Consider the following 210,252-nt stretch of genomic DNA (forward strand, 5'->3'; position numbering starts at 1 on the left):
ACTGATGTTGAATTCATTCTTATTTTCTTAAGAGTTGGTATCAGTTATCACACTAATAAATGATGATAAGACGCGCATTAGATCATAGTTTGCCTCTTTCCGATCTTTCCTTTGAGAGAGGAGGCTTGTGGGATGGATAGGCTGATGATGATACTGATATAAATAATAAACAAATAAATAAATAAATACACGACAACACACACATCGCCATCTAGCCCCAAAGTAAGCGTAGCTTGTGTTATGGTTACTAAGATGACTGATGAATATTTTTATAAATAATATACATAAATACTTAGCGATATATAAACTTAGATCACGCGAATCCCTTCGTACCAAATTTAAAGAAATAGGTAAACTTACAGTAGGCTCGCAATATATTTATAATAATATTAACTTTATTAAACAAAACATAAGTAATTATAAACAAAAAGTCGATATAAACAGTCGACTAACTAGAAACGGACATAAATTAGTGATATCTGCATATCGTCTGAGAAAAGTACAGGCAGGAGGGTAATATTAGATCTACCTTTACCTAAGTTTAAACAATATATTAAAACACATTTAATAAATCGTGGTTACTACACGATTGATGAATTCTTTAACGACAAGGCTGCTTGGAAGCAGGCCACTCCGCTCTCACCTCTCACAAAACGGAAAAATTCTAAAGATTGTTAAACTTTAAAATGATGTTGGAATAGAGCAATCTGCTGAGTTTCTTGCCGGCTCTTCTCAGTGGAATCTGCCTTCCGAACCGGTGGTAGAGTCACTACAAACAGACTTGACGTTTCATAAGTGCTTATTAATTAGGCCTACTTGAAATAAATGTATTTTGAATTTTTGAACTTTGAATTTGAATTCGAAACACTGAAAAAACATTCATGTTCAACACACTAACACTTTCCTCATGTGTCTGTAATTAACACACGCCCTTTAGCGCAGAACACAGCATTAAAGAATGCAGATTTGCGGCAGTTTTATACTTTTAGATACCGCTTACATTAATTGCAAGACTTATAAAAAGCCTACCCTTAAGTATTTATAACTCGTACTGGAGATTTTCTTCATTTTATATCATCTGCATACCCTGTGCATACCCTCTATGCACGCTACTGCGCCCGTGCTTGTTTCGGCCGCCAAGCATCATTATTGCAACGATGTCTTGTGGTTTTATGGGCGTGGATGTAATTACAGGCACGGCTACGCTTCAGGTTGTTGGTCAAAGAGCGGCACGTTGCCGGTCGTGTTGCTTGCAAGTCCTGCGAAGTGGTGCTCTGTTAATAGGAGATGGTTTTCCATTAGGAAAACCATAAGGGGGCCTTCGGCTAGTTCCATCAATTATTAGTACAGAAAAACCGTAGGATCTAAAAATAAATATAATCTAGAACGTCTTCGAAACCACCGCATCGAGGCACAGTTCCTAAGATGCTGGCAGCATTGCCCCTTTGGATGGCCGAACTAATTAAATAATAAATCCTATAGCTTTTGTGTGATATGTATAATGGTAATAGTAGATACAATAACTCGTTGTGGTTTACGGTTAATAGTGTAACTTAATGGTCATTGTATCTAGTTACGAACAATGAACAGTTTGCGGTTGCGGAAATTGAAAATTATTTGAAACGTTACTGCGGGGCTACAATTGTTATATTCTGGTAAATAATTGTACAGGAATAACGTTTTAATATATTAGAACATGAATAAAAGATGGTACCTACTAGAAAGCCCATTTCGGTTACCTTACACTTTAATAAGGAAACCAGTTACCGAAACATAGTTTACACGAAAATCCTATATCTTGAAATAAACAAAACTATATAATGGAACCTTTTCTACGAAGGGTTGCGTTCTATTAATGTTTTATCCCGTTCTATGAGAATTAATATATTTCTGTAATTAGGATGAGGGTCATGTTTATTCTATGTTATAAAATAAAAAAAAAACATAAAACTCGTGTCTACTTATTTACGCACATTAAAAGTTTTAGTGCTAATACAAATCATTTTTTTAACATATCCAATTAAATTTTGACTTAGTTAAGAAATATGAAGCTACTACGAATAATAACGCAGATTTGTAACCCGGGAACGCGGTAAGTTTGATTATATTGATTGCGATCTTGAACAAGAATGAAGAAAGACTTCGATGCCTCAAGAAACCCAATTCATATTTCAAAAATACCAGATGTGTTTATGCTTGACGTTTCCTTTCCGAAATGAAGAATGTAGCGCTTTAGTCCTCGTTGCTAAAAGAACGTTGATAGCGCCACTGATGCAGTCAAGTCTATGGCACTTTTGGTATCCTCTCTGGACACGAGACTTTACTCACAGCGGACAATTATTATGCTGTGCTACGTCTGGTCCCGCTACTACTTATTGTTGACTTATTATGAAACTAAAGCTTAATTTTCTATAGTCCGCGAAAAGCAGGAACATCGGTATGGTGTAATTTATAATTATAATATAACACCAAACAGATCTTCGGCAATGTAGGGTACATTGCCAAAGATCTGTTTCGCTCCGAAACCGGAGCATCCTCAGGAGATGTTGACTTACTTAACAATTATTCATTGTTCATAGTTATTAACATTTCTCATTACTTCAATTTGATTGTCATAATAATTATAGAAGTCGAGAGCGGCATGAAGGCATAAAAGAGCGTCATGCCTTGGGAGCGTCAATAGATGTTTCATATCTAAAATGAGTTTTGCGTATCGGTTGATACCTCGATTTTCAGTTTGCACGACTATTAATGGGGAAGGGGAAATAATATTAGCTATAGTAAATACTGTGTAATGCCTAGCACCAATACTATCTTACGAGGCTAGAAAGTTTGTGTTTCAACAAAACTTATACTATTATGCTATGCTTTATGTATCCTGTATTGCTTAATGAAATAATGTATTTACTTTTATTATTTCCGAGCTGTCTTCCGGTTTCAAACGCTTTAGCTACATGTGTCATAGTATAAGGTCATCATATTTTCGTCTATAAACTTTCTTGATAAACTACCAAGATATATCATTTTTTCAGAAATATTTATATACTAAGTACGTATTACAAACATAATACAAGTTCGGTTTTATAATATTTGTAAAGGTATTTTCAGAAATAGAACGACAATGTTTGCAATACTGTATTAAAAACTTGACAATTCATCTTAAATTGTAAATTGTAGTAAAAAGGTACAATATTGTTACAAAGAAGACTCGGTAGAAAAACTTTTGATAAGCAACATTCATGCATGTAAGACTTTGTAAATGAAATCCAAGAAGACGTAATATAGCTGGTTGCAGCAAAGTTTTTAATAAGGATGCTTCCTGAAAAACTTCTTTCATTTATTCTTTACTATTAAATACGGTCGGCTTTGCGTGCATATGAATATTCAGTTTTTACTATGGAACTTAAGTATACATTTTTTTTCGCAGTGGGCATTGACCCTGCTTTCTGAGTCCAAGGCTGTGGTTTCGATTCCCACAAGTGCAAAATTTTTGTGTGATAATCATGAGAGATTATCAGTGACTGGGTTTGTCTGGGAATACAGATAGTATTTATAAATATTTATGTATAGTATTCATAAAAATATTCATCAGTTATTAGTACCCATAACACAAGCTACGCTTAGTTTGGAGCTAGATGGCGATGTGTGTATTTATTTTACATGTTTCACTATCTTCCCTATTGGGTCGATTTAGATAGGTATATGTGTAGGTAAATAATTTATACTTTTTTATTTCATTTTGATAGATGCCAGCGTTTATCTCGAAAACCTGATGTTTCATATAATACTTATTATTTTGTACGTACGTACGTACGTATTTGTTTGTACAAAAAGGCATAAAACATGTATTAATCAATAGATTTATACAGGTATTGATATAGAGTGAATACGAATACCTAAAGAACAATGCAATGCTTCGACACCCTCACACCTATTTCCATTTTCCACACTTGTGAAACCTCTATATAACTTGTCGTAGGTATTAAGACGATGGTATAGCTGGGAGAAATGTGATGAATAGGCTTTTGAAAAAACAATTCCCGAAACTCAACCGATTCAATTATTTTTAGCTGTTCATGCCAAAAATAATTGAATCGGTTGAGTTTCGTTTTTATGAAAGATAACGTCTAGGTTCTCCTTTTTTTAAATTTATCTTTGAATCCTTTGAACGGGTTGGTAAACAAGGTGAATTATAGGTCATTTTAGAAGATAAACAAATTCCTTAAAAGCTGGCAACGCATCGGTGGCTCCTCTGGTGCTGCAGATTATTATAGGCGGCGGTGATAACTTAACATCAGGTGACCCACTTGCTTGTTTGCCCGCTAGTAATATAAAAAAAAGGATCAGATCTAAAGTGATAAGCTTTTTAAGAAATGATAGATAGAGACATGTCTACACTAGACTTTGATTTTGAAAAAAAGGCAAGGCATTTTTTAGAGGCATGGATCCGGGGAGGAAATAGGGGAATACGTTTCCTCTTCACTTTCTAAAAGAGACTCACCGTAAAGCCGAAATATCGCCGAATTATATTTTGCTAAGGCCAGTTACTTCATCCACCATGAATAAAACAATAGCTTTGGACCTTTAGCCCTTGAGCCGTGATGAGCTTTATTTGGTGACGATTATTATTACGTGATCAAGTAATAGATATTAATCTTATATAAACATCTTTTAATAACTGGACATAGTAAAACAAAGGCCAAAGTGCAACGAAAGAATAACGCAGTGTTCTGATATTTACATTTTCCTGTGTCTATTTGTTTTGTACAGTTCGGTTAAGTAAGTTATTCGGGGGGGATTACCCATGATCGGAAAGATTGTTGGTCAAATTTGACTGAAAACCTTTAAGTTACTTCAAATCTAGAATTAAAAATAAATAATTGTACGGGATAAAGGTCCATTTATCTACATATAAGAAAACGTCCTATGAATAAAAATAGGTTACCGTAAGGAAAATCTGGTGTGTATCGATTTATCGTTCTACAATAGAGCTCGGTGGTTAACACTAAAACCCATTATAGGAAATCTGTATAAAGAATACAAAGGATCCGTGATGGCTTTGCGGTTTGCCTGAGAGGGAACGATCGAGCGTGACGCTCTTTTCTTTCAACGATTGCGTCACTTTAGCTTTAAGATTGGCTTTACAGTGGCGAGTTCGTTGAGTGGACCGATCATTGTCATATTTACTTCATTTTTTGCTGAGATATTTTATATATGTTTTTACCGTTTTCAAGTTAAATTGATTTAAACATTATTTTATGATTTAGATAAACCTTAAAAATAAGGCTTTAGATAGTAAAACTTGGTGTTTAAATAAAGCTTCTACTAATTCAAGGTAAGACCTACCCTGAATTTGTTGTAAGTAAAATTAATAAAAAAAAAGAAAATCTTTCACATCAAAAGAATTTAAGTCCTCGTAATAAGTTCAAAGTTCAAAAATCTACGTCTCACGTTCTCAAGTTTTCTATATGTATTCGTACCTCTCGCTTGTGCAACAAAGTATACTTCTTTTTAAGTTTATGATACATTTTTGTACATATTCCAATTCGTCATTCCGAGAGAGAAATTATTAAACAGATACTGTATGTATCTGTTCATCTATTGAGAGAAATTTCTGGCATCAAAGGTTCTTATAATCCAAGTTTTTAGGAAATCGAATTGGTTCACCCAATACCTACCCTGTTTGAAATTACTTACAACAAACTCCAATTTAGAGTTTAATTACTTATTTGGGTAGTATTGTTAATTACTAACTCCTGATAAGTTAATTTTAAGTTCTTTGATGATTCTGAGATGATATTTTAATATATTTTCACTTATAAATGAGAATACTGTTAGTAAGCGATGTTATTGACAGTGACAGATGGCGCTTAATTCTGTGGACAAATTTTGTCAAGTTTATAATTTTGCGAATTTAGCTTCCATAGTTTCTTAAATCCCGAAGATTGACGTATCACTTAGAATACGTTTTTTATCCTGGTACAGCACCACGGTAACATCCCCAGAGGATTGAACGACTGCACAGCTAAGCTTGGCCAAGTTTTGCATTTGGATATCTTGCATCTTTGAGACACAGGATATTTCGATTTTGGTAAAACCAAAGGGACCAGCTGGATAAAAAAAAAATCGCGCGCAACTGTTAGTGTGTTAAAATGCAAATGATTTACTTTCTTTCATAAATTAATTAAAGAAAGTAATTTTCAATTAGAAGTTTTATTAACTTAAGCAATTAGAATAAGGTTACTTTTAGTTTGTTGGAAAATTGTTGATGAGAAACAGCGTTGTTTCTTGTTCAAGATATTTATGTAACGGCCCAATTACTCGTACGCATTTTAGATCTCGAAATAATTCAGTAAGTACGGTGTAAACTTTCGCTAAAGTTGCAAAGCATGAACGTATAAGTTCCACATGTCTTTAAAAACTAAGGAGGTGCTTTAAAAATTAAAACTCTATATTTAGAAAAATATCGTACAGATACCTATAATAGATGTAAACATTTATAGAATTTTATGAATTTTTTATCCTTAGCGTTTATAACTAAACATATTGTAAAAATTATAAAAGCTTATTATAAAGCTCTTTTATTATACGTAATAAACATTTATGATTTTTCTCGAAAATATTTTTATAAAAAGAATAATTAAAATAAATTTTATCTTTTCCTCAATTCAGGTTGAAATTTAAAGTAAAAATTTTTCAATTTTCATTTTCTTTATTTGCAGATTGAGTTACATAGTTGGTGGGTACAATATTATAAACGTGCTTACAATCGCCATTGATTGGCATGCAAATTTGATTTCTTAAAAACTTAGTCTCTGCAATGCTTATTCAATTAAAATTATTATCAAGTATTTAATTCAAATAATAATAATAATATACACCAAGTCTATTAATAGAACTTATATAAAAGTTAAAGTTCTATTAAATGTCGCATAAATATTCTTTAATATCATAATATCGCAAGTAAGAACTCTTTAATTTTACGCTTAAATGATATAACATTCACATTTCTTATTTTACTAACTTTCCCAATAAAAAGTTCTTACGTAACCAATAGGGCGCCACAATATAGTAACATTAATGTTCTGGTCCTACTTCTATGATTTAAGACAAGTAAATGATAAAATAACTCGTAGAAATATTTTGGTGACCTCCCTGACACAGCGGTTAGCGTTGTGGTTGTGGTTTCCAGTTGGAAGTTCCGGGTTCGATAACCGGATGGGGCATTTCGGGAATTTAAAATGTTTGAATTTTTTCTGGATATAGCTGGTGGAAGACATCAGCCTTGGCTAGTTACCATCCTGTCGACAAAGACCAGCCGCTATTTTGCTTTCCGGCACGATGCTAGTAGAAACCGATTAGGGGGTTGGGTATTATGGGTTTAATATAACTGAGAGACGGGTTTAATAGACTGCATCATCATTTACCCAGAGGCGTGCATAGAGGGTATGCACAGGGTATGCAGATGATATAAACTGAAGAAAATCTCCAGTAAGAGTTATAAAAAGCCTACCCTTAAGTATTTATACCACGTACTGGCGATTATCTTCATTTTATATCATCTGCATAGCCTGTGCATACCCTCTATGCACGCCACTGCATTTACCGCCAGGTGAGATTGCAGTCAAGGGCTAAATATAGTAATAGTAGTTTAGTGGTATAAAAGAAAACACATATAAGGCAAGAATTATGTATCTTATAATAGTCGGAAGTCGATCAGGGACTGACAATGAAGCCATTTTAACTTGTATGTAATAACTTCTTACGTAATATTATTTTGTATGGACTTAGAGGACTCACAAGGTTTCTCGAGTCGAAATTAATTTCATTTTATTCGTTTCCTAATTTTGGATTTCATATGCAAAAGTGTAATGGAGCGGGGAAGAAGAAAAATTAAAATATTCCCAAAACAGATTAAATCCATTACGTTGCAAACGTGACAAAGTTTTAAATTCGTAAATTAGGTATGCCTAGAAATATAAAATTTCAACAGCAATTTTATTGTTTTTGTGTTCACAGAAAGAACAGGTCAGCAATTTAGCAGTACAAGATAAGATACAGAGAGACAAAAAAATGTAAAACATAATGTGATGTTTGTAATTTTTTTATATTTTACGCAATCGGAGGAATAAATATTTTATAACGTATGTAAACATAAGCCGTGCCAAATCCACTGAGTGTTTCGCAGGTTTAACTAAGTGCCTAAACTTACTAAAATGGATTATGTCCTTCGCCCTACTTTGTACGCTTGAAACAATGAAACCTTATAAATCACTTAAGTAAGTACATTTAATCATTTACTAAACGTCTGAATTCTATTACTTTTAAGTTGTATCGGTTACTGGTAATTTAAGCAACCTACAAAAATAGAGACAAAATAATCTAATTATTTTTAATGTAACTGTGAATGTGAGTCAAAAGCACGTTTGACGACTTCCCTGGAGCACCGACCTGACGCCGATGGGCGCAGTGAGCAGCGACCCTGCTTCTTCTGCTGCTTTGAGTCCAAGGCTGTGAATTTGATTCACACAACTGGAAAAATGTTAGACATAAGCGTTCCAAACTGCAGGATTCTGGGCCGCTTGTTTCCAGCGGCTCCCCGCGACTCGATTGATGTCGTCTGTTCACCTGGTTGGGGTCGACCAACGCTGCGTTTGCCGGTACGGTTGCTATTCCAACACCTTGATCACTTTTAGTGATAAGGCCTTTGCACCCTAGTAATAAGTACTATTTCTATTTTCGTTGTCTTTTTCCTATTGTGTTGTGTTGCAATAAAGTTTTTCTATTCTATTCTACCTTGGGACTCCAACGTCCATAGGTTCTCCGAGCTATGTGCCCCGCCCATTGCCACTTAAGCTTCGCGACTCGTTGAAATATGTAGATAGCTCTAGTTCTTTTATGGATCTTCTCATTTCTGATTTAATTCCCATTTCCTCTGGTCTGATTTGGTGGGAGATTCGGATATGGCTAGTTACCACCCTACCGGCAAAGACTTGTTGACGTGTAGCTAAGCGATTTTGCGTTCCGGTATGCTGTCGCGTAGACATCTATTAGGATTATAAGTTAATATAAATGTCATACCACCTAATGGGTTAGCCCATTTACCATCTTAGACTATATTAGTATTATCACTTAACACCACTGCGGTCAATATTCGATTAAAAAACAATATTTCGATTTTTCTGACTTCGGACTTGCGCCTCAAGGCCAGATGAGAGAAAAATTATAAATAACAAATTCCCAGATTCTCCAGTGGGGATTAACCTGGGACCGAAGACCGCAGACAATAGCATTCAAAACTGCACCAAGGAAGTCGTTAAAATAAAAGTAACTCAAAATATTCTGATCGGATAAATATTTGATCAATCACTGAAAGCGGCTTAGAAGCCACAATAATAATCACTATGATTGATAGATTGCTGACAACTAGCTGTCGGGCTTATGCCTCCTCGATGCCATAAGCCGGTATAATTTATGGCTCCATATTTTATTTCGCAACGACAATAAATAAAACAAATTGCTCATAAAAAGAGCTGTAACTTACAATAATACTTGTATTACGGCACGTCTCTAAGTTTTAGTAGGTTGTTTACTAACCTCATTTCAGGAGGTTGAGTGCCTTCTGAAATCTATACATTAAATGATAGTTTTAAAATGATGTAAGGGTATAAGACCAGCACATATATAAAAAGCCCCGTAAATAATGGGTCACGCTTAAGTGGAAGAAACATCACCCAATTATCAAATACAAATTTAAACAATTTAAAAAAAAAATCTTTGTTTTTTGGGTCGTGGTGAGTTACCCAGTTGTCATTAATTGTAAAAAAAAACAAAGTTATTCCAGTTGGTCATATTTTTCTACCCTAAATTTGTTTGGATTATGCTTTTTAAATATCTCTGACAAGTTTACCGATGTATTATGAAAAGCATTTTAATAAATAAGGGTTTCCCTTTTTCGGGAAAATAAGTTTGAGTAGAAGTATTTTGATCAAGATGACCTAAATTAAAAAACAAACTTAGTACGCAAGTACACTAAAAAAATGAAGTACACTGAATCGAACCAGTATTTAAGCAACTGGTACACTTATCAAGGTTTGCAACTGGATATTGCCTCCATGCGGTCCTTGTATTTACAAAGATTCCGGAAATCTCACAGGTACACCTTTTGCCGAGCGGGTGTATTGAAAGTTGTACCTAGTAATTCAATTTGATTGAATTTAATTTCAAAACTAATTTACTCACTTTTTTGGGGGATAAGCATTTGAAAATTTAAACCATGTGAAGGTCTAGAAATTTTCCCTCAAATCTACTTGAGCTTGACGTAATCATTTATATGATTAAACATTTCTTACTTATTGGTGTTGGCATCAAACCTCTTTAATGTGTGACGTATAAAAGTAAAGTAAACTTGGAACACTGAAGGTACACATTTTTATATTGTTATCGTGTTTACCATTTACATGTGGATATGAGTGTTGTTACCAAAGAGTACCTAGAGAATTTAAAAAATTGTGCAAATTCCAAATTTTTCTTTAAATGGTTTTTTGGTGTATGTTTAGAATGATTGAAGTAACTAAGTAGACAACTTATTTAAATGATTAAAAAAAATCATTTTTATTAATTGTGTATTCTGAAGTAGTTTTACGAAAAATTTTTTTTTTACATTAAAGAGGAATCTCAGTGTATCAAAAAGAAAACAATTATAGTGAACCTAAATAAATTATTAATTTAGAAATTAAAATTAATATTCGCTATATTCTATAACTGCATCTCCCCTACGAGATCTTATAGCCTGGAATTACAAATAATTAAATAATGATAATTATTATTATTGTAACGACAACTGCACACACACCATCACAACAGACCATTGCAAACATTGAACATTACATTTTATTGCACTTACTTTTGCTTCTAATAAACATTCTTGAAAAAGAAATATTCTCTAAGCCTGTAGCTTACCTAAATAAAAGCCCTTTTTACCAGAGATCGGAATAACACGAATTTCAGAGTAGAACTACTTGAATACAAAATGCAAATGTTAAAAGCGACACGGAAAGACTAAATAGCACTGTATCTCGGGGTTTAACGAGATTAGTGTCGAGTCATCAGACTTAAATTATGTATAGCAAAGCGCATCTACTTCATAGTTGTCAAGTCAAGAGAAATAACGAGAGAATTACGAAACTATGTGATACATTCTTATCACTTAGGTGCTGCGCTTTTTTTTTTTTTTTACTAAAACACTGTCACGTGACCTCGCGATTTCTGTGTCCAATCTCTATTGAAATAATGAGATCAACATTATGTATCAACCTATTCGTATTCCTGGCAGAGATCGCTAGCCGCCTTTTAACCGACTTACAAAAAAGGAGGTTCTCAATTCGGTTGTATTTTATTATTATATGTTTGTTATCTCAGAACTCTGTCAGTTATAAACCGATTTGAAAAATTATTTCTTTGTTTGAGACGGTATACTTCCCACATCGTTAAATGTTGACCTTCCTAAGTATTCCTGTTATTCAATGTTTCGTAAGAAAACAAGAGAATAGTTCCATTCTTTGTTTAGACAGGATGTTGAATTTTCTGGCAGTACTGCATACCTGAATACCATAGAGCCAGATGGGTTTGAGAATGCAATATACCAGTATTTTATTGTTCAAATTTTCCCCCCAAAAGCCAGGGCAAGTTTATAAAGCGTTTATTATGCTCGCCTATTTTTAAAGGTATCCTAGTAGGACGTTGGTTCGTGTAAAGTGCTCGATATTTGATTTCTTGTAACGATTTTCTAATTTTGATAATTGTAGGTTTTTTTTTATTATTTTTTTATTAACGATATGCCAGCGCTTGACGCCAATCATGCCCGCTAGAAAGCAATGAAGAGGTCTAGGTTGGAGCACGCTTGCCTAGAAGAAGCCTATTCACTCTAGCCTTGAAGGTACCCAAATTATACGTGACAGGAAACACAGTTGCCGGGAGGGCGTTTCAAATCTTAGCGGTGCGTATCAGAAACGTGAATAAAAACGTTTCGTGCGTGTTGATGGAATTCCTATCAACCACATAAGGATGACACCGCTCACGGTGTCCCACGTGTTCTGTTGTAGAACGGGGAAAGAGGAACAAGAATCTGAAGTTCCTGAGCACACTCACTGAAGTATATCCGGTAGAAAACCGATAAACAGGTCACATTGCGTCGGTGCTGGAGACTGTGTAGCTTCGCCTGTGTAATCGATTTGTCACCTATAATTCTCCTAGCGTGATGATCCACCGAATCTAAAGCTTCAAGCTTGTACTTGAGCAGAGCCACCCCACAGGTGACGACAGTACTCCATGCTTGTTCATGGTAAATAAAGTAGCAAGGTACTCTTAACCAAAGTACCGTGTGGTGACGACAGATCCGAACACAGCTGTGTCTACCCCTCCTCTTCCCACGGTTGTCGTACGAGACGACTAAGGGAATATAACGGAGAACGGGCAGCAGCGTCTTTTGTGCTACTACTAACATCTACTGCGATCACTAACCCGTCGGCCCAGCGTGTTGATTTTGGGCAAACTCTTCCGTTGGGAGTGGCTTATAGACCGGCAGTGGACTGTGTGAGGCTAGTTATAAAAGGTATTCTTAATCCTATAAATAGGAAAGACAAATGAGCCTTTGCTTGCGCTGGGCCCTAATTCTAATGTTGGCGATTTTTTTAGGTAAGCACTTTGTTAAAATATGAAACGAACGATTATGAAGAGTCACAAGGACTTTGAACTCTCCTTGCAAAACTATTTCAATAAAGAACTTTCGTGTTACGCAAATAAATGTTTTGAAATGTTGGTGGGTTACAATCAAATTCTAAAGTACCTACCCACACCCTTATGCATTTTAATGACTCTTCATACAATAAAGAAAACATATCAGCTTAATTTAACATTAAGAAAGAGAATAAACGTTGTTATTTCAAGAAACCACTCATTGTGAATATGAATCCAGAGTAACGGTTAAATAAATACCTAATAAATGGCACAGTAATAGTTAGCACATCTTTGCACAACCTGATCAATGTAATAAAAATAAGAGCTATATTATCATAAATGGTGATCTTTTCTAGAACCCTAGTTAAAATAACTAGATTGTGTTGAGATTAGATTCTTTGTATCTTCGAGAAAAGCTTCATCTTTGCGGTTAATAAAGGTTATTTGTTTGGCACTTGCCATGTCAACATCCATGATTGCCAAAGATGTCTGGAATTTTTGTTGTGCCTGACCTTACAAATTCGGTTAAGATATTAAAGCATTATAGTTATATCATAAAGGTTTTTGTCGAATTCTAAATATATAAATGTTAAATAGGAGATATAACACAACAATGAGAGAAGGCCTTTAGAAATAAGGCATTAAAAGAGATGAAAAAAGTTCCCGTTCTAAGCGTTAGGTGTGTTCGTGACACTGCGGTCGTGCAAAATGGCATTCTACTGCTGACGTGGCAAGATTAATGCCTCCAGTCGCCAGATCCGAGGATGGAATTAGTTATGGCAGCTTTAGAATGAGGCATTAGAACAAGTTTACCTAGATCCCCGGTTTACTGTCTAGTTAATTATTCTGCTTAAAGTGTTTATTAGAACACGACTGAGTGCTTTTTTTGGTTTAGTTTGATCTTGGCGGTCTTGCTTGATACTAATCACGTAGAATAGTCGTTCAAGTTTTATTAAGTAAAACAACGCTGACCAGTAAAGTTACTTAATGCATAGTTACAAATAGAGTTAGAAACAGTAAAAGTAATTTTAATGCATTAAAACACAAAGAAGCAGTGTAAATAAAATAAAGACAGTGTTAGGATAGGTTAGGTGCAAAGGCGGCCTTATCAATAAATTTAAGAGGAAATAAACATATATGTAAAACCTATAAATATTAAAATAATACATAACTACATAGATACATAATTATTTTTCAACAGGCGTTTGAAAATATATTCATGCTCGCCACTGAATCTGATTCGCTGATCACCGAGATTTGATTTACAGAGGTCGTTCGCTGGAAATGATGATACATTATTTCATATTGACATTGCATCCTATAGTGATAACTCACAATGGTATATGGAAACTTTGAAAACCGAGTGGCGCAGTGGGCAGCGACCCTTCCTTTTGAGTCCAAGGCCGTGGGTTCGTTTCCCACAACTGGAAAATGTTTGTGTGATGAACATGAATGTTTTTCAGTGTTCTGTATATTATATGTATTTATGTATATTATTCATCAAAATATTGAACAGTCATCTTAGTACCCCTATCACAAGCTACGCTTACTTTGGGGCTAGATGGCGATGGGTGCATTGCCGTAGTATATTTAATAAGTATTGACTCAGAATAACGAATTTCCCACGGCAGAGTGTTTCAAAGTGTTACTGCTTTTACAGTAAAATATATAATTTCAATACCACCTACACAGGTATATATTACCTACAGTTGCGTGAAAGCAAACAAATTTGATTGGGTTTCGCTCCCGAAGTTTGTTGAGAACTTTTTATGAGTTTTGTTTAGGTCCACTTTAGAAAACGTGGCATATTAAAGCTATTTTTACTCCAGTAAACTCGTCCCTTCAATACATGGCCGATGTCTTTTAAAATGAACCATATCAATGTTTCCACCTTATAGAACCTTAAGAAAAATCTAATGATCTATATATGTAAAATTTGCATGGTTGTTTGTATTCAGAAACTAGAGAACCGATTATTATTCCTGCAATCTTCGTTTTGCTATTCCTAAGTATAAAAGTTTATTTCATTATTATATAATAGAAGTTCAGTTAAAATACTATCTTAGATATTATATAATTACCCTTAATGTAGCGGACCTAGAAGCGATATGTAAATACCATTTCAGATAACAAACCTTGTGGTGCATAACTTTAACACTACTGAATCAGAACATTTATGGGCATGAAGTCTTCATATCATCCTACGAATTGCGGATGTATTTGTGGATCTTCCTCATAAAGCTTACCATTTTACAATAAGGTTTTGTATAAGTGGACGGCAAAATTTCATGACAACCTATATACAGAAAAAAATTTGATAAATTTTTAAGAAGATTGTCTGCACTCCAACAAACCGGTAGTTACTTATTTACGCACCTGTTAACGACTAACAAAGTTGTGGTAAGTAAAGGTTTGAGGTCACTCAAATAGGTGTCTTTTTCCAGAGAATCCTGGCTAAACACTCTGTGCACGGTATTGCCATGCCAGGACATTATAAGGCTGAGGACCATATAAGATGATTCTTCATTACCTACGGGATGATTTTTCTTAGGACACACGATGCAGTTCCGATCCAGAAACGCCAAATCCAACTCGGATTAGGGAAACTTCGTGACCTCTTATCGTCAAAAATCCCTCAGATCCCTCAGATCAGAGTCACTCAGCGGGCGATGGAGAGAGCTATGCTCGGAGTATCTCGACGTGATCAAATCAAAAATGTGGAGATTCGTACAAGAACCAGAGTTACCGACATAGCTCAACGACTCACGAAGCTTAAGTGGCAATGGGTGGGGTACATCGTTCGGAGAAAGGATGGACGTTGGGGTCCCAAGATGCCACCTTACACCATACGCACTGGTAAGCACTGCGTTGGTCGACCCCCAACGTGGTGGACAGACGACATTAAACGCGTCGCAGGAAGCCGCTGGAACTCCCTACAAAAGTCCTATGGCCAGCAGTGGAAGTCTATCGGTTGATATGATGATGTTGATTTCATTAAACATACGTTTACTCATTATGTAAAAAGACTTCTTCTCATAACGTATTCAAAAAATAAAATCCATTTCAGTCACTGGGATGAAAAAGCTCACAATGTGCCCTTTTATATGGAAATATGTAACAAACGTAAATTCATACTGTTCAAATACTGAAGGCAGAACAATCATCCGCCTAGTTAGCTGACTTGCAGAACGGAGGGGTAAGCAAATGTAGGATATTATGCAGAACGATGAACTAGTTTATAGATTAATCAAAACAACGATTTTTAATAGTAATAATTAACGGATAAACCAGATGATAAGTTGAAAACCATAATCTATAAAAAGAGTAACTTTTCGCATGGCATGCATGGAACACATGCTACAAAGTGCCACCTTTGTGTCCTTAAAGTTGAGGCATAGTTATAAAGTCGCATGTGCTTGTGATTACAACGGAAATCACTGCCTTCAGATCGGTACAAAACAATGGTGCTTGGTGGCAAAAAAAAGCGTGGCGGTAACATTTCCCCGAACGAGATTTGTCACAAAAAGCTCTACTGCTATTAAAACTTTGGAAATAGTGAGATCAAAAGCTTTTTATGTTGGTAACACAGTAGAATATACAGCAAGTACATAATGCTAGCCTTACAACCCCACATGTTTATTCATCAGAGCCGAAGGCCAGAGAGGCCTTTTTATTACCAGTTTATGCATTCTACTTTTGACTTCGATTGGTTGGCAATCAAATAGATATAAGTCAGCAAATATTAGTTAAATTAGATATTTAATAAAAATAATCTATAGTTTTATATGTTTAATGAACTTTTATTACTCTATATGAAACATAAAGCTTTTCCGAAACCGAGCGTCTAATTGCGTAACATAGACATGTTTTTTACCATCTGATTCTGATAACTATTCAATTTTGTGCACGTGGAAAAAATACCTCGTTAGTCCCCTAACTCAAGCATAAAAAGGAACTGTAAAATAATGGGAAGCAAGAATTTTATTTGATTAACTATGAAATACATCTCTAGCAACTCTTCATTCTAGAAGGAAATCTTTTCATTGTAGGAGGAGACCCGTGCCTTGTAGTGGGCCGGTAATGGGTTTACATGATGATGATGACGTCTCTAATATAGAATAGATAGAGTATGCTGTATATTTAACCACCCACCCGTGATTTCATCTGCGTGGTTTTATTCCATAGTAAAAAGCCTATGTCATTGAGCGGTTAATTAGGTCCCAAATTATGACGTAGGGCCTGGTCTACATTGCTGCTTCCAACAAGGAAAGTCCAACATAAACACTTTCGCATTTATAATTATTATTAGTAGGAAGGTCACATTAACTTGGACTAACATAAATATTAAAAGTGAGGTAAAATTATATAATTTCTTATTTACGGAATTTTAAAGCATCCTGAAAAACATTCGCCTTTGTAATTAAAGAATAATATTTGGAATGCGATTGTGGACTTAAAAAATGGCGACGGTTGGCTGAATGGTGTGGCCGTCATTCCGAGGAAAGTACCAACTTTGCATAATGAAAACAGTATTATGCACTTATTTTAATTTAAAAATCGTAAACCAAGTTTGCGGTTCATTCTTACTTGTTTTATTTTGGCATTTAGTTCGTTCGTGAGATAGTTAATAAAGCGTAGGGCTGGAAACAGATTTTGTTAATAAGATCGTTTCTTAATATATGTGTTTACAATTCACGGTCTAGTGTTTTGCCTAGTGTTGAACAAACAAGGTTTAGAAAGATTATTTTTCTGATCCTTATAAAACTCTTAAGCTCAGCTCTTAAGATAAAGTAGTTATTGAGATAAACAAAATACTTAAAAAACAGCTGCTTCGCTACAGCTTATCAAGGTAGATTGAATTAAAAAAATATATTTGGGTTCTGCTTAAATGGCTCTTTTATGCGATAGAAGTTATCTCATGTAATTTATGAATCCTATTTGCTTATTTAAGAGCCTTATTGTAATTTGAAGTTACCTAATTTATTTCTTTTGTTTAGTAATAGTGCTCTGAAAGACGGATGGACAAACACGAACAGACAGGTGGATAATAGACGGATGCTAATTCACACCAGTTCACACTAAGACCTCGCTACTCCGGGCTTATAATAATCGTTATAAGGTGCCAGCCTATATTTGAGTGGAGGAACTAAGCTTTAAATCCATCTCTCTTCTTAGTAAACCTATCACAGAGGAGAAAGAGATTAAAAACGCCCGTGCCCAGATGTGTGATGCTAATAGACAGAACATGTTGATGAAGACTTTGAGGCGGAATTTTAGCGATATACTTAGTCGAGGACGTGGAGATGGCATTTAAATGACAGCCCAGCGCGGTCCCTAAATAAAATCAGAAGGGGTGCAAAGGGTCGCTCTATATTAAGTTGGCCCGTAACTTGAGACCCAAAACGAGAGTTTTAATCACTGACATTTAAGGAATTTCTAATATTATAATTTTAAAGTTAAAGTTAAAGTCACGAAGCCCTCCCATTATCTTTCTGAATCGTAAATCAACTGGAATGAAATAAAAGTATGATAATTTTAATATCAAAGTTTTCAAAGAAAAATACCACCTGGAAATATATTGGTGCTCAAGTTAATTATATTTACTATCGCAATTAACAAAGAGCTTATATTTCTTCTGCTTCTGCCCGTTTTCTCTTAACCTAGGCTACATTTAAATCGAATGCTTTATATTTAGGCGACGTCTATAAAAGGTGATATATATTTGTGAACGGTTGATGTATGTGTAGAAATATCTTTAGAATAGGCGTTATTTATTCATGCATTACCTTGTTAGTAGTTAGTGAAAACCGGCATTCGTCCGCACATGGCTGTTTATTTAGGGATAAAAATAAGTACATTTCTATAACTAACTAGTAATCATGGCCCTAATATAAACGCCGTGCGTGTACAGTATAATAATGCATTCAGGATGCTAATGGATACTGCAGTGCGTCAGATAGATTCGCCGATGCACATGTTGATGCTTCTACGCTACCATGCGCGGTGTACAACCCTGGTGGTGGGTTCGGTGACAATGGCATCCTGAAGGCATTTGCAGACAGGTTTGATTGTCAGTATCTGAACCATTGTCTTATGCTGCACGTACTGGCCAGTGAAATATGTCAAAGGATTTAGATCTAGTGTGGTAGGGATTACTAACATTAAATTACTTGTGTGTGTCTTTCTAACAATAAATAATTTATTTTTTATTTATTTTTTAATATATGGTTTTTATTCGCCTCCACAGACACTATTATTTAAAGAGGCTCTTTTGCTACGTAAAAAAAAAAAAATGCTTTGGATGGTGGATCGTCCTGCTAAAGAATCATCAGTGATCTAGCCGATACAAAAACTGAGAACAAGATATATTTTGCTGAAGAAATATTAGAGCTAGTTCTGCTCTCACCTTTTTATATTCGAACCGCAAAGCATCGTAAGGATCGGAACCCTGGCGTAGCAAATACCCCATGGACATGATATACGAAGCACTTTACTTCCTTGTTTTTAATACGTATCGAGAAGTTTTGAAATGCCTTCCAGCCTACGTTTTCCCCACCTCCCATGAGAACATTCAAATAGAAAAACAAATCGAACGAATGCTGCGAACACAGCTTGGCATTTATGTTCCAGTTATTATTTATTAGTACCAGTATATAATATACTAGCTCTTGCCCGTGACTTCGTCCGCGTTTGTTTTTGTTTTTAAAAAATCCCGAATTTGAGAGATGAATGGCAGTAGCAGCTGCGAAAAATATTCGAATGCGCTGGGTAAGCACCGTTAACTGAAATCCGTAAAGGAGAAGGACCCACTTTGGAAAATTAAGTATACGTCGGTTTCAGCTTTTTAACTCGTTGTTAGTGATATAACAACGAGTAGTAACCGTTAAAATACATTAAAATATTTATTCTGTAAATAACATTCAATTTACGGGTAGTTCTACAAAGTTGTGTATTGTTGCACACACATTTAAAAAAAAAATAAGTATACCTCGAAATATAGCTGTTTTGCTTAGGCGTATTCCTTAAATTCTTTGAAATCGTGATTACTTCTAAATTAAATGTCCGATTAGAATGAATTAAAAAGTATTTTACTGTTATATAAATATCCTGGATATAAATGTAACCCACTTTATGTATTAGTATAAGATTTAAGTATTACTATAGTGGTTTAGATTAAGATTCTGTAATAATAGTTTTAAGTTGCGTTTGCATTCACTAACGAAGCATCAAAGGTCGAAATCACACAAAAACTTAGATGAGTCTTAGTAATCGCATGATTGTAAAACTAATTGGTTACCTATTTATATGCAGGAATATATTACAAGCAAAAAGGTTAATAATCAAATTGCCGTTTTCACTTTTTAAAATGGCGCAAAGCCGCCACTTGATTGTTTGATTGATTGTTTTTATTATAGCAAGTATCTTTTCAAATGATGTAAGGATTCTAACAACACATCAAACATTAAAATACGTTCAGATAATTTGACGGTATTTTGGAATGAAGAATATGTACAAACTACATAAAATCTTAAAATCATTTAGGTCCTTGCATAGAAATAAGGAGTGAAACAGAACTTTAACACAACCGCCCTTAGTCATGCATAGGTAGGTCAGTATTACTATAACCCTTTAATTGTAGTGTAGAAAGTGTAGGTGTTACCAATTTTCTACCATTTATAATACGATATTCGTACGAATCTTTTACATAGAAAGGTCATTACATTTTAATAAGTTTTTTTTTACGTTTGAAAAACTTCTTTTACCTTGAGCCTGAATGATACAGCTCGTCCAATTTTACCAGTGTATTACAGAGGTCTATAGGTAAATATAAGGCGTCCTTTAAGAATATTAGTGACACGAACGGCCGTGCGAAACGACATTCTACTGTCGTCTCCAAGATTAATACCTCGCGCCAGATTCGGAGATAAAAGCGACGAGGGCGACGTTTGGATGAAGAATTAAGGGTCATTAACGTAGGTTGAGAAGCTACACTGGTTGATCAACCTACATTAATTATAGAGACTGTATCTTATTTTTCTTCCTAAACTAAATGCAAGTAAGTTTTATTTATTTCTTTAGAGATCAAGTCATTATCTTGTTTCCATCTTAAATGCTTTAAACAATTAAAATTATTTACTTTTTAAATTTACACCACTAGTCTTAAAGTGTCATGGTTCATCGAATAAGATTATAACTGTTATATTATCCATAACATTTGGAGGATATTGTGGCCTAGATCATCATCATCATCATATCAACCCATTACCGGTCCACTACAGGGCACGTGTCTCCTCCCACAATGAGAAGGGGTTAAGGGCGTAGTTTAATACGCTGGCCCAGTGAGGATTGTTGGACTTCAGACACCTTTGAGAACATTAGGCATGCAGGTTGAAGCAAGTGATATTTTAATTGCTTAAAACACACATAACTTAGAAAAGTAGGAGGTGCTTGCTAGGGTTCGAACTCGGCCCCCCGAAAGTTAAGTCGAAGTCCTACCCACGGTGCTATCATCGCTTCAATGATATAATACGGATGGCTTATCATGGCCTAGATGCCACAGCACAAATCAATCGATTGTGAAGGGTTAATAATGTAGAATCGAAACGGTTACTGGTAAATTTGGTCCTTTGAACTTTCCACCATGCCAAAGAGAGCACTTTAAGCCATCTATCTCGGTCATTATCAGTTGATTATTAGCTCTATTAACAAGAAGATCCGTTTTGGAAATGGAAGCTTTTGCCCAGCTGTGGGATGTATGTTTAGCCAATTTTGTACTATGCGACTACGAGACTAAGCTAATTTTTATTGAAAAAAGTAGAAGTCGGTAACTTTCACATCGCAAAATATCTAGTTTGCCTGCATTAGTTATAAACTTGTTCGGAGTTTAAAACTAAACGGGAACTCCGTATAATGAACATTTGATTAAGAATCCCGTCGCAAAACTCGTCATACAGAACCAATATTTGACATACCTTTATAGCACATGAGTTTTCTGTTAAGCATTCAAAAGTATTTTTTCTTTTCCTATATCTCAATTTTGGTTTAATCAACGGACGTTCAATGCTCTTTCAAATATTTCCAAAAACCAAGGTCTTGTGTCGCTTGATATTTTTGTTTTCTGTCCACTTACAGTTGAAGTTCTACCAAGGCAACACATTCCAGTATTGGATCGCCGCTTAAGCACTTTGGAATCCTAACACTCCTCGTACCTCATTAATTTATGCTGTTAATCTAGTTGCTCTGCTTCCAAGGATATCGTAATTTTTTATTAAGTTTACGAAGGGAAACCAAATTCGAGTGTAGCTATCACGACGGCGTCTGACCTATTGTAATGTTTTTGCTTGTTATATTTGATGCTTTCTTAAATTGTAAAGGTAGTCGAAAAATTTAGACGTTCCAATATTCAAGCAATTTAAATTTGAAATGTTCAAAATTCACCGTAATGCTTGTAAATCGTCGCTTCGATAAGTACCTCCGGACGTCCGGTATTCAAAACTAGAAACAAATCCGGGAAAATCCAGACAGATGACAGTGCTGAGCACAATAAATAAATATTAGTTTGTATTGCGAGGGAAATTTGAAAATCAGCTTATATTTCGAATGGCATTTTGAAACCATAGTAAATTTACAAAATGAGTATTACATAAGTTTGATCTATGAAAGAATGGTATTATTTCCTGATTTTCAAATCTTAGAGACCAAAAAAGTTTATTGTTAAAAAATAAAAACCCCGTATTGGAACTTAATAGATCAAGCTTAGTCTTACGAGAATATACACCGGTATATTATGACACAGGTCTCATAGGAGAGACAGTTTTGGAGCATAGACCCACCACGCTAGTTTAATGCGGGTTGGTCTTAAAATTAGGAAGTTATATTATAAAATATAGGGCTTTTCTTAGAAAAGAATCGTTATACCAATTAGATTTTCTTTGCAAGGTATGCCAGGAACTGAAATGTGCCGCCTTGCGTAACCTGATGCGTAGATGTGAAGCCTTTAATGATACCGGCAACCACGCCCTTCAGACCTGAATAATCATACTATGCGCGTGTCGGTCTTTTATCTTCAATAGGGTTGTCATAAGTAAACACTTAGAATGTTTTGAATTCCTTTGTATGGAATATGTTTTTTTTGATTTACTATTTTTACAGCATGATTCGATATGAAATATACTTATACATCCTTCAATATTATTTCGTAATTCTGTTACACGTTGTATAATCAGCACGATGAGCAGAGCAGAGATAACAACAGCACAGAAGATGCTGCCCGTTCTCCGTTAAATTCCCTTAGTCGCCTCGAACGACACCCGCCGGAAGAGGAGGGTTGGTGGAAACTGTATTCTGATCTACCGTCACCAAACGGCACAGATACTACGTGGAATGTTTTTAATAGCATTATGAATAGTGTATACCTATTCTATCTCTTGATTCAATATTCGAAACATGCATTTCGAAATTTGAATGTTATAAAAAATCCATCCTTAACGGACTGGATTTTATATAACATTCAAATTTCGAAATGCATGAGAGATGAAATTTCATATTGAACTTTTGTTGTAAAATATTAATTAGGTGCAGTTATTTCGAAGTCATAGCCCAAATCAATAATTTTATGTTTTTGAAATAATATCATTATAAAAACGCGTTGTTCAGATAAAATCATTAATTAATTTTAGTATACTTAGTTAAGCGCTTTATTATCTTTGAGAAGAATTTCCGCTTCAATAAAAAGCGACATTGACAAACGACAGACGGAATTGAGCGGTAGATAGACGTGTCCGATCACAGTTTTCCAATCTATCTAATAAATCTACTTCGAAAAGCAAGAATTAATCTTGCTGAAGGCTTTTGCTGCCGGGAATTTGTATACTGTTCAAAATTAAATGAATGAAAAAGTTAGTAATTAAACCTTCATTATTCGCAGAATGAAACTTTTTTATACTAGTGACGACGTTTAAGAACTATTTTTAAACTGTATATATAGCTAGTTGAAAGCTTTATAGCATGTATGTTTTAACGCACTAGGATTAAATAATATAGCAGTATGACAATGACAATGTTTGCAAAATCTTTTATTATTTTTATTTGCATAATATAGCCCGTTTTTGAAGAAGACTATAATAGAACATCACATGTAGCCCACTGTTAACGAGGATAAAATAATAGGCCAAAATATGAATGAAGAAATTTATCCACCCCTGACAGCCCACTAACCCGCATTGGAGCAGTGTGGTGGGTGGGTCAATGCTCGTTCGAGTCCATGTAGGACTGAGGTGCATCGATAATGCAGTCGTATTTATTTTAATATAACCAATGTTCATGAAAATTTGTTTTTAATCAAATATAATTTAAATTGTTTCTTGATAACTATCTATTAACTATTTAATAAAATAGCTGGCTATTTACTGTAACATTAGGTAAGGATGTACGGTTCATACTTAATGTGTCTTAAAGCTATAAGGATTGCTCGTAGGCGTAATGATGCGTCAAGGTCTACACCACTTTATCAACATGTCGACATTCTGGGATGTATTACGTGTAAGCCGCCGACCCGCATAGTCTTGTTAGGTAAAGCTTCTATATTATCTGGCTTTACTCGGAGAGGACGTTTTGTTTATCTATATGTATTTGCCGTAAATAAGGATCCAAGAGACCAACTACTGTTTCTGTTTTGTTTTTTTTTTGTGTTGGTTATTTATACAACCTGCTGTAATATTTTTTTTCCAAAGTGCAGTGGGGAGGCTGAAGGCCGGGTGTGGTGGCGCTTTTTGGCAGAAACCTTTATTCAGCTGTATATGTCTGTAGGCTGAAATGATGAAAAAAGTAACCTTTAGACTCCCCAAGATCGATTTTGCCTTGGATAGGTAGCGAGACTTTTTAAATTGCGCTGGTACGAGTTTATTGTGATAACGAGTATACGATGATCATCATCATCATTTCACGATGCAAACATGAAGATGCCGGTGCTTGTGGTTGAGCGGTTCAAAGTAATCAAAGAAATATTCAATTACGCATTTATAATATTACTAGTACACCCATGTACACCCAACAATAGAATATCATCATAGTAAATAAAAGTTGTATTTGACAGTTTGACAGTTCAAAAATAGGAGTGCTCCGATCGTCACCAAACTTTACAGGATTACTCGCCAGGTCAATCCGGAGATTCCTTGAAAGTTTCATTGAAATCGGTCCAGCCGTTTCGGAGCCTATACGGAACATACTCACACACTTTCTTTTTTATATATATAGATAGATGTAGATATTATACACGAGTATCTATCTACCTGTTTGTACAATTTATTAACAAACATTTGTAATATTAGACACAAATTCGAAAGTGAGTGTTTCTTTATTTTTCCTTTACGCCTTGACTGAGCATTCAATCGTCTTGATTGTTGGCATAGACTTAGATGAAAGGTGGGAGAGTAACGTAAGCTACTTTTGGTCCTGGGAAAACATCTCATTTTCAAGGGTGGTTAACAGGAACATTTGCATTTTTACACGAAAGATCGTCCTTTATCCACGTGCTTTAAAAACAACCAATACAGTTGAACAAGGACGGAGAGTAACAAAGGCTTCTTTTAGCCCTAGAAATGAATATATAAAGAGGCACTTTTGAGGTGGGAGGGGCTTAGATAGATAAGGTAGGGGTAAGAAAGGTATAAAAGGGACACATTGGGCTAATTTTTCACATTGTAAAGTAAACATCTACTGAGGATGCTTCGGTTTCGGACCGAAACGTGTCTAGAGGATACATTGCCGAAGATCAGTTTGGTGTGGAGTGTAAGGATTGATGAATTTATAAATAACACCATACAGATTCTCCTGCTTTTTTAAGCAAATTAAAATATATATTATGAAAATTAAACTTAATTTCCTCAAAGCAAATTAAGTTTAATTTTCATAATATATTATGGATTTCCGCAAAGTAACGCCTGCTTCTATCCAATACCTAGAAATGATTATTTCTTTGTATTGCACGTAGCTAACCTGTGCAGACTAATTCGACGCGAGTACCTAATACCGCGGGATGCAGCTAGTTTATCCAATTATCACAAATATAACGAAAAAGTATGTATTATTGCACGGTAGACTGCTAGGTCTAATCTTAATGATTTCCACTAACCCACCCTGGGCCAGCGTGGTGAACCACGGCCCCTTCTCATTGTGGGAGGAAACCCGTGCTCTGTAGTGGGCTGGTAATGGGCTTATGTGATGATGATGTTGATGAAATATTACAAAGATGTATTTACATATCACTTCAATAATCTGAATTGTAGAAGCTACGGCGTTTCGTTGCACTTACTGTTTGTTATTGTGTATTGTTGTGATTTTCTTACCATAATTACTTTTATTATTTACATTCCAAATCAAGCTATTAAAACACCACTGAAACTGCATGACTGTAAAAAAACAGTAACAAATTGGTTAAAATTATTAACGTACGATGAGACAGAATCTCTCTTCCTGATTATAAAGTAAAAGCACACACATAAACACACACACACACACTCAAATACTTACACACACACACACACACTTACATATTTGCATGCTTGCATGATTGCATGATTGATTTTGAAAAATTCTAAACAAAAAAAAAAGTATAAAATTATAAAATGTAATAAATTGGTTAAGTCATGTTATTAGTATATGTGTAAACTTTATATCGGAAAGAGCGAGACCTCCAAATACAAGTTTTTTCCAAACTTAAATGGAGGTCTTAGCCTATTGTTTTGTAATGAAATTTAGATAACAAATAAATAATTTTTCATTTTTTTATTTTTCATTTTCAAAACATCATCATCATCAATTCAACCAGTTGATGTCCACTGCGGGACCTAGGTCTTTTGTAAGGAGTTCCACAATCCACATTCCAGGGCCGGTTGCTTCCAGCGACTCGCCTGATGTCATCTGCCCACCACGTCGGGGGCAGACGACATCAGCCGACCTACACTGCGTTTACCGGTGCGGGGTCGTCATTCCAGCACCTTAAGACCCCAACGTCCGTCATTTCTCTGGGCTATGTGCCCCGCCCATTTCCACTTCAGCTTCGCGATTCGCTGAGCCATGTCTGTAATTGTAGTTCTTCTACGAATCCCCTCATTTCAGAATCGATCACGTAGAGATACTCCTAGCATAGCTCTCTACACCATGCATAAAACATCATGCAAAATAAACTATTCACATTCCAGTACGCTGTTCTATAAATGATGTTCAATACAATAATCTGATAATTATTCTAATAAACTATCATACACAAAGCCTCTGCTTAATCCCTTTATTTAATGCGATATGTTTACGAAAGTTCAAACGAATAGGTTAATTATAAATTATTTTGGTTATTTAACAATGGTCGTAAATCGTATAGGTACATTCGCAATAATTGAGTAGTAACTACGTACAAGGGCATTCGTGTCTAATGAAAGGTAATCAAATCGATGGTTACGTGGGTGAATTTGACGGCCGATTGGCGCAGTTTGCAGCAACCCTGCTTTCTAAGGCCAGGGCCGTGGGTTCGATTCCCACAACTGGAAAAGGTTTGGGTGATGAGCATGAATGTTTGTCAGTGTCTGGTTGTTTATATGTATATTATAAGTATTTATGTATATTATTCATAAAAATATTCATCAGTCGTCTTAATACCCATAACAAAAGCTACGCCTCCTTTGGGGCTAGATGGCGGTGTGTGTAGTCGTAGTATATTAAAAAAAAACAAATGATATTTTAAAATAATTCGTTTAATAATAATAATGATAACTTTTAATTCAGATAAAAATCCATAGCTACAACAATAACAATTATCTTAATTACTATATTATAAACTGAAATTGGCTAAACCTATAAAAATTAATAATTAGGAATCTTCTGACTAAGGTAAGTATCCTCTTGAGCACTTGGTGTTTCAGTGTGTACCAACCAAGTGCTTCATAAAGGGATTTTCCCATTTATTGGTTAATGTTTTCAAAATATTATTATTTCAATGGTTTTTGTTGAGTAATAACGAGCATCTGAGGAAAGGCATAGATTGCTTTATTTTAGGTAACGTGACTTAGCACCGCAACTGTCAGAGACTTAATAACGCATTTTTCACTTGTAGACCATAGTGAATCTCTAATCCCGAATCCATCTAGTCACAAATCTGACGAATCCAGAGTCTGTCCAATACCGAAAAAATGCATAAAGCGTAATGCAAATTGTAGAGGCGAATAACGCGACTTTTAATTTTTATTTTGTCATATTTGAATAAGCGTTTTATTATAGTAATAAATGAATAAATAAATAAATATACTACGACAATACACACATCGCCATCTAGCCCCAAGGTAAGCGTAGCTTGTGTTATGGATGGGTACTGAGTGATGTATATTTTTATGAATATAATACATACATATACTTATAATATAGATAGACACCCAGACACTGAAAAACGTGGTTGATATACCGCGGACGCGTACGAAGCGCTTCGCATCTTCGTTTCTGATCCGCACTGCTAGGATCTGGAATGCTCTTCCAGCTTCCATTTTCCCCAATTCTTACAACATAAAGAGTGAATAAGCATCTTCTAGGCAAGCGCGCTCCACCTTAGGCTGCATCATCGCTTGCCGTCAGGTTTGATTGCAGTCAAGCGCTCGTCTATAAGCATAAAAAAAAGAAAAAAGAAACACACGTTCATCACACGAACATGTTCCAGTTGTGGGAATCGAACCCACGGCCATGGACACAGAAAGCAGGGTCGCAGCCCACTGCGCCAGTCGGATAAAGCAGATGGCCCGCCTGATTGTAAGTGGAATACCATCGCCTATAAAAAGATCAAAACTTCGCAGGGTATGCAAGGAACACGTCCTGCAACGTGCCGCCCTCATGTGCCTGTAATTACACCGGCACTTACGCCCTTCAGACCGGTTCACGGAATTGCAACAATGCTGCTTAGCGGCAGAAATGATCATGGTCGTAGTACTTCCCTAGGTGAGCTCTGTCTCAAATAGCTTTACTACTAAACTACTACCTAGCCTGTTCGTAGCTATAGATTTGACAAGATGCAATGAATATTTAAAGAAAGTTAATAATAAAAAAAAAAAAAAATTATGTTATAATTTCCCATACTCCGCGAAAAGCAGGAGAATCTGTTTGGGGTAATTTGTAATTTCTTCAATCCTTATACTCCACACCAAACAGATCTCTGGCAATGTACCCTCTGCGCACGTTTCGCTCCGAAACCAGAGCATCCTCAGGAGATGTTGTTGTAAAGTCTATCCAATATTTGTAACGACACCATATAAAATCATATAAAGACAGTTTATTATGTCAGTTGTATCTCACAATATACTTAGGTTGTTCGTCACCTCGACAAGTTGCGAGATTTTTTATTGTGAATAATATTAGCTTAAGTCTTATTTTCTCTATGGTATGGTACTTTTACGGACTCATCATTATTTTTCGGCAATTTTGTATTGGTACATAATTCATGAATACTGAAAAACTATCTTTACTATATACTTACTGCGACATATACAAAGAGCTTCGCTTTCTCGTTTCTAATACGAACCGCAAAGATCTGGAACGCCCTTCCGGCTTCCGTCTTTCTCGCTACCTTTAATATGGGTTCCTTCAAATCAAGATTGATTGCGCTTGAGCAAGCGCACTTTATTGTAGGCTACCTTAGATAGAGTGGACTTGGTTTAGAGTAGAGAAAAAAAATCAAACTTCCTTGTTAGGTATACACTATAAATACCTTTAAAAAAAAACAGATACAGAACAGAAAGCGCATGGGGTAGTAGTTCGACTTCAATTTCGGAGGACCGAGTTCGGATCGGAGTACGCACCACTTACTTTTGTAAGTTACGTGCTTTTTAAGTAATTCAAATATCATTTGCTTCAACGGTGAAGGAAAAGATCGTGAGAAAATCTGCGTGCCTGAGAGTTCTACATAATGTTCTCAAAGGTGAGTGGAGTCCACCAATCTGTACTGGCTACGAGTGGTGCACTACGGCCTCAATGTAAACGTTGCTAACATATGTTGTTAGGATATATAAAATAGGTATATGTTCTAAAATGGTGCTTAGAATGTTATTCGCGCTAGACAATCAGTTTGTTTCTTCGCGCCAAATGGTTACGATTTTAACTTTAAGTAACACATAAATTCGAATAAGCATGTTTTAACTCCCTTATATTATTGCTCTTTCTCCCAGGATTACCAATTCTAAGCATGAGTTACGCAATGTCGCGCATGTTATTTCCGCTTTGTCTTTACAGGCAATTTTCCTTATCCGACACTCGTCTCTTTTTGGCAAGACAAATTGTTATTCAAATTCTAAATAATACTTTATTTTGAATGACTAAACATGTCGTTTAAGTCTGATTTACTGGTGGTGCCTTACATATTGACAAGGCTATTTTTGTACCAAGACGTTCATTTTCTTCTTCTATCATCATCTACAGCAAAAATGACGCGGTTCTGGGCATAGTCTCGCGGGATCTCTCATAAGAGACAGAGAGAGAATGTAGAGTAGAGTTCATGTCAGTGATAATAATCGGATTCGACTGCTAAGTGTGCTTTCGAGGCACGAGAGCAACGTTAGTTTCGTAACGCCGCTAGTACTGAAAACAAGTTCTTGGCTTGGCTCGGGAATCAAACTCCTGGCCAAGAACGATTAGGCGCAGCACCTATTGGTAAGCGGAAAACCATTGCCCATAAACAGAGCAACACTTTACAGAGTATGCAAAGAGCGTTCTGCAACTTGCCGCCCAGTATCCATGTATTTGAGGCGTAGGTACTAGAGGAAAATAGTTAACAACGTATATTAAAAAAGCTGAATTACAGAACAATGTGTTTGCATCAAAAGGGTAGTACGATTTTATAGCCAAAATAAGACTTTGTTTATAATAGTGCAATAATAACATTTTCTTTGACGTATTATAAGCCATTGCTTATTATACGTCAAACCAACATCGTCATTGGTACATTAAGAAAAGAGGATACAAACACTGACGATAGGGACAAATTACTCTTATGCAATATATTCTGTGGTAAATAAAGGTCTATGACTAAAGCGTAAAGTTTAATGTAGAAAGGTTAAGCCTCATGCGCCTGTTATAAAAACCACGCCCTTGAGACCAGAACACAGCATTGCAACAATGCTGCTTATATTACTTTCTTGGACATCAAAAAAGTTTTACTACTACTCAATTATGACTACTTACCACCAGGTGAGATTGCAGTCGAGGGTTAACTTGGGGTTGCCTGGCAGAGATCGTTATAAGCGATAAGGCCGCCTTTTGTATTTCACATCTTTCTTCGTATTTCTATTCTTCTTTTATTTTTCTAACTTCATAGTAGTGTACAAATTAAAAGTTAAAATATAATAAAATTAAAATAACTTGTAATGGAATGAAAAAAAAAGCTTTGCACCAATGCGACGGTGAAATTAAGGAACTTGTCAGTGTTAGGTCCAGAATTTCAACTTGAGCTTCGTAACTTTATGCGCTACTTACTGCATCTTCTGCCTTGTTGAATCGAATAAATAAGAAATATCTAAAGAATAATAATTATTTTTGTAAAAGTTATATTTAAAAATAAAAAGAACAATTTGGTGTGGAGTTACTGAAACAAAATCTCGTCTTGTAATTCTAAGAGGCTTTACGGAAGAACTTGTTAAAATACTTTCATCATAAATTATCATTTGTCTCATCCAGAAATCCATTAAACTTTTCAGCACCGCACCGTGCAGAAGCTGAACTAATTGTGGATCCAAATGTATGCGAATCGAATCTGCAAAACGTTTCTCCCGCACATTTTTTAAAATTAACAACTAAATGGGCAACACTGCGTACCTACGAGAGTTTTTGAATGAGAATTTTGGCAAAATTCTATAAAGCAAATAATAACGAGATATTGGTAGGTTTTCCAACTTCCATATTTTATTTTACAATGTTTATTTCTGAATGATTGAAATTGCCTTAATTTAGGGATAGCCAAAGTTTTATTTCTAAAAAAATTTAATTATCTGGCCTATATTAAAAAAGGATGATGAGCAAAAATTAACACTCAACTATAAAAAATAGAAACGTCGAAAAATGTAAAGTCAATCTATCAAATAACATACGATAGGTGAATTTTTATAAATATTAAAGAGATTTGCATTATATTTATTATATATATTTACTTATTCGTATTCCATTTTATAATATAGCAGCAAAACGATTAACCTTTCCATTTGCATATAACTTAACTTAAACCTAATAGGTTCATGTATTAACCAAGTGTTAACCTAAGAATTAAGCAAAACAAGTGAATATCAGCCTTGTGCCCGTTCCAGGGCGACCACAAATGCAATTTATGAACGCACCGGGTGCCTTACAAAACTGGGGCCAGATTTATGAGCGGACAGCTTTAACGTTCCGAGTTTCCGTAACTATTAAAATCTGGCTCTGTGCGAGCATATCGTTTCGCTAAAATCACACCTATTGTATGAAGGGAAATTAGATTCCTTTTTTTCGCAGCTGCGAAATAGCGAACTCTATAGTACCCATACTTCTTTTTTGTATGCCTCTCCTTTACTGAAGATCTGCAGTCAGTTTTTTTAACTTGATGATACCTCCCGTATGTTTCGTAGCCAAGATTTATTTTGCCTTTTAACACCTTCCTTTTGTTTTAGACTAACCTTACGGGTTTCAGCAGCGTAGCCTGGAGGGTCGACGAGACTTGGAATTAGGTTCCAACAAGAAATATTACTCTGTTCCTACCGTGTCGCCAAATATGAACATGGTCATACGCTGCCAGATAGTTCGGACCGACTCGGCCCTCTTCAGGGTTCTGGCAAGGAGACACCGACTGATACTTAGCCGTCCAGCTTATGCGGAGTATTCTGCGATATGTCAACATTTGGACGAGTTTGATTCTTCTCTTAAGGACTTGTACAATAGTCCATGCCTCGCAAAGATATAATATTACTGGTCAAATAAAGTAATGCAAGAGCCTAATAAGTTTTCTAATTTGCTAAAATATCTTCTCTAAGGTGGTCTTTATAAAATTTGATGCAGATATAGCTTGCATTCTGGACAAGGACATAGGTTTTTTTTGTCGTTCTTGATACCTGGAGGGTTTGATATATAGGTATTACAGATTATACCATCTTGGCTGTTATTGGTATAGACCTGATACCTGAGTATTCAAATTGCATAAGTATAACAGGGTTTTCAGAAAACCACAAATTGAGTTTCCAAGAACCGTAGACATGAAAATGTAATAACAGACCTTCAATTTGGCTCGTAACGGGCTTTAGAAAAATATGTTGGTGAGCTGACGTAATGTTGATATCACATAAAGTAATATTGTTCTGACGTACGTTTAACGTTTTACGAATTAAATTAAAGGTGATATTTGCTACAGGCTCAGAAACAGCCTCATTTTTAACACAAAAGGGTAAATAAAAATAAATATGAAAGGGATCCAACCGAATATTTCTTTGACGTGAAAGTTTTTAAGAGTCGTTGTGATTTACTCGATTAAACGAAAATGCGTCACGATAAATAAACCAACACAAATCTATCGAATTAAATCGGCTAGGGAATGAGATTACAAACATTTTGTAGCACTTACCATGGAACTTACCGCACTTTGCCAGCGTGGTAGACTACGGCCTAAACCCTTCTCATTCTGAGACGAGACCCGTGCCCTGTAGTGCGCCCGCAATGGGTTGATGATGATGACCAAGGAAACTGAATAATATATAAAATATGTAATCCTAATATATATATTATGTACATCATAATATTAAATAGTCGAGGCTAATTCTGCCGTGAGTGAATTTTTATTTACTTAAAGTTAACCCTTCACTGCAATCTTGTCTATTGGGCAGTTTAAGATGCTTATGATGTAGCTTGCTAACCTGTTTAGGATGCAATGTTAATCGGTTTCTGCGCAGCATCGTACCGTAACGCCAAATTGCTTTGCCCAGAGAAAATTAGGAAATTGTAAATTTTACATCAATTTAAAGCCCACGGTCATCATCAATGCGCCGGGGACGTCTTATTATAAAATATTCAAAAATGAGGTTTAAACAATATACGCTTGTTAAATGTCTAACATTATTTAAAGCGAAAAATTTTTATTTCTCAACGTTTCGAAATCGAATTTGTTAGTGGAGCTTATCATATTACAATACAATACAACTTATACCTATTGCTTGGTGGCCATGAAATCTCAGTTTTATCGATAGTGGTGCTTGGAACGTAATACGTTTTCAAGTGTTCTCTTCAATATGACCTCATTTAAAAGCTAACCCTAACGATACTATACACGATATTATTGTCCTTCATCATTGTGTTACCGTTTTAGACCATGGCCAAAAAAAAAACATCAATGTTAAACGTTAATTGTAAATCATTGTTGCGTGGCTACAGAACTCGTGTGCTGACAGCAGATTGGAATACAATTCACACCACCCCTCCTTTTACGGCGGGTGTCGTACTAGGCGACTATGGAAATATAGCAGAGTACGTGCAGCAGCGTGCTCAGTGCCACTACCTACCATCAACTGCGATTACCAACCCGTCTATCCAGCTTGGCGACTATGAACAAAACCTGCGACATGTTGCGACAGGTCTTTCAGTAGTTTACTGTTATATGCCATAGATAAGAAGCTACAGAAAACTTTAATCAAAAACAAGAGAGATGTTATTTTGCGGTTCACTTGTTTTTGTTCCAAAAATTACCCAAAATATCTGGAAGGTCTGTCATGATTATTATTATTTTAATTTTCTAGGGTTCGGTTACCAAACTGTTGCAACATTTGTGGCGATTTTATTACACCAATTTGAATGGTAATAGAAAATTTTTATCTATTGGCGATTTTGGGAAGTAAAACCAACTCGTATGTCGCTACGGAAAACGGCATAATCTGTCATCGCTCGCGACCCGCATACTTTGTCTGTGTGTAAAAATATTCTGTTATTGAAATAAATCGAATATTTATTATAGTTAAAGTAATTCGATAATTGAAATTGAAAATCACTTATTATTTTATATTATGTATTCATACTATTTAAATGTAGGTTTATTACAATTTTACACCACCGGTTCGTTCTCGCTCATGTTGTCCTAATTAATTCTAAGGCTGCCTGGCAGAGTTCGTTATTTGTTTTCTACTTTCCTCTTTCTATTTATATTCTTTGACTTCGTAGTGGTGTACAAATAAGGAGTTTATATAAATATTAATAATCATAAGTTCTTCCTAATATCAAGTTTGAATATTCTTATCGACCGAGCATCCCCTGACGGCCATTTGTTTTATTTTTATTACAAAAAGGAACAAAAACAAAAGAATTTAATTTTAAAACCAGTGACTGGATGGGGTATTTGTTGTTACCAACATAAGATTTTTTGTTTTTTTTTTTTTAAATCCATTATTTTCGATGCATTGTAAAATTCAATCATTTTTCTTTGAAGTATTTAAATTGAAAATTTTGTGATAAATTGCATAGATTATTATTCGTTAAACATAGCCATCGCAAATGACCTATTTAATTTGGTATTAATCAAAGGGTAAATAAGTTAAATTTGCTTACTCTACGATTTCTAACAATAATTTCAGTAGTTAGTTCTTTTTCTAACTTCTCTATTTTCAAGGCTTAAAATATGTCACAACAAAATGGCAATCACATACAGATAGATAAAGATTTGAAAACCATAACCTACGCAAGCTGTGGCAATTTAATGTACCTACATATGCTATGCAAAACACTACGAAATTTTTTACCAATTTTAAATTCATGCCTAAAGCGGAAGAAGGTAGTACGCTCGCTAATACTTTTTCTCTAATGATTTCCGCTGTATACCTGCCTTTATAAATATTGAAGCATTATGAACTGTATTTCAATTCAGTGAGAGTTCGTTTTAAATATTTTCTGTATAATATTTTTTCAGCAGGGATTGGGATTTGTTTGGAACAAAGATTTTAAAGCCACAGCTGCTCTACCATGCCATATCATGCACCATCGCATAGTAGACTAGCGGTCGCCCGCAACTTTATACAGTTTTTTTACTACGGATCTTTTTCGGTTTTCGGACCGCCAAAAAATGCTTAGTGACTATTTTTCTTTAAATGTCAAAACAGGTTCAATGCCAGTAGGTCTCATGCTTCCGGTGATATATGGTGGGATACCGATCAGTTTTTTTGGTTTTCATTGAAACAGTGACCTGATGGGAAGTGGAAAACGTTTGTATAGAGAAAGAGCAACACTTCGTTTCACATGAAACGAAAACGTTTTACAACAAAAAAAAAAATGCCGCCCTGTTCCGTCCATTAACCTGGGTCGTAGGTTAAGCATCACGTTTCTCTAAATACGACGGCAACAAAGCTGTTTCGACCGAGACACAGTATTGCTGCTTGACGGCAGAAATAAGCATGGCAGAAGTACTTTCCCGGACAAGCTCTGTCACAAAAAACACTAGTAGGTACTCTAATAATCCAATTGCTGGAGATTTCTTAAGTATAGTTCAACGTGTACATACCACGATAATATTTTGAATTTGTCGATATTTCGACCCAGTTGCATGGATCGTGGTCACGACGGGACTCAAAGACCTCCTGCTGCTGGTCAAGAGCTTCCTTTTATATAGTAGAGCATAAACCCACCACGCTGTTCTAATAATATCCCTCATATCCCATCCTATGGTAATTAGGACCCCATAAGATTACATGAAGCGGAAGCGGCGGATTGTTTTTATTCGAAGTGGTGATAGATAGTGGGTACGACTTCGACTTCAAATTCCAGCACGCACGTCTTACTTTTCTAAGTTATGTGCGTTTTGAGCAATTAAAATATCTTGCTTAGACGGTGAAGGAATACATCATGAGGTAACCTGAGAGCCTGAGACGCCATAACGTTCTCAAAGGCGTGTGGAGTCCACCAATTTGCAATGGGCCAGCGTGGTGGACAACGGCCTTAATCCTTTTCATTGTTGGAGGAATCCGTGCCCTGCAGTGGGCCGGTAATAGGTTAATATGATGATGACGATGATGATGACTTCAAGTGAGAAAAAAAATTACAATTTAAAGACAAAATTAAATATTAAAGACCACGGAGTGTTCCTTTGAGGCTAACGTGTTTTTTCGGAATCCTAAGACATTTGAATGCTTTAGCTTCAAAAAAATTGACTATCGAATACAATATGGTACAATATGGTAGGGTCAACACCCATTTGACTCTATCATGGGGGTGGATTTTAATATAAGCCTTTCTTAGCCGATAAGAATACCAAAAAACTTTATTTCTGAATTTTTATGTTCCATGAGGCAATCTTTAAAGCCTGGATAAGTAGGCAGCTAAATAGTTATAAAAAGTACTTATGTATGTTACTCTCTGTGTAATTTTCCGCATGTCAGGAAAAAGTTCTTCGCTTCGTCAATTTTACATATTGCGTCGTTCAAACATTCAAACCGACATTTTGTTTTTAATGTATTCCAAAATTGAAATTTGCCATCTGAGTTATAATTATATTTATTTGTAGACAGTGTTTTTTTGTAATAGAAACAAAACATTGCGGTGTTTTTGATATGTATATAGAATCGAAGGTTTCGAGATACGGGGTTTGACAGCGCCAATTTCCTAGCTCTGGGCTGGTGCTGACAATTGCTTAATAGAAAAACTTATGTAAAATAAACCTCTTTTCAGTTCCACCTGTATATAGGACCTTGTGTGTTTTAGTACAAAGTTTTAACATCTAGATAAACTTGATAGATTGTGGGAAACATTTAACAAGACTGTAAGTTTGAAATGGTAACCGGGTACAGAACAAAAAACCATAAATAAATGAGCTTTTATTTTAAACTTTTTATATAAAGTTTGTTAGGAAATCTGATTTAGACATGAACTACCTTTAGCTAAGTCTTGTCTCTTTGTTGTAGCTTTGCGCTTAGTTGCAGGTGAAAGGAGATTATTAGTTAAGCTTAAAAGCATTTAGTCTTCGTGTAGCTTTGCCAAAGGCATGTCTTGAATATATTATCAACAGAAAGCACAACACTTTGTTCAGAATATAAAAACGATTTAAGTTGTGACAAAAAATGTAAAAGTAGCAGGAAATGATACTTAAATTTTCAGGTATTATTTGAGCTTTTTAATAAACCACTACTGTCTACTCCAGTGCGACTTCGCGTTGGTAGGTTCATCACTATCGAAATGTATGCCTTTTTTGATATATTAAAAAATATAGCTAACATTACTTTACTTTAAATAACTTTAATTCTTGAAGAAATACATCGTGAGGAAACCTGCATGCCTGAGAATTCTCCATAACGTTCTCAAGCGTGTGTAAAGTCTACCAGTCCGCACTTGGCTGGCGTGGTAGACTAGGCCTTAACCCTTCTAAGCAGCAGGAGACCCGTGCCCTGTATTGGGCCGGTAATGGATGATGATTATGACTTTACTGTAGTTTCTAATAGTATATGTTGTTGTTTTTTCTTCTGGCATAGCAATGGGGAATGCTTGCAGGCATGCAAATGCAGTCCTATATTGTTATGATTGTAAGTTATCTTTTGTAGGTAGAGAAAACGCGAGAGCGGGATAGTGTTATGTACTAAGTAATAAATATTTTTAATTAATTAATCAATTAACTACTTGCATGCACGATGAAGGTATGATAGGCATGAATTTTCTCTAACTTTCTAGCTTAGACGATAATATTTTGTACTGACATTACATATATGTACATGCATTATAAACTGTTTTTATATTCTTAGACTAAATAATGTTATTAAGTTTAACGAATAGACAACAGAGCAACTCTTGTGAGTTCGGTCGGAGTAAACCAAAAATATGAAAATGACTAAAAATAGCTGTATTTAACATAAAATAAAAAAATATACATCACTCACTGGTTCACTGCTGGCCATAAGTCTGTCGTAGGGAGTTCGAAACGCACATAACTTAGAAAATACATGGCCCTGACCTGCTTGTTTTTAGTGGCTCCAGATATGGATAGGTACATTTAAAAATATAAGTACATAATAGTACAAATACACATTTTTATAGATAGGTACTAATTCACATCGTTCAAAGACAGATGGAAGTATTTCAGACGATACTTAAATATTGGAAGGGTATAATTTATTCAGACCGACGTTATATTTTATATTTATTTATAGTGGCATAGGCTTCTCGAAAAAATGGAAGGTCTTTATGGGATCTTAAGCGTAATTCTATTATTTCCTTTACTTTCCCAAATGTATTAACGCTCCCGTATCTCATGGGGCATTTTCAGCCTTTTTATTAAATGACATACGACCGGTCTTATATTACTTAGTATATTTATTATATATGAAAATTTAAAATATCACCTCTTGCAAGAGAGTACGTAAAGGAAATAAATTTCGAGAAAAATCCCCGGCATTCATGATTCAACACGGAGAGCGACACAGCAGCAAATAGCAATGTTTTATACGAATTCTGATCACTTACTTCCTTTTAATCTTTTCCTTTTCACTTTTACGCCTCTATTTCCATCCGATGCCAATTGGCTTTTTACCTTTTTTCGTACACACCAGTCCAATCCAGTCCATAATTTTAAGGCTAGCTTAAAATAGTGTGTGAATTTTCTGCACGAACGTTGTGCCGGTTTGCAAGGCTGCGTCAAAAGTGTGCTGTTTTTTGCATTGGGAATTTATGATCTACCGTTGACGTTCTTCAGCATACAATGTAGGTATATACGCTGTTCGTAATTTGCCTAAAATATTAGACCTGAGTCCGCAAAGGGTTGTAAGTATATAAAAATAAAGATAGGCACTTCAATCTTGTATATATTTTTTTTATTTATATTCTTTATTTGTACACCACATCATTCCTAAAAACAAAAAAAAAAACAAAAACCACTTAAGGAATGTAGTAGGATACAAAAGGCGGCCTTATCGCTAAGTCGCGATCTCTTAACTATATTATATTACTTAATATTTTTTTGATCCGATCTAACTATCAATTCATCGTCATTATCTCATCAACCCGTTATCGGCCCACTACAGTGCACGTTGCACGTCGGTGCAACCGTGCAGTGGTCCATCATGTTGCCCTAGTGCGGATTAGAGGACTTCTAGCCTTTGAGAACAGAACGGAGAACTCTCAGGCATACAGGTTTTCTCACAATGTTTCCCTCCACCGTTCACGCAAGTAATATTTTAATTATTTGAAACGGACATAACTTCGAAAATTAAGAAGCTGGGAGTCAGACACAGCCCCCCCGAAAGTGAAGCCGACGTCCTAACCACAGCCACAGGGCTATCACCGCTTCCTAACTATTAATTAGAAGCGAAATGTTACATCCAAAGTTTCATCCCCTATTTATTACTGGGTATCTTTAAGGATGTTTTTAAGATCTATTAATCTAAACATAATAGATTTTCATTTTTAACTTAAAAGAAAAATTAAATTAATTTCATTTATGGAACTCTTACAAAGTCTTCCAACCACCATTTCATCCATAAGTTGTGGATTTTAGTAAAACTCATACTTAATGAATCAATATTCTAAAAAATTTTAATTATAATTTTACATTGAACTTTTAGAAATAACATTTTCAATAGGGGTTTTTTGGCATAATTAGTTAGGGTATTTAAAGTTGCACTGCTTGCATTTTTGCTTTACTATGTCTCTTTACGGTGGTATCGAAAAAGTTTTAGATTTAATTTAGTATTATTTTAATACGTACGTTATTTTTGTTTATAAATATTTTTATTTTTATTAATAGTACTTGATTTTAAGTAACTGGGGATTTACCTGTGTCATAAGTTTTTCTGGTAAATGAATTTATTTTTTTAAGGGTTTATTTTCCTGATAAAAACGAGAATCTGTCACGTAAATAAAGTTGATTGAAATCTAACTTTAGTGTTTTGTATGCACAATTAATTAACAGACACCCATCATGTTAGGTCGCGACCGCACACCATCCAATCAATTCGATATAGCCACACAACTGTGTAACTTTTCTGACCGTTTCCGGTGGTGACCGGTCACATCCATATAATATAACTTGTATATAACGTGTATTTTTGTTGTATGGTGAGTAGGCTACCACAATCTGGAAATTAGTATACTAAAAATTAGTACGCAGAAGACAGGATAACGCCCTAGTGTCTAGTCAGCTGTCAGTATATTTTGACAATGCGTTGTTGGGTATTGGTCAGACGTTTCAATTTCGACATCACGTCGTTGATATTTTCACAACAAGTAATTTTTAAATATGTTATTCCTAATAAAACATCGAGGCCAGAAAACTATTTGTTAAAATACTACAAGCCGAATTTTGAACGCAACTGTGAGTTTTGTGCTAATTTTACAGTGGTTGTTCGCAAAGTAGTCACTTATAAGGGTACTAATATTTAAAAATGTATATTATAAGCACTGTTATGTACTCTAAAACAACTTAATGTTAACAAGCTCACAATTCTTTTATGGTCGTTGCTTTTATCTTACAATCTTCAAGAACCATTTCTCACATTATTTATGTAATGGGTAGATTTAAAGTTTATTTTTGAAAGTGAAGAAAAATTATGTGATTTAGATAAGATTGTGAAAGGGTTGTTAAATATTTAATAATTTTTAATAGTATTTTTTTTTAACGTTATATCATGTATTAAAAACTTTCTAATGCAACTTTACGAGCTTCTAAGAAATTATGTGACGTAAATCGTAGGGCGCATGCGTAATAAAGTCTACCACACTTTTGAACCAGTTTGTACGGAGATTCGCCGGAAAGCGCTCCTGGCTAACTCTAGAGATGTAATCCCGGTTTTGGTATGCCGATGTAACCGCGAAATTCAAATATCAAAATAAAGTGAACGGAGAACTGAAGTTTATATTAATAAACATTTTTAGTGATTTGTAGTGACATTTAAAGTTAGCATGGTAGGATTTTATATGAAGTGGAAATTAGTGTTTAAAACCTGTAATAGTTCATAATTTTCAACGTACTGATAATAAGGTAATTTTGAAAACTTAATGTGCTTGAAGAAGATGTTTATGTAATTGAAGAACAATCAGATAACTTTTGTAGTGACTGGGTGAGTGCAAATAAAAAAAAATATACTTAGTTACTTCAAAATCTACTTGTATTCACTGTGTTACTTATGTTTTAGTTTCAGGCAATATTTTAGTTGAAAATAACTGCTGTTCAAAAATTAGAATTATCCTGCACGCTTATCTAAAATGAAATAAATAATTAGTAGTACTATTATTAATACTATTTTATAGTACTATTGATACTAATGAATAGATCAGCAGGAATTTATTATTAATGTATGAAAATTATACGGAATATAAAACTTAATAAATAATAAATTTTGCATTAACCAATCGTTCCGGAGAGAATCTTTGGTATATATATGTTGGGGTTTAACAACAGTTTACATTGTTAAACAGCAGTTAATTATAATAGGCTTTCTTAGGTACATATGAGTTACTATAGAATTTTTGTTTTAAATTATCTCCATACGCTTTGGCTACAAACCATCTCGTTACCTAGACGTACAAACTAGCGGCTAAGTATAATCATTATTTGAAATTCAAGAGATCGCTGCTCAGCGATAAAGCAGTCTTTTGTATTTTACTTCTTGTATATACTTCTTTTTTTCTTGTATAGATAATAATATATCCTTAACTTGTTGTGGTGTACAAATGAGTGATACAAGAGTAGCAATAATATACCTTTTAAGAGTCAGTTGCCAAGTTTTAGGCAAATTTGTACATTTAAGGTTTGTAAGGTTGCTTATTGAGCGTTAATATTTACCTACATTTAATCATTCATTTTTATAGCCAAGTTCACGTATTAAGTCATTCAATTATGACATAAAACTTTTTGTACAAATTTTTTAATGTCATCATGAAAATAGGCTGACTCAACTTCTTTGTCTTCTGTGAACCCCACGAAAACTTCTTCTTCTTTACGTGAGAGGCACCTAAAGAAAAGTTTTTGATGACGAATACAATAACAAGTTTGACAAATAAAACCATTGATTTTAAACTTTTGAATAAATACTTATTAATTAATTTCAAATTTTCTACACGTCTGCAGATCTGCAGGTCTGAATTTATACAATTATTTAGTAACGTGAGAATTTACAGTCATTTTAAATAAAAATACATGAGGCTGGGCGGAGGCAATCCGGTTTCGGGCTAAGACTTTAGTTGTCCTGAGCATATATTAGAGCTTGCGTAAAAAACTTAACTGAGTCAGACAAAGGTCACAGAACCGGAACGAAGATCTAGTAGTAAGTAGTAAAGCTTTTTGTAATCAAGCTCGAGAACAGAATTCAAAATTCATTCATAATTCATTTATTTCAAGTAGGCCTAGTTAATACATTTGAAACGTCGAGTCAATCTGTTTGTAGTGAATCTACCTACCATTGGTTTGGAAGGCAGATTCCACCGAGAAGAGCCGGCAATCTGTGCCAGATCAAGAGTGACCCCATGCTTATTTCTGAAAATGTTTAATAAAATTTACATACAACTGATTGATTTATTAAATCATTCGGTTTTTTGAGCAGTACTTAATGCTAGGCAATCGAAATAGAAAAAAAAAACTATCACCAGTCGTGTACATCTATATACCTAAACAGTTTTGGGGAGAAAACTGTCGCCGATTGTAAAATGGAAATGTTCCGATTAGCAGTAAATACGAGTTCTGCATATGAAATTGCAATTCCAATTGTGAACTAGTATTTACATTTTTGTATTGTGTACATTAAATATGCCATGTCACATAGAGGCTCACTCTGTAAGTTCAAGCAATAATTTTACTACCAATAATATTTTAGACATAATCAGATCAGACAATTTTAAGTTATTTATCTTACCAGTAAGGCAATCTTTGCAAATATAGCAAGAAATCTCTATCGGATGGGATTTATTACAAGTTAGTTAATACTATAGTCGTAAAAATGTAATAGGCCCGTTTTGACATTTGTGCAAGACCATAGAATGTAACTTGGAACGAAACTGAAAGAAACAATAAAATAAAAATCAATTACATACAGTGTTTTAAAAAATACGTAAATTTTTTTGGGACGTTAAATAATATGAAAGAATATATCGCGAGTATTCTTTTTGCGCTTACTTCATAGTAGCATGCATTTTATAATTGTTGCGAATCGTTCCGAAAACAGTTACGTTCTCAGTCTTTTTTTTTTTTATACTAGAGCTGTAACCATTTTTTTACTGAATATCGAAATTAAATATTGTGTAGTTATCTTTACTGCAAAGAATGAGCTTGGATCTCAAAATGGGTTCTAAATAATGAGTCTGAGTTGATGTATCTGACCAAGCGGCACATGACTGAAGCGTCCCCGCGCGCACTGCGCAGTTTTTCGTTCCTCATCTTGTAAAGTTGACTGTGCGCTCGTTAAAGTTTGATATATATTGTTTACTATTACGTTAACTATGGCTCTTCTATTTTGGACATTAATTTAAACATAGTGATTTGACTCGATTTTTGTGTTTGTTGTTATATAGTAGGTACTAACTCTGTTTCAACATGTTGAAAGTGGATGTATAATCAACAGCCAGTCACGCGTATTGGTTGTGAAGTTAAAGGAATACTTTGAACGAACGAACACTTTACAATACATAATAATATCAATCAAGTACTGATACAAACTTGAATTGATTTATCGTGAGTATCGAGCACAGAGTCTTATGGTTCCATAACTAGTTACGTCGCGATGACAAATGTCAAAACGGGCCTATTACATTTTTACGACTATAGTGGTGGTAGTTACAATTACAAGTAATAAATAAAACATATCAAGCTGCTAATTAGTCTAGGCATAATTAATTCCTAAGAAGCACGAAAAATAAATTAATGATTCGTGTTTGTATGATCATGTAGATTAAAATGTAGGCCTTAGAAAAGTAAAAACCAAACTTTTGATACATTTAAGTAGTTAATCATTCAATAAATTGGGCGAAATGCTTTTTTGATTTTATTTGTTTTATTTTAACAAGTACAGAATATGTAGAAAATGCGCAGGCGGTAGTTATAAATAGATGGCGTAAGTTTACTTAAGAAATCCTTATTGATGGACTAAGCCATTTAGTAAAGAATTTATTTATTTAGAATATAATTTGTAAAAGAAAATACGATTTCATCACTTTTGGTGACAAATAAAATACATTCAAAAATCGGATACCGTTGTCACAAAGTAACAAGCTGGACCTCTAGCAATTCTCCCACGGATTGCCTAAGGATATTTAAACAATGTTATGTAGATATTAAATTATATGTGAATTGGATAAAGGATATTATTTAATTATCCGTTCCAGAATGTATGCTTGGTGGTGGCGTCATTTTACCAACAGATATAATTGAATGTAAATCCAGTAGAACGACTGTGTAGAAGCGCTACGAAAACTTTACAAACACTAAATATCTCCACACAAAACCGCGGTTGTAGACACTTACCAATATTGTGGTGTCAAGTGATAGCGTCGCTGGACTGGTACTATTTGTTGAAATCACTATTTAATTTGCTAGTGTCTTCTTCTAAAAACATTTCGATTTCTAGTTGCATGCATCGAATTGTTTTGAGTTAAAGTAAAAGGATTTATCGGGAATAAGGTACATTTTAGGATCATTATAAATTAAAATTATTTAAATGTTTGATTGCCAATCATTGTGGATTTTTTGGAAACAAGAAAATTCTATAGTGGTTGCGCCTATGAAGTAATAAATTCCATTATGGTGTCGGTTGTCGTGTCCTGTATTCGTATTTTTCAATATTACTTTTAGAATACAATACTACAGTTTATTAAAATGTTGATTGACACTCGGCAAGTATCATATCAAAGCAAGAGTCTAACTCAGTGAGTATCATGTGACGGTGTAGCAATCAATTCTACATCTTTGACGGTTTCTTTTCCCGTATCGGTGATAAAAAAGTATCTACGTTATCGCATCACTTTGAATAGTACTTGTATTTTCACGATTGGTATATTTCATATGGAAGGAAGCATGAGGATAACAGTGTATGGGTATGCGTAGGAAGTGATCCATTCCGTATTATTGTCAGTTGCTGTACCTATTCCGTATCGCTCATAAAAATGTTTCTACGTTTCCATAGCCTTTGCAGCGTTTTGAACAGGGTTTTTATTATTCAATCGAGTAAGGGTCGTACTCTAATTGAAAAGTTAGAGTTGATTTTAAAAATGCTAGATACTGGTGCTATATATTCAAATAAGTTTCAAATAAACTTTTAGATAGCGTTTTGGGCCTACGTATTAACTGAACATTGAGTCCAGCTTGTAGCGAATGTAAGGCAGCTAATTATTCGTTCATAGCTTGAAACGAAAGTTCAAAGTTGGTCTTAAGGTTTTTATGCTTCATATCACATTAGCGAAAAGTCGAAAAAAAATGCCATATTGTTGAAATACTGACTACGTTGTACCAAGGGATTGTTTTCCTGTTAGACAGAAAAGGAATTTTATAGCAGAACACGCTCGAGTTTGCTGCTTGTCGACTTAGGTCAACATTGCTTGATCAATCCAATCTTTTTGTGTACCTATCTATGCAACCGGGTCACGTTGTCCTCAAACACATTTCTAAAATAGATTGGATACAGTGCATTTGATTCCAACAGATTCCCAGAGGTATCGTGATTGCTATACTTTTCTGCTCGAGAAACCTAGGACAGTTTATAAACGTTCTAACCGTTTCTAAACTACACAATTGAAATTCAACTCAAAGTTTATTTAACCTAATAAGTTGGTTTAGTCTCCTATATCGGAATAACTATTATTTTAATCAATACTTCTTTCTCAAATGTTATTTATAACTAAAACTCTCGTGATGCTGCTCTAATGTGAATTCGTGAGTCGCTGAAAAATATTAAATATTTTTCAGCATTTTAGCGATATTAATGTAATAGGCTAAGGCCCGAGGCTAAGTGCACCTTTCTGGTCATTGCGATGCTCTTAAATTTAAAGCATAATGCATAAAAACTTAAGGCCCACCCCACTAACCATCGATATTGTGATTAAAAAACCACTTTAAATTAAATACTTATCCTGCGATTAAATGGGGATCACAAGCCAACCCTGTGAAACCGAAAGGCGGAGTTATTCAACCAACAGAAACATTTCAGAAACGCTTCAGCTCCAAAAACAAGTTAAAATGTTATTAGGGAGTAGGTGATCTAAGATAATAATTGTATGTTTGAATGTTTTGTTTTTATTATTGTTGAATTGTTGGTTATTGTTATTATTATTGTTTTTTTTAATTATCTATTTTATATAGCTTATTTTTATGTTTAAATTTAATTTAATTTTTTGTAATTATTACTTATTGTTAAATTCTTTTAATAGCCTCGGGGAGAGGAATTGGGCAACTGTTATGACTTAACGGGGTGCGTTGCTAAATAAATAAATAACTAAATAAATTTCCAAGGATGGCTGATGTCAGGACTAGTAGTCGGTCTCTATAAGTATGCTAAAACTCAAACAACTGCACTGTCTTGAAATTTGAAGATGACAAGCTCGGATCACACTTTATGTGAGAAAATAACGAAGGGATGACCTGATTATTAGCTAATTTGCTAGCCACTAGATCAAAGGAATTTTGTTTACATTTCACGTTTTCAGTGCTAAATAAGTAAATACATATCATTCTTTTGTAATACGATAGAAACTTCGTTTGAAAACAATGATTTATTTTCGTCGCTAATCCTGTTGATAAATAATATTAGGTTACGATGTGCCCGATACCTAAATTTACGGAATGGTCGAAGCGAGGACTTACAATTTACTGGGAGAAATTGGCATTTACTCTATCAGAACGTCTGTTTGTCCATCCGTATGATTGCCCGTCTGTCAGCACCTATAACTTTGAAATGAAGGAACTCGGAATATACATTCACAAATCATATTATGAATATTTGTTAAAAGTAATAAAGAAATATTGAAAAGGGCTAGCAAACTATGAAATAGGGGGACATACGCTTATGAAATTTCTAAACAGGGCCACAGATTAACCCATTACCGGCCCACTAGAGGGACGGGATTCCTCTCAGAGAAGAGCTTAGGCCGTTGTCAAGCTGGCCAAGTGTGAATTGGTCTGCCTCATACGCTTTTGAAAACGTAACGGAGAACTCAGGTATGCAGGTTTCCTCTCTTTTTATTACTTCACTTACCGTTAAAGCAAGTGATATTTTAATTGCTGAAATTTAAAAAAAAACGCATATTTCTCCGAAAAGTTAGAGGTGCTGGGGTATTGTGACGCCGAAAACCTAACGACTGAGTAATCACCACTCTCACTTCAGCTCTCACAGAGCATTGATTATTAAGTCAGAAGTTATAAAGCAAACACTCTATGACCTCACTTGGCACTGACAATAAAAACCGAAACCTAATATTGTGCGGAGCTGGCCCTTCAAAGCCTGACGACGCGACGTAAGTGAATCTCAGCGGGGTCGTACTCTACTTTGTATTGTTAAATTTCCCCGAGGGCTATTATTTATTTAATAAGCACATGCAACATACGTATTCTACATTTACAAAAGCAACATACGCAATAGAGCACAGTAAAATCTCTATAATCGTAACCTCAATAATCACAACTGTTGGCCACGAGTACTTTCAACTTGCGTCTAATCTTGGGATTAATTTTAAAAAAATAGCGTAGAACGTAGCGATCTAAGTAGCACAGCTCCCCAGTCTCATATCAAACTTATTCTCTTATTCTCTATCAAACTTTCAACCGGCTAAGTTTAATGTAGTCGCAAAATTACACGAAGGCTTTCAAATGATTACCGTTGCACGTGTGCTGCGGTTTTAATATCCGGATATTGCCAGTGTCGAGTTCTAAAGCGGGAAGGTTCTGATTCCTAGATGACGACAAAATTAGTTCTCTACGTCTCGACTTCTTGGCAGTTCCTTTGTTATATATTATGCATAAAATCTATTTTTATATTATGAACTGTTTGTTACAAGCTGCTTGCACTTAATTAGTAAAACGACTAAAGATAAGTCCAAATTGAACTTGAGTTGTATTATATGTAACTTTGGTTAAGAAATAGCTATGTGTATATGGTTTACATTTGATTTGTAACATATTTACATATAAAACAAAGTTCGTGACCACACGTGGTCTTTACAATGTTGCAACTATTAATAACAAAATATTATGTATCAATAAAATAACTTTTGTTTCACAAAGTAAAAAATGTGTCTTTGAATACGAATATATTATATTATATTGTTCTATTGGATTTGCGTTCGTTATTAAATAACATGGTGGTCGTGCACCACCATGTTATTAACCTAACTAAAAATAAATAAAAATAAAAACTAACCTAACCTAGATTTAAAACTAGATGGAACCCCGTGGAAGAACTAGTATCCTATGTATAGGAAAGCTACCTGTGAATACTGAAGGATATTTGTTGCAGTTAATCATTAATAATAAGGCTAAGAATGAAAAAAGTGTTACTGATAGAAGACGGCTAAAGTAACCAAAATACATAATATTACTTCTTCGGCAGTTAGACGTATTTTACTTGAAATTAATAAAAGTACTCCAATAAAATTTCCATGTAGCCGTTATTAAAGCATTAATCACGGATGGAAGTCAAAAGGCTACGTATATATTGCTTTTTCGCGTGTTTAGAAAATGACAATTAAGGTAAAATTATATTTAATGTATCGTATGGAACTTCAAACATAACCAAATTGATTTGCATGAATGTAAATGGTTCTTCTGATTTGGAGATTGATAATTGGATTTTATTTTATGGCTGAAAACCAAGCATTTTCAGCTAACGACGAAATAAATTTTCTATAAACCAAGATCGTAAAAAGTTAATAATGATGTATGAATAAACATGAGCAAATAACGAATTACCAATATGTTTACGACTTTTTTTTGGATGCAGAGTTCGGCACGATCCTTAATTTATCCTACAAAGTTAAACTCGAATCCCTTGAAGAGAAGTATTTGATTTAATTTATCTCTGTTGAAGGTTCGTTTCAAGGGTGCGATGATAAAACCATTGCTTGTCCGTGGCTACATCCCTTTTCGGCTTTGTATGTGTTTAACGGTTTTTCTATTACGGTCTTATCGGGTAGCATAACGTGACGTAATATGGTTTTCTTTTTACGAAGGCAAATATACCTTCATTTGAGTATGCCTTCTTTATCCTTGCATTACTATACTCCTTCTACTAACAAAAATAATATAGCAATGGACACACATAATAGTAAATAAATAATAATAATAAATATACTACGACAATACACAAATCGCCATCTAGCCCCAAAGTAAGCATAGCTTGTGTTATGGGTACTAAAATGACTGATGAATAATTATAATATGAATAATATACATAAATAATTATTATATATAGATAAACATCCAGACTGAAAACATTCATGTTCATCACACAAATATTGTCCAGTTGTGGGAATCGAACCCACGGCCTTGGCTCAGAAAGCAGGGTCGCTGCCCACTGCGCCAATCGGCCGTCAAATACAAACATAGTATACGATGAACACACATCTAAATAAATATCATGAATTCCAAAGTGTGTCTGTTTGTTTATATGCTTGTTACCTATGTTTGGCTCGGAGATATAGGAAAATGTAGCAAAATGTAAATATTGCGTGAAGAAACCTTGCGTTTTGGATAAGATATTTATAAGGATTTTTAATCTAGGATATTTTTTAATCCGAGAAAACTAATTATAGTTAAAACAGCTAGTTCATAATATATTTAAGTTCTAGCTCTAGATCGTGACTAGGAATTCATTCAAATTCATTCAAAGCAGTTTCGGAGGGAAAAAAATCAGTATAATACAAAAAAAAAACCGGCCAAGTGCTAGTCAGACTCGTGCAAGCAAACTTCCGTACCACCGATACGGAACTTTGCTTTGCCACCTATAAAAACCGAAAAAAAACATGTCTGGAAGGATTTTAATGTGAATATAAAACTAAACCTACAATAAGATCTTGATAAATTGTGTGCAAATTGTCACCTGAATCGTTTACAGCTAAATGTAAGAAAATGTAACGTTATTTCATTTTCACGTAAAAATAAGAATTTAATCACAAGGAATTATTATCTTAATAATATATAGTAGAAAGAGTACATTTTATAAGAGATTTAGGGGTTACACTTGACTCTAAATTAACATTTAAGACCCATATTGAGGATACTGTTTCAAGGGCTTACCGTCTATTAGGTTTTGTCATGAGAGTTGGAAGAGAATTTGAAAACTATAATAGGTATTCTTATACTTCTTTTCAATTCTTTGGTTAGACCATTATTGGAATATTGCTCTTTTGTTTGGAATCCGAGATACAATATTTATATTAATATGTTAGATAACTGGCAAAACAAATTGTCTAAGCACTTGAGGTATCGTTTTTCGGGATCCAGGCAGAATCCATTTACTTCAGACTGTCTGAAACCCCTCCAGGCTCGTCGACAGGTTCGTAATATTGTTTTTTTGTTTAAAATTTTAAGGAATGAAATTGACACTCCAAAACTACTTAGTAGAATTGGTTTTGTTTGTCCATAAAATATTATATCTAGGCGAAAATCCCCTCCATTTTATTTGCCCTTAGTCGGATCAAAATACGCTCTTAATAGTTATATTTATAGAGCTACTCAAAGCTATAATAATAAATTCTCGGATTTAGATTTATCTTATTTATCTTTATTTTATTTTATTTATCTTTATTTATCTTACTCTTGCTCAGTTAAAAAAACATCTTTATTCTAAATTCTAACTTCTAATTGTTCTACGTAAAAGTACTACTTATGTTTTCACATATCCACTTTGATGGATATTGTTAATGAGGGTCTTCCCTTATTTATATTATCTGTTAATAATATGTGTTTTTTTCTCTCGAGCCCATATTCTTAAGTTTCATAATTAAGTTATAAGTTTGCTGTCAATTTTAATGTATTCGTTAGATTTATTAGCGGCTACTTAATTTTCTTTGTTATTTTCTTTGTACTAATTTTAAGTATACTGAATACTGTTTGGGCCTTAATAAATAAAATAAAATAAAATAAACATTCTGTGAATATTTCAAGCGCCTATACATTGCAATCATCAATATCGAGCAAAAACTAACATAATATCAGGTTTCTTGTATGGGAGCCTCATTAAATATGTATTTTATTCTGTTTTTTAGTATTTGTTGTTATAGCGAAACAGAAATTAATCAACTATAAAAATTTCATCTGTCTAACTATCACGGTTCATTAGACAGATTTACAGACAGACAGACAGACAGATGGACTTTATTCCTGCGGAGACTTTAATATATATTTTTTTATAATCTAGCGTGTCTTATTTCAGTACGTAAAACCAGTCATTTCAAAAACCGTTAAGTGAAGGAGTAGGTAAGAGACATCTGAACCTCCAAACTTTCACTTTTATATTATTAGTTAGATGGGATTTAAAAAAAAATCGATAGATTTTTCATAAACTCAAATGATACAGGATACGTTATCAATGATTTGAAAAAGAGTGACAAACTGTTGTATTATAATTTCCTACAATAGGATGAATACATTTTAATATAGTGTAAATTATTTTACTATTCAAGCCCTTTTTTTTGATACCCATATGTTGTGAAAAAATGTGTAATCCGCCATTTTGTTCCGATTTTCATCAAACATAGCTAAGAACACTCTCGACGAAATCACCTTTCAAATAAAAAACCAAATCAAATCGGTTTATCTGTTCGGGAAATACAATGCCACAGACATACACACCTGTCACACGCACCTCTACACACACTCACACACACAGACACGTCAAACCTATAACATCTCGTCGTTTTTGTGTAAAATGTAAAAATAAAAAAATACTTCTAATTGTGACCTGTTTTAGATAGATCCAGATTCTAGTATTATTTGTAAAGGGTCTTCAGAATTCATATATAAACTATAAAGCACAAACTATCTGAGATTTTGCTCTCCGACTTAACCGCTCGCTTTCATTTATATAGAGTATCATTGAACTGCGTAAGCACATAAGCCTCTACTGTTAGCAATAATAAGAAAGACGACGTACAAGTATTTCAGAGAAAAATATCAAAATAATTTATAATACTCAATATAGAATTTGACATACTCATCCTCTGTACGAAGTAGTAGTTAATGATATTTAACTCAAAGTTTTGTATGCATCAATACATTTAATTTTTTATTCAACTGGCCATTTTTCTTTAAATCCTTCTCCATTATCAAAGGTCCGTGGCTAAGCGGAATAGTTCTCTAACCGTCTTGATTCCGAGCTACTTCCTTATATTTCGTAGCTAGGATTTTTTTCGCGTTCTCCCAAGATTGCGCGAACAAGAGGGGTTCTCTTTGATCTCTCTTTTAGATCATGGTAGTTTGTAGCTATGGCCGTATGCCGCTATGACGTAATATATGGCCTAGGTACTAAACGCGATCACCATGATGGTTCTTTTCTGCTTCTTAAAAAGGACTTCAGTATTAGGTAGCTTCAAGTCTCTGTAGCAGGTCTTTAAAATTTTATGCCGTGCACCCATATTATGCAGTAGTATGATATAGTAAGGCTAATTGGCCAAATTTAGTATTTCAAAAGCCAGATACGGTGCGATTCAGACAACTATCTTTGTACGTACTTTATTTATTTATTCAGTAGGTACCAAAGAAGTGGCATCATAAACCAGAAAAGTTATTTATAACGAAGCATTTATCACTAAAATTAGAGATCTACATCAGTTGGATTTATCGATAAAACGTAGAGATTCTATAAAATTATATTAAAGTAGTCATTATTTACAATAAACTAGCTGTAGAGACATTTTTACACTTCCACTCCACTTCACTCCACTCCACTTCCACCACCCCTTGGGACTTGTGCGTTAAGTGAAATTAAAAAAAAAAATCAAAATTCAAAATTCATTTATTTCAAGTAGGCCTAATACAAGCACTTTTGAAACGTCAAGTCTGTCCGTGTGTAGTGACTCTACCACCGGTTCGGAAGGCAGAATCTACCGAGAAGAAGCCGGCAAGAACAATACTATATGTACGATACGCATTCCGTCCACTATAATAATAGATGCAAAATAGTTAAAGGCAATTTTTTTAATATGTATCAAATAATTAATAGAATTCGTAAAAGTGACTTTACAAAAAAAAAACATATTTTACGAAGCAGTTCAAAATTCAAATAGTGGTAACTTACCGCGATTCACGAGGTCATAATCGCTACTGCAGGAAGGAAAGATATCGAAATCGTTGAAAGCAGTATTAATCGCCTATTTTATTCCTATTCTATCCAGGGGTTTATAACTATTACGTGTGGCCAACCGTTATACCATAAAATTAAGTTTTAGAACTTAGTTATATAGACTTCTGCGCAGAATTTTTGCTACCCAACTGGAGATAGAAAATTATTAAATACTTTTGTATTAAATGAGTTAAGATCAATACGCGTTATGAAAATTAAGCTTAATTTGCTATAAATCGCGAACAGCAAAATAATCTGTATGGTGTAATTTATAATTTCTTCAATCCGTATACTCCACACCAAACAGATCTTCGGCAATGTACCCTCTATGTTGAGGGAACATTGCCGATGATTATAATTTACACCATACAGATTCTCCTATTGTTCGCGGAACATAGCAAATTAAGCTTAATTTTCATAATATATTATGGATTTCCGCAAAGTAACGCCTGCTTGTATCCAATATCAATACGCGTGTTATGATCCGGATTCGTTAACAACTAACGAAGTATTGAGCTGAATAAGCGGCATTTATTTTGGCAGCACGCAGAGACACATCAGTTTGAATTAATTGTAAGTCGTAGTTTCTTTTTATTGTAATAAAACAGCGAATGAACCGGACAACACTTCGCAGGGCATGCAAGCAACACGCCCTGCCAAGTGTCGCTCTGTTTCCATTAACCTGAAGCGTAGGGTCACCGGCAATCATGCCCTTCAAACTCGAACATAGTATTGCAACAATCCTGCTTTGCGGCAGAAATAATCCGTACTTTCCAGGCGAGCTCTGTTTTAAAGATCTCTGCTACTAACAACTATGTAACGACATACTTACGAAATGAAAATGAAAATACACTTTATTGAACACCTAACAGAAATAAAATTATATACAAAAACAACACAATAAAACACAGGTACAATGGGCGGCCTTATAGCTAAAAAGCGATCTCTGCCAGGCAAACCGACAAAGGAAAGGGAAAAAAACAAAAACACAGACTTAAGGGTTAGGTTGTACACAAGAGCAGAGCAGTTACCAAATTAAAAATAAATATATATATCAATTATTATATGATACAAAGTACAAGCCTACAACACAAAGAAAAGTGACTCAGACGCAAAAAAATAAAATAACTAATTAGATACTTACCTATCCACTTCACATATGGATCGGTCATATTAAAAACCAGTTCCTTTTTTGAAAGTCGGTCAACAGTATTCATATTCTTATCGCGTATCTCAGACATTGGCGGAGGAAAGTTTACAGATTTATTTTATTTTTCGCCATGTTCGAATAAAACGAACACGATGCCCACTCCGGATAGAGAAACATTTTCTTTGTCAAAAGTAGATAATATTCGATAATGTTGTTTATTTGGCGAAGGCGTAGAAAACAATGGAAAACATGTTAATTAGCCTTTATATCTTACTGTGTATGTGTAACCCTAAAAATAGTAAATGACCACCGAAATTATAACCACATTTTAATTAAACTTTAAATGGATATTTGTGGTCTAACCCGCCTTTGACGAGTACAATACTTACTTTGTCAAATTGATAATTTGGTGATACTTTTCTAATTTTGTTTATCATTATCTGATTTTGCATATTCGGATATATTTTTGTGTAGCTTAGGTTATCATGGTGTATTTATTGGTGATCGTTATATTTAATCTGTTTTTCTCCGAACTCTGAATACGCTCACTAGGTTTTTTATTAAAAAAAGTTCATTGTATAAAGTCCCAGATGTAGTATGTAGGTCACATAGCCTACTTTGGAACGGCAAATATAGTTTAAATGCACTCAAAGAAAAATGAAACCGTTAATAAAATGTGATATATGTGATATGAAAATGAAGGACTTTTTACACTTCAAAAATAACCAAATTATATAAAAAATAAATTTAACAAAAAAAGTTAAATGAAATATTATAAGTTATTAGGTATAATTTTGTAATAACTTGAATGAGACGAACACTATTTTCACATTACTCCATTCGATAATGGGTACAATAATTTAACAGTTTGTTGTCTAGCAAAGGGCGGATAATTAAAATAAAATATATAAATTAATATACTACGACACAAATCACAAATCGCCACCTAGCCCCAAACTTCGATCAAACTACGCTTGTAGTTAGATCGAAGTAAGCTTGTGTTATGGATACTAAGATGACTGATGAATATATTTGTGAATAACATAATATAAATAAAGATAAACACCCAACCACTGAAAAACATTCACGTTCTTCGCAGAAACATTTTCCAGTAGTGGGAATCGAACCCGTGGCCTTGGACTCAAAAAGCAGGGTCGCTGCCCACTGCGCCAAACTGCCGTCAAACTTTACATATACCATTGTTAGTTATCACTGTAGGATGCAATGTCAATATGAAATAATGTATCATCATTTCCAGCGAACGACCTGTGTAAATCAAATTTCGGTGATCAGCAAATCAGATTCAGTGGCGAGCATGAATATATTTTCAAATAGCAACAAATTGGCCCATATAAATCTTCCGATTTCATTGTAGTATTTATTTTTCCTTGTTAAGTTCTGGTGTCGTATTCCAACGTTTTTATATTATTATTCTCCTAATAATCCCTACTTATATTTGAAAGTGCGTATATTGGTCTGTGCGTAGAAGCTGTGATAGCACAGTGGGTAAGAACTCGACTTCCCCAGCACGCCTCTAACCTTTCTAAGTTATGTGCATTTTAACTAATTAAAAATATGACTTACTTCGACTGTGAAGGAAAAACATTCATGCCCGAGAGTTCTACATAATATTCTAAAAGGAATGTGGAGTCCACCAATCCGCACTGGGCCAGCGTGGAGGACTACGGCCTTAACCCCTTGCTATTGTGGGAGGCAACCCGTGTCTTGTAGTGGCCCGGTAATGGGTCGATATGATGATGATAATGATATTGGTCTGTTGGTTTGCTCCTCAGATTTACTGAATGATGTCATTTTTTTACGATGATGATTAAACCGTTTTTGATTAACTTTTGTTGTCTGTAGGTAACTTAGGTCTTGGAATATAATCAAATACTAAATATTTGATCGAGATAACATGTTATAATAGTATTTTTTTTATTTCCTACGCATTGAGATACGTACTTATAATTCCTAACATGAAATAAACTAAACATTTAAATTTCGGTTGTATAAAGTTGTTTGTTTCAATTGTTTGCCACACCTGTTATGCTGAGATAACACAGCTTGGACGTATATTTTTCATTGTAGATAAAAATCCTCATTAATCCAACTTTTAGACCTTTGCTCTGTCACGTTTTATTGGACAAAATCTGGACACGGTCGCTTGAAAAAGGTTTAGGTGGAATTAATGCGACAAAAAGAAACAAAACGAAATAAAAAACTGACTCATATCCTTTTTGCAGTTCCATTTTAAAGCGAGAAAACTGCTACCTTTTTTGTGTTTTTTTCTACAAACGTCTCAGGATTCAATCTATCCATATAAATGAAATCCTCCTAAAGTCAATTACCTCTAAGCTGCCTTTCAAAGCTTATTTTATACCCTTTGTCCTGCTCCCTAACTGTTCATCTGTTCAATGAGGTACTTTCTGGAAGCATGTGCACTGTATTACAAAAAATTCTAGAAGGAATAAATCCTAAAACCATACGTAAAATAAATCCCATTTACAAATTAGAAGACAATTTTTTTGCAGCAATAAAATAAAAATATGTCAAGACTCGTAAACTTTGGGGAAATGTTCTAAATTCTTCGAGGGCCTGTCTTACTTATTATTGGGCTTTATCAATAGGTACTTGTAGTATAGATATTTATTTGTAAGCTATATATATAAACATTGCAGTAATTCATCTCCACAATACAGTAAACATCTAATATGTAATGAAATGCTAAAGAAATTTCTGCAAAAACAAAATAATAGCGGAAATATATCAAATTGAATCACTGCATAAATAACTAAGGTCTGAGAGATAAAAATAGTAGATCAAGTAGAATAGGTTTTATTAATTCAAGGCTTTGCTAATAAAAACTATGTATCTTCTTTTCGGATAAAACTCAACGAATTAGATGAATCCTTTTTGTGATTAGCAAAGTTATATTATAAGCCATGAAATTAATTTGTTCATTGGGTCAGTATTTAACGGTAATAGTGTCTAGTACCTTTTGTTCAGTCACCAATGTGGGAACCTAACCCTTATAATATTGTATGCTTTCATGGAAATGCTTACGCATGTTAGAAGGTACTTTCTATGACTGAACGCGGTTACTCCCACGTTTTGTTACGTGGAAAATAATATTATACGAATTTTGGAAAATAATAATTTGTGAAATTGACCTGATAGTTTCTGGAATTCCCCTAAGTTATCCTTCGTTGAAAGTAAGGGGTCGTCCCTTACTGGTCTCTGGTGATCAATAAAGACCACTTTGGGATCATCGATATAAATGGTTATTACTAACTAGACATCAGAACGTTCTGAGATCAGAACCTTATTTCTCTAGTACATTTAAATATAACGTCAATTTCGCAGTTCTTGTAAGAAGAGTCGCCAATATATATTATAGCCATATTGCCAATATATCTTATGTTAACAAATATTTATTATTATTTTTTTTATTTTTTTTTTCTTTTAAATGTCAATACACTCATCGCCAACTAGCCCCAAAGTAAGCGTAGCTTGTGTTATGTGTACTAAGATGACTGATGAATATTTTTATAAATCATATACATAAATACTTATAATATACAGATAAACACCCTGTGCATACCATACCTGTCATTACAAACTTGGATCATGATGTTTAAAATTTTATTTTTTAATTTTATTTTAATTCTTTTTTATTTTTTACCATTATAATCTTATTAATTAGTAGTATTTTTAGATATTTATTTTGTAATGCAGTTATATTTAAAATGTAATGTTGAAATTATTTGTAAATGTCGTGAATACCTGTAATAAGCTGAACATTCACTTAGCTCACAACGTTCATAACTTGGACATGAAAAAATGTATTAACTGTTGGTTTTTCTAAATTAATACATAAATAAATAAATAGCCGCGAAATGGATCACGCGCGTAGTTACAATGTCTGTGTCATAAGAGAATCAGGGCCAAGAAGCGAACACAATTTAAAATTCATTGAACAATATGCGGCTTTTCCTTTCAGTCGTCATAACATGTTATAATCTCGATGCAGTTTTCGAGTAAAAGAGGTCACTTGTCGACCTCTTTACGTCAAATAGTGCATCGCACTAATGGCACGCCGTAATAGTGTCAAGTCTCACTTTGACCGTAACGAACTGTGAACTGTATCCAGTTTTCTTTCTGTATTCACACTATAAAGCAGTAGCTTAACATGCTTAGTTTTCTAGTCATAAAAACAACTAATGGTCACCAGCGACTTCGTATATACAAGTTCCCATACAAACTCTTCCGGTATCTATTATACAGCAACCCGCCGTATCACATCGCCCTCCTGCGTGTCTCAAAAACAGGCTATCAAATCTAAATAAGAGAATAGAATAGAATAGAAAAACTGAATTGCAACACAACACGATAGGAAAAATACAAGGAAAATAGTAATAGTACTTAGTGCCAAGAGTTTATAATCTTACTGATATCTCTTGAGTTAAGGATGTTGTGAGAAATAAATAAAATAAATTTGTCTGTTGTATATAACCCTTTGTAGATATTTATATAAATAAATCCTTTAACACGTATTTCACTTTTTGTACCCGTAGTTATAAATGTTATATTAAAATATATAAGTATTTGGACCGGATGAGATCTAGGCCAATTTAGAAAAGATTAAATTAACCGAGAATCCACTACTTTTGAAACCCATGCAACATAACACACTCGGTTAACCTTTTGACTTAAGCGCTTTCAATAAATTCAAGAGTTTCTAAATAATATCGGTGAAATTCTGCAGCATCCAATATTTTATTTATCAATAGTGCTGAGTGATTGCACTCACTACTGCACTGGGTAGGAAGGATCTAATATAAATATTAAGTGCACCTCCTACCGTTGTAGAATATTTATTTATTTATTTATTTAGTTAGTAATATGCAGTGAAAATTTAAAAGTTTTTATACTTTTCATACCTACTGTGTTGCCTACATACTTTGAGATCGAAATGATCAAGCTGAATTTGTTAAGGACTTTTTTCACAGTAGAGCTGATTTTCTACCTTCCTTTTCATTTTTTGTTCATGAGTATTTAAATTACAACTTCTTCCAAAATTCGTCTCTTAAAATGCCTGTATTATTACCAAAATTTTCACATTAAGACACGCGAGAAAGGTCTCGCACTACTAGGGGGTCTAGCGAAGCTGTATCATTCCCAGAAAACACTATTTGAAATCTTTAATTTCGATTCCACATAGCTTCGCTACTTTGGTTGTTGGGTTTACTATTGACCTCTCTATGTGATATATGTAGATATGTCAAGGTTATTTCTCTTCATCGCCCACTGGAGGCTGATTATTTTATTTTATATCAGTAGAATAGCGATCACATTTCAAAGCGATAGTATGTCAACACTGTCTACATACATTGTTAAAATACTTTGGTTTTCAGGCGCTAAGATATTTTTATCCGACTGCCCTAGAAGAGGGGATAATGTTTTGTCTAGAATTAAAAAAAAATCATAAAAGAAGTGCATAGGACCAACTAATACTTATGGAATTCCTTATACAGAAATCTTTTTACGCTCCTATAACGAGTATTATTTCGCGGTCTGATTCTCTTAACAAGACTGAAATCCATCGCACATGCACATATGAAAATATTTCCGGTTTCCGAGGACTGATTATAATGATCTATATATATAAAGGAGAAAGTGTGAGGGTATGTTCCGTATAGGCTCCGAAACGGCTGGACCGAATTCAATGAAACTTTCAGGGAATCTCCGGATTGGCCTGGCGAGTAATCCTGTAAAGTTTGGTGACGATCGGAGCACTCCTATTTTTGAACTGTCAAATACAGCTTTTATTAAAAATTTAATGATGTAAGTTTATTGCTTAAATAAAATAAAGCAAAATCTAGCCCGGCGAAGCGGGCTGGACGCTAGTACCGTATCGATCAGGAATTTGACAACACACACGCCCACAATGGATCAGATATAATTTAAATAATTTCTTGAAAACTAATTAATAAAATAAAAATTATAAGCACCTTTGTAAAAATTAATGTAAATTATCTGCCATATATAAAGTTATCAAGAGATTAATTATTTAGCCACTTTTCAAAATTTCTGTAACAAACATTATACTTAATACGTCTGCCATGTTAGCAATGTAGCGCCGTTTAGCGCATCCGTTGCTGTCCGAAAATAAATCAGTCTTGCCTTGAACGAAATACATTTTACACTTTTTAGCGCCACACTTGGTTTTGAAAATACGTTTAAATTGTAGAAGTAGGTATTACAGATAAATATCACTTGTGTTTTAATTGTAGAAGTAGGTATTTCAGATAAATATCACTTGTGTTTTAATCTGAGTGTTGTTAAAACTCATGAAAAGTGAGTCAAGTGCAAACCAGCACTTGTTTGCTTCAAACGTTGTGCCAATCACAAGACGTATAATAACGTTTGAACAAGAGCCTTTTGATTTGGCGCATGCATGGTACTAATTTGAGCACCATGCATGCGACAATAAGGACAATAAGGACTTATAAGGATATAATGTATAAGGAATAAGAATGCAAGATTGACGGCGCGGTGTTGTCTTTGCTTTATTTGGTCAAAAAATCTATCGTTCACTGCCTCGTCCGGTAGTGACAAACTCTATAAATGTAATATTTTTTACCATTACACCATACTGTCACACATCACTGTTATTTTAGGACACTTTTGATGTCCAAAAATGAAACTAAATAAAATAAAAACTAGGGCTTGGAAACGGTTTCAATTTACCGGGAAATTTGGGTTGGTATCCGGTTCATTTTAGTTTTCTGTGTTTTACCGGTTAACTGATTGAACAAAACGAAATGCTATAGGTTACCATTATAATTGAGAGAACGATTCCATAACGTTTATTAAACCGAAATTAACTGGTTAATCCCTTTGATGCCTAGCCTAGTTCTTGATGCGTGCGAGTCCTACTTCGTTGCAAAGAACAAAAATGGTATAAATAGTTAATTTTTAAACAGATTTGTGGCGATTCTTACAAATCAAGATGTTTAAATAGAAAATGCTTAAATTTAGGAATAAAAATTACTTAGGTACCCATAATATGACGACACTTTTAGCTAATTTCAAGGAAAAAGCAAACATTTGAAGAAACATCTTGTGGATGGAATAACTAATAACCATTCAAACGTCCTGCCGCATCAGATTTCCCGAACATATAATATAAATAACATCCCGAAATAATAAGAGAAACTAAAATTAAAGTTCGTAAAACCGGTTAATTTCAATCGATTGGGTGATATTTATATATTATATATACAAGAACCGATATATCATCTATACTTATAATGTAACCGTAACTGGAAGATTTCTGTACATTTAATATATTTTGTAAATTTTGACAGGGGGATGCTTTATAATCGATGCTGAGTCCAAAACAGAAATTTTATTTAATTTTTGTCCGTCTATCTGTCCGTCTGTCCGTCTGTCTGTCTGTCTGTCTGTCTGTCTATCTGACTGTCCGGGCATCCCGTGAAAACTACTGAACGGATTTAGATACAATTTAGTATAGTGGTAGCTGACATTCCGGGTCAACATATAGGCGACTTTTTATCCCGATAAACAATAAGTTTCCTTCGGGAAATGCGATGGAAGTTTTTATCAATTTTGCTTCATAGCTCCGTTAAAATTTTAATGATTTTAATAATTCTTTTTATTTGAAAGTGTATACTATCAAGCATGTATTCTGTTATTTTAAGGAAGATATGATAAATATTCTCGGAGATAAAGGGCATAACTCTTCACTGATAACAGCAAGTCGTAAGGAATAGAGGGACAACGAATGCATGCGTACCGCCCTACTAATATTATAAATGCGAAAGTTTGTGAGAATGGATGGATGGATGGATGCATGTTTGTTTCACTTTAACGCCACAACGGATGATCCGCTAAATTTTGGCAGAGACATACAACATAGTCATAGGCTTCTTTTTATCTCGGAAAAGCAAACAGCTTCAACAGGATAGTAACACAATTTTCCGCAATTGTTTTCAAAATCCGCGCAATTCGCGTTTAAGATAATCGTGGTTTTTTGGATAGGCTTAGTTGAGGACCTGAAAAGTGACAAAGGCTACTCTTCTGTCTGTGTGTCTTAGCGAAAACCTACCGAACGGATTTTTGCACGATTTTCACTAATGAACAGAGTGACTCATGCGTAAGGTTTTAGTTTATTTTAGTATGGTTGTCTGTAAATTGGCTGAAATATAACGATGTTTGTTAAAGATGTCATACTGACTTGGAGCTTTACTGGCGTACGCCGTGAAAATGATTGATAACACATAAAAATAATGTGCTACATGTTAAAAGTCATAATTATTACCTACAAAAAAGTCTGGGAGGCTATATGTCTAACTGTTAGACATATAGCCTCCCAGTTATTTAGTCACAATAACCGCTTTTTGTTATAATTTGTCAATCAAAACACGGGTACAATCTAAAGATGGTGGCATTCCTATCTTGAATATAATCCTTATCCAAATAAAAAGTTTTATCAAATTCCTCTTTAAATTATTCAAATTAGACCTATGTTTAGAAGTAACATACGGGTAAAGAAGCAAGAAGAATGCAGAAGGCCGCCCGGCCGCGTATTAAATAGTTTGGAAACAAAACTGTAGGTGGCGCTGCAGTTAGGTTCTTAGTTTTTTAAGATGTTAAAACAGATAATAACCAATTTGATGCAGAGGAAGTTGAGCGGAACTGATCTCTGATTAATCGGTTAAAACGAAACCGAAACCTGTTTGAAAATTTTTCCAGTCTTCGAGCCCTGTTTATAACTTTAAGTCATAATGAAAACTTATAAATATTGATCCGGTAACTTTTCAGGAAATTGACAACACATACATAAAAAGCTCCGATGTCATACGTATATAATACTGCATCCGTAATCTGATTCGAAAATAAGAAGAAAAAGGAAAAAAGACCTGCTTATGTTTTTAATGTTGTATATAAATACAATATAGGGAAAAAAAATTGCGAAACATCTATTATATGGGTAAAACCTGCACCCGGCTCAATCACTTACACTTTATTAATGGTAGGCACTTTCTTTGATGTATTAAAAGGGAAAAGATAAAGGATTCTTCTTGTTTACACTAGGCAAATAGCTACTCTAATATTAAAAATCCGGTGTGTAAAAAAAACTTCGTAGAATCACCACGGAGCTCTGGGGAAGTAATAAAATATGTACCCATTTAGTTACGGAATTGCTTGCGGAAGGCAGCCGACAGAGTTAATAGAAAACGGTAAATTTAATTTCCATGGCACGAGTGGTTTACTGACTGTCAGTGGTGCTTGCAAGTTGCAGCAGCGCAAATCAGCGGATTTCACTGGTTAAGTATCGTTAGAAAAGGCTATTATATAAAATTGCTAAGGTGCTTATCGGTTTCCAACAGAGATCCGAACATACAGAACCCTCATTCAGCCATTATTGCATGCAGAGCAATGTGTGCAAAAAAAGTGAAAACGCCCTGCCCACTTCTTAATTCACAACTGCGAAATGATGCACTCTGAAACTTTTTCCATTGTCGCCATTTTATGGTTTAGAATATTATATGTAAAATAATTAGGTACTGACTACTGCTAAATCGAATATAGTGACTAACCGAGAAGAAGAAACTTGTTTGTGAAACACTACTAAAGTGGAGTGCTTTTGATACTTCAATATTAGTCGTCTACACGGTTTCTGTGTGTTCTTAATTCTGTGTATCAGTATTCTACAAAAAAGTTGACAAAAAAGAACCGACTGTGTAAAACAACTAAATCGATGACGATTTAGAGCAGCGTGGTGTGATAGTTAAATATCCATCTCTTCTATGGATATGGATATAAGGTTTGTAGACATTAGCAGTAGTGGGGTATTCAATAAGGCGATAAATATGAATTCATATGATTATATTATCTATTATTTTATTTCTATATTCTAGATCTGAGATCATGTATTCGTGGTAAGTTAATTAGTAGGATGTTTTCATATCACTATTTGAAGCCTGCAGTCCGTATCCTCATTTGTTTCGAATCCTAAGGTCGCCTGATATAGATCACTACTAAGCGATAAGGCTTTACTAGCTAGTTTAAAAAAAAAAGAGTATAACCAAATCGATAAATGATGATTGGTACCTAGTGAAGACAATTTTCATGACTTATATACAGCGTGTAATAGAAAATCAAAACAATACTTTACAGGCTTTAAAGGTACATTATGAACTGTCTTTGAGACTTAGCTCTGAAACAGAAAACCTAAGTTAACCTACCCTAGTTTTTGAGTACACGACTGCCATAATTTTTAATGAAAAAAATCAGATACAGCCCTAACATGACATGCAATATTAAAATCATGTGACACCTGTCACTTTATTAGGTACGCGTCTCGTAGCATAGGTACTATGCGCGGTTTGTTTTTTATTTTCAATAGGGTTGTCAAACGTAAACAGTTAAAATGTTTTGAATTCGTTAGTATTGAAAAAAAGATCTGCTTCTTTTTATTTAATATTTTTATAGGGTTTTCCTTATGAAATATACTTATGTATCCTTTAACATTATTTCGTTATTTGGTTACACGTTGTATATATTATATGTTTACACATAATATATGAAATGCCCATATAAGTAGACGCTTTAGGCCTACAAATTGCTGATGTGTGTAACCAAAATTCAGTGTTATTATTTAAAGTGGAAAAGCATCATAAATCATACCGACACAACGGGCAGTCATCCGCGTATCAAATTCCGCGGTGCGCGCGGAAACCAGAGTTGGGAACTAAATTTTCGTTTGAAACTTAAATGTTTGCAAAATTTTAAATCATAAAATAGTTTATAAATGGGATTTCTGATATTTTTGGTTTGAATACACGATAGTTGTTTGAATAAAAGGTAGATATATTTCCACGTTCCATATAAGAGCAATCATATCGACGAATATTCACTACACCTCTCAATTATCAAATAATAATATTGAGCTCTTAACAACTATAGTATGAGTTTTAAATCTTTAAGCGACGTAATTAATACTCATTCTTTACCTAAAATATAGTTTACTAATAGGTCTCAATTAAACACACTTTTTCATCCCATTTGTTAAAGCTGTTTGAAGCTCAACGTTTGTAATGTTAAAAAAAGGTAGTATTACATATATAGTAACAATGCAAGTCCCATAGAGATTAACATAGTGGGTTATGAAACAAAGTTTAAAAAAATAAACTCTTGTGAATAAAAATGTCACGAAAGTGAAAGAGAAAGTGCTATAACCGCTGTTTATATTTTACATTTACTAAACATTTTCGTTTGAATATTCGTTTCATTAAAGTAATTATATCAAAACTAATACAGCCTCGCATCAGTTAATCTAGTTCAAAGCTATTATATCCTACATACTGTGGATGTTTACCAGAATTTTCGTATCAATAATATAAGAGATCAAGTGGCTTTATTTGTTCCCAAGTAGACCCTCCTTTATGGGTCTCCACAATCCTTCTATTATTGAGTAAATTGAGCGTATGTCTCTTCCGCATCAATACGCCAATGTTCTCTTATTCTTATTTTTAAAGAACATCTAATAGAATTTAAAAAAAAATGACGGCCATCTCTGCTGTTGCAGAGCATTGCAGACGTGGATTAGCAGTTCATAGCATTTATACCTTTAGCCACTCTTCACTTATACATAAAAACTAGTAACCCGATACTTATCCCATGTTTACACAGTGAGAGAGATAGACCCGAGATTTTTTTTAAGATGTCTTGTGTCGGTATCTAAATATTGCATACATTTTACTCTTTTGCTAAGAAATTTAAATTTCTCCTGAAAGCGATAATCGGCCTCTTAATAATAAGTAAAATTAAGCCGATGTTTTTATGGAACTCAATATTTTTTTATAATGGAAAAATATGGGTACTTTGCAGATTATAAATTGCAATGTGTACCTAGCATTGCAATTTATAATCTGCAAAGTAGCGGCTTACCCATTCCTTATTATACCTACCTTTACTGAAAACATTACCTCTCGGTCGGTTTCAATATTTTCCACCTTTGCCTGCACTAAAAGCCGTGTCTAGCTTTTGTTCAATCCGACAGCTACACGGCTATAGCTAATGGACATTTTTGCTTCAGCAAATCCTACAGGTTTAATAAATAGCATGAAACTTTTATCAAGTTATACGAGTTGGCACTTATGTTAGTAAAAGAGGTAAAATATTTTGCAAAACCTTGCTCAAACATAATTTATATGAGCCTGCGTTAATTTGAACACAATATCTCTCACTAACTCTAACATGTAACAATTAAAGGCCGGTCCTTTTTCGCAGTTCTACATTTGTTTTTGCTCAATCTCTATCTTGGTAAGTAAAGTAGTAATTCTAGTCTTAAGAAATTTGGGTTTTTTTTTACTTTAACGTATATAATTCTACGTATAGAATTATATACGTTAACGTATATATATATAGAACGTGAAAAACTCTGCTCGTTACTTTGCAGTTCCAGCGAAACATATAATCTGGCATAGTTATTATATTAAATGTATTTAGACCAAATCATTATTTAAAGCTAAAATCATGGAATCATTATATAAAGCTATTTTCCGTTTTTCTATATGTGTTATCGTCTACGTAGAGTTAAAATAAAAAAAAAAATACTGTTGGCACAACGCTATCCCAGATAACGGTAAGATATCCCATAGATCCTAGATAACGGTAAGATATCCCACAGAAGAGAAAAATAAAATATATTGTAGACTAATGTGTAATAGACAAAGAATAGGACTACTACAAGTACCTTGGAGAATGCCGAAGTTATGAAAGGGTCAAAAAATTTATTGTATATAGGTACTCTTACTTATATTATAAATGCGAAAGTGTGTTTGTGTGCTTGTTTGTTTGTTTGTCTTTCTTTCACGCCCTAACCAACCAACTTGATTTCTGGCATAGAGTTAGTTGAAGGGACGGAGAATAACATAAGCTACTTTTTATCCCGGAAAACAAATGGTTTTCAAAAAACCGTAATAAAATAGGACGAAGAACGCGGCCTTGTCTGTTAGATCCCTAAAATAAAACAACAATACATGTAAAACATATTTTGGAGAATGGTATTTTTACCACGTTTCATGTTAAGGTAATTATAATAATCGATTGATAAGCAGTCATGGGTTAAACTCCGAGAACATGCCATGGCCGGCTATTAATACCTACTACATTGTTGTTTATCCCGCAAATGCGTATTTGACCTAGATTCTACCCTCGATGTTCCCTTCACAATATCCTCAACAACCCTTGAGGTCGTTTAGGTATACCTACTTAAGACCTATTACTGCTAAAAGCTATTCTTGCAGCTAAGCGACCGTAAAGCACCATACTGATTCCTCTGGATATTGAAAACTTTATAAATTTTTATTTGATGAAAATATCGAAGACAGATTTCTACCTGGAACTTCACGATCTCCCTGGAAGTTCACTAAGGCCTGATGGGAATATCCACTGGAGTTTGCTTTCATAGCTTCTGTAATTATAATAAGCTCATCACAATTCTTTCATTTTTACAAATTTATGTAGCAACGACGAAAATCCAAATTTTTCTTTCCTACCAACTTATAACTATTAACTAATAACTATATATACAATCTATATATTTGTATTTGTTATTCGTATATATATTTTATATAACGTGTATTATTTAAGTATATGTTATATATTTGACGGCCGATTGGCGCAGTTTGCAGCGACCCTGCTTTCTGAGTCCAAGGCCGTGGGTTCGATTCCCACTACTGGAAAATGTTTGTGTGATGAGCATTAATGTTTTCAGTTTTTGGGTGTTTATATGTATATTCTAAAGCTGGGGCTGGATGGCGATTTGTGTGTCGTAGTATGTTTTATTTTTATTATTTATTATTATTGCGCCGGTACCCTTATGGTCTTTAATTACATTTTTAATTTTATCATGTGTTTGTAGTGTTTATTTTAATTTATTTTGATTTAATTAAGGTTGATCTTTTTAATATCCTTGAACCAAATTTGCACACTATTAATTTGGTAGAATGTTATGCTCTCTAAACTAACTATATTGTTTACCAACATCTTGATATTGTACAAACGTTCTTGCAAATAAATGATTATTATTATTATTTATTTCCTCTATAATTTATTCTTTATTTTTTTAAATTATTAACAATGCTTAAAAATAAATTAAAAAACACAATTAAAAATTTATAAAAAAAAAAAAAAAAAAATCCACCCTCCGCTTGCGGGGCTTTTGAATGCCCAAGCAACCGGTGGTTAGGGCTCCAGAGACGCGCCATTTCAAGGACTACTGCCTTCTGTATCCGACCCTTGATCCAACAACCAAGCGAAAGGTTCTTAAGATGTTGGTCGAAGCTTTTCGCTTTTTTTGTTATTATTATTATTAGCAATGGGAAGATTGCTTGGGAGATCCATAAATGATGGGGCCCAAGATGAAGGGGTGGCAACAACCTTCTTTTGAGACGTACCACTATAACTGCGAAGTAAACGTGGAAGGAGCGTTAAACTTCGAAGAACATCTAGCCATCCAGTGTACCTACTTGTTTGGCTTGTACGAAGGCAAAATACTTTCAAGATAATTTGTAAAGCTAAAATTGTTGTATTAAGCTGTAAATTAATAATAACCAACGTTTATATGAAGATAAATATTTTAGCAGTGTAATTATGAAATAGTCAACTATTTCAATTAATAATGATGTGCTGTAAAACTTAGGAACCGTAAAGAAGCAATAATCAGCGAAGGATAAAGGGTTTCATTTTATATCTTATAACATTAAGTAAGAAGTTATATTCCTAAATTAATAACACGAAGCTGGCAAAGGAATACCTAAAATAATATTATATTTTAAGTATTATTATTTTCAAGTTTTACGTTACGCATTTAAGATGATAGGTACTTACATTCTGATAAAGAGGAATTTTTATTAGAACTTCTTGATGAAACTCCAACCTTTATTAATACGGTTTGCTATAAACAATTTTTATGGCGAAATTTTCATGAAACGAATGATACTCAAAATATATAAAACTAACGCTTTGAAATTAATAAATAAGTAGATACACATACCGTTTTGAAATTAATAAATAAGTAGATAACATAACTTGACTTAACTAATAATGAATGAAACGATGATCATTGTAAATGTGCGGGTTACCTCCATCCTACATACCATATATGATCTACGCTTCGTGTTTGCTCAGTTAAGGTCATAGCGCAGCTCGGGATGTTAACGAAGAATTATATTAATTACGCATTCCATATTATAATAATTAGTAGTGCACAACGGTTTCACCCTCGTTTACAAAGGACGTAGCATGACGTTATATTATAGCCTCAATACACGGACTACAAAAATGAGATTTTCGAATCGGATTTAATTTTTATCCATACTTACTGACAAATAGACTTCTTCGCTGTGCAATGTTAAGTAACAATAGTAAAATCGCGATTAATTACGCATTCCATATTATAATAATTAGTAGTGCACAACGGTTTCACCCTCGTTTACAAAGGACGTAGCATGACGTTATATTATAGCCTCAATACACGGACTACAAAAATGAGATTTTCGAATCGGATTTGATTTTTATCCATACTTACTGAAAAATAGACTTCTTCGCTGTGCAATGTTAAGTAACAATAGTAAAATCGCGATGGGACTTTTTCACACAAATTTTAGTAGTACTAACTTGTATTACGAGTGAGAGTTATATACCTTCAATTGCTCATCGTTTGAAACGATAATTCACATACAATAGACGATCACAAAGTATGTCAAACTCGGGACCACAGATTTATTATTGAATCAATCCACCCAGAAGCAGCTTTATCCGCCAGTTTTCTTAGTTTTCTTGCAAATATGCATTCTGAAACTAGAAGTTAAAAGTCTAATTGAAAAGGGAATTTCAGTTTTTAATAGATAAGCGGAATTAGTCGCTTATTAATCTAGCATACCTATTAAAAACGGAATTTATAGTGTACAAGTTACCTTTACAGATAAATTCGAGTTTTCTGTTAACTTTTAAGATTGAGACACATAAATAGGAAGTATAGGCCTGTAATTTTAGCAGTACTGGCCTAAAAACCGTAAAAACCACTTTGCGATAGCAAGCTTACGAAAGCTAACTTAGTACACGACACGAGACCGCCAGGATTTTATTTTGTCATATTTATTATGTATCTAAGATTATGCGGAAGTTCAAGCTTTTCCATAATATATAGTATTTATATGTTTCATAAAAGCTATAAGCTAAAAGCATAAGCTATCTTAGTAGCGGGTCACATTCAAAGATGTCAAGATGGGAGATGGATAAATAATGTCTAACTGTCTCAAGTTCCTTTGGATTCGAAACGGAGACCCGGTTGGCCCTTGAAAAGCTGGGAGGACGTCATCGCGAAAGTTGCAGGTAAGACATGAAGTACTCTAGCAAGGGACAGGTGCTAATGGAAAAGAATGGAGGAGGCTTTTACCGCCGCTGGCGGTTCTTACATAAATATTATAAATACGACAGAAGCAATATATTGCATAATTAGAAAAGCATTAAAATAGAAAATAAGAAATTATATCAAGCCAGTAAGATACTAAATTGTAAGGAATGTAAATAAAGCTTTTATATTATATATCTTAGTTACCATAACACAAGCAACGCTTACTTTGGGATTAGATGGCGATGTGTGTTTTGTCGTAATATATTTATTTATTTATACTCGAAAGCGACTCCTTGATTGCGAGCAAGCAAATGTTGTAAAAAGGCTACTGGCGTGGTATTCCATGGACGTTCTCGAACATACTGAACAATACGCAAGTGAGGCAGCTTGATAGTAATAATAATGAGTAATTCGACAAAAAATTATAAAAATATGAATCTTCATCTTCTTCTTCGTCGTTTACTTCATTACTGAAGGTCGTGTCCGGATTCAAGTTTCTTTGTAGCGATTTTTACTACAGCCTTCCATCCTGTTCTATCCTCGGTCTTTTTGATAGCTTCTGTGAATCTTCATACGTCTAGTTTGGTTAATTAAGTATGAAATGATGTGCTTTTTCAATTCGTTCCTATAAATAAACATGGCACTAATCAATATATCGCATCGTGAAAACCAGAAATTAATTATTGGTCCGAGTAATTTATGTTTAGGGTCTTTGGACGCTAAAGACAAAGTTATAACAGTTCGAACCACCATTAAAAAATAAGAACAGTTGTTAATACATATAGATAGATATTCGAACAGAAAAGACTTTATTACACAAGGTTAATATATAAATGTACAAAGGCGGCCTTATCGCTTTAGGTGATCTCCACCAAACAATCTTTGGTTAAAGAAAATCGTTACGGAAAACGAAAAATAATATACAGACATATACGCCAGTATATGGGAAATCTTTACGGAAAACGATAAATAATATACATACATATACGCCACTATATGAATATTACAGGTTTAGGGAATGGCCACGAAATTCGTTTCTTTGAGGAAAAATACGTAGAGATTACTTTGACTTAGCGCCAATTATTATAATTGTGTAGTCATCATGTACTTAGAAGCTGGTGATTAGCGTTTTAGATAAGAGAAAATTATTTCCAGATGGAAAAGTTACTGTAATTAGTTACAACGAAGTTAATTAACGGATACGAGAAAATTATCTGAGCTAAAATCAAAAGTGACGTAAAATAATGAAAAGAAAATAACCTTTTGAAATAAAAGCCGATGGCAGTGAGGTTATAAGGTATTCTACTCAATCTGCCTAGGGCTTTATTTTACGCGTTCAAACAGCATGAACCTACTGTACTTCAGTAGGAAAGTAAGGATATACTTCCCATAATGTATTATTTTACCCATCGTTTTTAAGCGTCGCTCTGTCAGTGCCTACCGTCCAAACGTCACGTCTGGCTTCACGGAAGATCAGCGCTGTGTCTTTAATAGGCACTGCAAACATGCTGAGTGAAGATTATTTTGGGAACACACCGTTCCTATAATTGTTGTGTAGACTATTAAGTCGTATTTTAATTCTAGTGTGTGTATATCCAAATAAAGTTTTCTTTCTTTCTTTCCTACTGAGGCTTTACATAAAATTTGCTGCCTGAAATACGGACTAATAAATACTCACTTTCGCCGAACCTATACCCCTAATCGGTTTCAACATAGCATCTTACGGGAACGCTTTATCGCTTCGCGGCACGTTTTTGTCAATGTGTTCAGTGTTGGAAACTTACCACTGTCTGAGCGCCTGAGACCAGGGAAAATTCAGAAATTGCAAACTATTAAATTCCTCTGTCAGGGATTTACCCGGATCCTCTCACTTATGAGTCCAAAGCCAAGTCAGTAATACACTAACCACAATATATAGAATAACGGGGTTGCCGGCGTTTTTCGTCCTCGGTTATCATGGTCTTTCCAAATCCCTTGGGAAAAGTTATGGTTTTTCTGGTATAAAAAGTAACCTACATTACTCTCCGGCCTTTAAACTAACTCTATGTCAAAATTTAGTTTATTGGCTGCTTAGTTAGGACAAACAATCACACTTTCGCTTATATAGTATACGCGCGCACACACACAAACATAAACACACCATACACACCAAGACACTACTCAATCGTTTTATTTTTATTTTATCTTGTTTTTGCTATGGAAGAGTAAGGCCTCTTGACACAGGTATTTTGATGCTTACTAGGAGGTCTTCACAACATGTATCATTTACCATGTAAGAAACGAAATAAACGATTTTTATTACAGTATTAGTAAGGAATTATGTATAGTACCACTCGGTAATTATGTTTCTCCTAATGCACTAAAACAAGTTAACGTATTGCTGTAGGTATACTGGCCATACGAAATCATAATTATCAGACTAATAACATCCTACTGCTGCAGAAGAGGAGATTGTAGAGCATAAACCCACCATTGACAGACCAAGCAAATGGCCCATCTGATTGCAAGTGGACCTGAGTTCTCATGACATACATATATAGCATTTATAGACAACTTCACTGCCATCGGCTTTTATTTTAAAAGGTTATAAGGTAAGAATATTAAATTCTAAAAGTGATTTTTTATTAGTCCGCATTACAGACAGCTACTTTGGTTATAGCCTCAGTAGTAGATCCATATTTTCCTTCTAAGTAAGGTTCAGTAGGTTCATGCTGATCGAGCGCTAAAAAGAAAGTGGTAGGCAGACCGAGTAGAATATAAAATTCCATTAGCGCTATTAACAATAATTTTCACCAACCTTATTTTTACTTAGTTAATAACATTTGCGGTTGGGAAAGTACCTAATGCAAAAGTGTAATCAGTTACCTTAATCGATTTCCCGAATTAATATTTTCTGAGAAAAACTAGCAACGTTAACTGGATAACATTGAATCAAATTATTATTCTTAGTTATCTATTCTTGTTACATTTTTAGTAGAAACGTTAACAACCCACATCATGAGATAAAAGAGAAAACAAAAAATTTCTCACTGTGTCTCACACGTAAAGTGGCCACGGGATATTCGCATCGAGACCGGTGAAACGTCAGATAATAATGATAATAATCTTTATTACCAGACAATCCATTCATACGAAATAATATAAAATTAAAATTAAAACTAGAATTGTAGGTAGGTATGTTAGTAATAATGGTGATATATGCTGGTCCGATTGTATGGCATACTTTTCATTTACACCCATCTGTGTAAATGTATTGTCTTGCTTTTCTGAGAGTGTTTTAAGAATACCGTTTCGGCTTACACGCCTTCGGCTAATGATGCAGTACTTTTCCCCATAATTCCGAAGAAATCATCAGTTCGAGCGTCAGCTAATATCAAATGCACTAATGAGTGATAAAATGTATAAAAACATACCAAGAATGCCACGGGTAGCTGCGATCGGCGGCGCAGTGGCGCGTGAGGCGTCTACCCATACCTTTACCTATAGTAGTATAGTAGAAGTACCTATAGTACATCCGGCTCGATTTCACGCCACGCGATTCGTTACATCTACGCGGGAAACTTTCGTAACATTCGCGAGAATTTACTATATAACGCACCAAAAGAAGAACAACTTGTACAAGTACATTGCTTGAGAATACGCGTTTTATTATTGCTTATTAATATTAAATGTTAAATACACCTGCTAGATTACTGTTTACTTGCCAAATTTGCACTCCACATAATGCCTTCGAGGCCTCGATTGTTGGAGACACAGACAATGGACGTCAATTCCAATTATGCAAATCTTAATGTGCATGCAATTGCATTGAATCAGTTTATTTTATGGATACTAATAATTATTGCAGGAACAATCGAAATGCCCGTGTAGTTAATTATTTTCAATACTTTATGGATCAAAATAAGATAGAAATTGGCGTAACAGGAGGACAATATTCGTATTTATTATTAACCAACTAATCTTCAGATCTTCAGATCAGAACTAGTCATCATCAGATCCTTACTTCGTTCAATTATAATGTACCAGATATGGTTTTAGTCTGTGTATATGAAGAATAAGATCTCACTCACGATTTGGAAATCTACTTCGTTAGTTTACATGCAGATATAATCATCAACATCAGCCTATTTTAGTCCAGTGCTCGTCTAAGGCCTCTTCACGCCATCTTGGTCTATGGTCTTGGTTAGCTGAATCCAGTTCTTCCCTTCTGCTTTTACGATATCTTCCTTCAATCGAGCTGGTGGTCGGCCGAAGAGTCTATGTCCAGTGCGCGGTTGTTAATCCAGAATCATTCTGCTCCAAAGTGCTGCTGCTCTTTGAACGATGTCAGTGATTCCATTTCGGATTCCGCTCTATACGTTGGGAACCCTATCTAATAGAGACAATCCTAACATCGCTCTTTCCATTGCACGCTGCGCAACTTTGAGCCGGTGCACGTGCATGTCTCTGCTCCATATGTCATAGTTGGTAGGACACATTGGTCGAATGCTTTTCGTTTTAAGCATAAAGGACGTTTGAGAGTTTCCTAAAGGCTACCCACCCGAGTTGGGTGCGTCTGCTAATCTCTCTTTCCTGTCCCTCTTAATTATTGCGGATATAATAATACATAGAAATACAAACTTTACTAAAGATTTTTTTAATAACTATTAAGTTATTGGAACAAAGAGAGCTCGTTGTAAAATAGTGCTATTTGAAATGCACTAAAAAGGTCTTAAGGAATTGGATATTCAAGGAGCCACAGTGCTTTCAATTGCTAAAGTTTCTTACCTGTTTGAAAAGCGGTGAAGTTGAGAGTTTGACTTCTTTATACAGTTTACATATTAGGTTTGCGGGAAAGTTTTATCCATTTTTTTCAAATACGGACAGACTTTGGATGAAATTTAAGATTATATCACAACAATGATTGTATCTATATCTGTATCTAGAAGAAGCCTAGCTAATTGTAAGTGGGACACCATCGACTATAATATGAACAACACTTCACAGTGCATGCAAGGAACTCATCGTGCAGTGTTGCCCTGTGTCCATTAAACTGAGGCGTAGATATGAATCCTCATGTTCCTGTAATTTTACAGCGGCTCTTACTGCCTTCAGACCTGAACACAGCATTTCAATAATGCTGCTTGGCGGTAGTACTTCCTCGGATGAGCTCTCTCACACAACAACACAAGCTCTACTACTACTGTAAGTTACAACTATACAAGTGCGAATGGGACTCGCACACGTTCGCACTATTATATACTTTTCATTATACTTGCTCGTAACAAGAACCTTATTACATTAACATAAGGCTCATAATCCAAGATAATAGAGACGCCTGTTTTATTTGAAAATTACCGTACTTGCGTATTATTTATGATGACCCGATTAAGTTTAGTTTGTTGCAAGTTATATGTATGAATATGGACCACTTTTAATTTAGCCGGGTAATATCGTTTTTTTTATCAACAAAGGGGTTTTATGGGGCGATGACCAACCCGTCTGCCCAGCGTGGTCTTTTACCGGGTAAATCTTTGTATGGATGGAGAAAAGAAAGCCACAGCCCCTAATCCCCGGCAGCCCCGCTATTCCTGGCTCTGGCAGCGGTTATGGTAACGGCGGGGCAAGGGGTGTCAAGAATCTCCGGAAAATAGTACGCATTTCCTTAAATAAACAAATATTTTTATCTTGTCGATTATGATTAATTATTAGCGTTTAACTTTATCAAATGATTCGCAACTAGTTATATTTAAACATTTCTTTAAAATAAATTTTAAATATTATATAGGCTGTATGGAGCGAACGCCGCTGGCAGTATACCGTCGCGCTATTTTCCGTGATTAATATTTTGCTAATATTTTCGCTTTTTGGTCTATTTTTAATGATTGAAAATGTCGTAGAAAAAAGTAGAGAAATAGTAGATTTTACTCCGATGGTAATAAGATTCAAGGAATAAGAATAGCGAGTGAAAAACTTATTTTCACCAAAACCTAGAGAGCGGCCTACAAAACTGCAATAATGGAAAAACGGCAAAAAAAAATCAGTTATTTGTCAGAGAAAGTATTAAAATAAAAATCCTGTTTTTTTCCTAGCAAGTTTGGTGAAAATCAAGGTATGAAACGTGTATGGTGCATTACTTGTTACACTCTCGGCTTTCTTAGCACATTCGCTTTTAACTCAAGTGCCTAATACCCCCTCGGCTAAAATGCAATGTTACCAAACTAGATGCATAAACTACTATTATAATACTTTTGTAAAAGGAACAAAAGAGGCTGATAACAAAAGATAAAAATTTACATCCGTCCAAAATTATAAAAGGCAGCCATTTTGACAATCGGCATCAGTTTTTATTATTTGTGTTATAAGCTCAATAGTAATACAATTCAACTCTCTAGGTTTATTATGTTTTATAAAATATAGCCCGCTGGGAGAAAGACGTACGGACACTGTGGTAACAGAGTCCCGTTGGCACCCACACTTGTGGTATTGTACCATAAAAAAATACTAATTTAATCTACTATGCTGGACTAAATATCGGACTATCAGAATCATGAAAATTATCAAAACTAGGCACAGGTTTACTTTCTTTTATGAGAAAGCACTATAGGTATAGCGTAGATCCACTATACTTTCTGCGATGTTGTGGGTAGAATGAGAGTTAAAATGTTTGCTTGTTTTGTTGGTATAATATTATGAATCTAGCTTTCATATTTGATGGGCATTTAACCAGCCAACTACGCATTGATTCTATTTCTTATGCCGTTTCAGATGCAGTATATACTTAACACTAGTAGGGTTAACATGTCCACTATGTGTGATTTAGTGTTATGGTGAGATCTCGCGTAGAAAAGGATTAGGGGCATGACAACCGTACTCCCTAACAGGTTAGCCCGCTACCATCTTAGACTGCATCATCAAGTACCACCTGCATTGCAGTCAAGCGCTAACTTGAAGTGGACCAAGTAGGTGGCCTTAATGATACCTAAGTGGAAAACCATCGCCTATAAACAGAGTAATGAATGAATGAATGAAATACACTTTATTGTACAGCAAATTTAAAAAAACAAGCATAAAAAAACACAATTAAAATAAAGGAGAAAAGGTACAATAGGCGGCCTTATCGCTTAAAAGCGATCTATACCACACTACAACACTTTGAACACAAGCGACACTAGCAACACTAGCCACACTTTGCATGGCATGCAAAGTGTCCTGCGACGTACCACCCAATGTCCATTAGCCTCAGTAGTAGGTGTTGAACGTCACGTGCCTATTATAACGGCAATCTTCAGACTGAAACACAAAATCGCAATAAAGCTGCTTGGCGGCAGAAATAACTAGACAGAGCACTGTCAATAAAAGCTCTACAACGACTACATTGATTAGCTTACCTCTCTTCTTGAGCTGTGTTTAACGCCTTTGGTTGCCTGGAGGAGATCGCTATGTAGCGATAAGGCCGCCAAATTGTATACTTTTGTAAAATTTTTATTTATAATTTTTCTTTATGTTTATATGGTGTACAATAAAAGTGTATTCATTCATTCATTCATTCGTTCATTAGCCCTACAGGCGCCCTACATTAAAAGAAAGAGAGAAAGCGACCCCAGAACATTCGATGTATTAAAGCTAGCCCGGACTACGAAAACGTACGCGCGATTTTTATTCTTTCGATTTATATTCCGAAATAGTACTTTACATGCACTGCGAATAAATTTCCTCGCGTATTTTGTCCGTTTTTATGAAATTTTCGGCATAGAAGCGCGTCTAAATTTGACCGCCAAATATTCGCGTGAATTTAGTCCGCATCGTACCGCGTGAAAGTATCAGGCCACAGATATTATCACCGCATGAATACGAAATTTTAGTGCTTGCACCTCTTTATGATAGCAAGTGTTACAGAGTTTCGAAAAAAAATTAAAACGTTATTTTTCTTTCGCACTGCGGTCTATTTTTTTTCGTTATTTTTTTCGGGGAAATTCTACTTGATTATATTATGTTAAATGTAATAAGTGAAAACTAGTATCACTCCAAGTCCTATCCCCACGTTCTCCAACAATATGTTGATTTTTCACAACTTTTCTTTTTTCACATCATCTGTTTTAACTGTATGCATGTGGACACCACGAGCCTTACTATGAAGTGAGCCTACCACTTGTGCAATGTGCAGTCGCTAGTCGGGTCGTTAGGTGCCGAGACCGCTTGTTATTTGCTCAAGAACACCTATGCGGGTCCCATTGAGAGTACACATTGCAGTACAAAAGAGAAATATTAAATAAAAGTGTTAATTTCTACTGCTCCGTTACTTTCACCCTCTGTTCTATTTGGCCATCTATGCGGGCGCTGTCTATTTTTGTGTACTTCCGCCGAGTATCACACCTTATTTTGTGAAATAAAAATTTAACGTGGTGTAGCAAACTTGTCCGCCATACGTTTCGTTTCTGCTATGAGATTTGTTATAAGACAATGTTCTCATGGTAGCAAACTTTAGCTAATGAGATATCACTGCCGTTCACTCACTCGTTTTACTTTTGTTGGTTAGATTCCTTATCAAAACTTTGCCTGAATAAATGTACAACCAGGTTAATATTATCAGTGACATCACTGAAGACTGGAAAATAATTTGCACGCAGGCGTGTCATGCGTTATATGCATTTTCCATTATAAAATTAATATAGTTCTCCTATATTAATTTAACAACTAAGAGAAATTTAACAAAATTACGTAATAATAGTGAGTTGGTGTAAATTTATAAACTTGAGTCGCACTATGTCAGGGTATCCATAATAGTAAATAATGTCTGTGTCTATAGGTACTTTTCAAACTTAGCTCAATATGCTTTTTATGATCTAATAAAGTGGAAGAGGATTAAAAATAATACGACTTACGAAAATAGACGCAGACGATTGTTAGTATAAAAAACATTGTCTGTTCTGTCATTGACCTATGAGTTTTCCTTAGTCAAAAGAAAACAAAAAAGACTCGGGGCACCGCGGCTTTTGAGGAATTCTTTTTGTTTTGTCCAAAGCGTAACAAACGAAGTCTAATCAAAGCGGGATTACGTTTCTCTAAAGAAAAAGAGCTGTATAAAAACAATTACACATTGAATACCAAAACTAGAAAAAACGTTAAAATGTTTTACTATATTCATAAACTTCAGGTTATTACTATCCCACTACTGGGAATAGGCCTTCTCTCTCATAAGAGAGAAGGACTTAACGGGCATTTAACGTCTTGGCTTATTAACAAAGCCATAGCTTTTTGCTCGACCTGGTTAGCAAGCCCAAGACATTCTGACCCAGTTCATAAAACTATAATGTATAATTATGATATGTATATTCTAAGTATTTATGTATATTATTCATAAAAATATTCATCAGTCATCTTAGTACCCATAACACAAGCTACACATACTTTGGGGCTAGATGGCGATGTGTGTGTGTTATGGAATATTGTCGTAGTATATTTATTTATATTTATCTATTTATTTATTTATGATATAATTAATAATAATTACCGATAAGTACTTATGAGATCATTTTGAGCATGAATGTGAGGAGTGCATGATTAGTTTTTGTACAGTTCATCGTAAACGGTTTAGTCATAAAATGTTAAGGGAAAATACAGCGAAATAATGCCAACAACTATACTATGGCTACTAAGCTATATTTATATTTTATTCAGCTTACCCTATGACTACGCGAAAGCGTGAAAAAGAGAAAACTGAATGATGTACACATCATTTCCGGTACGTGCGAGCGTGACAAGTGAAACTGGCTGTTTATTACGGCTTTTTTCACGTTCTTATGTTGTCCTTACTGGTAATTTATGTTTCAGCTACTTGCAAGTTTCTTTTTGAACTAAAGTTTAGGTATTTTTTTATAAAGTGAAAGCTAGGTATATGTATAGTTAAAGCATTTAGTAGATAATTGTAAATGGAGAACACTTTTTATTACAAATGGCTATAATGACGCAATTCGGCCCTAAATTCTTTAACACTTTTTACATGATGACGAGTCTTATAATACTTGGGCGCTGTATTGTGTTCTGGAATTCCTTGTAATTTTATATCAGATTCTATCAATACATAGTAATAAAAACCTAAAGATTGAGAGATGAAGAAAAGGTATTAAATTTTTAATTCAATAAGCTATCGAAATAAATAGCTTTTAAAAAATATAAAAAGACGCATATTTAGGTAGATAATAGCATTATTGGTAAAAAATCAATATTAAATATAATATCTCTATTTATAATTTATTTTATTAACTACTGTAAAAATGCTATTAACCTTACTATTGTCGTTAGTTGGATCGCATTTATTATAGTTTCCAGATTTATGTACATCTAAACTTTACATAGCGTAGGTATTTGACTGCAAGAACACATTTATTTCCTTAACATTTCCAATAGAAGAAGCTGTCAGAAGTCTACCAGAATAAAATATTCGGTGTATTTTATTCCTGTGGCACTATTCCCGGTGTTTATTTCTTGCAATGAAAAATCTCGCGAGTTCAGGACGTGTAGGAAATATAGGAAAAATGACAGTGGATTTTTTAGTCCACGTAGGTCGTATGTAGCCTGTCGACGCGACATTTCAGACTGGTGGTTAGCCAATAAAAATAGAGAAGATTTTGATACCGTCCTTTTTGCGGTGCCCTTTCAAAGAAGTTGAACACTATAGTTACAGTACGAAATCACGTTTAGTTCCGAGCAAGACCCATCATCGTGTTGTTATTTAATAAAGATAATTATGTGAATGTAGCTATACACTGACGGGGCAGACATTTTAACATGAACATTTTATATCATTTTCAATTCAATATACTTTTTATTTGGATAACGATAATGGTAGTTCGCCCCAATAGGGGATTTGAGACCATTTATCATTATACAAAAGAGGTTGCAATAGTGCTATGTGACAAGGCATACCATATCGACAACCCCAAGTTGAAAAACATATCTGGACTAAGGCTGTGCGTCTCGACCACTCATTGCAAACTATTACCTGCTAAATTCCTAAAGACTTATGCCCGTTTTCACTAGGCATCGACTAATTCGAGTTTTCTAATGATTTAGACGATGTCTATATAAATAAAAGTTTCACCAACTCTTAGGTGATAACTTTTGGTGAACGGTCGATGTATGCCGAGGAATCTCCTAAGATTAGGAGTATACTTATCCTTATCCTATTTACAACGGACATAAGTACTTTGGTGTTCTTTGACTTACTACATCATAATAACGGCGAGCAGGGTGCATAATTTATCGTACAGCTATTTAATGTATATATTAACTAGCTATGCCTTACGGTTTCGCCTTTGTTAATTTGGGCATAAAATATTTCGTGACCCTTATTCGAACATGCTTATCATTATAGAAACGAGGCATTAAATAAATACATTATAATTAATAATAATAATAATATCTTTATTTTATCAAAATAAACGTATACATTTCATGAGTGTGAAGCCCTGTCTCCTGCGGTAGTTAAAACTGTGTTACAGGAGACAGTGTCTTCCCTATATCTATGGTCTTATTAACAAACGTTATTCTATAATAACATCATATATTTATTATGGTGATAGCCAAGTGGGTAAGGCTTTGGCATTCCTTTCGGGGGCATCGATTTCGATACCCGGCATGCACTTCTAACTTTTCGGAGGTATGCGCGTTTTAAATTAAAGTAACTAAATATCCCTTGCTTTAACGGTGAAGGAAAACATCGTGAGGAAATCTGCATGCCTTAGAGTTGCCCTAATAAAACCTTACCCTATATTGCCGTGATCGTAATGGCTCGGTTTGGTTGAAGATGATGATGATGATAAAACTTCTAATAATTCAGAGAAACAAAATTAAACTAAGTTTACAATAAGGAGTCTACAGTTTATTTGCCAATTTATATATAATGTGTAGTTTTATCCGTTTGTTCATCTTTTTGCTAAACGATACATCGATTTGAATAAAACATAGCACAGTGTGACTTTTTTATCTAAGAAAACCACCCGTGAACTGTGAATTTATTAATTGCATATTTTTATCGCGGAAACCAATGGAGTTTTTGAACGAAAGAAAACGCGGAATAACTTGCGGGCAAAGTGTTCATATCAAACTAAAGTAGGAACCGTAGTACACATGTACAAATTCATTTCTACCTACTACTCATGATGTTAAAATAGACAGTCAAACGAAATATAAAACTCTTTAAGGGTAAAACAAAGCTTCTAACGAATGGCACTATTTCCATAAAAAGTCACTGTCTATGGACGAAAAGGGAGTGTCCTAACGATCTCTTTGATGTGACATCTTTTCAACCGTAATAAACGTTGACATGTTAAATACAACATAAAACATTGGAATACGTATCTATCTAGCTATAGAACAATTCCTTAGTACGCTAAAGCATAGGTTCTATTTTCATAGGTCAAACGAATAACATAAGACCCTTTTAATGCCTTTGACCTCGGAAGAATGACACTATCTCATTAAAAACCGCAAGCTACTGGTATTAAGTGAAAAGGAGTGTCCTACATTTATAGGACTGCTCACTATAAATTTCTCGTTGGTCGAGAAGTTAACATGTAAAACCAAGGATAACGACCTGGTATCGACTAGGTTAACAGTCAAGATTATTTTCAGTGCCAGCCTGATATTAGAAAATTACCGTTGCTGCAATACCATGCGTTGGAGAGCAAGGCTCTGATTATATGCCCTGGAATAAGGCATAAGGCATTGTTAGCTAACAAAATAATTGCTTTAAGAGTCAAGCACTAAAGCTCAAAGCATTTCTCTTAATTTTGATAGGACCAGAGAAAATACGAATTCAAAACAATTCGCATTTGGAATTGCAGCAGCTTTTCAACCTTCGCTCTGTTCAGTTCAAAGTGGAAAAAGCTGGCTCTAATTAAAACAGGTTCTGATTGCTCTGAAGAAAGCGAAAAACACAAGAAATGGGCTCAATGGCTTTTAATAAAAAAGTTTAGAGCCAATTAAACAGTACCTGGAGGTATTATAATTAAAATAACAATGACTGAATTCTATTCAAGCCAATTCATATATTTTCAACTACAAGTACTTTTATGCAGTTTGATAATAAAAAGAGTTATATGCCTTCAATATTTTAATTTGGAACGGAAATGGTAGGCGCATGCTTTGGCTTCAGCCATTCATGACCTGTCTTTTTAACTCTTTAGTAGTAGTAGAGTTACTTGTGACTTAAATAAATAAATATAATACGAAAATACACACATCGCCATCTAGCCCCAAAGTAAGCGGTAGCTTATATTATGGGTACTAAGATGACTGATGAATATTTTTATGAATTATATTCATAAATACTTAGAATATACATATAAACACCCAGACACTGAAAAACATTCGTGCTCATCACACAAAACATTTTCCAGTAGTAGGAGTGGAACCCACGGCCTTGTATTCAGAAAGCAGGGTCGCTGCACACTGCGCCAATCGGCCGTCACTACTTGTCGTCGGGAAAGTTTTATTATTAATTTATTTTTATTTTATTTATTTATTTACATATTACAATTACAAAACACAAAGTTGTAAAAACTTCACAAGTTATTTAGATTGTTCTTGGATTGTTCATTGACCACTGAACTAGTATAAACTGTGTTTCAGTAGTCAGCCTTCCTCAATTACACAACGAGCAAATAGTGAGAAGTTTTAACAAAAGGACATTTAAAATAAAGTACTATCGCCGTGCTTATTTCTACCGCCACGAAGCATTGCTATGTGAAGTGTGTGTGTGTGTGTCTGAAGGGTGTGGTTGGCGGTGTGGTAACAGACACATGCGACTTAAAGCCTACGCCTCAGGTTTATGGATACAGGGCGACACATTGTAGGACGTGTTTTGCAAGCCCTGCGAAGTGTTGCTCTACTCATAGGCGATGGTTTCCAACTTACTATCAGGGCCCTGTCCTTGATCCATAAAAAACTCTTACAAAAATCTCCTTGTAACGTTCCTTAATGTAGAAAGAAAACTTTAAAAAAATTTAAATTTTTAATTTATTTTTGTTATACATTACTTTTTCTATTTTACTTTAACATAGACACAAATTTTATTTCCTTAAAATTTTGGTACAAACAGGCAGACATGGTTTCAAATGTGCTTATAACGAAAGTATACTTGATACAATTTTACAAGATGAAATCCCTGACGAATTTTCCCGGCGCAGCGGTAAGCGCTTTGGTTTTAAGTTTGAGGCTCCGGGTTCGATTCCTGGTAATTTATAATTTTTGAATTTTTTCTGGTCTGGTCTGGTGGGAGGGTTCGACCGTGGTTAGTCACCACCACCCCACAGAAAAGATGTGCCGCTAAGCGGTTAAGCGTTACAGTACGATGTCGGGTAGAAACCAATAAGGAGTATAGGTTAAACATAACTACCGTACTCCCTAACAGGTTAGTCCGCTACCACCCTAGACTGCATCATCACTTACCACCAGGTGAGATTGCAGTCAAGGGCTTACTTGTAGAGAAATAAATGAAATGTATCAATTTTGGAAACTTAAGATGTCCGAGTATAGTTGCGGCACAGGATAGTACAACTATGTCGATGCCTGTCTATAACTTTGTTTTAATGTCTCAATTTTAGAGCATGGGTTCACGAAAATAAAAAAAATATATATTCAATATAACGTGTAACTGAAAAAAATAACACAATACAAAATTGCCTCGTAAAATATTAGCATAGACAAGAGTGCTTGAGTGATGTATATCGTGTTTATGTTATAAGATAAATAATGCATATGGCGTTGTTAGAGTCACAACGGCTCGAATAAATGTTTTATGGCCCGCTTACCGGTTCACGTAAAAGTTGTAATCTTCAAGAGTGTGTATCCTCATCGTCACACTCCTACTAGGTACTTATAGAGTTATAACAAGAAATATCAGTGGCCAGACTAAAATTGTTGAAAATATAAGTGATTTTTATTTATTTATTTTTTATTTATATTCTATATTTGTACACCACTCGAAGAAACGAGAAAAAAAAGAACAAACACATGAAGAATGAAGCAGGATACAAAAGGCGGTATAATCGCTAAGTAGCGATCTCCGCGAGACTTTATGACAGGTAAATAATAGAGCCAAAGGACTTAGGTTAAGTTTAGTAAAGTAAAGGTAAAGACAGAAATAATTATGCAGAAGTAAAATCTAATTTAACAATTTTATATTAGCAAGAAGTTATCCGTGGTTGCCATCCGGCTTTTTTTCCGGCTAAGTTTGTTGTGGGCTTCTTCTTAGACCAGGGCGCATTCGGAACCCTCGTAGCTTTAGTTTTAAGTTGACGAATTTAGTTATCGCCATCTACTCACTAATATATCATATTTTACATGTAATGTACGCATCAGAAGTGCCATCGATGTGCCTATTAATTGAATAAAAACAATATTTGACTTTGACTTTGACATCTATGTTAAGAAAACATAAAATGTCCAAATAAATCATTCAGTAAAGCCTTACCAGGATAATGAAAAACCTCTCCACATTGCGGATAAAAATATTTTTTTTATTTCAAAACAAAATATATTTATGTACTTTGTATAATTTATTCATAAGAATTTGTAACCTAATCGTTTTCTTAACCATGAAATATCTGAATATATATATAAAGTTCTGGAAATGGCTTATCGTATACGACATATTTGGAAACATGTTATAGGTTACAAACTAAATGTTTCTTCACAATGTGCAGAAATCGATATTATGCGATGCCTAATGGCTTCCAACTTTAACTTGAATTCATACCTCTGAATTTGAATTGAAGCATTGCGAAAGCACTTACGGACAAGTTTTCACCAATTGCAGCTTTAAATCCTAAAGTATCACTTGTGCAAGTACTTTGATAGTAGTTCTTTGTAAAATATTGCGACAATTTATAAGAATCTCTTACACGTTATACTGTTTGGCTAGATTGTCAACTACAGTTATTTACTTTTAAGATCGAACGTTTGGATCTGTTAAGAAATCGCTTGAAGAACGAATTCTGTAGAATACAAAAGAGATAATAAAACTATTATTAATTCAGTGTTTTAACGACTTAGAAATTAGAACCGTTTATGAATTTAATTTGGTAAATTTACACTGTACGAACCTCAATTTTCATGGGATCTGGGTCATTAGATTATGACTTGGTGACCATGGGATCCAACTAAAGAGAACTATGCCTTTTCAAACTGTTAAAGACTTTTCAAAATCAGGCCACAATACATGACCTTGCAATTGGTTAACAGACAATAACAACTAATGGACAATATAAGAGCATTGCGAAAGCCTACACTGGGTCTACGCACTATCTACTGTTATATATTATTATGTGCTACAATTTGCTACGACGTAATCTACGCCTAGCTTCCCCAATTTTGGTATCTACTACCGCTATTGATTTTCCCCTGTACGATTGGCATAGGCAGGAAACAAAACCATACAATGCTATTAAATATTGATTTATTTACTCCAAACTTCAATAATATTTCTGCGTAAATGGGCTATCTAATCAAAACAATAGTAACCCTTTGACCCTTTTCTGAAGATATAAAATTACAGGGACAGTTAATGTAATGCGAACATCTATTAAGTTTAATTAAATCCGTGAGATATTCTTAGAAAGTACGACTTCGTAGGATTATTGTAACTCTGGTAGAGTTTTAGAGAGACTTTATGATATTAAATTATCCACTGTTTTGATATTATCAACTTCATACAATATAGACGTATCCTAGAATATTCCCAATTACCAAACCGTGCACTGATCTTTACTAAAATTAAATGTCTGTTTGTTTGACACCTCTATTTATAAATCCAGTGGGAACGATTCTGGTATGCTGTTTCTGTATAAGCAGTATATTTTATCGGTTTTTTTTAACTTATTTTTTGTTTATTCCACAAAAAGATAGCTCTTTACTGCATTCTCACCTGGTGGTAAGTGATGATGCAGTCTAACCTGTTAGGGTGTATGGTAGTCATACCCCTAATTAATTTCCACGCAACATCGCACCGGAACACTAAATTGCTTAGCGGAACGTCTTTGTCGGTAGTTTGGTTCTGAAAGATAATATTCTCATATTGTCTTTTTGTATTGGAGTTGAAGCAAACATTGTTTATTTAAAGAATTTCCTTTCAAATGTTGTATGGTGTTTCAAATTAGCTACGAGGGTTTCTAATAGCCTGTGAAGTGGAGCAGAAAAATACAGCCAGGTATTCTTTCTTTTTCTTATGTAATAAATTCACTGTCACTCGAAGCAATTGTTTCTCAATCTATAAAAAATGTTTTTTAATATGTTTCTGCTTAATAAACTGAGAGATTTAACATAAACATTTAGTAAAAAAAGGTAGATAGGACCGAACGTCTTTTTTATCAGAAAAATCTTAGGGATCCTTCTTTCGTTTATCACGATGACAATAAAAACATACCGCTATAAATTCGTCTCATGTTCCAACATCTCATACTTAATCAGGCCTTCCGTAAATATAGGGGACATTTTCATGGCTTCTTTCACAATATTACTGGGAATCTGTTAGTTTTTATAATAAAAATAGAATCTCGTTTAATCATTTATACTTGAACTATAGTCAAGCATTGTCAAGCATTCACTGGTAACCAGTGGCGTGGATAGACGGTATGCACAGGGTATGCAGATGATATAAAATTGAGAAAATCCCCAGTAAAATATTTGCTTTTCGGGCTAAAAACAAACATCCTATACGTGCCGCAGCGATTATTTTTTTATTCTATTACATATTTTTTTATATCATATGTGTACGTATATGAAGTAAGTATATTTTATTTTATAAATTACTAAAATGAATAAATAATAAGTATTCGTTTTGTAATTTATTTTTATTATGTAAGTATTCTTTTATTCACACTCTAACTCTTCTTCTTAACTTCATGTACTTTGATCATTGAGATCGCTTTAAAGCGATAAGGCCGCCTATTGTATCTTTTCTTATTTTATTTTAATTATGTTTTGTTTTAATGCTTTGTATTTGGTGTACAATAAAGTGTATTTTGATTTGATTAATTTGATCAGCTGTTTCAAAACTACAAATTAACTTTGTTAAATGCCCAAAGGTACTTTAGATAAAAAATATTAAAAGGATTACCAACGAAGCCGATTAAAAAGTCGCCTCGACTATTTTCAGAAGAAAAATAAATATTTATACAGTAAGCGGCTTTACGAAATAAGCTTTTTATAGCTTGTTATTTTTAAAACATCAAAACTGATCCAATAGAAAATTTTAATAAACCTTTTGCAATTTTTTTAATATGACGGTTACGCTAAATCGGCTGAGTGTCTTATTGAATAGATTCAGTCTTATCATAAAGCCAATGCATTTAGAAGCCAAAGTAAATCTATAGATAAGATAGACGAAGACCCTACAATACGAAGACGTAAACCAAGACTTTATGGCTGGTGACATGAGTATGCATTAAATGTTAACGACCACCCTTAGTAAGAGGTCGTGCTCGATAGTATTCGAGTACCGAAACTATATAACGTCAGACTAAATGGATCAAACTGCTCAGATGCTTTTATTCTACCACCAATTTAAAATTTAAATCGAGCGAAAACTAATAACATATTGTAATAGATACGTATCCATAAATATTCAAGAAATATTGATATATTTTACTGTAACTTTTTTAAATACCTAATAGCGAATTTTAAAGATTGACTCACATGAGACGCTGTTGACACAATTTAACGATCTAAATTTCCGATGACGCAAAGGTCGGACTCCGCCAAAATAATTTTATGAAGCGGACTGATTTGCGACGTGGGATAAGCAGCTTTTTCATGCGACAAAACAATCATAAATGCACAATGGATAATATCTATACTAATAATAAAACATTGAACGATTTTTAAGTTTACGTGATTGAATTAAGAGGACTTTTCTGGAGGGAGGTTTCTGCCGTGGCTATTTACCATCGTATCGAAAAAGACGTGCTGCCCAGCGATTAAGTGTTCCGGTAGGATGTCGCGTAGAATATTATGAAAATCAAGCTTACTTTGAATTTCACAATAATTGTCAAGAACAATTATAAACAACTACAATTATTCATTGTAATGTCAACATCTCCTGAGGATGCTCCGGTTTCGGAGCGAAACGTGCGTAGAGGGTACATTGCCGAAGATCTCTTTATCTGTGGAGTATAAGGATTGAAAAAAATTATAAATTACACCATACAGATTCTCCTGCTGTTCGCGGAGCATAGCAAATTAAGCTTCATTTTCATAATGTATTATGGATTTCCGCAAAGTAACGCCTGCTTCTATCCAATATGTCGCGTAGATAATGTTTATTAAACCCGGTATGTTTAATAAAACTACCATAACCCTAACAGGTTAGCCCGTTACCATCTTAGACGGCGCCATTACTAAATACCAGGTGAGACTGCAGTCAAAGGTAACTTTTATGGTAGTTTAAAAGATGTACTCATTTTTGCGATCAAAGGTTTATTCGGGTGGAACCGTCGGGTAAACCTTGTTCCCAATACATCTGCGAAAGATGGATTTTCCATTAAAGCGTTGTTCAATAATAATTTATGGTGGCTTTGTGCGTTACAGCTGCCGATTGTTTATTGATTTAGTGATAGAGACCACGCGATCGGCCGTTAATAGGAATTGCATAAAAACGTTAGTAAAATGTTAACGGTGCATTTTTCTGAAATACCAAAAACTAGTAGATATAACTGTAGGCATGTTGGTTTGTTCACATATTTTCCGACCCTGTTAATCGGATTGTGACCATTCTTATTATTGACGTTCGATTACTTAGGAAACAGTTCAGGCTTAATCAATTTACTATCTGATACCCGCGACTTCGTTCGCGTGGATTAATCGTGCTTTTTTATTCCCGCGCCCTCGTAAACAATTTTGAATCTTAACACGGGAACTATTTGAGAGATCGGTATAGAAAGTACATGCACTTTTCCATAGCGTTGGTGACATGCATACCAAATTTCAGAGCTGTCTGCCCACGGCTTAGCTCTTAAGCCATTTTCAGTTTACCCTCGGGAACTACTTAAGAAATCGGTATAAAATGTAGCGTATGTTTTTTTCCATGTCAAAGGCTACATGCGTGCCAAGTTTCATCGAAATCCGTTCTGCCGTTATTGCGTGATTGAGAAACAAACATCCACAATTTCACATTTGTAATACTAAGTGGGATTTAGGTATATTGTAATATCACTTTTATCTATCATGAATTAACATGTTAGATAAAAGAGGCTATAAAGGCCATTAGATACATCGTAGGCTACACCATAATTAATGATCTAAAAGGGTAAAGGATAACGCTTCCTTTCGATTAGAGGTGATCCCTTTTAAGATGTTTCGCTATATAAGACAGGATTTTCATTTAATGCAAAACCTCTTCTCATTACACTTAGTTGGAGTACAAATATAAGGTTGTGAGAATTATTTTCTTTAAATTTCAATCCATTCAATTGTACCCAATGTAATTTTAGCGTCAGCTTAAAAGCTTTAGACATGTTATATATAGCTGTAGTTCGTTTAAATTATGTATCTACCTTTTGCACTGTGTGTCTTAATTAGTTATTGATATACTCGTATGTACGTTTTTATTTTCAAGTTTATATACATGTTAGTTTTAATTTATTATTTTATATATTAGTTTATTTAGTTATTTTAGTAGTATTCGTTTTATTGCTGTATTTCTTTCTTCGGTTGTTTTTTGTTACTTATATTTAACTTTTGCTTAGTTTATTATTAATTTAAAATATTAAAACGTGGTCAGTAGATGGCTACGATTTTCCATGGTGTCACCTGCTACAAGGTGCCAAATTAAAATCAGCGCTGTATGCTCCCACTGGCTTATGCAGCACAATGCTGAGCTGGCACCTTTTTATCTAGGTAGTGCACATAACATACGTGGTGTCGTTAATATTGTAATGTGTGGCGCAATGGAAAAAATATTTTTTTCTTTCTTTCTTTGTTATATTAGTTGTCAATCATTTGACTTCAAATCCCTTGTTATTTCGCAGTATTTAGCTATGGTGTAAAATCGTCAAACACTTTCATCCCCTCTCCCAAAGGAACCGAGCCGGGATAAAAAATATTCTATATCACTTCTAACACTTTCACTTTTATGAGGATCGGTTAAGTAGTTTTTGCGTGAAAGCGTAACAAACAAACTTACATTGACATTTATAATCTTAGTAGAGTAGGGATATGGATTTTCAGTTAATGCTACTCGCTGCCCTATGATTTTTTATGTTATTTAATTAATTCGGCTACACTAAATCGGTCATCGCACTTTCCTGATTTAATTTAGTTTAACCGAATGTTTTGCTTGCTAGTTTTATTTAACAAATATATACCCCTCTTCTACTAATAACTAAGCTATTCATTTGTCTGCTTTTCCCGTCACACAAAACGTAGGTAGGTGTGAAAAGGCTTACCATTCTATTGAAATTGCTTTCCGTTAGCTTTACAAACACGACGCTGCATTCCAATATAGCCGTCACTACCACCGTCAGAACACCGTCTATAAAAGGACAAGAACGTATCTCAACGGAGATGGGAACTTCACTGATGGAGTGTCACTAGTAATGGACGCACATACAGGTAGATTTTTAAAAAAGAAAAGCAAAGTGCGTTCAAAGCTTTTCGATTTATGGCGCTTTATTTGTATAGACATTTGGACCTTTTTATTTTGAAGTAATAATTGACGGAACAAGCGGATTGGATTCTTTCTTCAAGACTTCTTGAACGATATTAATTTTAGATTCCTTTTTTTTTTTTTTTTAAACAGAGAAAATGCCTGACGCATACCACTCCGTTGGGTAAACGGAGTAGTTATGTGGGACTTGCACCCACTAAAAACTCTGTGTGTCCCTCGATAGCCCTATAAGTGAGAGCACGGGGTTCACTTGCGTATTCACCGCACTCTCGCCAAGGTTTTGACCCCCCAGTGCGTGGCGGGTCCTATCATCACTGGCCTGATCGCTGCCAAATCCTCCAGAGAGGCGTACACTACACGGCACGCCACCTTCTTAGGCCTGTCATTATTTGGGTGGCAAACTTCCCCTTTAATTCGCCACCCGCGCGCCAATAACTCATGGAGTCTGATTGTATTGGTTGGGCTGTTAATGAGCACTCACTCCCGGCCGCTATCCCACTACTGCCCGATACGGAGACTTTTGGCTGCTGGTTTTAGATTCCTATTTTACCTTCAATTTCTTTATTACCAGCCTATTAACGTCCAACTGCTGGAAACAAGACACTCATAAAAAAGGGTTTTTTTTTTCTGACCACAATTAGAATAGAAATCCACCGTACTGCTCCCAAAAGAAGTAGTGGATTTTGTGAATTAAACTAATTAATGTTTTTTTTATGTTTTCGTTTACGATTAAGGCTTAAATCTACTAATTAAATTAACAATTTGTCACGTCTACAGGAACCTATAGAATATTCTGATGACAAATTAATTAAGCCGACTCTTTTTATTTTATAACTGGATCAGACATTTTTTTCATTTAAAAGCGATCACCTTAAAAAGAAACCATTAGCGTAATCGTTTGAGTAAAAAAAATATATATAAAGGAATCTCTCTTTAGTTATCTATAAAACAATTGTAGGTAAGAAGTGGTTTTTAATCAAAGGGGCACGTAATCCTTTGTCCCCTAAAGACTATTAATTACATTGCCCATAATGTAATTGGGGCATCCATTACGTAAAATTTATGCCTGTCCCAATCGAAGTCTTTTAAGATTATAATTGAAGTAACCCTATGATAACATTCGTATAGCGAATGGATGATAAACCGAGCAAAGGCACCTAATAAACCGAACAAATAGTATTAGGAGTATTTTGGGAGTAACGGAAAGAAGATAAGCCCAAGAGAATGAGGAAAAATAGTGACACTGAACATAAAATTCTAATATGAGTCTCTAATATTATAAGTAAAAGCCTCCACACTTTTCTAACGAGATAATGCGATGGGTAGAAAGAAACGTATTTTTGATGAATTATCAACCTAAACACAATCACAACAAGCTCCAAAATTATAACCGATTTAAATAATTATTTTTGTTCTATAGAGGTTATAATATGTGTTTAATTTTGGTCAAACTTTGTCTAGATCTGAATGTGATTGCAGATAGAGGACAGAACTCCTCAGCGGACAGCAGCAAACCCCTCATTTAAGGCTTAGCGATACTGAAAACTTTAATTTTTTTTAGACCTACAAAAAAATTTAATGCACGAAATCAAAAAACAAAATCAAACGCAGACGAAGTCGCGGGCAACAGCTAGTTAGCTTATAAAGCCAGCGAGATTAGTGCACTTTTTAGTATTTTAAAATACCTTAACTCTTAACATTTAATAATGCATCATGTTTAGGCTATAGGTGCCCCACTACTGGGCTAAAAAACTACTAAAAAATTTAAGAAAAAAAAACATATCCAAGTCTATTGTAAATATGCATATTCCATTAGTCTCGAATAAGAAGATAGCCTGGTCCAGTTTTAGCGTGCATGCTTTAATCACTCTTTCGAGGTATTCAGAGTTATATTATACCCACCATGCGAGTTTGCAGCCTCCTTAACTAATGCCCGCTCAAAATATTGTTTCACGTAGGTACTTATCGCTGGTTTGCCATATAAATTTACTTCAAGTCAGCTTAAAAAAATATATATTCTTAAATCATAGACATATAACCTGGTACAAATTGTATAGAATGGTCTTTATGTTTGTATGGAAACTTACAGCGTTTAATAAATACGAATTTCACACGAGCTTCAAGCTTATGCTAATATTTATACAAACTCATTTGAATGTTATTGCTTTTAGGTAAAAGGTATAAGATGTCGGAACTTCGAAGACGGCTTAGAAATCATGTTTTTATAGGATAAATCACCATAAATATGACACCGTAGTTAATTATGGATGTCTATGTTTTCTTATTATAATTTAAGAATTAAAAAACAAAAGACTTGCTACGATAAAGCTACGTAAATTCAGTTGCAATATACGAGTACCTACAAGTTACTCGTACCAGTCACGTACTGTACTTATCCGATTTATGCTTCACAATAACAAAATTTCACTTATGAAAATATATGAAAGTTGTCACTGTACTGTACTATACTATTTTTGTATTTATACACATACAAAAAAATAAATAAGAACCTAAGTAATTCTTTATATACTGTGAAAGGAATAAAGTATGCACTACTACTGTAAATACACCAGGAACTATTGTAAAAATGTTTGAACAATTTTGTAGGCATTTAGGTCGTTTTTGGTTACCTCGTTGGTTTGAAAGTCTTGAATCGAAAAAATATTACGTTTCTATATCTCGCTTTAATCTAAGGTTTTGACCGACGAAGTTCAATGCAACTTTGATGTATACCATAGAAAGAGCATCAAATATTTGCAGCAAAGTACTAGTAAAAGGATACCAATTCAAAGCGTGTTGTATACGTCTGTGATCATATATATTTTTTTATATACTACGACAACACACACATCGCTGTCAAGACCCAAAGTGAGCGTAGCTTGTGTTATCGGTACTGAGATGACTGATTTTTTTTATGAACAACTAGCGTACCCAGCCCACTTCGCCGGGCTAGATTTTGCTTTATTTTATTTAAACAATAAACTTACATCATTAAATTTTTAATATAAGTCTCATAATATATTAAATCATTCAATATCAAATCATTTATTTCTCTCCGTATTCATTCTCTTCTATTCTCTTCTCGAGTGGGTGAAGATCATGATCTACACCCCATGTACACCCAACAATAGAATATCATCATAGTAAAAGGTGTATGTGACAGTTTGACATTTCAAAAATAGGAGTGCTCCGATCGTCACCAAACCTTACAGGATTACTCGCTAGGTTAATCCAGAGATTCCCTGAAAGTTTCATTTAAATTGGGCCTGCCGTTTCGGAGCCTATACGGAACATACCCACACACTTTCTCTTTTATATATATAGATATACATACATACTTATAATATTCAGATAAACATCCGGACACTGAAAAACATTCATGTTCATCACAAAAACATTTTCTTGTTATTGGAACCGAACCCACAGCCTAGGACTCACAAAGCAGGGTCATTGCCCACTGCGCCAATCAGCAATCTGTGTTTGATTACGCGAACTAAAAATAATCGCTAATGCACATCGAAACAGGCCATAAGCAGAAGGGCTTAAAGGGGTATAAATATCTCGTTTGAGGGAGGAGGTTAAGTTTTTTATGTCCACAATTGGACATAATACGGTTATGATGAGAATTAAAGAAATTAGCCTCGCTATATATAGTATTACCTCTTTATGTATTTATATATATTTCTGGTGCCGGTCCGAATTCGAAACAATATTTTAAAACAGACCTTAATTCCACCATAGAGTTAAGGTTAAGTTTATGAGATTTTTTTAAATTTGGATTATATATTTAATATTTATATTCTACACCTTTAACTAGTTGTTTCGGGCCGAATTTTGTTTACATAAAATAATATGTTTAAAGCTTATTTTTGAAAGTAGTTCACTTTTTTACTTAGCCAAAATTTTAATTGAATATACGTATATTCGGAATCTACCTAATCTCGGACCTACTACATAAATAAATACACAAATGGACCAAGAAATTGGATGTGGATGAAAATAAAGCGCGCTGATTCAAGAAATACCGCCGTTTTTAAAACTCGGTTAGAAACACATCTCTATACAAAAATGTTAGCAAATAAACATGGCATTTAAATTCACGGCATTGCTGCGATAAATATATCAAGAAAGATTTTCTAAAGTGAACATAGTAATGTCGGAGTGCAGACTAGCCTCCATTCTCCATTCATAAGAACCTGTCAGCCTGCAAGACTGCTGTATCTTTCAAGATCTTTTAAATAAGAAAATAAGTCGGTCTCAGGAGGATTTTTCTTTATATTATTTTTTCCTACGGAAGACACATTGAGGGTAACTCTGCAATGGAAAGCACCTTAAGTTGTCCGTGCCGTCATTCCCTGAGATTGGAATTGTAAACCTTCAAAGAATATATTCCCCCATGGTAAGTTACCTTTACACTCTTTCTTCCGCTATCCTACACAATAAACCGCGACATACCATGTCGACCTGTCCGCCTTTCTTAGTTTTCGATGAAAAGCAATATTTTAAATCTGATTGATATCTCATCTCTGACGCGTTCTGGAAAATAAATATTTAATTCATTTTTTGAATCCTTAAATATGTTTTTTTAATATTTTATTTATCAACCTCTATTCAGATTTTTATCGATATAACTTATAAAATGACTTTCAAGTAAGGGGGGAAGAATTAAAAAGTTAAAACGTCAATATTATCGCTATTTTTATGTATTTATTATTTTCAACCATTAATTATTATGGCAAATTAACAATAAAAATATTTTTATCGATAATTCTACGCCAATTTAAAGTCACGATAGTCTATTCGATTATAACCTGTCAGAAACGCATAATTTCAATGCCGTTATATAAGTGAAAAGACAACGACTTAAAAAAGTCCGACGGTAGAGTTCAAGTCATAAACTTTTTAATATTATTGATGATACTTTGACAGCATTTCAAAACTGTTGCATTTATATTGTGTCTATAACTAGCTAACATTTTCGATTCTTCTCTAGTTATATCAATATAACGAAGAAGGAACGGAGGAATTAAGAAATTCAAATGATTTAGTGTATTCGTAAGTCTATTTTATTAGAATGAAACAAATAAGTATAGTGCGACAATATACACACCGCCATCTAGCCCCTAAGTAAGCGTAGCTTGTGTTATGGGTACTTAGACGACCGGTGAATAGTTTTATGAATAATATACATTAGATTTAGAAATAAAAATGTGAACTAAACAGTTAATAAATTTATTTTTATAGCTTGTTTTCGTCACCCCTTATTGTTATTAATATAACTTTTGCTCTAGATTGCTTCTACTCTTCTAGCAGGTCTTGATGTCTATAATATAGGCGTGGGTAATGAGAGGTATAAAAAGTAACGACAGTCACACAATCACGCGGTATTACTTCTCAGCAGTGCTATTACCGCGAAACCACTTACCTGGATAACTTTGGTGATTCGCTTTTATCGTTTACCTAATACGTGTAATGAAATTTACATGACTTTATTCTCGCGATGAATTTGTTTACGGCATACTAACGGCTTATCTCACTAATAGTTTAACCATAATGCTCAGCTTTTTTTTGTTTGTTTATCGCATGGTACACAACACATAGTACCTATTTTAGCATGTAATTATTTTTTAACCGACTTCAAAAAGGAGGAGGTTCTTTTAGGTAACACACGTAATAACCCGATTACTCGAACACGCCTGAACCGATTTCAAAAATTCATTTTTGTTTTAACGGGCCTACTCTCCAAGTTGTTCCATTTAAATTTTATTGTAATCGGTGGAGCTGTTATTAAAAAATCAACGGTAATGCAACCCAAAATAGCAAATTTTTGCCTATAAAGTTCATTATATGGCGTGCGCTGAAAAAAGTATTGATGATAAATAAAAAATATGTACTACATGATTGAAGTAATCATTATTACCTGCAAAAAAGTTTTTGGCTTTTGAGTTCCTGGGCCTATGTTGAAGTTGGTTTTTTATTTAATCTAAAAATAATTATATTAGTAAAATGTTATTTTACCTTGTTTATAATAATAATATGTTTTCTCTGTATCCATTCTAAATTTCAAGCATTAAAAATGACTTCTATATAAGGGCAGTGACAGACTTTGTAAGTCTTAATAAGTCGCACCAAAAAAGTTCATTGTCACTATTTTGGTATAAGAACCCAAAAAATAGAGTGTATTAAATCATAATAATGTTCTATATTCAAACGGAATATAGAAACAACATGTCTATTTTGGTGCTTAAAATACTGTATGTACAATATTAACGCGGAGATTTAGTAGTAGTCACACAAATAATTGTGCTCCTCCAATTATTGTGTTGCCTTGAAGATAACCTAATTCCAAAGACAACACCGTTAGCACCTAAATTGTATCACTCAGTACAGCTCCACGTTGCAACCGGAAATTAGATTCCGCAAATGTCTTGTGGCGTAAACATTTGCAGGTGTTGAAACGGATTCATGCCTTATACTGTTTTTGTGTTAAACACAAGGCCCTTTTTCGTGCGGAAATGTTTTATTTTTGCATTAAATCATAGTGTAGATCTTTAATATTAATACTCAAAATCAAGCCAAGGGTTCCGTACTCGATACGAAAATATAGTAAAGTAAAACAATAGCATAATTATTAGCAATTCCACCCTTCCACCCTCTCTAAATGAAACATTTTTCCGCACTTTGATAAAGACTATGCTCATAAGAGACTGAGAGAGAGGAGAGAGAGAGAGAGAGAGAGAGAGAGAGAGAGAGAGAGAGAGAGAGAGAGAGAGAGTTTTTATGTTGTTTTAAACGAATAAAAAAAAAAGCTGCTCATTTCATTTTTATTTCTTTAAAGTAATATAATTGGCTATAATTCAAATCCAGAAATTCTTTTTTCATAGTGCCTATCACATGCACTTATGAAGCTTTCATACATATATAATTTCATTATTGTGACGTGATATATTTATAATCATCATCCGCACCCTATTAAACAGTACACTGCTGGGCAAAGGCCGGTACTTAATAGTCTTTAATAGAAAACAATATATTTTTCTTACCTCGGGTACGAACCCAGGACTTCGTGATCCTTAGTTGAACAGCCTTACCACTTAGCCCACAATGCAGTCATTATATTCAAAAATAAATATATAATATGATCACATCATCGAAAATTCAAAAAACAAAATCAGAAATTTTGTTTCTGTTTACATAATTGAGAGCGGAAAATCCACAAAGTTAAAACATTTGTAGAAACTCAAAGCGAAATCTAATTTTGTTACACCTTCCCTCAGCGTATTTCGTAAGAGATTTGAACACGCAAATGTTCTCAATATGTACTGTTATCCCAAATGGAGTTTCGTAATTCCTTTACGAAGAATTCCCTATTTGGCTAACTTGTATATTATATTAAGACGAAGGAAACAGAACTTTCTTATTTTTTCGTGTTAAAATAACTGGACCAATTGTATGTAAACTCCAAATTCCCACTAATAAAAAGGTTTATTTTTTATTCTGCTACAAACTAGCTCTAGACTGCAATCTCACCTGGTGGTGAGTACCTAGTGATACAGTCTGTGGTTGTAGCGGGCTAACCTGTTAGGAGGCAAGACAGTAATTTTAAACCCCCTATCGGTTTCAATGCGACATTTTGCCGGGACGTTGAATCGCTTGGCTGCACGGCTTTGACGGCCATAACTACATTCGTAAACCTAAAACTAGAGCCACCGCCAAACGCGCCCTGGTCTAAAAATAAGCCCACAACAAACTTCGCTGGGTGTTCTTTGTGTCATCACCATCTCACAATGTAATTTGAAGATATTTATACGTTTTCGTAATATTTCGATAGGACTTTTTTATAAGATGACGCTTAATGCAAACGTTGAACTTTTTTGGTGACATCTCGAAGATATCAACCGGTAATTTATTGTAAAATTGCATACAATTTTCTTTAAATGAATTACTTATGATAATTAAAGATTTTATACTAAGATTCTCTTGGTTAATCAACATTTCTGAAATATCGCCAAGTCCAAAAATATTATCGTGGTATGTACCCGTCGTACTATATTTAAGAAATATTACTTATTCTGTAGAAGTCTATGGTTTTTCACTTTTAACTGTTTGGTCCGTCAATAAAAAAGACGTTGTACCACTATCCTTCGAAGTACTACTAACCTATCTATCCTAACTATCCCATCTATCGAAGAATAATTTTATCTCTTAAGACCTTATACTTAAGTTATATTATAAATGCAAAAGCGCCTTTGTTAGTTTGTCCTTCTTTAGCGCAGTTACTTTGAAGTATACTTTAAAGTTACTAGTCAGAAGGACTATTGGCTTGAACTTTAAAGTACACGTGAGTAGTAAAGTTAAAGCCATTAAAGAAAAGTTATAGTGATTAGTTATAGGTACAATGTTTTCTCTCTACCTGTCATCGGTAATTTTACATTCGAAAAAAGAAGACAAAACAATACCTATTGAAACTGCTTTGCCGCTTTAAATAGGAGGTTGGATTATTAAGTTAGAAGTTTATCATTACTTATAAACAAATCATCATCTTTACGGGTATTGCAACCATTCGGATAAGTCTTTCGGTGATAGCCCAGTGGCGTGGACTTCGGCTTAACTTTCGAGTCCCAGCACACCAAACTTTTCTAAGTTAATGTTTTTAAGTAAATAAAATATCACTTGCTTCAACGGTTCCGGCAAAAAACATCGTGAGAAAACCTTCATGTTTGAGAGTTCTCCATAATGGTCTCAAAGACGGCCGAGTGGCGCAGTTGGCAGCGACCCTGCTTTCTGAGTCCAAGGCCGTGGGTTCGATTCCCACAACTGGAAAATGTTTGTGTGATGAACATGAATGTTTTTCAGTGTCTGAGTGTTTATATGTATATTCTAAGTATTTATGAATATTATTCATAAAAATATTCATCAGTCGTCTTAGTACCAATAACACAAGCTATGCTTACTTTGGGGCTAGGTGGCGATGTGTGTATTGTCTTAGTATATTTATTTATTTATTTATTTAAAGGAGTGTTAAGTCCACCAATCCGCACTAGGCCGGCGTGGTGGACTACGGCCTTAGCCCTTACTGTAGAAGAAGATCCATGCCCTGTATTGGGTCGGTAAGGGTTGGTATGATGGATAAGCCTTTATTTTCATGACTCTTTATTTGAGATATTTAATTTCACTGTTTCGTAGATATTTTTGTTTGGACTTAATAAATTTTTCATCAGTTCCTTCTTAAAACATAATTAAAGAGTCCTCAGTGCACTGCAGTTCATAAAAAGAGTAATATAATAACAAAGTAGGTCACCATCTAATTAACGTGGAAGTAGCCAGCTGAATAATGATGGCTGCTTGAGATTGCTAGCTTCTCAAATTAAATAAAAACTAAGATTTTATTTATGTAGAAATAAAGTTAAATATTGATAAGCTTGCAATACGTTCTACGTTATAAATACATAATAAATAAATAATACTAATACGTTAATACGTTACTCTAATACGTTCTTTTTAATAAATATGTATCAAAGCTTCTAACATAGTTTAGTCGGATATTGACTTCTTCCTATTGATAAGTTGTAGTTAAAGGTCTAAGTTAAATATTCTGAAAATTGCTTTTCGAATAGTGTCAGTAGTGTAACTTATTATAAAATAAAGTCACAACATTCTAATAAGTCATTTTTTTATTCTACTACAAGTTAGCCTTTGATTGCTATGTCACTTGGTTGTATGTGATGATGCAGTCTACATCTTAGACTGCAGGCTAATCTGTTAGAGAGCGTGGAAGTTATATTTAACCCATAATCGGTATCTACGCGACATAATTTAAATCTTCAAAATCAAAAGAACGAAAGTGACCCATCCCAGCCATCGAAGTTGCTACGCAAACTTTGTCTCCGTTATCTGTCGGTCGGTCGCTGTCACTAGTTGAATGTGAACAGGCACCTTCGTTTCGTCTTTTACCTTTAAATTCCGTTAGCTGTAGATTGAATAGTCAAATCGAACCTTACTAGATCAGTTCCTTTAATCTTGTTGTATTAGATACAAGCGCGAAGTCGTTCGACTAATAAAATTTAGTCTCATAAATCATATTTTCAATTTTTTTGGAGGGCACTGTTTATATTATACTGAAGCCAAACAGTATTATTTTTTATTTTGTCTGTCTGTATCTTGGCCGAGCAACACGCTGAAACTACTAAATGAATTGAAAAGACATTCGGTATGATTTGTGTTCGTACTGCGAGGTAGGACATAGGATAATTTTTATCCTGAAATTTAACACAGTTTTGTATGGAGAGAGTTTTGACGATTTTACTCCATCAAATATAAATCGATTCTAATTATTATTTTACAATTGAAAAGTTGAATACTCTGTTTAGTATTGCCATAATTCCGTGAAGATTAATATTATTGGAGATAGAGGACAGAACTCCTCAGGTGACAGCAGCAATCCCACACTTAAAGCTTACTGATACGGAATGTATAAACTTTTGCCATATATGACGGTTTTACCGCTAGGATCGGATAAAAAATGTTCTTGGTTAACCTTCTGCATACGAGTCACCTAACAACGTCATTTGGACTGTTCCTTTAACAATCATTTATTCTTTGATAGTTACAGGAGCTGAGACAAATGGACGCTAACTTCTCTTGCGAAATTAAAAAATCACTGCACTTGATTCCGTAGTTTAGAAGGGTGAAACCGCAGCTAGTTGGCACTATTCCGTTCTCTTGCTGTAAGTCCTATCTACAAAGGTAGCTTGTAAGAGATTGCTTGCAGCAATAAGGCCGCCTTTGCATGTCTACATTGTGTAGTGTATACTCCTTACTGTTTCTTTTCCTGTATGTTATACGTGCAATAAAGTGTTTCTTCTTCTTCTAGTTTATTTATTAAAATGTACATTTAACTTATTTTAAATTACACACAAGTAAATGTGTACAAAAGGTACATTATTTTAATCTATGTTGTGAATTAAGATCGTTAACATTTTATGTTTAGGCACTCTTAGTAGGCCTGCCTCTATAAAATGGAATTCGCTATCTTATCTCCGCGACTGTAGGCTTACACCACAGTTCTGTTAATGCTTTCTCGCGTTTTACGAGTAATATCCTTTTCTACGTTGGTATAAACACTTTGTGTAGGGCTAGTATTTCGAAGATATGACATCTTTTTCTGTACATTTTTTGGGAATTATTTTTAACTTCCTAAAGGTAGAAAGGAGAATAAAGTTGTACACGAATTTTTTTTGCCATTTTTTATGGCAGTGCAGAATTATTAGCCGCATATATAATCGTGTACAGATTATTTACGGCGGGTAACTCTGTAGGGCGCAGCTAGTTTCGTAATACAGAGGCAGGTGAGATTGTAGTAAAAGAACTCATCATCGATAAAATCAATATACCCTAAAGGAAATTCGCAAAGTAAACGCGGAGGCAATATTTCGGAGTCGCCTTCTTTGTTCAAAGGATATAATGAGATCTTTCGCTTGTCACGCTATGATTGAAATACTGTCATACAAGCTTTGGGCGGAGATCGAAATAGTTATCATCTAAAGAGACTTTGTTAGATTTTCTTCATTATTTTTCTGCAGAGGGACTTTTAAAAGGGGGCAGGTTATTAATACATCGGTTTTTATAATAAATCTAACTCTGGTCACTTCATCTGTGTTTTGTTAGTTTCTTATCCCACAATTTTTTTGTTTTTCTTGGCTAAAAGTATAATATGAATATCTCCAGGCTGTCTTAATCCTGTCTAGATGCTGTATAGATAATAATAAAAAAAAACCCTTACATAAGGGGCTCAGTCTGACAAAGAAGGTACAAAGAATGCTACGCGTTAATTAAGTTAAATTGCGTGCGGACGATGTGCCGCGGTGGGTCGAGGTTTAAATTTTGTTTATGAAGAAAAAAATTACGCAGACGAAGTTAGCACGCAGAAGAACGACGTAAGGCACTGTAGTTTGTAATACTAGTATTGTGTAACATTACATCGCTAGGACAAACCTAGAAGCCGCGCGGCTTAAAAGGCGACACATGGATGCACATGTATGCGATCTATTGAAAGCCGCACCGGGTGGTTCCAGCCACGCGGTTTAAGCTGGCAAGTCGCTGGCTTTGGTTTATTCCTAGTATAGTTAACGAAGAGCGACCGTGTGCTTACGTCTCTCCTTAACCCAGTATCCGATTGTTATTATGTTGTCTAACAAGTGTAAAAATGTTAATCAGATTAAGCGGCTACAGTCGTCGTCTTCATCCGTGTTTACTTTTAAAAATAATAACAATAATTCTTTATTTGGCAACTTTGACCCATTTACGCTACTATATAACAGAATAATTAAAAACAGTAATGATTTTTACAGTAAAATAAAAAAAAAACTAAATCAAAAAACTTACATGAGATTTAATATAAAGCTTGAGAATTGGAGAGTCGTATGTATAGATACAGATAAGTAAAGGCAAGTTGAAACTGCGTGCTTATAATGGCGTTCAAGTTTGACGGACCAAGGTATTCTAAGAGGGGAAGCCTGAGCCCAGCTTTTTTATTCCAATACAAGTTAGCCCTGGACTGCAATTACACCTTGTGTTATGTCATGATGCAGTATACGATGGTAACGGGCTTACCTGTTGAGGGTACGGCAGTTATACGGGACCAATACCGTATAAAGGGCTATTTATAACTTTTCTTTTTTTAATTTATCTTATTTTATTGTTTTAAAATATAGCAATTCTGAGTAGGTATTTGTAGTAAAAGATAAATGTATATATTATTGCCAACTTGCTATACTCACTACTTATATACATATATAAAATATTTGTATAAATGTGATTTGAAAAAATTCATAAAAAAATTGGTCTGTGTGTGTGTAATTGTATCAGAAAATAAATTTATGCATTTGGCAGCGCGTCTTTGTCGGTATGCTGGTAGCTAGCCCCGGCCAAGGCCAGGTAAAGCTTTGAAATAACTTATATGCATTCATTATATAAAGATGATGCATTTAACTTTAAAAGCGGTTCTGTAGCATCGTAGATTTTCCTGGTAAACTGGTAAGGAGTTTATTTGATATTCGGAAGGAGATCATAATAAGAAGTGGCCACTTTATGTAACTATTTCCAGAAACCTAGTTAAGTTAGCACGGAGTTTAAGTCGCGGTCATCGTTACCCAGCTAAAATTTACCTAATTGAATGCTATCCGAGTGGTAATCTGGAGTCCAATTTATTCGTTCCCCAACTTCGTAACGAACTCTAGACTCTAGAGTCTAGATTAACTATTTAATTATCAGATCTAACAGAAGACTAAGAGACAGATAATAATCCAAAATATTCCATTAGACAACTAGTTTAACTCGGTCACGCTGTGCTGCTTAAATTTTGGTGCAACGTTGCCACGTATACCTATTTCCGACGAATTTCCAACGAATAAGGTATTTGACCTTAGACGTTGGAAATTCTGGGTAACCGATTTTGTCATTTTTTAGTACGCAGTGTATTGCGAACAATGTGATAACAACGCTCCGCGATCTCGCAACGATGCAGAATTAAGAACATAGATACAGAAACCGTGTACACGACTAATATTGAAGCATCAAAAACCACTCCACTTTAGTAGTGTTTCTCGAACAAACGGTTAGACATTTCATACCATTTAGTAGTTCAAAGTAATTATTTTACCTCTAATGTTCTGTTAACGCTTACCATAAAATGAGAAAAAGATTGTGAGCTAGCAACATTCGGCGGGTGTACTAAAGTGAGACATTGGGCAGGGGCGTCTTCACTGTTTTTAGGCACAATGCACTGCATAAAATAATGGCTGAATGAGAATGCTATATGTTATTAATTTTGTGGAATCAGCGTAACCAAATAGGTAAATGTGATGTCGGCGCACTAATGTCTAGAGATAGCAATAATTACACAGCGCTCTCGCGCCACATTGTAACGTTGGTTTGGAGGTATTTGAACGAGCAGTGGTCGTAGAGTGTATTTAAACTAAGAGAAACAGCTAGGCTAGTAAAGTTAATATATACGTCGCTTTTTTTTTGGTAAGAAATTTAATTTAATGTCAAGTTTAAACACACTCAATTAGATTTTATACTGTAATTAGTTAAAACAACTTTTTAATTAATCGTCAAATTCATGACCAACAGAAAATTTCGACGCTGGGAGACTCAGAAACATTTACTTGCTAAATCCCTGGTTTCAGTTTATGTAAACTTACACTCTTTTTATTCCTAGTAAATCAAATAAGCTGTCGCTCTTATAAAATTTCTACCTCGACTTTAGCTGATGTTGATTTAGCGCACTCGTCTATAATTATCTAAATGGATGCATTTACATAAAAGTTCCATGGCGGGTTTCCTACAGCGATTTAAACACAATGCAATTGAGACTGCATCTGTTGGTAGGTATGCTATTGTTGTGAGTTGGCAATCTTTCTACGGCTTTTCTGTTGTTGTATAATAATACGATGTTTCTTTTGGAAAAAATCCAAGTGGATATGCACTTAAACCTATTTGAAATTCCACGAGATAAGTAAAACAATAAATATTATTGAGTTCGTTTTTTATTCCTATATGGACTTCCTCTTTGGATAGTTAATTTTGTTTCATCTTTTTTTATTCTATTGCAAGTTAGTTGAATGTAATCTACCCTGGTGGTAAGTGATGATGTAGTCTAAGATGGTATCGGACTAAACTGTTATGATGTGACAGTTTTATTAAACCGATACCCCTAGTCAGTTTCTACGCTACATCGCACCGGAACGCTTAATCGCTTTGCGGCACGGCTTTGTCGGTAGGGTGGTAAAAGATAAAATTCTGAAATTGTAAATTCCCAAAATTACCCCTGGCGCGGATCAAACCCGGGTCCTCCCGCTTAAAACTACAGCGCTAAACGCTGCGCCAGGGAGGCCGTAAAACAATATTGTATAGTAAAAATAAAACCTATAAAAACCTTTTTTTTAAAAGCTCGTTAGACTATAAGCACGAACAATTAAGAAAGCTTTATGAAGCTTCAGTTCATGTAAAACTTCCATGAATAAATTAGTCAAAAATTATCGTAGCTTTAAAGAAGATTGCTGGAAGCTGCTTTTATAAAATATAGAATAAACATTGTTTTCCGTTATGCCAGGGATATATTAATACATAAATATATACTACGACAATACACACATCGACACCTAGCCCCAAAGTAAGAGTAGCTTGTGTTATTGGTGATGAATAAGTTTTATGAATAATATACATAAATTCTTATAATATGCCGATAAACTAGGTGTTTACACTGATAAACATTCCTGTTCATCACACAAAAATTTTCAACATTGTGGGAATCGAATTTACGCCATTAGACTTAGCAAACAGGGTCGCTGCCCACTACGCCAATCGGCCGTCATAACGTCGTTTATTAGTTTGTAAATTGCCTCGTTGGCGAAGTTGTTAAAGTATTTGACAACCGTTCATGGGATACTAGGATTGATTTTCGGTTAGGTTCAAGTAATTCCCAACCCAAAAAATGTGTAAAAACGCATCTAGTACAGCGAGGTTACTATACATTTGATGAATTCCTCAATGACAAGGTAGAATGGAAGCAGCCAGCCTCGCTCTCATCTCCCGCAAGATAGCAAAATGATTGTAAATATTGATGTTGGAAAAGAGCAACTACTGAGTTTCTTGCCGGCTATTCTCGGTAGAATCTGCTTTCCGAACCGGTGGTAGAGTCACACAAACATACATACTTGACGTTTCAAAAGTGCTTATAAAGTAGGCCTACTTGAAATAAATGAATTTGAATTTGAATTGAATTGACAGTGAGGTTACAAAATTGCATTGTTTATATTCGTGTGCTAGAAATGACGTTGAGCAATTAGTCCTGGTAATTTTTACCAACAAAATCGATTAAAATTACTGACACATAACGTAAAGTCAATGTGCACATTTTGTCTACATAATGTAAATGTATGTGTGAATATTAGGTATAATTATTGTAATCGATGGCCATAGTAAACAAAATAATAATTATATTTGTTATTTATATTTCATCATCCTTAGGTGGTCATAATATCTTTATATAAATTTAGTGTATTATTCATTCTCATATGTAGGCACCTATGTACCCAAATAATATTATATCCCATTAAATCTGTTTCTAAACCACAGAGCCTTGAAATGTTACCTGATACCCAAAAGTTTGATAATTCTTTTTGGGACAATAATATGATTTATAAGAACGTTGGAAACCTTTCAAAGGATAAATAAAAATGGAATATTTATTCTTTCCCAATTTCGGAATATCCTTTTTTATTATACTTTTTTATGTTACTTAAAGAGTCTGCCACAGTTAGTTCCTGTACGCATGTCAATATCCTCAAGGTATCCTAATAGCCAGAGGGTTGTCTGCAATTTCCGCAAAGTCGGTATTAAAAATATCTTATAGGCAGTGGCGTGTACTGGGTTTCTTACCATGGTATGCATACAGCAGGAAAATTGCATAAAACGGCAAAAATCCTCCTGATCTACGAGATATAGGTCCTGATCTAGTCAATTTTAGGGTATGCAGTGCTTTTGTGCATGTATGAAGTGCACGCCACTGCTCATAGGAAAGTTATACCAAAAGCTCAGTTATTACTCAGTTCACTTTTTTCTCACAACCACGGCTTCCTATGTGATTTTTTTAGAGTGGGAAGTTTTGGTTTCTAGTTAATTTATTCAATTGAGGAATTACCTACTGATCTCTACATTATGCTCTGGTCTGGTTTGGTAGGAGTACGAACATCGAAGAGACATGAAAATTCGACAAAATTAGTAATACGCCTTTATACTACAATTTTAGGGTTATATATGAAAATGTAATATTATTGATTAAAATTTCTAGCGGAATGACTAGCGGATGATAACAACGTATAGCATTCGTTAGTCTAAAAAAAAATAAAAAAATATAGTTACTTTACTTGCAGTTATACACTTCGAATACAACAGAAACCTTTTATTTATTTTCCTTGCAAACACAATTGCGACAATACACTACAGTAATTATCTTTCCTTTAACAAGACTCAGATTTCTCCTGTTAGCGTACTCGTATAATACACCTTATACGAACCAAAAGTAAATATTGCTACGTTTGTGATAATGACAAAGGTTACACTAAGGTTTTAATTTCCCTTTGCGAGTTGGTTGTTTTAAATTAAAACGATAAGAATTGATAATAATACAGATTAGTTTAATATGGATAACTTGATAGTTATAAATATTGGATAGAAGCAGGCGTTATTTTGCGGAATTCTATGATATACCTATTATAAAAATTAAGCTAAATTTACTATATTCCGAGAAAAGAAGAATCTGTATGGTGTGATTTATAATTACTTCAAAATTGATATTCCACACCAAACGTATCTTGATTGGTGTTGAGTATAAATATCCTACTTTGGCGGAGTATAGCAATTAAAGCTTAATTTTTATTAAATATCATAACTAAATTTGAATTTGACTGCGAGATGCATACATTCAAAAACCCCAGCTACGTTTGTTGTGGGCTCTTCTTATATAAGGGCGCGTTTTGAACTCCCAAGGTTTAGTTTTAAGTTAATGAATGTAGTAATCACCAATACCTCTCAATAATGCTAACAATACGAGTATATGTATGAACGCTTCCTAAGTGCTTGCCTACATGAATAAAAGCTTTTTGAATTTGAATTTAATATATTTAATAATCATTATTACGATACGAAATTAGGACATCTGTCGAATGATCAAAGTTAACGATATAGCTTAACGAGTTGCGAAGTTAAAGTGACAATAGGTAGGGCATGTAAAACGGTGGACCGATGGATGTTAGGGTTCCAGAGTGCTGGTATGGTGCCCGTGCTGAAATTGCCAGGACCAGGTGGAAGTTCTGACAGAAAAAAAAACATGTCCATCAGTGGAAGTCTATCGATTAAATTATGGTAATGTTATCTCACTACGATTACTTATCAAGATATATTTTAGATTTTCTGAAAACATTACTTACCGTCGTTCCAACGCGTTTCAACGAAATGTCTAGTGAGTTTCTTTTCTTTAATCTCGCTTATCAAAAACGTAATATAGACTGTATTCCTAGAGTTTTGAATAGACTATACACACATTCCCTCATAAGTCGACAAAACGAGCCCCATTATATCAGTAGGTCCTAGGTAATGAAAAACCATTGGCGTCGTACTTTCTATTAAAAGTAACCTACGCACGGTAGAAAAAGTTGCTGAAACTAGTTTAACATAAAAGGTTAACTGAACTAGGTCAGGCTATGATAAGCATCCTAAGCAATAAAAACTCTAATAAAAAGTTAATAGTGCTTCGTTGATAAGTTATTGGTTAAATAAAAATCGCGTGCTATGGAATAGTTTTATAATGGAGTTGAAACGTGACTTAACATAAGTTATCACGAATAGATGTTAGGAAATAGATACATAAATACATTTTCACAATTTTTATTATAAAATTGTCTACTAAGTGTCAGGCACTTGTAATGCGAGGTTATCAGGTGAAGTTTTATTTAAATGGAAATCTGAGCGAACTCACCGTTTCTCTTTTAACACGATAGTAACATATTATATGAATGCTGTTAACCATTGATTTAATATGTTGTTACTATATTTGTAACTCACTGCTATTAACAATAACACAGAACATTTTGCAGTTTGTAGAACACTAATAGTTTTCTAAACTATCAAATAGTAATAAAATACAGTTTTGGCAGGTATTTCCATATTGACATTTCACTTACTTCGCCTCGCGATATATTAACAAAACCATAGCTTAATAAAGTCAAATATTAACTTTAAGTAATACGTCACTCCAAATAAAATATCACTGCGACCTAAATGCTTTTGGCCTTGTTAGTGTAATCACTAACATAATAACAAGTTATCACATATGAGATATCAACACTGGGGAAACTATAAGGATCCAAGATTTATTACTACATAATCACAGCATACGTATCCCCTATCCCGTACAACATGCCTGAATGAACCTGTCATCGTTCCATCTACGTGGTGTTGTTATGGAGTTAATAATCCAAGCTATTTGTGATATGAAAGTGTGAAATTAAGTTAATACAGTTCATAAATAAAAATAATTGTAGATAGTGTAATTTTAATGCAGGTATTAATAAGTACAGAAATAATAATTATTTAAATTTGTAAATTGTACAATGAACAGTTTTGTAGTTCTTGTCTACAAACAAGATTTGTAGTTTTTCAATTCAACAAATAATTTAAAACCGCATGTGCATATGTGGCGGCCGAAAGTACTTATCATTCAATGACCATCCCAACCCATCCCATCGACAACCATGTCGGTTGCCTGCTATCTATCTCTATTTAAAAAAAATACCAATCTATCAGAAAATGTTATCACACCTATGAAGACTTTAGGAACACGTAGCTTGATGTTATATTACACTTTAAATCATAGAACGCAATAGTAAATAAGTAATTACAAACTAGTTAGTTTTAAAGTTTATTTATTCTGAAAAGAAATCGTTTCATTTTAATATAAATAACAAAACAAAGTGTGACACAAAACTAGCAGTTTAAACTTATAAAAGCTTTTGAGATAACCGTGTTGAAACATATACCTACTACTAACAAAAAAATAAACGTTTTCAGCTGTATATTGGGTCAGATCATCATCATCGGTTAGATCATTTTTGACATTCTTACCCCTGACTTTAACTACAAATAAAAAAAAATATAGTGTCATAAAAGTTAACCTTTGCTTGGCCGTTGGTCACCATACCAGGTGGCTTATACTGTAGAGACGAAACACTTGCTTTATTGCACTTTTCTGAAGAAGGCATTAAATTTAGAAGTGTTCATATTACGAATATTTGGCGAATATAACGCTTGCAATGCTCACGTATGAAATTTATAGGAATAGCTCGACTAGTTTCGAACCCGTCAGGGGCTCTTAATCAAGAGCTCGTTACGTAACTTAGAGATATGACTCCGGATACTCTTTGTACGTTAGAATAATAAATAAATTCATTATATTTGCTTGTGGCATTAAAACTATACTAAATTGTGCAATCAATAAATGTAATGACTAAAGTTTTGACACCTCTAACAGTCCACATACATTTTTAACCTACTTGAAAAAGGGTGAAGTTGTTTATTATGTTAGTTACATGGTTTAGGAAATTCTTTATTTGAAACGGTGATTTGAAAGGATATACTTTCACTCTTATTGAATATAACAAAATCAAATTAATTAAATTATTTATTAGGAGTCGGTAATAATACAGCATCATTTAATGAAATTGATTGAGGATAATAAATAAGTTGGCTTTGTTGTAACCGAAGCCATTAAATAATAGATTTATAAAATGCTATCTCATTTACTTGACCGTATATTGTGCGAAAAAGGCAGTACTAAACCAGCCTCCTTTTATGAATCAATTATTTTAATGGTACGGATTATACTAAGCTCAATGAGTATACTTTCTACAAGGTTATTAGGAAAATAGGTACTGGGTAACCACCCTGAGTTTCATTTTTAAACTTATATCACTAAAATTATTAAACTAACATAACACATATATAAGTAAAATTTCGAGAAAGAAGTATGCCGCCGAATCCAGCTCGGATGGGAAACGTTTGTGAAACTTCGTAACAGTTTTTTCGTTTAAAATCCCTCATTGGCCTGATGAAAAGCTCAAAGTTACTCAGCCGGCGATGGAGAGAGTTTAACTCGGAATATCTCTACGTGAAAAATCTAATCAGAAATGAGACAGCATGAAAAACAACACACACCAGATATGAAAAATCAGAAATGAAAGCCAAGCAAGTGGCTGGGCGACGGTCTCAGGCCGCCGGCAACAAGCGGCCCAAGACCTCCCGAAGATTTTGGAACTCCCTTTAAAGACCTATGTCCAGCAGTGGACCTCAATCGGTTGATATAATAATGACAATGATATGATGTCTCTCCTAGAACCGACGTGTAAATTATTATTGTTTAAGCATTATCAAGAGGCTTAATCTTTATTCTGTAGCCATAGTAAAACGTGACCACATTTGGCATTTCACCTGCTTTGCGACTAGCATTATATTAATTAAAATTAATGAAACCTTGACCCTAAAGCACCCAATTGAGCAACTTCTTATCGCACATTGATATCGATCAAAAGAAAATCTAACGAAATTTAATTTATCGTTGCGTGCAAAAAAGCGATGTAGTTTTCTTGTTTTGAATAACAATTCTCTGTAAAATTATGCCTAGTATTTGAGTAAATTGTTAGAAATTACGTTTCTTACGTTCTAGTTAATATGCGCTTTGAGTTTTTTGTGTACGTAAAGAATGTGTGTTACGGTAAAGAATATCTTTGCGTATAAAGGTGTCTTTGCGTATTCTATGCTTATAATATTCTTGGTATCAAATAAATTCTTTACTGAAATTATTTGATACCAAGAATATAAAAAGGTACCAACTCCTAAAATTAAGTTGCCAGCGTATAGTAGGAAATATGGTTAAAAGAAAGATATTAATTAAATAAACAAATAAACTAGATGACATAACTAGATGACAGCCCTAAATGGTACTTTAATATTTTTAGCACTACATAGAAATAGTTCAGAAGCTGATGAAATGGTTTCTTTTAATGCTTAGTAGTAAAGAGTTAAAACGGCAATAATTACTCCGTATATAAAACTGGTCTGGCCAATGAAATAACCAGTCCGGTTTTATTATACTAGCCCCTAGAGTAAACTGAGTTCAGTACTGAGTCCTTGTGAAAGCAAAACGTTTTATTAATTATGCTTCTAAAATACGTTAGCAATAAGTAACTGCAACGCAAGCGAAGCGAGCGTGGTTTTGTTTCATTAATTTTACAGTAAATTATTTTAATTCAACAAGATTATCCCATCTCTGCTCTAGATTTAGAATTTACTAAAAATATAGGCAACATGATAGGTCTAAGACGAGTTTTAAAGTTTTTACAGAAGTTACATATTTTACTCGTCGTGAATAAAAGAATACAGTGTAGATAAATAAAAAATTTGCTGCGGGCTGTTAGTTATATACGAGTAGCTAGCAATATAACCAAGCTTAGTTTAAGGTATCATGAAATGACTGTAGACATTGGTACTAGGGCTATAACATTAGTAAACTGAATCGAACCTAACTTCTACGTCGTTACGACCTTGTTCTACGGTTAGGTTTTTTGGCAATATTTAATAAACTTACTCCTAATGTTAACATACTTAAATCGAATATTATTTGAGTTTATTCAATCAGACACTAACTAAATATATCAAATTAATTATGTTTACCTGACGTCATTCAGCGTTTCACCTGTCATGGCGGATCGCTCTAGATTTTGCAGTCTTATTTATTAACAAATAGTTATATATAATTCTTCATAATACATAAATCATATTAAATATCATTAGATAAATACGAAATTTGAACGATTATTAGTTACTGTCTGCATGCCATATTTGTTTATTCCGTATTAAATGTAATGCCATGAGAAATTATTTAAAGTAAATCTAAAAACATATGAAATGTTTCAAGTAGATTTTTTAAAGCTAAGAATTAGAAAATCAGGGCACGCTTATAGAGCAGTTTCAGATTAAAATAACTTCAATATTAACTTAGCTGTTTAAAACAATTCCATTGAATTTAATTCCTTTTAGTTGTGTGTTACTAACTACTGTGCACGTGTTCATTAGTCCGATCCGAATGCGAGAAAAGAACAATGGCAATTATGGACAAGGAAAATAAAGAGATGAGTGAAGATAGTCCAATTAATCACATTTTAAAGTTCAAATGCCACGGAAAGAATTATTTATTTAGCAGTACCTAGTTGCTAGCTGGAGCCCGCGACTTCCGACATCGTATATCTGTTTCCGTTTAACAAATACCCGCGTTAACTGTTTGTTTTCCCAGGATAAAAATCCTGTTCTATCTCTAGGATGCTAGATAGATATAACAAATTCAAATTCAAAATTTCTTTATTCATGTTTGCCTATCACAGGCGCTTATGAAGCGTTCATACATATATGTTGCTTTTCCAAACGCGTTCTGGCCCACAACAAACTTAGCCGGGTATTTTTTTTGTTATCACCATCTCACAGTAAATTTATATTAAGCTATGAAGTTAGAACAATTCACACCCAAGAATTTTTTATCGTTTAAGTAATCCTTATCATAATAGGATTTTTCTGTAAGCTTACGTTTTATATAAAGTTTGAACTTATTGAGAGACATCTCAAAGATGTATCTAAGCCAAATTAAAAAAAAAGGAAATCAAACATAGTTAACTAACGAACAAACATACACACTTCGCATTTCGATTCCAAATTGGTTGAGGGAATTGTACATTTTACATTTTTTTAAAAGTCCTCTTCAACTTTTCGTGAAGTACCTAGTACTTTACGAAAAATATGTGTAGGTAAAAAGACTAGACTGTGTAGGCCTGATCGCCCACACATATTTTTTCTTTATGCATTTTTATACCCTAAACTAACTTCTAAACTATTCGAATAATATGAAGGTAATTTATTTAAAGAGAATGTGTATACAACCAAAATAATTATTAAACTATTTTGATGAGTAAGGATTAATATTATGATTTTCAATGGAGACGTGTTTTGATTAACTCATCGTGATCATCTTTAACCTATAACTGGCATATCCACTATAGGGCACTCGTCTTCTCTCAGAATGTGCAGGGTTTTAGGCCTTAGTCTACGACGCTGGTCAAGTGCGGATTGGTAGACTTAACACGCTCTTGAGAACAATATGGAGAATGCTCAGGCATGCAGGTTTTGTCACGATGTTTATTTTCACAGCTCAAGCATGATAATTAAATTAAAAAAAAATAAAAACGCAAATATTCATCATCATATCAACCGATTGATGTCCACTGCTGGACATAGGTGATTTGTAGGGAGTTCAATTTCCACGGTTTGCGTTTAGCAGCTCCGTGCGAGGAGCTTGATGTCGTCTGTCCAAATAGTTGGGGGTCGACACACGCTGCGACCACCAGTGCGGAGCTGCCATTCCAGCACTTTGGGACCCCAACATCTATCCATTCTCCGAGCTATGTGTCCCGTCCATTGCCACTTCAGTTTCGCGAATCGTTAAGATATGTCCATAACTCTGGTTGTTTTCCTCATTTCTGATTTGATCACGTGAGATGCAGTGGCGGTACTACCATACAAGCCAAAAAGCCCGGCTTGCGTTACAATAAATCTCCTATAATAATTCATACTTGATAGCAATGAGGAAATAAAAAAGTATGAACTTTGACTCAATAGTGCAATTACAATGCGCAATTTCCGAACGCAGCGGTACAGAAATTTCCGAACGCAGCAAACTTCCGAGTGGCGGCGATGGAATGACAAAATATCAAGGTCGCGCACGACCGCGCGCGAAGACCTTTCGCTTTGTCACACTCAAGTTATTTAAGACAATCTAAGTTATTTAATAATTTATATGGACATAAAAAGCAACATTACGGGTTGAAGTTCGTCAGGATGTCAAATTTGGACAACTTCACACTTCTCCGATAGAGTGTTGTGATTCATAGTTTGAAGTTTATTAGTGTTTGCATGAGTACGAAAAAGTGCATTTCATTGATTTTTTTTTCCATTATTAATAAAAGTAAATTTTATTAACCATGAGTTCAAATTGTTTGCTCAGGTGTGTCCAAACGTTAATTGGTGAACAAAAGGTAAATTATTAAACTTTTTTGGAAAAAGCTAATAACATCACCGAAACTTTTTAAAACTAGTAAAAATCGTTAGAGGCAATTTAATAGATCGTTAAACAATACTCGTTGGGTTGTTTGATGCTCCCATTCTAATAAATTATATTGCCGGTATTGCATATTTTTTTCTAATGAAAACAACGATTAGAACGCGGCTGGTTACAAAGATTTAAATTACTTTTCAGGTGCTATAAAAAGACATTAGATTTACACAAACATTTGAGTGCTGTTATTTATTTTTTTATTTTCGGCAAACAACGCATAGATACTTCTTTATCCCACCAATTATCAATTGAAATTTCCAATCATAATTCGCGTGTTGACCATAATCGTAGTGATTTTCAAAGATTATTTGAAATTGTTTGGCATAGCAAGAACTACCTTTTAGAGGTCATGACGAGTCCAATAGTTCATTAAATAAAGGAAATTTCGTAGAACTTGTATTGTTACTTTCAAAATAGGATCTTATTTTAGAAAAACATATGCAAAATCAACTAAGCGGCAAATCCGAGCAGAGTTATTTATCTAATAAAATTCAAAATGATATTATTCATTCCGTAGCTGAAGTAATTAAGTCTCGCGTCGATTTTAAATTAATTTGACGTCATTTGTTTCGGTTATTATCGATGTAACTCCCGATGTTAGCAACAGAGAACTCCGTTAATGTGTCTGAAAGTCGTACGTCGGACACACTTTAATATATTTTTTTAGGGCTTGCCCATCTTCAAAACCCTAGGAACGCCACTGGTGAGATGCTCCAAGCATGGCTCTCTCCATCGCCCGCTGAGTAACTCTGAACCTTCCTTTAAAAAGACGAAGATAAAACGCACATTACTCCGAAAATTTAGAGCTAAGTGCCAGGAATCGAACTGAGTTCGATCCCTGGCACTTAGCCTCTTAGCCTAGCGGCCTCAACCGCAACCTTACCCAATAGTCTATCACCGTTACTATTATTGCCTTTTGACTAATTTAAACTAAAAGTGGGTATTGTGTCTGTGGATACTGTTTCTTTGGTAAATATGAATTAATTTTATGTATAATCAACTTTTTGCATCGAACGCCAATAAGGCTTCTAGTTGTCATAAATTTTTCCAACATCTTTCTCATATATCGTACTCAATGAATTATCTACCTCTCACGACTTACTCATTTCATTGGCGGAAACGGTATGAAAATCCATCAAGTTTTAACAGATTTTGCTCTCTCTCAATCTAAGCAGAGTGGCTACAATTCTTTTGATTCTTTTCTAGAACATAGCACCTGTTTCGTGAATGAAATAAAAATATAATTTATGGTACTGCGGACACATAACAAACTTTAACTTTAATAACAAAACGTTTTCGTGAAAATACGATGTGTTTTGAGATTTGGACAGTGTTAGGTCCGAATCTGAAAACTTAAGTGTGATAAAGAGGATATTTCCTATCTTTAATTATTATTTTGATAGTTTAACCTTATTTGCCATCATTTAATGAATGGAAAAGAATTATATTGTTATCTGACTGGTCATCACAGTAAATGATTTAAAACAAATATATATATATATATATATATATATAAAGGCTTTATCCACAAATATTTTGTATAAATTGATTGGTTTACATAAAATAGTAGTAGTAGTCTTATTTTTATATATATTAATTAAAAACAAGGGCTGGCTTATCTTTGGCTCGAATCAGCCTGGCTGTTTAGAGTGAAAATGCAACCAGCAGTTCACGCGGGCACGACTTCAGTAGTTCATTTCAGTTAATTTTAAGGTTAAGTTAGTATATAAAGTTATATTTATAAGTTTATTGCTATATTGACATTTAAAAAAATAAAACAACTTGACAAATTAGGGGGTTTTTTAAAGCTCTTATAAGAACACACGCGACGAACCCAAAACAATGAAATATTAAAAAAAGACAATGTGTTCAGAAACTGGGAAAAAAAATGTTTTGGTAAATGATCGCGCAGTTAACTGATTTAATGCCAAATGAATCTTCACCAAAAGTAACATAAATAAAAAAGAAATTACATTTTCTCTACAAATTTATAAAAGCGCGCCGCACTGAATCTTAAATATTGGTCGAATATTTACGATGGCTTTTCATGCGTCCCCGTTATGAGCCCATTATCATAATTCCGAGTTTCCATCGCTTTCCTCCCAGGTGCGTTGGCAAAACTGACGGGAATTGCTTAATCTATTGCCCAAAATATAGAGCCAGCTTTGTTGACCTCCCTAGTGCAGTGGGATTACTGATGAGATTAATAACCAAAAAGAGAAGGATAGACTGAGTAAGGATACACTTTGAAAAGGAGTAGTAATGAGGTGACTGCTTGTAAAAGAGAGTGTGAGAAGAAGAATGATTGATTATGTGCGTTGTGTGCAAGAAGAAGAAGCGGTGATAGTGGTTTTAAGACTTTGGCTTCACGTTCGGGTAGCTGAGTTCTATTCCCAGCAAATCCCAACATCACTTACTTCAACGGTGAAGGAAAACATCCAGAGGAGACTTGCTTGCAGAAGAGCTCCCCATAATGTTCTCAAAGGCATGTGCGGTCCACCATTCCGCTCTGTGCCAGCGTAGTGGAATACGTCCTAAACCTTTCTCATTGTGAGAAGACTTGTAGTGGGCTTATAATAGTTTTATATGATGATGATGTGTGTAAAAAGATTGAAGTGCTTCGATATTCTGTTTCTTGGACCGGAATTTAAATGGTTTTGAAAGCTAATTCCAAATTCTGAATTAAAAAAAATTGCAAATTAAAACTTACTATATTTTTGTGTAAACTTGAAAGTTAAAATAACATTTATACCTTTCCATTTAAACGTCATTTCTCACAATCCCAAATCTGTAGGTAGTATTGTTCTATACAGAGTAAGCATGAGATAGATATCCTTAGCTAATTGTTATTCTAAGCTTCCCGCCAGCTTTGTGGTGTAGATATCACAGTCCATAGAGGTGAATGATTGTGTGTTGCCGTGTTGACTCGGGGATTGGTTCTAGCCAGCACACGAGAGAGTCACGTTCAGGTATTCTCTTTATATGTAGAAGTAGGACTTAACTCAATTTTGACACGTTAGTTTAGCTTATATTAAATAGGTTAAATCGGAATCCAATGAGAGAAGATTAATTTGTTTCTTTAAAAAAAGCTGTATACCTACTGCAGTTGTATATTAATAAATAAATCTCTACAAATACATTGGATAGAAGCATGCGTTACTTTGCGGAATCCCATGATATATTATGAAAATTAAGCTTAATTTGCTATACTCCGCGAACAGTAGGAGAATAAATAATAGAGTAAGAGTAGAGTAGTAGTAGAGTAATTTATAATTTGCTCATTCGTTATACTACACACCAAACATATTTTCTTCACATTCGTTTCGCTCCGAAACCGGAGCATCGTCAGGAGATCTTGACTTTATAATGAATAATTGTTTAATATAATAAAGCAAGCAGATCTTTCAAGTTTTCAACGGGAGCTTAAGAACTCTCGCATGTCTCATCTTAGAAGAAGTTTTCAGAAGTTCAAAGGGGTAAAACACAACTTTACTAAATGCTCGAAAACTATCCTAACTTCATTTAGAAGTTACTACTTCCTGCAATACTACCCGTTAGTCTTGAGATATATCTAGAAAGTTTTTCCAATATCGTAAATTATGGTTATCGAGGAATCGTGCAGTCTACAACTTTATTCTAACTAGTAGTTGATGAAAATTGATTGAGTATAAACATATTAATTCATCCGGAATAAACATCTGTGAAGATTTCGATTATTCTGGAAGTGCTTTATTTTTAGCATAGTCAAATAATTGGTTTTTATTTAACTACTGGTTTGTAACTGACTGCAGTCTTACCAGGTGGTGGCAGCAAAAAAGATGTAAGGCTTATGACCGTTTTATTATACCCTTATCGATTTCTATGCGAAAACTGAACGTTGTCTGTTAAGAGTAGTATAAAGTACATTTCCATTGTTATTTCATCCATTGTTTATTCCATTATATAAAGATTATAATCAAACACGTTCAATACGTAATATAACGACATTTATTATATCTGCATTGCATTATTTCTGCACAGTTAAGATATACTTTGTCACTCCTGAAAATTATTAGACCACAATTATTCAAAAAACCTTCTTGCAAAATGCTACTTTTACATGATGGAAATTGCTAACAATCATTACACTGTTTCTGTGAAAACTTAATCAGAAGTAACAGACAGTAATATTTCGAAGGCTCCTTTACGGGTATTCGTAAAAAAGTTTATCTCTTATGATAGCTTTGGAATTTGGGTCTTTACAGACTTCATAGTTAAAGACACAAAATACCCCAAAGGTTGTTCTTAAACAGTAGTTAGCAGTAGTTCAGCTTCTTTAATAGGGCTCGTCTTGGGCAGTACCAGTAGTATAACGAAATACTTAAGTCAAAGATCCGATTTCACCGTTGAAACTAAACGCGATTCATCACGATTATCATATCAACCCATTACCGGCCCACTACAGGGCACGGGTCTCCTCCCACAATGAGAAGGGACCAAGGCCGTAGTTTACCACGCTGGACCAGAGCGGATTGATGGCCTCCACACAACTTTGAAAACATTATTGAAAACTCTCAGTCATGCTCAACTCTCAAGGTTTCCTCACGATGTTTTCCTTCACCGTTAAAACAAGTGATATTTTTAATACTTAAAACGCATATAACTTAAAAAAGTAAGAGGTGCGTCCGAGGGATTCGAACTCGGCCCTGAAAGTAAAGTGCTCGACTTTAATTTCGGGGCCGAGTTCGAATCTCGAAATTAAGTTGGGTTCAAGGCTGTAGATTTAAAATTTAAACGTAAAGCAATACGTGGTTTTTTTAAACTCGGTTTCCAAAGTGAAACTGTGAAATCGGCCCTAAGTATAAAACCGATGAAACGAAAACTTTAGGTAATCCTAACCTCGAACCCACAATTCCTACAAAGAAGCATTGAATCGAAGTGCATCGAAGTGCTTCTAGGAAATCCGCTTGTCGTGTCTACTCCAGTTAAGCTTGTTAGTTTGAGAAACAACAAGGATTCCAACTTCTTAATAATAATCGTGACTTAATGTTTGAATAGTTGCAACGTGTTTTTCTAAAATTCCAAAGGTGTTGTCAGGTGTAGCATTGATATTACACTTATTTTATTACACTGATATTACCTTATCTTAGCTTATACCTGAATCCTACACTGATTCCTGTTTCTGAGTTTAAATGTGACAAAATACTGCTTAACTTTTCTGAGTTTAAGGTAATACTATTACCTAATACTATTACCTAATATGGGGGGTCTTAAAGTTAGTCACATTAAAAAGCAGTGCGGGTATAACGGGTCCAAGGATATGGATTTGTATCGCCTTTCTGGTAAAAGCTAACGCAACGAAGGTCGATGTTATAATAACTAAAATGTCGAACATTCGTTTGATTTTAGGTTAACTGTTTCTATAATGTTAATTAATATTTAGACCGGGGGCCGATACAATACTCATATTAAATTATTAATTAATTATAATCCATCCATCCATCCAATCGGCTTCCATCAGTAGTTTAAATACGAGTACTTAAACTACTGATGCACGCCGAGGACTCATGTTTTAATAATACATTAAAACATGAGTCCTCGGCGTCCACATTCAAACTAGATATTTACCTCCTTTATAATTAAAATACAAACTACATTACAAAAAAAATACTTCCTCCTTTGAGATATTACGGGTTTTTCCTTTTAATATATATAATTAAGAAGTTAAGGAACTTTGAAACTTTAACTTTATTCTTGATTATGGTGATTTGACTCGAATATTGTAGGTACATTTTTCAAGGTTAGTTCATAATATTTCTTGTAGGTACCCACTTACGCCGTAAGGCTTTTAATTCTTTACGATAGTCCGTTATTCTACGGTTTATATATATTATAAGCATTCAGCGGAAAGGGAAGTGAACAGTATCGACTTATTTTCACTGAGAGGAATTCACCTTTTTCAATAGAATATTATAGGTATCCCATCATTCACCTAGTTGTTATGCTATAAAGCAATGGCAAAATTCATCTCAGAAGAAGGTGCTATTTTGACGTGTTTAAAGAAAGAAGGAAATGCTTACTTTTGCGAATTGTTTTTCGTGCGTATTTAATGCGATATCTTCGCCAATCAGACCAAACGAGTAATTTTCATAATCCTTTTTTTATTGTGTATGCTATAAGTCAATCAAAAAAGAAATTACACATTTAATTTTTATCAGTTCAATTATTTTGAAATCACAGAGAGCAATTTCGATTTTAGGTTTCAATACTTACAAACATCTTACTTATTCGTTTAAATTACTTACAATTTAGTCGGTATAATTTATCTGTAATCTTAATATTCTAATTGTTTTTACTATGCATTATGTTTGAAATTGAATAATCTCATTGTTTTTGAGATGTCTAACAATATTGTGTGGTACTGATCACAAGGAAATGTCGAAACAATTACAAATCCTGTATGTCTCGATTCCTTTGTGGCCTAATATAACTTCCTACAAAAGGGATTGGAGTTTGGGTGATTTAATAAAGAACCGCATATATACCTACCTGTTAAACAACATTCGAAGTTTTTGGTCATATTTTTCTTAACTACTGCGCTATTGCTAATTTATAATAAGCAATTGCAACGACGATTCGCTGAGTTTTGTATTTCTCTGCAACAAATAAAAAAAAAATATGTACAAGATCAAAAACAATTTTTTTATGACTACCTTGCGCTCGCGGTTTCGCTCAGGCTCGCGGCAATTAATCAAATCGTGGTGTTCGAGCCCCGACGAGCCACTGACTTTTCAGCGTCATAGCGTTCAAAAACACAAATAGCGTTCAAAAACGCAAATAGTGTTTTTTTAATTAAAGCAATTTAATATCACTTACTTTAAACGGTGAAGGAAAACATCGCGAGGAAACCTGCATACCTGAGAGTTCTCCATAATGTTCTCAATGGCGTGTGAAGTCTACCAATGCACGCACGTGTCCAGTGTGGAAGACTACGGCCTCAACCCTTCTCATTCTGGTAGTGGGTTGATAATAATAAATAAATATACTACGACAATACACACATCAGCCCCAAAGTAAGCGTAGCTTGTGTTATGGGTACTAAGATTAACATCGGTGAGTCCGTTTCGTTAGTTATTTCTTCATTCATCGGGAACAATACTTTATCCTCGATGGTACTTTCAGTACACCTGACAAAGTGTATGCAAAACTTTGGTAATCGGCTGAGTAGTTAAGGCGCGTAAGCGTAATATACGAACAAACTCACATTCGCATATTTTATTTTCTTAGTTATTATAATACTTCCTACTGTCCCTTGCGTCCTGAATAACGTATAAGCGTATAATATCGATAATTTGTGTATAACACATACAAATTATCGTTATTATAACTTCCCTCCGAATTACCTAAAATTGTATTCTCAAACTACATGAATTTTCCCTTATGCTTCGTAAATATAATATAGTCAGGGAGGACTTCACACAGACAGGGTCGAGTTCGTATCGTATCGTCTTATCTCGTAGGTTAGCCCGTTACCATCTTAGACTGCATCATCACTTACCAGCATGTGAGATTGCAATCAAGGGCTAACTTGTAGTGGAATAAAAATTAAGTCTTAAGACAATGATCAAAGTTTAACTAACCCGTGAATATCTTTCCAGGTACACTAAGCAAGCATTGCTCAAGCATTGTTTCGTGTTTTGGTGCTGAGGAGAGAACTTCAGCACCGATGAAGCTTGTCAGCCATGAGTGCTTGGTGCTACGTCGTAATCATGATGGGCACGATCAACACTGGGGTCCTTTCACCGGCGCCGATGAACGCTGAAGTAAAGGAAACATACGGTAGGTATTTTATTTGGTTCTTGTGGATCACATAACAACACAACACGTACTAACGCTTTTTCTGCATCTCGCAATATCCGTACATGAGATTTGACATTTAAGCCCGTTTAGAAAAGTCCTATTATAGTATAAAGGACTACGGAATCGATAAAAAAGCTTGGGTATAAATTATTGCCCTAACCAGGTTGTCCTTCTAATAATTTCAAATGACATTGTGAGATGGTGATAACAAAAACAAAAACACCCGGCTAAGTTTGTGTTTGTGGGCTTCTTCTTAGACCAGGACGCGTTTGGAACCCTCGTAGCTTTATTACGAATGTGGTTATCGCCATCATCTCACTACCGTGTAATTCTTATGTACCAAAAGTGCCACCTATGGGCCTACTTGAATAAAGATATTTTGGACTTTGACTTTTTTTTTTGACTTTGCCCTGGCTTCAAATATAGGTACCATTTGCACAAACTTACTTGGCTGAGCTGGACTTAAGAATTATTCATGGTAAAGTCAACATCTCCTGAGGATGCTCCGGTTTAGGAGCGAAACGTGCGTAGAGGGTACACTGCCGAACATCTGTATGGTGTGGAGTATAAGGATGAAATTATATATAAATTACACCATACTGATTCTCCTGCTTTACGCGGAGTATAGCAAATTAAGCTTAATTGAAATAATATTTAATCCCATTATCACTTATGATGAACAAGGCACAGCCTAAATAAGTAGCGCCTAACCTAAGGAGATTCCTAAACAAACATCAAAATTCACCAATATTTCTTAAAAATAGTTCAACGGGTAACCACCATGATATTATGGGATTTGTTGATATTTCGACCCAGTTGCATGGATCGTGGTCACGACGGGACTGCAGAGGTGCGAGGTGATAATATTATCGAGGTGTGTACCCGTTGAACTATTTAAAAAAATGTTGGCTAACCACGAAAATGTTAGTTTAAAATCTTCGTTGACCACCAAGTAGTTATCACCTAAGAGTTGGTGAAACGTTTTTTCCCATAGGCGTGATGCCTAAATCATTAGGCATTCGATTTTGGCGATGCGTGGGTTTAGTGAGGCGCATGTGTCATATATAAACGTTGGTAGCAATAGAGCTTTTTTGATGACAGAGCTCGCCCGGGAAAGTGCTCATTTCTGGCGCCAGGCTGCATTCTCGGCCGACTGGCGCAACGGGCAGCGACCTTGCTTTCAGAGTCCAAGGCCTTGGGTTCGATTCCCACAAGTGGAAAATGTTTGTGTGATGAACATGAATGTTTTTCATTGTCTGGGTGTTTATCTGTATATTATAAGCATTTATATATGTTATTCATAAAAATATTCAACAGCATATTAGTAGCCATAACACGAGCTACGCTTACTTTGGGGCTAGATGGCTATGTGTGTATTGTCGTAGTCGTAGTATACGTATTGTTGCAATGCCTTGTTCCGGCTTGAATGGCGTGGTTGCTGGAGTAATTCAGGAACATGAGGCTTAACACCTATACCTCAGGTTGATAGCAGGCGGCATGTTACAGGACGTGGTTCTTGTATGCCCTGCGAAATGTTGCTCTGTTTATAGGCGATGGTATTCCACTTTTCATGAGACCGCCTATATATATCGTTATTACTATAAAGTTATTTCTATAAAAAACCTCATGTAGTTACAAATGTCACATCAAACTACTGCTGAATTCCTGAAAAACTTTTACTGCGTTTAACTGAAGCCATTCAAAATTTACTTCAATCCTGTCAATCGCTGACATTAATAATTTTTATATTAGTAATTGCACGCCTCATAAGCGAAGCGTTGAGGTGGGTATTACTGTCAGTTTACGCACACCGAGTGATTCTCCAACTTAAAATGTCACTTTTTTATTCTTTATTGCTTTTATAAGTACGACAATACACACACATCGCCATCTAGCCCCAATGTAAGCGTAGCTTGTGTTATTGGTACTAAGATGACAGATGAATATTTTTTTATGAATAATATACATAAATACTTAGAATATACATATAAACACCCAGACACTGAAAACATTCACACAGACATTTTCCAGTAGTGGGAATCGAACCCACGGCCTTGGGCTCAGAAAGCAGGGTCGCTGCAATCTGCGCCAATCGGCCGTTTAAGTGAATGTAAATAGATAAATGTTGAGAAAAAACGCTATTTTTAACACTCATGATATTTTTAAATCTCTTTTTATTATTTAAACTAGTAAAAAAGTTGTTTAAAAAAGTACTGTCTTGGACGTCCGTGTGTCTGTATGTGCGGATCCCGTATCTTGTGGTCAGGATAACGAGCGAAATACTTCACTTATCGAGTTGGTTTTTTTATAGACTTCAGTATTTTGAGGAATAAAAGCCTATTAGTTTTCACAGTATAATTAGATGTAGTTTAATTATTATTTACAAATAATCTCAATTTTATTTTAATGAATGAGATTATGAGGCGTGCACTTTTGGATTTTTATCAGTTATACATTTTAGGCGTTTTGATTTTACTGTTAAGCAGGTTTTAATGAACAGCCATTAACTGAGACTTAGTATAAAAATACGCTGTATTATGTAAATTTTTAGAAAGATTAAATCTTTCTAAAAATAGTTTGATATGAATTTTTGATACTTATATAAGGTAAAGTTTTCTAAAAGCGTTCCATTGTTTTATGAAAATTGAATTCACCAAGTAGCTGTTAACAAATAAACAGATATAGAGATGCAAGTTGTTTGTCACATTCAATTGCTACATTTGAGTGGCTAGGCCAATTTCCAAGAAACACTTTGGTGCAAAAGTTGCGCTTTGCACTCTGTAGGAAATAAAACGATTAAATACAATCATTAAACTCAATTGTACGCTGAGATAAAAATAAATGTTAAGCTTAACAATTATTCATTGTAAAGTCAAAATCTCCTGAAAATAATTTACCTTCTTATTCCCCTTTTCCCTGCACAAACCTATACGACATCTGTAGGTTTAAATTAACTGTAAATACCTACTATTCTAACCTCAGTCTGTCCTTTGAACATAAAATGCAGGCCGTTTGCGTTCGGACTTTTATTAAGTGAATTATGACGTGTGAGATTGGAAAGATCAAAGCACGAACGCATTTAATGCACAAACGCATTCAGTGTTTGATATCAGTTACTAAACGAGGTAAATTTCAACGTCCATCGAATACAAATGTCCCTGTTTTGAACCAAATATTGGGAATTTCATAGTTCTCTACCGAGTAATACAGTAGCAATATTAATAGTGTGATTTTACGTTGTACGTTGTAAATTCATCGTCATTAATATTTATCACGGGCCTATTATAGGACACTGGTCTCCTCTCAGAATGAAAAGGATTTAAAATTGGATTTAAATTTTAGGATTGGAAGGAGGAACATCATGCAGGTTTACTCATTATTTTTTCCTTTATAATTAAACCAAGTGATATTGAAATGATCGAAGCACGGACGCATTCAGTGTTTGATATCAGTTGCCAAACGAGGTAAACTTCAACGTCGTCAAATATTGGGAATATGATACCTAGTTCCCTACCAAGTAATTTAGCTGCAATATTAATAGATGAATTTACAACGTATAGTGAAAATATCACTATACGTTGTAAATTCATCATAATAATATAAATAAAATAATATTTTTCACTGGCCTATTATAGGGCACTGGTCTCCTCTAAGAATGAGAAGGGTTTAGGGTCCAGCACGCTGGCCGAGTACGGATTGGTAGACTTCATGCAGGTTTCCTCATGATGTTTTCCTTTACCATTAAAGCAAGCGATATTGAAATTACTTAAATATAAAAAAGCACCTAGCTCCAAAAAATTAGAAGTTTGGAGCTGGGGATAAACTTAGCCCTCCCTAAGGATAAAGCTATTACCTAAGGCTATTACCGCTTCTTTGTAAATTTTGAATTCAATTATATTCCTACTAGCTTGGCCGCATATTCGTCCGCGTTTGATTTTGTTTTTGATGTGGCATTCAATTTAGCTATAGTTCTAAAAAATTAAAGTATTTAGTATCGCTAAGCCTTAAATGAGGGGTTTGCTGCTGTCCACTGCGGAGTTCTGGCCTCTATCTCCAACCACATTCATCAGATCTACATAAAGTTTGGGCAAAATTAAACACACAACCTCTATAGTACAAAAATAATTATTAAAATCGGTTATAATTTGTCGGAGTTATGGTGTAAAATCGTCAGACATTTTCATTCCCTCTCCCAAAGGAACCGAGCTAAATGTCGGGATAAAAACTATCCTATATTACTTCTAACACTTACAAGAACATCTGTACAAAGTTTCATGAGGATTGGTTAAGTAGTTTTTGTATGAAAGCGTAACAAACAAACTTTCTTTTGACTTTGACTTTTGACTTTGACTTACATTGACATTTATAATATTAGTAGGGAAGTAGGGATAGGGATTATTCACAAATACTTTTACCTACAAACAAAATATATAGCTCCGAGTATCTTATTATTCTTTTGGCTCGTTGATCTGTAAGTCTATTAACTATAAGGGATTGCGAGGACCAATATCTATTAATTTCTAGATATTGGGCTATCTAGAAATTCTCAGTAGTAGCCAAAAGTAACGAAACTGTTTTAACCAGCTCCGTGCCATAGAAGGAACAGGAATTCATTAATAAATTTTTAAATGAAAAATATCGAAGGTGGAATACGGATTGGAATATATGATATTATTACGCTTTTTAAGGTGGTTACGCCTTGACCTTAATTTGATCCCAATAAAAATATAACCGTAACCGTAATTAATGGATGCAATTGAAATATTTTTCAAAATATTTAGTATTTACATATTTATAAATCAACCACTATTGTAAATTTGTTAGCACGCAGTATGTTGATGTTTGCTTGTAAAAATGTACCGCTTTCCAATATTTAGTACATGTGATATTTACAACAATAGTGTAGACTACTATTAGCATAACAATTAAAGACATATCATTGATACGTGCATTCAAGGCGGGCCAAGATTACCGCGAAAACCCTTCTCGGTAACTAGAAAATATACGCAGGCAAAATTGTGTGCAATTACTTGTAATATTGTATGGATAACGTAGATGATGGTCAACAAATATTTTTTATTAACTGCTTATTAATTTGCTGTAATCCGCAACAACCGGACGAATCCGTGTGGTTACAATGTATATATTTTTTTTTTTAATTCTAGCCTAGACGGATATTAAACCGATTGGGTTTTTTTATAGTAATAGTTAAGAAACAAGTAAATGGTCCATTGTAGGTGTTAAGCCTTATTTGTCTGTAATTGACACTGGCAACCACAGGCTTCAGACCGAAACACGGCATAAATTGTAAAAATGTTGCTATGCGGCAGAAATAAGCTTGGCGGTAGTACTTCCCCGGACGAGTTCTGTCACTTAATGCTCTACAACTATACTATAAGCTATTATAGTATTCATCATCATCATCATCATCATCATATCAACCGACAGAGGTCCACTGCTGGACATAGGTCTTTTGTAGGGAGTTCCAAATTCCACGGTTTCTGTGCCGCTTGCGGCCAGCGGCTACCTGCGACGCGCTTAATGTCGTCTGTCCACCTCGTCGGGGGTCGACCACACTGCGCTTACCAGTTTGGGGCTGCCATTCCCAGCCCCTTGGGACCCCAACGTCCATCCTTACTCCGAACTATGTGCCCATATTACAGCATTCATGATGATAGAAATATTAAGTTTCACAACCTTTTCTTCAATAAATGCTTAAGACAAATAACTGCACAGAGTTTTCATAAAAATTAGGCAGTGACAACCATACCATTATCTATGTTTTGCAAGTAGTAGGACGACAGAAAATATAAAGGTCTTCTACTTTGTAGTATGATACTATACTTATTAATTAACGCACAAGTTACCACCAATCATTTTGACATTTTTTTTGGGTTACTTGTTTAAAACATTGACCTATACTTACGTACAATAATAATAATTCCTCTCAATCGAGTATCGGGCATGCTTCTTCTTATATTTCTATTTATTTTAATATTATGTTATGAGCTTAAAAGTTGTGAATAATATAAATAGAAACAATTTAACAAAGCACAAAATGTTCGGCGGTTTTGTTTTGTACTATCGCTTTGATAAATGGTTGTTGTGAAACCGTACGTTTGGGTATCTCTACCATAGATACATTTTGATGTGTATCTATTACATTGTTCCGAATTCAGAGGACTTCATTATTCACTGATTTGCTTCCGGTTATATGTCTCATAGCATTTTACTCACGATTAAATAAGATTGTAGTGAAACAAAATTAATTAAAGTCAGACTTGTTGTTATACATAAGACAACAGTAAAAGTAATTCCAAGACTGCTGTACCAAGGACCATCGTGATTTGATTTCTGTTGGATAACAAAATGGAGAACGATGTCCGATGAATACAAATGTTGTCATTAAGTAGATTTGCTTGTTACTACATCCCATTCAGTTATGCGTCTTTACGACTAGCACGGCGACTGTCGCCTTCGTCTAATAACGTAATCTACTATTAATGAATAATAAATACTAAACAACAATATATAATTAATTAAGTGTTGGATAGAAGCAAGCGTTACTTTGAGATATTTGATAATATAAAATTTAATTTTACAAATCTTAATTTGCTTTCTCCGGGCATTAATTATGGAGCACTGGGTTAGTACACACTCACACACCAAGTGCTTAAGAGGGTGCTTACCTTAGTTAGGAGATTCCTAATTATTTATTATTCATAGGTTTGGCCAATTTTAGTTTATAATATAGTAAATAAGATTAAAGTTATTATTGTAGCTATGGATTTTTATCTGAATTAAACGTTCTTATTATTATTTTGACGTGACAACGTCTTATAAATTGGTTTGCCGGGTGACACTTAAAGAAACTGCGTTACGCTCCGCTCACGTTATGCGCTCACAATGAGAGCGAGTGAGAGGCACGCGTCCCTTCCACTCGGGCATGGATAGCCCGCCTAAGAGCGAGAGAGACAGACATAAAAAGTGAAAGGCACGCGTCCCTTTGTAGTAAACGCTGTTTCATTGTACGCAAATGTATTGCAAGTTATTGTATGTATATTTGTATATAAATACGTATGTATGTGTAAAGGTAAAAATAAAATTTTGTTAATATGAAATTCAGTGCGAGATTCTTTGTATAAATTAATGTTTTAAATATAATTCTTTGTATAAATAAATGTTTTAAATTGTTACTATTATTTCATCCTTCTTCCTACTATACGAATGAATATTCACATTAAAATTATTTTACTACTCAAAGTCGTTGTCACGTAAAACTTTCGCCCGTATACCGACTTTACAGGCAACCAATTTTTTATTAAAAATCACTTAAATAATGCATTTAAGTTAATTACTCGGCAAGATTATTGACAATACCGTCATCATCATCTTCTTCAGTCTTTTAACTTTTAACTGTTTCCTTACTTCACTTTGTGTGGTTTTACATGTATCACTTAAGTGATCGTGAGTGGACAGATAAAGTTTCATCACTATAGGCTTCTACTGACAAGAAGTGCCTCTCAGAAAAATTAAATATCTACCAACTAGCAGCCTGAGCCGATAATCCAACCAAGACATCGCACTGGAAGGTGCATGCATGCATGCATTTTTCCCCTATAAAAATTTGGACTGTTTTGTTTTGAATATTAATAACGCGACTACGTTGTCTAACTAACTAACGTTGTCCGCGACTTCATCCGCATTTGGTTTTGTTTTTAAGCATATTTTTATGTTGTGTAATTCTTGTAAAAAAATCGGGTGTAGTTTATAAAAAAAACGTTTTTTAAGATTTTTAGGCGTTGACCTTAAATTTTTAACTTGCGATTACTTCTACATAAAATGTCCGATTGAAATAAGTTAAAATGAAATTTTACTGCTATATAAATACCGTTGATGGTCAAGCTATATTTTATCAATACTGTAATACTGTTGTAACCCACTTTTGTTTCTGCCGGCGATCTAATAATTATTTTAACTATTTTAGAGCCCAAAAGCTGCTATTGCGACACATATATATACATATTATAGTTAGATATATTCCCTTACGGATTTTGCAGGTAATAATGAGTATTTTAATAATGTAAAATACATACTTTTAATGTATCATCAACAGTTTTCTTAGCGCAAGCCAAATATTTCTAGTTTGTGTTACATAATTGCAATTTTCTTAGGACCTCCAACATTTTGAAAATACATAATCTGCAAATTGAATCATGGTCGTTCCTATGAAGTCGGTTTAAAAATCTCAAAGATATATTTGTTTTATGTAGTGTCCTAATGAAAAACTTTATCTGTGGTAAAATTGTGGTTAACTACCACAATTCTACCACAGATAAGGTGCAGTCTAAAAATACATTCCCCGAAAACGTACAAAAATGGTATCTTATTAATGGTTTCACACATGGATGAAAACCTATCGATCTAAAAATATACGCATCGTGCATTATCTAGTACCTACCTACTAACGCACGATGCGTATATTTTAGTGTGTAGAATTCACGAAACCAGACATATTCCTACGATGTAATTTATATGATTGTTGGACAGGAAATTTCGCCTTGAATATTATTTACTAAAATTATATTAAAACAATTCCTTACAATTATGTGTTGTACGGTCAAATTAACGTGCGAAACGAGCCTATTTAAGGTAACTTAATTAGTTTTAGTAACTTATCATAAATATAGAATATAGAAGTGAGCGAAAGTGGTAATAGCCCAGTGGGTAGAACTCCAACTTCACTTTCGGGGGTCGAGTTCGAATCCTAGAACACACTTTTAACTTTTCTAAGTTTGTGCATTTTAAGAAATTAAAATATAGCTTTCTTTAACGGTGAATGAAAGTATCCTGAGAAAACCGACATGCTTGAGAGTTCTCTACAATGTTTTCAAAGGTGTGTGGAGTCCGGCATTCCGCACTGGGCCAGAGTGGTGGATTGCGGTCTTAAGCTCTTGTCATTATGAGAGGAGACCCGTGCCATGTAGTGGGCCGGTAATGGGTTGTTAAGATGATGATCAAAAATTAAAACATAATTTTTAAAAGAATAAGGGAGACTCGTCCTTTTATTATTTACCAAACTATGGTTTCACTAGCTAGAGCTAATGGGCATATTAAATTCGTATAATTTACTTAATTTTGAAGTAGTATTAGTTCTACTTCTAATGACTTTAAAATATGAATAAGCTCATATTTGGATAGAATATTCTAAGCGATTATTCTTATATTTATAGTTCGAAAAGACCGTTCGGTGCTAGCCAATAGAAAGAAAGAAAGAAAAGAAGGAAAAATCGTATTTATTGTCACACATTTGTGTAAAATGTTACATTCGTGAAATAAAATAATTGTTAAAGTATAAAAAAAAAAAAAAAATCTGTGACAAAGGAGCTGGCTCAGTATAGCTGCAAACTAAAACGTGCAGCACTGGTTTTCAGCCAGCCCCATTATCTTCGTCGTCACTGAATCCTCGCGACTAAACAATAACCAAATAATCATAAAAAAGGACAATAACATAGAATATAAAATATAATATATAAACAAACAAAAGAAATTTTGTTTGTTAGGCTAGGAATGCAATTCGAACACACAAATTATTGCTGTATAACATCCATAGATTTCAAAAACATTACCCAGCCCAATATCTACGCAACACAGGTTCAACATTCCTCCGAACCTCAGAAGTTCCGTCGGTGTTTGTATTCAAAACAGAAGTGTTTGTAAGGTGTGGGCGATACGCTACGAATATCTAATTCGTATGTTCCAGTCTCTTGTGGATACTGCAAATATAAATACATATTCGACAAATAATTCCTGAATATTTGTTTCATTAAACAAGGCATGGTATACATGGTTTTATTCGTATTCAAATACAATAATTAATTTATTTTAATTATTTCAAGACCATCTTTTTAGGCAATTTTAAACAAACAATATTAAATCGGTTTATTTGTAAATAGCTTTGCTCGCGCCTTTTCAGTTTAATTTTTGATTTGGTAAATTTTAACTACACAGGGTTAGAAAAATATGAAGGTAAATTACTTAAAAAATCAGAAAATTTGATATAAATTTTCATCCCCTTTCAAGGCAAAGGCATCAACCTGAGTTGGAATTATTAAAATTTGTGAAATACGTATTTCTTTATTTTTAATCGAAAACCTAAAATCAAAGTTTCATGGATGTCATTTGAAAAATAAATTAATAAATGAAGGATTTTGTACAACCTATTATCCCCAATTTAACCCTCTTAGGGATGGAATTTTCAAAAATACTTTAGCGGATGCCTACGTTGTAATAACTTTCTGTGTGCAAAATTTCAGCCCGATCCGTCAAGTGGTTAGACCTGTGTGTTGATAGATCAGTCAGTCAGTCAGTCAGGCAGTCACCTTTGCCTTTTATACTCGTATGTATAGATTGATGACGGTGCGTGGTACCACCACGTTTTGGTATCCTTGAAGTATATGATCAGACCTGAAACGATGAAGAAATTATGAATACTAAAGTGACTTAGCTACCAATAGCTTAATTAATTCAAGGATTTGATTTAAAAGGAGTTAAGTATAATTTTATTTAAAAACTGTAATTTTGTTCCAGATCGCCAGTATTGGTATGCCCAAGCACAGGAGACTCTGCAAAAACGTCTCCAATACGCTTCAGAAAAAAATCCAGTTGCAAAGTAAGTTATGATAGAATAGATTCCTGGCAGAGATCGCTTTTTAGCGATAAGGCCGCCCATTGTACCTGTGTTTTATTTAGTGTTGTTTTTGTTTATGATTTCTTTTTTGTTAGGTGTACAATAATGTGTATATGCATTTCGTTTCATTCAATTTATTCAAATAAGAGTAATGTTTAAAAAATAAATAAAAGTTTTTTCTTCTTATTCGTTACACATTTTCAGTAAAAAATTAGAGAATTATAAATACAGATCACCATAACCCTGTGCTCTAATGATGATAGTCAACTGTAACATTATAATGATAATAATTATTGTGCCAGGACGTCACTCTTGAGATAGGTATTGACTTCATTCTAGGCCCTAGTACCAAAAGCCTAGAATCTTCACTAAACAATTATACGCCCCCTGTCGGTCTTTCATTTTGCTGTATGTCTTATATCACTTTGTTGACGCCTACTGTGTTGACGCCTACTATATTATAAAAGTGTACAACCTTGCAAACGCGCGCTTTATCACAATATCTAAGTTTGAACCCGACTGGTGCCGACTTTTTTTAAGAATATTTTTAGTATAAGTGTATTATATTAAATGCAGTGATATATTGTGTTTATTGTGCTTTGGTTTTAAAGATCTAAAAATCACAATTAATATTAAATTAAAAAATACCATCTCCTATCCCTCGGGAAGCGAATTTTGGGGATAAAAAAATGGTTTTATATTTGAAACCAGGGGTACGTTTTAAATTATATTTTGTCTAAAAAAAATGTGATTGCCTATAGTGCTAGGGATAAATAACTAAGTATATTAAAATGCATTCAAATCCATTTAGCACTTTCAGCTCATAGCATTCTCAGAGATATATACGTACAGATGAAGTGTATGCTTTATCGGTTTGATGATCCGAGATATCATAATAGAAGACATAGAGTTTCATTAGGTGCAACACGCAACATCACTCACGCTTCATATTTGTATCAAAGTTGGTAATTGCCAATATTGTTAGCAATGCGTTTCAGGGCGCTTGTTAGCATAATAGGGGTTTATATATTACAAGTAGGGTAAATGCTCAAGTTAAGTTCGGAGGATCGTCCATAATCACGTAAAAGGTCAAGTTTGGGTGCGTAGAGATTCGGCGTTGGACACGCTAAAAATAGATTTTATTTGCCATCAAAATTATAAGCTCAAAAGTGTATTTGATAAGATGACCTTTACACATAAGAGAAATGAAACACATAATCTGTGATTTTGATAAAACTCTCTCATTTGTCAATATGATAATTTGAACGTTAACGTAACCCAAACACTTGTTTGTTACTTTTGGCTGATGTCTGTTTGTCTTGGCTAATATTTCAAACGGCTAAACTCATTTTTATGAAACATTCATAGTTAGGTAGAGAATTATGTAAGGTGTATAGGCTTAATTGTTAATTCGGAAACCACTGCTATGAAGGTGAACTAGGTGTTGGTGGTGGTACATTTGGAGTGAGATAATTTATTTAAATAAGTTCAATCTTATTTAAATAATTTATATTAAAAAAAAAAGTGGAGGCCAAGAATTGCAGGAAAATATTTACTTAACAGAAAGTGTACGTGAAAACTGAGAAATCGTATGTGTTTTCAAAATAAACTTTTAATGACTGCACTCCTAAAACTGTAAGTACATATAACGTTATCAATTTACATCACTTAACATTAGCAGCATCATATTCGGGTACAGAGAGATGCTCTCTTAAAGGAGAGAGGGATATATAGCTTAGGCCATCACGCTGGAACCCCGCGGACTTTAGCATGCTTTATGGCAAGTTAGTGAAACTAACTGAGTACGAGGGCTTAGCTTGTTTTCTAAGCCACGGAGTGAAGAAATGCCCATTTCGATTTCTTTTCCAATGATATACTTTTCTTGGTTTACTTTTCTGGGAGTGCAATCCGATTTAAGATCGTGTCGCGCGCTGACTCTGAGTATGCCTTTCATAGAACTAAATTCTATGAGCACTCGTTTAAAGTGCAAGCGCTGTGGAATGCGCTTCCAATCGACATAAGGCAGTCTAAAACCACTGTAGTTTACATTGAAGACGACTTTTAATAGTATTTACTGCTGTTAATTTATTTATGATATGTTATATATTAGTTTATTATTATTTTTTTTATATTTATTATATTATATATTATTTTATTTGTGTAATCTAGTATTAGTATGTAGTTATAAGTATGTATTTCTTTTTTTTTAATATGCACAACCTGCAGTATGTTATCCTTTTGTTTTCCTTATCCTAAGGTTGCCTGGAAGAGATCGCTACAAAGCGATAAGGCCGCCTTTTGCATACTTCTCCTGTCTCCTGTATTTTTATTTGTTTGCAAATAAAGAGTATAAATAAAATAAATATTATACTAGCCAGTACACCAATGAGGCAGTTAATATGGAATAACGAAAACTTATCTCGCAAAGTCCTTTACAATGTTAATCGTGATAGTCCTGTTCCTACTTAATGCAGATGGTGTAGCGATTCGCTGTTTGATTCGCTCCAGACTACATAGAGAATAATTTATTACTTCAGAAAAGTTCTTCTATTCCATTAAATGGGCCTTTTAGTCACTCCTGTTTACATAATGTTGTAACCAATTTTCTCTTTTATGTACGAGTACCTACATCAATACTTATAATAAAAATTTAACTGGAAAATTTATGTACATTTAATATATTTTGAAAATCTTGACCGGGGGATGCTTTATAATCGATACTGACTCCAAAACAGTTTTTTATTTAATTTTTGTCTGCCTGTCTGTCTGTCTGTCTGTATGTCTGTCTGGGAATCACGCGAAAACTACTGAACGGATTTAAATAAAATTTTATATAGTGTTAGCTGATATTCCGGGTCAGCATATAGGATACCTATTATCGCGATAAACAATAAGTTTCCTCCGGGAAACGGGATGAAATTTCTGTCAATTTTACGAGTTAAATTTGAACCGATTTTAAAAATTATTTTTTTATTATAAAGTTGATACTATAAAACATGTAAAGTCTAATTTTAATGAAGATCTGATAAATATTGTCGGATATAAAGGACATAACTCTTCTCAAATAACAGCAAGTAGCGAGGCATATGGGACAACGATTGAATACATGCGTACCATACTACTTAATATTATAAATGCTATAGTTTGTGAGGGCGGATGTATATATATACGTATAAACTAAAATAATGACAACTTACTAGCTCAGTATACCACGTAAAATAATATTAGGTACATAGCTAGCCACGATGAATATTATGTTAGTTATGTTCATCACATCTATTCTAGCTTCTCGATTGACTCATATATAATGAAGGATATAGGATGGTAGCATTTACGTGTTTACTTCGATCGATTGACATCCACTGCTAGACTGGATGGGTATTTTGTAGCAAATTCCAAAATCCATGGTCCCGGGCCGTTTTTCCCGACGGCACCCAGTGACTCGTTCGATGTCGTTTGTCCACCTCGTTGGGGTCGACAAACAAAGCGTTTAGCGGTTCGGGATCGCCACTTACTCAAAGTCCATAATCGTTCACGTGTCTACAGGTGGCCATTTTTATAAGTTTAAGAGTTATCTAAAAACTTAAAACTGAATTTTAAAAAGTTCTTTTTAAGCTGTCAAATAAATACTTTAACAACAAAATATATAAAATAATATTAAAAAAAACTATTAAAATCACAGTTTTTAAATAAAAAGCTCTTCAAGAAACTAATTTTAAGTTGTTTAATTTATATATTTAGGGATCGTTTCGCTAGATAATTCTCAAAATGAAGCGTGTAAATTACTTTTTGATTTAGTGTAGCAATAAAAGCCAAAAGCGAAATTATTTAACCCGCGTACCCAAATTGTTTATAAATTATTATACATCCCAACATGGCAAGATTTTATCTCAATGCCTAATTTAATTTTCATGTGGGCCACACGGGTTCATGTGGTTTTGCTCGATTACAGTTAGAAAGGGGGTTAATGTAGGCAATTTGGTTAAGCCCATATCAAAGCTTTCTGTTTTATAATGCACGGTTACCATGGAATTCGACTAAAAATCAGAATTAAAATATCAACACTTCCTGTTTCTAATTTTTGACGGCCGATTGGCGCAGTTTGTCCTGCTTTCTGAGTCCAAGGGCGCGGGTTCGATTCCCACTACTGGAAAATTGTTTGTGTGATGAGCGTGAATGCTTTTCCGTATCTGGGTGTTTATATGTATATTTTAAGTATTTATGTGTATTATTCATAAGAATCGTCATAAGTCATCTTAGTACCCATAACACAAGCTACGCTTACTTTGGGTCTAGATGGCGATGTTTATATTGTCCTAGTATATTTATTATTTACCTATAATATTTTATCGTTATTACCTCTGACCAGCAAACTGAGTTTTATTTCCGCGTCGGGCAAAAAATTGTTAAATATTTTTGCATTCAGACATTCTCAGTTCTAGTCTGGATTTAGCAAACTGGTGCTTTGTGCCTCAGGCTTGGAGACTACGTTTAGCTGTCAGACTTGGTTCTTATCGGAAACATATGATAATCCTTAGAACTGAATTTTAACAGCGTAGTGGTTTTATGCTGTTTAACTAACTATAAAGTTTTTAAATTTAGGGTTTACTCGAATACTACCAAAACAGCTTTATTAGGACCCAACATTAAACCAACTCTCGCAGAAAACCAATACCTGGATTTTTATGAAATCTACATTTCATTAGCTATACTCCGCGAAAGAATTCCGAAGATCTGTTTGGTGTGGAGTATAAGGATTTAAATTGTCAATTACACCATACAGATTTTCCGGCTTTCCGCGCACTTATTCAAGCCATGCTCCTTATTAAGTTTACGCGCCATAGTACCAGAACGCTTAATAACTTGGCAACTTATTTGCCAGTAATGGCAAACTGTCAATGTCAACATTTCTGGAAAAGAAATGTCTGTTCTCGTGAGCAAAAATTACACAGTTTAGACTTAAAAACTATAGAAAATCAGATCCTAAGCTTTACGACTTACCCGCCATGCGATGAGTAAAACGAATGGAATTGCTCTGCAAATGTTAATGTAAAAAAAATTATAGAAACAGTTAAGACGGGAGTCAAGACTCTAGAACCCCCCCCGTGTTAATATAGATTTCTATTCCATATGCAAGAACTCCGATAAAACACACGATGTTGCTCATGTTTTATTTATCAAGAGAACCCTCGTACATCTATGTCACGAACTCGCGACGCCTATTGTGATGAATCACAAATATGAGAGATATTCACGATTCGGGACGTCTCAAATCTGAAATGGAGTCCGAAGTCTTGCATAGCTGTTCCCATGGGTATGAGAAGAAACAAATTACCCCAGAAACAACCTTCTTCTTTTTTCTAATTTGGGAATTTATAATTTCTGAATTTCCTCTGGTCTGGTCTAGTGGGAGGCTTTGGCCGTGGCTAGTTACCACCCTACCGACTAAGACGTGCCGCTAAGCGGTTAAAGAAACCGAGGGGTATGGCTACCGAACTCCCTAACAGGCCAGCCCGCTAACATCTTAAACTGCATCATCGACTAACTCCAGGTGAGATTGCAGTCAAGACCTAACTAGTAGTGGAATAAAAAGAAAAAAAAATGGTTTTTGAGTTTGTTTTGCAAAATTTAGTTAAAATCAGTTGTTTAAGTGTAAAAAGGTAAAAAAATAATCAAAGCTACATTTTTAATAATAATATGGATATTAGTAGAAGTTGGTATTATTGTAATAAAGAGTATCGCGCGTATTGGGTAAAATATATATGTGCGAGAAGTTATATCAATCTGTCGCTGTTGCGGAGTCAGCGACAAATACCAAAATAAAGCACACTTTACCATTTATGATACATATTAATACTCTTAAGGAAACTGTGGTGTCCAATATGCGACCATAGCGGCTTTCAAGATTATAATTAGTCTATGCATGGTAAGTGGAATGAGAGGGGACTGGATTTTGTGGGACAAATAAAACTAAAGTTTGAGGTGGGACATATAAAGACGTGAAAGAGAGGGCCATTGATGGAGAAGGTTGGAAAGGGCTGACACTGACAAGAGTTGAAGAAAATGTATCGAACGACCAATTAGAAGATGCGCACGTACGAGCAAGGGTCTTGTGATTGGTCGCACGCAGAACGCAAACTAAACGCTGCAAAACACGGTTGGACGCGTCGATGTGGCCTTCTATTACGTGGCAGAAGTAATAAATAAAATAAATAAATATAATACAACAATACTCACATCACCATCGAGCCCCAAAGTGAGCGTAGTGTTACAGTAGGTAAATAATTAAACTTTTGATAACTGTAAATTCATATTGGCCAGATATTTTATTGAATTGATTAAAATTTATTAACCTTATAATTATTATTTTTTTGATAAATAATTTCCAAGAAACCATTCAAATTATATTAGATTAACAACTATGTTCATGTCATTGAGTTGGTGGGTATTTTGATATAAATACGTGTGCATTTTCGATACACTTTAGCCCTACATGACTCGAACGATGCAAATATACCTCCCGGTATCTTAGTCGTTATCAATAGCTTGCGTTATGGGTACCAAGACGACTGATGAATATTTTTAGGAATAATATACATAAATAATTATAATATAAAGTAAGTAACGATGGATATTATTAACACCTAGCAACTATGTAGTTCAAGCATATAAACACTTCGTGTGTGTGTAAAACAAATTTGACATGTTGTATGTAAGGGTGAGAAATTTTTCGTTGCAAAATGCATTTTCCGCGTTGTTACGACTTCAGTTTTTACAGTGAATCAAGCCTCTGTCTATTCAAAGAGTTCCCAGCCGGCATTCTGGGTACTGTGGCTTTAATGATATTGCATAGACGCATGCGTTAGGCGTTGCGGAAGTATTACATTATTCCGTATTCTAACGCCTGCGTCATAGTAATAATAATAATAAATAAATACACTACGGCTAAAAAATATAAATACGAAAGCGCACACATCGCAATCAAGCTCCATAGTAAGCGTAGCTTGTCTAAGATAACGGATAAATATTTACAAATAATATACATAAATACCTCTTATTTAGGTACCGATAAGTACCCAGACACTGAAAAACTCTCATGCTCATCACGCAAACATTTTCCAGTTGTGGGAATCGAACCCACGGTCTTAAACTTAGAGAGCAGGGTCACTGCCCACTGCGCTAATCAGCCGCTAGTTTATTTAACACTGAATATTTATAGTATATAAGGTGTATTGTATTTTTAAGGCTTTCATACTGAATAAGGAAAAAAAGAACAATGGCGAGACGCATAGTTTAACACTAAGAAATACTTCCCATCCCTAAAACTTGCAAAATTCAATTTCCTATAGGTATCTATCACATATAATAGGAAAAATCAAATAACCGTAAATTTGTAAAAACATAAATAAATATTGCATAATTATGTTTGTGCGGAATCCGCGCTGCGCTCGCACTGGACCTGTTTTTATATACAAAATTTCATGCATAATATCCATAGCTTTAATGCAATTTGCAATTTTCAACGTCTTCTAATCATGCCAATAACATGTAAAGTAAAACGTGCATACAGGGTATTTTGAATTATAAGGATGCATTTACAAAATATTTTGAATTATAAGGATGCATTTACAAAATAAATAAAGAGTATCACTATAAGAATAAATTATCGTATTGGACGTAATTTATCTGATTGTCACATATTTAACCGATTTTCACGAATTATAGCGAAACATAAATGTACATTGGCTGTTATTTTATTTTTTAATTTTATTTTTCTAAGGAACGTGATCCTCGTTGTGGGCGACGGTATGAGTCTAACAACAGCGACAGCTGCGAGGATACTGCGTGGTCAACGACGAGGGCAGTCCGGGGAGGATACAGATTTAGTGTGGGATACTTTTCCTGCTGTAGCACTGGCGAAGGTAAGTTTAAATTAATAGTAGAAGCATTATAGCATTACAGTAAGATGTGGCTATACATATAAAATTCACCATGCCTGGATCGAGCGTGAACTGATCTCGGAACCGGTCGTTCTTTCCAGACAGTGAAACAACAAAGGACTTTTTTTCAAATTTTTCTAAAATAGTTTTGACGCGTCTAGTTTAAGATTCCCTCATACTGAATATCCTACAGTCACCCTCATATAAAGTTTCAAAGAAAGCCACAATTATAGAACCTACCATAATATGCGCTTCTAATAAGTTAAGAGGTCACTCCGATGTATTCGATCCCAAATTAATCTTACCCAGATACTGTCCAAACATTAAGTATAATTGTATTACAAAATAGGGTCCGAGGGATGTATGAGATCAAGATTCTTATACATACCTACTACCCAACTTAATTAAAACAAAGTTAATACACAATGTTGTCTTAAGAGATGATGAAGACCGGAGGGATCAGAACCTCATAAAGTAGGTAAACATTTCGCTATATAGGTACTATGTACTGAAATAATATATTTTATTAGATTGCTGAGCGAGATACAGGAAAGAAAAAAGGAAAGCTAACACTGGCGTTAGATCAATACGACTTATGCTTTATTAGGAACTTTGTTGACATTTCTCCCAATTATCTAAACAAAAATAAATCAGAGAGTAATATTATGGTTGTGAATAATTATGAAAATATAACTACAGTATCGTTAGATCGCATGAAACAGGAGGAGGTATTTCATCAAAATGAAAAATGAGCCGATAAAATTTTATAAATACCTGGTAATATTAAGTTACAAGGCTGTAGCTGGAGAAAATTAATCACTCGCTGACCACAGTCATCGAAAGTTTGATTTTTCATGAATTATCAGAAAGTATTTTTAATTTATTCAGTTTTATCTACTTTATTTAAATATTGGATAGAAGCAGGCGCTATTTTTATATATTATGAAAATTAAGCATAATTTGCTAAACTCCGCGAAAAGCAGGAGAATCTGTATCGTGTAATTTATAATTTCTTCACAAGTATTATTCATTCTCCAGAGGATGCTCCGGTTTCGGAGCGAAATGTGCGTACATTGCCGAAGATCTGTTTGGTGTGGAGTATAAGTATTGAAGAAATTATAAACTTCATCATCCAATTCTCCTGCTTTTCGTGTTTTTTTGGTAGTGGTAGACTTACAGTATTTGTAACAGAGCTCGTTAAAGTTAATACTATCGGCTGGCTTATTTTAGCCGCCCAGCAGCATCGGTTCGTTCTGGTCTGCGAAGGGCATGGTTGCCGATGTGAATGCAGGCATATGAGGCTTAACACCTACACCTCAGGTTAAGTTTTTCCACTGGACCGTGCACCGTCTACTTGGCACGTCAATTGTTAATTAAAAAAAAATTTAAAATACCTCAGTGCTATTTTGAACCATAAGATAAATGAGCCAATCGCAAATTGAAGTATGTGGGAATTGGACCTGCTTTGAACCAGCTTCGAATTGAATAAACTGAGAAGACGAAATTAACAGTGAAGGTGATAACATATTTTAAAACTAGGTTTATTTATTTGATTTGGTGGAGAGAGAGAGTAGCTTAATCGTAAAGCGCTTAGGCTGCGAATGCCAAAGAGTCGAATCCTGTCATATCCGAAACGTTTAAAAGCGTTAAAAAAAATGATATTTCCTCTAAGTGGAGGTAAAAAACACTATAGCAAAATATAAAATTATAGGTTTCATTCGTACACTATATTATTATAATTTAAGTATTTTAAAAATACGTGGACATTCTGTGAAAATTACCATAGCATACATGAAAATTAATTATTTTGGCAATACGCAATGTTACTTCTTAATGAGTCACAGCATGTTACGCGGTTAAAAATACAACCTTAATTAAATTTTAACTCAGTTTGCTTGGCATAATCATCACGGTTATCACTACAGAACGGTGTATGCTCATGGAATATTAAAGGAATTTGCGGTTCATAATGACCATTAAATTGGAAATTACGGGAATGAAAGTTACATTTCGTATATTTTATTGTGCTATAAAAGTTATGAAATAGTGTTCTTACAAGCATTATTTAGAAAATATGAACTACTAACAAAGTAACTTGAATGGAATGGAACCAAACGCGCCAATCAAGCAGACTATATAAGTTGATTTTAGCGGGTTCCACATATTACGGAATTAATATATTTCAAAAGTAGTTTCAAACAGTTCACTATGATACTCTAATTTATTTATAACCTACGAGTTAATTCCTTGATAATAATCATAATCTAACCAAAATATTTAAATTAATTATTTTGGTTATAGGAAATTATACTTTATTAATGAGCACGTTTTCTGTTTAAACGTACTTGAACCTCAATGACGGCCGACTGGCGCAGTGGGCAGCGACCCTGCTTTCTGAGTCCAAGGCCGTGGGTTCGATTCCCACAACTGGAAAATATTTGTGTGATGAACATGAAAGTTTTTCAGTGTCTGGGTGTTTATCTTTATATTATAAGTATTTATGTATATTATTCATAAAAATATTCATCGGTCATCTAAGTACCCATAACACAAGCTACGCTTACTTTGGGGCTAGGTGGCGATGTGTTTATTGTCGTAGTATATTTATATTTAGTATATTTAAATAAATTTCAACTCATTTTGTGTGTGATTTTTTTTATTACGTTGGTCATTCTAAAGGCAATGCTGACAATATATCGGTACCCAATGAGTGGTGAATATATATAAAACTTTTTCATTTTGTTACTAAGAGTTAATTTAGAATTACTTTTAACTTAAATACTTAATAAGTACGATATTTATTTATAAATAATTAACCTTTTCTTGATCTGAATATAAAAAGTGCATTTAAAAAAATTAGAATAACATACATACTTTTTACTTTACACATTATAATCCTATGACAATCTTCTTCTTGAGTGGAATTAATTTTCTCCGTTGCTCTAACCTTATTTGACAGGCTACTAAATATTTTAGAAGCAACTGGGAAACTTGAGTGTTGTGGAAAGCAGATGGTAAAATGAGTAGCTCGCTGATCTCAACCGCAAACGGAACGAAACCATTACAGAGTCCGTTTAACTCGCAACACTAAATTCTATAGACGCGTCTCGACTGAGAAAGTGGCGAGTCGAGTATATAAGAGTCCGTAACAGATTCGTTTGTAGTGACAAATCTAGTCGGGAATCCACACGTTTGTGTCTCATGTTCCACTACATCTTTGCGTCGAATTAACCAGTTTTAATCGGTGAGGAAGAAGCGATGATAGCCCAGTGATTAGTACTTTAGCTTCACATTGGGGGGCCGAGTTCGAATCCCAGCACGCACTTCTTAGTTATGTGCGTTTTAAGTAAAATATCAATTACTTCAACGGAGAAGAAAAACATCGTTGGGAAACCTGCAAGCCTGAGAGTTCGCCATAATGTTCTCGAAGGAGTGTGAAGTCCACCAATCCACCTGGGCCAGCGAGATGGACTACGGCCTAAACCCTTCTCATCGTGGGAGGAAACCCGTGCTCTGTCATGGGCCGAGGTTGATATAATAGAAACGGTGGGGGCATTGAATAAATACAAATAAATAATAAGTAGGTTTGACCACTTATGCCTAATCTACTTATTAATATATACACGTATCAGTATTGTACGTGTTAATATATACTTCACATTAAATAATTTATTAAACATTAACATAATAACTCGTGTGTGTGTGTGGTGTGTTTTGTGGTGCGTACACCACAAAAACTTCAAACACACACACAGTGGGTTCGTGTGTTTGAAGTGAAGTGAAGTGTTGCCGTAGGTAAATTGCCGTGTGCCTTGAATAATGGATTTACATAAAAGCCTCGTGCTAAGGAAATTCGGGAGGACCGAGTTCGATCCCTGGCGATGATCTTACTTTTCTTTTCACTTAAACTTTAGTTAATTTAAAACAGCCCAAGAAATAAATATCCCTTACGTTAACGGTGAAGGAAAATATCGGTAGCAAATCTGCTTGCCTGAGAGTTCCCTATAAAGTTCAAAGGCGTGTGAAGTCGACCAACCCGCAATGGCCAGCCTAGATTATGGCCTGAGAGAAGACCCGTGGCCTGAAGTCTGTCTTTAATGGATTAATTTTGACGATGAAACAATACTATAATCATATACTTAGCTTTTTTATGGAACAGATGGATAAAAATAACGCTGACTATTCTACGCTGGGTAGAATAGTCAGCGTTATTTTATTTAGTGGGCCCTTTTTACCGATGCAAACGCTCATTGAACGCTCCTTTCCGCTCAGCTATTTCCGCTTGCGAGCATCAGCTCAATTTACCATTGCTGGGCCAAAATACTATCTCCTGTGAGAAAAGGGTTTGCGGTATTTATTACGTTAAGTTGGGCGGTGATAGCCTAATGGGTAAGGCTTCTGCTTTCCTTTCGTGGAGACCAAGTTCGAGCCCCAGCATGCATTAATGACTTTCGGAGTTACGTGCGTTTTTAATTTAAGCTATTTATATTTCACTTGCTTTTAAAACGTTCAAGGAAAACAACGTTAGGAAGGCAAAATAGTTTTCCATATTGTTCTTAAAGGCATGTGAAGTTTTGACGACACGACACTACGTCTACGACACGGGAATTTATAATTACTGAATTTTCTCTGGTCTGGTTTGACTGGTGGTTCTGCCGTGGCTAGTTACCACCCTATCGACAAAGATGTGCCGCTAAGCAATGTCGCGTGAAAACTGATTATAACCATATCGGTTTAAATATCACTGGCACACTTAATAGCAGTCAAGGTAGACCCTGGTTAGAGACTTGTGGTGGAATAAATGAAGTAAAACCACTTAACACGCCTTTAAGAATGTAAAGCAATCAACCAGCGTGATGGACCCCGTCATGGGCCGGCAATGAGTTGCTACTTGCTAACTGGTGATAATGATTATTCTAATTACTATATTTTGTTGCTAGACGTACAACATCGACGCCCAAACAGGCGAGTCCTCGGCCTGTGCCACTGCACTTCTATGCGGAGTGAAGGCACGTTACGAGACTCTGGGGCTTGACGCTGGAGGTCGCTTCAACATCTGCGCTTCAGCTATAAACTCTAAAGTTACCTCTCTTATTGACTGGGCGCACGAAGCTGGTGAGTGTAAAACACTCAAGACATTAAAACGTGACTTTTATAGGTATTTAGTTTTAGTACTGCCGGATAACGGCAATAGGTACAATCCATACTAAAATTAGAAATGTGAAAGTATTTATGTTTGTTTATTTGTTTTTTTCTCAACTATATTTGACGGCCGATTGGCGCAGTGGGCAGCGACCCTGCTATCTGAGGCCGTGGGTTTGATTCCCACGACTGGAAAATGTTTGTGTTATGAACATGAATTTTTTTCAGTATCTCGGTATGTATATATAAGTATATTGACTGATTTTAGTACCCATAACACAAGCTACGCTTACTTTGGGGCTAGATGGCGATGGGTGTATTTTCGTAGTATATTTATTTATATATTTATTATTTTCAACTGATTCAATCCATCGATCTGATCGAAATTACAAAGATACTTTGCATCCTCAAGACTGAAATAAGATACTTTTTATCCCGTGAATGCGAATGGAGATGCTCAAGACTTGTCAAAACTTTGTCATCTATGTAAGGCATAACAGCACAACCTATGTTAGCAAAAATTTGTGATTAGCTCACCTCTTGCAGTCATAAACCTATTTTATTATTTTTTAATTGGGCAAATAAAATGTTCAACCGAGATTTTAGAAAAAAAACCGAAATATCGACGGCAATAGTGCTAGATAACTTTATAAGGCGAAATTGATGTTGTGAATATCGAAGAATTTGCAACAAAGCAAGCTAAAACACTTATCCAATCAATGAAGATGAACATCATACATAACTAATCGTATCAAATAGATAATTGCAACAATCAGCCATTACATAACTGGCTGATTATATTATTCGATCTGGCATCCGTTAATTACGTTCTGAGATAATCAGGCTCGGTTTATTATTTTTTTATCCATGTATTAGTTTGTGGTGAGGTGAAACTACAATTATTATTAACCTTTATAAATTATTGCCTAGTGTATTTATTTTTTTCTAGCTGTTGCCCGCAACTTCTTTGATTTTGTTTTTTGATGTGGCATTAAATTTAGTTGTAGTTCTAAAAAAAATAAAATTATTCAGTGTCGCTAAGCCTTAAATGAGGGGTTTGCTGCTGTCCGCTGAAGAGTTCTGTCCTCTATCCCCGTTAACAGTTTCGGCAAAATTAAACACATATTTTAACTTCTATAGTACAAAAATAATTATTTAAATCGGTTTATAATTTAATTTAAGAGTTTTGGTGTAAAATCGTCAAACACTATCATCTCTTCTCCCAAAGAAACCGAGCTTAATGTCGGGATAAACAGTATTCTTTATTACTTCTAACACTTCCAAGAATATGTGTACAAAGTTTCATGCGCATCGGTTAAGTAGGTTTTGCGTGAAAGCGTAACAAACAAACTTACATTGACATTTATAATATTAAAAGTAGGGATTGAGTAAATAAGCCAAATTTTTGTTGTAGAATAAAAATTCACACGTATATTCGTACCTACTCGTAATACAGTGATAGGTATATATATGTGTTAGATAGTCAAGTAGCATGTACAGCACTTCTGAGTGATAACAATCAGAATACGAGCAACGTATCCATACTAATATTATAAATATGAAAGCACTGCACCGATTTTCATGAAATTTGGCACAAAGATAGCCGGAAGCTTGAAAAAACCTTACTGGTGCTAGCGGCATTTTTAAAAAACCATCTTAGTTGGTTACTAGGAAAAAGTATCTTGTGATACACTTCTTAAAGAGAGTATTTATGTACAGGAAAGTCGAGCGGCATCGTAACAACAGCGCGCATTACACATGCTACTCCAGCAGCTTTATACGCGCACGCCCCCTCCCGGTACTGGGAAGACGACAGCCGGGTACCGCCAACTGTGAGGCGAGATTGCAAGGACATCGCTCAACAGCTCGTCGAGAATGAGCCTGGGAGAAATATTAATGTAAGAACATTTAATATAACTAACTTACAACTAGTTTACTACACGCCACTCCATTGTGCTCGTATTTACCAAGAATATGAAGGTACGAGTACTTGAAAGTTTTTAAGTACGTCTGTCTCTACGTGAAAGAACTACTTTATAAGCAACGGGAAATAATTTGCAACAACTTGTATATGTAACGACTGCCTTTTTTGCAAGCTTTCATTACGTGCAAAGCTTTCCGGTTTAAATTTTTTATACGTTTTTATTGTTTAGTTTACAAAATGGTAAAAATGAGATCTTATTACGCTACTTTTGCCGTCTCTCACAACTTTAATGCTATCGACTTTAATTTCGGAATAGTTAAAGACAAGGCTTGTCCAAATAACAATAAAAAAACTTATTTTTTCATTACAATCGAAATTTGAGCTGAAACTACTTATAAATTGGTAACAAACCAGAGAGCATCGGAGTTCAAGCTTTCGTTTGTAACTTCCATAAAAACGCAATAACATATTACAATTGATTTGATGATGGAGCCAGCACGTTGCTATAGGATTTCTTGAATTAAAACAAGAGAGCCCCGTAGTATTGGGCCTCGTTGGATTTATTTTAACTGGAACCTTTTGACACAGAATACTGAACAAACCTATTGGCTATTGATTGGCATGGAATCTCATCATAATATATATAATCTACTAGGTTACCCGCGCAACTTCATCTGCACCAAATCGTTTATTACTGGTTTTAATAATTTTTAATAACAGGTAATTTCGTACGAGTAAAAATCTTACAACCGGGGTCCAACTGTAAATCTGTTAAAATTAACTAATGGATAACTACGGATTAATCAAGTATACAATTAAAGTCATCTGAAATATTCATTCAAAATATTTTTGTAGTAAGCAAGTAAACTTTATAATTCTTTTTGAATATTAATTTGAGTAAAATGGTGTAAGCATTGTTTTAATATGTTACTATAGGAACGTTAAAGGATGGCGAATGGAGACTTTGTTATCATATCACCAGTTATAGATATCACCTATAACTTTCTTTGAGGTGGTGTGGTTCGAATCACAATTTTAAGATTTATTTCTTATAAGCGAGTTCACCTGTAAATCTGAAAAGGGCACCCTACTTTGGTTTGATCGACGTGGGGCACGATAATTATTTTTCCGATAACCTTTTTCCCCGTAGAAGATGGAAAACACGAGGGAATTGAGTTGAAAATAGTTCTTTGTTCGTTATTGTAAGCGAAATAGAAAAACCAACCAAAAAACTCACTTATTCTTTGTGAAGTTCTCATAGAGCCTCGTCATGGTGCTCGTCTACAATATCTGACGGCCGAGTGGCGCAGTGGGCCGCGACCCTGCTTGCTGAGTCCAAGGTCGTGGGTTCGATTCCCACAACTGGAAAATGTTTGTGTGATGAACATGAATGTTTTTCAGTGTCTCGAGTGTTTATTATAAGTATTTATGTGTATTATATTCATAAAAAAATATTCATCAGTTATCTCAGTGCCAAAAACACAAGCTACGCTTACTTTGGGGCTAGATGGCGATGTGTGTATTGTGATAGTAAAAAAAAAAAATCAATTAAGAGTAATTATCTATTCGGAATAATAAAAAAAGCTATTGGTAGAAAAATAAGAACCAAACTTTTACTTCATCGCTGAGAATGCTTGACTTAATTACGCATTTTAATTGCTAAGCGAATTATAACGTGCACAAAAACCGACTCAGCACTCTTATCGCCTGAAGAGTTAATTAAGCAAGGTGTTTAGACTTTTTAACATTTAAACGACTCCATGTTTTATTTTATTCGATTAAATATAAATCAGTAGTAGCAGAGCTTTTTCTCACAGAGCTCGTCCGGGAAAGTACTACGGCCATGTTTATTTCTGAAATAATAATTGAAAGAAAATAAAATTTTTGCAATGCCGGGCTGAAGCACTCGGTTGGTGGTGTAATTACAGACACATGTGGCTTAACACCTACGCCTCAGGCTGATGGACAGCCCAGCAAGATGCGAAACCTGTTTCTGGCATAAAGCATAAACTACAAAGTATTGTTCTGTTTAATGCGTTGTTCTACCATCGTACTCACAATCATTTGGACTATCTGCTTAGTTGATAAGAATAAAAAAAAACATCTTACCATAGGCTTGGTTATCCAAAAAGATATATTCTGATTCTGTGTTGAACAGGTTATAATGGGTGGTGGACGACGGCATTTTCTCCCGACCGTAACTCCGGATCCTGAGCATCCTAACCGCGAAGGAAGAAGACTCGATGGAAGAAACTTAGCAGAAGACTGGGCAAGAGAAAAGAAGAGAAGGCGGTTACGAGCGCAATACATTCATTCAAGAGAACAACTCGCTAAGTTAGATCCAAGAACAGTAGATTATTTGTTAGGTAAGTTTTTTAGTTTACATTGTAAAACAAAGTCCACCGCCGCGTTTGTCCGTCCGTCGAAAAAACGAAAAATGCCGCGAGTCACCCGGCCGCTTGCTGTTTCTACATAAGCGAATCGATGAAGAGCGCGTTCGCCTTTTTAAAGTTTTCACTGATTTTACACCCTTATATATACTTTAAAAAAAATTATTGCAGGTCGAATTCTGTACATTGAAGATATTCTGTAAAATCTTTTGGAGCATTATAGAGTGCTATTTTGAACAGTACAATTGGGAGAGGGCTCGATATTTTTTCTACGATTTCACCTCTCACTTAACCTTAACTATACGAGTACTAGATACTTAAAGTTCTGCCACATATATATATACCTATGTCTAGGTAAGGCCTTCAACGAAACGACTGAATATTTTCCATCCATACCAGTAAACTAACTGCGGTTTTAACTGTTCCTTATTTATCTTACTAACTTCGTAATGTGTTTGAGTGGGTCCCTACAGTCCACAAAGTTTGAAATAAAACTGGACCCGGTACGTGGCGCTGAAATTGGGTTTAGGTTTTTTTAAGATATTATTCGGTAATAAATATAAATAAATAAAATCTTTTATTTGGGATAAAAACAACACATAGCAATTAACATATAAGGTACGAGTTTCATAAATAAAAAATAAAAAATAAAGTTATCATTAAAAAATTAAACTTTTTAAAAATAAAAGAAAGGATCTTAAAATTAGGTTACAAAATAAATATGCTAAAAACAAACAAATATAGTTCCCTGTCGGCAGTGATATATCTGTGGTGTTGTTCCTCCCAAACAGAGTATCGCCTCAGCGTTATGCTGTAGCAGTGGTTTTATGATCACTGCTACAGCGCTGATTTTCAGGCGACCTCTCTCGACATCCTGGACCGGCCAAGAACTGCTATTTTGGTGGCAAGTGTATGCACTCTGTGTCTACTAAATAATTTGGTTAACTTATTTGTCACTATGCAAAGCGTTACTAAGGCTTGCTCCAAGACATCAGACTTCCCAATTCCTCTTGTCGTCTCCTTTTTGCTTAAATAACGCATTTGTTGCAGATTAAATGGCGCGGAAGTCACCTTTTACTTTATAATTGTAACAAAGACTTGACGTAAAGATTTTACCATCCACATTGTTTTGATAACAATTGAAAGATTTACTGTTTTTTTTGATTTATTTGTATTTAACAGTCTTTAAAATCAGAGTTTGATGGCTTGTTGCATTCACAAACCCATTATAAAGTTTTTTTTATAATCTAGCTGATAATATAATAGCAAAAATTCTGACCATTTTTTATGGAGGTGTCACGTTCTTCACATCCTTATTATATAAACAACTGCGGGCACGTAAAATCCTAGCAACGATATTTTATTTATATTATTATTAAATACGACTCCTGAAACCAATTATTTAAAAGGTGTGAACATTTTATGGAGCATGTAGAGTGGCTCGATGCTAAAATGTGAAGCACCTTTTGGATTTTTTCGCTGAAAACCGAATTTGTTAGCTGAAACTGCAAATTAAAAACGTAGACCGTAAATTACCTATCACGTTCATAAATTGGAGTGGCAGTTTGATGATTGTGTTGGTTTAATAGAACTAACGCTTGTCGGTTTCGTTAGTTGTAAATTACCTTGCACAGCAGGTTCCATTAAAAAATCTTTTAATCATAGAAGTATTGTTCCCCAATCATAATATTTCATGATTTAAAGGTTTCTCAACATCACGTCAAAACTGTAAGAAAAAAAAACAATCGAAAAGAGACAGAAAAGAAAAGTAAAATAGTAGGTTCTCTTATTATTACACAAAATAAAATATATGCTGTACGTTGTTATAAGAATGAGTAAATTGGATAGAATAACGTTTAAGGCAACAGTTGTTTTACAAAATGCTACCTACTGAGAAATAATGACGAAAAGAAACAGAAGAAGTATTTCCAAGGAGATATTAACGGAGCTTAAGTTTCTTCAAGACGTTAGAGATCTTTGTTCTACACGGAGATAGAGAAAGCGCTTCAATTCCAACTATTCAGAATAAGTTTCCAAACAATAAATGAGCGGTGAATTATTCATTTTTAATAAAAGACAAAGCGTTTAAGACTTCAATTTGCCGACAACGTGACTAAAAATATGCAATATTACCAAGCTATGATATGAATATAATTTAAATAATGTCGTAAATAGTGTTCAGAATATAATCATAGGTAAATCCATAGTATTTTCTATTGACACGAGATGCTACGAGCCTCTACATGATATTTTTAATAAAAAATACTTGTAAATAAGTACATAACACTGACCCAGTTGGTATTAAGATATTCTATCTATATTTCGAGGCTCTTTTTTCATTGTTATTTATAATGAACAAGTTAGATTGAAGTCTCTCTAATTGCTATAAGGAGCCTTAATTATATTGAACCAATTACACTGAATTGGCTATGCAGCACCTAATTGATATTAACATATTTTATGTCAGCAGGTGGATTGTCATATTAAAGCAAATCAGCAATGCAATTTAGGGTTAATATTATGTATATTATTGTATGATAGGTGCAAACAGTAGGTTGCACGTATACATAATATTATAGTAAATTACTAGTTGTGGTGTGAAAATAAACATTATGCTTACTTAGCAATATAATAAATGCTTGTGTGTTTGTTTGTCCTTCCTTCAAGCCCTAGCAATAATCAAGTTGATTTTTGGCAAAGAGTTAGTTGAAAAGACGGGGCGTAACGTTATACATTTTCATTGATATTACTGCCAACTTGCTGTTTAATTATATCATAATGATACACAAATAACATATACACAAAATATACATTAATAATAATAATAATAATAACAATAACATATACATTGCCTTTGTTACACAAATTTAAATTAGTTGTACCTTTTTTATTTTTTATTTATATCTGTTTTATTCATGTGTGCAATAAAGTATTTTTGCATTTCTTAAGTATAGTTCAACGGGTACATACCACGATATTATTTTGTAGGGACTGACCACCCCGTTCGTGGTCCCGTCGTGACCACGATCCATGCAACTGGGTCGAAATATCGACAAATCCAAAATATTATCGTGGTATGTACCCGTGAACTATACTTAAGAAATGTTGATTAACTACGAAAATCTTAGCTTAAAATCTTAAAAAGTTTTTAATTGATTGATTGATCATAATAGCAAAGAAATGATATAGAAATCAATACTGTTATTAAAAAGGAAAGATACCTCTTTGCTCTAGAGATTGCTACTTTAATAGCTACCATAAATCGTCATTTACAAGGGTTGATTTGAGATGATTGTAGTGTGAGAACTATTGTTAGTTCGGTGAAATGTTTAATAAGGTGTTTTCAAAGAAATCCCACCAAGTATGTAAGAACCCTTTTACCGAAAAATATTCAGTCGATTGAAAGCCTCCTTTTTATTAGGTAAGTTAAAATATTTTTCCCTGGTGGTGCTGTATCTTTTACCAACAAATATTTTTGAGTTGTAATTATTCATGCGAGAGTAAATGCCTTGGTAGTACAAACCTTTATAAACATTTGCGTCAGACTTAATTTAGCTGTGTTTACATTATAAACCACAGCGGGTTTTGTGTATAATCCTCTTAAACCTTTTTAATTCGTGATTACTCCGCGACTTTCTTCATGGAATAATGAGTTTGGATTTAGAAGTTAATCTTTTGCGATAGTATTAAAATTTCAGAGTTTGGTTTGGTCACAAGATGGAATTTAATGTTATATATTGGTAGTTTCCAACACGATAGAATACCTAAATTGCCTTTTTGACGAAAATAACAATTCTTGCTTGTATAGAGATTTAAAAGAATCTTTTGTGTGAGATATAACGAAGTTATTAAATACATAAAGTAGGGCAGTTGAAAATATTTCCCAGAGCAAAAAAATCATATAACTTCCTTGTAACAGAGTAAAACCCAAAATATTATTCTTGAAAATAACATTCATAAACACTCATAAACAACAATAGGATTGAATTTTTTGTATAGATAACAATGATGTATGACGTGTTGGAACTTAAATTATTTTTAGCGTAACACAAAACATGCTACAATATAAAAGTCCGGTTTTAAAAATCCAAAACAAAATTGATCGGTATATATTTACTTGTAAATATTCATCTGACCGTATATTTATTAGTCAAGTAACTTTTAATAAAGTTTTTAAGCACAAAAAATGTATGGTTTAACTTATATGGTTCATGTCAACATAAGTTAATTTATCGTCAAAAATATTTTATATTATTTGAAAACGTTATGTTGAAAATGCAGATTTATATTTTGGCAAGCGTATATTTGAAAATACAGCTTGAAAATGTACACTCATTTAATATATTTCCAGTCCACCATAACATATAAAGTATGAAATTATTTTATTTTATTCCATTGAGTGTTATCAGAAAAGACATCATATCATTGACTTTTTTGATTATTATACTAGCAAAATATACAAATGCAATATATTTTGTTTTATGAAGCACATGCATATTTTTATTACTTTTAGTAAACATTAAGTTTTAAAGCCGGAGATGCAAGAACTAAAAATGTAATTAAATGAACCATAAACCGTTTACCCAATAAATTCCAGTATAAATAATCTGAAATTTTACCATCGATGCAAATACGGAAACAAATAAAGAAATAAAAAAAAACTTAATAAATAACGCTGCAAATTACATTACCTTTACGTTAGGTGCTACCTGAGGCTTACACTTCTAAAAACACTTATCTCAAATAACAGAAGTCCCAGGATAATGTTTGTGATATTGTGTGGTACAACATATCCAAAAATACCAACTCAGCATTGTGCTACCGTACTATAAAAACATGCACACCACAAGAAACAAGGGAAATAATTATTCAAGAAATGCCAAATAATGGATAACACCAATGATTGATGCCAATTAATTGATTAAGGGCATTATGATCACCAGTCCTGCATAATTAAACTTAAATACATCGAGTACAGAATTGCTGTATTGATTTGATATGACTAGGTATAGCTTGTGTCCTGAGCTTATGTCACTTATTATACCGGAAAACGCTGGATATAAACTAAGTATGTTTTCCAGGCACAACTTAAGAGCTTAACTGATTTTTCTGACATTTCGTTTAGAGAAAGCTTGTATCCTGGATAAAGGGGGGGGGGGGGAACAAACGGTTCGCGATATTTTTCAAAGGTCCAAACAAACGCGGATGGTGTCGCACGATGTTGCTATAGGGTTTGCTCAAGTCGATGCTGATATTTAGAAATTCTTAATTTAATATCTTATGCATAATATTATAAGATAAACAATGACTTGATTGATTTAATATTTTGCTTGTGATATATTCTAAATAAGCTGGCAAACATCCGTGCGTCTTGATGCAAACTTTCAAAATAAAATAAGTTTTTATTATTTTGTACACAGGTTTATTTGAGTACTCCCACATGGAGTTCAATGCGGAGCGTGGAGCTGTGTTGGACACGGAAGAAGGCACGCCTGCCAGTACATCTGTCAAAGCAGACGATCCGTCACTAGCAGACATGACTCGTGCAGCACTTGCGATATTATCAAAGAATGACAAAGGTTTCTTCCTGCTTCTTGAAGGTAAGAAGCTCTGGTAAATGTTTATTTAAAATAATGACAAATCTCACCTTTAAAGTAATATCATACTTGTTTTGCGCATTGGTAAAGAAAACTTTTATTGTTTTGAAGTCATTCTACTCATAATTAACAGAAAACGTATAACAGAAGTGTTCACTTTAACTGATCAAGTAAAAGTAGATGAAAAACATTTCACTTAAATTGATACCATATTTACCTCATACGGGTACCACTACTCACATATTTTTTCTGTTCTATAGTAGAACGTAATAAACGAATTAATAAACTTAACGAAGTATAAATCCTGTATGATACTGTTAGCAGGCATTATAAGACTACAAGCATCCCTACTATCCCTACTAATATTATAAATGCCAATGTAAGTTTGTTTGTTACGCTTTCACGCAAAAACTACTTAACCGATTCTCATGAAACTTAATACACATATTCTTGGAAGTGTTAGAAGTAATATAGGATACTATTTTTCTCGACAGTAAGCTCGGTCGGTTAGGGAGAGGGGATGAAAGTGTTTGACTATTTTACACCATAACTCCGACAAATTATAACCAATTTAAGTAATTATTTTTGTACTATAGAGGTTATAATATGTGTTTAATTTTGCCCAAACTTTGTGTACATCTGATAAATGTGGTTGGAGATGGAGGACAAAACTCCTCAGTGGAGAGCAGCGAACCCCCTCATTTAAAGCTGAGCGATACTGAATACTTATTTTTTTTAGAATAACAACTAAATTGAATGCCACATCAAAAAACAAAATCGAACGCAGACGAAGTCGCGGGCAACAGCTAGTATAATAATATTTATAACATTAACTCTTATAATTAGTGTGATAATAACTCGATTAAACCACTATGTTGGTTTAAAGCTCTTAATCCTAGTCGATTGGAGACTAATGTAGACTGGGAAGATGATGAATTTTGACAATTTTTTTTAAATTTTTAGGTGGGAGAATAGACCACGCTCACCACTATAACAATCCTTATAGAGCACTTGATGAGACGCTGGAACTAGAGACTGCTCTATTAGCAGCATTAGAGAAAGTGAATCCAGCAGAAACTCTTATAGTAGTCACAGCCGACCATGGGCATGTAATGACTTTTGGTGGACAAGCTACTCCAAGAGGACATCCGATATTAGGTAAGGTTTTAATCGAGCAAATATTAAGTTGAAAATGACTATGCATGTACCAACTTAAAAGGAAACACGTTTGAACGTAGTAAAAATAATAGAAAAAGTATCTAAATACTTGGACCTTGCTCATGTAGAATGTTGAGTCGACAGTTATTGTTCCGATCGTCGTTTCAGTCAATGGTCTTCTCGCGAAAAGCTTCGACCAACATCTGGAGAAGCTTTCGCTTGGTTGTTGGATCAAGGGTCGGATACAGAAGGCAGTAGTCCTTGAAACGGCGCGTATTGTGAGGAGTTTCCTCACTCTGCAGCCCTGACCGCCGGTTGCTTGGGCATTCAAAAGCCCCGCAAGCGGAGGCTGGTTTTTTTTTCATATAAATTTTGAATAGTGTTTTTTGTTTTTGTAAGCATTGCTAAGAATTTTAAAATCAATAAATGATATATATAGGATCTAACACTAAGGTATTTTTGAGACATTAAGGGATTTAAAAATAAATATGGCATAAGGTTGGAATCATCAATAGGCAATTAGCCAGGGAGGGTTTGCCCATAATCACCACGCTGGGCAGATGGGTTGGTGATCACAGGAGATGGTAGTAGTAGCACAAAGGTTGCTGTTTCCCATACTTTGTTAAATTCAATTAGACGCCTCGTGCAGGTGAGGAGTAGGAAAGACGACTACTGTATTCGGATCTGCAGTCACCACACGGCATATATACTCAGGTCAGAATAGTAATGTAGTATTTATTCACACTCTGGCATTTGAAAAGCGATGTCACTTGAAGCGTGATAAAATACTACATAACTTGTGTGAAGTTATGCTACATTTATAGGTAACTCCTGAATGTCTCAAAAGTCAAAACAACCTTAATGTGGATTGGATCTTTTTCGTTACAAACGTCTCATTAAAGGGTATTTGTATTGTAATTTTCTTTTCTATTTATTGATAAACACCATTACATTGCAATATTATTTGTAAGGTGCTGACACAGTGGTATCAGATATCGATGGCCTCCGATACACCACACTATTGTATGGCACCGGGCCAGGCCATTCGGAACCACGTGCGTTACCATTAAATGGGACATCAACTATTCCTGCTGATGCAGTCCACGCTGCGGCTGTACCAAGGCAGTGGGCTACGCATGGTGGTGAAGATGTGCCTATATACGCTTTAGGTAAGAATTTGTAATTAGAATTTAATTATATCAGAAAAAATAGTAAACAATTTAATATTATTTAAAAACAACAAGAATTTTAGATTGAAATTGCAATTAAATTTAATTAAATTTTATCAAAGGAGAAAATAATTAATATTATCATCAAAGAAGGTTATTGGGTTGTCTGGCTTCACAAAAATGTATCCAATAACTTAAAGAAACAGATATAGTTGGTATGACTTGTATTTCGACATCATCAATTTATCATCAGTGTGATCTGTTGACGTCCTACTGCTGGGCACAGACTGATGGATACATTTATTATTATTAAAGTTCTTTTATTAATTTTTTTTTTTTAATTCATTTAAAATTACTTAATATAATTAATTAAGTAATTTTATTAATTCTTCTAGTTGGTAGAGATGTCCGAATTTCAGTTGTTGGATAAAATTTTGTGTTTCTTCAAAGTTTTGTCTATTACCACGACTGGCACGCAGTTTGATGATGGTCATGCTGGCCCTATTATTTAAATATCCAAGAATAAAAACCTTGGTAAATAGAGTTTTGACATTATTGTTTAAAATAAACGAAACTATTAGTATCTTCGAAAAAGAGGTAATACCCAATAAATAATCCATTTTCATACATCCATCTCATAGGTCCAATGGCAACGATTTTATTTGCGGGTGTGGTGGAGCAAAGTTATATTCCGCACGCCATCGCTTATGCTGCGTGCCTCGCTCACCAAGCTCATCGATGTCAAGAGAGTACTTTTAACTTCACTAAACCTCAGGTGAGTCCACAGCTATGTAACCTAACCCAGTATTATCCATACCAATGTAATAACTATAAGTTTGTTTGCTTGTGATCTATGTCTAATAATTAATACAGGTAATAATGATGAATATTTAATGTAAATAGAAATTCAGAACAATATTAAAAGCAGCATTGTATGAGACCCTAAAATAATCCGTAAATATAATAAAAATTCCGAAGTGCGTCAGTTTGTTTATACTTGCTGAATTTTGGCATAGAGTTATTTGAAAGGACGGAGAATAATATAAATTAATTGAACTTAAATTTGTAATTCAACTAACAGTTTTCACAGGATTTCTAAAAATCCGTCATAACGCGGTCAACAGTATCTAATAAAAAGCATTAAATACAAAAAAGTTCGATCTTAGCTCTTGGTTTTTTTTTCATTTACTCACTGTTATTTCAAGGTAAAAATAGCTAACTGCGTTCCACCTGAAGTAAGCAGCGTGTCAGCAGCAGAAGAAACAAGAAATGAAGGCTCAAGTGGACGACGTGTTATCGTCGCGTCGAGTGTCATGTCCGACGAGCGGGTTCCGCGCTCGTCTGCTTCGCTTGTCGCCCCGCTTATGACGTCTCACTATCTTAAAATGTTTGCACTAAGCCTTATCGGGCACTTAAGTGTAATTTGGGTTTCTATTGATAAATCTGTGTGATGTCAAATTCAGATATACCTATCAACTTGTAAGTACCTAAAAATAATGTTTTTGTACAGGGATCTTTTGTAGATATTAATGGCACTAAATCATTGTAAATATAATATTTAATTGATAAATGTAAATAAAAAACTAATATTCATGTATATTGTTTTATTCATACTTTTTCAATTTTTATTCCTCTACTGGTTAGCGCTTCTAATTCATGTGACTGGATGATAAGCTGTTAAGATGCAGAATAAGATGGGAATGGGCTAACATGTTAAGGTGTATGGCAGTTATATTATATCCATACCCAAGTAGCATGCACATCATACATGCACAAAAGCACCGCCTACCTAAAAATATTTAATCTCGGATAATTTTTGTCGGTAGGGTTGTAACTAGAGGACACGATAACACTACATAAACTGAATCTCCGAATCAGACAAAAAGGAACCTACCATAACTTTGGCTTAGGTGGAGGGGTGGGGGGTGGCAAATTATTTAAAGGACGTCTACATAGCTCTAAAGTAAAAGTGTCTTATTCTTCAGCTTAGACGGTAATTTTTTGTAACGTGATCGATAAAATGAGGGAAAAAATCACTAAGGGACCGCGCAGTTTTATAATTTTAGAAGTTTTGTGCCGTTATTATGTTATATTTAAGGGAAACCGTTTCTTGACGAAGATTAATAGGGGTAACAGAGATGCCACAGGCGGGATGAGATTGATGTACGGTTAACTTAATCTTGCTTTGTGTTGTTACTCAATTTTACGTGAACATCTTTCTTCCTTTATACGTAATTTAAAGCACATATTACACTAATACACGGAAACACTTTTGTGTGCAAATTTCAGTATAATTTTAAACATTGTATTTTAACTTTTACACTTTTTGTATTTATCATACTTAATAATAACTACAAATACAAACAATAACTTTGTTTGTTTTCTTATAATGTGAAATAAATTTCATTCAATAGGTGCAAATTGTGTGCAAAAATTTTTGTGGCGAGCTTAGGTGTGGTCAATTATTAATTGGAGAACATAAGATAAACTCTTTAACTTTTTTGAAAAAGAATACTATTCCACTGTACGGAAATCTATTCCAGACATGTGAATTTCTCAGGCTAGTTTAAACCATAAACCACAATTTTATGTATACATAACTCGTCGGCCTCTTGGATGCTCCCATTCTAATAAATTGTATTGGATTGTATATAATTTTATCTAGTGAAAATAATGGTTAAAACGCGTTCTGGTTAAAATGACTTCTTATCGGGTGCTATACAAATTCAAAAGATACCAGAATTCAGAGAATCAATTGTAGTGCTGTTATTGTTTTTTTAAATAAGACCAACAGCGCATAGAAACTTCTGTATCCAACCAATTATCAATCGAAATTTCCAATAATAATTCACGTTTTGACCTCAGTCGTAGTGTGTTTCAAAGATAACGTGATATTGATTGTCAGTTGGCACCCCAAGATCGGTAACATTTAGAGGTCATGACGAGTCGAATTAATCCTGTAGGTAACTGAGAGATCTCAAATACAAACGCCACTGCTACAGGGCACGGGTCTCCTCGCAGAATGAGAAGGGTGTCTAGGCCGTAGTCCAAGTATTGGTAAATTTAACACGCCGCGCCGTTGAGAACATTATGTAGAACTCCCAGGCATGACGGTTTCCAAACGACGTTTTTCCTTCACCGTTAAAGCAAGTGATATTTAAATTGCTTAAATTAAAAACGCAAATAACTCCGAAATGTTAGTGGTGCGTGACGGGGATCGAACTACCACCGCTTATCGTTAATTCATCATCAACCTGTAACACTCCACTGCCTAACGGCTCTCTGAATAAGAGGATAGGCTCATAATCACCCCTCTGGTCAGACAGTTGGTGATCGCAGTAGATGGGAGTAGTTACACTGAGAAAACTTGCTCCGTTATATTTCCTTAGTCGCCTCGTACGATACCAACGGGTTGAAGTGGGAAGATGACAACTATATTCAGATCTGCCGTCGCCACACGGCTAAAAAAACTTTAATGTGACTTCGTTAACAAATATGAATCGTTGTTTAAAGTATGTAAACCCGCATATGCGATTTGGAGTGGCGTTCTAGGTCTCAGGCCTAAAAAAATACTATATTCCTCTCTACTATAATAGAAAAGCTTATATCCTGCACTAGAACATTAATTGGGCTGACAATGAGCATAATATACAGCATACATATATCTTGCAATTTTGCCAGTTTTCTTTCTAGTGAAGTGAATAGTAAGTCATATATTTATTCTTTTATTTTTTTGCGGTAGCCCCTAAGAATCGATTTGCCGTTTTGAGAGCATCCACCTTCACTTTATGACCTTTTCCATGTTATCGTTTGAGATACCTTTCTACCAAAAGCCAATAAAAATCGGTTTTATTGTCATTTGGTAGAGACCGCTTATAGATAAGACTGATAATGTGGGATTTGAAATAAATCTTATTTGAAAAAGCGGAGAATAACAAAGTAAGTTTTTTTGTATTAAAACTTTTAAGTAAATTACAATAAAACTTACCGCTTTTTTAGAGTACGAATGAGTAAACTACTACTAATCTACTACTAGGAATATTTAAAAAAGAACAGCCTTATTATTAGATCTGTTAATACAGTTAGAACAGAAAATTTACAACGAAATTAGTATCGCTGTTTACCAAATATCTAAAATATAGATTTGTTAGTGTCTTTTTCTAAGAGCCAGACGACTTTGGCAGACAGATAGCCGAGTGACATTATTAGGGAAAGGCGAAACACAGCCCGTTTTTTCTAAGACGTATTTGCTTTCTTATTTAACCATGAATGAGGATTCAAAAAAATCTTCCCATTCTATATGAAAATGAGAAAAGTAAAGTTCCTTTTTTTTCAACTTTTGTCCCGATAGAGTTTGCTGCAAGTAGAGACCAGAGCAACACACCGGAGCACATTTTTGTTGTCTGTTATAGCTCTTACTGGCCTACGGTAGGCGTGATAATCATTCGTTTAGTTAAAATAATAAAAAAACATCCTTATAATTTAATAGATATTTTTAGTTCAGTAGCATAATAATATTGAATGAGATCAAACCAAATTGTTTTTGACTGAGTAAAAAAATAATGTTGCGTATCTCATTAAAAAAGCATATGTGTTAAGGCAGTAGGTATACTAGATTATACGTTTCGGTACGTACTTTTTCAAATACGTTTACAAGTTTTTAAGTTTTATTCGTTTCTGAATATCAACCTGAATAAAACCTTACTAAATTTAACAATTATCGTTTGGTATTTTTTTTTTCACTTTTATATTAAGTTAACGGTTGTGAAAAGGAAACTATTTCAGCGGCGCTCTATTTAATCTCTAAAAGCCGGAAAGCAGTCCCCTTTGAAATTATGTCAGGCAGATTAATAATTTACGGAGTCACGCTCACTTATAGCGAATTAAGGACGTAAACATTTTATTTAATTCTTCTATTGAAAATTTCGAAACTGAAAAATATTTTTTAATCAGTTTTTTTTTTTCTCAAAGTATTGTTATTTAGACAAACCTATGGGACTGACTTACTTTAAATTGCATTGTTAAATCTCAATTTGTTTGCCTTTAGCTCGTTACGGGATTCGTTGTTCACGCATATTCTAAGAAGAAATCATCGATAAGTTAAGCACATTACATATTTTCCCACTTTAAGCGAAAAATAAACTGCAGCTTCTACTAAAATACCTAGGTGCCTTATAAAAGGTTTAGTCACGCAAAATGTACAAAAAAAATAAATTATATTTGCTGTTTATCAATGTACTTACCTATGTTAGTGTATTAAGGAAGTAAATAAAAATTGACGGTAAAACGTAGTTCGTAACTTCGTATAGCTAACAAGATATGGTAAGGAATCAAATGCCAATATGGTATACCGAAGAACCCTTACTAAAAAAATCTCTATAAAGGAAATATTGTCACAAAAAGATAGCATCAAACATAAAAAGCGTTGAGTAACTGTGAGCGTACTCGGGAAAATGAGGTTATTTCCTATAATAGGGAGATACACGAGGAAACTGTCTGCCGATAGTTTTCATAGAAGTATTTTTAACATGAGAGTTTCACCGTAAATTACACGACAATCACCATATAAGCAGACGCAGATCACATAACACACTGTTATCATTTATAAATTTCGAAATAATTTGTTATATTCTTTATTCTTCCAGAAGATAACTTAAATTTCTTTCAGGTAAATGTCAGGTGGATGAGATGTCTGTAAATATAAAGTGTTATTATTGTAATTATAATACAATACAAATATTTGTTATTATTAAGATCCATTATATCAAATGTTTCCATAAATTTCTCATCGGTGTTGTAGTCATCAAAATAAAATATTCATTTACAGTCCGAGCTATTATAAAGCCGATATTTTCACTAAACATGTACAAGCACTCACCCGGATATTTGATAATCCTAGAGATATGATGAAACCTCGTGTTAGGGTAAAAATATCCTATGTCGTTTGCTATTTGGTATGGTATTTCGGGCACAAATGCTTGTAACAAATACCAGTAGGTATACAATAGATTCTCCACTGGCTATTCGGTTACGAGACAGAAATACGTAGGTACCTTGGTACGTAATGCTGCTGCGGTAACAATGGGGTTCAAAATAACTGAATTATAATTTTCTAGCATTGAAGTCGACATATGTCTGCTTTTGGACAAAAAAAAACATTTTTTTAACGTTGCGAGGTCCTGGCAGTTTTGCTGGTAACTGTCCTTCTAAGTAGATGTTTACTGGATCATAATGACGGTTACATTTATCGCTACCGTAATGATTTCGGCAACACGCCTTGATGAGTGGTTTTAGAAGCGTAGGCGCATTTTGACAACACCAATCCACACAAGCCTGCTTTTTTAAATTAATTATTATAATAATGTCAAACTTCACTATTGAAGATCCCTGGTTAATTTCATCAAGATCGTTTAAGTGGCTTAATCGTGAAACGTAATTATATGTGAAATTTTAGCCATGTCTTAGAATGTCTAGAATAAAATATGGAGTCTTATGCAGAAATCAGCTTAAGCCGCGAATTGCGGGGTTTTTATCTTCCAAGTAACAAAATGTAAATAAGTAATACTTTTTCTTAGCCGACGGTTTTCCTCAAGCCTTCTTATCCTTACGTGAGAGGAACTTAGAACGTTGACCCTTCAAGCTATTCCAATAGTCTTTAACATTTATATTATTGGGTGGACAACACAATTTTTTCAAACTGGTACTGCGTAGAATTTCCAGAAAGAGCCAGAATTCAGGGCTCGTAATCCGTAGATACATACTAACTACTTGACTTACGAGGCGATAATATATAATAATAATTATAAATGAAAATAAACTTGACTTTATAAAACTGTACAGTTGTATACAAATTTGAATTTGTAAATTTATTTTGTGGTTACGTGCATGTAACGCGAAAGCTGGCGGAGGTTTACACGACCCAAATTCAGTGCCTTTAATCCGCCAGAACTAGATAGGTATTTACAAACGTTGTTTCCCATAGCGTTGTAGTTTACAGCATTATAATAGTGTGAAGACTTTCAAAATGCTGAGAACAACTATTGTTAATAATTATGTTTTTGATTGATTGACCTTTTAACTGACAGCCCTTTAAGTTAGCGATGCTCAATGGGTTAATAATTGATTCTAGATGTACCACCTAAATTACGATATTTCTTTAAAATACACAAAATTATCAATTTATTTTTTTCTATTTTTCGTGATATTTCTTTGGGTTCTTTCCAGTTTCCCTTAAAAATATTCGATAAATTGGTTCAGACATTATGAAACTTTTGCAAGACACACTCACGGCAAATAATTTTTATATAAATATATATAAGAAGCTGAGTTTTGGATTTCTCACTTTCGTGTAATGTTAGTTAGAATTTGAGATGTATGTTTAGGGTTAGAGTATTAGATCTCCACATATTTGCCATAGCTACCTTCTATTACAAGTATGGATTTACTATAATGCTATAAAGGATCCGGATTTCAGGTCCTATATAAAGAGCCCTTTCGATTTTCACAGGAATCCAAGATGTATTACTGAGTATGTAATAATCAAGCATCTATAACGTAGATACTCAAACTACCATGTCTACTGCTCAAACAATTATCAATTTCAAGGTTTTATGCCGCTTGCGTCCAGCGGCTACTCAAGATACGCTTGATGTCGTCTGTCCACCTAAACATATACAATATAATTAGATACAAATAAATTAAAGAAAAGTAACCCTTCAGTGTGTCTTTATCGTAATGTGTACTATATGGTTTAAGTATCAAACTTATTTTCTTTTACGGTGTTGTAACGGCGGCATTAAAACGACCCTTCAAGGAAGCTCGACCCTTATCTTTGTGTTTCAGTTGTATCTTCATAAAGATAGAGGTTAGTTGATGAAGATTAATAGTTGGAACTGTGATTTATGTCACAAAAAGACGGTTTATGAACGTTTAACTTGGACGTTCGGCCCTGGTAGTTTTGAATTAAGGCTGGTGACTTACATTCCTATTTTAGTTGGTTCCTAGGTATTATTTTAATTATTAAGTGTTGTTGTTTCAGTTGCTTAAGGGATTATAGGGTTAGGCAGGCTTAGGTAGGCATATCCGTGTTCGATAAAAGTCCCAAATAAATAAACATTTCAGAAAAAAGGTTGGTAATGTAGTGATTGTATCCTCTTTGCACCTTATACTTATTGAATTACAGTAATATTATTTTTATTTAAAGTGCATATAAAAATCATATAAAAATTTAATCGTTGTTAATTCTCGGTTGTTGAATTGTATAGTTGAAATAGTTAGTCAACTCAAAAACAACTATTTATATTTAAGTTTAACGGCCTTTCGAAATTTTGTATTCTTTTTTTGTATACTTTTTTATTTTTGAGCAAAATTATAAAATTCAAAATTGTAATTTATTAGTTACCTATGTGATCTGTAACACCAGGTTTGTCATTGTTGCAAACTGGTAATTTAGGTTATATTAGGACAAAATCCATTTTCTGAGTCTCATCAAATTGTTCAATTTTGACTAAAGACAAAAAAGGATAGTATCTCGTCATATTACATAAACCTAAACACTAAATAAGTGACAAATCGAGGCAACATTAACTGAACCGTTTATAAAGCGTATCTTCGTCGCTCCGCATAAATCACTGTAACTACTATTAATCTAAGTCAGCAAACTTCAATCTTTATGAAGATATTGGAGTCTGTACCAAAATACAAGGCTTGCTTTTCATCGAAGTCGATAAAAAAGATTCTTGATACTTGCCTATAATGTATACGCAACGCATTTATTCTTCCACGGGGAAGATTAAATGCGTTGAGGGATACAATTTTGATTAAATGAACAATTTATATTAATCTGTAATGATTTTCATAAACTACAATGACTTTAAATAAGGTACATATTTCATGGTAAACTATAATGGTTTAAAATAATACTAAAATGGTAATCATAAAGCTTTTAACTGAAAAAAATAAATCTAAAGTGTAAGGAACTATGCAACCTAAGATGATAGTGGGATGGAATTTTAGTGTTATTGCAGTTCACCCCTGATAGGGTTTTACGCGGCATCGTACCGGAACGCTTAATCGCTTGGTGGCATGTGTTTTACGGGGAAAGTAACTAGTTGAAGTAAGTGAAATTTCAGAAATGTTAAGTTACCGAATTACCCTGCAGGGAGATTGAACCCTTTAAGACCACTGCGCTCACCACTATGCCAAGGAGGTCGTAATTAAAAGTTAATCAGAACTGAACTAACTTACTGCTTAAACTTAGGATAAAATCAATATAATAATAAGTGGCACCGACGTCGCTCAAAGAATCTCGTAGCTGTATTGGCAATCGGCGAGCACAAAGCTTGAGGAATTGACCTTGGGGTCCCAAGGTGCTTTAATGATGACTTCGCACTGGTATACGTTGGTCGACCTTCAACGAGGTGTACAACGTAGCTCCTGGAAGGAAGAAGCAGGCAGGTAAGCAGGTAAGAAGGCAAGCAGGTTGCTGTTTGGAACTTCCTACAAAAGACCACACACCTATCAAGCAGTGGATTTCTAACGGTTGATGTGATGATGATGATGAAGCGGCACTATAAAATTGAGGGCTGTTCTTAGGTTGATTCAATAATACATCTATAAAACCAAGTTTTAGGATTTTTTTATACCAACGAGTGTAACTACAGAGATAAATGTGAGTTATTAAATAGATTGCTCTTATTTCACTTAAGCCCGTATTTTACGTAAACACTTTAATCCATCATGTGACAGATACGTACGTTAACCCCGTATTACCTGTTTTGCGTGGTAAGTCCACACATTACGTATTTATATTTTACTAGTTGTAACCTGCAGTTACTATGGCTCATAACGTAATTGGCCACGCATGTATTTACTTACGTACGTCCGGGTGTCCCATAATTTAACTTTTCATATCACCAAATAACATACTGTAAAGGGCAAGGGTTATTTATGTAAATAAGAGTACGATCGTCTTGATAAAAAAAAAATGTATTTCTGTCTGTCCGTCTCTCTGTCTGCCTGTCCATACGTCCTTCCGTCCGTGCGTCTGTCTGTCTGTCTGTCTGTCTTTACTTCTGTCACGAGGCTGTTGCCTACCTACCTGTCAGGCAGCTTAAGGATAAGGAAAACATGAGGATAACAGACTGCAGGTTGTGCTTAATTTTTCGTCTTGTGGGCTTCGGCGGTAGCTAGTTATCACCCTACCGACAAAGACGTGCCGCTTAGCGATTTAGTGTTCCGGTGCGATATTGCGTAGAAACCTATTACGGTTACAACTACCATACTCTCTAACAATGGGTAACTTGCAGTGATATAAAAAAAAAATTGAAAAAAAATATATTTATATATATATATATATGTATACGTACCTACGTACTACTACTTGAACGTATTTCAATGTTTTTAAAAGTTAGGGACATTATTGTCATTCAGACAATAGGTGTTTGTATTTTGTTTTTCTATCAAGAAAGGCTATCGCAAAAAAACACCAATAAAGGAGTGAATTAGGGTCGGGTGATTTTATGAAATTCCTGTTTGGTAATTCAGAGCACGATGCGAGATTCATTGTGAGTTTAGTTTCACATGTATTTTAAATAGCTTTTAGATGATAGAGCATTCTTAATAAACAATAGTCATAATAGGTACTCGTATTTTCAAATGGACAAAGCACTCCGATGGATAAAACCGATATGCTTTTTTAGAGATTTGTGCACTATAAACTGCTGCATAATAAAATGTGCCTCAAACCCGTATATCTGCTCTAAAATTTCTCTCGCTGTTTAAATAAACCCACATCTTTTATTGTGCTTGGATTCAATTTGTTAAAGCAAACAAAAGAGCGAAAAGTTTAATTCGTCTGAGCGAAAATTTTATTTTGTCAAACATTTTTTTACTACAATACAATTTTTTAAAACAACAGTACATTGTACAAACAAAGCACATAATAAAAATACTAATAAACCTTAAGGATTAAACTCGCCAATACCAGCACTTTGTTCTCCTTATTAACGTAGTATTACGGTGGAATAATTACATACATACAGTGTCTTGTGACCTGTCTGTTGTGAAGTGTCTGATATTTGAAATTGTGACAAAAACTGCATAACTATGAGTATACTAACGTTACGCGTGATTTGTGTGATGACGTGATGATGTGTGTTTTATTGTTGTTCACACGCATGTTACGTAGGCATATCCATGGAATAGCCATAGTAGCCCGCTAGCCAAGAAGCGGCCGTATCGCACCATGTACAAGTTACGTGGGCGCAGCGAATTCCGACGGCTAGCTTTGAATCGTGATGCGATATCTTTTTACCACGCTTCCTATGGGAATCAATTGTAAGAACTAGGCTAGGCAACTCATGCCACAAATCGACCGAGCATCGTTAAATAAGTTTAGTTAATGTAATTCTTAGAATAATAAATTTATATTAGTCTTAACGTATTTTTATAACCTAAATATAAGCCGCAACCACAGGATGTTTATTAACTAAGTTCAATGGAAAACACAAGCCCGGATTCTCAATGTGTGTTGAGTAAAAGTGTTTTTTTCATTTCTTCAAGTAACGTCTTCCTCGTTTGTGTTAGTTAAGAAGATTTTAAGTGCATATTGCATCGCATTGCTGCGAGATAGAATAACCTTTTACACAGCTCAGTAAAAATAAATAAATCCGTAGCATAAAACTTGTGCTGCAAATGTAAGAGCTTTGAGCATAGGTTACTCACATGCAAATATAAATTGTCGAGCCGAGCAGTGTTAACAGAAGCGAAATAATTTGGAATTTTCATTAAAAATAGTTTTACTACAAAAAGGTGTTCTCGTTTCATCGCAAATGAAATGTTTATTGTCGTGGAACGAACTCGTACAAACCAGCTTCCACTGGCTCAGTTCACTTTGTTGCCCTTTATTGGTTTCAATGGTGAAATTAGTTACACAAAGTAATTGAAACCGCCTTGATATTGCGTATTTTAAATTATTTTACATCTAAAGTAATAATAAAACTGTAACGGATCGATTTTTTTTTGTTAGAAGTAATATAGGGTACTTTTTATCCCGACATTAAGCTCGGTTCCTTTGGGAGAGGGGATGAAAGTGTTTGACGATTTTACACCATAACTCAAAACACAAACTATAACCGATTTAAATAATTAATTTTGTACTATAGAGGTTATAATATGTGTATAATTTTGCCCAAACTGTGGTTGGAGATACAGGACTGAACTCCTCAGAGGACAGCAGCAAACCCCTCATTTAAGGCTTAGCGATACTACATACTTTAATTTTTATTAGATCTTCTACTAAATTTAATGCCACATCAAAAAACAAAATCAAACGCAGACGAAGTCGCGAAAACAGATACTCTATATATAAATTAATATTATAAAAAGGAAATCCCGCGTTGTAAAAAAGGGCTAAAATTTTATCTAGCTGTAAAATTAAAATATTGCAAACAATCTTACTTCATAAAGAACTTTTCGCTCTCTGGCTTTGACAGTCTGACGGACAGATGGACAATCAAATAGATGGATGGACCAACGGACAAGCCACAATTTCTCTTATGAAATCTTTAAGACTTCGCTTCGGCCGTTGAAAAATATAATAGCATGATTCTTACTTTACAAAAATCTGATGTAGGTACGAGTACATGAAAATACTAATGTTATCGTTAACTCTATTTTGAATTCATATGTTTATTAATCTTTCATGCAAAGAGTACTAAACCAATTTGACTAAAAATTGGAATGGATATAAATTTTACCCTTGATACCATAGGCTACTTTTAATTGGTTCCATGCGATTTTTAGATAATTAAAAAAAACGCGGACATAGTCGCGTGCATTTATAATAATTATAATATATCTTACTTTGGAGGAATAAAACAGCAAACATCAAACTTATACCTAAAGCAAATACATTTTTTGTACAGTTTACATTGTCGTAATAAATATGCGAATTGTCGTAATATATAAACTTCATATCACTAGGTGCAAGAATACAGACTGGTATGCATCTCAGCCCTACGTACTTGCAAAAAAGTGCAGACTTCAAAATGCGATTTTTTGTCATTTTTGCAGATGCACTTGGTTGTGTGTGCTCAGGAACTTCACAATTCGCGGAACCAATCTAACACAGAACAGCGGAACGTTTTCCATCCAAGTTGTTTTGACGAACCCATATGGTGTGGAATGCTCTTACTGCATTTGTTTTGCATCAGGCATGATAGTTAGTATTTAAAAAAAATACAATTATCACGCTAAAATCTCAATTTAACTTTATCTAAAATCATATTTAGTTTTAATCGAATAGCTTTATTTAACAGTTGATACGAGAGTTCAATAAAATCAATTAAACTCTTTTGAACAGTTTATACATATTTTATCCGTGGGACATTTTGATTGCATATAGAGAATATAATAAAACCGAAATAAAATCAATATGACTGTATTTATTTTAACAAAATTTACAAATTAAGCAGGCATTCTTAAACTTGCTCTTAACACTACTGGGCCACATTAAATTATAAGTGATACATTAAAGGATAATGGTATATTTGATCTTTTACTAAATAACATCTTGAGAGATATTCCTCTAAAAGATAAAGTTTTAACAACACGTAATTATTTAACTTTTGAATTTGTTTGTTATATATATATTAATTGGGATGTAAGGGACTGCACTTTTATCTAGACATTCCAAATACCAACCTCACCTGCTCGTGGTACCACCTGCTAACTGACGAACGAGGCTCTGGCGACCGACTAATGGCAGGATAACCATTATACTAAACAAGCTAGACTTGCACAAATGACATTTGCCGATGTTGGGTAGCAGAAATATCAGCGCAATCAAGTCTTGAGCTGCGATCACCAACCCGCCTGCCCAGCGTGGTGATTAGGGCATTATCCTTATGAGTAGCACAACAAAAAATAGGCCTCTAGTTCCCAGCGGCCCCACTTCTTCCGACTCTGGTAGCGGTCCAGAGGATGGTGGGGCAGGGGGTGCTAAGAATCTCCGGGTGAAAGCCGGCTACCAAAAGCATCGACTGGATGAGGAAATCCCATAATAGGAAAAGTTGGCGCTGCTTGAAAGAGGCCTATGTCAAGCAGTGGACGCACAATGGCTTATGATGATGATAATGACAAATTGTTTAACTATAATAGTTAAATAATTCGTAATCATAATTTAATGTTTCAACGTACATAATTATATAAACGTATCCAGCGGCTGGACGTTGATATGAAATTGGTAATGTTGAATATACAATTTGAAAAATGTAGTATTTGGTTGGAACTTAGTAAAACGGGTGAAAATATCATAAATGATGGAAGATGGAAGGTATGCATAGTCTTTTCCTAAGTACTTGTCTGTTAACTATAAGTTCGCTGTGATATCTCTCCGAGTTCAAGTGTTTGATTCAAGTTTCCTATTTAATCGTGTTTCCAGTTATGCTTTGATATTATTATATCAAAGCATTACTCGAATCATAATACTGCCGATTCACTGATATGATACGACAGTAGAGTATATATAGCGATAATGTACTCTCTCTTTCACTTCCAATCGAATAGCTCAGTATGATAGCATTGTCACTGTGAGCCATTCAGGCGGAATGTTTGTATCACACTTTACTAGCTGCACGCCATGTAAACTGTTGCTCTGTTTATAGTCGATGATTATCCACTTACCATTAGGTGGGTGATCTGATCGGCTCATCAATTCTTATTATATATACAAAAATAAAGATATTGTGTCACAAAAAAATGATTATAAACAACCTAGGTTAGGGTTGTTTATAATTGCTTTTTGTTTATGAAGACTAATGTTTTTTATTCATCAGCACCATATCAAAATTCAAAATTCATTTATTTCAAGTAGGCCCAATATAAGCACTTTTGAAACGTCAAGTCTCCGTTCGTAGTGACTCTACCACCGGTTCGGAAGGCAGATTCTACCGAGAAGAAGCCGGCAAGAAACTCAGCAGTTGCTCTTTTCCAACATCGCCATTTTTCCAACAGATCAACCCCCAGCCCAACACAGAGCACGAGTATCCCACAATAAGAAGGGTTGAGGACGTAGTCTCGCGGATTGGTGGACTGCACACGCCGAGAATATTATGGAGAACTCTCAGGCATGCTTCACGATGTTTTCCTTCACTAAAGTAAGTGATATTTTAATTGCATACCCACGATATTTTGTTATGGTTCGACGACCTCTTCTGTATAGTATTGAGCGCTGTAACCCGGTTCGATTTCCGGCAGGGGTAATTTGGAAATTTATTATGTCTGATTTTGGTCTGGTGGGGCTTCGGCCGCGGCTGGTTAAACCCTACCGACAAAGAAGTGCAGTCAAGCGGATTAAGCGTTCCGGTTCGATGTCGCGTACAAAGCAATTAGCGTTATAGGTTTAATATAACTGCCGTACCCTTAACATAACTAAACACCGGGTTAGATTGTAGTCAAGGACAAGGTTTTTTCGGAAATCCTATGAAGCATCATACTATTTTCCCATTATAAGTATCCTTGTCCTGTTCCAGGATATAAACTTTCCCTACACTCTAAAAAAAAATTGGTTATTCCTAACAAGATAGTGATTGTTGTGATCAAGCATCTTGATTCCATACGAGCCTAACAAGAACATAGATACATCAAATAAGATGATAATGATTGTTTATCATAATTCAATGGACTGGGCAACTGTATTGCTCCTATTATTGTTACTTAACTAAGGCATATTCTTAACTGATTCAATTTACGTACTTGTTTAAGCTAAATAATTAAAAATGATCTAATCATACAAAAGTAAATAATAATAGAAACAACGTATTTATTTGTTAGAATCAATGAACATACCTACATTGTTAGCTCAATCTATAATGAACTTGCTGCTATAACTAATCAGCTTTTGTTGTTATGTTTATTATCATAATTGTTATAATTTATATAACGTCAACTAAGAGAAAATCTCTCTTAGTTGGCTTTCTTTTTTTAGAGTGTATGTGCTACATTTTGTTGCATTTTGGTTTTGCTGTTAAACCGTGTAAAAGTAACAAACAAGCAAACAAATAAACGTACATGCTGTAGAATTTGTAACATTTGTATTGGTGTATGATTTGCACGTAACATTTTCACTATTTTATTCAGTTGTAATATATTCCAAATCTATGACAGTAGATGAAAATATGAACTCTGGTTGAGTAACGGAATTACAACAAGTTCAGAAAAAAAAACAATAAAATTCAACAACTTCCTTTGCAAAACCGGAATGCAGTGTTTTCAAACAAAATATTGTTCAAGAATTATTCTACGTAATAAATTCATTTAATTCACAGACAGTTAATAATTTGCCTGCGGTTTAAAACATAATTAAAAGTAGTTCAAGTTAATAATTATACTCCATTTTATTCCGTAGTAACATTTTCTGGCAACTTTTAAAAGGTTAATTACAATAAAATGCGTTTATAAACCGACATTACATAAAAAGGTATAGGTACTCCTATTTTTAACCAACAATGAAATGGTTTAAATTGATATGAAATGCTAAAATCCATAACGATAATATACAAGGGGAGTAGCAATAAGCTGTCTTGTATTCATATGATTTCATTCATCAACATCATCATCACATCAACCGACAGACGTCCACTGCTGGACATAGGTCTTTTGTAGGGAGTTTCCAAGTTCCACGGGTCTGAGCCGCTTGCGGCCAGCGGCTACCTGCGACGCGCAGATGACGACGGATGATTTCATTAGTCAAACTAAATATTTTAGCCTTTCAGGTGCATAAGCAACTGCAGCCATTAGTTGTTGAAACTACGTGACTATGAAACTAACTTTAAAATTATTATCAGCTTCAGTGAAATTCTAGTGTTCGGTATATACTTTTACTTTTATAGAGGGCCAAGTGACCGATTTTCAACCTACGTTTACGTTATCGATTGCGTGAAAGTTAACTTCGATTTATATGGTATCGAAAGAGCGCCATCTAGTGACAGTATGGTTTTCCAGTATTGAAACTAGATTGCGCTTCTTCGATACCATATAAATTGAAGTAAACTTTAACGCGATAGATTTTGTAAACATAGGCAGAAAATCTTACATTTGGCATTCAGAGCGTAGACTTAGGTTAGTGCGACAAGGTAACATTAGTAAGTTACCCAGTGTAACTCTCAGTTTATGTCATTTTCGAGTTGGTAATAACTACCGGTAAGTAGTAGACTTGAACTGCTCACCAAAGAACGGAGGAAAGTTTTCATCCTAAAAGTATTAATAATCTACTAGGTACTGAGTACTGACCGACTATTTAACAATTCAAAATGCATTTCTTTTGATTATGCCTGAGCACTTTTGAACCGTCAAGTCTGTCTGTTTTTGGTCACTTTACCATACGAGTAGGTTTGGAATATAGATTCTACCGAGAAGAGCTGTTGCTCTTTTCCAACATCAGCGTTTTACAATCATTGTTCTGCTTTGCGAGAGACAAAAGCGGAGCGGTTTTGCTCGTTTTATACATCAAAGCAAAGAAACTCTTTGGATTTTATTGATTTAAAGCCCAATGCCTTTTAATTGGTAATTAATTTGATCATATATTTATAATATCTAAATAAGTTATTTTACACATTAGTAACTTATTGCAATAAGTAGATAAGACCTAATTGTATTTTAAAATGAATTTACGTAATAATCAGACATTGAATAGCTTTTACTACTTCCAAATAAATCCTAACTAAATCAAGTATCTAACCAAATATTTGGGAATACACTAATAATTTTCTCTTTGAAGTAATTATCATAGTTTATGCCTAATTTACATCCTGAAATTTGAATAATTCTATTTATACTATTGCTTATACATTTGACTGAAGCTTCTATATGATTAAGGTATTAACATTTAAAGGTTGTTTTGACCGCCGGCCGCTTCCATCGATTGCTTCAATGTGGACTTCTGAATGAGAAGTACGATATGTAAATAAAGGCAGCACGAAGGCTTTAAGAATTCATGGAAACCCCAGGAGAATTAATTCTCTCAGCTGATCACTTTTAAGTTCTTTTAAAATTGAATAACTTTACTAACTGCAAATACGTCTTTAAATTTTCAATTTCCGTTCTGACAACAACGATATTATAAGTGCTGCTAAATGTAGGCAAGCAAGGTAATCTAAAAAGCATTCGGTATTAAAATATCCCTCGGTGTAATCTCAGAATGGGATAAACAATATTGTGCAACTCAACCCATCTAAGAAACAAGTTAGAGCTTTTACCCCAAAGAGTACTGTTTAAAATGCATATAAAAATTTTCGGAACGGACAGGATTTGAACCTCCGACTCTTTAATAGGAGAAAGCGCTCAGGCCGCGATTGCCAGAGAGTCACAGGTTCAAATCCTGTCGGTTCCGAAAATTTTTATATGCATTTAAAATTTAGAACTTAAAAAAATATATATTGCAATCAAGTCATATAACACAAATATTGAGAGGTAGCACGAAGCTCTTAATAACACGTGCTGCACTTAGCTAAACCACACCATGCCGATAATTGCTGTGTATTTTGCTTGCCAAACTCCGTTTTACTAATAGCTGAGAATACAGCCAATTTTCCAACAATGAACGAACAAATAAGTTTTCAACTTGAAGTTTTCGATACCTTGTTTATTACGCTAGTTGAATGTTGAATTTGTTTGTACAACACTTTCAATTCCTTATATTACAAACAAGTTCATTTATATTAGCCTATCTGCTTTTAGGGAGTCTAATTTCTAAGTCTAATTTGTAAAGCTGTTTTTACAGATAATCCGACAAGGAAATGATAGATACTGCTTAAAGCAATTCAAGCATATTCTCTGCCTGAAAAGTAAACACAAAATTCTATAGTTTTGGAGGTTGTAGTTTTGTGTTCTAATAGTGGATTTATATGGTGAACACAGTACTCTTTGGGGTAAAAGCCCTAACTTGTTTCTTAGATGGGTTGAGTTGCACAATATTGTGTATCCCATTCTGAGATTACACCAAGGGATACCTTAATATCGAATGCTTTTTAGATTGCCTTGCTTGCCTACATTTAGCAGCACTTATAGTATCGTTGTTGTCAGAACGGAAATTGAAAATTGAAAGACGTATTTGCAGTTAATAGGTACAATTATTCAATTTTAAAGAATGATCAGCTGAGCTGAGCTAATTAATTCTCCTGGTCTTTCTATGAATCATTAAAGCCTTCGCGCTGGGCCAATATGACTTTATTTACATATCGTACTTCTCATTCAGAAGTCGACATTGAAGTAATCGATAGAAGCGACCGGCGGTCAAAACAAAATTTAAATGATAATACCTAAATTATATAGAAGCTTCCGTCAAATTTAATAGGTACAAGCATTTGTATAAACTACTGTACTTCTGCTGATGTTATTTTGTTTATAGTAATTTAACCATGTTTTATTAATTTAAAATGCACTTAAAAATTTTCGGAACCGACAGGTTTTGAAACTGCGACTCTCTAATTGGAGAAAGCGCTCAGGCCGCGATTGCCAGAGAGTCCCAGGTTCCAATCCTGTCGGTTCCGAAAATTTTTATAAGCATTTAAAATTTATAAAATTGAAAAATCCTCCAAAAACACTAATAAAAATTATAAAAATTACTTAACAATTATTTGTAATATAAAATTACTCGTAGGCAGGTAGGAAACTTGCAGAAAAAAACTACTATCATCATTATCCTTAGTGTCCCTCTTGTTGCTGGACAACGGTCACATACAGGGGACTAATATTTAGGGCATATAGTCACTAAACATAAACTAGTATAAAAATAAATAAATGACAGTACTTTCAGTACTACTTTCAGGTGCCATTTGCTATATCATTAACGAGCTGTTAGTGAATATCAATCATAATAAATTACCACGCCTATGACATATTCTCTAATGGATAAGCTATGTTAGGGTATGAAATCTATTTAATTAATTTGTGCTTTAAGTGATGCTAACCCGATTATTTACCCAATAAAAAGAGCATAACGATAAAAAAAAAGAGGTATCATGGGTACTGATTAGTATTAGTTTAGTTGTTACACTTTTTCGTATTTTGACTATGTATTTATGACAACATCCATCGTCATCATCATGTCATCCAATCGACGTCCACTGCTGGACATAGGTCTTTGGTAGGGAGTTCCACAATGCACGGTCCTGGGCCGCTTGCCTCCAGTGGCTCCCAGCTACTCGCCTGATGTCACCTGTCCACCTCGTTGGGGCCGACCTACGCTGCGCTTACCGGTGCGGGGTCGCCATTCCAGCACCTTAAGACCCCAACGTCCATCGGTTCTCCGAGCTATGTGCCCTGCTCATTGCTTCTTCAGCTTCGCGACTCGCTGAGCTATGTCAGTAACTCTAGTTCTTCTACGGTTCTCCTCATTTCTGATTTGATCACGTAGAGGTACTCCTAGCATAGCTCTCTTAATCGCCCGCTGAGTGACTCTGAACCTTCTTATGAGGCCCATAGTTAGCGACTCGATATTTAGTTTATACGATTTCTCTCAGTTCCGTAAGTCATCACATTTAACTATCGGTTTCAAATATTTTTTTATTTAAACCTGTAACGATATTTTGTAGAAACAGCTTTGAACAAAACTGAAGTGTCTTACAACTTACACCGTTCTTGGGGCTAGTGGTACTAGGCTTGGGGCAAATTGCAACATTAGGAATTATATAAAGATTTATTTCGCATATTCTGCATAAGAAACTTTACAAACGCTAATACAGGTAGACTTTATAGTTTTATTCTCTATCTCTGTCTATGAAAAAAATATTCAAAAATTAACAAATAACAACATGTTCTTTCTTATTAATATTGATTAACCCAACTGTGAAGGAATTTTAAGCTTACATCCATTTATAAATTTATCAGACTTTTGAAACATTTTTTAATCCTTAGGCACGTTATAATAAACTAATACTTTATATTTTTTTTTATTATTTCAAACAAAACATGATCTTTCTTAAACTATGACGGAACTTTAAGCATCCACTTATACACAAAATCTTAACTTCTTAAGTAATCGCATATACGTATTTTAGCCAAATGATAAAGATTTGTCACTCTTTTTCTATTTACGTAACTATGTAGCGATACATGACATATTTCATAAACTAAACTGTTTTGTAGCTTTTTCGCACTGGTTTTTTATTTTACAAGACTTTAGCAGAGGCTAATTCTTAAACATCTTGGCTTTGGAAAGTACATGCACTTTTTATTTATAGTGTCTCAATAATCAATTATGTGTAAACAAAAAAAGATCATTACCTAGCTGAATGTCCGGCGGAGTTACTGATCGCATAGGTTGAAAATCAAACGAATTGTCTTCTGTTATGAAGGTAAAAAATGCTTGTTACTACTTGCCCCGGTTACAACTAGCCCCCAGCTGACAAACTGTTTTTTTTTTATTTGCATCTCTATTCATACTAATGTTAAGTAGCGAAAATAAGTATCTCTATTGACGGGTTTATTTTTGGATTTTTGCATAGTATTAGAGAGAGTTTGTTTAATAATATCCTGAAAACTTTGGTACTTTCACTTCATATCTATTGTTAGCTAAGTGAAAATATATAGCTAGCATCCAGTAGATGAACATAGGATATATCTCGCACATACAAAATACCATTACATTACTTGACAGCTACACCAATCATGACTAAATCTGCAAACAGAAAGCTGACTTACAAGAGTGGACTTAGCGAACGAACAGTTCTAGGACGAAGTCGCGGGCAGAAGTAAGTTGCTTATCAGAACGTATTTTTAATTTTATACAATACGAGAATAGTTCGAAATGTTTTGGATAATTCATTTTGTTAACGGTTTTCAAGTATAGAAGGTTCTGGGCGTCAGATGAGTATATAAAAGCGGGCGTGCATCGCGACCGAGTAACTGCTCTGAGAGCGAAGAAAGAAACATCTAAGCGGTACTTAAGCGTTCAAGTGTGAAACCTAGTGACTTCGGCTTCGGCTACGATTATGAACTGTGATTGACCTGCGAATGCAAGCGTGTTCTGGAAACTTGCACTGAAAAGCTGATTAAAGTCTTAGGTCATCAGGTGTTTTTATTCCAACTCGAACTAATACGTAACAATATGCTTAAAAAATACTGTAGTACATTTTAGTGAAAAATTCTTAGTAAAAGTTTTCGTGGAATAGCATTTTACGAAGGCTTCAGAATCCTACAATCTGAGATTTATACTGTCAAGAATTTTAATAAAATAAGTTTACGCCGCAACTTTTACAAGTACATTTATGTTAGTCATAAATTATAAATTGCGCCTCATGTAATCGAAATTTGTATTAAGGTCGTTGCAAAAGTAAATCATAAATTGAGTATCTACCGAATTAGAGTATAATTTATTATTTACTAAATTCAAATATATAGAAGCGAAATACCATTCACTTACTGATCTCTCTCTCTCTCTTCCTGTCTGATCATGAAATTTTAGGAAATATTTATTAAGTATATTGAATTTTAGATCATCATCAGCCGCGATGAAATAATAATTTTAAGAAAGTCCATAAAAATGGAATGAGGTTGGAAAGTAAGACCATGTCTTGGTATTTAGAGAAATACAAATTTGCATTTAAGTTAACACTTAAGACCACTCGTAGGAAACTAAGGTCTCCCACTATACACATACGCGTATTTTTTTTGTGAATACACACGATACACACTCACGAATCCGAAGTCTTAATCCCTAGGATATCACAGTTTCTATTAAATCTAACCATTTAATCATATTAAGTAGGGATTTTAGAAGTGTTTATGATATTAACATAATGATTGTTCGTAACGCATTAAAATGTTATCGGCTGCTAGTTGCTTACATCTTAATATAAATTCTAATGTAATTTGAAATTCAAATTCGGGTATCAATTTCACCAGAACAATTCGCGTACACAGAAATTAAGAATTATAATTTTCAGTTACTAATTGGCTTCAAAGCTTACAAATATCGTAAAGAATTAACACGTAAGAAAAGCAAAATGCTTGACCAACTTGAAGTTATAATAATCTTATGTTCAAACTATTTCTATTTAATTAATGCTTTTAAGTCGTTAAGCACGAACACAGTCGCGTTTTCAATAACAAACTAATAAATTGGGTTCCCAATTTATTCATGACTAAAAACTTATTTAAACGTAATTGATCGGAGTCTACAACAATTATTACGTGAAATAACAGTGATCCATTATTTGTAGAGCTAATTTGTTACAATACATATGAACTGAAACTAATTTCGCAGAACATTAACTAATCTCGTGGGAAAACGCATTGAATTAGTGCCTATAAACTACTGTCTCATGGGTATTGCTAAAGTATAGCTGTTATGCATCGAGAATGTGTTATTCAGCTATAAGGACTCTTGTCCTTATAGCTGAATAACACATTCTCGACACTTTAGCTTTTTTCTTATGGACCTTACGATTGCCACTATAAAATGTAGGTACATAATCTACAACCAAAAAAATATGTAGCGCCAGTTCGCTATACCGGTACGTTGAGTTGAATCTAATTCGATACGATTTCTTAATGTAATCTGTCAAATAAACGAAAGCAAACGATACGAAACCAGACCTACCTATACAACTAACAGAGTTTTTAAACTACCTTTATGGAAAAAATAACATATGGAAGGACATACCACAATAATAAATATGTTTGAATTTAGAATGTCTTAATTTTACAAGAATTTATAATATTAATATAATCTTCTTTATCTATTACGGAATTATATAATAAGAAATCTGACTACCACCTTAGTCTATTTTTGTTTCATCCACTGGGCCACCCGATTCTTTGCTCATTTTTTAAGGCGTTAAAAATATTTTATGCGGCGTCCGGATATAATCAGGGCTATGATGAATAGCAGCTGTCATTTACATCCCTTTTCTTCACTTAGGCACTTTATTTTTTACGTCCTGAAAATCAGAATATTGCTTCTTACCTAATTGGGATTTATTTTATTACGAACAAAACCTACGTAAAAGTATTATTCCAAAATATAATTAATACTTAATATTTTAATGAATATTATGGCAGCACATTGACAGATATGGCGAAATGCTATCGATCGTTTGTAAAAGTGGTTTCAAATTAATCACAATTCGATATTTGGCTTTACACTAGAATCTACATGAGTTTAAAAAGTCACATCTACCAATTTACCTTGAATTCAAATGATTATAGTTATTACCTACATTATTTTTGTTAGCGCCTCAGAGTTTTCTATAATGTGTTCTAAGCCCTTTTCCTTCTGGGCGGAGACTTTTGCCTTGTAGAAGGCCAGTAATGGGTTGATAATGACCCTGCTTTCTGAGTCCAAGGCTGTGGGTATGATTCCCAAAACTGAATAATTGTTTGTATGGTGTTTATCTGTATTATATTACTTTTTGGCTAAATGGCGATGTGCGTATTGTCGTAGTATATTTATTATTCATTTATGATTACCTTTTTTAACACGCGTTTCACACAATAAAAAAACCATAATATAATGAAAAAAAGACACCTGCTTCCATGCAACTTCCATGTTATGAGTTTTTGAGTGGTTCCAACCTATGTCTACGAATTTTTTTATCAGATACTGATGGAATATAAATGAAATGAAATGAAATGAAATTTATTTATTTGCCCACAAAATCGCTTACAATTATAATACAAAAATATATCTTACAAAAAGCATGTGGACAAATAGGGTTCCACCTCAGCACGAAGCCGCAGCGAGCTGCAGCGCTGGTTTTCAGGGGGACCCTGTGTGCTCACAGACGTGTTTGCGACTGCATCATCCATGCCACAGTCTATACATAATAAAAATAAAATTAAAAATAAAACACGGTGCGGAATATAAAACAGATCTAAACCAAGAAGCCTACCACAAAGTCGGGCAGTGTCCATGGTAACGCTAGATACTTCGTCTGTACATACGCCAGAAATAAATTAAATGTAGAAAACTGGTGAGAATAAAGCGTTCTGAGAGCTGTAATATTTTAAAGAAAGTAGACTATATTGATAGGCGAAAAAGAAAGATGTTTTAAGATTAGGAAAACACGTGAAGGACAAATCTGGATTAAAAGGAATCAACTCACGGTACCCCTTCGCGAATCCAGCGTGTCACGTATTTTCAGTTCACAAATTGGTGAGGTTATCACCACCACAATATTTAATGAGGCGTTATGCGAAACGATATTAATTTATATAATTTATGTAATGTAATATATATATATATATATACTATATATATATGACAATGCTTTATGTTCATAAGTTTGCGAACCCCAAAGGACAGGAAGGACGGAAGTAAAGATAGGAGTTTTAATGAGATGGAAAGAGAAAGTGTCTAACTAGTAATTTTTAATACAAGCGTTTTGTTTTGGCACATATTTCGATTGCCATATTAAAATTGAGGTTCCTATTATCACCACAAACTAAACAGTTGACGATTAATATAAAATTGTTCCTGTAAGTAAATGAAGTTAAATTGCCATAAGAAAACGTCATCAAATCGCCGAAAACAAATTTATAAAGTCGATTGAAAGAGGTCATTAATAAGTCCATTAGTTGCTTAACAATGCGATAAAGTTGTAGTCACGCATATAAATAAAAGTTTAAGTAAACATATATTTGGATAATAAAAGCAACGTAAGCCAAAACCTTCAAGCTATAAAGTATTTTAGACAAATGTTAGTCGTACTTTGCAACAATGATAAGCCGTGGTTTATGAATTTTATTGCGTAATAACTTATCGTTATAGAAGGATTATCTGGTAAGCTTGTATTTTTACCGGTTTTAAAAGTAAGTTCACAAATCTTGTTAGTCATAAAGCTGTCTTGCTTATTTTAGTTTGTTTATTATTTGGATGCTATTATTTTCAATTCTAGTAGGTACAGATTTGCCAATTCAAAAGAAGATAATCTCTCTTCAACAGTAATTCTACTGTGCTTAGACACCAGAGTTTTCAAGCATCATAATTGCTTCGTTCAGCCACTTTTGAAAAGATATTCTAACTTGAGATTTCTGACATTGAAATGATGACGGCTTTGACTCAATAGCTTTCCTACTTGGCTGTGTTTTCTAGGCCAAGGTAGCCCAGGTTATTATATGGAGGAACTGCATTCGGTATGCTTTTATTGTAATGCTGTGGTTTTACACGCGCTTGAGTACATCGTAGAAAATATATGCTTTCATTTTTAATGCCAAGGTTTTTTTCGTTTCAAAAGCGAACGAGCTTGCCTCCAATTTGAAACAAAATTATTTGGATATTATTTTAATAAAATGTTCACTCCGATACTGAATGGGCACAGACTACGTGAACCGTCTGTATAGACAGCACGTATAGTTGGGGACCCACGTTGGGCGCCAGTATAGGGTTATTTGGAGGTTGTAGCAGTACGTCCTAGATGCTATCTAATAGCGAACTGCCGGCGGGCCATGTTACCCTGAGCTAGGCGTCTTTTCGAACCTTATATGCGCAAAGGTAAGTTAAGCGCACGCTATAATAATTACGTTTATGTTCAAGAACCAACGCGAAGTTTGTTTTTCTTTTACATAAATAATTCATATGAAGTCATAAAAATACTTAAGAAAAAAAAATACTATTTTTAGATCAGTCGAATTGGTTAAGTCACCATAACAGAGTATTTGTGTTTCCATTAGTTCATCCATACCTTCAACAAAAGCTAGGAGGGTACCATAAACGCCTAGAATCTTTAGCCTACAACAAACTTAGCTGCGTTGATTTTGTTACCACCACTCACACTAAATTAATTCTTATTGGCTGGTTTATACGCGACATCGCACCGGAACACTAAATCCCTTAGCGGCACGTCTTAGTCGGTATGATGGTAACTAGCCACGGCCAAAGCCTCCCAGCAGTCCAGACCAGACAAAATTCTGAAATTATAAATTCCCGAATTGCCCCTGACGGGAATCGAATCCGGGACCTCCTACTTCAATTCGCAGCGCTCACCGTTGCGCCAGGGAGGTCGTCATATTAATAAAAAATAAAATTACTAACACAACTATAAAAATAATATAATGCAAGCGTTCTGTGTAGATTTCAGACGAGAATTGTTAAACTATTATTTCCATTAAGTGAACAGTATGTTTTAATTATTTTATTTATTTATTTATTTCCAACTTATGACTAGTTTACAGGAATTTCCTAATGCACTAGCGTAGATACTGATGCCTACCTACACACTAAACTTTACCAGAGTAGCAAATGCACCACAAAGCAACCTTTGTGAGTTCAGTCAGAGTACAACAAAACAGATCCGTTCTCTCAGCTATGTCGTTTAGGATGCGAATCGCGCGCGTCAGCGGCGCCTTGTTGAGCAAGTTGGTTCGTCCGCGCGGCATCGCCAGCCCGCCAGCCTGCGTTAGAAATGCCTTAAAACCGAACAATATTAAAAATTGTTATTATGAACCAATATCTTTAAAACATTCGCTAGGCATCACTCGCCAGAGTTCAATTCTGAACTCGATATGTCTATCAGTTTGAATATTGCATTTTTACGTTGTGCAATATAGTTTTTTTTATTCAAATAAAGGTTACTTCTCGACTGCAATTTCAGCTGAGATAAGTAATGATGCAGTTTAGGATGGCAGCGAAATAGCATTTCAGGAGTTAAAGCAGATATATTAACCAGTTTTTTTGCAGCATCGTATACGACCGCTCAATCCCTTAGCGATACAACTTTTTTGGTAGGATATTAACTTACCACCCCTTAAGCCCTCCATCGGCCTAGGCTAGATCCAGAAATTAGGTATATATTCCCAAATTGCCGCTGTTGTGAATTCAAAGATAGGTTCGATGTTTCCCTAAATAATTTTAGCAAAACTAAAACAATCACTATACTCAATAATTTGTCCATACATAATTTATATACGTACCCAAAATATAAAATAAAACTAAGATAGACGCACTTCTAATTTTCGTTAGAATTAAACGCTTTAATATTTTTCTATCTAAAAAAATTTACTGAATCGTGTAAAGCTGAAAATCCCTCCGGATAGTCAGAAATATGGTCAAGAACAACACTTCTAGTTTATTATATTTAATATTTTTAGGGAAATATTCACTAAATGTCTTAAGATAAAATTTAGAACAGAAGTGTTTTGTTTTAATGCCTACCCCATAGCTTGCAAATGAGCCTTAAGGAAATATATTTTTTCTAACCTCTAATCATACTGGCTAATACAAACAAATTCTTCAGCTTACCTATATTACCTACATAAAAGGAATATGAAAAGGTTTATTTTCGCAATTGTGATAAAAGTTGTTCGATGATGTCAAAATATTTTTAAGAGAAAGAAGAGAAAACATTTTTGTTGTTAGATTAGCTCATTTAAATCTAGACGAACTAATGTCGCTGCGAGTAGAATTGTCTGTCACAGTGGGAATAACAAATAATGTTACAACATGTCGGTGACTAGATTTGCTTGAAATTAGCAAAACGACCTGGATTTTAAATGCGTAAATACTCTTACTTTTTACGTTACATTACTTTGGATTAAAATTAACTCTACATATCTTTTAACACTCGTACGAGATAATTTTGCAAACACAGTATTTCTTTTACGGACCTAGGGCATGATATTTATTTTTTTAGCCTATGCTAATTACAAATTTTGCATCCGTTGCATCCTGTTAAAGTTGTAAAGTAAACTAGTTTGTTGCCAGTACCTTTATTTGAAATACGAGTAACTCCCCAAATTATTAATTGATGAGATGTTATTTAGAAGGTTAGGCTAGGGTTCACCCGTATATATTCTCCCTTCTGTCCCTTAATAGTTGCAAGTACTACAAAAAACTTTGTTCCATTAAGGCAAAAAAGGTGTTCTGTGTATGATTTCATAACTCCTAGCGAAATTTCATGAAAATTCGTCCAGCTTTTTTCACATAAAGAGGCAATAATTTAAGCGCTTGAGATTTATGCCATGGGTTTGGTTCACTAGCAAACAACAAGCCTATCACTCTTAGGCCCCTAAACTATCTCTATACAAAGACTTACATCAACCCTCTGTGCGGTAGTAAACATCCTACAGTAAAACAAATTTGAATTTTAATAATATGTATTGCAGGATCGTCAAATAAATATTTGAGAAATTGCTCATCATTTTCCGGAACATTCTTGTGTAATGTCTTCGCAGATTATGTTCACTGCCAAGTCACTTCATTCAGAGGAAAAATCAACTTTTCATACGTCATTAACTCCCCCGGATAATTTCGACCTAATATATCAGTTTACAACATCTTTACGATAGTTGACATTTTCTGACCTTCTATATTTTCATACTTTATGACTTATCAAGAAAAACTGCTAAATACTCATTCTGGACCCGTCCATCGTCCTAAAAGATTTCAAGGAAATAATTAAACTTGAGTAGAAAATGAGATTTTTATGTACAACCGAAATACTACCTTTAAAAATATTGTTTTGTTTTAGAGGTGGTTGAATAATTTAACCAATAATAATCGAACTCAGTCTACTCAAAAGGAATGCCGAAGCCTTACCCACTAGGCTATCTATCTATTTAATAACGTAAAAAAATAACTTACTTTCTTAACCTCACCTACATAATTAAATGAGCGCATGAACACACACTTAGGCACTTTTTAACTATGTAGTACAGGCGAAAAAATGTACGCAACTTTTTTAAATTACGAGATTCATTCCACATACACTTACACAGGCCTTGACACATGGTTTTAATTACACGAAAAATTTCACTAATGATGTGGTTTTCATAAGGAAAACTTTTCAGGAAGGTAGTAGCCAAGAGGGTGACCAATGCTTTAAATGTAATGTGTAATTACACTGCAATGTTTGTGAAGACTCTGTATTTTTATAGCCGATGACAAATGTTCTTTGTTTATTTATTTGTGTGCCACTTAAAGTACGATTGAAAGAATCTTGAGGTAGCTCATATATTGAGGAAGGTGTAGCATATGTAACATTATGTTGAGACACGTAGGGTCAACCCGCTGGGCACAGCTAGTGTTAACATAAAATTCTGCTTATACTTTTCTTATATTTATACTTAAACAACTAGAAAAAAAAGTCAAAGAAAGCATTGCAATTAAAAAGTTCAAGAGCTGAGATAAAAGCAAACAATTTGGGTCAAAACTAAAGGCCATTTTGTTTTCTTAGTAGCAGCTAGAAAAAACGGTCGAAGTGGTACCCATTAAATTGTTGGCAAATAGAAACTTCTTGGGTTTTCCTGAGGTATAACGACGACTAAATGGCTCTAAGAGAGTGATCACAGTTAAACGTTTTGGTCTAATCTATACTTATAATAATACTGTAACTGGAAGATTTCTGTTCATTTAATATATTTTAAAAATTTAGCTTTTAATCGATACTGAGTCCAAAACAAATTTTTACGCGAATAAAACTGGACGCGTAAATTAGTTTAGGATTGAAACTGGACGTGGTAGATGGCGCTGCAAATAGTTTCTAGGTTTTTTAAGAAATTAAAACCTGTAATAACCAATTTGGTGCAGACGAAGTTCTGGCGGCTCAGCTAGTAGATAAATAAAACAAAAATATTAAATAAAGTGAAGCACAGGTTATTTCCATTAAAGTAATATAGTGTAAGTTTGTATGTATATCATGAGATCGGTCTCGTCTTAGATTTCCTAATTAATTAATTAAAAAATAGTCTTATTTAATCACAAAAATAATTTTCATTATGATCATTGTTTTTCTAATGCGGTTGGAATTCACTGTTAAATTTATCCATACAAGCTGTTGCCTGAGATCTTAGTCCGCGTTTATTACATTTTTTTACTTACCTCGTGGATACCGTTTGTTTTCCCGACATAACAAGTAACCTATGTTACTCTACTCTACGTCAACTTACTCTATGCCAGTAATGAAGTCGATTGGTTCTTTAGTTAGGGCGTCAAGTAAAGATAAACGAACAAACAAACTTTCGTATTTATAATATTAGTATGGATAAATTTTAAAAAAAAAATGGAGAGCCTTCGAATCGGGTTGCCTTGCGATTGTGTGGACATAATAGATTTTATACGACACAATACAGCCGCCGAGCTTAAGTGCTCGGGCGTATTAAACGTCTAGAACCTTTTAGGCTCTACAGTAGACAAAGTTGTTAACTGGAATAATCATTCGTTCAATTTACGGCAGCGATTTGTCTTATATATACGGCGGGCGATACTTCCTAAGAAAAACGAAGATAAGGTGTGAGTAAAAATTGAGTTGAGCGTTGATAATTTAGCATTTATTTTTTGCCTTTCAATGTGAATGTGAGTCTATTTTTTGTACAAACTTCTGACACCGTAAAAATCTTATTCTATATCAAACAGGTCCTTTACCAAAAATCCAAACAAAAATACTATTTTCATAACCACCACTAATTATGACAAATTTTATTTCTTGTTTTGCTTATATAGGGTAAATAAGATTTTATTTATACTACTATACTACTGCTATTGTACTATTTCCAGACAATTTTACAAACTTAGGACCTCTATGGCGCAACGGTAAGTGCTATGGATTTAAGTAGGAGCTCCCGGGTTAGATTTCCAGCGGGGAAATTATTATCTCAGAATTTTCTCTGGTCTGATCTCGTGGGAGTTTTTGACCGTGGCTAGTTATCACCCTACCGACAGAGACGTGCCGCTAAAAGATTTAGTGTTCCGGTGCGATGTCGCACACCAAACCAATCGGAGTATGACTGTCATACTTCCTGACAAGTTAGCCCGCTACCACCTTAGACTACATAATCACTTACCACCAGGTTAAGGGCTAACTTGTAGTGGACAAAATCGTATGGGATTGTGATAGGTATGTTTGAAAACATAATGTTTTATTTGATTTGATTAGTTTTACCTTCTGCGGATAGAGTGCTCGCAATTACAATACGGTCTACGGACCCACGTAAGTTCGCGCTTAGCTTACGTAGAAGCCGCAGATGTTCCAAAGCAAGTTACGATGACAGCTATGTGAAACGCGAGCGTTGTTCCCTTGTTTAAGTCAAAACTTTCCCGACAAACGGCTGACTCGGGTTTTATAGCCGGCAAAGTTGCCGATATGTATGTTTTGTTGCTGTTTTCTCTCCACACACCGCACTTTCATCGAAGATAAAACTCTCGTTTGATCAATTTCACAACAACCTTGCAGCTTAAGCGAAAGTTGGTTAAACGGTTATTAATATTTTTACTTGGATATATGTCAGTGCTTAGATATAATTTTTGAATTCTGAAACCGAGTTACTAAGTTCGTTTTCCTGGTTGGTACAGAAATTGTTAGGTATTGAATCTTAAGCCCTAGACTAGACATTCTCAGCACTGGCTTGGTTACGAAGTAAGCGTCGATTGGTCCTCTATAAGTTCTTTGTTCCCCCTTCCCTGAGTGTGTAGTGTGTGTGTTTTTTGCCAGCAGTAGGACATTTTAATAGAATGACGAGACTCTTATTCTTAGTCGTGCACTCTTGGCAGAGTGGTCGTGGCCGCTGAGATGAATTGCAATTCATCTCAGAAATACGAGTAGGAGAACGGAAATTTTTCATTGTAGGTAAGCATTTAAGGTCACTCATTGTGGTATACAATATGTTTTAGTTTATATCAAAAACCTAAGACTGTATCAAGTATCTCTAATTATGAGAAAATAAATTATTTTTTTTAGTAAAAAAGGGATTCTAAATCCTAAAAGCCAAATACTCTTTAAGCTGCATAAAAAGAGTATATAATCAATTATATTAATGAATCCTGTTAATGAGGATTTTGTCGAGTAGATCTTTTAGGCTACAACCCAATAGTAATCGTGGGAGGCGTCAGAGTGACTTTGATATAATACCTTCCACAATACATCACTTCTAAAGGCAGCAACTTATATAATTAATGAGCAACGTTTTCTCAATGCTTATGTTATTATTACTTCATGTTTTGCTGATACCACATATATAAATATACGTTATATGGAAATTTAATTTAATAAGTCTAATGAGAAAATTAACAAAACAAATTAGTCGTGTAGTCACATTAATTAAGCTTCACCTTTTATACCTTTTACATTTAGCTTTAAACGTCGTAATCTGTAACCACCAGACACAGCTGTAAGGTTTTTTTTAATAAGCATACACAGAAGCTTTAATATAAACTCTCCACATAAGTCAAATTTTTTTTGGGCGTTATTTATTTTAAAAGTTGTGCTATTCTCAAAAATTTTAAAAAAGGAAAAAAATAAGGATGAACAGTAAGTAATTGGTGATTTTTTAACAATAAAAATAGTGTTGATCCATTAACTGTGTTTTTATGAGTTAGTTACCTGTATTATTAAGTATTTTAATATTATTTTTACTACTTTATAATAAATAAATATAATATATACTACGACAATACACACATCGCCATCCAGCCCCAATGTAAGCGTAGCTTGTGTTATGGGTACCAAGATAGCTGTTGAATATTTTTATGGATATAATACATAAATACTTTTAATATTCTCGTATATATAATTATAATATAAACACCCAGACACTGAAAAATATTCATGCTCATCACACAAACATTTTTCAGTTGTGGAAATCGAACCCACGGCCTTGGACTCAGAAAGCAGGGTCGCTGCAAACTGCGCCAATCGGCCGTATAATGAAACTAAAAACAATAACTTGCAGTAGTGACGGGATATAGTGGCCCTTATATTTATAAAATGAGATTTACCTTTCGTAAATAGATCATATTAAGCAATACATCCTCGTAAATTGCCATCCCATAACCAAGAATGTAATCAATCTAAGTGACCGTCATAAGGCCATGATAATGTAATTATGTGATTGATCGATTGCTGACAATCCACTTCCAGTATGTCATAAGACCGGATATATAATTCTCATTACTTCTAACGATTAATCAATTTTATACAATTGAAAGTGTTTAAAAAAGGATCAATGTTATTTACAGCATCAGAAAATTGCTCATAGGAATTTTGCTCCTAAAAGTTATTGTTCCCAGAATAATAAAACTTATGATTATAATGTTTTGCATGTCAAAGTAATGTTTTGCATGTATTTTTATAATTATATTTTATAAAATTATCATAAGGTATGTTTATTTACCTGTAGTCATAATAATTATTTACCGTCCAGCTTACTAAGATTTAAGAAATTTTTGTATGTAAGTCTCAATAAAATGTTAAATGCTTAATACGTTTCATATTTTTCAATCAATAAAACAACTGGTAGAATCTGCCTACAGGTAGGTGGTAGAGTCTCTACAAAGAAAAGCAGACAGTCCAAATTGTTAATATTAGTCCTAGTTGAAATAAATGAATTTTGGATTATGTTGAAAAATCATTTCATGTTCTAAAGGTTATCATAAGTTGGGCAGGTCGCAACGCGAAATTGTGAGTAGTACTAAACAACGGCAGAACGGTGGATCAAGTGGTAGGTGGTAGTGTATCATATCGCCTTTATTGGTTCCGAATTGCCTGTAATATTGATTTACAATAACAGACACGTCAATTAACTTCATTGTTGGTGGTTCAAACCTTACAACTTAAATTCAAAATTTAAAACACCCTTTTCTTTTTTTAATGTTTGTAATTAATTACTTCAAGGATCGCCTGTTGTTCGGTTCACTCTCATTATTTGCTGTAGGTCCTCGCGCGCTTTAGAGTACTTAAGGTATTAAACGAATGCGTGCAGATTTTTTTTTTCTAGTTAACAAAACCGCCTTTACTTATTGTAACTTCCTGCCTTGTATTGGTGGTTAATTTACTCGACATTTCTGATAGAGAAAACTTTATATAGCGTTGCAGCATTTATTGTATAGCAAACTAAATAGTGTTTGGAGTTGTTTAAGTTACACATTTAAAGCTTACTTTCTCTCTCCGAACTTGGGTTCTTAGAGATGAGCCAGGACCGAGAAATTCAAAACGTTTCATGAAGTAGGGCGGTGACCTAGGTTAAAAAGAGAAGAATAAACTTTAGAAAGAACATGCTGATTACGCTGACACCTTATCTGAAACCACTTAAATTTTCTGCTACACTCCGTAATATAATCATAACCAAATTTAAATGTTAAACACTGGCTGTTTTAGTGAAGGTCTTTAGTCAGGTGTAGATTGATTTCATAGACGGAATCTAAGATAGACAGGAAAAGAGTATTGTCTGTCCGCCATCTTAGAGATCAAAAGCGTTAAAAATCTTTTTGCTTTCAATTTATTATTTATATATTATTTTTGCTTCATGCTTCTAAGAAAAGTGACAGCACAAGGTTTCCAAGTTTTCTGACAGCTCTGCGAGAACTTCTAACAACCTAACCAGCCGAAAGTCACTCAGGGGAATTAAAAATAGTAAACTTAGCATCAAATGTAAGATTATGAATATAAGGTCCCAGAAGATAGAGTATAAGATAGTACCTAGAATCGTTATTGAATTTTTCTAAAACCTGACGGACTATTTATTGACCATATCAACTGTAAAAATTAAAATTATCATATATATAGTGCGGAAGCCACAAAGACGGATACGTATTTGCCTTTGCATTACGTGGATGTTCGTTGTCATTCGATGTGCGTCACTCGTTATAATATTACAGACTTTGGTAGGTGTAATCTGTTAATCAAAAAGTACACAAAATCCACAAAAGAAAAAAACATCTTAGTAATATGAAATATAAAGAATGTTAATAAAATGATTATAATCACGCATAATATTTGTTACTTATGTAAACAACTCGGACATAATTAACTTAAACTCAAACAATATTTAGCGAGAACACAAAAGGATCGTAAAATACTTCGACAATCTAAAAGTCGTATATTCACAGTAAACCCTCGTTGAATAATAATGGCGAGACGTTTTTTCAAGTCACCAACTGTAATAAAAATACCACGAAAGGATCCCCAGGAATTCGATTTTTCCACAGGGTATTGTGTTTGGAAATAAACTATATATTTTTTCATTTCGTGTCGAAAAAAATAACGTCCAATACTTCTTGATCCATAGTGAATGGCGATTGGAATTGTAATGAATAAAATATTAAATTATTGCGCACTTAGGAAATACAGTTGGAAGAAACGAATAAGCTAAAGTTTTTGTATTGTTATTTCGCTTAAAGTAAAACGGTATGTTCACCACTAATGGTAGGGCTAAAACTTTATCTCAAAGTAATGGAAGGATACGCGAAAATGTTTTTACTGACGGCCAATGTTTGAGCGTGGGAATAGCGGCATGTGGTTTTACTAGGATTAGGGATGAATAGCTCTGGCTTTGTGAATTACATTCACGGTCCACGCGTGAAGTTTTGTATGTTTGCACAAACGAATCGATTCTGTGTGTTTGTGTAGTTTCAGTTGGACTTATATTTTTTAACTAGCTGCTGCTCGCGTTTTCGTCTTTCGTGCGAGTTTATACATACCAGTCGAACATTTTCTTGGAATACAAAAGTAGCCTATGTTACTCTCCGTCCTGTCAACTAACTCTATGCCAAAAATCAAGTAGATTAGTTAGGGCGTGAAAAAAGGACAAACGGTTAAGACAACAGGTTGGCGCAGTGGGCAGCGACCCTGCTTTCTGCGTCCAAAGCCGTGGGTTCGATTCCCACAACGGGGAAAATGTTTGTGTGATTTACATGAACGTTTTTCAGTGGCTGGGTGTTTATCTGTATGTTATCAGTATTTATGTGTATTATATTCATCAGCTAGCAAGTACCTTATTTTGGGACTAGATGGCGATGTGTGTATTGTCGTTGTATATTTATTTATTTTATTTAAACAAACAAGCAAACACACTTTTGCATTTATAATGTTAGTAACGATTCAAAGAAAACCCGATTTATAACAATGTAGGCTGTAAACAGTTTAAGATTGAAGCTCATTATCCTAGAGGGGAGTTGGCAGATAATGAAATCTATAAGACGAGGCGCAGAGAATCGTGCGAAATAGTAGCAGTAAACGTCCTTCAGTGGAATCCCACTGGAACGGTTGTTAAGTGATAAGCCAGCGGCTGCCTTGGCCACCTACAAGCAGGCCGATTTTATATGGCAACTGATATTTTAGCCCCTCAAAATACCGGGACCTCCCATTTAAAATGCACAGTGCCCTCATCTGTGTCAGATATTGAGTCACACTGCGACAATGAAACTGCAGTGTAAAATATTTTTAAATGTAATATCGTTACTGATATCAATAAGGGAAAAAATATTATAAAAGGCTGTACCTACTCGTCCTTGATTTAACATTGTTACTTTTATGTTCTACAAATTTTGAATAGACTTTTTAACCTGGCGTTTTATGAAGGCTATAAAAATATCAAGACGAGACTTTTTTAGATAATCGAGAATACTTTTGTGTTTCAGGAATTTAATATGAAAATCGCACAGGTTTAGCTTGCTCAGCAGCGGATCGCGACGTTTTGTGTTTGATTCCCGGTCAGGCAAGAAGTAAAAAGATTCTTAAGATTTTTGTGCAGACTCTCAGTAGCAGCTGGGAGTTTTAGCGATGGCATCGGAGAGCAAGTTAAGCTGTTGATCCCAGTTATCGTAAGAGCCCTCCAATACTCACAAAGGCCTCGTGTAGGGTCTATGCTCTAAAACCATCTCTCCGGTGAGAGATGGAAGGCCGGTTTTCAGCAGTGAGATAAAAGTAGTTTATTAGTAGTTTATAAGAAAAGGTAGAAAATAAAAGAGTTTGGCACAAGTATGTGTTCAAAGGACCCTTGTCGGGTTATAATGACGACATAGGGTAGTTTTTACCAATTTAATGCAGGGCCTAGCTAGTACCATAGTTGTTCAGTTTACGTTTTGTATACGAGTATAATTAGGTATAATCCACAGTCCAGATAAAATTATTGAGCGGTTAATATTAAATTTATGTAATACTTCTAAGAAAGACGTTTTGTTCTATTCCACGTACCAGTTATTAAATTTCACAAAGGATTCTCAAAGAATTTCTAAGTTTGCTGGCCGGGAAGATCAAACAAACAATGTTGCACAAAGAGATTTTCTAATCTTTTAGTAACAATATTATTGTCTTATACACTTAAGTTATTTTAATTTGGGTTAGTTTATCTTATGATATTATATCTGTTATGTTGTTATGTTTCTAGCCATTTGTACATATTTGAGTTTAGAAATTTAGAAGAGCAAAAAGTGCCAGTAAGATTAAACCGACTCGAAAACATCAAACAACTTATTTAGATTCAATTATAGAGAGTTATTGCTCATTTCTAAAATATCTTTTTAGTAGGAATATTGGCTTTATTTCCTGTAATTTATACACATCTAATAAATTAACCATCTTTCGCTTTACAAAATTCGGAGATAAAAGAGGTGTTTATGTTAACAGCTTTCATGATGATTCGAAAAGTATGTGGTTTCTAAAAACGTTTATTATAATTGTCATCATTTAATCGATGGAAGTTCATTGCTGTAAAGTTACATATTGAATAAATGGCTATACAGATTTCTTTTGTATGTAATTCCTCACGCCATGTTATTTTGCTTCTTGTATTTTGAATCCCTGCGGCACTTTCTAGGTCATCTGTTATCCTATTCTGTAGACAATTAAGTAAATATTTATGGCTTTAGCGTGATTTAACGTCAAAATAATTATAAGACCATCGCGCTATGTGACTTCGGCTGGCTGCGCTCAAGATCTTAAATGCATGTTCTGCGGACGTTTATACGACCTGCACTGACGCAAAGTTTGGTTGCAACGACAAGTCAGAGTCGACGTTTGCTCCCAACTGTGAAATGTGTACGATACTTAAACCGATTTTCGAGTCCCAATTATAATCAAATAAAATAATACAATAAAAGATGTTTCTATAATTCTAAAAAACTACGATAATACACAAATCGCCATCTAGCCCCTAAGTAAGCGTAGCGTATGGGTACTAAGATGACGAACGAAATTTTTTATGAATAATATAAATAAATACTTATAATATACATAATATAAATATCCAGGCACTCAAAACATTCATGTTCATCACACAAACAGAACGCTGCCCACTGCGTCAATCGGCCGTTTTATAAGCGCTCAAGTCTGAACCGCTGATGTCTGCAATATTTCCTGGCTTAGATACGCCTTCATCTCGTAAGGCTAAAGCGTCCAGCCTCTACTTTGTTCAGCATTCAACCCATCCGTTATATCTTAAGTAACGATATCCATCCTGAATTTTAAATTGCATAGGTTAGAGGAATAAATCAATGCAAGGCGAGGCGGATTATATCATAGACGAAAAATCTAGAGAAAATCGCTTAGGATTTTCGCTTTTATTTATATCTTATGTAGAAGTGGTATCGCAAGTGGCTAGAGCTTTGCCCTATCTTTCGGAAAGGCTAAGTTTGATACCCGCCAACCTCTAACTTTTCGAAATTATTTGCCATTTCTCAAAGACGTCTTTTTTCATAGGCCAGCGTGGTGGACCACGGCCTAAATCCTATTCATTCTGAGAGGATGTCCTGTGGTGGGCCGGTAAAAGCTCTATAATGATGATGATAATGAGTATCATAAGCAATGTCCACTATTGCCTAATTAGCTGGCCAGACCACATGATAAAATCATTTACGGATTGTAGGTATGGTATAAATTAAATACCACTGTAATACCAGAACAGTCAATGGAATGTACAGTCCGTATCGGTTGCGTTTTACACATAACGGAATATGCGAATCTAGTGTTTAATCTTTGGTAGGTATTTATTGATATGAACTAGGATTCGTGCTATGTAAATCGAGCAATGGCTCTGCTGTTCAAAGTTAAAGTTATTGCAACTGACTACATTATAGATGGTTTATGTGCATATAATACACTTTTATAGATCAGTATAAACATGCAACATATAAGAAAAACATAACTAAAAAATAAAATAAAATAAATAAATATACTACGGCAATACACACATCGCCATCTAGTCCCAAAGTAAGCGTAGCTTGTGTTATAGGTACTATGATAACTGATGAATATTTTTATAAATGATATACATAAATACTTATAATATACAGATAAACCCCCAGATACTAAAATTATTCATATTCATACTAATAATTCTAACTCATAATGATTCAATTCAATAAATTCATGATTTAGAAGTCATAACAAGCTCTTACGAATCTTATACTAATACATAAAGCTGAAGACTTTATATTTTTGTTTACTTGAAAATTTTATTCAGTGTTGGTATTTATCGAGAAAGGCTACAGGCTACATATCATTACGCTAAAATCAATAAGAGCATGGCACCAATGAAGAACGTCTTAAAATCGGGGTTTGTTTTCCTCTTGAGTGCTTTCGCTGCATGTGCTGCGTAAATGGTTTAAGTTTCGATAAAATAAAGTATGACGAATTTGTTCCTCTTTTAAAAATAAAAATAAAGTCTGCGACAGATTATCTCTATCTATTATATTATATAGCATAGTCCTTCTTGTTATTCTCTTTTTACCACGTTATTTTAATTAGTCAGGTAGGTAGGTTGGTTTGAAGAGTGAATTAGTGAAACAACGAAATTAAAATTCTTTATTGATTTAGTCTTGTCACGGGCAGTTATGAAATACATACAATAATGTTATAATAAATCAACCAAACTTAGTATTAATTAGGCTTTTATTTATGTACACATTTAAATTACATTGAATAAAATATTTTTACTATATTAATATTGCCATATGTTTCCGTTTTTGACGTCAGGTGATGGTTGATGATAACGACATGAACATCTTAAAGTCACTAAAGCCTAACTAAAAAGAAGCCTACATTAAAGGTAGCTAAGCTGTTTTTTTGTTATCACCATCTCTTACGTAGCTATGAAGTTAAAGCAACTTATACACAACCTTTTTATCGCCTAAGTAATTTATAATAATGCATATGTAGCACAGGATATGCGGCCAAACTAAATATCTCCATCCAAGCAAAGAAAGACTTTTAGAATTCATACAAATTAAAAAGTCTCGGCTTGGAACAAGACAATGAAAACCTCCAAACTTTTCATGTAGGGTTTTAAGCACTTTGTGCTGTAGGTACGGAAAAGCGCATTCATCGTCGCAACTGATAATTGCGTCGAACATTGACCTCATCGCGACCTCTGATCTAGCCTTTTCAGTGGCGTACGGAAACTACGGCTGCTAGACGATTATGCAGCCTATCAATTACAGCAGTATATTTGCATAAAACATTGACCTAATTATGAAGTTTTTTATCAAGAACATTACCTCAAGCCTTAGGTCAAGTCCACGTTTATGTTTGATGGACACAGCTAGCTTGTTTTTAAATAGAAAATGGGAATATTTTTGCATTGGTATTTTCATCACTAACTACCCACTGTCATCTTAGACATATCCCAGTTAGTGCTCAAACTTTTGATTATTCTGTAGTCATATAAATCATAAATGTTAATAATATAAATGATTAAGATCTTGTGTAGCATTGTTCTTATTCATAACAAGAATTAACCTAGCTCATTTTATAAAAACTCCAACAATGGATAAAATTAGTGAACAACTTTTAAACAGGGTGTGTGAGTAGTTTTTATTTAATCATTATACAATCCGATATGCCGAAAAATAGCATCTGTTTTTACGGTTTCAAAGGACAGAACAGCGCGATTCGCTCTAAATTCGTAAATGTAACCTTCAAGAAACTTAATACCTATCATATTTCTCGAATTTTAAGAGAAGTTGAACTTTGTAAACGAAGTCTGAGCATGAATATTCCTTTCAATTATTAGACTTAATAAATATGACTTTTCCGGGGTCAAAATTGAGTTACCGTCGACCGCTTAGTAGTAATTCAATAAACGGGGCAGGGTTATAGAAATTTAAGGAATGAGCTTTACTGATCCTTTTGAAATATAACAGTTTTGCTTAAATTTTATCCATCGTCTCCTGTATTCTCCAGATTTTATAAAATTTAAAACTAAACAAATTGAAAAACTGATGATTTCGAAAATGGTTGTAGCTTAGTCACTTAGTGGATAAGACTTCGGCTTCCATTTCAGGGTACCCGCGTTTGATGAAGCACCTCTAAATTTACGTGCACTTTTAGCAATTAAGTATCGCTTGCTTTAATGGTGAAGGAAAACTTGCATGTCTGAAATTCCCCATAATGTTCTCTACCACGTGTGGAGTCTACCAATCCGCAGTTGACCAGGGTTTCGGACTACGGTGTACAATTACGAATAATGATGATTATAAAAATTTAATCTGAACATAAAGAAAAAAGGGCGTATTATGGCATGTAAAGAAATTTCTCGAATCTGGTCATCCGAATACAAATATATGCAGCTTTTTTTAAATTTTAACTATGAAGTTAGGATTAAGTGACCTATACGTACTTGAGACTGAATTTGTAAAATAAGTTGCCTAATGCGCAGTAGGACTTTCGGCACGCTTTTTACTCGAAGTGAATTTCTGAAATAAGAAAATTACTTTGAAGAAGAAATAACGAAGAAAATGTGGGTCGTGACATTAGGAAAAGCCCAGTATCATTAATTCTGTATTAGCAAAAAACGTTTCGTAAATTATTATCCTGCCGCCCCTTTTACGCTTCGTGAGCTTTCAGATAAGGTGGTTTTTACTACTTAAAGTACTTTTTAGTTTCATTCAAATAAACCGAATAGAATGGAATGGAATTTTAACTACTATAGCACTGACTTTTAAAGTGGTTGGTTCATTCTCATTCTCAGAATTTCCTACTGCTGGCACTCTAATGCTTTAAGGAGGAGGAGAGTTTTACAATATTGACATCTGGAACGAGTGCTCTGTAAGGTTCGAAATGGACATCTCCAATCTCTTAACTCCGGAATGGTACTGAGAATTTATTTACAGGAAAAGCCATTAACCATTTTCAACCAAACCTCCGAATCTTATCCAAGATCTCTTGATTTAGGAGAAATATGCTATGCAGAGGATGAGTGGAATTTATCGGTTTATACCATAAATGTGTACCACCTCGGGTAGGCAGCAGATTGCAGTAGCCCATAGTGTGGAACATATGTTGTATAAGAGAGACTGGTGTGTTCGAAGGTGATCTCGAAGTGTCTCAATAAATGCCAAAGATGGTCTCCAAGGTTATTTTAGTGGGCAAAATCCCACCAATCTCCCCCAAAGTCGGGTATTATTGAAGAAGATTATTATTGTATTATTAAGAAGATTTCCACCCGTGAAAAAAGAAATGGGATGAGGGAAGTTTACTTTCTACATACGTGCAGTCCATTCACACTGAGGCGTTAAACATCTTCGTGCGTAAAGGTTCATCTGCGCGTCCGCAGCGATGGGGAAAAGTTCAATCAGAAAAATTCAGAAATGAGAAGCTAATGTGGATGGATCGTTCCAGGTTTTAATCAACCTATTGAAATCAACTTTGAATGGGACTTTCTAATCTTCTTTGTTACAGTTTTCTCTTAGTGAGAAGGTCGTACGCCTCTCTTTTTCTTCTCGACAGAGGGATGGGCGTGAGTCGGTGTTATGAACTGTTTGCGGGGAAAAGCGGCCACAACGGATGTTGCCCTAGCGCAGAAAGTAGAGAATCGTATTTGTAGTATCATATTTACTTTTAAAAATAATATTCTTATCAGAGCCTATTATTATGGTAAATAATATTTTTTTTACAATAAATTGGTAGCATCATCGCTAAGAAGAATGCAATAAAGAGACCATCAATACTTCACTCCAGTAAAACAAGAATTTACGTACCGTAAATATATTTTTAAGCTGTTTTCACAGCACTGCGAAAAGCTTTTTCATAATAATATTTTCTTAGCACTAACTTACCAACCCACAGTGGAGCAGCATGTCAAGATAATGTACGAACTCTCTCATTAATAACAGATAAATTCTCTGCTCTTGCTTTTATTTAAGTACTTTTAAAATTTTTGCACATTTCGCTACACAAACCACTTTAAATTATGCATACGGAAACAAACATCACCAACCGTAGGTATATATTACTGTACTATGTTACTCAAGATTTTATTCTAGTTCCGAAATATATGCATTATTTTACCGGATACCGGATCTGATAGGTAAGTGCGTACTCATGATCAATACCGTATAATAAACGGCTTCCGTCAAATTTTTTTGACAAAGAAAACAAATATTTAAAACAACTAAAATGCAAGAAATAAATATTTTCTTCAACATTTTGTGACTCCAAGTAAAATGTAAAAAATACTTGTTAAAAATTTAGTTGTTGAATACATTTTCCGGTGCACCGAACTAAAAAGTGTGTAGGACATAAATTAATTTTTTGCTTTTTGGTTGTTATCCAAAGTCTGTTTTAATAGTAAAAAAAGAATAATTTTACGCTTTTTAGCAACAGACTCAATGTTTGTAATTATATCAAAGTTATCATAACCAAAAGAAACTGCTCATAACTTTTTACAAAATATGGTTTTTCTTCAAGCCTAGGTTTTAATGTTTGTGCAGTTCTCCTGGCACTTCACCATCAGCACCTTTGTTGTGACGAGCATAATTATTTTATCTACCATATACTTATATCGAAGCGCAACCCGTGTTATAGGTATAATTGTATAGTTCCTAGTAGTCTTATCATCATTTTCACTTGACCAAAAGATACTTTTTGAAGGATTGAAAGGTGCGGAAAACATCGAAACCGTCCCTTAAGTAGGAACGAGCATATATTAGGAGCCCTTAGTTACCAACACCTTCTTGTTCAGGTCCAGGATACCAAAGCCTGCTTCGATTTGGGTGGGTTTTCGTGATTACCTTTTCATATGATAGAAAGATAGGTATGTTCAAATATGTCCCGATAAATTTTCAGCAGGTAACTTTTGCGTTTTAACATATGTTTTCATTAGCTCTTTAATAAAAGTTGCTTTTTTAGCCGTGTAGTTATATTTTGTAAGCCGTGTAGAAAGCATACAGTTATGAATATAATAAAACTATCATACCTCATACAGGCTATCATCGTAGACTGCATCATCATTCACCTGGTGACATTGCAGTCAAAAAAGCTAACCACGATATACTCGTAAATAATACGACATTACATATTCTTCTTCGAATTCATTTTTTTGAAGAATTGTAAACCTATTTCTTGCTTTAAACGATTATGTAACAGAAAGTTCTTATTTGAAGGAGCCATCTAATGACCCAACCTAAGAAGTTATGATGTTGATGAATCCCTTTCATCAAAGTCATAATCTCTTTAAGTAGATAGTAAATATTAAATAAGGTCTCCGGAGGAAATATAAGTTATTACTCTTTCCGAGCCATCCTAGTGTATCACGCATAATTCACATAGGAGCTGCGGCAGTGTAAAGATACAATATCTATAAAATATACCCAAAGTAATTTGTTATGTCTCCTTTACTTGAATATTCCTAGTGAGTAATAATCTCTCCCACGTAAAGCTATCCAAAAATTCTTTATTAATATATTGTACGTAATTGCATATTGTGATAAAAGGGTAGTAAAAAAGGACGTTTGTAATTTCGGGGGAAAACGTAAAACTTGCACGAGGCCCAGATTCTCGCAAGTTTTACGTTTTTAAAACACATAAAGGCTTTAAATAGATGCACAAAAAAATATTATTATTTAATTAATAAAAAATATAGTTACAGATCAGACTTGTTATAAGAAATAATAATTACAAACTAAAATTAATATTTAAAACAAATATAGGTAATCCGTCTAACTGTTCACTTTATGGACATGGTACCCAAAATGCACAAAAATAATTTTCAACAGATTATAGGAGGTTCACAATTATTTGGGGAATGAGTCGCCTGCCAATTGAAAACCAATCGCCTAAAAATCAAAACCTTTGTGTAGTATTTATCTAATATCTTAAATATATACTACACATAGGTTTAGCAAAATTGTTAAAGGCTTAACTTAATTGCCTTAACCGTAAGCAATCTTTCACCATCGTCACGAGCCATTTAATTCCCGCGTATCACACGATTTTTCCAATACTTTAGGTGAACAGATGAATAATATAAAATTAGTGACAGAAAATATAGGTAGTATTTTAATAAATCGATAATTATAATGTCCTATATGAACCTCATTTATATTGTGATATAATAATTAATAAAATGATTTAATATGACACTATAAATCTCAGAACATTATTTTATATAATTGATAATAATTAAGATTATTATTAATATAATTAAATGTTTAAATTTAGGATGTTTATGTATGTCCCAATAACTAATCCATATTTAGCAAAATAAATATTTCATTTCATATATAATTTTATTTCATTTGCATTTATTCTTTAAAAAAGACTTAGTTTTGTTAGGTTGCACTTGTAGTTTTTTAGGAACTCAAAAGATTCTTATTTTTGCCGCTAAGTGGCATTGTTGAAATGCTGCGTTTCAGTGCAAGTGCATGGGTGCCGGTGTATTTACCGGCAAACGAGGCTTAACAAGGTTGCACGACGTGTTCATTGCATGACCTGCGTGTTTTACACTGTTAATACGTAACTATTTCTATCTAGTTCCCCCCTCGCCTTTTTACCATCGAACCGCGAGGCACCGTAAGGATCTGCATCCCTACGTGGTCGATATACCGCGGACGCGTACGAAGCGCTTCGCATCTTCGTTTCTGAACCGCACGGCTAGGATCTGAAATGCTCTTTCAGCTTCCATTTTTCCCAGTAAGAGTACCTTCAAATCAAGAGTGAATAGGCATCTTCTAGGAAAGCTCGCACCACCTTAGGCTGCATCATCGCTTACCAGGTGTGATTGCAGTCAAGCGCGCGCGCATATAAACATTAAAAACAAAAAAAATGGGATGGTTTTCTACTTAGCGTCAGGTGGGTCATCGTGTTGGTACGTCAACTGTCACTAGAAAAAAAATAACAAAATGCGCGGCAAAATTATATTTTACAACAGGATACTAAATAAGTAGCAAAACAGCGAAATGCTTATTGGATATTAAATTGTTATTATTAATAGCAATTCTAAGGATAGTTGAACAGAGGGTGGAAGCCGTGATAGTCTCTTATTAAAATTGCTCGCAGTTGATTAAAGATTTACATCAAAGCTCGGTTCGTTCAGAAGACGTTTTGCCCTGAAGGTAATGAAAAACGGGTATTAAAAGAAAACGTAAATTATTGTCGGCAAATTAGGTGTATTTCGCACAGACTGTATTCAGTAAATATGAATTTAAAAACGGTCAGTTAACCATCAACTAGAAGCGAAGTTTTACGCATTCGGTATTCAATCCAATCCTATTTAATAAGTATAATCTATAAACAACCTTTCTAAAAAAAAAAAAAAATTAAACCACATATTCATGAGCACAGTTGTCATTAGAAAAAAACAATTAATGCTTATTTGTTTATATAATATAAATAATATGTATATATGCGAGTGTATACAACGTGTAACCGAATTGCGAAATAATGTTGATGGATGCATAAGTATACGTCATAAGGAATCACCCTGTAAAAAATTTAAATTACCAAAATTACATTTATTTTTACCCACAAACGAATTCAAAACAGTGTTTACATATGACAACCCTTTTAAAGGTATAAGACCGACACGCTTAGTACCTACATACGCTACGCCACTACGTTACTAATAAAGTGACAGGAGGAACATGATTTTAATTTAGCATGTGATTTTGTGATTTTAGGGCTGCATCTGATTTATTTCAGTAAAATCTATGGGAGTCGTTTACTAGAAAACTATTGGGTTTCGGTTTCACAGACAAGTTTCAGAGACAGAACATAATATACCTCTAAAGTCTGTGAAGTATTATTTAGATTTTCATTTACACGTTGTATAAATGAAAACCGCATATGAATACATGCGGTTTTCATTTTGCACCACCTACTTACTTCTCTTCTTCAGCTGTGTTTTACGCCATTGGTTGCCTGGCAGTGATCGCTATGTAGCGATAAGGCCGCCAAACTGTATACTTTGTTTAAATTTTTTGTTTACAACTTCATTATGTATTTTCATGTGATGTAAAATAAAAGTTTATTCATTCATGTAATTATAATTAATCGGTGTTTAGAATTTCGATAACTTGGCAACAACAGCTTGTTTAATAATCTAAACAATGTTCTCGGAACTATTGAAATGAAATTTGGTCTACTTCTAATACTATCAAAAAAACAATTAAATTAAATTAAATTAAATATACTACGACAATACACACATCGCCATCTAGCCCCAAAGTAAGCGTAGCTTGTGTTATGGGTACTGAGATAGCTGATGAATATTTTTTTATGAATATAATACACATAAATACTTATAATATACAGATAAACACCCAGACACTGAAATATAATTCATGTTCATCACACAAACACTCTCCAGTTGTGGGAATCGAACCCACGGCCTTGGACTCAGAAAGCAGGGTCGCTGCCCACTGCGCCACTCGGCCGTCAAAAATATTATGGTTCCTTGAG

The 210,252-nt window shown here is 34.3% G+C and overlaps 1 protein-coding gene across 1 annotated transcript; it reads left to right on the forward strand.

Annotated features, from left to right (window-relative positions):
• Window positions 1-41,757: 41,757 nt before the first annotated feature.
• LOC120629898 (alkaline phosphatase-like) lies at window positions 41,758-163,325 on the forward strand. The gene is made up of 12 exons (XM_039898975.1): window positions 41,758-41,795; window positions 125,658-125,838; window positions 136,450-136,531; window positions 144,330-144,471; window positions 149,430-149,604; window positions 151,351-151,529; window positions 153,714-153,921; window positions 159,366-159,545; window positions 160,506-160,700; window positions 161,672-161,869; window positions 162,511-162,644; window positions 163,075-163,325. Exons 2-12 carry the CDS (start codon window positions 125,742-125,744, stop codon window positions 163,318-163,320), a joined length of 1,836 nt encoding a protein of 611 aa, XP_039754909.1. The 5' UTR covers window positions 41,758-41,795; window positions 125,658-125,741; the 3' UTR covers window positions 163,321-163,325.
• The last annotated feature ends 46,927 nt before the right edge of the window (window positions 163,326-210,252 follow it).

The sequence above is a fragment of the Pararge aegeria genome, chromosome 15 (assembly GCF_905163445.1).
Source record: "Pararge aegeria chromosome 15, ilParAegt1.1, whole genome shotgun sequence".
NCBI classification, from domain to species: Eukaryota; Metazoa; Arthropoda; class Insecta; order Lepidoptera; family Nymphalidae; genus Pararge; species Pararge aegeria.

What these genes read in the sequence shown, in the direction of transcription:
- LOC120629898 (XM_039898975.1), top strand. Translation starts at nt 125,742, where the DNA reads ATGAGTGCTTGGTGCTACGTCGTAATCATGATGGGCACGATCAACACT. An exon ending in CTGCTGTAGCACTGGCGAAG is followed by an intron (nt 144,472 to 149,429) that starts GTAAGTTTAAAT and finishes TTTTGTTGCTAG; the next exon opens with ACGTACAACATCGACGCCCA. An exon ending in AGCCTGGGAGAAATATTAAT is followed by an intron (nt 151,530 to 153,713) that starts GTAAGAACATTT and finishes TGTGTTGAACAG; the next exon opens with GTTATAATGGGTGGTGGACG.